Here is a 288358-nt window from a genome sequence, read left to right as displayed (position 1 = left end):
AAAAGTTAGGTAGTACTGGATTATAATGGAAAACCCAACGACCCGAGTTGAGTCGTGGCAATCCGTGGGGAGTTGATCCGAGTAGGTACTAATGGAAAAAGGGGCTTAAGTCATCAATTGTATATATTTTCACAAATGGGCTGGTGTGGTCCCCTGTCTGACTCAATTTTACTTTCTTCTTTTTGGTATCTTTTTTTTTTTTTTTAACTATCCAACTTATAATAGACTAATCTAAGATCAAACATGAAGACTGGCTTCATTTTAAGACTCTATATGTAGACTATACATGCAAACCTGCAACATGTTTTACACAAATAGCCTTAAAAGTGGTGTACAGGAAAAACACAGGTGAACTACACTCATTATCAGATCTGTTGTCATTAGGAAAGAGTAAATTGCAATAACTGAAAACTATTGCAATGTCATGCCAAGAAAGATGAAAAGCTGTTTTGCTTCCTATCTGAGACAGCCTGTACTGTGCATCCCTACTCAGTCCAATTTGATAGGAATTAATAAACAAATCCAACATTCACTACCAAAACAAGAGGCTGTTGCACAGTATGACTGGCCATCACTTAGAACCATGTAACTGTGTGAAAGCCCCTGTCACTTTGGTTCACATAATTCACTATGTGAATCCACCATTATATCAGAGCTGAAATGAAGCTTCCTCACTTACTTTATTGGCTCCAAACTGCACTCTGGCTTTTCCTTTAACTAAAGTGGCATTGATCTGCATGATAACAGACTCAATGGAATAGGCACTGCTCCAACCCTGCAATCAGAAAACCAAATGTCAATAACAGCAGGTTTAAAAAAATATATATATATTCAAAGAGTAGAAGGAAAAAAAACCATTGAAAAACAAACTAAGGCAATACCTAAATTTGCCGTCTGCGTTTTATGAAACCATTCTAAAAATACCTGTTTAGTAAGAAGTTCCATGCACAGGGCACCTCCGCCAAGAACATAACTAAAGCACGGGAAAGAAAACAATAAGGCAGAGTCACTTTTTAAATCTTACACTAATGCAGTCTCTGCTTGATAATGGCAACTTAAAAGGGAAGAAATTATAGAAGTGTACCAAGAAAATTAACTTACCCTCCAGAAAGCACAGGAGAAACTACCCGGACAAACGGTGGATCAAAGGGGAAATTATCCTGCAGAAGTAACCAGAAAAAAGGTTCATTTACTTCAAAAGATTCCTACATTGCTATTTACTTTGATTTTGTTAGCAAAACATCAAGTTTACTTACTTTATATGAGAAGTTTAGTAAAATGTAGTCCATTCCCTCCTTTTCCTTTAGCACTTGTAAGTCACTGTGTAAAGGGCTATCTGGATCCACCCTGTAGGTCATAAAAATCGCACAGTTTGCCTTTTTGCACTTATATATAATTTATTTTTATTTTTTTTTTAAATTCATGACTCAATATCCTAAAGTTACTTACGTCCTCAGTTTGACGTGCCATTCGTATAGGCTGTCATTAACAAGTTCAACTGAATAGATGCCTGCAAAAGAAATTGTTTAAAATTGAACCTTCAGATATCTGCAATTGCAAGGCCTAGTAGCAGACTCCCTAATAAACCCTGTCCTTTTGATCAGCTCCCTCTTGAGAGTGGTGCGTAAGACACAGAGGCAAAGTATAAAATGCATTTTGTTTAATATGACCCACCGTCACATTCTGTCAGCCAATATTCTTATTCTGCGGTGTGTTGCTATAGAAAGATTGTCAGTAAACAGTAAAGGGTGTAGATGCCTACAGTACAAGCACCACACCCACATGAGTGTTCATGTCCTGACCTCATTAGGACAAGACAGAAAGAGTAAGGTACCTCACAATGGTGAGAGTAAGGAATTTAGCACGTTAAACATCCTCCCAAATACTTTCCTCTGACCATGTAAATGCCACGGCTCTCATATTGCAATGCCTAACGTTCAAAAACATTCCTCCATTACAAACAAAGACAGGACCCATGATACATTTATGTGTGATTATTTTTTGTTGCTCAAAGGTTAAACAAATCCATGTGTACTGTTTATACCTGTCTTATAACTCTGAGACCTGTAGATCTCTCTTAGTTCCTTCATCAAACGGTCAGAGGCTTGCACTGAGCCAGACACAGCTCCCTGGAAAATATAAAACAACTATAAAAGACAAAGAATGCAGTCCTAGGGGTAAAGCTGCCATTTTTACTTAAGCTGGGCCAGTATCAGAGACAAAGCTTTATCATATCAGACATCAATATTTATATCAGTACCCCACATTGAGGGCATCTTTTGTTATGTATATATATGTGTGCACATGAAACAGTCTATGAACTACAACAGCTACATTCCTGGGAATATTACCCCCCCCCCCAAAAAAAATAAACAACTTTAATGTTGTTTTCAAGGGCAGAAGTTTAAAAAAAAAAGTTATTCACTAATGCAATCACTAATGACAAACGGGGTATACCGAAATGCTGCATAGATTAATGAATTAGAAGCAAGGTGTGATAAACCGGCCTTTTTTCCTGAAACTTACATTCAAATGGTCCTGGCGCTGGTTCTTTCGGATCTTCTCCAAGATTGCCAAATTCTCCTTCTCAATCCCATCATCCTCAGATTTCTTCCCATCTACGGGCTCCTCCTCTTTCATTTCATAGTGGTCCAAATCCTCGATGTCCTGTTGGTTCATACTTAATATTTCAAACATTTTAAATAACAACAGCATACACATATACAACAAAACAAAAAGCCCAGGGTTAAGACAAGATGATAAGATGAGAAAAGTTATTAGTGTTTGATTTTATGATGATAGTCATACATGCATAACTTGTGGATATTTTCATCAAACATTTTTCAAATTATAATACATAAACAAAGGCCAAAAGTACTCCACATAAAATCCATACAAATTAAGGAGTCGAGGGGAAAAAAAAAAATAGAAACAAAGACAAAAAAGTCAATTCACAAAGCATGACTTGGGCTTACTGGGTTTCACTTTAAATTTGACCCTGGGTAGCAACAGCATTACTGCATTCTTGGAAGAGACCTCCGTGCACAGATACCAAGACGATTAAAAGTATTTTATAACATCTAAATTCTGTCTTTTTGTTGATCAAAATCAGTATGAAATATGAATTATTAGGAGCAACTAACTGTATCATACCCTACCCCTTCTCCTTGAAGCAATTTTAAAATCTTGTTCTATAAACTTAAACATACGGTCTGAAAACAGGTCATATATTTGCAACTTAATGTTTGCAAGAAGACTTTTGAATTCTGTTTTCACATTTATCCCAGAAAGTTGCTTTCAGAACATTAAACACCACTGAGGTTCCAGCTATTTTTTTTTTTAAATAAATAAGACCTTAAAAAAAAAATCTGATCTATTGGTTTCTCTCATTACTTAATGATAGAGCTGTACTACTGATAAATCTGTTAACTAACTAACTAACTAACTAACTAACTAACTAACTAACTAACTAACTGACTTTATTTTTGCTGACTTTCCTTTTTGATATTGACTAATATGTTAGCTCTTTTCTACTCTTACTGACCAAAGGAGCTTAAAATTCAAACATTCATACAGCATATATTACACTTTATACAGCATATATCACTCAGACTCACGCACAGCCCTGATTTGGCTGCAGAAGTTGTGTTGCCTTTAGCACCCATGCGTTTAACCTGTTCATATATTTTTAATCTTATAGTTTTATCTTACTTTGGGAAAGAAAAAAAAAAATCAGCAGACCCTTTCATGTTGATAACTATGAGGAATGTAAAGGCAGATAAGGAACAGAGATTCTGGGTATGTTGAATTTGTTTCAAAGTACAGGCTCCAGAGTAATGCGTCAGGTTTTTTAGACTGAAGAGGATGACTTACTTCTCCCATTTCCTCCTCATCTTCTTCTTCAGATGTGACCTCCTCTGTTCCATGCTACACACACAAAAAACAACACAGACCATAAGGAGTTAATTAGTTTGCAAAATAATATTTAAAAAAAAAAACAGGAGAACACATTTTACTAAACATGGGAAGTGCCAATTCACTGACTTGAAGAAGAGCCTCACATGAATCACAAAGGGTGTTTATAATGCAGAGGGTCATTTCATAACTAACTATAAGTGGTTTTTGAGTGCAAAATAAAACATCCCAATCTACATTAAGATATTTTAGCAAGGCATATTCATTAGAAGTAATCTGAGAAGCTATTGTCCATTAGGCTGGATTTGACAACATCAAGTGGGTAGACTTGCTTTTCTGTCTTGTCCAACTGGGCCTGCAGGCAAGGGCTGGTCCAGCATCTCCACATCAGGATGTTGGGGAAGATTATACAGTCGACATAGGTCACAAATTAGTTTCTTCAACTGCTGTAAAAGCTTGAAAGGAAAAACAAAATAAAGAATTGGAGCAACTATACAAGTTTGCAAATAAGAATACAGAGCAAGGCCATATAGCAGAAACATTGACTTTCACATGTTTCTGAAAAAAAAAAAAAGTTGCACACACTATGAGTATAGGAATCAGTTTTGGACAAATGACCCACATATAACTTTTAAAGCTAAGAATTAAACATAGAACATTAGCAGTGCTGCAAACAAATGTGGGAAGACTAGCATTGTATTTAGGCAAAAGGATGGATGACAATCTTTAAACAGGTGTATTATGCTGTTGTAAATTTAGTGCAGCTGAGAAACTGTACCACCAAAAACATCTGTGCTTTTCAAAAAAAAAAAAAAAAAAAAAAAAAAAGGTAACGGAGATCTTATCTATCAACAAAGACAAAGGTTTGTCTCACTCATGTGTCACACAGCTTCACAATGTTGTAATCCTTATATAGACCAATTTAAGTAGCAAACAGAAATAAATCCAACCAAAAAAAAAAAAAGCCCTCCTGTCCAAACACTAACACTTAAATACAACTTATTTTTGTGCTACAAACACATGTAGAAAAAAGGGCTTTAACCCCCCCCCCCCCCCCAAAAAAAGTACATAACCTCATACCAGGGATAAGAACCTACTTGAATATCTGACTACTTGTCAGATATTTTGACCTCTAAAGTTGTCCTGGTGATCTAATATGACTGGAACAAACAACAAACCTGCTCGTTGACATGCTTATCAAATTCCTTAAGTACACGCACAAACTGATGCACGAAAGACTTTTAGATTTGAAAGCCTATGTAAAAAGGTGTGCATTTTGTAAACACAACACTAGTTAAAAAAAAAAAAAGAAGAAAAAAAAGGTTAAATTTCAAAAAAAAGGGGGGGGGGGGGGGGGGGGGGGGGAGAGACAAAACACCAAAGCAGAAACTAAAGGAGCCAGTAGAAAAACAGAAAAACATCCATGGCGCACAACAGTGTGATACTACAGGTAAACGAATGAAATTAAAAAAAGAAATGAAGAGAGGCAAGTGACGAACAAGTGCATCATGGGACACCCCCCAGCAGCTTGAGCTTATAGCAGCATACCTAGGGGATGGTTAAGGGTCACCTGATCCAGTTCGCACTATAAGCTTCATCAGGAATAGAGAATTTTAAGCCTACTCCTAAAAATGTATGCCTGCTTCCTAAATCTAAACAGAGAACTGCTTCCACAAGAGAGGAACCCGATAGCTGGAAGCCATACTTCCCATTATATTAGGAACAACAAGAAAGTCTCCACTTTGAAGAATTTTGAATTCAATTATGAATTTAACAGGTAGGCAATTAAAAGACACTAATATGGAATAAATATGAGCCCCATGTTAGTCTTCTCGCTGTAGCATTTTGAATCTTTTCGGGAAGCATCCAGGTTAACAAATAATATGAAACTACAATATCTAGCCTAGAAGTATGAACAAAAAAAATACATACAAGTTCATATTCAAGATATTAAATTTGATCTCATATTTTAAAAGAAATGCATTCCATCTGTTCTTTGTTTATTGTACTAATCTGAATCCAGCTGTTGTAACATTATCTAGTGGTTTTCGACATGTAGGTCTAGCCTAAAAATATGCTCCTCTATACGCCTGCAGGTGCAGTTTGAATGACTAGGGGAAAAATAAGGAGTGACACTAAAGTTGGAGTTTGCTTATGCTAATAGTGTCTTGGATTAATCTAAAATGCATGTTGGAGCCATCTGTATTGTTGATAACTGCTTAAAAATATGGAAATATGTTTCGCCCTTTAAAGTGAGGCCAGCTTACATCATTATTTGGTTAAGGTTTTGAGGTTGTTAAAGTGATGAGCAGCTCTATTCCTAAAGTGTCTCATGTCACAAAGTGCACTAAGAATATAAGGATATCTACCAGAGTGCTGCCTTTTCTCACATCTTCCAATCTCTCCAAAACTTGAGCCAAGCTCGGGTCATCAGAGTCCACAAACCAAATTGGCGGTGTAGATGGATAAGATTCCTAGAAACAACAAAAAACACAACACAATGATACCAATGCGTTTAACACTTATTTACACGCGTTGCAGGATTTTTAACGCATTGAATTTTACAATTATATACGAAAATTTGAGTTGACGACATTAGCATTCTGGATGCATCGTGAGCTAAATGCTGGGATTGCCTAAAAACATTGCGTAATGTGAACTGCCTGAACAAATATCACCTAACAAATAGCGAAATGACACTGATTATTTCAACTATGTAAAACCTGTCCCACTTAACGTCAGACTGTACGGTTGTGAAGGTAGCTTATTACCTGACTATCAAGTTAACCGGCTAACTTTAGCTCGCTAGCTACCAACAAGGCAAAACCCCGGCATCTGAATTCTCGTCCACTTACCGTTATATTACAGTGGATAATTAATAGCTTTTCCCCAGTTACATTAAACTGGCAACTCAGTTCGTCAGGTTTCCAGTCAATTATCCTGAATCGTTCGTGGTTTGGATCAAAAATGGACTCCAAAAACTTCAGTTCGGCCTTCAGCCCCGACACCGACATCTTCCACGCATCTCCGGCTGGGCCGCTGGGGAGGGGGAGAAGTCGGGACTTAGCTTTCAGCTAGCTAAAGAAACAGCGTAAACTGTAGTAAAAGAAAATGACTATAAAAAGTGGCAAAGAGATGGCGGTCTGCCCCAGCGGATTTAGCTGGATACGCAGTGCCAGCTATAAGTCCCCTCCGGTCAAATTTCACCACAAACGGATGTATTTGCTAATGAAGCAGCTAGTTAGCTCCTAGCTTTAGTCAACGCCTGAAAACAGCGCAGTGCTTGGCAAGCTGCTAGCGAACGAGTTAGCGAGCTAGTCCGTTGTTGTCTTTCCGTCTATTGTTGTTGTCTGCCTATGATAACAACATTTTAAGGCTCTCGCGGTGTTCTGAGACCGTCTCCTTACAGTCCCATCGTGGTGTTCTTTATTATTTACTTAATCGGAAATCAACTATACACTCTGTACGATCTGACCTAATATCCCGCTACAGGGGTAGTGTTTTTCATCCCGGTGCACAACTGTAGCTGGCCTCTTGTGGGGTTTAAAGATGGCGTTCCGCAACCTCCCCGCTCCTGCAGAATCCCAGCATTCAGTGCGTCTTTAATTTATTTTCGGTGTGAGAAAATAAAGGTAAGTTCATGATAATAATGTCATTTAGTCAGGCATTTATTTGAGGACAAAACTTTCACTCTGATGTTCATTTATTTGCAAGTAAAGCTAATTAATTTCCTAAGTTACATATTATATACAGAGTAAAATTCCATGCACAGAACTTAGAATTTAGTTATTTCTAGTGCTTTGAGCATAATTGCTCAAAAAACACAGTGTTGTACAAGTGTGGGTGTGCAATAATGATTAATGTTGTCTTACAAGGGGTCACATGTTGTTCCTGTTATATTTCATAGGGGAGCAGTGCCACCCTGTGCCACCCTTTAGACATGCCCCTGACCAGGGGATGCTATCAGCACAGATATAATGAGGCTTATCTATTTATTTATTTTAAATAGCTAGTAATTGATGTCTGATAAAGCAGTAAGTTATCATTTATGAGGTGAATCCATTTGTTAATATTATATGATGAGTTCTGGCTAGCCTTGAATATGAGCAACCAAACAATTTAACAAAAACATTTTTTTAAATATATTTTCCAAAAGTTAATTATTTATTTGAATTTTCAGTAGCAAGCATGTCAATCTGAACTAAAATGGTCATTAGAGTGTAATACCATGTTTTGATAATATTGACTTGCTGCTTTATTTAAAGTAAAGCAATTAGCCACATTTAGCCTAAGCAAAATATCTGTGTGTGAGTGTGTGTCTATGTATATAAATGTTTAATTAAAAAAACAAATTTTCATCCCCCCCCCCAAGGAACCTCCCAAGGATCAGTCCCATCCATCTTCTGGCCAAAAACCTCAGCACAACATGAAAACTCCTGTTAGGCATCATAGCGGCTAAGATGAATGGGCACTAATTTCAATACATGAGTGGGGCACAGAAAGGAATTGACAGAAATACTACCTGGGGCAATGTCACGGTACTGGGCCATGTGGCCCAGTGTTTGAGTTCTAATGCATATTTTTGTATCCCCATGTTGTAGTGTAACACATCTAGTTGTTTTCTAGTTTGCAGTTTAGTCCTTGGTTTCTTAGTCCCTTTTGTCATCTCTCCCTGGTCCGTGCGTCTACCTGTCATGTTTCATGTCTGTATGGCTCTTGTTGTCAAGTTCATGCCATGTCTATGTCTTTGTGTTTCCTGTTTTATTTTGGAAGAGTCTGGTGTTCTTTGTTCATTGTAGTTAGTGTTACTCTCCCCTGTATTATCATTATGTTTCATTCTAGTCAGCTGTGTTCTCGTGTGTCTCCACTTCCCCTGATCACCTCATGTGTGTATTTAAGTCCTCAGTCTTCCTTTGTTCGTCGCCGCGTCGTCTGTTCAACTTCCCCCATGTTACGCCAGGTTTCAGGACTCTGTGCTGGTCATGTCCATGTTGCGTACGTGTATACGTTTCATAGTTCTTTGTTGTTCCAGCACAGAGTCCTGTTCATAGTTGTCTCCGTCATATGCATCATTGTCACCCTGTCGTCGCTTTCCCTGCTGTCTGAGTTAAGTGTCAGTTCTTAGTTTTCCCAGTTCAGCTTCTACTTTAGTTTTGCCTCTGTGCTTTCTGTTGTTTGCCACATTAATCAGCCCAAATAAAGGCTCGCTTTTTGTTTCAAGTTCAGTACTGTCTCCTCGTCTATGTCTGCACCTGGAACCTCACACTCCCACACACGACCCGCCCGCCGCAGACCGTGACAGGCAAAACATCAGCTGAACTGTAAGCCCAGACTGACCATCCTGTGCACTTCTTGCACTCACTACAAGGCAATTACCAAAAAAAACCCCAAAATAAAAAAAAACCGCAACACATGGATTTTTGAATGCCTTGAACTGCACAAGATTAATTGGACCCTAAGCTGGACTGAAAGACAGCACAGAGGCACTAATCATGGCAGCACAGGAACAAATTCTAAGTTCAAGTTCCATAGATACTGACTGGGGTCTACCACACCAGGCAAGACTCCAGGTGCAAGCTGTGCAAAGATGCCCCATGAGACAATCCAGTACATAACAGCAGGGTGCAGATGCTAGCAGGCAGGGCATATATGGAACGACATAATCAAGTGGCTGGCAGGAACTCTGTACAGGAACATCTGTGCCAAGTATCACTTTGAAATCCCGAGGTCAAAATGTGATATGCTCCCCAGCAATGTTCCCTCTAATTTTTCATGTGTCTGAGCAAACACACAAACTCCCCGAGCGGTCCCTTGGACCACTGTGAGCAACAGCAGACGTGTGCACTGTGGTCACGCCAGCATCGAATCCATCCAAGTTACATGGTTTATTAAAATAATCAAATTACAGCATTTCCATTTATGTTAGACTACCTTTAATTAACTGCTTTAGCCCACTTACAATGAAAATGTAAAAAAAATCTTGTTCATGACCTGTGTAGTATGTTAACACTATTGGAAGTAAAAATAACTTGAACTCCAATTTTGAAAACACAACTTTCTTTCTTTCTTTCTTTCTTTCTTTCTTTCTTTCTTTCTTTCTTTTTTTTTTTATAAAGCTCTGACTTGTATTATGAGTATGAGTCTGTGGTCTGGGAGATAGTCCTGTAACTCTCTGTCTGCAAAATACAGTATATAATGACCAATGTTGGGCAATTAATTATATAGTTACTTCTTCAAAAAAGTAACTGAGTTTTGCAAACAATGACGTTTTTTGCAGCTGTTTACCAAAAAATGCAGCCAAGGCGTTTTGTTTTTAAATAAACATTTCAAACTATTTACAGAACAATCAGCTGTTCTGCATCAAATCTGATGCCACACAAATTATTTGTGCCACTCCAAAAAATAATTTCTGTCCACTATGAGATAAAGGAGAACATCACAAGCCTGATACCTGCAGGCCTGACAACAGGAGATGTATCACTCCTGTAACATTCAGCAGTCGTCTCATTGTTCTGACACACACAACAAAACTATTGACTACACTGCACACTAACTACACAAGATTTGCGCTAAACGTGGCAAATCTCTCACATCTCAAAACACCGCTGTCACTACTAAAACTCCCTCCTTTCCTAAACAACTAAATGCCATGTTACCATATAAATTATTTTGATTGGTCGACATGGTACATTTTTCCACCAATAGGAAAGGGTGGGGTTTTTTTTGGTTTTGTTTTTGCTCACAGGCGGGGAGTGCTTTCGAGCGTTTTCCTTATAAAACGCCGTTTTTACCGTTTCTTCCCGCACTAAATATAAACAACCATAGTATTCAGGAAGAAAACCAAACATTGCATATATTTTTATCATAACTCTGGTTTTACGTGGCCTATCAACACAATTTAAAAACTGGTATTAAGTCCACACTTTTTCCTCAATTGTTCCGTCTGTCCTGCTCACATCTCGAATGGTTGTACACGTTGTCATTCCACATCAGCCACACCGCTTTCCTAGCTAAAACACCGGTGTAGGCACATAAGGACGCTGTCAGTCAACGACGTTGATTAGCTGCGTATATACGAATGTGAATCGCATTATTGGCTGGACTATGGGATAAGGTGACATCGTTCTAATCCCATACGGGAGCAGCCTGTCACTTACTGACTAACACTGCAAGACAGAATTGTTAAAGTATTAATTTTAATTTCAATTCAGGTTAGATGGTTTTTTGTGCGCAACGCAGATTTTCTGTGCGCTGAGACCGTGCCAGCAGTGCGCAATTACGCGCGCAGCTTAGAGGGAACATTGCTCCCCAGGGTGGTGGAGAATGACCAAAATAAGGTCCTGTGGGACTTTCTGTTACAGGCGGCTCCAGCAGATCCCAAGACAGAATGACATCTGAGATCTCTGTCCAGAAGAGCGCAGCCCTAGGAACAGCAAAGATACTGCGTAGGTCCCTCAAGCTCCCAGTCATCTGGCAGAGGTCCTGACCTGACCACCCACAGGGCAAGGGGGGTTATTAATTTTATATGACTGGTCACAATACACATGTCTTTACCATTCTGTTTTTAGTAACAATAACCTATGAATAGGGAAAAATGCACTGACTACACATACAGTCTATCATCAAAATAATCAGAATGCAACAAAGTTTAACCTACATTTTTATCTATTTATATAAAATGAGGTTAGTGGCAGAAAATGCATGGCTTGTCTCATTTATTTATTTGGAAACATTACTGTTTAATCTACATACAATATGATAATGCCATACTGAAAACTTTGATTGCACATATGTATTTTAATAGTTACTTACAGTTACTTACAGTTTCAAGCACTATATGATACCCACTAGGGTGCAGTGTTGACTCAACATTTGAAAAACAAGGGTTTACGTTTGGAAGGGGCTAAGCTTAAAAACATACCTGCACTTTTGGATGTACTTTCTACCAAATGTTTGTTGCTCTGTTACAGATTTATGGTTTAACTAATGGCAGTGCTGTGTTTAAATCTGTCGGTGTGCTGTGTTTAGACTGTACACGCACCTGCAATGCCTTTGATCACATTCTCAAGGAAAATGTAGAGGCTAAAAATATTTTTATCTTTTCGATTTTAGGAAGCAGTCCCTGTAGATCTTGAATTTAATTAGACTAGATAGAGTTGGTTTTGGGGAGCATGCTTAACCTTAAAAGCAAGCTATAAAACCTATTCTCTTTGTAAGTTTCTTATCAGGAGAGATTTGGAAGCAGCAGACTGGCAAACAATAGTGCTGTCCTGTCACCTTTAATTATGCTATCACAAGGTCTTTCTTTCAACAGGGATGACCTTAATTTTGTTTAGCCTTCTTAAAATTAGTATTCCATGATATAGACAGTAGAGGACACAGACAGCTCACACAAACATTACTGACAGAAACTCAGTGGCTAGTATTAATTGTAGCCATATGTGCATATCTCAGTCACCCCAACACTTAAGCCAAGAAATTACTGTGAGCTATGTTGCATTTTGAGGTTTTATTAGTCTAGAACAACATATGGATTTGCCATTTTTAAAATGGTAGGTGTCGCAGACAGCTTGTCCAAACCTGTGTAAGCCACTGGCGATGTGTATGGACCTACAGCAGGATAAGCTTCTGTATCATAAGTTATCCTGACATTAAATTTTTTAGTAACACGTTACTGTACTAAATTTACTAATTACATTAATATATTCTTCCTGCTGCAGTCAGCTGAGCAGAGCTCTTTACAACTTTTCAGGAGTGAAGATATGAAAATTACTTTTTTTGCATAAAAGGACATGAGCGTGATGGTATAGTGCAAAATACACCCAGGACAAAGACAATAATATTATACTGCTAACACAACTTCAACTCTTTGCAAACGTCTACACAGTCAGCATGCTAACAAAAAGTTTGTTAAGAACCCAGAATGATATTAAAGCCAAGTGTATGTTGAGCCCAGTCCAGCAGCCAGATCTTGAATTTTACAGCAGTGGCATGTGGGGACATTTACAGAAATGCGAGCAGAAAAAGTTGCAATAAAGACTATGAAATCCTTAATACAGATAGAACTCTAATATTGGAAAATTGTGCAGAAAATATCAAAAGTAAAAATAATTACTCTGCCCCCATCAGTATTAAATTGATTATCCAGCATAAGATAAATAAATTAATCAGATGCAGCTGGTTGAATGTATTACATTTAGTCAACCAGTTATTTCTTAGCAGCTATAGTCCTTTCAGATCTGAAAGGTCTGACTGGGCCTATACCTGGTCAATAAGGCAGTTTTATTAGCCGAGACATGGTCAGATCTGCCATGACCTCTCCGTCATTGCTAATGTACTGAAGAAGTTATTAACAGTTTTTTTCTCTCTCGCATGTTATCTTCTCTACGCCACACATGTTGGCTAAGGTGTTCAGCAAGAGGAAACTTATTTGACACTCATTTTACACCAATGCTAATTGTGATTGCACACAAAGCATAGACTGTAACTGATCTCAGAGCAGCTAAAGATAGAACTAGTAGCAATTTGCCTGGCACGCTGCTTTTCCATCTGTTTGTTGTTAAAGGGTAGAAGTTTATTCATGATGTGCATGTGCAAACATGTCTTGATAATGGGTGTTGGACACGTCCCTAAAATGGAGACAGCTGCATTTTCCTATGAATACATTCCACAGAATACTCCGAGGGATGCAGTCGAACTCAGGACCAACCTCAACCTCGTCCCCAGACTCTGATTCCATATCAGTGGAATTAAAGAGGTCCTTGAAGCTTCCCTTCCACTGCCTTACAATAGCCTCAGATGAAGCCAAGCATCGGCCCAGGGTGTCCTGGTGCCACGGGCACTTATGGACCCCCTTATGTTCGAACGTGGTGTTTGTTATGGACGACTGTGAAAACTGTGGTTTGCACAGAGTCCAGTAACAGAACACTGCTCGGGTTAAGATCAGGCAGGCCATTCCTCCCAACCACTCCCCTCCAGGTCTCACCTTTGTTGCCCACATAAGCATTGAAGTCTCTCACTAGAACGACGGAGTCCCCAGGTGAAGCACCCTCAAGAATCCCATGAGGGACTCCAAGAAGCACAAGTACTCTGAACAGTAATTCGACAGTTCCCCAATCCGAAGGTGCAGGGAAAACACCGTCTTGTCTCTTGTACACTGGGAAAAACTCTGATGTACAGGCAGCAAGTTGAAGGGTAACCAAAATACCCACCCTAGCCCGACACCTCTCACCGGGACAGAGTCCAGCCCCTCGCCAGGTACCTGGTTCCAGAATTCAAACCACACACTGAGGTAAGCCCGAGTATATCTAGTCAGTGCCTCTCAACCTCACACATTAGCTCAGGCTCCTTCCCCACCAGAAAGGTGATGATCCATATCCCAATAGCCAGCCTCGCTAAATGATGATTGGTCTGCCAGGGTCTTCGCCCTTGGCTGCCACCTGCCGCTCATTGCATCCGACCTCTACAATGTGTCCTGTGGGTGGTGGGCCTACAGAAGGTTCTTTAAAGTTACAGTGTACAAAATCTCACAACTAGATGTCAATAGATTGCATATTTCAGTTATCTGAACTCTATTCTCTTTCTCCCTTTCAATTTAAGTGGATAAACCTGGCTGTGGTGCCCACTGTAGGACAAACAACTTTAACTGCTGTTAACAGAACTTTTATTTTGGCAAGGTTTTTGGTTACTTTGTTAGCTACTGTTAGTTGGCATTAGTGAAATGGATGTAACATTATTGGACTCTGACACAATGAATAAACTACCATATAATATGGAAATGTAATCAAACTGTTTATCAGCTGACATAAGTGGGCATAATTTTAGCTTATAACCAGCTGTTGGCCAGTCATTGTCAACTGTCCAAAGATGAGAAGTTGCATGTCTGGCCTGCTAACAATAAATAACTATGACAATATTGGAAGTAAATAAGCATGTTTATGCATGTTTTTGTGTGTTAGAGCCCTGACTTCAGTCCAGGCAATGAGGCTTGAGGTGGAGAGGATGAAGTTTTTTTCAGATCCTGGTCACGTTTTCTTTTTCTTTCTCATTTTTGCTTCTTGTGAAGTGGACCCCTTCTCAGATAATACTGCTGGGCCTGAAGGTGCAAACATGAATTAAAACTTGCATGGAAACACTTATAAGTTATTTTCTCCTACACCTTTGGAATATTAGGTATGTGGCTGGTTTCTAACTGCAGACATAAAATGCTATTAGGCATAAAGGTGATGTTGATCTCAGCAACGGTATTCAAACTGGTATCCACTCCTATGTATTTTCAATGAATTAAATCTAAGTTTATGAGAATGCATCAGTTTGGTGGAGTACATATTTACTCAATAATCAGTGTATATTTATGAGTACAATATTCTTTTTTCTATTAAAAACAATAAAAAAAAAATGACTGACTTTATTTTTTTCTGTTCTACCCACACTTGTCTAAATGTCAACATCTTTGTGTGGGTGGCAATTCTTAATTTCATTTTGTAGATTATTGCAAGTGGATGTAATATACTCTCACAATCTACCTGAACTCACCGAGTGTGCAGTGAGGTCAGGGCAATGTTAATGCAATGGTTCCTCTGGAAAGGTCAAGGTTCCACTCTAGCAAACATAATTTATTTTGCAGGTTTTGTAGCAGCTAGACTGGAGGTACTACCATATTTTATGGGCAGGTGTTAGGAACACAATATGGTGCGCCCTTGTCATTCTGACGCCACTCTTTCTTGTTTTGTTTTGTTTTGTTATTAAAGCACAGGCATTAAAGAGTAATTGTGTGAATAAGTCAGGGGAAATGGCCACCTCCCTTTTGTTCTGTTTGTGCTGCTTTGTTTTTTGAGATATGATATGATTCTGATGGTAGGGTACTGTTGTAAACCACATTATATAAAAAGCTTCAGGCAAAAAGTATAGTAAGCTCAGTTTTACCTGCAAATACATTTTAAAACACATTTTATAATATCTATACCCATTTATATGTCTTAAAAGGTGTAATTTATTTCCATTAAGTATGTGATGAAAGTGTTGTGTTTTAAAGGTTACTTCTCAACATTTTCATATGTCTTAAACTTAGACCTAGTCAAACGACTTCATTTATTTCTAAGTTAATTTTGAAACTATGTAACCTATGCTAACTAAACTCATAACATCAGCATTGGAGAGATTGAACATCACGCATTGTTCAAAAGGAGTATATGAATATAGCCAACAAAGTTGCAAAGTTTATTGAATACTAATAACTTACCATTAATATAGGAGCAAAAACACTTAAGACAAATAATTCCAAACACAGCAGCCAGAATGGACACAGGTGACCATGATGTGGAGCACACTGACTGGTAAACAGAGTGAGAGACAAGATTATATAGAGAGATAGATTTATATACAGGGTTAATTAGGCACAGGTGATAAAAAACAGAACCTGAACACATAACAAAACAAAAAGCAAGTCATTAACAAAATTAAACAAGATTTAACTATAAAGAAAAGTTAAATGGGGGAGACACAGGGAGAGAAGCACAGGACATATACACACAAAGCTCCAACTAGAAACATGAAAAGTAAACCAGAGAAAAAATATAAATATGGCAGATCCAAATATTGAATCCAAGCTTTTAGATAAATTACAGTAAACATCATGTTTCTTTCTGTTTTTCATAGGTGCAGGGTATTACATCCATTTCACTGGTAAAGAGGACAAACAACTGAAGGAAAAGGTGATGGTCAAATAAGAAATGAAATGTTGACCACAGTGTTGTTTAGGAATTGGGCCGAGTGCACATAAAAACAATTTTGGCGGAGCATGCAGTCAAAAAAAAAAAAAAAAAAAAAGTCACAAACCAAACACTAAGCTTGTCAAGGGTAAACAAACGAAAAAAAAAATGTTTAGCTTAATCCTGATTGTCTTTTCAGCCTTGTTTTATGACTGAGCAGCTGATGTGTGGTTAGTCTGAGCTCGTCTGTGTACGCTCTAATAAAGGGGCAGATTGCTGTTGTCCTCTGTGATTTATCCCACTCTTCTGTCCTCCATCTGCACAAGACGAAAGTTAATTAAAAGCATGCCTTGTCACCTCATTCCACCCCGGACAGCAAAAACAAATCATCTCCCACCATTCACATTTTTTATTATTTCTGTATGAGCAAAACAAGAACTGGTGTCAAAAAGGGCAGCATGAAGTGTCAAAAAACCTACTTTTTCAGCTTGGCCTCAGACTTCATTACAAGATGTCAATTAATGACTGTTACCATTTGTTTCCATTTGTCCTCTTACAAATTGTTTTGTGTTGTCAGTTTGTAACATCTTTTTCATTCAAATTTAAATGCCTGGCTTGTCAATAGAACTTCACACAGATTTAAATTGTATATTAAATTGTATATTGTGACATATAATTTAACGTCATTTGTAATCTACATCGTTGCTGAAAGCAGACATCTGCATCTAAGCCACCATGCTGTTAAACAGTGTATTGTGGGAAATTGGTGGCGTTTGGATGTTCAGCTTTGGATCACTGATGCAATTCCTCAACCACTTCTGCTGCTGATTCACCACATACGGCGGGGCTGTTTGTCAGAGGAGACAGCACCATTCTCACTGAGGAGGAGCAATATACAATTTTCCTCTGGGGAGCAGAGAGTATATGAGCAGGGGCTGAGATGGAAGTTCACATCCAGGACGCAGAGTCCTCATAAGTGTTTGTATGTCCTTGCATTATCCTCAACTTAGAGACATTCCAATTTAATTGCAGAGAATGATTATTTTTTCCATTCAACGCTGGACAGCAGCCACCACTGGATTCACTCAGAATGCACATGTCTGATCTCTTTTGCTGGCTTATAGATGTTTCAGAGATTTTATGAAAAAAGGAAGGGTGCTGCTTGTGATTGGCTAAAGAGTATTGTTTTCTATGTCTCAGGTATTGCTCCTTTTGCAGATGAATTTAGAAGTTTGTATAGTCTAAGTTTAATTAAGGTCAGTATGTTGATGAGAAATGTATTTGGAACACTTAATCATTAGGTTATAACAAGGAACTAGATGGAAAATCTAAAGTAGGAATTTAGATTTAGTTTACTGAGGATGTATAGAAAGTACATTCTTAAGAATCCAACAGTAGATGTACAAACCCTGCATTTTATGTACGTAGAATACAGGGCATACTGACACTTGTAAGGAAATAGCTCGATCAAACAGCTGCTAACCAAAACATCAAATTAAAAAAAAAAAAAGAGGATAAGAACATAAGCTAATTCTCTTTAATAACAGAAGTGATTGTACTAAAGGCAGGAACTTGTGCAAAGCCCTCTAACTTTATTTCCAGTATTTAAAGGAAGTTTTTCTCTGAATCGTGGCAAGTATCTTGAGAAATTGTCCTCTAAGAGGATCATGATAAATTTTCGCAGAGGTTTTTGTAAGACCCTGCAAGAGCACTGCAAAGACTTCCTGGAAAATAAATTGAAATACTGATTCAAGGAGACAGCAATAAATGTGATATAATATATACTGTAATGCACAAAGGAGAACACTAGAAATCATTTTGGTGAAAAAGCTAAACTCCTTTATTTCATATTGCACTGAACATCTACTCAACAGTTTTAGCCATGGGGAGAAAGATGAATCACACCTTAAAGAGCATTTATCCCATGTGATTTTTCTTTTATTGATATGAGGAAATAAAGAAATAAAGATATGTTAGAAGAGGAATTTTGTGTATTTTGTAGATTAACTGTGAAATGTATTATACTAACTCTATCGATATAAGTTTTACACCAGTATCCTCCAAAACATAATTACTTCCATAGGTCTTAGTCAGTTTAAGTGTCTCTCCAATGAGTCTAGAGAGGGCCATTACTCCCAAATAGTAATGAATAAAGAGCAAATGTCACCTTGAACTGCAGCGGTATCAACAAACGCCTCTGAGCAATTCATCAGTGAAAAAGTTTCACCTGTAGTTTACATTGCATGTACAGGTTTGACACTGTAAATTTAATAAAATCAAATGTGGTAATTCATTGATTATGATCACATTTACAAAAAAGGTCACTTTCAAGGAAATGAACAAATATGGTTACAGCATTATCACTGTTCCAATAATATGGCACATAGCAGCTATAATAGTTTGTGTTCATTTTGAAATCAGGAGAAAAGCTTTCTGTTTTGCATAAATTATTGCAGGGTAAAGCATAATGTGTATGACGTGCCATATGGTTAAGAATTAAAGAGCTTTTTTGAGGTAAACATTGTTGTCAGTCCAGCTAATGCAAAGAAAACTGTTGGCTTTCCTAACATTTTGTAAAGTCATGTTTTTTGATAAGTTTTACAATGTAATGGATAAATGGAGTGGGTTGTACCAGTCTAATTTGATAAAAGCGATCTGTGGAGCATTGCTGCTCAGTGGGGTCTGTTGTTCCTCACATGGTCTAACTAAGTAAACAGCAGCATAATCACATTCAGGCCAAAGTCTGTTTACTTTCTTGGGTACTGCTGCTTTGGCAAGAAGCAAAGGGGTTAGGTGACAGGGGTCTCATAAATGAGTGCACCATTGCTAATTTATCCATCCTAATGCTAATATAGTTTACAAGGCCAGTGAAAAGCCCTATAGATTGACAATGGGGGAAAGAAGCCCAGCTTAAATCAATTAGCTAAGAGTACAAATATCATGTAAATCATATCTCGTCTGGCCCTGGGCAACAGGCCTAAAATGGAAGGCACATGCAGCCAGAGAGCAGCACTTACTTAGTTCTGGCCAGAGTTGTCACTCAGGTTCAGTTAAGCCACACTTACTGTTTCAACTATCCTTCAGCTGAACTGCCACTGAAAAGAAGCCAAAAGTTAAATATCTGGTTATGTCAGTCAGGATGCCTTATTTATTCTGTATTACCAAGAGTGTGATGTTAATCCACCAAGCCTTTCTGATCTTTGTGGAACTAAACCAGGAGTTTTCACTTTTATCTGGATAATATGTCATTGTCTAAACCTTCCTCTCTGAATTGTAGAATTGCAGAACCTTCTGAACCAGATAATCTAGCAGCCATGACCACTTTACTCATATTTACCAGCAATGAGGAAATGTATTTATGGGTTTACTGTCATGGGCTGGGTCTGTGACCCAGTGTTTGAGTTCTTATATATATTTTTGTATTCATTTGTGCCCTAGTTTAGTTCATCTAGTTAATTTCGAGGTTGCTGTTTAGTCCTTTGTTTCTTAGTTGTTTATGTCATCTCCTCCTGTATTCAGTCTCCCTGGTCCGTGCGTCTACCTGTCATGTGTCATGTCTGTGTGGTTATGTTCAGTTCAGGTCACGTCTAATCCCCATGTTTCCTGTTTTACTTTGAAAGTCTGTGTCTAATGTCAGTGTATGTAGTTTTGACTTTCCCTGTCCTGTCATTAGGTTCATGTGTATCAGCTGTTCCGCCTCATGTGTTTCCACTTCCCTTGATCATCCCTTATGTGTATTTAGTCTCTGTGTTTCATTCAGTCTGTGTCGCGTCGTCTGTGTTCCCACCCTCCGTGTTTCCATGCCCAGTCTTTTGTATCCCCAGCCATCGCCTTACCATAGTTTGTTCCCAGTTTAGGTTTCTGTTTAGTTACTGCTCTTGTGCTGCCCTCATTCTTGTTTGTTTCTTTCATGATCATCAGCCACAATAAAAGGCTCGCTTTTGTTTAAGTTCACTCCCGTATCCTCACTTGTGTTCGCACCTGGGTCCACCACACACATCTCCGCACGGTCTGTCTCCACAAACCGTGACATTTACACTTCTCTTTCAGCATCACATTTGATTTGTCACCTCACCATTTCTACTAATTTTCTTTTCTTCAGCTAGATGCAGCACTTTGAGTGCCTTATTTTATGATGACATTACTTTTCCCTTTGTCACATTGTGTGGATGTGGTTTTGGTCACTTTATATTATTTGTTGTTTCTTTATGCTCTCATTTTTTGTCTTTCCTTTTCCATCATCCCCACCAGTTGAGGCAGATGACCATCTTCTAGGACCTGGCTTCTGATCCAAGTTTTCTTACTGCTAAAATTGACTTTTGCTCTTCTCACCATCACCAAATGGTTGCGAGGAGAATTCCTGGGTTTCCAATTATATTCAGATGTTAAAATGTTGAGATGATTATGGTTATGAATCATTAAATTTAGCTAACTAAATTTAAATTGATTTATATCTCACTGAGACAAATAACATCTCACCTTAGAGTCGATTGGCCTCAGTCACCTGTTCATTCCATGCTTGGCTGCTGTAACACCATGTAACTGAACTGTGGCAGATAACACTGCAATGAGCTATTTAGGCAAAACATTGCAGTTACATTTATGTGGAATCCTAAACTAAACAGTCTACTGGCACAGCTGCCAGTACTATTTACCCACTGGGAGCGAGTGCAATGAGACACAAAACTTATAACTAATGATTTGTGGAAAACACAAACACACAGTGACTGATGGCATAAACCCTGTTGCAACCATTTTTTTTTTTTAAATCTTACTCGGCATGTACAGTATTTCTGCCAGCTTAACTCTGTATGAATAAAGATATGGAGTTTAGTTTTGCAGACTAAAGTAGTATAACTAAAGAACAGTTCAATCTAAAAAGTTTCTATGTATTCCATCTGCTTGCCTATCCTGTGAGTATGGCAGGAGTCATATCATACAATGAGAAAAGGTGGAGACATATGGTGGCTGTGCTGAAAAGCTGTATGTGGCAGATAACATTTTCCACCAATGATTCTGATCACAGTGGAATCCTGAAGAAGTAGAGGGTCTCAAGGGGAGCAACATACCATCTGGATTCCTGTGAGCTGTGACATCCAATTTACCTCTACCTGTGGCCCAGTCAGTAACCTCTCTGTAGTGCTCACCAGTGCAGAGACAATAGCCAGAGAGATTAGATGGAGTCAAAACGGACAAGACCAACTTTTCAGCATTGCCAGATTGTGTTTAGGTGCACAGAAGATTTTATAGTAAATAAAGAAACCGCTGTAGCTGACTGTATCTAATGTTTATGGAAAACCACAGGACAGTTAACCTATCAAAAATGTTCATTTAATCTGCTTCCACAAATCAACTACCATATTGTACATGAGGAGAAATAAATTATTTAAATTATTACAAATAATTTAAATGTAATTTTAATATTAAGATGCAATGATAGGCTTAAAATGATCAAACTAAGGATAAAGCATCTTTGTGCTAAGCTAGCTGGCTTGTGTCTGTAGCCTTATGACGTCCACAGTACGTCTTTTATCCTGTCTTTCTTCTCTCATCCCAACTTTTCTTGGCAGATGGCCGCCCCGCCCTGAGCCTGGTTCTGCTGGAGGTTTCTTCCTGTTAAAAGGGAGTTTTTCCTTCCCACTGTCGCCAAAGTGTTTGCTCATATGATTGTTGGGTTTTTCTCTGTTTGTATTATAGTAAGGTCTACCTTACAATATAAAGCGCCTTGAGGCGACTGTTGTTGTGATTTGGTGGTGTATTTGGTGCACTCTGCTGTAAAAAAGATATTGAATTTAATTGAATTATACAATGGTTATCTAATGCAGTAGAAGTTTATAAATGCAAAAAATGAAATATCATTATTGATATTCCGAAAAAGTGTCTTTGAGCTTCTATTTTTATAAATACGATTGTGTAAAAATTACACAATCAGTGCTTGCCTTATTTGCAGTGACAAATATCTCTCCATATCCCATTTTCGACAAAAGATGTTTTAGTCCAAAAGTTACAAAATTATAGTGGTGTAATATACAAGACACACACAGGAGTAAAGCATCTACACTCGAGAGCCAGTCCACCAATAACAATTATCCTCTCCAACCTGAGGGTATTTGCTTTCAGGTAATTGATGGATGGTTGGATTTCCATGTGGGAAATGCACCTTCACATTCAATCTGTTTCACTTATTTTGGAGTTACTACCAGCCATGCTGCCTGTGGTTAGTTGATTATCTCTGCCCTGCCTCATTAGCAGCCAGTCCAGACAGACATGCAGCAATCAGTCACTTCATCATCTGAATCCAGCCCCTTAGGATGAGATCTCTGCAGTGATGAGGGCCTCTGTGGTCTCCTGGGTACCATGGATGACCTGAAGCTGAGAGGCGTCATCCTCTCAGCCCGTCTCCCTGAAGAGTTGATTTGATGGAAACCCAGACACTTAATTGAATCACAGAGACATAATCCTGACCAAATGTACAGACGTCATTAACCCGACATATCCACCGAGTAATGGCTAAAAGGATAAAACTGTGTCACGAAAGCACCAGTCATATACACATCTGTAAAATTAGTCAACTGTTCATTATATAATTACGTTTCCAGGTAGTTCGTATTACTTGAGCTGTCTGTTTTAGTGACTGTGGTGTTTTATGGTGGCTATAGTGATGGATTTACATAGATCCAGATTTTGAGAGTTAAGTGTCCTGACAGTCATGATTAAAAATATAATTTGGGATAACATGCGCAAAAGTCATCTCTCTTTTTTGAGAATTGTATTTTTCCCATTGTGTTTAACTAACTGATAAGGAGTTTTTTTGTTTTTATGTTTGGTTTTTACCTCATCTGACACTGGACTTAATCTTGTCCTCCTAAAATGTATCCTCCCATAGGGACCACTCTCATAGTGGTATATTACCCATCTCACAAGGCGGGTCATTTCCACATCCACCATTGATAGGCACTGATTAAATCTCTGCAACTCTGACCCTACTATGAGCCCCAGGAGATGGCTTTAGCTTCCATGGTCCATAACACTAGAGATTCCCCACTCCATCATAATTATATCTAGTCAGGGCCAATGTCTCCTGTTCTTCCTGTTCAACATAAATTAGTTCAGGTGATTGAATTTTGCATCAGGATTTTTGTATGCTATGACAGGCAGAAATTTTATTTGCAAAATGAGCTAAGAGATTTAAAGAAAGCCAGGACTAGGTTTTACTCAAGGACACATTGTTGATTGAGCGGCTGATATTGCTGTTCTTCTCTTTGCTGCATAATTTGGGTCTAAGATTTAAAAAGAGAGAATGTTAGCACTAGGTTTTCTGTAAATTATGTCCAATATTTGACCTTATTTTATAATTCTGTAGTTTCATATATTTTCTCTCTCCATGACTTTCTAACCACTCATTAAATGCCTGATAGCATGTAGTTTATGTGGTAATCACGATTCCTCTGTCAGCTAATGTTATGCAGTGATGACCTTGGTATTTCAGTAAGTCAATCTTTATCAGTTTACAGTATTTCTGATCAGTTTCCAATGCATTTTTATTCCTAACATGCGACTTTTGTTTGTGAGGAAACAGAAGAAAAGCTTTACCAGCAGTCTTGCAGATTTGCATGACTTTGGTTCGACTGGGCTCTTGTCTGGGAGCTTTCAGACACACCTTTCTAAACGCATTAAGATCTCATCCAGGGCAGAAAGAATTGATTCCAGTCAGCTGTGATTGTAGGGATGCATGTCAGTGAATAGTGCCATCCTATGTGATCTCACACTGACAAATGAGATCAATTTTACAGTTTTCTTAAGAGTGGAGACCCATCTAGGTGTTTTGTCATTTAAATTACAAACAGGGAGACACACAAATGTTGACATATTTGTATAGTCAGATAAATATATAACTCTGTATGTTGGGTGAACATGTGATTCTATTACAATTCTGTGCCTTTTTTTCTCTTTGTTTTTGCTTTTGGTTTTTATATTTTCTGTCTAAAGATCACCAAAAAAAAAAAAAGGCTGTAATTTATTTTAGCTTAACAACCACACATCCAGATCTGTCAGGCTCAGTAATAATTTGTGACATACAATTTGTTAAGGAAGCCTTTCAACTTTCATTCCACTTTGGTGAAGGCTAAAACGACCACACAAGCTCCTTGACTGTGGACATCAGGGGAAGGCCACCTCTAAATCAGGGGCGCAAGTGGAGATCAGAGATGGCCCAGACCAATCGATCCAGTCAGGATTTGTGGGGCTCTGTGGGAAAAAAAGACAGCAATGTAGAGTACATATTAAGTCCTGTTCTATCTGTTCGTGTCACCTAAAACCATTTATCTTCTTCTCTCCTGCTGTATGAGTCAGTGGCCATCACAGTGGCCTCATCTTCTAGCCTGTCACTGAGAAGCAGAATAAGTTAACGAACAGGCTAATCCGTCTTCTCCAGAGGCTGTTCATTAATAACTGCTCTGTCTGACAAAATAGATATGGACTGCTGAGATAAGCCCTCATACTCGCCATGTTTTGCATCAATTTCCTCTTTATTTCAATCTATATTTTTTATTTGCTTTCTTGGAAAAAAGAAAACTAGACATAGGGCATGTGCAAAATATGGTCATCTACCAGAATCAGTACTAAATGTAGCATGTTTTACCTAATGTACCATCACCCTCTGATGAACTGACTGTAATTTTTGAAATACCTGCACTAATGATATGATAGCAGGATGTATCAATAAGTAATTAATTTCGTGGTGAGAATGTGGTAGGTATTTGCTTCCACACAGAATTATTTTGCGGTTTTTCAGTGGTTCAGACCAAGAAAAAATTCTAAACACTAAAGGCATGCCAGTGGCCACTCTCGAATTTTAAAGACTGGCATGTAAAAAAACATAAGAAAACTTAATATTTATGTAATATTTACACAAATATAGGAAGTAAATCTACAGTTAAGTAAAACTAAAGTTCAACCGATTGACCAAAGATTTTAGTTGGGTTCCTGTCAAAGTGCTATTTATTTATTAAATGCAAAATTAGTCAAAATCTACTTTCAGTTGTGTCCTACCTACATCGGGTAGCTCTGCATGTTTGAGTTGACAGATTTTTTCACTAGACGCCTTTCCTCACTCATCCTTAGAGGATTTGTGACCTCCTTCAAATGTTTTGTTTGCACTACTTTGATCTGCATGATCATATGTTTTGCATGTTAATAAATATTTGGAGAAAATAATACCCAGACTTCAATTGTGAGTATTATTTACTATTATTAGGTTTAATTCCACAAAATTGTATTTAATATACTTCACTTTTTACAACTTTGTTCACTAATAGCCCTTCTCTACTAGTACCTACCCGGATTCACTGAACTTGACTTGGTTTTTGGGGTTTTCCATTAGTACCCCATTAGTACCTGTTACAAGGCACTTTTTTAGTACCTGTTTGGTCCAAGTGAGCTGAGTCGATCTGAAGATGCGATGTCAGCAGACTGCATGCCACCATCGATGGCATCACTCGATGAGTCAGAGAGCGACTCCTTCAGAAAAATCAATACCGCCATTTTTGAAACCAAGCAACAAGGGAAATGGCTACACACAAACCAACACCATGGTTCCCAAGTCTGACAAAAAGCCATAGACTGAGCAGCAGTTATACTATCGCCTCGATGTCCTCCATTGTTGTGTTGTGTTTGTGTCGCATAAAATTGACATACAACCATTTTCGACCACACTGCTATAATGACCCCATTACGCGGTACTCAGCTGTAATGGAAAACAACTGAAACTAAGTAGAGTCGAGTTGACTTGAGCCGAGTAGCTACTAGTGGAAAAGAGGCTTAAGTACTTTTTGAAGGGGGATTTAGGCTTTCAGTTTAGACTGGAAGTATTTGTTTAATCCAGCAATATTGTGGAATATACACCAAAGATATGGCAAGTGTAATGAAAGATGCATGATAGCATGATGTCATCCTCTGATACATTTATAAAGATACTTGTGTATCTACATAAACGCGGTGTAGATATCTGCATGCACAAATGCTGACCGCCACAAACAGACAGGCCAAAAACTCAACTTTATTCATAGATTAGCATAACACCAAAACACCTTGCAGATGCAGATGAGCTGATCCCTTTGAGGGCAAAGAAAGTGGTTAATCGATATCCTCACATGAAGCTGAGACTCTGGTAGAGGAGCCAAGCACTCCAGGTAATGAACTGCCTGCTTGATATATATCCCTTACGGAGTGGGATTGCAGTGGAGCAACATGGTACTGCAACAGCAGCAATTCTTTGATTAGGCATTTCTCTTCCATCACGCTTCCTTGGCACACAGAAAGTCTCTCACTCACATACACTTACTGTTTGCTGATGTGTCAACATATTCACTGTCAACCTGTTGTGGGGCTCACAGAACTCATATTACATTTTAATATCACAGAGTCAACTGTGTCAGAGGGAAGCTTTATTTTAATTTACTTGTTTTTATTTTGCATCTTTAATCTAAAATCTTAAATGCTTACCTTCTGTATAACGTTGGGAAAACATGAGGCTGTAGTTATAAAACCAAGTTCAAAGCTTAGGGATTCCTGAGCTATTTTTCTTTTGATGCAAATGGAGAATTTGTGCCCAAAGCCCATGTAAAATGAGTCAAAAGCTACTTCATCTTTATCTGTTTAATGACTTTCCGACAATGGTTGAACCAGCCATGAATAACCAGTGAAGTGTTAAAAGTGCTGATTACCTGCAAAACTTATTTACTTATTCTACTAATTTCTTTTAAACTCCACACTTATGTAAACCCCCCAGATTTTCTTGGATACCAATTTTCTAATCTATTTAATTACTCCACAGAGAAAGTAATTTGTTACACATTACAGTACTTCCACATTACAACAATTTGTCAGCATGGCCTGAATTGTCACATATTTAACATTTAACACTTATGTAGACCCTAGGCTACAGTCCCACACACTGTCGTTAATTCATATTCTAATGAAGACATACATGCAATACTTCTTTGAGATTTACCATAAATCCAAAGCAAAGTTAAGAACAAATGCATTTCAAAGCGAATGCGGTGTCCAGGTAAAAATGGACTACATATTCCTGCAAGCCTGTGTCTAATTACTGCCTTTATTACCTGTTTAAGATCAGGCTCTTGCAGCTGTGCTGTGATCTGCATTCACAGAGTTTTAGTAACACTCTGGGTTCTTTGTTAGCTTTGGGTTGGCATGCGGTCGATAGGGATGTTTGCAAAGAGATGCTGTTATCTTGCACTCTTTTGTGCAATAAAAATAAAAGTATTCATTTGTATGTATTTCTAATTTATGTAACTTAAATTAACTTTTACTTTTTAAATCTTCATTTTGTACACACATGCAAAAATACTGCGAAAAGCAAAAATCTTTAAGAAGTTAAACTAGCATGGGAGTCTGCAGCATTGTTAGGAACTCTTTGGGGTCATTCCGGGCCAGATCGTAACAGGCTCTTCTTGCCAAATATTTTTACCCCTGCTAACAGCAACAATGCTAACATACTTATGCTGCTGTATTTGTTTACCATATATTTTAATAGAAAACACAGAAGTACCTCTAGGAATGTTGGTCATAAATTAGAATGTTGGGGAAGTTAAAGTTTTGATGTTTCTTCAAGCTGAAAAGTTGTAAAAATTCATCCAGAGCCAGATATGGATATTTGTGCCAAAACAATCATTTTGTTAGTTATGAAAATATCTCATTAAAACAATCATGTCACTAGCGTGCCTAAAAAAGAATATGTGAACAAAAATCTCAGAAGTATACTTTTGTTCAAATGCTAAAGCAGTGAATTGTATAATGGCAAAGCTATTTTCTTTGTGGTTGGGCTTTTACTTAGTGGCATTTAAACCACTGAAATGTTTTAGCTTTCTGAAGTAAAAGAAATCCTTGCACTTAATGGCTCACAACCACCAGAGAGGATTTCCCCCCAGGGCCTCATCATTGGAGTTAGTAAAAAGGAGCTGCCAACATCTCACTTGGTTTCCACATAGTCTATATGCCTGCATCACATAAGGTGTGACATGTGCAAACATATTGTTGTTTAGTAGACCTTCTGAGAAACCAGGACTGAAATTGACATCAAACAAATTAAAAAGTTGTTACAATTTCTTTTATTTATTCTGACGTGTGACTTCTAAGCTACTTAATGAAACTTGCATATTACGTAGTACATTCATTTTGAACTGAACTCACTCTGTGTGCTCAACAAAATAGTTTCTTTTTTTTTCTTTTTTTCTTTTCTTGAATTAAAAAGTAAAGAAAACCCTGGAATGGTGCTAAAACCGTGTTACTTTCTGCAAACAATATTTTGGAATGAATTACTTATTTATCTTCTTTTCCATTCAAGTATAATGGATGATATTCTATTATTGATGGGATGCTTGGCTTAAATCCAGTGTCCAAACAGCCTTCCTACTCTCCAATAAGGAATTATATTATCAATATTGAACATTTCAGAATGTGTCCCAGTAAACTGTCATCACTTTTTAATATAATGAAGTTGTTGGCCATTTGCAAAATTAAATGGCTCGTGGTTCATTTTTGTGACGTGAACGTACTGCAGTCCCTTGCATATTCAAAGTACACTATCAAAGTCTACAGTTGCGTCTAGAGTCAGAGTTCAAATTTAAGTTGTAGTCAAGGTGTTAAATCTATTGACTGTTTAGTTCAGTCTTTGATGCCACAGTGTGAGCTGTAGTAATGAAAAGAGAATGTGTTGGTCAAGGGTATGGCTTATAAAATGTTGCCAGTTCATTTCAACTCCTTTATTTATTCCAGCGTTCTTTTCCTCGCTGCATTTCAGGCAGCATAGTCCACAGTGAAAGCAAGAGCAAAGAAAAAACAGCAAAAATGTGAAAAGATCACCTGAATAGTCTGACTTTATCAACATGTTTAACAAAAGGACAAAGATTCACTGAGGTAAAAAGTACAAACTTATATTTTATGCTTGCAAATCAATGCATATACTTTAAACTGTTATATACATACTGTGGCGGGGCGTGGCCTGCGGTGCAGTGCAGAGGAGGCGGACGCACCTGCACGGCATCCACAATCACGCCCCGCCGAATTAAATATTGTACTGGGCCCTGTGGTTGGGTTGTTGTGGTAATGTTGAGCGGGCAGCGGGAGAGCTGCAGCTCTGTGTGCGTTGTAAACAGCAACCGGCTAAGTATTAATAAAAAGTATCGAAATGCCACTGGGTCTGCCGTGTATGTTTACAGTGGTGCCGAAACCCAGGAGGCGGCAAGACGGGCCCACAACAGAGCCAGGGAAGGGAGGAGCTGTCCCAGATGATGGCTGAGACGGCGGCTATCCAGCGGGAGCAGGCGGCGGAGGTGCGTCGCCAGCAGGAAGAGCTGCGGGACCAGACCGAGCGCCACCTGAAAAGGATTGGGGATCTGGCGGCGCTGCTCTGGGCCTGGGCGCCACCCCCACAGGTGTGTCCCGAGGACAGTGAAGCGGTGGAGGAGCCGCGTGAGGCACCTCAGCAGCCGGAGGTAGCAGACGAGGCGCACGGGGATCTGCGCCTGCCGGAGGAGGGGGAACAGCCAGGTGAAGGGCTGCTCCTGCCGGGAGCGGTGGATGAGCCGCTCCAACCGGAGGCGGCAGACGAGGCGCACGAGGGTCTGCGCCGGCTGGAGGAAGAGGAGCCGCGCGAGGGGCTGCTCGAGCCGGGAGTGGCGGCGGAGGGAGTAGTAGTGACGGAGGAGTCGTGCTATGGGCTGCTCCAGCGGGGAGCGACGGCGGTGACGGAGGGGCCGCGCAAGGAGCTGGAGGTCCCCGTGCCAGGGGAGCCTGCTCGAGTGGAACTGGCGAGCGAGGCGTGCGCCACGCTTGAGATCGCCGTGCTCGCCAGACCGGCCTCACCACCACCAGAGGCCAGTACACGCCACACCTCTGCCCAGCCACCTGTGAGCTGGGGTTCACGCCTGTGCCGGCCGCGCCAGGTGCACCTGCCACGCGTCCGACTTCCGAACCAGTTTGGCCTGCGCCGCTGGATTCGCGGGCGGCCACCTGAACTCGCACCTCCCCGTCGCTTGGCCGGGGCCTGGGGGCGCCAGCTGTCCGGGCTGATTCCCTCTCCCACTGGCGGTGGGGGAGTAGGTTCGGCCGGATGGCTCCCCGGCCTCAATCGGGCGATGGGGGTATGTGGTGGGGCGTGGTCTGCGGTGCCGTGCAGGGACGGCATCCTTAATCACGCCCGCCTAGTTAAAAACACGGGGACTCAGGGGTTTGGGGGTGTTGTGGTGAGATGTAAATAAAGATGGCTCAAAACATGGATCTGTGGTCCCGTCGTGCCTTAATTCCGCCACAGTGGTGCCGAAACCCAGGACGGGAGGCACGGCAGATCCAGGAGTGGGCCAGCAGAGGGAGGAGCTGGCGCGAATGGTGGCCGAGCTGGCGGCCACGCAGCAGGAGCAGGCGGCGGTATGAAGCGCCTTGAGGCGACTTTTGTTGTGATTTGGCGCTATATAAATAAAATTGAATTGAATTGAATTGAATTGGCGCCGCAGGCGGGAAGAGCTGCAGGACCAGACTGAACGCCACCTGCAGAGGATGGAGTATCTGGCGGCGCTGATCCGGTCCTGCCCGACACCACCGCCACCCCCACCGGCGCTCCCCAATGGCGCTGGAGTGGAGGAGATCCAGTCCGTGCAGGCGCCCGTGCCGGCCCCCAGGTTGCGACCAGCTAGCACGCAGCCTGCCACAGCACCTGTCCCCACACCTCGCGTGAGACCCGCTGGGGCTCGGCAGGGCCCGGTGCCCGTTCCTGCGCCCCGGAAGAAGGCGGCGGAGCCGGCGCGCGAGGAGCCGGCAGCGGCGGAGGCGGCGCCCGAGGAGCCGCTCCAGCCGGGAGAGGCAGCGGCGGAGGCCGGCGCCCGAGGAGCCGCTCCAGCCGGGAGAGGGCGGCGCCCGAGGAGCCGCTCCAGCCGGGAGAGGGCGGCGCCCGAGGAGCCGCTCCAGCCGGGAGAGGGCGGCGCCCGAGGAGCCGCTCCAGCCGGGAGAGGCAGCGGCGGAGGTGCAGCGTGGGGAGCTGCTCCCACCGGGAGGGGCGGAGAAGCCGCGGGATAAGTCGGTGGTGCCCGTGCTAGGGGAGTCCGCGCCACCGAAGCCCGAGGTTGGCGGGGCCTCACCTCCACCAGAGGCCGGTGCCTGCCGGACATCTGCCCAGCCGCCTGCGAGCCGGGGCGCACGACCGTGCCGATCGCGCCGCGTCCACCTGCCACGCGGCCGACCTCGGACCAGCTGCTGCTGGGTTCGCGGGCGGCCACCTGAACTCACAACTCCCCGTCGCTTGGCCAGGGCCCGGGGGCGCCGACGGTCCGGGCTGATCCCCTCTCCCGCTCGCGGTGGGGGGAGTACGTTCGGCCGGATGGTTCCCCGGCCTCAGTCGGGCGATGGGGGTATGTGGTGGGGCGTGGCCTGCGGTGCAGTGCAGAGGAGGCGGACGCACCTGCACGGCATCCACAATCACGCCCCGCCGAATTAAATATTGTACTGGGTCCTGTGGTTGGGTTGTTGTGGTAATGTTGAGCGGGCAGCGGGAGAGCTGCAGCTCTGTGTGCGTTGTAAACAGCAACCGGCTAAGTATTAATAAAAAGTATCGAAATGCCACTGGGTCTGCCGTGTATGTTTACACATACATATATACATATGTACATTTTACATCAGAAAAATTTTATGTCCAAGTAGTGTATTTCCACAAAGACATATCTGCTAATTTAAATATGAACGTAACCTCATCACATAAAAATAAAATATTTAATTTCTATCTCGCAGCCGTTATTTGTTAATTTCGTTAACTATGAAGACAAACTTGCACTTGTACACTTGAAACTTGCTATGGTAGCTATTATATCACAGTGACCATCATTTAGAAGTTTAACATGCTCTCTAGTTTAGTAATTCATCTCTAAGTTCACACTTAGTCAAAAGATCAAGAGTGCATTATTTCAAGTCTCTGTCTATTGAAACAGTAATAATACAGAGATAAATGAACGCTGAAAAAATAGCAATCTAAAGCACTATTGTGAATCTTCAGAAATGTATCAGTGCAGAGTAAAAAGTGTGATATTTAAGAAAACATTTATTTTCTGCATGTACAGTTGGTGTTCTTGGTCTAACATATGATTTAATAAAAACAAGTGAACAAACTGTTCAGTCCATGGCCCTCTCCCCGTCAGCCTGATAAAAACAAGAGAGGGTCAAAACCTAATCAGGCCCTATTGATCTGCTTGCACTGATCCAGTCCAGAAGTCTTTGGACTTTAAATTTATAATCCTCGGAGGGTCCTTGGGGCTGTTCTTCATGCCTGATACAGTTCCTTTGCTGGTCATTATAATGAGGCTTTAAGCAGCTTGGTGACTGTAAATCTGCTACGCTAAGATTGCATTGCTTCAGATCTGACTGGACCTCATCTCGGTAAATCTCACATACAGAACCGGAGAATAATTTACTGTCTTCTTCCGCACAGTCGCCAGTGCAGCGCGAAGTCAGCAAATGATCCCAAGACACCGACACTGTCAAATTATGTTGCGGGTCTGGAAGAGTATTAAGTCCAAAATATCAACATCTGTAGTTGGATGCTTGAGAAAATATTACTGAGACTGGTGCTTGATTAGTGCTGTTAGTCACATAGGTGTGAATGCTGAAATCAGCCTATTTCCCCCTCATGCTGCTGTCTGTGGAAAAGCTTTAATCTTTAAAAGATGAAAAAAGGTTTCTTTGAGTATGTTTTTCCTGTAGTTCGCGGAGATACTGACTAACATGGAGCCTATTAATTAGGGCGCAGGTGAAACAGAGATTAAATAAATTCATTTGGGTCGTTATGCTGACATTACTGGTTCAATATAACTGCCCTCTAATTACCTATTATCTGAAATCGCTCCAGAGCTGGCGTAAACTTGAAGTAACTGATCACAGATCGGTTACAGGCAGCGGCACAGGACAGGCGATCTGGATGAGTTGCAAGTGAGAGCAGCAGCGCACTAGAGCAGGTTGCTCCTTTTTGGCGGAGGGCAAGGTCCTGGTTGCCGATGTGGTCCCAAATGGGGGCTTTAGTGGATTTCAAAGCTGGATTGTTACGAAAGAACTTCACTATGTGACAGGAGACACCGCGCTGTGATGATAAAGTGACTAAATCTCACGCTTGTAGAATCCGGGATGTCCGAAAGCTTTGCTACGGAACAGCGCAGCTTTGAGTCTTCATCACTGACGACTGACCAGATGGTACCGTAAACATGAGTCGCGCGCTCTCGATCCTCGCTTATCTTCTGCCTTTGATTCATTGTAAGTGTGTTTTCCCCTTTCATTTAAGTAGCAATTTAAAATATTTCTAACATTTGCTACTGTGTGTGCGTCACCGCCAAATGTATCTCCCTGTTGAGAAAACTACAAAAGAATGTATGCTTTTATTGTCCTAAAGTAGAATTTTCAATGCATAAGCTCGTTTAGGCTATTTTCAAGTCACCTTTTAATTATTTTTTAAAAACCAATATTTCTGTAGAAGACATGTATAGCTAAGATTTTTAAATGTAGCTGAAATATGATATGAATCTATCTATCTATCTATCTATCTATCTATCTATCTATCTATCTATCTATCTATCTATCTATCTATCTATCTATCTATCTATCTATCTATCTATCTATCTGTTTTAAAATATCTGGTTTGGGGGTCCCAACCAGTACCATCCATGCAGTAAGGTCGTTTTAAAAAAAAAACAAAAAAACAAACAAAACAAAACAACATTTATAACATTAGACAATTTAGGAAACAATTATTTAGCGAACATTTTTTTTTCACACTTTATGTTACAGGATTTGGCGCCATATTATTGCATTTATGAGATAATTCTTCAAGTGTGTCCAAGAAATAAAATCCCCCCCCCCTTTATTTTTGCCATTTATATCATATTAGCATATTATGTCATATTATCTAATAGTAAATAAACCGCAGCTATCTTTGGCTCTCCGTTTTGTTGTTGCTGTTGTTTTTAAACTGATTAGATCAAGGTTCCAACTCCATTACAATGTAAAATAATGGGTTTTAAAGGTGTGCTGCACCAAATGACCTTTATCAACTCCAAAACAGCTTACAAATTTGTTTAACATGCCTGACCTCATTTTCAATCAGTGTAGCGTAAACACTATTAATTTCCCACATTAAACCTGCATGCACATACACACTTTAGATGCTATTCACAGCTGGTCTGGCTCAAGCAGTCTTTAGGTCTGAGGAAGAGGGAACTTGTTTGAGTCTGGCTTCCAAGAACTTTGAACCACATACCATCTGCTCAGTGGTGGTATGGAAGTCCTGCTGTGGTGAATAGGATCTTGGTGAGTGTCTGATAAAGGCACAGTCATGGCATTATTCACTGACCTGTGGGGGATAGACTGATATTACGCCACACCTCGCAAAGCTGCAGGAGTCTGTGAGTTGATGATGACACACACAGCTGGATACTGTTTCTAAAACCGCACACCATCATCACAAGTAGCTGCAAGAAAAAGTCTGAAATTATCAGGATTGCTGAACTGGCTACACATAAAGTGCCTAAACTAATAAACCATGTACCCTTGTGCCCTCAGTATCGTTATTAAACACATCATGTAACAACAGCAAGAGACTTTCTGAATTTTCAGGACAAAAGTCAATTAATTTATACTTAATTCTTAGAATAATATTGCATAAGAAAAGTGTAAAAGTGGGCTTATTTATTTGTAATTATTACGAGACATACCTAAATATTTTCTACAGGTCTATCTGTTTATTTGCAATTTAGGTTAACAGAAAATGACCCTAATTAGATTTCCCTGTACCTGTTTATGAGACTTTTGAGAGGAATTTTGGACAATATGTCACTACAGTGCTGTTTAGTGCAGCTGTATTTCTAGGATGTTTTAACTGCCCTTGTTAGGTCAGCCCTCAGCATCTCAGTTGGATTAAGGTCGGGTCAGGGCTTTGATTTTACTATTCCAAAATATGGATTTTTTTATCCATCATTCTGTTTTAGGCTCATTGTCTTGTTGCATTACCCACACTGAGTTTCAGGTCATGAACTGCTGCCCTGACATTCACCTAAAAATGTTGAACTGGAACAGGATAACAAGGAAATCCCAAATCATGAAGTGTTCCACCATGATTGTGGTGCACATTTTTTCCTCCAAAGAAAATGTAAACTTTGTCTCATTGCTCTCATTGGTGACATTGTCTCAGTTAAATTTCCAGATAAGTGTTTGCCATCTTGTTAAGAGGAGTAAAGTTTTAAAACTGTTTTTTATTATTTTGAGACTAGTGTGGCAGTCTTTCATTCGAGTACAGATTTCTGTATTTTATTGATTTTTTTGCTGCTACTGTTTTTTCACATTTGGTGTGATCTTTGCTCCTTAGGATCTCCTAAGGAGAATACCATTTGTAGACCATTTATCTAACTGTCAATAACTGAATGCTCAGGTCTTTAGAACAGCTTTTGTAGCCTTTCCAGCTTTGTGTATCCCTATAATGCCTCTTCTAAAGTGCTGTGAAAAACCGAACTCCCAATAAGCCTTAGAAGAAGTAATCAGCACAGAAGTGCAAATACTTTTTCTAGCCCTGAATGTTAATGATTAGTCAGTGTGTTCAATGAATTACCAGCCATTGTAAGCTATCAGTTTAGGCAGATATATTTTTGTGGCTTTTATTAATATCTGACTACATTTTATGAAAAGTCAACGCAAAGATTTACTATTTGAACCTTGAATTTTGCCCTTGTAGTTAGTGATAAAAGTAACAAGTTTTCTTCAATGAGCACATTAGTACAAGTCTTGCTTTACTAGAGCATTCGCCACACATAAGTCAAGTCAGCAACTCCAGACCTTGTGGGGACATCAATAACCAGCTGCAAGTAAAGAAAATAGACGAGGTAGTCTTACACGTATCCGTTCTGCTTCAGAAGAGAACTGACCATCTGTTTTAATCAGCCTTGCCTTCACACTTTACTTAGACATTATTTATCAGGAACAGGAGTGAAGGCTGAGTCCATGTGTTGGAATTCATAGTTTATTTTTGCTTAAAATACACATTTGTGGTTTGCTTTAAGCAAAGCTGTTACAAAAGCACAGTTATTAACATGCTGTGAAAATATCTGCCCTTCTACAAAATGTAATTACCTTTTTGGGAAATGACTTTTTGGGACTTTGTGACATTTTTATGTAATTTCCAGTAACCCCCAACCTTCCTAGTTTACATATTTGGGTGTTAATAATTGTGCTTTTGCTTCATGTTTGCTTAAAGCAAACCCACAGATGTGTAATTCTACTTTCCTTAAATATTAAACAAGCAGTGTGACTGAAGCAATCCTCATTTATCTCGCTTAGAATTTTAGAGTTTAAGCAAGTACTTAAGTCATGTTAATCCAACCCCCCTCCAAAAAAAAAAAAACCCCCAAAAAAACCAAAAAAAACAGGAGTGTGGTTAGATGAGTATTCTTTTTTACCAAAATTTAGTGTTAAAGCTGGAAGGTATCTAACAGTATATATAGTAAGTGTGTTCATGCCAGGGTGGTAGATTGTGTATTGTGGCACCATCAGTTCAAGCACTTTTACTAAAAACACAAAACCAATCACATCTCTAATCTTCAACTTCCCATTAAATAGTGTAGCTTTCATGTGTGAGGTTTTATAGAAACCTAACAAACTTAAAAGTACAAGCTTTTAACACAGTTTTTAAAATAAATATTTCGATTTACACTTTTTTTTTAAAGTTTTGTTTCTAAATACTGTACACTGAAAGTACTGGCTATTCACAACAATAATAGAGAAAAATGAATCTCTCTTTTCACCTAAAATGCCCATTTCCTACTACCTTGTTCAATGTAGTCTTAATTTTTTCTGTTGTATTTAAATAAGGTATTTTTGTCTTTAACTGATTTGTGTATTACACTGTATATTGTAGATTATTTATAATGTAATATATCTATATAAAATATATGTATTTAAAAAAATGTGATCTCATTCATTCCTCTTTATTATTGATCTAAAGCTGTTAAAGATTATTTTCCAATCTCTGTTTGAGATTATAGTCTCTCCATTTTATTGGGATTAAGTTGTCTGGACAGAGATGAGGTGGATGTGTGTACATAAATGTTGAAGAAAAGTGTGATGTCACCAGGTAGCAGCAGCGCTGACTCCGAAGAGCGGCTCATGAACTGGCTGCTGGGAAAAGATCGCTACAATCCCCTCATTCGCCCAGCTGTCAACAGAACCGAGAGAGTCACAGTAAAGCTGCAAGTGTCTCTGGCACAGCTCATCAGTGTGGTAAGTGTGTACTCTTGCCCATTGTTAAGAAGCATGTATACTTATTTACATTTCTATGTATATTTCTATGTTTTTCTGTTAGAGACTTTGTGATGGTGACACAACAGGATATAAAGAGAAATTAAGTGTGAAAGATGGCGGCTAATAGAAAGCACACAGCAAGAGACAAAAAAAAAAAGAGCTTTGAGGAAGTAGTTAATTAAAGAGCAAGCTCTGCTGAAGAGCCATAGCTCTAAATGGATGGATGAAGCTGAGGATAGATCTGGTCAGCCGTGATCTCTGCCTCTGTCATGTCCAGATTGAAACTTCAGCACATTGGATTAAAAGGGGCCATAAAACTGTTTTGGCCACAGTGATAGAGGCTCTTCTCTGATTTACAGTGGAGGGTCCTCCCAGCTGCAGACTAAAGCAGCAAGGCTCGTTCACAGCTTCTGTTTATGAGTTTGCATTGTACCCCTTGGGGTAATTACCATTTGGTGTCACTTTATTGGAAGTGTATGTCACGGCAGTTTGATGACAGTGCAATCAAAAACATGTTAACAAGCAATCTGAGATGAAAGGAGTGTTTCAGTGCAGTTCTTTTCTTAAAGGTTACTTTTAACCAGATGCCAGAGTAAACATGACAGTAAACAGGAAGGTCCAACCATGACTCAAATCAGTATAGGACTTTTTTTATTTTTTAAATAAAATTGCAGAAGCATATAATTTCCAGTTTTTGTTTAAATATTAATATACCCCAATAGGTCTTCAGCTCTTCATGTTTTAATTAAATAAAACAAAAATATAAAAAGAGTAAATGTCATAAACGAGTTCCTACTTCTCTAGGGCCAGTGTCGGGGTCTTAAACTTGTATTACCAATATAGGTAATTTTCCCCTAATATTTCATTTTCAGAATGAAAGGGAACAGATCATGACCACAAATGTTTGGCTCACTCAGGTAGGTGTGATGAAGCATTTTGTCTTGTACTGAGTGAGAATGTGTGTTAAATGTCCTTCATCTTGAACTTGAATCGTATCCATATCCATTCTTCCTCTCTCTATGTGGAACAAACCGCTTCTGTAATTGTGCCCCAAACATAATTTACAGATAATGTAGCATGTAATTATAAATGAACTGCTATTGGGAAAGTGCACTGAATGGTTGGGTCCCTCTGTCTCTCCAGCACTGGGTGGACTACAGGTTGTCATGGGATCCTTCACAGTATGAAGGTATTGTCAAACTGCGCATTCCCTCCAGACATGTGTGGCTTCCGGATATTGTCCTGTACAACAAGTAAGCTCGGCTGACTTCTCAGTTTGTATTTTGAAGAGAGTTTCTGTCTGCACATTGCTGGTGTTAAATAAAAAAGATATTATTAATTTCTAAAATATTTGTAAATATCCTCTGATGCCCTTATCAAACATTTTGGATGGAACTGTAACAGTGTTATTGTAAAATGAATAAATAAAATGAAAAAAAAGTGAAAAGTCAGTCATATCATAGAGTAAGTTATATTTCATGTTTTCACCCTCCTGGTTTCTGTCCTCTATCAATATATTTACCAGCTGTCTGCATTAATGAATGTCTTTGCATTTGCTTTAGTGATTAACTGAATCTTTAACAATTATCTTCTTATTAAAAATAATTAATGCCACTATTACACATTATTAAAAATAGCTTTACCGTAAATTTCTATAATTTTGATAATGATAGCTTTAAAGGCCAATTTATATGCAGTTTTCTTTCTATTTCCTCTTGTTCTCATAGTGCTGACGGAACCTATGAGGTAACGGTGTTCACTAATGTCATCGTCCTTTTCAACGGCAGCATCGAATGGCTTCCTCCGGCTATCTATAAAAGCGCCTGTAAAATCGAAGTCAAACATTTTCCCTTCGACCAGCAGAACTGCACTCTCAAGTTCAGATCTTGGACATATGACCATACAGAGATTGACCTGATCTTAAAGTCTGAGATGGCTAGTATGGATGATTTTACTCCCAGTGGAGAGTGGGATATCTTAGCTCTGCCAGGGAGACGGACTGTCAACCCTCTGGATCCCACTTATGTGGATCTGACATATGACTTTATCATTAAGAGGAAGCCTCTTTTTTATACCATAAACCTCATAATTCCATGTGTTTTGATCACCTCTTTGGCCATTCTAGTCTTCTACTTGCCTTCAGACTGTGGAGAGAAGATGACCCTGTGCATTTCTGTACTTCTGGCCCTCACTGTGTTCCTGCTTTTAATCTCAAAGATTGTTCCTCCAACATCATTAGATGTTCCCCTGATTGGCAAATACCTGATGTTCACCATGGTCCTGGTGACCTTCTCCATCATCACCAGTGTGTGCGTGCTCAACGTGCACCACCGCTCTCCTAGCACCCATACCATGCCTTCTTGGGTCAAGCTGATATTTCTTGAGAAATTGCCTGCTTTACTCTTCATGAGGCGCCCTCATAACAAATCTGCACGCCAAAGATTGCGTCAGCATCGATGCTTAAGAGCTAAAAGAACCATTTTGGGCTTGGGTTACCCAGTTGCATCCAAGGCAGATATCACCATGTCAGCTTCTGCGCTGCTGTCTTCAGACTCTGCCTTCTCTACACCAGGACACAAAAATATAACTCCTCCAGCAGGATACAGTCACTCCTATAGGAAGGGAGACCATCGCTCTACTGATTTCCTTCCCACTAGTTTCACATCCACCCAGGACTTCCAACACAGGGACAACTCAGACTGGGCTGCTGATATCCAGGAGGCAGTGAATGGGGTGTGCTTTGTGGCTGAGCACATGATGGGAGATGATGATGATCAGAGTGTATGTATGCTTTTTGTAGCACATATTTCACCTGGCTATTATTTCATATTCTATATAGTGACTGTAGCTATTTTAATATTTATTACTATAGCAGTACCTATACAGTATAACTCGTTTGCTTTTTGAGGGTGTATTGTGCAGTCCCTTGTGAGCCTTAAAATATTAAGCATAAGCATGCTTAGTGCTTGCCAGTTCTACAGCTGTCTTACCATTTATATTAAAAGATATTTTCCTTGTACAATTAAGAGTCATGATAGTGTAATTAAAAAGGATCAACAAGGCTCTAACACAAAAGGTCAAGTTCAATGTCTCAGCTTAACTCAGGTGAAGCCTAGCAGACGTCTGCTGTCAGTTACTGTATGTATTGGCAATCCAGCTGTTACTCAAAGGCCTCCCCCCATTAGAATGCAAACTTTACAGAAAATACTTTGTCATGGACTCATAACTTAGCCAGCGACAGAGACCAATTATTTTGGGTCCAAACTGTAAGCATAGTTTTTGCTCTAAACTTGTGCATTTGGGATCTTATTAGATTTTTCTTTAAAATCCCCAGAGTTTAACATTTGGGCTGGACCCAGAAGGCAATTAGCTTAGCTTACCATGTGTGGCAGCAGAAGTAAACAACTTGGGCCCTAAAGTTTAAATATCTACATACAAAGAAATTTACTAATAAGGTGCAGTTTTTAAGTTTACTCTGGTTGCATATGTTAATATCATAAAAGAGACAATCGGTTGTAAGCTCTGTGCTGTAAAGATGTCACGAGCAACAACACTGCAACAGTGACAAGGCAACCTGTGGAGAAACTTGACAGATGTGGATGTGCAACGGAATGTGATGTTTTTAACTGAGTTGAGTTTTTGTTTCGAGTCTGCTAATATTTCAGCATTTAATAACCAGCTGAGCATCTTTGTTGTCGGCATCTAGAAGAGCTTTATATTGTCCTTTTTTCAAAACATTCTTAATCAAGAGAGTAAAAAGATGAAAAAACATACACCATAAATCATAATGCAGGCGTAGACCTCAGAAATCCAATTGTTGACTAACTAAGCTAACCTATCTAGATATTGATCTGTTCACAGCATGGGTTTATAATGCTAACAAAAAGAGTGGTATAAAGGTGACATTTCTGACAGTCCACATATGCGTGTTACTTTTGGAACAAATGACACAGAATTTACATGCAGATAAATATAACTTTATAAGTTTAGTTTATACTAATCTTTGTATGTGAAGTGGATGCTTAGATTTCATGTGATAGAAAGACTCATGCATTTGTTATTCTCTTTATTGGAATAATATGATGGTCCTGATGGGCCTCTGTTGTGGGAATAGCATCACCATCAATCTGTCTACAGTGCCATTATTGCTATCACCAGTTTTGCCTGGGGAAATAACGTTAGTTCAGCCACATTTATTATGAAGCTAATTGCAGTCTACCTCCAATTCATTCAAAAGGTGAGGTAAACAGAATATGGAACTAATTAGGTGGTTTGCATTTTTTATTTTTTTTGTTATATATAATATATCAGGTGTCAGATGCCAGCACGTAGCCTGGTCGCAATAAACTGGGTCACAGCCATTTGTACTCAAATTATAACATTTTCCTCACACTCCAGGACGCTTGAGGTGTAGGAGGGAAAACTACTAACCCTAAGTAGTGGCTGTAACTCACCAAACTGAAGGCAGATTTTGATTTTATCATTCACTTTCTCCCTTCAAATCAATAGATACCAGCAAATCAATAACAGATCAATAGGGAGGAAACCAGGAATGAGAAATAGCTCGTTTCAAAAACCACTACGGACAGCACTGATGATGAGGTGAAAGGGTCAATAGATATTCCAATGTACAGAATGCAGCACTATGGAGACCGATCCTTTAAGGATTTTACCTTGTTCCATGAAATGCATGAAGAAATGTTTTATAGAATATTATGTGTTCCCATTAAAACTAACAAGCATTTGCTTTTTTTTATTTATTGTCTTCATTTGGTTTCTATATTTCAACACGTTCTAACAGTATTAATTAATCTTACTGCTCTGCAATATTATACTTTGAAAAAAAATATCAGCATGAAGAACCATGTACATTGACTAACTGAGATTATTTTATTGATTTCTGTGTTTTTGCAGGTTATAGAGGACTGGAAGTATGTGGCCATGGTAGTGGATCGTCTGTTTCTGTGGATCTTTGTGATAGTGTGTGTGGTGGGAACCCTGGGCCTGTTTCTCCAGCCTCTTTTCCAGAGTCAGATTGTTGCCAACCATGTGCCCAGTTCGGACATTCCTCGCATTTGATCCTCGTACAGAAAGACTGAGCTACTTCAGGGTTTTCATAAGAAACTGTGCTATAAGGACAATATTATGTATGAGGGTATAGAGGCTTGTAAAAGTTTTGATGTCTTTTTAGTTTTTGCTTAGCACTGTGCTGGCAGGTAACAGAATCACTGATACAATGTCGTCTGTGCCAAATCGTACCCAGAGGGTTTGATAAAGTACTTGTAAACATGTAAGGTATGGTACAAAATAAGTAAAAGCCACTTATTATCATATAGTATTTAAAACAATATGCCCTAAAACAATAAATCACCCAATATTTTAAGGAATAGTTACATTTGCATAGGTTAAAATGCAGCATCATTACACTGAGGTTGTTTCTCTTAGGCTGCTGTTTCTTCAAAGGATGTCTGCAGAGTTGGACTGGGTGTAGCTTTCACTGCACTGAAGTATGCTGAACTGTTGCAGCAATATACATAATATGATAAATATACTGTATGACTGCTCTCAGATGTAGTGTGACCTGTCATCTGTGTTACTGTGTCACTGAAATACAATAAAGAGCTGTGTGCTCTTTTAGTTTGATTAAATGCATGAAATTGCCTATAAAGTCTTAAAGATGTCAGGGTTTTGCCAATGTGCTTATTTAATCTGTACTGCTGGTGATAAAGATCAGAGCCAATGTGTTCATTTAGGGTGAGCCAGTTAGGATGGTTTATCATATAGATAAAACAGTTGTTCACTCTCAGTGCAAAAAAAAGCAAGACAACGCAAAAAATACTGACACAACAAAACTTTTAGAGCTGGTCTTTATTGCGGTGTTTTAAGGTTGAGTACTTTCCATAGCCATTCCATATCACTGACATGTAACTGTTAGCAACTATTTCTCCTAAATTTATATATATATCAAGGGTCTAAATAAACAAAAAAAAGAAAAGAAAAAAAAGAGATACTCTAGAATTAGTTTGTTTCATGCTGCAGTAATATGAAGGCTCATTTGTGCATTGACACTAAAAGCACCAAATCTTTGATAAGTGCTCATTTTTACAGATGGGCAATTGTAAGCACACACATAAATGGAATAAAACAAAGCAGACGAACGCAACCTACACTAACACACAAATGAAACGACACAACGCTTACAGCTCACTAAACAGTGCTGAGTGTGCTCATTAAAGGTTCTGCAGACTTTGGGTATTTTGTGAGCCATGCATGTAAATCAAGAGATAGCAATAAACATCTGTGTTTATGGATCGACTGGCTTTATTTTAATCTTAGTTTACAGTTTTTCCAAATGGTTAACTGTTTTTTTCATGCGCCTGTTAACTTCCATTTATTATTGAAGCGGGATGTTGCAATTCCACGGCACATATCCATAAAAAATATTTCTTCTGGTTCAGACCAAAAAAAACTGCAGGAGTTTTGTTTTCAACAATCATTCCCAAGCCTTATGTCAGCAGTCTTTTGTCATTAGGATACATAACTGGTATATGCAAATATATTTAGCAGAGTATTTATTTTAATGCTTGTGTCTCCCAAGAGGATTTAATACACTGCAGTCCTCAAAAAGGCAAAGATCCACTCTTGAATTCTTAAATTCAACTTCAGTCTGTTTTTTTTAATAAACTGATTTAGTTTATAACTGATTTAGAGATATTTATCGTTAAATATGGTTTGTTGAATTACCCAAGCCTTGGTTAAAGCTTTCTATGTGTAGAATGTGTACAAATTCTGCTCTACCTGAATCAAACTTTCTGAAGGTCACTTTAAAATATACTATATAATCCTGTATTAATTCCCAGCACTCACTTTTCTTTCCATTGAAACCAAAAAAAGCTGAAATGAAATCAAACGGTATCCCTGGCCCTGATATAGATTCATTCATCTCAAAGTATATACAGCAGGTTAGAGGTCAGCTGAAAAGAAGGTCTGAATGACAGACCCACTGGGAAACACAGCTGGGCAAAATGAAAAATACAACAAATCTGGACAGCTAGAAAGAAGAAGAAGGAAAAAAAAATGAAGGACAGAACTCTATCCCAACTGAGTAGCTGACAAACTCAAACCCAGTGGCACAGAGGCTATTGAACTTGCTTGAATGTAGCTTGTTAATTCAATATGAAAGTCTGTGAGAGGAAAATTTGTGTGAACACCACCTGGGTCAACTGTCTGCCAAAAATGTTTGCTTCACAGCACCCAGACATGACAGAAACATGACATAAAATGTTTTTTAACTAAACAAAATTCATCTGATTGTGATTTAACTGTTGTTATATAACCGGCGCAGAATGGGGGGGTGGGGGGGTCCACTCATGGAATAAATAAATACACATATTTCCAGAGAGATAATTTCAGTTGGATCCCTTGCTGTTTGGGGTGATGTGACTGTGTGTCAGACATGAAGGACAATGGCTGTTAAGTCTTGGGAAGCTGACCAACCAATGGTGTGACTGGAGGTGAAAAATTTGCACCACTCAACATTTTACCCCCGTTTTACTCGATTAAGCCGTTATATTCTGAATATTTTGTATTATTATTTTTGCAGTGCATGGCTCCTGACTGTGACTGGTTGTATGCCTCAGTGTGGCTCTGCCTCCCTCACTCGCTCGCTCCCTCTGCTCGCTCGTTCTGTCGGGTGATGCGGACGAGCTCTTATTCCTCCACTTTCCTCCTGTGTCCTCCGTGGATCGTTGCTGCAGCTGACCCTGGAATTATCTGGCATTTGTCAATTTGAACAGGATGAAAACCAGGTTTCACTTCTTATCTGGTCCCTGTGCTTTCTTTCTGTGTCTTCTGTCAGGTGAGTAAGAGGCTGGTAGCATGAAATCTACTTACTTGTTGCTTTAGGGAAATGTAAAAAAAAAAAGCAATAGATCTAATTATTTTTGAAGGCTACGTCTATTGGGTTATGTAAAATTTAATGCAGTGCATCAAGGAATCATGCATGTGTTCAAATCCTTAATCTTATACAATCAGGATAACAGTAATATGTTGCTGTAGTTGCTGTTCTCTGTAAGAGACATACTGCATAAGAATGATGCCAAATGAAATCTCATCACTCAAGTTAGAAAGAAAAGAACTTGAAAGTAAAAAATGACAAAAAAGGTTGTGAAACTGTCAAATTTAGAGTTCTACTTTGGGTGGTAAATGGTAAAGCAGAAAAAAATAGATCACAGTTAAACTGTATAATCATTTAAATATGCAGTGAGATTCCCATGGCTGACATTGTGCTCCTGTCCAGGAGGCACATGTTCAGATGCAGAGCATAAGCTCTTCTCTGGGATATTTTCCAACTACAACCAGTATATACGGCCGGTGGAAAATGTGTCTGATCCAGTCATTGTGCAGTTTGAGGTGTCCATGTCACAGCTGGTCAAAGTGGTAAGTAGCAAGCGAATGTTTTTCCTCAGTGTCGGAGTGTTTGTGATTTATGGGGCAGCTATTTCACCTCTATAAAACAAATATCACTCTGCTTAATAAACATGACCTTAGATTACTCTCGCCTACAAAGAGTAGAAATTGTAGAAGATCTGTGTATATACAGGGCTTAAAACTTGTGTTTTTACATCTCAAAGATATAGTTTGTGTGCTGCTTTGCAGACTTTTTCTGAAACAAAATTTAGGGCAAGGTGGTAATTTAGACACCGTATCATAAGCTTGAGATACCCTCTCACGTTACACAGTAGCCCCTGGGACCTAGATGAAAGGGCGGACAATTGGGCTGTTTTTCTGGCCAAGACAAGATGGGAAATGTCAGCTGTCTGAGTACCTCTCAGGCACCCCCTATCACTCAGTCACTGCCACTTCAGATGGGCACTCCTAGATTTCTCTGCTAGAGTTTGTTGACTGCAGACTGCCGTTCCAGACAGACGACTATGTCACTTGACACAGACAGGTCGAGCGCAGGTGGTGATAATAAGCATAGCAAAGGACTGTTTGGCAAGCAATACAGCTTCATTCACACAATAAATTGTTTGGAAATACAGAATGTACTATTTATTTGCTTTTTTAAGGAATATGTTTTTTTAGTGTTTTCCTCTTTTTAATTTTATTGTTACCCTCATTGCACACATTGCTCTCTTTTAACCCTTTATGTCAAACAATACCTTGGTGTTATAATGGTCTAACAGAAAGAAAATGCTGGTCAAAAATAGGTAACATTATTTCACTGTGTATAAACTAGTAACCATGAGGCGACACCTTATGCATCTTCTTTTGCCTCTGTGCAAACAAGGTGTTTTTATTTTTTCAAAGGATCTAAATAAATATTAAAGATCTGTCTGACCAGACAATGATATGGAGAGAGAGATATTTTGTTACATTATCCTTAACTCATTTAAAGTAGCGAGCCAAGCTAGAGTGCTGATGGATGACTGTTATTCCCTCTGCACACCTGGTGCTCCAAACTCAGAAGCATTTGGTTCACCTTCAACAACTCCAACATGGCTATATGAGCTAATTTAGAGCATCAATACCTTATGGGCTGGGCAATCTAACATTATCTCACAATCAGGGATCGTACCACATGATCACTTGGTAGTGGCAATGTGTATTTTGGTCTCAGACGCTGTTCTGCTAAAGATAGTAGCTGTAGTATATGATCTACAGCCAACATTCAGTTCTGCATCCTTGTTAAAACAAAATCTGCAAATATTAATTTAATCGTCTGATTTTGATTACAAAAAATTATTTTGTGTCTTTTAGGATTTTGAGTGATTTAATTATGAACCACAGAGTGTGTGTCTTATCTATCCAAGTGACATGAAATAACTGTTCTCCCAAAGGTATTCAGAAGAGGTTAAACTAAAGCCTTCTGTCAACCATTGAATCTAAGAGCTATTCTGGATACAAGATGGTCACATGAATGGTTAATGTTTGCGCTCAGTCATGAGATTGGTTCATTCACGGTCTAAGTCACACAGAAATCTGACCCTCAGTTGTTTTGTCTCCCATCTTTAGTCCCTCTGCTCCAGCTGTATCACTGAATTGCTAGTAAAAAAAAATAAAAGTTAAAGGCTGCGACCTACAAGCCCCAGCTGTCATGTGTATTATGCTCCAGGCATGCGGGACTCAGGTGCAGATCTCTGAAACCTTTTGCGCTGATGCTACAGAAGCACAGACAAAAATCTCAGCAGTGAATTGGATGATTGCCTGTGACAGTTATTATTACTGGTTTAACTTTATTAATAACATGTACTTAGTTTTCTTTGCTTCAGTGTCCTCATTATCTATTATCTTCTACCCTCTTCTCAGGATGAAGTCAATCAGATCATGGAGACCAATCTGTGGCTGAGACATGTAAGTTTATTGTTCAAGACTGTGCAAACAGACCTTGAGCAAGGGCATCAAGTCTAGATCCAACCTTCTGTCATGCATGATTCTTTGGAGCTAGACTGACAGGTTGAATTATTCATAGGAGGAAGCTTTTTAAACACATTGATCCGTGTGATCATATTTTCTTTCAAAAAAATCAAATAAACTGAATGCACTTACATTTCATAACCAATTTGCATTTAAAAAAATAATTTGACAGTAGTTAAGAAATCTAGAATATCCGAATATGTAATATTCATCCATTATGGGTTCGTACAGTTAAAGTGAATCTGGAAGTGAAAGTTCATTGTTTATCCGCTTTTTTTTTTTTTTTTTTTGCAATGCTGCATAGTGCAATGAACCAGTAATGAGTCAGATGAGGTAGGGCGGGTCTCCTGTTCCAATTTTACATGTACTGAGCAAGCACACATCTGTGACAGAGCCAGTCTTCTACTAAATGTTGAGCTTTAATTGTTCTTTGGAGTTCAGGGCTGGAGCATTGCTTCTCTTATGTTAATGTCATCTGTTGTTTTTAGTATGTCTCTGGGAAATACTCATCAGGGGCGAGACACATTTCTCCTGCTCTCCATCCCATCTTGCAATACACTCTGGATACATACTGTTTTGTAATTAAGTCACATTTTTTACAGCTCTCTGGGGTTGCTTTGATGTACTGGCTTCATGAGCCTCATGAGGATCACTGGCCGTCCTGATGAACAGTGTTCAAAAGATCCATAAAACACACTATAAAGTGTGATTCAAGTCACATGTGTACTATATATCCTTGTGTTTATGTGCTACCTTTGGAGATAATGACATTATTTCTTTATTTTATGTGGAGCATTTTACAAGCAAATGCATATAAAAACTGACAAGAGATAATTACCAGGAGGAAGCATTTTCAGACTCATTATATTAACTTTTTTTTAACTTTTCAGCACGCACCTCCATGGCTAACACTGTGGTTTTTCACTATAGTTTATCACAAAGATAGGCTATAATACTTATTATGATACATGCTGGCTTACTGACATTTCCATTCATGTCAAAATCCTACTGTGACACGACTATAGACTAGTTCTTTTGATATACCGCCAACTGCTGCTTTGTATTAGTTGTTTCTTTAACATACCGATGTTTTTGTAATTAATATGTTCTAGCAATTAAATATGTTTAAAAACATTTTTGAATGAACAGGGTGGAAGGTAATTATTGAACTGTCACATTCTGTTTCAAGCTTTAATCTAACCAAACAGATCTCCAGAAAACTGATTTAAAACCACTTTACACATGCATCAAATTGATTCTGAAACTCATACCTGTTAATTCTCGGACTTTTTTTTATGTAAAAGAAATTTTTCTGCTTTGTTTCTCAGATCTGGAATGACTATAAACTTAAATGGAACCCAAAAGATTTCGGAGGCGTCGAGTTTATCCGAGTGCCGTCCAACAGGATTTGGAAGCCAGACATTGTGCTGTACAACAAGTGAGCATAATAACAAAAACCTGGCACAGAGTCTTCATTGATTGTTTATTGCTGCAAAGGATGTCTGTACAGTAACAAAATGTTATCGATCTACATTGTTCATTCAGCATGGGTCATTTCTTCTTTTGAAGATTCTTAGGGAAGCTATACATAACATCGCATGGTGCATTTACTGAAACCCCAGGGCATCTTTTTAATTGATATTTTCATAACTCAATAGTTGCTTATATCTATCTGGTTAGTATTCGGTGGCTCAGTTGTCTTTTACTGTCCTTCCTTTCGATGTTCCATTCTCACTCTTCTTTTGTCTTTTTCTACAGCGCAGTTGGAGATTTCCAGGTTGATGACAAAACAAAGGCCCTGCTTCGCTACAATGGCGATGTCACCTGGATCCCTCCAGCTATCTTCAAGAGCTCCTGCAAGATTGATGTCACATATTTCCCATTTGATTACCAAAACTGCACAATGAAATTTGGTTCATGGACCTATGACAAAGCCAAGATCGACTTGGTGCTGATTGGCTCAACTATTAACCTCAAGGACTTCTGGGAGACAGGCGAGTGGATGATCATTGATGCACCTGGTTACAAACATGATATTAAGTACAACTGCTGCGAGGAGATCTACACTGATATCACATACTCTTTGTACATCCGTCGTCTCCCTCTTTTCTATACAATCAATATGATCATCCCATGCCTCCTCATCTCCTTCCTCACAGTGCTCGTCTTCTACTTGCCCTCTGACTGTGGTGAGAAAGTAACACTGTGCATCTCTGTCCTGCTGTCTTTGACCGTCTTCCTCCTCATCATCACAGAGACCATCCCTTCCACCTCACTAGTGATACCCTTGATTGGCGAGTACCTCCTCTTCACCATGATTTTTGTCACTCTCTCTATTGTCATTACTGTTTTTGTGTTGAACGTCCACTACCGCACCCCGAAGACACATACAATGCCCTGCTGGGTAAAGCGTGTGTTTCTTGAACTGCTGCCCAGGGTGATGTTCATGACCAGGCCAGAGAGAGATCCTGAGAAGGTGACTGTGGCTGGCAGTGTTCAGACGATGCATTCAAAATCCTGCGCCATTCATTCATTAGGTACTCTACAAAAGCAGCACAAACCTCAGGCCCTTGCCAACAGCGTGGTGTCAAGTTTAACAAACCGGCAAAGACTTTTTAATAACACGGAGCTTTCCAGTCTCAATAACTTGGGTGGAGACTCGATCAAATGTCCTAGCTCTGGGTTCTTGTGCTGTGAGGGCCGCTGCAACTGCTGCTGGCAGAAGAGAACCGGCAAGTTGCCTGCAGATTCTGGAGGAGGGAGTGGAGGACTGAGCAGCCTAGGAGCATTGAGTGGAGGCAGTGCTGTGGGTGTTGGAGTGGGGAGTCAATGCTCCAGCTCAGAGTCTTTGGATGGAGGAATAATGCCTCTTCTGTCTCTTTCTCCTGAGGTCAGGGAAGCTATTGAGAGTGTCAAATACATAGCAGAAAATATGAGACTACAGAATGAAGCAAAGGAGGTGAGTACTCAAAAAAGCAAGGCTAAAGCCATTTAATGTCATACAGCTTTCAAATGAAGAATTACAATATTGCTGTAACATTGAACATGTTTTTTGTCTTGATCCTCTCATAGGTTCAAGATGACTGGAAATACGTTGCCATGGTTATCGACAGGATCTTCCTATGGGTTTTTGTGCTCGTGTGCATCCTAGGAACAGCTGGCCTTTTCCTCCAGCCTCTATTACTCGGGGAAGATATTTGATTCAGTTTGACAAAACTAATACTAATACTGCAGACTGCTGAATTCCGAGCATATGTTTCACAGATGCTTAGAAAAAGTTTCAAAGCCAAGTCGAAATCATGACAAATGTTGATGGTATTTCAGTAGAAGTGTTTCGTTTTGTTCATAGATTCATAAATCCTAAGGACATGGCTGCATTTAGGGTGACTTTAACTGAAAATGTTTAAGTGTCTTTAAAAATGCTAAAATGTTTCCCAAAGCCAAAGCCAACACAGACTCAGATACTCTGATCATTCAACAGGTAAGCTTCACTAGAAGTGAAGACTAGGGCACATTATTACATGAAAATGACATAACCTTTCTATGGCTGTGATATTTTGCAGGTTGTTTTACTTAATAGTCTAACTAAAGTGATGTATAATATCATGTGTGGCAGACTTCTGTGGTTGTGTATCCTTCTGTATTTATCTTATGTATGTAGTTAAGCTCTGCTAATGTTTGTGACTATTATAAAATCAGCTACAAGAAGTCAAGACAAGCCAAATGGCTTTATGACTTGTGGAATGCTTCAGTCTCAGAATGAGACTTGAATGGGATGCAGCACTTCATAAGGTACTGTCTACAGAACTGTTTTGCAATTGACCTGTGATTTTTGTTTGGATTGATAAATAGTGAGTAATTATATTAACGCAATTAGGCCTATATAGATAGACATATTTCAGGTACTTGCTTTGAGCTTTTTAACAATAAAAATCAATTTTAAACAATTTTTTTTTAACTTCATACAAAGGTTAGTACAGTAGAGTGGGAGGGAAAAAAATCTAATTCACCACTGTGGCAGTATAGTTGGAATAATTGTCATCAATATTGGGTAAAACCATTTGCAGGGTATCACATATAAGATGGTCTTCCTAGCGTGATGGTCCAGGGTCACCTGGCACAAGACGATAGTGGGAGTTGAGCCACCTGAGAAGAGATCTCAAAACTTCCCTGTAGGTAGCCGACAGTTGGTGTTGTAAGCCACCCCCTGTGTTGTGGGCCTCTTTCACTGCTCTTTCAGACCATCTGTCTTCTCTGTCCAAAAAATTGAACATTGGCTGGGTTTGAAGTGCACTGGGATGACGTGCTCGGGAAAAACAAAACAAAACAAAACAAAACAAAACAAAACAAAACAAAACAAAACAAAACAAAACAAAACAAAACAAAACAAAACAAAAAACCTTCTCCTCAGTTTCTCCGATAAAGCTGCTATATAAGGGATGACAATGTTGTTCCGTTTGTCATTCTGTTTCTCCCTAGTTGGTGTCCGACGTTCTTTCCTGTGCATCTTTGCTGATTTAAGGAAAGCCCAGTCGGGATAACTACATGTTTTAAGATAAGGGGCAGGCGCTACTGGGGTTTAAATACCTGGGACTCTCCACCATTTAAAGAAATATTGTAAGCTAATTCTTGCTTCTTTCTTAAAGTAAGTATATAGAATCAGGCCACAAAAAATTCTAAGTTGGGTTCTTTATGCTTCCAGACATCACATCGAACTGTCAAACATTATAAAATTTAATTGAGATGTTCAGGTTTGAAAATCATGCAGTGCAGTCTGTGTTCAAAGACTGCCACCCTGTGGTAAATCTTTGTTACTACAAATTACTTCCTATTCGTTTTATAAAGGGATATGTAGCTCAGTTTATTCTGATTGTTGCTATAAAATGTCTTTATTTGATCACACATCTGAAGTCACTACAAACAACTGCTGCTTACCTTTAAAATGGTTGCTATTCGGAAAGTGTAAAACCTATGAAAATGTCATTTATGAATTGTGAGGATACTGCAACCATATGACCACACCATACACACACACATACAAACACACAACTTTAGGTTGCATTTGTAGGAAATAAGTGGCATTGACAAACATTTACATGCAATTAAAAGCAAAGAGAAATATTCTTTGAGTTTATTCTCTATTTATCTACCTCTGAATTATTGTCTGTAAATCCAGAGGTAAAGGTTTGGTCAAAGTTAGTATAATCTGTTTGGTCAGCTGGATCAGAATCTTTCTTTAGTCAGTGTCAACCAGTGCACTCTTCAGAAAAGCTAACGTGTGTGTCTCTGTGTGTGGTTGCTTTTTAGTTTGCTTAATTTGTGGATTAAACTTTTATGGAGATTGTATTGCATTTGAATAGCTATAGTTATTTTCATTTTTGATTGTATATATATATGTCCTCCATTGTGCCATAGTCAAAGACATACAGTTAATGGAGTTAGGTTAACTAGTGATTCTAAATTGCCCATAGGTGTGAGTGTGAGTGTAAATTGCCATCTGTTTGTCTGTGTTAGCCCCGTGACAGACTGTTGACCTGTCCAGGGTGTACCCTGCCTTTGCCTCCACCCCCCACTACACTCCCACCCAAACCAAATTGCATAAGCAGAGGAAAATGGACGGGTGCATTTCCTCAGTGCAAAGTGGAAAGTGAAAGAAGATAAGTACCCTGTATGGGGTATAGTTGTCAGTATGTCAGACTGACTTATTATAGAGAATCAGAGCAAGGTAAGATATCTGAAGATATTACTAAAAATTATCTGACAATTGGGCCTTAAAAAAGAGAGAAAAAGAGTGTTAGCAAAAGCTAAATGGGTATATAATGTATATGAGAGTAAAATAGTATAACAGTACAGTGTGGTAAGTATTATTTGTTTGTAGATATTATTTTTAATCCAAACACTTAAATATCGCTTGCTACCATACAAGGAGCAGGTAGGGGTATGTTATAATTGCATGTTTGCATATGGTTATTTACTCTTTAACCACTCTGTGGTTTTGGACTTTGAGAAGCTTTCAGAAGATATGCTGCAGAGGGTCTGTAAGGGTGGCTCATTTTCTATAATGATGAACATAATAATCGCTCTTCTGTGTGAGTACACTAACAGATAACATCTACATCTTTAAGTGAAACTGTTTTCTACCTATTTAAACTGAAAGGATTCATTTAATTTTTCACTTCTTTTCTTCAAGGTGTTCTGACAAACCAAATCATAAGCCAAACCGAAGGTAAGTTCAGTTTCCTTCATTACAAGATATGTCTCTTCTGTATTCCTAAATGTTACTAGGTTGCGCTCATCATTACATATGTTGCTCACTATGATATCACGCAGATATTTTTCCTGCAAAGATCCTGGCGCAGCAGACAATTATAAGTGAAAACAGTGACCTTATTGTAACATGCAGCACATTTGGGAAAAAGAAAGACTCCATGGTTTTTATTTATTTGTTAATAAATGGGCGCGGAATCCAGGATCTCGCCCAGAAGAAAGATCGAAGTGACACTACGTTCATCATATCCAGAGCTGGTCTTCATCACAGTGGAAATTACAGCTGTGTTTATTCCCCGAATCATTATACACTTTCTGAAGTAGCCAAGAAAGGAGACAGCATCATTGAGATTCTGGTCATAGGTAAGTGTTTTGACTCCTGAACACATGATGTCATTGTTATTTCTTTCCACTCATTTTCTCCTGTTTCCATGCAGCCAATTTTCTCCCAGCAGATATTTCAATAGTTGGGTCATCCACTGTTCAGGAGGGAGACTATGTTGAATTCCAGTGCACAGTCTCTCAACACCTACATACACTTGGTGGATGTAAATTTATCTATTCTTACCTGAGGAAGAATGACACGATTCTGCTAGTGCAAGTCTTTAATGTCTCTCAGATGCTGACAACTTTCATCATCGATGGTGCAGTTTTGAGGGATTCAGGTCATTACAGCTGCATAGTGCTGCCATCAAAATGCTTCTATGAGCACGAGCACACAGTTCATGGAACAAACAAAGTATTTCTTCAGGTCAAAGGTAAGAATGTCTGTATGCTTCAAAAATCTTTCAAATAGATACATTTTTTAATTTTAGTTTATTCTGTCTTTTTGTGCTTTCCAGTGAATTTCATCTCTTCAAGGTTACTGCATTATGGAGTGATAACCTTGATGGTATTACTGGTGGTGTGCCTTTGGTGGATCATACAACAAACAGGCAAATGCGCACATGCTGGAGGAACGGCAGGATGAGAGAGGTAGAAAGATCTAGATCAGGAGTGTCAAACTGATTTTATGTTGCAGGCCACACACAGCCCACTACTTAAGTGGTGAAACTCCCCTTTCTGTCAGTGGAAAGAAGTTACATATTTAACTGTTTTTCTAAATGGTAAAGAAAAAGCTGCTGTAATGAAGAAATAAATCCCCCAGGACAACTCTTTGGACTTATGGTCTCTGTGATGACGAGAAGAAAGACAGTCAAAGACAGCAGGACAGAGATACACAGTGTTACTTTCTCACCACAGTTAGAGGGCAAATATTTATATTTATATTGTAAGATATAAATAGCTCATTGCCCAGATTGTCCAGTTTTGTATTTCATTTATTTTTATTGTTGTTTTTTAATTGTAGTCCTAAAAAATGTATATTTCTATATTAGAAAGTAAAAAAACAGAAACCTTTCTGTTAACTGTTTATTGCTTAATGACTTTTCGTATATTTAATATTAAATTTCTTTTTTTTAATTTAAGAAGAATTTTCTGGCAATTTTTTCAAGGTTTTACAGCAATAATACATTTTGACAGTCATTGAGGTGACTTTGATTTCTAACACACAAATAAGAGATCTTATGAAGATCATGATCAGCAGTGTGCCAAATAACATGTTTTTTTAACACTAAAAGCACCGTAAAATATGGGTAACTAATTGGTTTTCTTATCTTGAGCTGTAGAATAAAAAGACTGGATTGATCACATCATTCACAAGAATAATAAAACTAACATTTACAGCTTATTATCATGATATTTTTGTTCTTTTGCACCAGCAGGTTTGTATCTGTTAGTTCACTGAGTGTCACCGGAAGACCACAGGATATATATGGTGTGTGTTTCATGCTGTCTGAATTAGAATAGTTAATTCTGTCATGAAAAATGGTGAACAGAAAAGAGGCAAGCTTATGAGTGTCTAAACAGAGATGGCCATGGCTGCTACTTAACTTCAAACTTTCTAACCACAGATGATCTGCCTGCAAGATCAAGCCCACAGTTTTCTTCCCCTATTTGCCCTTCAGTCCGCATTCCAGCTAATTCATGACTGAAGCGAATGCTAATGCAATTAAAAATGAAAAGGTTTCAGAGGTGCAGGCCACTTACCTAGCCATTTTATTCTACAGCAGTAGGGTTACCACATACAAAGCTGTGAAAGAGGTTTTCTGCTTTTGCTTTTTTGCAAAAACTGCCTAAAAAGTCTGATGTCAGTAGCTATTCTCCGGTACAAACTTCTGTTCCCAAATTCAAACAAACTCTGTGGCACCACTGAGAGTTTAAAAGAGCCCAGAAATTTACATCTCCAATAAAATGATCAGAGTGGCTTCTCTCCCATGTGTTACAATAAGGTTTAACATACATGCATCCATAGAAAAAAAGATTTACAATGTTTAACAGAGTTAGAAGTTGAAGAAGCAGGAAGTTAGCTTGCTATCATTTCTATCTAAAGATAATATGCCATGTACTGACCCAGAGATTTCTAAAAAACTAAAACGTATGGCTTGTCAGACATTAATAAAGACAGAAAGTAGTGTCAGTGTTTGTATTGAAGTTGGGCTAGCTGGCATGTAATGATATGCTACCTGATGGCTAGCTACAATGCTATGGTTAGAATAATGAAATAATAGAACATAAATAAATCAGCACAGTGAAGATGGGGGATAAATGTAATTTTTTTTTTTTACCCAATGGGCATAAAAAATGCAATCATATGGCAGGGCAAAGACACTGAAAACAGACCAAACTTCAGTCAAAATATCACCTGAGATGATCCATCCAAAACATGTGTTCAGTCACTAATATGACAGATTATGGCCACTCTTGGTAGGTTTATCATTTTCATTTCTTTTAAAATAATAAAAAAGGATATGCAATGTAGATTTTCAGCATGATTTTGTCTGTGATTGTCTTTTGATCTATGACCAAGCCCAAATTGATTTGGTGCTGATAGGGGCTCCTATTAACCTGAAAAACTTCTGGAGGAAAGGTGAATCAATTATTAATGATGCACCTAAACGTGATAATAAATACAAGTGCTGTAAGGAGATCTAAACAGATATCACATACTTTTTATACATTTGCAGTTTTCCTCTTTTCTATGCAGTCAGCATGATTAGTCCTTGCCTCCTCATCTCCTTTCTCACTGTGCTTATCTTCCAGTGTTGGGGAGTAATGGAATACATGTACCGGCGTTAAGTATTTAAAATACAAATTGTTTGTTAATTACCAGGTCAGAGAGTGATCCTGAGAAGGTGACTGCTGGCAGTGTTCAGACGATGCATTTGATAACCTGTTGCTTTCATTCGTTAGATACTCTGCAAAAACAGCAACACCCCCCATTTGAAAAAAGAAAATGCAATTTCATATTGAAGTTAGGATTCTGAAATCAGGCCTTTGCCATAAGCTCTCTTTTATGATATTCTTGTCACTAAATTGCCCCCTGTGGCTTTTTGTGTGGAATCACTGTCCTCAATAGTGGCTAAAACTTTTGCCCAGTACTACATGCAAAGTGGTTAGCACTATTCTTCACATTGAGACGGTCCTGCACTTAAACCCAGGCAGGCTGAGCTTACATGAGTTTTATCTGGGATCTTTATCCTCTCCTGCAAATTAGAAGACAAGATAAGTTAATGCTGCCTATCTTGATCTAAGACACACTTGCAAAAGAGATTCAAAGTCAGATCTACTGCACTAATAAAGAAAGACTGTGACTCTCTCTTCTTGCTTAAATCAAGTATATAAAATCAACCTAAAGAGAAGTTGGAAGTTAATTTATTTTGTGTTTCCAGAAACCACATCAAACTGTTCCACTTTTTAAAAAAAATTTAGAGTTTCATGTGAGACTCTTTGACACTTTGCTCAGAGGCTGATATCCTGTGGTAAATCTTTGTTACTACAAGTTACTTCCTAGTCATTTTAAAGAGATATGTAACTTAATTTGTTCAAATTGCTGCAATACATGTGCCCTTATTTGATTGGACATTAAAAGTTACAATTGCAGTATAAGAGGTCCTGCCTAACTCTGAAGCAGTTACTTTCTGGAACAGGTAATAATTAAGAAAATGTAATTTGTGAATTTTGAGGATATTTAAACACTGTGTACAAAGACAAAAAGGACCTTTGGAAAAAGTAGTGTAACCATGTGACCCACTCCTGGATACACGTTAATCTAGAATTGTAAGAAGATAGGTTTGAGTGCACATCTGTAAATTAGAGTATATTCATAGAACACACACACACACACACACACACACACACACACACACACACACACACCTCGCGCAAGTTCAGTGAATTGCAAGTTGCATTTTTCTGAAACTTTTTATGAACACCCCACCACTCCCAGGGGAAAAACTAAAATTGTCAAGCATTTGAATAAAACAACACTGGATCCTTTACAAAAATGCAGAGCAAATAAAATTGTTCTTTTTCTGGATATCCAGAGGAAAAGGTTTGGCCCAAGTCAGTATAATCTGTTAAAGTCAGCCGGATCAGAATCAGTTAAAGTGCACTTTTAAATCAGTGTTTAGCTTTGTGTTATGGTCAAAGCCTCACTTTTGTGAGTGTATATGTGTGTGTTTGAAAATGTGTGAAAATCTTTTACATATATTTCCTCAGTGCGAGAGAGTGAAAGAAGATAAGCATCCTGTATTGGGTATAATTGTCAGTATGTCAGAATGACTTATTATACAACTAAAGAAACGTCAGTGGAAATCAATTTGTGATATGAGGTATTTGACAGTAAAATGGTTTAAGAACACACTCCTCTGAATTTTATTTTGTTGTAGATATTATTTTTTATCCAGTCAAAAATGTTGAAATATCACGTGTCACCTTACAAATAACAGGAAGTGTAGTTTCTCCATTTTTACTCTCTGTGGTTTAGAGCAAGACTTTTGAGAAGCTTTGAGAAGATACGCTGCAGAGAGTCTGTGAGGGTGGCTCATTGTCTATAACGATGAACATAATAATTACTCTTCTGTGTGAGTACACTAACAGATAACATCTATGTCTTTCAGTCAAACTGTTTTCTATCTACTTAAGCTGACAGGATTCATTAGATTTTTCACTTCTTTTCTTCAAGGTGTTCTGACAAATCAGGTCATAAGCCAAACCGAAGGTAAGTTCAGTTTCCCTCATTACAAGATATGTCTCTTCTGTATTCCTAAATGTTACTGAGCAGCACTCATCATTACATATGTTGCTCACTATGATATCCTGCAGATATTTTTCCTGCAAAGATCCTGGCCCAGCAGACGATTATAAGTGAAAACAGTGACCTTTATGTAACATGCAGCACACTTGGGAGAAAGAAAGACTCCATGGTTTATGTTTATTTGTTAATAAATGGGCGCGGAATCCAGTATCTCACCCTGAAGCAAGATCAAAGTGACACCAAGTTCAGCATACCCAGAGCTGGTCTTAATCACAGTGGTAGTTACAGCTGTGTTTATTCCCCGAATCATTATACACTTTCTGAAGTAGCCAAGAAAGGAGACAACATCATTGAGATTCTGGTCATAGGTAAGTGTTTTGACTCCTGAACACATGATGTCATTGTTATTTCTTTCCACTCATTTTCTCCTGTTTCCATGCAGCCAATTTTCTCCCAGCAGATATTTCAATAGTTGGGTCATCCACTGTTCAGGAGGGAGACTATGTTGAATTCCAGTGCACAGTGTCTCAACACCTGCAAACACTTGGTGGATGTAAATTTATCTACGCTTACCTGAGGAAGAATGACACGATTCTCCAAGTGCAAGTCTTTAATGTCTCTCAGATGCTGACAACATTCATCATCGATGGTGCAGTTTTGAGGGATTCAGGTCATTACAGCTGCATAGTGCTGCCATCGAAATGCTTCTATGAGCATGAGCACACAGTTCATGGAACAAACAAAGTATTTCTTCAGGTCAAAGGTAAGGGTCTCTGAATTTTTCAAAAATGCTTTTTAAAATTCTTGTTAATGCTGTCTTTTTGTGCTTTCCAGTGGATTTCATCTCTCTGTGGTTACTGCGTTATGGAGTGATAACCTTGATGGTATTACTGGTGGCGTCCCTTTGTGGATCAAACAACAAACAGGCAAATGCACACATGCTGAGGAAATGACGGGATAAGAGAGGGGGACGATCTAGATCAGGAGTGTCAAACTGATTTTATGTTGTAGGCCACACACAGCCCACTAGTTCAGTGGTGCACTGGCGTAAGTTTGTGCTGAACACTGGGGGGAGGGGGGGGGGTGTCAATATCTCTGTCTAAATAAATCTGGGTAAACATGCAACTATTTTGCTGGTAATACCTGAAATGAGAAAAGAAAATCAACAGTCTATTTATGCAAGATAATTCATAATTTTATGGGGAGGTGGGGTGGGGGGGTGGGTATATTGGTTGAGTCTGATTATTGGAGGGGGGGGGTCATAAACCCTCTGGAAATTTTGCCCCTGAAGTGATGAAACTCCCCTTCCTTTCATTGTAAAGAAGTTACGTATTTAACTGTTTCTCTACGTGATAAAGGAAAATAAATATATCAGCACAACTCTTTAAATTGTAAAATATAAATATGTAAAATTACAGAAAAAGTTCTGGTAGCTCATTGCCCAGATTGTCAAGTTTTGGATTTTTGTTGTTGTTGTTGTTGTTTTAAACTGTAATCCTCAAAAATAGAAATTTGTATAGTAGAAGATTTATAAAAGAAATCTGTCTTTTTATTGTTTATTGCCTTATTACTTTGTATATTTAATATTAAATTTCTCTTTTTGTTAAATTTCAGAAGAATTTTCTGGCAATTATTTCATGGTTGAAGGCTTTACAGGAGGTGTGGGGACCTCCAGGCCTCAAGGCCCGGTGTCCTGCAGGTTTTAGATATCATCCTGGGTCAATACACCTGAATCAAATGTTTAGTTCATTACCAGGCCTCTGGAGAACTTCAAGACATGCTGAGGAGGTAATTTAGCCATTTAAAGCAGCTGTGTTAGATCAAGGACACATCTACAACCTGCAGGATACCGGCCCTTGAAGTCTGGAGTTCCCCCACCCCTGCTTTACAGCATTAATGCCTTTTGACAGTCATTGAGTTGACTTTGATTTCTAACACGCTAATAAGAGGTCATGAGTTTGCATACCAAATAACACACTTTTAACACTAAACACAATGTAAAATATGGTTATCATTATAATACAATATACAAATACATGAGAATATGAGAAGTCCCCTTGCTTATCAAATGCAAAATGTTGCTCATTATAATGCTGTTTTTGCTGTTTCACACCAGCAGGGTTGTGTCTGTTAGCTCATTGAGTGTTACAGAAAGACCACAGGATAGATGTGGCGTGTCTTTCATGCTGCCTGAATTAGAAAAGTTAATTCTGTCTTGAAAAACAGAAAAGAGGCAAGCTCATACGTGTATAAACAGAGATAGCTGCTGATGACTGCTACCTTTCTTCAATGAATACAGAAAGACAGAAACAAGGTTGTGTCAATGTTTGTAGGGTTAATGAAGTTGTGCTATCTGGCATATAATGCTGTGCTACCTGTTGGCTACCTACAATACTATCGTTAGAATAATTAAATAATAATACATAAATAAATCAGCACAATGAAGATGGCAGGTGAATGTAAACATTTTTCCCCGATGGGCAGAAAAAATGCAATCACATGGCAGGGCAAAGACACTGAAAACAGACCAAACTTCAGTCAAGATATCACCTAAGATGATCCATCCAAAACATGTGTTTAGTCATTAAACAGTATGCACACTATGCTGCTGTGTGGTTTGGATTACTCACTATGACAGATTTCCACCCTCTGTAGGTTTATCATTTTCATTTACATCAAATATTTGAAAAAGTATATATAAAATATGTAGATTTTCAGCATGATTTGGGGATTTTTTTTCCTGATGTGTTTTCATGGATCTACGACAAAGCCCAAATTGATTTGGTGCTTACAGGGGATCCTATCAACCTCAAATACTTCTGGGAGAAAGGCGAACGGATTATTATTGTAGGTGCCAGACATCTGCTTTATATTTTTGTTAACAATTGAGTTCGTGTTTGTTTCATAATTCATAGATTCATTACATAAGTCATCTTTACAGGATTAATAAATATGAAAATATATGTGTTTACATAAAGTAATGTTATGTCACTGTTTGGGATTGGAACCTAAAAGGGGTACCTCTCACTTTAAGTATGTAAGTGCAATAGTAGCATGAAACCCTGTGTGAGGGGGAAGGGTAGGAGCATGGACAGAGCGGTTAGGAGCCTCACGGTTTTTCTGACCGTGTGCACAGGTAGTTCTGGATAACTGCTTATTTTTTGGAACTTTCATGCTTACTTAGGAAGGAGTTCATTGTTACATCTTCAGTTTGCAATAAATAAACAGTCTTCACATCATAATGCAACTGGAAGCATTTCTTTTGGAAACCAGGAACATGCGTCAGCCATAGACTCTCTTCTTGAACTTGGTTTATTGGAAATTACCCTACAATTATTGACGCACCTGCTTATAAACGTGATAACAAGTAAAAGTGCTGTGAAGAGATCTGAACAGATCTATCACATACTTTTTATGCATTTGCAGTTTCCCTCTTTACTATGCAGTCAGCATGATTAGTCCTTGCCTCCTCATCTCCTTTCTCACTGTGCTTGTCTTCTACTTGCCCTCTGACTGTGGTGAAAAAGTAACACCATGTATATATGAGAGACCATGACACCAAAGATGTATAACCACGCAAGTGGGTTTCTTGAATTGCTGCCCAGAGTGATTTTCATGACCAGGCCAGAGAGAGAAGGTGACTGTTAACAGTGTTCAGACTATTAGTTAAAAATTCTGTACCATTCATTCATTAAGTCCCATGCAAAACCAGGACAAAACATCAGGCCCTGAACAACAGCATGATATCAAGTCTCTGTTGGTTGGTTTCTTTTGTGTTTCCAAATACCACATTACACTCTTCATTTAGAAAAAACTTGATTTAGATGTTCGTGTTTGAAAATCAAGCGGCACAAACTGTGTTCAAAGTATGAAAGTACCATCCAACGGTAAATCTCTGTTACTTTAAGCCACTCCCAGGTTGTTTTTATAAAGGGATATGTAACGCAGTTTCTTCTGATTGATGAAATAAAATGTCTTGTAAAGACATTTGAAAAAACATGTAAAATTTCTGTAGAGATTATATTACATTTGAATAGCTATAGCTGTTGTCAATTTTGATTTCCTATATAATTTCCCAGAGCAGTGAGAGTGAATGAAGATAAGGATCCTGTATTGGGTACTACTGTCGGCATGTCAGACTGAGTTACTGTACAGCAATAGAATCAGAGCACTTGAAGAGACTGAGTCAACTCTGGGTCCAGGGTTAGGGTTACAAGGTCAAGTGTAATCAAATACCTAATAATCAAAAAATTTTTGGTTCCATATTTTTTTACTAAGTCTTTCTGTATGGCGTTCCAGGGTAATAAGACAGATCCCATATTATACTTCAGTAAACCTGCATGCTTTGTTTTCTTTTAAAATGTTATGTTTTGTAACAGTTCATTCAGTTTTGCGCACACCACGGTGAGCTTTAATTTAGTCTGGTAATGTTTTTAAATACTTATGTATCGTGTGTACATGGACATTTTTGTAGAAAAATTATTTGTTATGACTGTTGAAGTGTGTGTTAATGTGTTAGTGTGCCTATAAACACCCAATGCAAAAGTGAATGTACCAATGAAATGTGTTTTCTTACAGTGCAATGAGTCAGCAGGCAATGCAGACATATTGGAGGAACAGCAAGAGCAGATAGAGGGAAGCACAGGAAGGTATAGTGAAAATAGAATTACAGTAAAGACATAGTCTGGGGAATTCTTAATAGAATTACACACAATGACTGAAAAAGAAAACCTATCTATCCGAGATCTGTTCTTTTTCTAATCCAAAGAAAGACAACAGTCTTAATCCACTAACATTCATACGCTCAGTGCTTAAGAAAACATTTAAAACTATTACTCCTGATAATATCTGTTTCCCAAAGCTTTAATGAAATTTCATTTAAGGTAGCTATATACAGCTGTTAGGCTGGTTTAAAGTTTATGAGTACAAGAAAATAATGATTAGAATAAAATGTGCTCAAGTTTGTTTAGATGGTAGGGTGCAGCTGTCATCAGATCAGAGGAATGGGAAAGGATTTGGGTGTGTGTAATTGTAGAGAGAGAGGAATTTATTGACAGTGGGGGTCTGCCTGTCATAAAAGGAAATATGAAGAATAGTATGCACAGAATAGGGTAAAAGCAGACAGATGTCATGAGTATACAATCTTTCAGTAAGATGTTGGTTACATGAATGGTTTTTCTCATGACTAACCGTGCGTCCAACATCCACTCTGCACATGCTTACGTAGCACATATACATACACACATACTCAAGTATCAGCACAGGCTGGTACCACACAGACACACACACACACACACACACATACACCACTCTGGCCATGAGTTGCTGTTGTTGCCATATAAGGGAATCCCCAGGGTTTTATAGCATATTTTAAAGCTCATGGGGACCCTCCCCCAAAGTGTGAGGCTGAATGTATATATGTGTAGGACTGAGGGATTGACCCTCAGATCTGCTGGTTACAATTGCATTAGTTCCCTCTGTGCAGAGGTTTGGTTTAAATAAATGCAAATAAATACAAGTGTTTGTAATTTCAGAGTGTTTCTTTTCAGCTGGGTGACAAATGGACCAGAAGTATAGAGTGATTTATATCATTTATATCACTCCATACTTCTATACCAGAAGTATAGAGTGATTTATAACAGGTATTACCAGTAACAGGTATTAAAAGTATTACCAGTATAAAAATACTGGTAATACTTTTATGTACACTTTACAAAACTCAAATAAAAAAGTATCAAAACAATATGGCAAGGTGAGTGCTCAACATATTTTGGCAGTCGTGAAACTGTGTATACTATGATTGCATGGTGTTTGACTTCCTTATACTGTAAAACTCATAGTTATGATATCTTTTAAAAATTACATAGGTGACTTCACTGCTAACATGCATAAATTGGCAGTATGAGGAATGCAGTTGTCAAATTCAACATTTACCTGTCAGTAGCTGTTTTGTCATTATGAGTTTAAAGCTCAATAAGGCTAGATTGAGGACAAGTTTGATAAGAATAACAAAAACAAACACGAGCAGCTTATTATAAACCTTTTTTTGTCCCTTCAAACCAGCAAGTTTGTCTGTGTTACTTCACTGAGTCTTACAGGAAGACCACAGAACAGGTGTGCTGCTTGAATTAGAATAGTTAATTCTGTCATGAAAAACGGTAATCAGAAATGAGGGGAGAGGCAAGCTCACAAGTGTCTAAATAGAGATGACCGTTTCCAACCACAGACAATCTGCCTGTAAGCTGCCAGCATGCCTGTGTGCCACCTCCTTCAAACATTAAAACAAAGGCAACAGCTTTGTCAGCCCCATTTCAGCTTTAATCCATGTTCCAGTTAATGTTAGTCCATTCACCAATTTGATCAACTAAACTGCACAATGAAGAAAAGTTTGATTCTTGGACAAACAACAAAGCCAAGGCCAACTTGGGGCTGATTAGTTCAACTACAAGCCTCAAGGACTTCTGTGAGACAGACAAATGGGTTAATGTTGATGAACCTGGTTATAAACACAACATTAAGTAGAACTACTGAAAGGAGATCTACAAAGATATAACACACTTTTTGTGCATCCGTCATCTCCCTCCTTCCTTTGCAATTAACATGATCATCCCATGACTCCTAATCTCCTTTCTCATAGTGCTTGTCTTCTGCCTGCCCTCTGACTGTGGTGAGAAAGTTACACTGTGTATCTGTCTATCACGATGCGAATGACTCTCCTACCCTTTGCCATCAGATATACCCTAGATTGATGAATACCTCTTATTTAGTATGATTTTTGTCACTCAATTGTCATCTACTGCTTTTCTGTTGAACATCCGCTACCATGCATTGCTGATTAAAGCATGTGTCTTAACATCCAACTGTTGCCAGGCTGATATTAATTACCAGGGCAGAAAGGGAGAGGGTGACTGCTGGTAGTGTTCAGATGATGCATTTGTTAACCTGTGGCTTTCATTCGTTAGATACTCTGCAAAAACAGCAACACCCCCCATTTGAAAAAGGAAAATGCAATTTCATATTGAAGTTAGGATTCTGAAATCAGGCCTTTGCCATAAGCTCTCTTTTATGATATTCTTGTCACTAAATTGCCCCCTGTGGCTTTTTGTGTGAAATCAAGAGTGGCTAAAACATTTGCCCAGTACCACATGCAAAGTGGTTAGCACTATTCTTCACATTGAGACAGTCCTGGGCTTAAACCCAGGCAGGCTGAGCTTACATGAGTTTTATCTGGGATCTTTAAATTATCCTGTAAATAAGATGACGAGATGAGTTAAAGTTCCCTATCTTGACCTAAGACACACTTGGAAAAAAGATGCTAAATCAGATCTACTGCACTAACAAAGAAAGACTGTGACTCTTCCTCCTTGCTTAAATTAAGTATATAAAATCAACCTAGAAAGATGTTGTAAGTTAATTTATTTTTAGTTTCCAGAAACCACATCAAACTGTTCCACTTTTTTTTTTTAATTTAGAGTTTCATGTGAGATTCTTTGACACTTTGCTCAAAGGCTGACATCCCATGGTAAATCTTTGTTACTACAAGTTACTTCCTAGTTGTTTTAAAGAGATATGTAACTTAATTTGTTCAGATTGCTGCAATACATGCGCCCTTATTTGATTGGACATTAAAAGTTACAAATGCATTATAAGAGGTCCTGCCTAACTCTGAAGCAGTTACTTTCTGGAACAGGTAATAATTTAAGAAAATGTAATTTGTGAATTTTAAGGATATTTAAACACTGTGTACAAAGACAAAAAGGACCTTTGGAAAAAGTAGTGTAACCATTGTGACGTTTACAGATATTTTATTTTGAAAAGGTCGAATGTAAGCCGGAAAGGGGGTTAGGAAAAAGGAAGGAAAACATTAGAGTAACAAGTTAGTGCTGCAGATTGTGTTGCCGCTGCAAGCCTGAGAATTAAAGAATGGAACTGATAGTGATAAATACTGAAGTTGTCATCATTAATGTTTGAGGCATGCAAACGTAAGCATGTGACCCACTCCTGTATACACGTTGATCTAGAATTGTAAGAAGATAGGTTTGAGTGAATCTGTAAATAATACTATATTTATGAAACACACACACACACACACACGCACACACACACACCGCAAGTTTTATTTTTCTGAAACTTTTCATAAATCTTTTATGAACACCCCACCATGCCTGGGGTAAAAGCTGTAATTGTCAAGCATTTGAAAAAAACAAAAAAAACAAAACACTGGATCCTTTACAAAGATGCAAAGCAAATAATATTGTTCTTTTTCTGGATATCCAGAAAAAGAACCAGTCAGTCTAATCTGTTAAAGTCAACTGAATCAGAATCAGTCAAAGTGCACTTTTAAATCGGTGTTCAGCTTTGTGTTATGGTCAAAGCCTCACTTTGTGAGTGCATATATGTGTGTGTTTGAAAATGTGTGAAAATCTTTTACATATATTTCCTCAGTGTGTGAGAGTGAAAGAAGATAAGCATCCTGTATTGGGTATAATTGTCAGTATGTCAGAATGACTTATTATACAACTAAAGAAATGTCAGTGGAAATCAATTTGTGATATGAGGTATTTGAAAGTAAAATGGTTTATGAACACACTCCTCTGAATTTTATTTTGTTGTAGATATTATTTTTTATCCAATCAAAAATGTTGAAATATCACGTGTCACCTTACAAATAACAGGAAGTGTAGTTTCTCCATATTTACTCTCTGTGGTTTAGAGCAAGACTTTTGAAAAGCTTTCAGAAAATATGCTGCAGAGAGTCGGTGAGGGCGGCTCATTGTCTATAACGATGAACATAATAATTACTCTTCTGTGTGAGTACACTAACAGATAACATCTATGTCTTTCAGTCAAACTGTTTTCTATCTATTTAAGCTGACAGGATTCATTAGATTTTTCACTTCTTTTCTTCAAGGTGTTCTGACAAATCAGGTCATAAGCCAAACCGAAGGTAAGTTCAGTTTCCCTCATTACAAGATATGTCTCTTCTGTATTCCTAAATGTTACTGAGCTGCACTCATCGTTACATATGTTACTCACTATGATGTCCTGCAGATATTTTTCCTGCAAAGATCCTGGCCCAGCAGACAATTATAAGTGAAAACAGTGACCTTTATGTAACATGCAGCACATTTGGGAGAAAGAAAGACTCCATGGTTTATGTTTATTTGTTAATAAATGGGCGCGGAATCCAGTATCTCCCCCAGAAGCAAGATCAAAGTGACACCCTGTTCACCATATCCAGAGCTGGTCTTCATCACAGTGGAAATTACAGCTGTGTTTATTCCCCCCAAAATTATACACTGTCTGAAGTAGCCAAGAAAGGAGACAACATCATTGAGATTCTGGTCATAGGTAAGTGTTTTGATTCCTGAACACATGATGTCATTGTTATTTCTTTCCACTCATTTTCTCCTGTTTCCATGCAGCCAATTTTCTCCCAGCAGACATTTCAATAGTTGGGTCATCCACTGTTCATGAGGGAAACGTTGTTGAATTCCAGTGCACAGTGTCTCAACACCTACATACACTTGGTGGATGTAAATTTATCTATTCTTACCTGGGGAAGAATGATACGGTTCTCCAAGTGCAAGTCTTTAATGTCTCTCAGATGCTGACAACTTTCATCATCGATGGTGCAGTTTTGAGGGATTCAGGTCATTACAGCTGCATAGTGCTGCCATCGAAATGCTTCTATGAGCATGAGTACACAGTTCATGAAACAAACAAAGTGTTTCTTCAGGTCAAAGGTAAGGGTCTCTGAATTTTTCAAAAATGCCCCAAATAGACCTTAAGTTAAAAAATATATATATATTATTTGTATACTAAAATATATCTTGAAATATAGTTAATCATGTCTCATTTTACTTTCCAGTGGATTTGGTGTCTACAGTGTTACTCCATGTTGGAGTAATAACCTTGATGCTATTACTTGGGGCATGTCTTTGGTGGATTTCAAACAAAATAGGTCATATAAGTATAATTAAAAACAGTCATTGTATATTGTATGGATTAATCAAACCAACCACATAATATAGCTGAATATATCTGCATGCAATATTTTGCTTGAAAACTATATTTGTTTTGTGTTTCAACAGTTCGCTCAACTTCTTGCAGACCACGGTGAGCTTTAATTCAATATGCATAATTTTTTGGACACTTCTGTGATTTTTATTATTAGGAAAATTATTTTTTTATGTTTTGTCTTTGTGTGTAAAGTTCTATATACTGAATGCAAAAGTGAATGTACCACTGAAATATGTTTAGCTTGTTTTGTTTTTACAGTGCAATGACTCAGCAGGCAAATTCAGACATGTTGGAGGAACAGCAGGAGCAGGAAGAGTGGGAAGACGGTATGGTCAAAATGGAGTTACAGTCAAGACATACTGTAGCGAATTTTTGATAAAGTTACATATGATGACTTAGAATGAAAATCTTATCTGTGTTCTGCTCTTTTCTAATCCAAGAAAGGATTTCTGTGTAATTTCACAAACATTTATACATCCACATTCTTTCAAACAAAAAAAACTATTTAAAACTATTCAAATCACATCTGTTTCATTAACGACTACATTTTTCAAAGCTTTCAAAAATGAGCTATATACAGCTGTTATAAATAGAAATTGCTATGAACTTTAATTTTTCTCTGTATTTCACTGTTTTTTTGTGTGTGTTTTTATCAGAAAAAGAAGACTCTTTCAGCATAGAGTATGATGACGCGTAAGAATATATTTTTATTTTCAACATCTGTACACTTAAAAAATGTGTAATAACAACAAAAGCATGAGCAGTAATGAAATCTGATCATTAACAACATTTTATCATCAGGTGTCCAAACAATCTGGCAGCTGAGGTTTCATTGCCTTCTGAAAATTTTGAAGACGCGTACACTGTTGTAGGTAAGCGATCGCATTGTGTTTCATTGTGCTATAATAGACATAGTTTTGATGCCTTTTAACAGTCATTCAGGTGACTTTATTGCCTAACATGAACATAAAAGAGATGATAAGTCCCATAACATTAATCAGCAGCATGCCAAGTAATACATTTTACTAAAGTACGGTACTAAAAGTACTTTCAAATTAATATATTCAGTGAATCACAATTGGCAATGTAAGATGAATGCAACATGATGACATGTTGCATTATCAAATACAACATGTATTACCTAAGAGTAGTTATTATGTCTTCTAATCTTGAGCTGGATTGAGCATGAAGTTATTAGAATAAGAAAACATATTGTCGGGAAGTTATTACAAATGGTGTTTTAATACTTGAAACCAGAAGGTTCGTCTTTGTTGCTTTACTCAGTCTTACAGGAAGACCACAGGAAATGTGTGAAAGAGTGTTTCATGCTGCCTGAATTAGAATAGTTAATTCTATCAGTAAAGATGGTTACCGGAAAAGAGGCGAAAGGCAAGATCATGAGTGTTGAAACTCATTAAACACATGTCTAAATAACACTTGCGACCACTATTTAACTGAAACTTTCCAACCACAGATGATGTGCCTGCAGATTCAAGGCCAGCATGCCTATATAGTTCATCAATCAAACGTAAAAAGAAAGACAACAGCGTTCCCACCCCCAGTTCCTCTTCATTCTATGTTTCAGCTAATTAATGACTGCAGGCAATGATCATGTTAAGAATGAGTGGCAATGTTTTCTGAAAGTGTAGTGGCTGCGAAGCATCGGCATTCACAGATGTTTATCAGCAACACAACTGAAGAAAGACTTGCTCCAACTTGCTGTTTCTTGTTTCTTCATAAAACATTTTGATCAAAGGCATGGATGTACTTACCATTTTATACAGTGGTGCTTTATAAAATAGTCTGCATTTTGCTTTCACTCTAGAGCATGCAGACATTAATGTTTTATATTTTTCTTAGAGATGTATTCACATTTTTGTGACCCCTTATTTCCATCAATCCATCATAAAAATGTATATAATATGTATATAATACAATAAAAAATACTCACTGTGTATAGCTTTCAAATTTACAATTATTATGTTTTTATTGTGGTAATTAAATGTATTTGTATTCAATAAATTGTTTCTAATCCACACAGAACATTTTTAATAAATTTGAGGTTGGGGTTTGGGAAGGCTATCTCGGAGCAAACATTATCCTGCATAATTAAAATAGAAAAAGCACATTCTACTGTTCACCATGGGGACATACAGACTGTGTACACAGGGATCAGGGTTTTATGGTTGTAATTTTTATTCAGTTGAATGAACTTTCACATTTGACAGTAGCTTTGATTTGTAACATAACTTATCAAAACACAATGGGGAAAACTACTTCACTGAAATCTACAAAATAACACAAACCATGTCTTATCATTTCTTATTCAACCTATTAGTTTTAATTTTCAGGCATTTTTCAAGACATACCAGCCTAAAAAACACAATAGATAAAGAAAAAAAAGTAATTAATGCAGCAGCAGCTAGGAAAGATAGTACTACATCTACAGAGTGGTAGGAATACCAGGGCATTCTGTAGGACTCTGCTTTCAGGTGAGCTGCTCCTTTGTTCCTCATGACAAACTATCCAGAAGAGGGCGTTATCCAGTGGCATTACTGGTTTATCTCTGTGTAGCCTGGAAAGTCTCTGCATGTTCGTCCTGTACGAGGGATCATTCAGGACTTCATGTAAGGCCTTCAGTAAATTATCATCTTTATCCACAATGGCTAATGTAAGAATTTTAGCTGCTCCTTTTTCTTTCAAGCGAAGCAGGTTATCATACTGGTCAAAAAACACAGGTAGGCCCACAACTGGAACTCCATGATAAATAGCTTCCTGGACTCCGTTTGTTCCTCCATGTGACACAAATAATTTTATTTTAGGGTGTCCTAAAAGGTCATTCTGGGGCATCCAATCAACAAATAAAGTGTTATTACCCAGACCAACTGGCCTGTCACCTTTATACTTCCAGATGACTTTCTGTGGCAGTTTAGCAAAAGCTGCAGCGATCTCATTTGTTATATCAGCAGGAAGTTCAGTCACAAAAGTCCCCAGAGACATGAGGATGAAGCCATGTTCTCCAGGACTCTGCACAAAGTCCTCCAAGTGTTCAGGAAGTGGTTCTGAAGGTTTACACTGAAATCCTCCTATATAGATAACATTAGGCATGGTCGGTCGAGGGAACTCAAACACAAAGTCCACTCTCATGAGCCACAGGTCTGCGCCATGTAATAAGCCACTATATGTAACATCTGAGCCAAAGAATTTGGCTTACCAGATGACATAGCAAATTAGATTTTTGACTCTCTGTATGAAAGTCATGCTGTCTGTCAGTCCAGAACCAGTTATTGGGATATAAGATAATGGTGAAGGTGCAATGGCCAAGTGTCCTTCCCCACTAGTTGCGAATTGTACATTATAGATCAGAGGTAATTTCAGAGCTTGAGCGATTAATATGCCTGCACCCCATGCTGGGTCAGTGAGGACTAGGTCATATTTGCGCACCTTTAAATTACTCATCAAATTCTCATCTTCAAGCATGACAGCAGCCATTTTGCATATGATTCCATGCATATCATACATGGCATTAAACATTTCAACCTGCAAACTCAAAAAGCTAAAAACCGAGCTTTCCCCCCTTTCAATGCTAAATACCCTTTTCAGAATGAGGTTAAGAAAATCTTGATTAAAAACTTCAACAACAGGAACTGTGATTGGTTTGTAGTGCGGGAAGTCATTTTTGATGTACCAGCTTTTATTGGTTCGTACCACATCGACAGAGTGTCCCCGAGCATGAAGAGCTTTGATCATGATGTCCATGCTGACCCAGTGGCTTCCTTCTAAAGGAAAAATCAAAATCTTTCCAACGCAGCCAACTCTCCACAACAAGATCACAAAGAGAAGAAATGGTGTTGCATTTCTAGTGGGGGTCATCTTTAACCTAGAAGAAAAAAGTCCCTCTGATTCACTTTGGAAAAGTAGAAATAGATAAATCACCAACTTGGAATTTGGTTTTGTTTAACAAAACCAAATTCAGTGACCATACACACACACACACACACACACACACACAAACAAGATTGATCTGTAACATACCTGTTTTACATAACGTAGCTCCAGTATGTATTGACGTGTTGCTTAGCTCTCAATGAGATATATCCAAGTTACCATAGTAACTTGCCATCACCAGTGTGTGAATGGGTGGATGATTGTGTATAGTGTAAAGCGCTTTGGGGTCCTTAGGACCAAGTAAAGCGCTATACAAATATTTACCATTTACCACCATGGAATGCATGATTGCAAAATCCAGAAAAACTTACATAAGTGGATTATGGATAAGCTTTTCTTTGAGCATGTCTATAGGAATGGAGAACCACGTGGAGAACAATGAGGCCTCTTTGTTAAAGTGGTGTATAACATCTAATGAATACTGTTGAAGATTTCCTTGTAATTTCACTCTCTGTAGCATGCAGCATTTACTGGTTCACATTTGCACTCTAGTCTAGTCTCAACATACCGCATGTCCCATTTCTCTGCCCTCCTGTCAGGAATTGTCATTCACAACTTTAAAACAAAAACAGAGAGAAGAAGGAATGTGTAATGCCTCGCTAGTAATACTTTAATGTATGGCTCTATGAGTGATGTATTGAATACGGTGGCGCTGTCACTTGGTGTTCGCTCGCTCTGCGGTAGAGTATCACTTCCTGTTCCTGCTCAAACACAGTGGTGTTTCTGAGTAGCTTATTTGCTTAGCAATTTAATTAACAACTTTTAAATACATTCTTCTTTCATAGTATAATCTTCACGTGCTTCATCCGAAGCACACTTTCTGTGTACTCACTACCTAATTTATAGCCAAAGTATTCACTCACTGTCTCTGTACTGTTTCGCTAGCTTAGCTTAGCTCATAGCCGACTCGTTAGCACCATGGCTACTTCACCTGTCCCTCCTGCACTTTCTTGCTCATTGTGTCAGATGTTTAGTTACTCCTCGGCCTCCTTTAGCAGTAATGATATCTGTAACAAATGTAGCATATTTGCAGCTCTGGAGGCCAGGATTACTGAATTGGAGACTCGGCTTCGCACCCTTCATTCACCCGTAGCTAGCCAGGCCCCTGTAGCTGGTGCAGCCGAAGATAGCGTAGGCCCCGCTAGCTGTTCCCCGGCAGACCCCAAGCAGCTGGGGAAAGAGGGCGGCTGGGTCACGGTGAGGAGGAAGCATAGTCCTAAACAGAAGCCCCAGGTACACCACCAACCCGTTCATGTGTCTAACCGTTTTTCCCCACTCGGTGACACACCCGCCGGGGGTCAAACTCTGGTAATTGGTGATTCTGTTCTCAGACATGTGAAGCTAGAGACACCGGCAACCATAGTCAATTGTCTTCCAGGGGCCAGAGCAGGCGACATTGAAGGAAATTTAAAACTGCTGGCTAAGGGTAAACGTAAATTCAGTAAAATCATAATTCACGTCGGCAGTAATGACACCCGGTTACGCCAATCGGAGGTCACTAAAATCAATATTGAATCGATGTGCAACTTTGCTAAAACAATGTCGGACTCTGTAGTTTTCTCTGGTCCCCTCCCCAATCAGACCAGGAGTGACATGTTTAGCCGCATGTTCTCCTTAAATTGCTGGCTGTCTGAGTGGTGTCCCAGAAACGATGTGGGCTTCATAGATAATTGGCAAACCTTCTGGAGGAAACCTGGTCTTGTTAGGAGAGACGGCATCCATCCCACTTTGGATGGAGCAGCTCTCATTTCTAGAAATATGGACAAATTTATTAAACCCCCCAAAATATGACTATCCAGAGTTGGGACCAGGAAGCAGAGTTGCAGTCTTACACGCCTCTCTGCAGCTTCTCTCCTCCTGCTACCCCCCCAAAAACCCATCTCCATAGAGACTGTGTCAGCTTCCAAAAAGACAAAAAACAAACTAAAAACCAGCAACAAACAACTTAAACATAAACAATCAAAAAGAAAGAACAATACAGTATCCACATCTGAACCAAAGAGTAAAACAGTGAAATGTGGATTATTAAATATTAGGTCTCTCTCCTCCAAGTCTCTGTTAGTACATGACTTAATAATTGATCAACAAATTGATTTACTCTGCCTTACAGAAACCTGGTTGCAGCAGGATGATTATGTTAGTTTAAATGAATCAACACCCCCGAGTCATTCTAACTACCAGAAACCTCGAAGCACAGGCCGAGGGGGCGGTGTGGCAGCAATTTTTCACACCAGCCTATTAATTAATGAAAGACCAAGACAGACTTTTAATTCATTTGAAAGCCTGATGCTTAACATTGTCCACCCCAGCTGTGAAACTCAGAAACCAGTCTTACTTGTTATCATCTATCGTCCACCTGGGCCTTACACAGAGTTTCTGTCTGATTTCTCAGACTTTATATCTAATTTAGTTCTGAGCTCAAATAAAATAATTATTGTGGGTGATTTTAACATCCATGTAGATGCTAAAAATGACAGCCTCAACATGGCATTTAGTCTGTTATTAGACTCAATTGGCTTCTCTCAAAATGTAAAAGAACCCACCCACCACTTTAATCACACTCTAGATCTTGTTTTAACATATGGCATAGAAACTGAACATTTAACAGTGTTTCCTGAAAACCCTCTCCTGTCTGATCATTTCCTGATAACATTTACATTTACAATAATTGATTACACAGCGGTGGAGAGTAGATTTTATCAAAGTAGATGTCTTTCTGAAAGCGCTGTAACTAAGTTTAAGAATATAATCCACCCACTGTTATCATCTTCAATGCCCTGTACCAACACAGAGCAGAGCAGCTATCTGAACGCTACCCCAACAGAGGTTGATTATCTTGTTAATAATTTCACCTCCTCACTACGTACGACTCTGGATACTGTAGCTCCAGTGAAAACTAAGGTCTCTAATCAGAAGTACCTGACTCCGTGGTATAATTCTCAAACACGTACCCTAAAGCAGATGACTCGTAATCTGGAGAGGAAATGGCGTGTCACAAATTTAGAGGATCATCATTTAGCCTGGAGAAATAGTTTGCTGCTTTATAAGAAAGCCCTCCGCAAAGCCAGAACATCTTACTATTCATCACTGATTGAAGAAAATAAGAACAACCCCAGGTTTCTCTTCAGCACTGTAGCCAGGCTGACAAAGAGTCAGAGCTCTGTTGAGCCAACCATCCCTTTAACGTTAACTAGTAATGACTTCATGAACTTCTTCACAAATAAAATTTTTATCATTAGAGAAAAAATTACCAGTAATCATCCCACAGATGTAATATTATCTACAGCTACTCTTAGTACCATTGATGTTAAGTTAGACTCTTTTTCTCCAATTGATCTTTCTGAGTTAACTTCAATAATTACTTCCTCCAAACCATCAACGTGTCTTTTAGACCCCATTCCTACAAAACTGCTCAAAGAAGTCCTGCCATTGATTAATTCTTCGATCTTAAATATGATCAACCTATCTCTAATGGTCGGCTATGTACCACAGGCCTTCAAGCTGGCTGTGGTTAAACCTTTACTCAAAAAGCCATCTCTAGACCCAGCAGTCTTAGCTAATTATAGGCCAATCTCCAACCTTCCTTTCATATCAAAAATCCTTGAAAGAGTAGTTGTCAAACAGCTAACAGATCATCTGCAGAGGAATGGTTTATTTGAAGAGTTTCAGTCAGGTTTCAGAGCTCATCACAGCACAGAAACAGCTTTAGTGAAGGTTACAAATGATCTTCTTATGGCCTCTGACAGTGGACTCATCTCTGTGCTTGTCCTGCTAGACCTCAGTGCAGCGTTCGATACTGTCGACCATAATATCCTATTAGAGCGATTAGAACATGCTGTAGGTATTACAGGTACTGCACTGCAGTGGTTTGTATCATATCTATCTAATAGACTCCAATTTGTGCATGTAAATGGAGAGTCCTCTTCACACACTGAGGTTAATTATGGAGTTCCACAGGGTTCAGTGCTAGGACCAATTCTGTTTACATTATACATGCTTCCCTTAGGCAGCATCATTAGAAGACATAGCATACATTTTCACTGCTATGCAGATGACACCCAGCTCTATCTGTCCATGAAGCCAGATAACACACACCAATTAGTTAAACTGCAGGAATGTCTTAAAGACATAAAGACCTGGATGGCCGCTAACTTTCTGCTTCTTAATTCAGATAAAACTGAGGTTATTGTACTCGGCCCTGAAAATCTTAGAAATATGGTATCTAACCAGATTCTTACTCTGGATGGCATTACCTTGGCCTCCAGTAACGCTGTGAGGAACCTTGGAGTCATTTTTGACCAGGACATGTCCTTCAACGCACATATTAAACAAATATGTAAGACTGCTTTCTTCCATTTGCGCAACATCTCTAAAATTAGAAATATCCTGTCTCAGAGTGACGCTGAAAAACTAGTTCATGCATTTATTACTTCCAGGCTGGACTACTGTAATTCATTATTATTAGGATGTCCAAAAAACTCACTGAAAAGCCTTCAGCTAATCCAAAATGCTGCAGCAAGAGTACTGACAGGGACTAGAAGGAGAGAGCATATTTCTCCTGTTTTGGCTTCCCTTCATTGGCTTCCTGTTAAATCCAGAATTGAATTCAAAATCCTGCTCCTCACATACAAGGTCTTAAATAATCAGGCCCCATCTTATCTTAATGACCTTGTAGTACCATATCACCCTATTAGAGCACTTCGCTCTCGCTCTGCAGGCCTACTTGTTGTTCCTAGAGTATTTAAAAGTAGAATGGGAGGCAGAGTCTTCAGTTTTCAGGCCCCTCTTCTGTGGAACCAGCTTCCAGTTTGGATTCGGGAGACAGAAACTATCTCTACTTTCAAGATTAGGCTTAAAACTTTCCTTTTTGCTAAAGCATATAGTTAGGGCTGGACCAGGTGACCCTGAATCCTCCCTTAGTTATGCTGCAATAGACGTAGGCTGCCGGGGATTCCCAAGATGCATTGAGTTTTTCCTTTCCAGTCACCTTTCTCACTCACTATGTATTAATAGACCTCTCTGCATTGAATCATATCTGTTATTAACCTCTGTCTCTCTTCCACAGCATGTCTTTTATCCTGTCTTCCTTCTCTCACCCCAACCGGTCGCAGCAGATGGCCGCCCCTCCCTGAGCCTGGTTCTGCCGGAGGTTTCTTCCTGTTAAAAGGGAGTTTTTCCTTCCCACTGTCGCCAAAGTGCTTGCTCATAGGGGGTCATATGATTGTTGGGTTTTTCTCTGTATCTATGAAGCGCCTTGAGGCGACTTTTGTTGTGATTTGGCGCTATATAAATAAAATTGAATTGAATTGAATTGAATTGAATTGAATACAATATACAATCAGTTACGAATACTGATCAATTCAATGCCCAGGAAATGCTAAAAAAATCATGTAAAAGAGAAAAATAAATGAGACAGTGACAATTACAATTACCCTTAGTGAAGTCACTGTTGAGTGTATTAACAGTTTCTTTAAACATTTTGCACCCTTAATTTTTGCACATTCTCACATTTTCACAGAGAAAATACAGTATGATAAGAGGGGCACCACAATTCCAAGTTATATATTTACTTTATGTTTTAAACTGGGATATTTATAAGCGAGCTACCTAGTGTCTCTTTGTACCCTGTGCTCTTTATATTTTCATATCTAATGCAGTGAAACCCGTACTGAGATTTTGTAGCAAATGGTATCTTATATTTATGGTCTAAATTTGGTAACGTAATAAAAAGTAGCATAATTACATATGTTGTTTTCATTTTAACCTACATTGTGATAATAGCACTGATAAGGTTTTAAGCTTCTTTGGCTCTCGGAGGAGGCGGACGCATCTTTCCCCTCTCCCTCCCTTATCTTCCATGCTGCTGCTTCTATGTGTTTGTCTAGTCTTGTCTAACTCTAACCCTCAAAGAGTTTCTCAGTCTTGTTCTCTAAAACCTAAAGAAATATGGATTTGATCAACTGGTCCCGTAATGGAATTGACACCCTGCTGGGCTTGGGAGAGCCCGATTGTCCTGCGGAGACGTTTGCTGCCGGATACTCGATGGTCGGTTGCGTCGTGTGTCTGGCGACACTCTCGATGGAGGACATTGAACGACATCTACCAATATGGAACCACGATAACAGAGTTCGGGCTGATTGGAGCTGGCTTGGACCTGGCTTATCGAAGAACAAGAAGCTGCTACAGCTGTTCAAAATCCCATAAGGCTGGCCGACTTGATAGACGATTGGCAGGGCTGTGAGTACTCAGACTGTGTTTTGAACGCAGTATGGATAAGATCTTGGAGAAGCTCATGGCTCTGCAGGATAACATCTTGGAGAAGAACAATGGGAACTGAAATAATTGGTGACCAGTGATGGACATTAGACCAACTGTAAAACTTGGATGTAGTTGTTCGCACTAAACCCAAACATTCACCATCTTCACTCATGCGGCTATCCCACTGGCGCCAGCTGAAGGCCTGCCAAGGTCGAAGTTGACTGGAACAACAAATTCTTCCTATGATAACAGGATTATTGTCAGAACTCTGTGTACCTCTTTCAAGGCCACCAGGGTCCACTGGAGACTGTCGACCTTCGCTTAACTGGGCGTGGTGACACGTTCTCTCAGCCTAACACGGGATACACACACACACGCACACACACGAAACATGTACACTGATACTGATACGCCCTCACTTTCACCCTCTCTCCCCCGAATCCAACGCCTCCTCCCATGCTTACCTCCCATTCGATGTGGACACCGGATCAGCTGGAGGTGCAATCGAAGATTGCAGCGGTCCCAGATCAGCTGTACACACTGGAATACTCTCCCATGTTGCTTGTCTGTGTTTTATTGTGTTATGGTGTGTTGATATCTGTGCATTCCTGTATTATCCTTTTGTGTTACACATTTTGATGTTTTTTTTCTCCTTGCTACCTAGCCTGACCTGTCTCCCCAATGTGATGTTTGTGTATTGTATGTACGGTCGGCAAGGTCTGTCATCTCAGTTGTGGGCAACTGCAACTGACAAATAAAGGCTATCTCATCTCATCATCATTTTTGTCTTTACCCTATTAAAGCACCAACCCAAAAAAGTCTCATTATCTCTATAATACAACTGACCACATACAGTATATGTGGTCATAGCATAGTTGATCCTTTAAACAGGAGTAACGTAAAGCTAGACTAGAAACTGCAGCTCTTCAGAAATACACTGCTAACAGTGCGTCTACTTTCACCGCCTTTCACCTTTTTTTCTCCTCCGATTCTTTGTTTAAGACACCTGCATTTTTAGCTGTCCTTATTCCTAACATCCTTTACCCCTCTCCAACTATGTTTATTATTTCAAGTTATAGTCTCTGTATTTTAGTGGTGTAGTGGAAAATCAAATGTCACTCATCAATACGCTCACATAGCTGTAATGTGAAAATAAGGCCATGCGGGGGCAGTGCAGGCTCAACTAAAGGCCGGAGACAAAAGCAGTCTTCCTGGTTTTTCAAACGTTTCCAGAAGTGAAGTAAACATCCCACCATTTTTTTCCACTTAGTCAGAAAAAATTATCTGAGGTATGAAAAATCAGTCATACAACAAAACAATCCGGCAAGACGTCCTCAAACAGCTTTTAATTCTGTAATAAATTTCAGTGAAATTAAAACATCCTGTCCCTGAAGCGTCTTTTGTGCTGCGACCATGGATTGTCTTACAGTCTCCACAAAGTATGCAGTAAATGTCCTCAAGGTGAAAGGAAGTGCTGTGAAATTCAAGTCCTGGCAAGAAAGTCTGCTCTTTCTCAAAGAGGGCAAGGTAGAATGAATAAAGAAACTATTTAAATGACAATGTTTCCATATAAGGACATAACTGATCCACATGCAGTCAGCATAATAATAATTGTATCTATTGTGTAGCCTTCTAAAAGGCAAAGGAATTCAAGGAAATTGTGGAGAAATGCTGATCTTTTATTTACCAAGACGAGCTGTTCTCTTTCACAATTGTGCACCTTGTCAGATTTTGTGTTTACCTGCAAGAATAGTCTATATTTTTAAACTACTAATGAATCTGACGTTGCTGATAGGGCATACTGTGTAAAAGTGAGAACCATGATTATGTTCTACAGTTCAAAAGATCATCAAAAACTAGTACATAAAGCTTAAAACGTGTCCTAGTGCCTTCATGGGGTATGCTTTTCCTCATGTCCTCATGAAGGGATTTATGGGAATCTCTGGGATTTGTTCTTGCCATATTGTATTGTGCTTTTTCCAGAACCAACAATAAATCCACTCGATGATGCCAGTAAACAGACAAGGCCAAATACATGTATCATATTGTACTGTTATTTATTTATATGTGAAATGTGGACAGAAATGCAGATGATCTTCTCTAAGTAATATTTAATCTCAAATGCAGAATTTAGATTAAAATCAAATTCATCCTATAGTGATTATGTACTCTGTTACGCACTAGGTCTCATATTATACCCTTTCCCCTTTTAAAGGGTTTTTATGTTTCAGTTGTGCTTTGTTGAAAAATGTTGTTCATCATAGACACATTTACAAATTGATAGTATTCAGTATATATGTCTACTCTGAGTACATGTTTGTTCATTATTCCAGTATCAATCAACTATATAGTGAAAGCCTACATAGGAACAGTACATGTTATGGATTTGAGACAAAGCCTGTTTCTCTCCACTCTGCAAACAAGGCACCCAAAGCTGTAGCTGTGCAGCTCTGGCACACCTATAGCAAACAGAATAACCCCGAGCAGGACTATAATCATATCTCAAATATGACTAGAAGTAGCTGTTTATGTGCTTTGCTTCAATTTTTGGTTAGTCTAACTGTGGTTATTAGAGGATACTTCCAGCATGGCTAGGGACAATGATACTGGCCCATTTGTAAATAACTGGGATGAAGAGGAGAGCAGAACCAAGGACTGACACCAAGAGGAAGGCCCACAAAAACATTCGATCCAGAACCTGGGCTACAAACTTCCAGTCTTGAACAACCTGTAACAGAAGAAGCACATGGCAGTCTCTATATTCTTAATGGTTATGGGTAGACACATATATAAGCTAACTCAGGGTAATGAATGCGTAATTTTTCCAAGTTTACAGTCTTTGTTGTAATTTGCGATTTTGTTTTACAAATGAAAAAACCCTCAAAACTCACCTCTCTGACCTGATTTTCTTTAACCACATGCATGGTAATGTAGCGAATAGACTCCAAAGCAGCTTCTAGGTTGTGTCGAGTGTAGAGGAGCTGAGTGAGCTCAGGTGTCGAGCTCTTTATCCCTTCCAGTCCCACCGCTTCTCTAGCCCTGGCTACTCCAGCTGTGGCATAACGATCCACATGGCTGCGCATGCATAACAATTTAGGAAGTCGATGCAGGAAAATTTTCCTCACCCAGGGTGCCATACTGTGATGCGTAGAAGAAGAGCGGTGGTGGATGTTGATGGCAAAGACAGTAATAATGATGGAAAGTGTGACAAAGATCATGGTAAAGACCAGGTACTCCCCAATGAGTGGGATTGCTTTTGAAGAGGAGGGGATGATCTCCTCAATGACCAGGAGGAAGACAGTAAGCGACACCAGCACTGAGGTGCAGAGAGAGATCTTCTCACCACCATTTGAAGGCAGATAGAAAACAAGAATGGTAAGAAAGGACAAGCCAATGCAGGGAATGATGAGAAAGAGGGTGTAGAAAAGAGGCAACCTGCGGATAATGAAGAAGTAGGTAATGGTGGGATAGGAAGAACTGCCATCAGTCCTCAGACCACGGCTGCCTGTGGCTTTCACTATCTCCCATTCACCATTGTCAAAATAGTCCTGCTTGTCTACGTGGAAGTCCTCCAGAATTATGTCCACCTGTTAAATCAAAAAGGGAATCTAATTAATCAGTGTTTATTACAATATTAATGTACTGCAGATGCTGTTATATAATAGAAATTCACCTGGGAGCCATCATAGGTCCAGGAGCCAAACTTCATTGAGCAGTTCTGGAGGTCAAAAGGAAAGAAGGTGACATCAATGGTGCAGGCTGACTTGTAGTTGGCTGGTGGTGTCCACAATATTGTGCCATTGTACTTCACAACGGCCTTGGTGATAGTTCCCTCAAAGCGTCCATCAGAACTATTAAGAAAAATATGCCCACATTTTAGCTAATGGTTTCTTTAAGAGTACTCCTACAACATCCAGAACAACAACTTCCTTTACTTCATTTTAATCTCCCCACTTTTTTTTTCTTTGCTTTGTATACCATGAAAATCATTTGGAAAATTAGGAAAAAGCTTTTCATTATATCTTTTAACAACCTATTTATATACAGTACAGTGACATACTTATCATACAGTACAACGTCCGGCAGCCATAGCCTGTCTGAGGGGACACGGATCGATGTGATGCCCAGGTATTCATCAGGATTCCATCTGAGTTTCATGTCAGTCCATTCCTACGTGAGGGAAAATAGTCCATTTAACAATTAAAACCACAACTAATCTATCAATGGGTTGCTAAAATACATATTTAACTTATTTGAAAATTCATATCCTTTCTTGAAAGTCAGTTTTTGTAATCATTTCATGGCACCTGAGCTAGTAGCTGGTTGACTTAGCGCAGAGACTGGGAACAAGGAGGAACCGCTAGTTAGAAGTGACAACAACTTATTCTTCAGACTAGAGAAATTTGGTAGTGGTGGCAAAGAAAATGGAAAGTGATAAGGACTGTAACAAGATGACTGGATAGAAGAAAAAAAGGACGGTTACAAACATCTGGTTTCCCTCAAGCTATCATGATGGAGGGAGATGACAGCACAACAAATCCTGTCTTTAGGTAATTGGTATTTGGCTGGTACGAGGTTCTGAGAAGCTAGTTTGGTGGTAGAAATACAATCCAAGCCATAAGTCATTGCCAATTATTATTTAACCAGTTAAGAGATAAAACAAGGAACCATGAATACACTGGGAACATGGCTCCATACAATGAACTGCTATGTCAGTTTTATCTGGCAATGTACCAGACTATTATAAGAATAGAATAGAATGGAATAGAATAGAATAGAATTCAACTTTATTGTCATTGCACATGTCACAGGTACAAGGCAATGAAATGCAGTTTGCATCCATCTAGAAGTGCTTTAGCCATGATTGTCAATATAGATATGTAAGTATATTACAGAAATGGGTCTATTATGGTATGTTATAATGTACACGGTATGAAGGTATGTTATGAATATGCTATAACTATAAGTATGTACAGGCTGTAGTGAGTACGAGCTATGTACAGGCTATGAACAGGATATAAATATGAAAAACTATACAGAAATATGAAATAAAAAAAACTATAGAGAAATATGAGATATACAGCTATACAGAAATGTGAACTATGCAAGTTATAAACACTGTTGAATTAAAAATTATCGTATTGTACAGAATGATTATTTACACAGAAGCAGGCGTGTATTCAGCCTCCCCTTACGAAATCAGGTTTATAGGGTGTTAGTATAGCTTGCTGGATTGAGAGTGTGACTCATATCCCTTAAGGCTATTGCAGTAGTCTAGATTCAAATCTCCTTTGGGGCATTTCGCACATAACTTTCCTGGCTCTCTATCCCAGCTTTCCTGTCCAGTCTATGCTGTTCTGTTATAATACATCCTAAAAAGCCAAAGCAGCCATTCCCAGAGTGAAGAGTGCTGTAGCCCATAGACTGTTGGTTATAAACTGCTATTTCTATCCAGTTAATACAAAGTGTTAAGGCCCATGTGTGACCCACCTGTCACTGGCAAACAAACGTCAATACAAGACCACTAAAATTTAGGCCAGAGTAATATCACAACCTAACCACTAATCACCACCCATTCCTCCTGACTATATTCCTAATAGTGTAATTTCCTGCTGTTGGACAACAAAATCCTGAGACTATTAACCCTTCAAACTTAATCTGTACAGATTATAAATATTGCCAAGGTCAGACAGAATATAATAATATAATTGAATGCTGCTACTCATTTAACAATGCAGCAGTTTTCCATCTACATTTAGTATGAAACATGGCAGCAACACTATTCACAAACACTCAATGCAAGAAACATTTTACTTCAGCTCTTGCAGAGCTACACTGGCTTCACAATTCCGGCAGAATCCAATTTAAGACTGTATTGATTACTTTTAAATCACTACATGATAGAGCTCCACTTTATATCTCAAAATACTTAACTCTTCATTAAGCAAGCAGATCTCTCAGATAAGAGAATCAATTGCTGTCACAGCTTCCACAGTCAAGCCTTAACACAAAGCCGGTGAGTACCTTTACTGTTTTGGCCCAAAGACTGTGGAATAAGCATCCTCCTATTATTATATGCCCTCTTTTTATTCAAGTGCTTTATGTATTTTTTAATATTTCTTGTAAGTTTAGATTAGAAAGGTGCTATAGAAATATTAATGGCGCAACATGATGTTACATCATTTTGTAAGTACAGATATAGAGGTACTTGCCTGTTTCATCCAAACATTAGTTGTCATTAACTGGTTTTTCTCATCCTAGAATTGTAAAACAACACATTTTGTACAAAAAACATTCACATTTTATGTTAAGTGATACATACATTATATTTTTAGAGAGCAGTGAACAGAGAACAGAGCAGTGATTTAAATGGCATTTAATCTTTGAACAAACTATTTTATGTCCTTTATATGATTTCTTGGTAACAAATAGATAAACATTATCACAGTAATAATCAGTGCTGCTTTATACTCACCACATCAACAAGCTGTGAAATAGCTAGTCCAAACCTCACACGGATTGTCTGGTTTAGGTATTCCACTGGACGAACCCATTTCTGGTAGTTTTTAAAGAGATATTTGAATAGTTTATCTTCTGCTTTTGCGTAGGAGGAGAGTTTTGGAATACCTAAGAGATGGAAAAGACATGATTTTTAAAATATCTATCTGTCTGTCTATCTATCTATCTATACTGGTTTATTTTAAGGTAATTCAGAAAATATAGCATTACTTATTAACAGGGTAGTCATGTTAAAAAAATTAAACCATTCCTTGCACTGCTTCTGGTGTATGTTTTCAAACAGCACTGCATTTACCTTTCTGAACTTATATTAGCTTTATGTATGTATGGACACTTCTGGTTATGACCTCTGCAAACCAAAGTTAGGAACCAAACTCATACTGAATATATAATTAAGATTACTACAACAAAAGAGAATGTATGAAGCCTTTACAATGAGTGCCAAGCATGGTAGCAAATATTTTCTACTTAGCCTTTGCTAATGGAGTGATCAAAAAGAAATGTATTTTTGAATATAGCATTCAAAATACATTTTTTGTGTTTAGCTGGGATGTTCTGGGTGAAGATGGTTAGCTAGAGACAAATTTAAGCAATGGGTTTTTTTCTTTTAGGTTCCCAGTGTGTAAGATGCCATCAGTTAATATTTGCAGAGTATAGCCTCAGAACGATATCCAAATAAAACACTGCAGTTAGACTGTGCTTCATGCACGTGTACTGATGAAATGTATGTTTGCAATGTAATCAGAGGAAGCACTGCAGCGATTTGGCTCAGTTCCTATTTACTTTGTACCATTCCTTCACTAGTGTGAGTACCTGATATGTCTATACACCTTTCTCATCACATCACTGCACTGTGGGTCATATGCAGCAACGATTGTAAATAATGCGGACATTCTCATTTGAAGGATAATCCTATTCAATAAAAGTCACTGCTTTCTAATGTATCCTGCCATCTTTACTGCATATGTAACAAAAGTAAACATAAGATGTGAAATTTTAAACATGACTTGAACTTGGACTGTTCACGGTGAATTGTGGAATTGCTGTTGATGCCAAATTTTAGGAAAATAGTTTTAGGCAAGAATATCTTTAGGCATGAAGTTTTTCTTCAGCTGACTTGTTAAAACACAAACAACTACAGGGTGCTAACATACACTCAGTGTTTAACAACCATTTTAATTCATCTAATCCTAGTTTGTTCACTATATAAACTAAATTTCTTTATAATCAAAGCACTTACAGAGTAGGTGGCATAGATTATGGTCATGACATTAAACCAATTCCACCACATTAAGGGTTCAACTGTTTTACAACTGCTGCATCGCTTTGCTGTATCAGAGTACAAACAAGAAGCAACTGATTCTTCACCTCCATGGTAATAAACTCAATTTATGGATAGTGAATGTGGCTCCAAATCTACCACAAGGCTGACTACAAATATGTGGTGTCACTCTCAGGCTGCGTGGATCAATAAAGACAAGGCTTCAAACAGCCTCAATCAATGACTGTGTGATCAGCAAATTCATCATCTCAGAGCTTCTTCTGCACTGTCACCAGCATCCTGCTCGGGTGAAAAACAAGCAGGAGAATCTTCTGGATTCTACATTCATCACTGATGATTTATTGGTAACCTGGGAATGTGCTCAGTCATAAATGATGTAGTAAAAAGTTGGTGTTTAGTATATGAGAAAAACCTGGAGCTCATTCATTATCAGTGTCAGCAAATGTTGAATTCTATCAGCAAATGATACTTACACCTAAATACTGTGTAAAAAATATTTAATGTTACTCAAATCAATGCTAGTTTCTGCTTGTTCAGTGCAATGGGAAGCATCTCAAAACACTAAGCATGCTATGCAATAAACACGGAATATATAATGTGAGTTGCTGAGGATTCCTGTGATAAATTCTCTAAAGATCACATGCTGCCACAGTCAGGCAAATATGTAAAACATTAATAACAAGAGATCACAAAATAATGAACAAATAAAGTATATTTGTGTATACTTTAATGATGGCAGCAGATCTTTCTTCCCTCCCGTTCGTATAGTTTATATTATTATTCCTGTCCTTTCTCAATTTCTACTGTTCCTCACCTGCCCACCAATAACCTCTACTAAGTTAATTCTCCAAGAGTGACTTCAGTTATTCTTTTGTCATAACCAAAGGTTATCTTTTCCATCCACTTATCCACTTAGCATGGCACAGACCCTCTGTTTTCAGTCAATGATAACGACTGAAAACAGAGTGTTAATGATTGATGTATTAGGCGAAAATCATGTGTCATAGTAAAAAGTAAGCACTCTGTTTTTTCAGAGGAAGTCTATTTAAAATTGAACACAGTCTTTTAGTTACTAGCTTTAGAATTTTTTACATATTTGATCAGTAAGAGGATAGCTAACTTGTTTTTCCAAACGCACAGCAAATGCACAAATTATAAAATTTTATATTAACATGCTGATACGAGTCACTCCTTGTAGCTGAACTCTTGCAAATTTTTTTCAATATTCTGTAGAAAGCTCTGCTACTCTGTCATCAGGCATCCCCAGGTCATAAAAGACTCACGTAGTGAGTGGCACAGGTAGCACCAGCACAGCAATGGCAGCAGCAGTGTGAGAGAGGTGGCTGCCCCTCCTGCTCTCCACATCATATCAGAGGTGGCACTCGATCCACACAGCTGGTACCTTGGGCATCCCAGAGCTGGAAAATAAAATATTCAAAACAATAGTTATTAAAAACCGTGGCTTCTTTATACATCTGAGTAAATAAATCTTGCCTTGGGTAAACGCTCAAATCCCAAGTTATTCGTCTTTATTAAAGCCGAATAAAATCTTATTTAGAGATTTCAGGGGAAAGGCTGTGAAAAACAAATAAGCATCATCTACACTAAATAATAAACTGCAACCACACTTATAACATCCAGAACAACATCTGCATAAGTCAAGAATATGTTCTACCTTCACCTTGCTAAGATGACCCTCTCCAAGATAAAAATTACATTTTAATATGTGAGCATGCAGCTACTGTATCCATACCTGCTCTGAGGTTGTGCCATTAAGAGTGATTAACAGTGGATGTGAAGGTAGTTAGTGTCCAAACAACAGCGGCAGTGCTGCTGTACTGCTCCTCCATTACATGCAGGTTCTTTCTCTCGCCTTACACAGATGCTGCTTCACTCCCTGCTGCCTCCAATTGTGAACAGGCAACGCATGCTCATCCCCTCCTCCTCCTGTTCCTTAGGAGAGTCCGCCCCCAGCACCATCACCGTTTTCCATCCTTCCCGTTTCTCTAACATTCTCGTGGTCACTAATAACAGGCAAGAATAATTGCACCCTCCATACAGCCACCTCATTGCCTCTCCACAGCAGCTAATGGTAAGCTCTGCCACTGCCACTCTGCTTTGCATCTAACCAACAGTTTCCAGATCATTACCTGGTGCCCACTGCCACACATGATGCTGTATTTTGTGATACTAGTTCCCCCCCACAATTCTGTGTCAATATGTTTGCTTCCATGGTGACAGCATATTGTGGGATGCAGAAATGTTAACGTGCAAGGGGGAAGATAAATATTAACCAAATTCTGTTGGAAAACCATTTTCCAAAGTCAGTGCAGCATATTTACATTTTACTGTCATATCTTTTGTTTTATAAAATACTAAATACATAACAAAACACAATTTTGTGTGAGTATGCAGGGCTTATGTGTGTAAAAGCACTCTTGTTATTTAGTATTAAAACCTGTTAAATATAACCTATTATACTTTTCATAGAATCTGTGAAACGGTAATGGGAGAGCTTTCTGAAAAATATCAGAATTATCTGTTATATGCAAAGCTTTACAAAAAAAAAAATCAAATCCTGGAAAAAACATTTCAGGATTTGCAGATGAGCAGAGGACATTAATCTCTTGCAGTTATTTCACAGCCAAAGTTTTAGTATGTGCAATAAACCACCATAGATGCACCGACATGCATCTACATAGGCTATATATCGACATATGAAACTCTTATAAATTTTAAACCAAAAAATTTAGAATGGTTGCAAATTTAGAAACGATCAAACCTCATTAAGGTCGCATAACATTTACATGACATTACACAGAAACAAATATAAATTAGGGCTGCCACGATTAGTCGACTAGTCACGATTACGTCGACTATCAAAATTGTCGACGACTGATTTAATAGTCGACGCGTCATTTGAAGCTTTGTAAGATCACAAAAAAGACGCAGGAATAAGTAGTAGGATTTAAGAGTGTAATAACGGACTGAAACAGAAGATGGCAGCACTGCATGTACAAGGATGCCAGCTGCCGTTAAACCCCGAAGAAGAAGAAGTAGCTCTGTCCCAGAATTCATAGCGCAGTTTCCAACAATGGCGGCAGCTAGTTAGTTTTAATATTACTCTTATTAGTCTTTCTGGGTCACAAAATAAACGTTTAACATATTTTCAGGCGAGAATTTAACTGTGTAAACCTCAAATATCTGCTCAGTTTATCAACACACCACATATTTTCAAAAGCGCTCCGACGTTTTCGGAGACGTCTGTTACCCACTAGCTCGATAGTTAGCCGGGAGCAAGGCTCACTAGAGCCGTGAGAACACCGGACTCCCGGCAAATCGTTTTCAAACCCACCGCCGTCTTTCGCTACTCAGGTTAAACATATATAAGTCAATTAGATAACTTAAAAATGTTATTGTTTGGCTTTCTTTTTTAGTATTTTATTTGTTCCTGAGTAAATCGGTTTGGCTGAGATTAAAGTTATAGTTTTTACACAGCTGAATAAACATCAAGCAGACAACTGATTATCAGAAGTGTGAGATGCTCGAGAATATACTCCGGTGTCCTGTGCTATTTTAGATAGCAAGGAGTTTATTAAACTTCACCGAAACAATCTGCAAATTTCATTAATATTTAATAAACTATCATCTTGTCTTTATTTTTAGTTAGCACATACCTTAAACACTTAAAGCTGTAAGCTAATGATAGTTATATAAGAGCAGATGCATGCTGGTGCAATAAGCTGTAGGTTTTACGTCCAGTGGATGATGATCTGATTAGTCGACTAATCGCAAAAATAATCGGTGACTAGTCGACTATCAAAATAATCGTTTGTGGCAGCCCTAATATAAAGCTAAGAATTAAGAATCATTCAAACAAAATTACAAAACGAATACAGAATGACTTATCCATTAAGAAATGCAGCTTCAATATAAACCTTTCAATGCATAACAAAAAGAATCTGCATAACTAATGCTTAATAGCATGTAAAGTATAAAAACATCTTTCCAGATTATGCAGATTATTTTTCATAAAACACACCAACACTGCATCTGAAGACAACAAGGATTAACGCCTACAGACTGTGCTGACAAAACACTGGAATGTAATTCCTTATTCAGTGAAAATGAAAGTGTACAATTTCAGTTAATTCATAAATGACGCACTAACTTTGATCCAGAGTACATAAACACACACTTTTTCTTTCCAAGTATCCCCGTCACCTTTGAACACAGATAGATAGGGTTATTACTTCCTGCCTTCCAGGCTTCAATGTGCATCCTGGATTGTGATTCAGTTCTTCTCTATCCTGCATAGCAACATTAATTGAACAGATTTCGTTCATTGGCGCTCTGGAAAACAGGCTCTTTACATTTCTTGTGTGGAGAAACCAAACGTCCAGCAGTAAGTAGAAACGCTCTGTGTTAATGTGACTGTATATACGGAAAATTAACTTAACCTTGCTACTCCACGTAAAAGCGCTGCTCAAATTGCGACTGGAGTTAGTGGCCTACACTTAAGCTTTGTGAGTTTTTGTGGTTACCCCCCCCCAAAAAAGAAAAAAAAAAGACGGTGTTGAAAAAACACCGAGGGTCTCTGCTCTAGTCCCCGGGTAGTTGGGGCTTCCTGTTTAGCTGCAGAGAGGGTTTATTGTCCTTGGAAGCATATGTGGTACAACTGGTGTGTCGGCTACGCTTGCTTATGCTATTGTTGATCCATCGGTCAGCCACGGAGAAGAGCAGAGTTATAGCACACAAAGAGCCGAAGCAGAACGTTGAAAACAATGAAAAGTGTCGATTGCTGCCACCGTCTGCACTTTTAATACTGTAGTTTTTAATCTTTATTGTTTGTTTCGTGCTTCTTCCGTTCCCGGTGAACTCCGTCGTAGCTTCGTTCTCTACATTCAGTGGCTCTGCTTCTCTATTTTGTCAACCAATCAACATTCGGTAGACTCTTACGTCATCCGCTTTCAGCAGCGTGCTGTCAGTATCTTTTTATTAATTAAATAAAAAATAAAATAAAAAACCTCCCAATTATGCAGTTACACGCCTTGTTTTTTAAAACGTGCAACCTACCTCAAGCTAATAAATTATCTACACCAATGACAAAACGTGTACCAACTTCAAATATGTTATTATAAATATTATTACAAATTCAAAAATGTCAGTGATGAAACAGAAAGTTGCTTAATAAATCATGAAAGTGCAAGAGCATATATGGATGGCTTGTGATTGCATCACTCTCAAAGTTTTCACTGACAAAGTAAAAAAAAAGTAGTTTTAAATTTTCATAGTCCGTTTCTACCGTGAACATCTTTTTCATGTCAGTAAATTCATTTTTTTCTTCATTTCAGATGAGGGTGACCTATTGCTGCACTGCTTTGCTGCTGCTCATTTTTATTCCCAGAGCCTGTGAAGGAGGTAACATCTTAGTGTTTCCTTCAGAAGGCAGCCACTGGGTAAATATGGATATTCTACTAAAGGCTTTGCACTCTAGAGGACACAGCATAACAATTCTGTGTTCCAGTAAAAGCTGGTACATCAAGGATATTTCCTCTAGTTATAATATTTTAACAGTTCCGGTGGAAAACCCTGTGACTCAGGAGATTATGTCAAAAATGGTTGCTAAGCTCATAGAATCTGAACAAGGTGCTCTTTCCTTGTCAGGTTTTATCCACATGGGTGTAGGGCTGTTCAGCAAATTTGTTGACATTCACAGAACTATAGGTGAACTTGTAACAGCAATAGTAGATGACAAACAGTTGATGAGAAACTTAAATGAAAGCAAGTTTGACGTGATACTCGCTGACCCCTGCTGGGGTGGTGGAGTCATTCTGGCCAAATATCTCAACCTTCCTTTGGTTTATAATGTTCGCTGGGTAATAACTGCAGATGCCCATTTTTCCATAGCTCCATCACCATTATCTTACATTCCTGTGACTGGAACTGGGAATACTGACAAGATGACCTTTTCTCAGAGAGTTACAAACATGGTTTTACACATCATAACACAAACACAAAACAACCTGGTGGCTAAACTAGTATACCAGAAAATAACTGACAAATATCTTGGGCCTGGTTATGATTTTAATGAGTTAATGATCGATGCAGACATTTGGCTGATGAGAGTGGACTTTGTGTTTGAGTACCCACGGCCCACAATGCCTAATGTTGTTTATATTGGAGGGTTCCAGTGCAAACCTGCTAAACCTCTGCCTCAGCACTTGGAGGACTTTGTGCAGAGTTCTGGAGAGCATGGCTTCATCCTCATGTCTCTGGGGACTTTTGTGACTGAACTTCCTGCTGACATGGCAAATGAGATCGCTGCAGCTTTTGCTAAACTACCACAGAAAGTGATCTGGAAGTATAAAGGTGACAGACCAGCCACTCTGGGCAATAACACTTTACTGGTGGACTGGATGCCACAGAATGACCTTTTAGGACATCTAAAAATAAAACTGTTTGTGGCACATGGAGGAACAAATGGAGTCCAAGAAGCTATTTATCATGGAGTCCCAGTTGTGGGTATACCTGTGTTTTTTGATCAGTATGACAACCTGCTACGTCTGAAAGACAGAGGAGGAGCTAAGATACTTACATTAACTACAGTGGACAAAGACAACAACTTCCTGAAGGCCATAGAGGAAGTCCTGAATGATCCCTCGTACAGGACGAACATGCAGAGACTTTCCAGGCTACACAGAGATAAGCCAGTAAAGCCACTGGATAATGCCCTCTTCTGGATAGAGTTTGTCATGAGGCACAAAGGAGCAGCTCACCTGAAAGCAGAGTCCTACAGAATGCCCTGGTATTCCTACCACTCTGTAGATGTAGTTTTGTTCCTGTCTGGAGCTATGCTGCTTGTGCTTTTAACCACTTTCTACCTTATTAGGTGTATATACACTGGGATGTGTAAACGTAAAGTGAAACGTGAGTGATGGAGGATTTCAGTAATGCAGCACTTTGACAAAAACCCCATTGTATTTCTATTGTATTTTATTGAGATTTTATTCAGAATTATATTTTCGTAAAATATTTCTGAATGCATATTGTGATTTCATAATAATGAGCACAAATAAAACACTTGAAATGACTTTCCAACCACAAGATTTACTTTTTTGGTAATAAATACTTAGTAAATGGAAGCCAGTGCCCTCAGCTTTGCATGTGCCTGCATGTGAGTGGGATCACTGACTGCTGATGCGGATGGTGCATAAAAGTCAACAACACTCTGCTGACTAAGTAACTGCAGGCTTCCAAACCTCCTCTGACATTAGTATGAGCACAAAACTGTAAGCTGGAATGGGTTTCATGGCTGAGAAGCTCATGTAAATATAATATGTAAGCAGCCTGGTATTTTTATTTAATATAATATATAACACAAAAGGTGGAGCTGAGAAGGTGGTGGAGTGTAAAGTGAATTCCACATATGCCAGCAACTCTAGGCTGAGTAACGCAGTTTAAATAGTGTAAAGTGTGTACTCTGCATGAGATTTCGCAATGAGATAAACAGAAGGATATTTCCTGGGTCATCAGCTACCATGTAATGGACTTGATATCAGCTATTTTCATTTTACCTAGTGACAGGTGTGATTCTAGGTTCAAACTTTTAGGGGGCTCAGCTCACAATCATAATGTCATACATGCCTTGTAATTGATATTAAGGGAATATGCTGATTGAAAATTGAAAAGTCACATTTAAAATTGGATACACATTACAATGTTACCTTCCAAAGCAACCTAATTAGTTGGATGGCCTATTGTAGTTTCTAAGAATAATTCTGAGTGAATAATCAGAGATTCCAATCTATTCCATCAGTTTTAGTGTGGAGCCTTTAGTTATCAAACCCAAGGCAAAGGCTCAGTTGTGAAAGAAGTTCAATCAAAATTTGTGGCAAAGCAGACAAGAATAAAAACATGCACAACACTATTTCAGTCTCTTGATCACACAGTTCACCAACTCATCAAGCACTTAAAGTGGCATTATTCAGCACAATTACTGCCATTCCATAGACCTGTACACGAAGCAAACTGGTAATAGAGTTGTTTCATATTAAAATTTTTGAATTCAGAAAACACCCTCTCTTTATTATGCAGATGCATCACAGAGCATCATGTACACCAATGTCGAGAGTGGAGAAAAGATTCTGTCATATCAATATAGTGGCAGCCATCGTGTTCAAGCCATGTTTAGAGTGGTAGTGTGGTGGATTGTTGTATGATATGTATACCTATATAACTATATACACTATATATCTATCTGCACTCAACATACAGTGGCTTGCAAAAGTATTTGGCCCCCTTGAACTTTTCCACATTTTGTCACATTACAGCCACAAACATGAATTTTATTGGAATTCCACGTGAAAGACCAATACAGAGTGGTGTACACATGAGAAGTGGAACGAAAATCATACATGATTCCAAACATTTTTTACAAATAAATAACTGAAAAGTGGGGTGTGCGTAATTATTCAGCCCCCTGAGTCAATACTTTGTAGAACCCGCTTTTGCTGCAATTACAGCTGCCAGTCTTTTAGGGTATGTCTCTACCAGCTTTGCACATCTAGCGACTGAAATTCTTTGCCCATTCTTCTTTGCAAAACAGCTCCAGCTCAGTCAGATTAGATGGACAGCATTTGTAAACAGCAGTTTTCAGATCTTGCCACAGATTCTCGATTGGATTTAGATCTGGACTTTGACTGGGCCATTCTAACACATGGATATGTTTTGTTTTAAACCATTCCATTGTTGCCCTGGCTTTATGTTTAGGGTCGTTGTCCTGCTGGAAGGTGAATCTCCGCCCCAGTCTCAAGTCTTTTGCAGACTCCAAGAGGTTTTCTTCCAAGATTGCCCTGTATTTGGCTCCATCCATCTTCCCATCAACTCTGACCAGCTTCCCTGTCCCTGCTGAAGAGAAGCACCCCCAGAGCATGATGCTGCCACCACCATATTTGACAGTGGGGATGGTGTGTTCAGAGTGATGTGCAGTGTTAGTTTTCCGCCACACACAGCATTTTACATTTTGGCCAAAAAGTTCCATTTTGGTCTCATCTGACCAGAGCACCTTCTTCCACATGTTTGCTGTGTCCCCCACATGGCTTGTGGCAAGCTGCAAATGGGACTTCTTATGGTTTTCTGTTAACAATGGCTTTCTTCTTGCCACTCTTCCATAAAGGCCAACTTTGTGCAGTGCACGACTAATAGTTGTCCTATGGACAGATTCCCCCACCTGAGCTGTAGATCTCTGCAGCTTGTCCAGAGTCACCATGGGCCTCTTGGCTGCATTTCTGATCAGCGCTCTCCTTGTTCGGCCTGTGAGTTTAGGTGGACGGCCTTGTCTTGGTAGGTTTACAGTTGTGCCATACTCCTTCCATTTCTGAATGATCGCTTGAACAGTGCTCCTTGGGATGTTCAGGGCTTGGGAAATCTTTTTGTAGCCTAAACCTGCTTTAAATTTCTCAATAACTTTATCTCTGACCTGTCTGGTGTCTAAATCCAATCAAGAATCTGTGGCAAGATCTGAAAACTGCTGTTTACAAACGTTGTCCATCTAATCTGACTGAGCCGGAGCTGTTTTGCAAAGAAGAATGGGCAAGAATTTCAGTCGCTAGATGTGCAAAGCTGGTAGAGACATACCCTAAAAGACTGGCAGCTGTAATTGCAGCAAAAGGTGGTTCTATAAAGTATTGACTCAGGGGGCTGAATAATTACGCACACCCCACTTTTCAGTTATTTATTTGTAAAAAATGTTTGGAATCATGTATGACTTTTGTTCCACTTCTCACGTGTACACCAATTTGTATTGGTGTTTCACGTGGAATTCCAAAAAAATTGATTCATGTTTGTGGCTGTAATGTGACAAAATGTGGAAAAGTTCAAGGGGGCTGAATACTTTTGCAAGCCACTGTTTATTCTGTAACTTTATCACGAGGTGTTTTGCCCTCACACACACACACAATAAATGTTTTTCATGCAGCACATTCAGAAATATGTCTCTTAGAAAATAGTAACATGGTAAGACATAATGAAATCACTGTATGGATTATGTGATCATATACACACACACTATAAACATACACTGGAGTCTTTATTATTATGTAAAGCATTTAACCCATATATTTGATGTAGTTAGGTCAAGTATTATTCAGATGTATATCATAAAATTATCACAAAAAACTATGCTATTTGCTCTAATGTGTGAACGTTGACCATGTTGTGACCTATTGTCAGAAGGCAAAGCAAAGGGTTAATCTAAGGGTGTCCCTTTGTGCCTGCACCTGCTGTTTTTGGGCGCGTTGGAAAGTTTCTCAGCAGCAGGGAGGTGGGACAATTGGTTTCTTCAAAAAAAGGACATGGGCAAGACCTCTGGGCTTTATCCTGCTGTTTGTCCGTTGGGGTTGGTCCTAACCTCCACGCGCTTACGACAAACACCCTAGGGGAGCTTTGCTTTTCCTTCTCTTTTGCTGAGCTTCACTGTGCTACAACCACCGTCCCAGTTAGTAAGGCTACATCTTCAGCTAATAGTGTTTACGCCCCTGTTGTCCGGGCCTCCACTTCTGCTGTTTGGGTTACCACCTCAGTTGCCTGGGTTTCTGCCTCAGCTGCCTGGGCCTCCATTTCAGCTGCCTGGGCCTCCGCCTCAGTTGCCTGGGTTTCTGCCTCAGCTGCCTGGGCCTCCATTTCAGCTGCCTGGGCCTCCGCCTCAGTTGCCTGGGTTTCTGCCTCAGCTGCCTGGGCCTCCATTTCAGCTGCCTGGGCTTCCACCTCGGCTGCCTGGGCCTCCACCTCGGCTGCCTGGGCCTTCATTTCAGCTAGCTGGGCTTCCACCTCAACTGCTCAGTCCTCCACCACGGCTGCCTGGGTCTCCACCTCTGCTGCCTGGTTTTCAATCTTGGCTACCTGGGCCTACACCTCAGCTGCCTGGGCTTCCACCCCAGCTGCTCGGACCTCCACCTCGGCTGCCTGGGCCTCCACCTCGGCGGCCTTGGCCACCAACGCGGCTGCCTGGGCCCCAATCTTGGCTGCCTGGGCCTCCACCTCGGCTGCCTGGGCCTCCACCTGCTGTACCCAAACTACAGTCTCCGGACAACAGATGGAAATTAGCCCTTGGCTATAATCTGGCCACCGTGGATCCAGCTGATATCCCCGAGGTGATGGAGGTGATGAGATGGATCCAGGAGAGGGGATTTGTGCTGTCAGGGGGCCTGCATGGTGGCACTGTGGTCGCCAGTTACCCTTTTGATGACTCAGCCTCCCACGAGCAAGAAGGTCACGACAGCCCGTCGGCGGACGATGGTCTGCTTCGCCACCTGGCCCTGGTACATTCCCAGAACCACCCTGTAATGAAGACCGCTTTTTGTCTACATGAGGTGCAGGAACAGTCTGTGGAGCAAGAGACACCATACTTCTTACTCCTCTCAAAGGGAACAAGGTGGGATTTTACATCTTTTAGAAGTTTCTCAAATGTGATCATCAGCAGAGATCTCATTTCAACTGATTTAACTGATTTATTCATTCCATATTACTGGTTTATTTCCCAATCCTCTCACCCCCCAAAGAGATCGGGCACTAAGAGAAATCAGTCTGTAAGCCTACAGAAAAAATCTGTGAAAAGAAAATGTTTTATTGTTCTTCTGCTTCTTTTATCTGGAAATGTGCAACCTAATCCCGGTCCAGATTGCAAATGCTTAAGTACTCCTTGTGATTTCAAAACTCGAACAGGTCTTGGTATCACTCATTTAAATGTCAGAAGTCTTCTTCCCAAACTTGATTTTGTGAAAATTTGGATGAAAGAGTTAGATACTGATATTCTTATATTATCAGAAACCTGGCTTACTAAATCAATTACTGACAAAGACATTGCAATAACGGGCTATAATCTTTTCCGTTGCGACCGCCCCAGAAAGGGTGGCGGTGTTGCAATTTATGTAAAAAGCAAATTCCATGTTACTGTCGATTCATCGGTATCTGTTTGTAAACAGTTTGAACTTCTTGCCCTCAAGCTCCAACTTTTCAAGGGCTATTTTATTACCATTGTGGGCTGTTATAGACCCCCCTCAGCTAGTAGTGAGGCTTTAGTTTCACTTAGTGAAAAACTATCTACTTTAGATTTTAATGAAATTGTGCTGGCCGGAGATTTCAACTGGGACTGGTTGTCCTCTGCCTCAGACAGTTTTAAATCCATGTGTGATTCATATAATCTCACACAACTAATTTACAGCACAACTCGTCCAAATCTTAAATGCCCAGAAAAGTCATCACTTATTGATTTATTTTTAACTAATATGCCGTATAAATATTCTCACACTGGGGTTTTCGCAAATGATATCAGTGACCACTGTGTGGTAGCTGTAGTCAGACAATCGAAGCTCCCAAAATCAAGGCCACAGATAGCTTTTAAACGAGATTTTAAGCATTTCTGTGAGCAAGCTTTCTTTCATGATTTATGGGACTATAACTGGAGTAGAATCTACCTGATAACTGATCTTGAGCTGGCATGGAATTATTTTTATGATACTTTTATCAAAATTATAAATAAACATGCCCCTATCCGCAAATTTAGAGTAAAATGCAGAAACAACCCTTGGTTTTCTCCTCAGCTCTCCAGTCTACTCAAAAAAAGGGATGCTGCCTGGGCTAAGGCCAGAAAAACTAAATCCGAAGCGGATTGGCTGATTTTTAGACAGCTCAGAAACCGTTCAACTTCCTTAATTAAAAAGGCCAAATCAGAATTCTATCTTTCAAATACTACTAAACATTTGAACGATCCTAAAAAATTCTGGAAAATAATAAAATCTTCTTATGGGGACATAACTACAAATGAGATGCCAACTTTTGTTGTAAAAGACTCCTGCACTTTAACAGAGAAATGCGACATTCTAAACTGCTTTAATGAGCATTTTGTTTCTTCAGGATCTCTATTTGAATCTTTATATCCAGATTTAAAACAGCTTAATCAACAAGAGGCTCTCTCTGCAACCGCTCAAACTGAATCTGTGGTCCAACCCTTCAGTTTTTCTCCGCTAAATGTTTTTGAGGTCCACAGGGCTTTAAATCTGTTGGATCTAAATAAATCTGCAGGACCAGATCAACTTGATCCCTATTTTCTTAAGTTGGATGCAGATTTTATAGCAGAACCAATAACTTACATTTTTAATCTTAGCCTCTCGAACAGTGAGATCCCTGTAATATGGAAATCTGCCCATGTTCTCCCTTTGCTGAAAGGAGGTGATCCTTCAGATGTTAATAATTACAGGCCCATATCTAAATTGTGTGTTCTAGCAAAAGTTCTAGAAAAGTTCATTAGTGAACAACTGAAAGACTTTTTGGAAAAAAATTCAGTTCTTTCCCAACATCAGTCAGGATTCAGAAAACAACACAGCACAATAACTGCTGCTATTAAAGTGGTTAATGACATTGTTGATTCGATGGACTGCAAAAAATACTGTGCTGCTCTTTTTCTTGACTTGTCAAAGGCTTTTGATACAGTTGACCATGCTATTTTATTAAATAGACTAAACAATATTGGTCTATCTGTAAATGCTGTAAGTTGGTTTTCAAATTACTTGTCAGCAAGAAAACAGTGTGTCCATGCTGCTGGGTCTTCTTCCTCTTTTCTCCCAGTATCCAAAGGAGTTCCGCAGGGCTCCATATTAGGGCCATTGCTATTTTCTCTTTACATAAACAACCTTTGTGATAATTTGTCAAATGCAGCATTTCATCTTTATGCAGATGATACAATTATTTATTGTTCATCCCCTTCAATAGCACAAACCCTGCAATTTCTGCAGTCTGCCTTTGATGTCGTTCAGTCCCATTTAACTCAACTTAAGTTGGTGTTAAATCCAGAGAAATCCAAGCTCATGTTATTCTCAAATGGCAAAGAGTTGTTAGCTACATCTCCTAAGATTAAAACAATTCAAGGATCTGAAATTGAAATGGTCACATCTTACAAGTATCTAGGGATCATTATAGATCAGAATTTGTCATTTAAGACTCACATTCAAAGGCTTGTGTCGAAAACTAAAACTAGGTTACTTTTTTAGAAACCAATCCTGTTTCTCCCTCCAAGTGAGAAAACATTTGATTCGTGCAACCTTTTTACCTTTATTGGATTATGGTGACCTGCTTTTTATGAATGCACCTGCCCACTGCCTAAAGAGGTTGGATACTGTGTACCATTGTGCTTTACGTTTTATTACTGGCTATGGAAATCATGTACATCATTGTTCTTTGTATGCTGCTGCTAAATGTCCATCTTTGCATATTCGCAGACTCTCCCATTGGTTGATCTTTATCTATAAATCTCTCCTTGGGCTGGTTCCATCTTATTTATGTGTTTATATGTGTAAAAACCACAACCAATACAACCTTCGTTCGAACAAAATCATACAATTGATTGTCCCAAAAATCAGAACAGAATTGGGGAAAAGGGCTTTTAAATACGCTGCCCCTGCTTCCTGGAATAATCTGCAGAAGGAACTGAAATTATCAGAATTGGTTACCTTGGGAGAGTTTAAGTCTGTCTTAAAGGAACGAGAGAACAGCTCTTTTACTCAGTGTGATTGTTTTTAATGTACTCTTAATTTGATCTGTTATTGTATATTTTACACATGTTTGTATGGGATATTGTATTTGTTTTAAATGTTATATACCTATGTGGTATGTAACTTTTGTTGCCATGATGCCAGGTCTCTCTTGGAAATGAGATTTTTAATCTCAATGAGATTTTTTACCTGGATAAATAAAGGATTAATAATAATAAAAATAATAAAATGGCTGGCATAGAACTTTGTTCCTCTAGTGTGATTTTTCTGTTTTTGACTTTAATTGGAATTGAGAAGCTGAAATCCACCTAATTCTTATCTGAGGAATTACTCACACTTACGACCACCACAGTATGAATACTGTAAAATGCTACCAATCATATCAATATTTCCTGTTTAGAATGTTGACTAACATCTTTTAAGTGTGCTACTGGAAAGCACACAAAGCAATCATGAAATACACGGAAAATTACTTTGTGAAAAATACAGGGGATTTTTTTTCAGCCAGCTTCACTATTTGCTCACTTGTTATTCCTGTTCTTGTACAACCCTCAGTCCTCTTTCTCTGTCTCCATCCTCCTCAGTCAACTTGAATTGCAGTTGCTGGAAAATAACAAAAATATAATCTTATAATAATTATTATAAGAGCTGGCCTGGGGTTTTATAACTGATAATAGTATAGCATAAGTTATGTGAAATTACCATCAATGAATGTGGGTAAAACAGAAGCTACAGTTTTATAATTTTTTGATGAATTTGACTACATGTCCACTCTTGTTTCTTTTTCTTCTCTCTCTTTGCTGTCTTCATCCTGCTTTCTCCCTTTCTCTCCCTCTCTATCCTCCTCTCTCAAGATTTAAATATTACAATGAATATAAGTTATAAACTGATCCATATCAGTCTATAGCTATGTTCAAACTGAATATAAGCTGCTACAGGAAATAGACAGGTACAACTAATTAGTCTACTGATGACAAACCACGCTGCTGAAGCAGCAACATCATGGCATCACAACAGGATAGAAAACCTGTTTTGATGCTGTCCTGTACTGTTTTTAACTTGAATAAGTTTGGGAATGTATTAAATAAAGGCTAAAGAGATAAAGACTCGTAGAGAAAGTTTTCACATAAGCAGATGTAAATGCTTAGCATGCACCTCGAACTCATCAGTCAATAAGAAACATCAGTATCACGAACAAATTACCCGTTGTGTTCGAGTACCTCAGAAATATTGGTTTTTACTATGTCTTGCATCGAGGTTTAGGTCCTTCCGTACAGACTACATACACCTCGGTTTTACTGGTGTCAAGCCAGCCTCCAATTCCAGCATTGCAGTCAAGCCAGCCTCCACTTTGTTTTACATTCCCTGTGTATTCTGAGTATTATGGCAAAAGATGTGGAAACCTGATTTCAAAATAAAAGCTCAATTAAAGCCATCTCCTTTTGGATTTCAAAGTAAAAGCCCTCTGAATGTTTATTTTTGAACTACTCTTTTAATTAATTCAGAATGGAAAACTCACGTTTCCACAGACTAGTTGCAGTCTATATTGACAGTATACAACCCCATAGTGATATCATGTCAATATTAATCATTCTTGTTTTGCCTTTCAAAATAATGGCCCTTTCAAATTGACCATATATCAGTGTGCGTTTTCCATGAATTCAGAAAGCTCTAAAATGGAAAATTGCTGTTTCCACAGAATAATTACTGTCTATATTGACAGTATTCCATCCCACAGTGATACCATGTTGATCTCAAGTCATTCTGATTTTGCCTTTCAAAATAATAGCCCTTTCAAATTGTCCATATGGGAAATAATCTTTCAATGAATTCTGATTTCTCTAAAAAGAAAAATTCTTGTTTCCATTGCATAATTTCACTCTAGATCAAGTGTATGCAACCCCACAATGATACCATGTCAATATCAAGTCAGTCTGATTTTGTGTTTCAAATTAATGGCCCGTTGAAATTGCCCATTTAAGACCTATCTTTCAGTGATTTCAGAATGCTCTAAAAAGGAAAATTCCTGTTTCCACAGGATAATTCGACTTTAGATCAACAGTATACAACCCCACAGTGATACCATATCAAAATCAAGTCAGTCTGATTTTGCCTTCCAAAATAAAAGCCTTTTTAAATTGCCCATATACGACCTACTCTTTTAACGATTTGAAAATGCTCTAAAAAGAAAGATTTCTGTTTCCACAGGATAATTCCACTTTAGATCAACAGTATACAATCCCACGGTTATACCATATAAATTTTGAGTCAGGCAGATTTTGCCTTTCAAAGTAATAGCACTTTCAAATTGACCACATTTGACTTACTCTTACGATTTCGAAATGCTCTAAAAAGGAAGATTCCTGTTTTCACAGGGCAATTACACTTTAGATCAAAATTGTCCAACCCCACAGTGATACCATATCTATATAATATCATTCTGATTTTGCCTTCCAAAATAAAAGCCTTATCAAATTGCCAATATCTGACTTACTTTTGTAACGATTTCAAAATGCTCTAAAAAGAAAAATTCTTGTTTCCACAGGATAATTTCACTCTGTATTGACAGTATACAACCCCACAAAAATGAAAATTGCTGTTTCCACAGGATAATTTCACTTTAGATCAACAGAATCCAACCTCGCGTTGTTACCATGTCAATTTTTTTTTTTTTTTTTTTTTTTTTTTGTGTCCTGTTTGGATCTTTAGCCATCAGAATTGTTGTCTTAAGGCCAAGAAAGATGCCAGGCGGATTTATTTTACCAAGTGGATCATCATGGCCTTGCCATATTGGTCCATTTGATTGACCTTTATTATAATTATGTATTTATTTTATTTTCGGTTGCTACAAACGGGACAGACGTGACTGGGGGATAGGACAGGGAGAAAGAATGAAAGAAAGAGAGGGAGAGAAAGAAAACCAAAGGGGAGAAGAGACGGTGAGAAGGGGGGGAAGAAAGGAAAAAACAAACAAACAAAACGCCTGGATCACCTGTATGGAGAAAAAAAACAGAAGAGAAAGCAAACAACAAAGAGCAACATAATAAAAACAGCACCATCACAATAAACTAGCTAGCAGTAGATAACAGTAGATACTAAATAATAAACGATATTGTGCAGCACGCAAGATAGACAGCGCACAATGTGCTTTGAGGCAGCAGCCAAGAAAGGTGTAGTCCGCGTCTGTGAACACCCGTGTGTACACCTGTGTGCATACCTGTGTGGATCAGCATGCTTGTATTCCAAAGGTTTCTCCATGTAACGATCTGCTAGGGAGTGTGGGGAGCCATAGCCCCGTCCACCAGGGTATGAAGCAGGTATGGAGGAAATCCAGGCCCCAGATATCGAGAGGCCCCAGAGTACAAGGACCCGAGGAGGACCACCAAAGGGGGGGGGAACCGTGCCACCCTCCTGGGAAGAGCTGAGTAGAGCCCCAAACGAGAGGTCACCCCGCAGCTACGGAGCAGAGGCCAGAGGGGGTTGCAGTGGCGTGCCCGCGGGCTCCGCCGGCAGCCAGCTGTGCCAGAGAGGACCGAGCTTCAGGCCCAGAGGCCAGAGGCCTGAGGGCATCCCACCCCCCGGAAGGAGCCCAGCCGGGCCACAGGCGCCCGGCCCCGCCAATCGGCCACCAGGAGTGAGCCGGTACATGCATGAGCGCCCAGCCCCAGATGACAAGGACCACCAACACACCAACGTCTAAGGGCATCAGCCACCGGCAGGGAGTGTGGTGAGGGGAGATAGGCCTCCGTACTTTAGAGGGCCTGAGATGTACCCAGAGAGGTTGAGTCTAAGACCCAACCGGACATATAGACACAGACAAACAGGCACACGCGGACACAGACGTGCATTCCCACCCCCATATGCACAACCAAATACTCGGCACTCACCCAACGTGTAGACAGACACAAATAGACACTGCACAGACAGTTGCACTCCCCAAACATACTCTATATCCCAGGTCCAGGTACCCCCGCCCCCAGAGGGGCAAGCCGCACCTAGACCCAGGAGATGTAACCCTTCTCTCTGGGGTGGAGGCAAGCGGACCACCTCCTTATCTGCAGTAGCAGGGAGGCCCCGCATCCCAGACCCCAGTCTGACGGCCAGCACCTCCTCCCAGCCCCCCAGCCCTGACGGCTAACAGAACCGGGGTGAGTGAAGACCTCAAACCTCCCTACGCCCGCTCATATGTAATGTTGTTGTGTGCTGTTCTAAAGTGCATTTAAAACTCAGGAGAGCATGGTACTAGCTTCCTCTCAGAGAGCAGCACGGCTCCTCCCGAAAACCCTCAGTGTCTAAATGCATTTAAAATTGAGGGTAGGGCACCAGCGCCAGAGGTGGGTTGGAGTACAACGACCATCCTCTGGATGCTGTAAAACGTGCCCACCCCCAAGGCCCTATATGTATGTGTTATGTGAGAGTGTGAGTAATGTGGATGTCTAGGTTGCAGAATAAAATTGAGGCACAGGCGGCCAGAAGGGGACAGAGGGGGAGTGCCTCCCCTGCACCCTGGTGACATACCTGCACCCCAAGCCCTGCGTGTGTGGGTGGGTGTGGTAGAGCGGGAATAGGGAGGCAGCTGAGGATGGGGAGGGAAGAAAGGGAGGGGCAAGCGGCCCCTCCCTGGGGCCAGCTCCCCCGCTGACCCCAGTAGGCACCCCCACGCTCTGGAACCCACCAGGGCAAGGAGGCCCAGGCCCATCCGGACCGGGGCCCGCAGCAGCAGCACTGCCCAGCCCCACAGAGTCCGGGGCAGCCCACCCGACTCCACCCCAGAGAAAACTGCACCCACCCCATCATCCAATCATCTCCCAAACTACACAAAACAATAGACACCCAGGTTGAGTTCATTCTCCCCCTCTCCTATATCTCTCCCCCCACCTGCAGAGTGAGCTCCTGTAGTGAGGAGACCACCTGCAAAGATGTAACAACCTCCCCACCAGTTAGAGAGCCCCCTAGTTGGGCCGATGCACCAGAGGTCCCCTGCACTGGGGCTGAGCCCCCCTGCACCCACCCGCCCACTGCTCCGGCGACACAACAGCCAGGACCCAAGCCCCCAAGGCCCGGCCAGCACCCCAGACCGGGGGGCAGAGCACCCCCAGACCCCCAAGCCTCCACGCCCGTCCCGGACCCTCCCAGGGGCAGCCAGGCTACCAGGCCAGTAACCAACGTCCACCAGCACAGACCCTCCCCCATCTCCGCTGTACGCAGCCACAAGGAAAACACCATCCAAGAGCCCCAGAGCTTCTAACCAGGTCATGGCCACAGCCCCCAGGTTAGGCCCTCCAGGGAAACGTCCCTAGGGACTCCCCAGACGCCCTAAGGCCGTCCCTACCCCCACATCAACCACAATAGCGAAGGCAGGACCAAACCATGACCCCCCACCCCCACTAGGTGATGAAGCCGATCAAAGGAGCCCAAAGGGATTGATCAAATGTGATGGCAGAGGTTGTATCAAGACTAATGTGATCTATTAGATGGTTTTTATATTGGTTAGAATTAAGATTATTTTTATTTTTCCAGTTAATGAGGACCATTTTCTTGGCAATGCATAGGGCCGTAAAAACAACGTGGGCTGTGTTTATTTCTGCAGTGACCTCATCCAAGTTGCCCAGCAAGCATACTAAAGGGGAGGCTGGAATGTTACATTTCAGACACTTTGATAAGTCTTCACATATCTCACGCCAAAATTTCTGAACTGGTGGACAGAACCAAAGAGCGTGGATGTAATTGTCCGGTGTATTTGCTGTGCAGTGTGAGCAGTTGTTGGAAGGCGTATAGCCCATCTTGAACATCCTATGACCAGTATAGTGCACTCTGTGTAATATTTTGTATTGTATTAATTGCAAACTGGGATTTCTGATCCATTGAAAGGTTTTTAAGCATATCTGAGACCAAAGGTTTGGGTCTAAGTTGATTGATAAATCTGCTTCCCATTTTGCAATAGGAAGGGATATTGATTCATCTATTTTAGAAAGTGTTCTGTATATTTTAGACAATAATTTGGGGGGTTTTAGACTAAGAAATTGTACCACACTTGGTGGTGTTTGTAATTCAGCTTCACTGGGATTAAATTTCTTTTTTACTATGGATTTAATTTGTTGATATTCCAAAAATCGTTTCTTGTTGATCCCATATTGTATAACTAGTCTGTCAAACGAAATAAAGTCTGTTCCTTCCAATATATGTTCCAAGTATTTAATTCCTTTGCAACTCCAATCTGAAAAGTTTATCATATTATTGTTTTGTAATATGTCCGGGTTGTTCCAGATAGCTGTACGTTTGCATGGGATTAATGAAGACTCTGTCATTTTTAGAAACTCCCACCATGCTGTCAGAGAAGAGCTAATATTGATGCTTTTAAAGCATTCATGTCGTTTGATGTTTGAGCTGATAAATGGTAGGTCTGAAATTTCTAGGTTATTACATAGTGCCTGTTCTACATCTATCCAAGGTTCATCTAAGAAGGTGTGTTTAAACCATCTAGAGATGAACTGAAGCCTGTTGGCTAAAAAATAGTGATTAAAGTTAGGCAGATCTAATCCTCCTTTATCCTTGGTCCTTTGTAGTGTTTTTAAGCTGATACGTGGGGGTTTATCTTTCCAAAGGAATTTAGAAATGTACGAGTCTAGAGATCTGAACCAATCTTGTGATGGCTTATTTGGGATCATTGAAAATAAATAGTTTATTTTTGGCAAGATCATCATTTTTATAGCGGCGACCCTTCCCATGAGTGATATGGGTAAAGATTTCCATCTAGCCAGGTCGCCTTCAACTGTCTTTAAAAGTGGGATGTGGTTTAATTTAGTTAATTCTGAAAGTTTAGGAGAGACATTGATACCTAAATATTTTATATTTCCACATTGCAGTGGGGAAGGAGAAGAATTATGGAAGGAGCAATTAATCGGAAGAACTGTTGATTTCGACCAGTTAATTGAATAATCTGAGACACTTGAGAAGGAATTTATCAATGCAATTACCCCAGAGATATTGGTTTGTGAGTTTTGGAGAAAAAGTAACACATCATCTGCATAAAGGCTGATTTTATGTTCTATATTCTTACATTTTATGCCCTTAATTGTTGTAGCCTGTCTAATTGCTGCTGCTAATGGCTCAATAAAAATTGCAAACAGTGAAGGGGAGAGTGGGCATCCCTGTCTGGTGCCCCTCAGAAGAGAGAAGCGGGAGGATGTTTGGTCATTTGTTCTGACACAAGCTGTTGGGGAGTTATATAATATTTTTAACCAGTTTATGAAACAGGATCCAAAACCAAATTTATGTAAAGTTGCAAATAGAAATTTCCAGTTAACTCTGTCAAATGCTTTTTCTGCATCTAAAGAAAATATTATGGTTTCAGTGTTTTTACTGCATGAGTAGTCTATTAAATTAAGTAATCTACGTGTATTTGTTGATGAGTGCCTACCTTTTATAAAACCAGTTTGGTCAGGATGAATTAAAAGGGGGGTTATTTTCTCTAATCTCTTTGAGAGAGCTTTGCAGATTATTTTAAGGTCTACATTAATAAGGGATATTGGACGATAGCTTGAGGGATATACAGGGTCTTTGCCTGGTTTTTGTAAGAGACTGATATTTGCAGAGTTCATATTTGGTGGTCTACCATTTTCTTTGATTTCCTGCAACATCCTGTGAAAAACTGGTGCCAGAATTGTCCAGAATTCTTTGTAAAAATCTGTTGGAAAACCATCTGGACCTGGAGCCTTATTATTGGGCATACTTATCAGAGCTTCCTGGAGTTCACCTGGCGTCAGTGGCGAATCCAGTGCTATTGCTTGGGTGTCTAATAATTTTGGAAGAGTTATGTTGTCGAGAAATTGATCAATTTCGTTTTTAGATGGGTTTATTTGTGGTGTATATAAAGTTTCATAGAAATCCCTAAAAATGTTATTTATTTTTTTAGGATCATATATTGTATTCCCAGATAAATCTTTAACAGCACATATAGTTGTTTTTTCTTTATTGATTTTTAACTGGTTAGCAAGAAATTGTCCGGATTTGTTACCGTGTTCATAATTTTGCAGGCGAAGTCTTTGTACTAAGAATTTAGTCTTTTTATTAATAATTTCATTTAATTCTAGTTTTGTCTTGCGTATTTTGTTTAATATTTCTTGATCTTGGTGTGACACATAGGCTTTTTCTAAGGATTTGATGTTTTTCTCTAGTTCCTGAATTTTTTTGTTTTCTTCTTTCTTCTTATGTGATGAGAAAGAGATTATTTTACCTCTCATCACGGCTTTCCCTGCTTCCCAGAGGACAGATGCTGATGTTCCAGGAATGTCATTAAAGCCTAAATATAGAGTCCATTCTTTTTTAAAGTATTTGATAAACTCTTCGTCTTTGAGCAGTGATGTATTAAATCTCCAGTTTTTTCTTGGTGTAGTATTATTCATCTGTATTAGTGTTAAAGATACAGGAGCATGATCGCTGACAGCTATAGGATGAATCTCAGTGTCTGTAATGTTACTCAGCAGTGAGCTGCTGACCAGAAAATAATCCAGACGAGAGTAGGAGTGATGGACATGTGAGAAGAAAGTATATTCCTTACTATTGGGGTGAAGGGAGCGCCATGCATCGCAAAGACCAAAGTCGCTCATATACTGTTTGATTATATTTGTGGACTGCCAGTTACGCTGAGTTCCTGCTGTATTGAGCCTATCCATTTCTGCATTTAGTCCCAGGTTGAGGTCTCCCCCCAGAACAATTGTGCAGTCTAGGTGTTCGGAGAGTGTACTAAAAAAACCGTGGAAGAATGAGGGGTCATCAACATTTGGACCATATATACTTACAATACCTAGCTTTTGGTTAAGTATAGATAGTTTGACGATTAGGAATCTGCCCTCTGGATCTATAACTGTATCGAGTACTGTGAAATTAATATTTTTATGTATTAGAATTGCTACTCCTCTTTGTCTAGAATTATAACAGGCAGAGAACACATTAGGAAACTCAGGTGTTTTAAGTTTATTCAAACCTGTGACAGGCATGTGGGTTTCTTGTAATAAAACAACGTCTGCCTGTAATTTTTTAAGTTGGTTAAGTATTTTTAACCTTTTTTCCCTAGAGCCAGCTCCATGCACATTCCATGTGACAAATCTTAGCATGCCCATAGTTGTGTGTTTGTGGCTAATGATGTACGCTGTGTGTCTCGCTTAGACGGGTGAGGAAAATGGAAACACATCATTTTTTTTTTTTTTTTTTGGTAAGTAAAGAGAAGAAAATGCGCGGCAAGAAGCTCCATAGGTCTGACTATGTGTGTGCATAATAACTAATATGAGCAAATGTGTGCATGTGTCCTATATCTGTGTGCGCTGTGTGGCTGTTGTAAATGTGTTGCCTTTAAACGCATGTGTGTGCGTGATCGTGCAGAGTAAGCATGTAGAAATAGACAGTGTCGTTTGTGAATGGATAGGGAAACAGGTGATCGACATAGTGATAGAAAAGAGAAGCAAATAAACCAAAGAACAAGGTGTGCGACAAGAGAGAGAGAGGAAAAAGAAATAAAAACAGAAACATTCCAATTAAAGCATTGGCGGAGAGTGACGGTGACATTATACTAAATTAGCAAACTGAAATTACATAGTTAAGCAAAAGTTAATACAAGAGAGTGTGAGTGAAGAGAATAGTGTAGCGGATTCTTATCTGGTGTGCGGTCAATACAGCCATGGAGTGGTGCCAGGGTCGCGGTAGAGTTGTCCGTCCACGTAGAGCCGGTCCACGGCGATGACAGCCCGGGAGCCTTTCTGGATAAAACTACGTCGGACTGGGAAGAGGACCCTGCGTCGTTCCAGGATCTCTCTGGGGAACTGATCGTTCACGCTGAAATCCGTTCCTTTCAGCTCTCTGCCGCGACTCTTCACCTGCTCCTTCTGCTTGAAGTGGCCGAATTTGGCTACAATAGGACGTGGTCTCCCACTTCCTGTCTTCGGAGCCCCTATGCGATGCACTCTATCGAACCCTATGTTTTTCACCGTGTCCTCCGGCAGCTTCAGGTGGATTTTAATGAAGCTTCTCACGGTCGTTTCCGGGTCCTCTCCGGCAGACTCTGGAATACCAGAAAACACCAGATTATCTCTCATGCTACGGGCTTGTAAATCTATAACGGTCTCTTTTATTTTTTTATTTTCTATGTTTAATTGGGTCACATTATCGGTTAGAGATTTGACCGAGTCCCGTAGCGTGGCGTTTTCCGCAGCAAGTGTTTCCACCTGCCGCTGGCTGAACTCCAGGGATTCTTTTAGAGATTTAAATTCCCGGTGTAAGATCTCCACCAGGACAGCCTTGCATCGAAACTGGACAATCGCTTATCGATTGACTCCAGGATGTCGACGATATCTTTGCCGGCAGGCGATGTTGTGCCGGGGGAGTCTGCCGGGCGATATCTTTTAGATGACGGCGTCTCAGCTTTGGCCGGGGAAGACGCGCTCTGGGCCTTCTTCATTACTAAATCTTCAAAGCACCGGTCGATGTATTCTTGGAGAGCGTCTAAACTCTCCTCGTTGTCCTCCAGGGTGTTAGAGATGATAGGACAGATGTTGTTAGTTATATGACAGTTGGTTAGTTTATTTGGCAATACTGAAGTTTAAAGAAACTTTGTTAAATTCTATGCTACCATTCGCTTTTTTTTTTTCCGCCAAATCTCCGGCGTCTGACGTCACCTACAACATGGGTCGCTTACCTTTCCCCGTCACTTCCGTCACTTACCTCTACCATGTCAATTTCAAGTCATTCTGATTTTGCTTTCCAAAATAAAGGCCTTTTTAAATTACCCATATACGACCTACTCTTTTAACGATTTCAAAATGCTCTAAAATGGAAAATTCCTGTTTCCACAGGATAATTTCACTTTAGAATTATTCTGAACAGTTTTTTTTATTCTTTCTGTTATCCACATATATGTTTTGATGTGCAATGGTATTAGTTTGAACGACATCTCCAAGGCCCTTTAATTTATAATTTTGTTTTTTCCTTTTACTTTGTTTGTCAAGTATTCACCACATTTAAAACACACAAAAAAGACAATAGTTAACTTTAAAATTAGTACAGAGGTGGAGAATAAACTCAACCGTGGTGTCTTTTGTCTTATGTAGTCAGAGAGATTATTGAATGTTTGGGTGGATGTATCTTCCTCTGTGGTAGGTTAGGATGTGCGCCCGCTAACCCAGGCTCTGTGGGGCTTGGTGGTGGTGCTAATGTAGGCCCCTGTCCGGATGGGCCTTTGTGGCTTCCAGTGGTGCCTACTGGGGTCAGCGGGGGACCTGACCCCACGAGAGAGTACTTTGCCTTCACTTCCCTCCCCTCCTCATCCCCACTCCATCACATCACCACACATGCAGGGCTTTGGGGTACAGTTGTTTCACTGAGGTGGGGGTGAGGCATTCCTCCTGTGTCCCCTTCTGACCACCTGTACCTCAATTTTATTCCACAACCTATACATCAACATCACTTGTGCTGGGCATGCTGAATGGCGTCCAAGGGATGGTCTGTGTATTCAACCTCTCCTAAGTTTCCGGTGCCCACATCTCAATTTTAAATACATGTAGATGATAAGGTTTCTCGGCAGGGGCTGTGCTGACACCAATATTTATTATTTACTGTTACTTATACTTATCTAGGTTGTGGCTGTGGTCTCCCTACTGTGTTATATTTTTTCTTGTTTTCTTTTCTGTTTTTTTTTCCAGTAGGTAATCCAATTTACTGTCTTGTCTCACCGTCCCTCATCCCCTCTGTATTTTCCTCTCTTTTGAACGTCTCTTGTCTAAGTCTTAATCTTTCTTATCAACCAATTATGTGTGTTCCTTTGATAATAACTGCAAATTTAAATTTGCATTTCGTCAGGTTAGTTCTTTTCACTTAATACAATATATTTAAAAAAAAAAAATTTAAGTTATGTCGTTAAAATGAATTTATTAAAAATGTATGCTGTTCTCTACAGAACTTCTCTATACCAGTCAAAGGGGATTCAGATAACGGACAAAAGCCACCAGAGCGGGTTCCATAAATAAAATTCTATGTGTTTGCTATTAAATATGTTGATATACCACATTTTAGTCAATGTATTACTGTTGAAATTATCCCTAAACTTAATATTGTTACGGGTAATGTCATTTTCAACAGGAAGAACTATCAGCTGCCACTTCTGACACCGGACATCTCCTCGCAGGAGGATGGACAGCTGTCTCCTGAGCAGGTCAGTCTGTCTGTACTATCATAATTTCTCTTTAACATTTCCATGTAATTACACTAAAGTTACACCCCTCAACTCATGTAATAGCAACCAGAAGAACTATCAGCTGCCGCTTTCCTGACACCGGACATCTCCTCGCAGGAGGATGGACAGCTCTCTCCTGAGCAGGTCAGTCATTAAAAATGCTCTCAAATAAGTTATGATTGGTGCTAGTATCATTGTTTAAATGACCACGTTATATTACATAAAAAATATTTGTAAAAACACAATATACAATTAAATAAAGAATTTTATCAAATGTTGTAACATAGAATGCAATTTCTATTTAATGACACTTCTCGACATGAATTTTTGCTATATATTCCAACATTAAAAACACTGGCTGTTAATATACTTGAAATACACGAGTATTTCAAGTATATTTACAGATATTATAGTAGTTATGTAACATGGAACAAAACTTTTTCTCACAAAATGAATTTTTCCTCTTTTGTAGCCTAACAGCAACTCATCTGATGATGGATTCATAAGAATCACGGGTCCCACTTGAACCAACTTTTTTTTTTCTTGAAAAGGAAAGAATGGGCTAATCTAAAAAATAAGCGATCCCAAAGAAGATACAAGGGACTACAGTGGACAAATCTGATTTCAGACAGACTACGGACAGTGTTTCCATATTGTTCCTTTGCTTTCAAAAGGCACAGAGTCAAGGCTTTGGACTCAGTAAGAAAGGGCCCTTTCTTCTGGTGTCTGGGTTACTGCAGTTTCGAGGATTGTCCAGTCGCTGTCACTGTCACTGTAGATAATGAAGACGATCTAAAGGCGAAAGTAAATTTTCAAGGTCTTGAGTGTGTGCACAACCACTATGAACTGAAAAGAAGACCAGTAAGAGCTCATAAGAGAGATAAAATTGGCCATGAATTGGAAAAACAATTACCTAGAGCCATGTATCTGGAAAAAATGAGCAAAATGGATGATGATGTGCAATCGGGGTGTAGAGATGAAGTTCCAATTCCTCAAGTGTTGATTAACATAGCATTGGAAATCCGAAAGAAAAGTTGTCTTCATCATAATGAGATGAGTCTCCAGTTAATGGTGGCAAACAAGAAGAACAACCCAGAGGATGTATTGCAGAAAGTGATGTTACATCCAAAAGGTGTTTTTTTATGGTCTTCCAAGAGCATTGAAATTTTCCAGAGCCGCTGTCGGGAGGATATAGTTTATTTGGATGCTACAGGAAGTATCATGAAAAAAAGAAAGGGTTTGCCTCCTTTCTGTGTTTACGAACTTGTAGTAAGGAATCCACGGAAAACATGCTCTCCCCTACCAGTGGCTACTTATTTAACATGTGACCATACCACTGCCTTGGTCACATATTTTCTAGAAGCATTTCTGACTGATGTTGCAAGGGCCTTTGGGCACAAAGCCATGCGTTCACCTGTAATGCTTATGTGTGATGGATCTATGGTCCTAATGCAAGCTATCTGTTTAGCTTTTGCAAAAAAAAATCTGTCTGACACAATAAATCATAATTATAACATTGCTTCGGGGAAAGGAAACAAGGAAGACTTCGAGGTTCCCATTCTTCACAGATGCCTTAGTTATGTTATGAAGAATGCCAAGGAGATCTGTAAAAAGTAGTAAGTGTAGTCATTTTAATACAGTATTCACTTGTTTGTTTGTTTTTTATTGTGACATGTGACATGGCATTTTATTTTTCAATTTGGGAAAACTGTTTATTACTGTTTTGGAAGCACTTAAAGATAATTTCTTCTTAAACTGCAGTGCACCAAAGAACTACCATCTTGCAATGCACACTGTTGGAGTCTTCACTACTGCAACTTCCTTAAAAGACCTAAATGACATGGTTCGAAGTGCTGCAGTTGGTTTTGGGAGTCCTTGTAGTGGTGAGAATGTCGAAAAACATTTTCACAACCTGCAGTTATGGATGCAGAAAGCCAGAAACTCAAAAGCTGATGAGGACCTAAAGGTAAACTGAAGTCAATTTTTATTAAAGCTAAAGGCTACACTTTTGCCTCTTATACTTCTTTTTAAATACTTTGGAATAGCATAATAATCACAAGTCACAAGTAATTTGAAATGTTTTATACAGGTTTGATTCAGCTGGCGCCAGTGGGATAGCCGCATGAGTGAAGATGGTGAATGTTTGGGTTTAGTGCAAACAACTGCATCCAATTTTTGCAGTTGGTATAATGTCCATCACTGGTCACCAATTATCTCAGTTCCCACTGTTCTTCTCCAAGATGTTATCCATATTGCAGAGCCATGAGCTTCTCCAAGATCTTATCCATACTGCGTTCAAAACACAGTCTGAGTACTCACAGCCCTGCCAATCGTCTATCAAGTCGGCCAGCCTTATGGGATTTTGAACAGCTGTAGCAGCTTCTTGTTCTTCGATAAGCCAGGTCCAAGCCAGCTCCAATCAGCCCGAACTCTGTTATCGTGGTTCCTAATACATAGGTAGATGTCGTTCAATGTCCTCCATCGAGTGTCGTCAGACACATGATGCAACCGACCATCGAGTATCCGGCAGCAAACGTCTCTGCAGGACAATTGGATCAAATCCATATTTCTTTAGGCTTTAGAGGACAAGACTGAGAAACTCTTTGAGGGTTAGAGTTAGACGAGACTAGACAAACACATAGAAGCAGCAGGGAAGCCAAGGGAGGGAGAGGGGGAAAGATACGTCCGCCTCCTCCGAGAGCCAAAATAGATGAAATTTATGTCTGCAATGTAATCAGAGGAAGCACTGCAGCGATTTGGCTCAGTTCCTATTTACTTTGTACCATTCCTTCACTAGTGTGAGTACCTGATATGTCTATACACCTTTCTCATCACATCACTGCACTGTGGGTCATATGCAGCAACGATTGTAAATAATGCGGACATTCTCATTTGAAGGATAATCCTATTCAATAAAAGTCACTGCTTTCTAATGTATCCTGCCATCTTTACTACATATGTAACAAAAGTAAACATAAGATGTGAAATTTTAAACATGACTTGAACTTGGACTGTTCACGGTGAATTGTGGAATTGTTGTTGATGCCAAATTTTAGGAAAATAGTTTTAGGCGAGAAGTTTTTCTCAGCTGACTTGTTAAAACACAAACAACTACAGGGTGCTAACATACACTCAGTGTTTAACAACCATTTTAATTCATCTAATCCTAGTTTGTTCACTATATAAACTAAATTTCTTTATAATCAAAGCACTTACAGAGTTGGCATAGATTATGGTCATGACATTAAACCAATTCCACCACATTAAGGGTTCAACTGTTTTACAACTGCTGCATCGCTTTGCTGTATCAGAATACCAGTACAAACAAGAAGCAACTGATTCTTCACCTCCATGGTAATAAACTCAATTTATGGATAGTGAATGTGGCTCCAAATCTACCACAAGGCTGACTACAAATATGTGGTGTCACTCTCAGGCTGCGTGGATCAATAAAGACAAGGCTTCAAACAGCTTCAATCAATGACTGTGTGATCAGCAAATTCATCATCTCTCAGAGCTTCTTCTGCACTGTCACCACCAGCATCCTGCTCGGGTGAAAAACAAGCAGGAGAATCTTATGGATTCTACATTCATCACTGATGATTTATTGGTAACCTGGGAATGTGCTCAGTCATAAATGATGTAGTAAAAAGTTGGTGTTTAGTATATGAGAAAAACCTGGAGCTCATTCATTATCAGTGTCAGTAGAAAAGATACTTACACCTAAATACTAGGGGTGCAACGATACACAAAATTCACGGTTCGGTTCGATACTTTGGTGTCATGGTTCGATATTTTTTCGATACGAAAAAATGTTCATGCTTTTTTAATGTCATTTATTAAAATTATAAATAGATATTTTAACTCAAAAGTACAGTTTTTAAATTTAATGATGCTGAAACAACAAAGTAATAAAAAATATATATATATCTGATCGAGAAATCACTCATCTTTGGAAAAGAGAGTTTATTACAGAGAAATGGCTCTTTCCAAAATAAAAGCTATACTATACGCTTCTTCTGGGCTATATTCTCAGCAGCATATTAAACATATCAGGTCCCCATAAGGAGACTCATGTGCTAACGGCTGTCTAAATGACTCGGGTAAAGTTTGTAGCATGCGTCCTTGTTGTTTTTGTCTGCTTCCACTTCTCTTTGCACTAGGATGATGTCGGAGTAAATGTGCAGTCATATTCGTTGTGTCCCCACTAGTGCTGTCAGCGTTAATCTGAAATGACGTTAACGCCGCAACACGCCAAATCTCCGTTAAGGAGCTACTGCGGATCACCCCGTGCGTGGGGCTGGACGGTATCAACACGTTAACGAGCTAACTAACGCACTAGTTCCCACCCATGTAATTGAGCACTGCGTGGCACATCCGACATACTGTTTTACTTTTGTCCATGACGCGCTTACCTTCAGGGTCGTACTTCACATGAAGACCAAAATAGTTCCAAAGGCCAGATCTGAATGAGGGTGGGGGAGGTTCAATTTGCCATGTTGCAACGAGCTTAGCTTCTGTCTTGCTAGCTTGCGCTGCGCTCAGTGGATCTGCGCTCAACAGTGCAGCCTAGGCGGAGCAGATCCACTGAGCTCTCAACACAGACAGCATCGTCAGAAGAAAAGTTGATAAAAATAAATTAAAAATTTTGTATTGTTCGATACATATGCGTACCGAACCGAAAGCACTGTATCGAACGGTTCAATATCGATACGAGTATCGTTGCACCCCTACTAAATACTGTGTAAAAAATATTTCATGTTACTCAAATCAATGCTAGTTTCTGCTTGTTCAGTGCAATGGGAAGCATCTCAAAACACTAAGCATGCTATGCAATAAACACGGAATATATAATGTGAGTTGCTGAGGATTCCTGTGATAAATTCTCTAAAGATCACATGCTGCCACAGTCAGGCAAATATGTAAAACATTGATAACAAGAGATTACAAAATAATGGACAAATAAAGTATATTTGTATATACTTTAATGATGGCAGCAGATCTTTCTTCCCTCCCGTTCGTATAGTTTATATTATTATTCCTGTCCTTTCTCACTTTCTACTGTTCCTCACCTGCCCACCAATAACCTCTACTAAGTTAATTCTCCAAGAGTGACTTCAGTTATCCTTTTGTCATAACCAAAGGTTATCTTTTCCATCCACTTATCCACACAGACCCTCTGTTTTCAGTCAATGATAACGACTGAAAACAGAGTGTTAATGATTGAAGTATTAGGCGAAAATCGTGTGTCATAGTAAAAAGTAAGCACTCTGTTTTTTCAGAGGAAGTCTATTTAAAATTGAACACAGTCTTTTAGTTACTAGCTTTAGAATTTTTTACATATTTGATTAGTAAGAGTATAGCTAACTTGTTTTTCCAAACTCACAGCAAATGCACAAATTATAAAATTTTATATTAACATGCAGATACGAGTCACTCCTTGTAGCTGAACTCTTGCAAATTTTTTTCAATATTCTGTAGAAAACTCTGCTACTCTGTCATCAGGCATCCCCAGGTCATAAAACACTCACGTAGTGAGTGGCACAGGTAGCACCAGCACACCAGTGGCAGCAGCAGTGTGAGAGAGGTGGCTGCCCCTCCTGCTCTCCACTAGTGATGGGATTTTCGGCTCTTTTTAGAGAACCAGCTTTTTTGGCTCGGCTCACTAAAAAGAGCCGGCTCTTTCGGCTCCAAACTGGCTCTTCAGGTTGTTTTGTTGCTTTAATTAATTTATTATTAACAATAATATAAAATTATGCACAAAAGGAATTACTAATGTAAAAAAAAAAGTGGTTTTATTTATATATGTTTATATATAAATATATGCGGTGGCGCCTAGAGACAAAGCACGTACAAACTCCAAAACAAATTTCTAGCGTTAACTGAACTTCCAAAACAGAGCTACCTAAATCACTTAAATTACACAATTGAAAGCATATGTGTATTGTTTGTGTATTTATACACAAGCACTCATATATATTCAAATAATTTAAAAAAAAGTTCATTTACCTGTTATTACCACACACCAAATCCAGTCATTGGTACTTCCTGGCTTGTGTAGCCACTAGGTAACAAAAGCTCAACACTGCCCCTAGCATCCTGGAGCACTTCTGTTGTGTTTTGTACGTGCTTCGAGGTTTGTACGTGTTTCGGAGTTGGTACATGTTTTGGAGTTTGTACATGTTTTGGAGTTTGTACGTGCTCTGCCTCTAGGGGCCACCATAAATATACTTTTATTTATTCACTCCACATAAAATGTAATAAATAAATCATATAATACAAAAACCAACTATTTACATTTCAACTTTTAACTATTTAAATTTTCAGCTTTTTCCTTTTTAACAAATTTAAAGTGAAACAACACAAAACACTGCAAACCACAACACAGTTAAATATAAATTAAAATATGAAAACAAAAAGAAGATGCATATTCTCTGTCATACGGGCCTGCATGAATAAACTTTCTGAATCCTTTATCATCCGCAACTGAAAATAGTTGTGTTCTAATGTGAAGTTGTTGTCCCTGGCTCTCTTTCTCTGTCTCTCCCTCCTGCTCTGTTCCTGTGCTACTGCCAGTGTAACTACTGCCCCTCCCCCCTCTTCCCAGCGCAAAGCACAGGGCTCGCGTATGGAGTGAAGCGGAAAAAAAGTGCGAGAGAGAGAGAGGGTGAGAGAAAGAAAAAAAAAACCCACGGCTCCCAATAAGGAGCCGGCTCGCGTCATTCATGTCAAAGATCCGGCTCTAAGAGCCATTTCGTTCGCGACCAACACATCACCAATTTCCACATCATATCAGAGGTGGCACTCGATCCACACAGCTGGTACCTTGGTTATCCCAGAGCTGGAAAATAAAATATTCAAAACAAAAGTTATTAAAAACCGTGGCTTCTTTATACATCTGAGTAAATAAATCTTGCCTTGGGTAAACGCTCAAATCCCAAGTTATTCGTCTTTATTAAAGCCAAATAAAATCTTATTTAGAGATTTCAGGGGAAAGGCTGTGAAAAACAAATAAGCATCATCTACACTAAATAATAAACTGCAACCACACTTATAACATCCAGAAAAACATCTGCATAAGTCAAGAATATGTTCAGTGTTGGGAAAGTTACTTTTAAAATGTATTCCACTACAGATTACAGAATACATGCCCCAAAATGTATTTTGTAACGTATTCCGTTACGTTACTCAATGAGAGTAACGGATTCTGAATACTTTGGATTACTTAACATATTATCATGCTTTTTTACAACTACATGAATGTACTATTGCTGTGCGATTTATTAGTATTACTGAAGGTTACTCGCTATACCAATACCAAGTAGATATTTAAATCTTAATATAAAATGAGTAACAGTAGGGTGGACACAGAGGATGCACTTTTTGCAGCGATCTCGTATTGAAAACTATTCCGCGCGTATTTATAACAGGTCCGCAGTTCCGAACCGTAGTAAAGGGACCTCTGGCTAATATGTCGGGTTCGTGTCGGGCTCGTAGCCGAAAACTAGCTTTACTTTGTTGTCTGGGTCAACTTTGCTAGCGAGACACAGAGAGAAGCGTTGAAAGGCTGCTGCAACGGAACTCATTGTTTCGTAGGAAAACACGAAAAAAGCCGAGTCTTAATAGCTTACTTACTTACTGCAGTGGTTATTATTATATTTACATGCTTCCAGCTCCAGTTTCTGCTCGGTGACAGCTCATACTTTTCGACTCTCCTTTTTCTCCCTCCCTGGCGCTCACAGACACATAACGGGTATGGCAGTCCATTCTCCCTGCAGCACTACTCTGCCCATAAGGCTACATTCTTTAGGGCGATGCCTGTAACACTCTCCCCTTTTGCTTTGATATTAAATAATTAAAAAAAATATTTCTTCACGTCATTATGACACGCGAGATTGAGACAGGCATTTGTATGGGGCGCCGTTTGTAAAGTGAAACATCCTGAAATTAACGGCAACATTTTTCCACATTTAGCTCAAAACCTTACAAAAACATGTTTTTTCGAGTAATTTTTTACAACATTTAGTAAAATATTTGTAACTTTTCATCAAATGTTAAATATTAAATCTAAATGTTAAATATTAAATCTAAATATTATATTTAAATCTAAATGTTAAATGTTAAATCTAAATGTTAAATGTTTCCGCTGATCCGTGCAATAAATTTGCATGTTAGCCTAAACATTTAGATTTAACATTTAACATTTAGCATTTAGATTTAACATTTAGATTTAGATATAATATTTAGATTTAACATTTAGCATTTAGATTTAAATATAATATATAGATTTAACATTTAGATTTAACATTTAGATTTAGATTTAAATATAATATTTAGATTTAACATTTAGATTTAAATATAATATTTAGATTTAACATTTAGATTGAATATTTAACATTTAGATTTAACATTTAAAATTCTGTTTTAAATATGAAAAGTTACAAATATTTTACTAAATGTTGTAAAAAAAGGACTTGTTTTGAGCTAAATGTGGAAAAATGTTGCCGTTAATTTCAGCATGTTTCACTTTACAAATGGCGCCCCATACATTTGAGCCTCTTAATGCGTGTTTTGTTTGGCTTTCCACCGACGTGGAATTACCAAAATAGAGAGGGGATAGCCTAACATATGAAACAGGAAGAGACCGTGTGTAATCCCTTTTTTTCAACAAAGTAACTGTATTCTGAATACCACTTTTTAAAACGGTAACTGTAACGGAATACAGTTACTCATATTTTGTATTTTAAATACGTAACGGCGGTACATGTATTCCGTTACTCCCCAACACTGAATATGTTCTACCTTCACCTTGCTAAGATGACCCTCTCCAAGCTAAAAAATTACATCTTAATATGTGAGCATGCGGCTGCTGTATCCATCACTGTTTTCCATCCTTCCCGTTTCTCTAACATTCTCGTGGTCACTAATAACAGGCAAGAATAATTGCACCCTCCATGCAGCCACCTCATTGCCTCTCCACAGCAGCTAATGGTAAGCTCTGCCACTCTGCTTTGCATCTAACCAACAGTTTCCAGATCATTACCTGGTGCCCACTGCCACACATGATGCTGTATTTTGTGATACTAGTTCCCCCCCACAATTCTGTGTAAATATGTTGTTGTTTTTTTTGCAAATCTCTTTTTATTAGCATTTTTTTCTTTTTAACAAACAGAAAATACTTAAAGAACAATACATAATAATAAAAAAAAAGTAAGAACAAGACAAAAACAACAACATAAAAAATTGTAAAAACAAAAAGAGGTAGTGGAGGAGTTACAGTGAGTAGGAGACTAGTTCGGCCGCAGAAACCCCATTTCAAGTTAGAATTTGATCATAAACTAAAATAAAATTTAAGATTCCTATGTGAAACCAAAACCTTCATGTTGAAAATTTGTAGAGATTAGAACGTTTGTCCACATAAAGGACAGCAATATCGGTTTCTGCCACTGAACCCCTCGTACAGATTATATGCAGGTCTAAAGATAAAGCACACATATAATAATAATATTAATAATAACAATAAAAGTTACATCCATAAAAATCCACAGGGGAATACATGTCGTTGTTGTTATGCTTTCCAGATAAGAGCCAGTTCTCAGAGAGTAAAGTCAATTCTTGCGTCAGAAATGATAAACATTGACCACTTCTTCCAGTTCTGAGTAAAGAACTGTAGTTTCAGTCGTAATGCGAAAGTTAATTTTTCCATTATGTATACTTTTTGAATTATGTTTGTCCAGTGAAGGAAAGTTGGGGCCTCAGGCTTAAGCCACAGCCTGGTAATGGCTTTTCTTGCTGCAGTAAGAAGAATCTTAATTAAATATAAGTCCTCTCTTTTAACTCTATCATCAATATTTCCTAAAAATAAAACAGTACAATCCTCAGGGACCTTGTAACCAAAGACTTTTTGTAAGGTATCATTCACTGTTTTCCAGAATGGGTTAATTTTAGAACAAGACCAAAATATATGGGAGTGGTTATCTGCCATTTCACCACAGTTTCTCCAACAAGGCTGCTGTATGCCCAACTGCTTACTCCTAATGTGAGGAGTGATAAAAAACCTAATAAGACATTTCCAATTAAATTCCCGCCACTGTAGGGAATTTGTAGACGTTTGAAGTGAACCACATAACTGGTACCATGTTTCATCTGTAATTGATAGTTTTAGTTCCTGTTCCCATTTTGTCTTTACATATAAAGAGGTAAATCTTTGATTCTTCATCAAATTAGAGTATAATTTGGATGCTAGTTTAGTAGTTTTCTGCTGGTAGGCGTCGCACATTGTTTCAATTAGAGGGTTAATCATCTCAGCTTCAGCTATCTCTTTATTGTAATAATCTCGAAGTTGTAGATATCGAAAAAAAATCCTGGTTTTCCAATTCAAACATGTCTTTAAGCTCTCGAAAGCTCCTAACTTTGTCCTTTTTGGTAATTAAACAGAGAGCAGTTAGGCCCCTGTTGGTCCACTCTTTGAAAGCCTTGTCATATTGTCCTGGTTTAAAACTCTTGTCCAAGGCTATCCATCTCAACTTCCTCTGGCCATTTTGCAGTTTTAAATGTTTGACAGTACCACATTTGTAATGAAAACTGGGATATGGGATCGAGTTTTGACTTAATAATGTCAGTTAAGGTATTTTCTCCTAACAGTGTCTGGACATTATAGTCCGTGCTATCTTGTGTCTCAATCTGTTTCCACTTTGCAGTGTATGAATTATCACACCATAGGCATAAAGGGCGTAATTGTGCTGCCTGGAAATATAATTTAAGGTTGGGCAAAGCCATACCCCCTTTGTCCTTTGGCAACTGCAGAGTGGAGAAGCGTATTCTTGCCTTTTTGCCTCCCCATATGAATCTCAACAACATTTTATCCCAGGCCTTGAACTGTTGAGATGGGATTTCAACCGGCAGTGCCTGGAAAATGTACAGCAGCCTTGGCATTATATTCATTTTTAGCACATTTATTCTGCTGCTAAAGTCCAACGGGTATGTTGACCACCTCTCCAAGTCTTTTCTAATATCATCCGTGATCGGAAAATAATTTGAAGTGTACAATGAAGCTGGGCTTCTTGTTATGAAGACACCCAAATATTTGATTTTTTTAGTTTTCCAATTGATATTAAAGCCTTCTTTAATTTCTTTGCTCGGTACATAATTGAAGTGAATCATTTGTGTTTTTGCAATGTTTAGTTTATATCCCGAGCATTCATGAAATTCTGCTATTACTTCCAGAAGCTTAGGAAGGGAGGTGTTCAAGTCCCTCAGATACAATATTACATCGTCCGCAAATAATCCTATTTTATGTTCCCTTTTTCCTATAAAGACCCCTTTTATATCTACCTCTTGCCGTATTGCTTGAGCCAGAGGTTCAATATATAATGCAAAAAGTATGGGACTTAACCTACATCCCTGCCTTGTTCCGCGATGCAGGCTGAATCTTGCTGATAGGGATCCATTTATTTTAAGTCTAGCTACAGGTTGGTGATACACTGCCCTTATCAATTTTATTGAGTCTTGAGTGTGTTAAGGGTTCAATATTGAGGAGGAGAGTAAAAACAACCATGGTCCAGAAGAGCTTGGTCAAACAATTGATTTTAATGAACACACGCAGCATGGAGAGATGTACGCTGCAAAACATCAGCTGTAGATCTCCGCCCAAACAGACACTTCAGATTGCTTTTGATTCATCAGGGTTAACGCCCCCTCATGCGTCATCAGATACAACACATGCATACGTCAAATCAAAACCACAATGACTTTTAACACAGTTTGAAAAGAACATTGTCTCCGTCTCCACGGCAGGTGCTTCCTGTCAACCTTCTGACCCTCGCTTCTCGTCTGGAACATCAGGCCCACATTCTACAAGAAACTGTTCTTTTTTGCAAAGACAATTTTGCAGTTGTAAGCAAACATATCTGAACTCTCACCTAGAACATAAGCCTACCTATATGGGCTCAAAATGTGGTCATAAATATTTTGTACTTGTAAAAAAGATTTGTATGTGTAAAAAAGATTTGTGTGTGCGTAAAAAAGATTTGTATGTGTAAAAAAGATTTGTGTGTGCGTAAAAAAGATTTGTGCGTGCGTAAAAAAGATTTGTGCGTGCGTAAAAAAGATTTGTGCGTGCGTAAAAAAGATTTGTATGTGTAAAAAGAATTTGTGTGTGCGTAAAAAAGATTTGTATGTGTAAAAAGAATTTGTGTGTGCGTAAAAAAGATTTGTATGTGTAAAAAAGATTTGTGTGTGCGTAAAAAAGATTTGTGTGTGGACTTAGAAAAAAAACCCCTGCAAGTTACAAGTACGAATTTTGACCCTATTTTTCTTCCTTTCATCTGATTGGTCAATGTCATGTCAATCACAAATGTAACAATCCAATCAGAGAACAGATGGGTTTGGTTGTCGGAGGGGCGCTTTTTTGAACTGCAGGTCCTTGAAGGGTGATACAGTTTGAAGCTGGAGGATCTCTATATAAATATCCGATAGCAGCTAGGTCCCCTAACTTTCAGTAGCTGTTGAAAGGAAAAAGTTGTGGTATATCAGTGGTTAGAAATACCATTATTACTTTAGGATTAGTTTAACACAAAGTCAGGGCTGACCCAGGACCATTGCTGTGAGTCACAGTGCGCAGCATAAAAGTCCTTTCAAATCAGAAGCAGGATGTGCTGCTAATGCTAACTGCTAACTAAAAGCAAAGGATCCAGAATTTGTTACGCTGGCTGCTCTGTGGGTTTTTGCAGCAGCTCTACCTGTACTAGATGCACCTGCTCCTTGTCTTTTCTATCTCTGACTTTATGTCCTCTACAAGAGTTTCTGCTTTTTTTGCTGGTTCTTCAAATGTTCAATAAAAACATGTATGCTAATTCATAACGAAGAAAGCTTTGTAATGAAGACTCATTTCCAAAACACTGCCCGCCCCCACCCCGCGGTCCGCAGCGCTGTTGAAAAGGCTGTGGAAGTCCCTATATTAAACACGTAGACCTGTGACACAAAAATCACCAAACTCGGACGACCACAGACTGTTTTCCTTCGTGGTGATGAAGGAAAACGCTGGGTTGGCATGTAAAAGGGCATTTATTCCCTTCAAAGACCTGCAGTTCAAAAAAAGCGCCCCTCCGACAGCCAAACCCATCTGTTCTCTGATTGGATTGTTACATTTGTGATTGACATGACATTGACCAATCAGATGAAAGGAAGAAAAATGGGGTCAAAATTCGTACTTGTAACTTGCAGGGTTTTTTTTTCTAAGTCCACACACAAATCTTTTTTACGCACACACAAATCTTTTTTACACATACAAATCTTTTTTACGCACACACAAATCTTTTTTACACATACAAATCTTTTTTACGCACACACAAATTCTTTTTACACATACAAATCTTTTTTACGCACACACAAATCTTTTTTACACATACAAATCTTTTTTACACATACAAATCTTTTTTACAAGTACAAAATATTTATGACCACATTTTGAGCCCATATACCTACAGTGTGTGCAGGTGTGTGTGTGTGTGTGTGTGTGTGTGTGTGTGTGTGTGTGTGTGTGTGTGTGTGTGTATGTGTGTGTGTCTCGACCTCACACGAACTTTGTCTTATGAGAAGAGAGGCCAATTCTCATGTGCATAATAACCTAACTGAAAACATATCTGTAATATGTTGAATAAATGTTTTAATCAAGAACCTCTACTAAAAGCGTAATCAAAAGATATAAATGAATAAAAGACAATAATGAATAACCTGGTTATTCAAATAGCATCATTCAAACAGCTCCTCAAAATAACTTTCACTTTCACAAACACGCTCAAAAGCCTGCAGTTTCCTGTCTACTTTGCACAGAGTGTACTCAGAGTTAGGCCTTTCTTTTATCAGAATCAGCACATACACATTTAAGATTATAACAAGCATTCAAAAGCATTTAAGATTATTGATTTAACTCAGTTTAACGTGGTTATAACTGCACCTGTAATAAAGGCTAATTGGGTACCAATATGTTTAAACATCTGAATGCAATATCAATACTGCAGATTGTATTATTAATGCAATGGTAATGATGATGATTATGAACCATAGCAGTAAAATATTTCTCTAATCTCCACAAGTGAAACCAAATCTTTCTAAGGTCTGATACAAGAATCCCCACCCAACCCTGTTGAAAGCCTTTTCGGCGTCCAGACTAATAAGAGCTGCATCCCATTTATTACTATCAATTTTGTGAAGTATGTGTAATGTCCTCCTGATATTGTCCTGTGTTTGCCTCCCTGGAATGAATCCACATTGGTCCTCAATTATATTGTTAATGAACAGTTCGATTCGTTTAGCCATAATTGAAGTATACAATTTGTAATCTACATTTAGGATAGATATCGGTCTATAATTTGCACAGTTATCTCTATCCTTCCCCTCCTTGGGGATCAAAGACACGATAGCATCATTCCACAATGGGGGTATCTGGCCGTTCTTTATTATCCAATTCAGAGTTCTTAGCAGGATAGGGTTAAACTTCTCCCGAAATACCTTATACCATTCTGCGGGGAACCCGTCACTGCCTGGGGTTTTGTTGGCTTTCAGTCTACTGATTGCCTTATTCAGTTCTTCTACTGTGATTTCCTTAGTAAGTACTTCGTTTTGGTTTTTCCCGATGGTAGGTAGATCTAGGGAGTACAAATTTTTTTTTTATTGATTATACATCTACATTTCCTTCTTGCAGATAGAGATTTTGGTAGTAATTGTTGAAAATGTTTTCTATTTCTTCCGGTTTAGTTTCCAACTTTTGAGTTATAGGGTTTCTAATTTTGTGTATTGCTGTATCTATCTGCTGTTTTCGCAGTCTGCGAGCTAATAATTTGGCAGATTTAGGGCCTAGGTCATAATAATTTAGTTTCAAATATCTTGCCTGTCTTTCTGCTTCCTGATCCAATAAATTTTCTATTTGTATTTTAACCTCTAAAATTTGTTTCTGTGTTATGGGGGTCCTTTTTAGTCCTGAAGGCTTGTTCCAGCTCATTTAAATTTTTTGTCAGCTGATTATATTTTTCAATTCTTTTTTTTTTAACAAAAGAAGCTTTTGCTATCAAGCTTCCCCGCAGAACAGCTTTCATTGAATCCCAAAGAATTAGAGGGTTCACTTCTCCGTTGTCATTCTCTTTAATGAATGTATCTATTTCTTGTTTAATATCATATGTAATAGATTCATTATTCAGAAGCCCTACATTAAGGCGCCAAACCGTGTTCCTTGGAAGTGAGTCCAACTGAATTGTCAAAAAAAAATCGCGTTATGGTCTGAGACATCCGGTACCCCGATTCTACAGTCTAACACTCTGTTACATTCTTCCTTTTGCACTGAGTGTGGAATTGAGTAATGTGTGTAGACCCTTTGTGAAGGGTGCAGTAATCTCCAGACATCCACCAGTCCCGTTTCCTCAAGTGTCAAGTTTAAGTGTCTGCTTATATGTGTTTTGCATCTAGTTTGAGTAGTTGTGTCCAAATTATAATTCAATATTACGTTGAAGTCCCCTGCACAAATACAAATTCCCTCTGCCTCCACTGAGATTAGGTCAAAAAGATCTTTAAAGAATGATTTGGGACTATTTGGTGGTGCATATATACAGACAAAAGTCAAGACACTATTTAAGGTTTTGCCCTTTACAATGATGTACCGTCCTTCTTTATCTTTTATTTCTTTAAAGAGTTCGAATGACAAATTGTCCGCCATAAGAATGGCCACCCCTCTTTTATGGCTGTTGATATGGGAGCTTTAATATGTTTTTCTATATCCAAGTTTCTTTAATTTTTCGTTCTCTTGTGGTGATAAATGGGTTTCCTGCAGAAAGATTATATCCTTACTTTCTTTTTTAATTTTTGTTAATACTCTGGCTCTTTTAATTGGATTTCCCAGGCCGTTAACATTAAGTGACATCAATTCCAGACACTGTGACATAGTATACTGTTGTAAAAGTAAAATGATCCTCCACCACTGACCTCGAAAACAAACAAAACCTAAACCAAAACACGGTAGGACAATTAGATGAACAATTAAAGAGAACTGTAGAATTCAAAACTCGAACAACATTGCAATATGACTCCCAATATGAGGTAAATAACACACCCCCACACAATGATGAGAGGGAGAGGCCACACCGAAAGTGAGGGCCCTCTCTTAGAATCAGTGAGAACCCCGATCTGAGTCACACTCATCTTTTCTTAAGTTGTTGGCTACCTCAAGGTAGAGCGATTATACACAACTAGAACCATAAAGAACATATTCATTATTCAGGAAAGGCAGATACACATTTAAAATGTTCATCTGCCCCCACACTGAAATAGTTTCTATAAAGTCAAACCATTTTCCAAAGTCAGTGCAGCATATTTACATTTTACTGTCATATCTTTTGTTTTGTAAAATACTAAATACATAACAAAACACAATTTTGTGTGAGTGTGCAGGGCGTGTGTAAAAGCATTCTTGTTATTTAGTATTAAAACCTGTTAAATATAACCTATTATACTTTTCATAACATCTGTGAAACGGTAATGGGAGAGCTTTCTGAAAAATATCAGAATTATCTTTTATATGCAAATCTTTACAAAAAAAAATCAAATCCTGGAAAAAATATTTCAGGATTTGCAGATGAGCAGAAGACATTCATCTCTTGCAGTTATTTCACAGTCAAAGTTTTAGTATGTGCAATAAACCACCATAGATGCACCGACATGCATCTACATAGTAGTGATGTGTCGGTCGCGAACGAAATGGCTCTTAGAGCCGGATCTTTGACGTGAATGACGCGAGCCGGCTCCTTATCGCGAGCTGTGGGTTGTTTTTTTTCCCTTCTCTCACCCTCTCTTGCACTTTTTTCCGCTTCACTCCGCACGCGAGCCTTGTGCTTTGCGCTGGGCAGAGGGGGGAGGGGCCGTAATTACACTTGCAGTAGCACAGGAACAGAGCGGAGGGAGATAGAGAGAAAGAGAGCCAGGGACAACAACGTCACATTAGAAAGGTATAGTAATCATCCACAACTAGTGATGGTAAATTTGATTCTTTTTACTGAATCGAGTTTTAATGAGTCACTCACCAAAGTGAATCTGATTTTTTGAGTCATTTGATTCACTGAGTCAGTTGACCAGAGAGTGCAAAAAATGTACATTTTCACTCAAACTTAATTTGTTTGTCTTTTCATGTAAATCCTACTGCTAAGATGAGTGATTCTAAAAGAAAAAAACTATTTTATAGAGCAAAAACATTTCTAAAATTAAGCAATTTCCTATCAAAATTGCTTAATAAACATTTATTTTGTTTATTTTTTATTTTATTAGTATTTTCCTTAAATGTGTCAAATATATATTTTCTCATCTAAATGTCCACTGAGCTGTGAGCCAGGGGGCGGTAATGCGCCTTAACATTGGTTGCCAACCAAGAAGAAGAAGAAGCTGTGAGCCAGGAGGGAGGGGGTGAGTGAGTGAGTGAGTGAGTGATTCGTTCGCTCTATGATTCAGCACAGGAGGGAGGGGGTTAGTGAGTCCTGAGTGATTCGCTTACGCTTACGATTCAGTGTATGGCCACTGTATATATTTATATATAAACATATATAAATAAAAACACTTTTTTTTTTACATTAGTAATTCCTTTTGTGCATAATTTTATATTATTGTTAATAATAAATTAATTAAAACAACCTGAAGAGCCAGTTCGGAGCCGAAAGAGTCGGGTCTTTTTAGTGAGCCGAGCCGAAAGAGCCGGTTCTCTAAAAAGAGCCAGAAATCCCATCACTACTACATAGGCTATATATTGACATATGAAAGTCTTATCTATTATAAACCAATAAATTTAGAATGGTTGCAAATTTAGAAACGATCAAACCTCACTCTAAGAAATGAAACATGGGCTTTTTAAAAATTAATTCTTAGTTTTATGTTCAATATACTTAAAATTGTTAATCTTATGGGTGTAATTAATATTTTTAAATTTGATTTAATTAATTCTAAACCGTTTTAATGTTAAATAATATTGATATTTCCAATTTATTGAACACATTTAAATCCAAAGAGCCCTTTCCACATCCTTTCTGAGCATGCGCAGAGAATGAAAAAAAATCTTCGCGCATACGCATTGACCTTCCTCATCTACGCCACAGTGTGCTTTGGCCACGTGTCTGGAAAGAGGGATTAATCACAATTCATCCGTTGGAGTTAAGGTAATTTCTTCCTATTTATAGTACTTTGTGATAATATATGGCGTATATTTTTCCGGTAAATATGTGGGCCGTATGTGTTCTGTAGGTTGTAGCATTTTGCTAGCATTGGAAACATTCACTTGCATAATCGACGTTACTGCACTTCTGAATATTGTCCCATCTGCGTTTAAAATTTCATTCGAACTCCGAATAGCACACTTATTTTATTTGTTTTATTGCACTATCAAGTTAGGAGAACGTTAGCCCGAACAAGAATTGGGATACATGTGCAGTGATTGTTGACGAGTCCATACTCGTCTGTTTCACTGAAGAGAACCGCTAGCTGCGTAGTTTGCATATCTTCGCGCATCGAGTCTCAAAGAGACCTCTGAAGGTGACCCCCACTTGCCCCCAAAAATAAAATCAAGTATACTGGGTGGTTAGTGCTCCGTTTGTTTGCTACGGTGTCAAAGATATTGCACTTTTATTTAATAGGTCATTGAGAGTTGAAGAGCCCCCCCCCCCCAAGCAAAACGAAAACGGCCCAAAATAGGCCAAAACATGCCACAAAATGCTCTGCTTGGTTAGTGCTTGTTTGTGCCGTTAAAATTAACTTTTGTGCTGCTACGGTTTTCCAGTTAGTAATGTTTTACTTTTTCGCGATGACGTCACGGGCGTCAAGCACGCTCCCCGTGCTTACGGGCGCGAGTGAGCGTCCGGGTGATGTAGACGTCGTAGGAAACGCTCGCTCGCACCCGAGCATTTTGTGGCATGTTTTGACCTATTTTGGGCCATTTTCGTGTTGCTGGGGGGGGGGGGGGGTGAACTCTGAATGACCTATTAAATAAAAGTGTAATATCTTTGACACCTAGCGATACAAACGATGATTTTACCAGCACAAACCGACACAAACGGAGCACTAACCACCCAGTATACTTGATTTTATTTTTGGGGGCAAGTGGGGGTCACCTTCAGAGGGTCACGTTAACAGACTGGGCTGCTCCGGTATATAATGGTAAACGTGCTCACAGGAACAGATTTATGAAATGAGTAATAGAAATTTTGGAGTATTTGAAATTTAACTTGTATTATTAATACATTTTAAAAGAAACAGGATTGTTCTTAAGTTTAGAACATCTCTGTGCTACCCCTTTGCATGTGTCTCACTGTACACGATTAATTTTTTCTGGTTTTCTTTTTCTCTCAGGTTGCTGGTTGTGGAATTTGGAGCTGCGGAGATTTGAGCTGTGCTCCAAAAGTGCATGTTGAAGGTACCTAATGCTTTCATATTATTTACTTTTTCCTTAATACGCAATTTTACATTTTGAATTCTCTTATTTGGTCTTTTAGGTTATGAATGTGGTGTTGTAAGCTTTGCTCTTTAAACAAACAACGATCAAATAATCAAAACAAAGATGGATAAGACATTTGCACACAGACGAAGAGAGGTGATTGAAGAGATGCCATTCATCGCAGAGTTCAAGAGCAGATGGCCGGCCCTCTCTGAGGTATTGGTTAAAAACTGGCCGTGAACAGAAAAGTACTGCTACAGCTTAGTGCAGCTAAATTGTGTTGTGAGAAGGGCAGCTCCAATGGAACGAAAAATTTTGGGAAAACAGGACGTTGCTAACATGATACACGTCAGAGTTTCCTTTTACAACTAAAGTGCAAAATTTGTGCATTTTGTGATTTTCGTACTGCATGGGTGAGGCACTCTTTTGCAGCCACCTGATTCTGCCGGTCCATCTATAAATGTTTTGGGTGGCATGTTGGAACAACTTTTCTGTCGATTTAAAAATCTTTTTTTTTTTTTTTTTTTTTTTTTTTGGGAATCGTAATTGATTTTGCACATTCCCATCTGATTAATCCATTTTCCCCCCTTTTTTTTCTTTAAATCAAACCTGAACAGCACCAGAACTTTTTGTCTGGGATTAGATCAGGTTTGGTCTGGATTTAGTCCTGTTTTGACCTGAACTATTTAAAATTTTTATTTTTGAACTTTGTAGATCAATGCGGAGTTCACCCGAATCACCACAGTTCCACATTCATGAGCAGTCTTGACCAGTACTCTGACCAGTTGATGAAGATTCTACGAAAAAAAGGAGGGGAAACAGCGCGGCGGATCACAGCAGCGTTGTCTGCAATTTCACAGGTATTCTGTCTTGTTAAAATGTTCTGTAACTAATAGATTAGTTGCAGGTTGATCTCAGGTCTGGTTATTAACCTGTATTTTTAACTTTCCTGGGTCATTTTATGCTTGTTCTCTCCTGTGTTATACTTCTCATCTCGCTTTTGGCTTATATTCTGGACTTGGTCCTGACACAAAGCAGAACTAAGTAACTCATGCCCCTAGAGGCCATAAGTGCCGCTGCTGGCATTGTAGCTTTTTTCTTTTCTTTTTTTGTTACTCATTAATTGTCCAAAGGAATAATTAGCTACACTGAGAAAAGACAAAGGCAGAGGACATTTCACATTTCGCCACAACTCAGTGACACAATAGATTTTTTTTTTTCACTCAAACTTGGTATAAATACTGCAAATGTGGTGGTAGCCCGCATACCTCATATTAACGTGACAGTGTGTAGTTTTTGTCATTAATTTTTGGAAATATCTATCAAAATGTTTTTGATTCCTTTGAACAGCACTCCTATGCAACAACACTTTTCTTCCTTCTTTCGGGAGGTACACCACGCTAAAGCTGCATTTTACGCGACCCAATGTATCGCAATCAGTGTAATTGGTCTCATAACTTATAATCTTTATGGGAATGAATTGGTAAGCTTCTCATTCTCTAACACAAAATACTACTTGCTTGCAAAAAGCATGTTTAAAATTACTTAGAAACAATTATGAATTGGTTAAACAACAATAAAAATTGACTTAAGTTCTGTGGGGGTCTCTAAAAACTTCAAAAAAGTAATTGCACTGCATGTGTTGTTTTGTTTAGAGTTCCCGAATCGAAGTGAAGCGTGAATGCATCCTTAAAGCTGTGATTATATACCTGAATGAGAACCCTGAAAATCTCATCAAAGAGTACATGGTAAGTTTATTTTTAAAGGGATATTCCACCCCTCAGTAAAATTTTGACTGTCATAATTCCCAGCGTTTTGTAAGTTGAAAAATGTATTTTCTAAACAAGCCCAGGCATTCTCCTGTTCTGGCAGCAATCAGTTTTCTTTAAATTAGCTTACAACAATAAAGTGCATGGGAAGTACTAGGATTTTGTTTCCATTCACTTACATTGTTTTATGCGAAACTAAAGAAAATAATCCTGGTCAGCAGAATATTGATAATATTATTAATCCTTCTGCCCTCTGTCCATGTTTCATGTATCTTCTTCTTGGTCTTTATTTGGTGATAGTCTTAAATCCACATTTTTCTTTGGTCTGTTCTCCTCAGTCTCATTCAGGGGTATGTGTAATTAGGGTAGTGTGGACCATTTTAACTAAAATGGAGTGAATAGATAGATGATGCGATGACCAAAATACAACGGATTTAAAATATTTCTGTCCTTTTCAGGATTTCAACGTGATGGAAGCTGAAGAGCTCGAGAGGATGGATTTGGGTGTTTATAAAATAATCCATGAAGGAGCACAGCCTGATGACTCCCTTGAAGATGTTGGCATCATTATCGAGAGATGCACAGTCTTGCCGGATCTTCACGATGTGGCGAGCGGGTGTGCACTTTTGTTTGGGCTAATTTACTGCCTCAATCTGAGTTACCCAAAGCCACTTCGCTACACATTTGAGTTCTTCCAGAAGGTGCTCATGGGACTGGAAGACAAAAAACTGTCTAACAAAATACAAGTGCTGAAGAACAGACTCTGCCAAAAGGAGACGCAATGACTCTTCTAGATCGAAATGTCCCCCAAAATAAGTGCTCTGTTTTCTTGCTAAGTAAAACTTTTACTGTTTAAAAGTTTATAAATATATATATGTTGATCCTTGTTTGTAAATATTTTTTCAGCGCTTTTAATGTTTAAGAGATTTACTGAATGCCATTTTTCTTTTGATTGTTGAAAAGAAAACACACTTCAGAAACTGAGTTTTTTGAACTGGGAACAAAATTACCCAGATTGATACATTTTTTTTGTTTCACTTTAACATTTTCTGCAGTTTGAGTTGCTGTGGTAATTCTGCAGACTGTAGCCATTGCAGACCTACAACTGTATTACACTGCACTGTCACTTAGTTGAAACTGGAAAGTTGTTTCAAATGTTTACATTTTGTTTTACGCACTTCATTTAATGTTGCATTATGCAGTGTTTTTTTCCATGTTTAAGCTTTGCCTCATTGAAAGCTTTTGTTCAAGTTGTTAAACCAACACATTTTTTTTTGTATTTATACTTCATTTAAGCTCTGGTGTACCAAGTTTCCATTGCAGGTCAAGAATATTGAGTGTTATAAATGTTAAAGTGTATGTGCAAACAAATGTGAAAAGGTTCTAAGGTTGTCACCTGTACTCAAGTGCTGGATTTTTGGTCTTAGCATTTAATTAAGAATGTTGTGAGATTTGCTATATGCATTTTTTTATTAGAAATACCAAAGTTATAATTCTGAATCTGATTTTTGGAACTGGGGACTAAATCGTCCAGATTAACCTTTTTGTGTCATTTAAGTATTTTCTGTAATTGCATTATACAGTGGATTTTTATTTTTTAAGTTGCTGTGATAGATCTGCAGCTCTGACTAGAATCAAATGTTGTTGTATTGAATTCGACATCCTACGGCACACTACAATGTCACTTTGAAACTCAAATTGTTTCCAATGTTTAAATTTTGGTCATGCACTTCCTTTAATATTGCCTTATGCGGTGTTGTTCCCTGTAGAAGTTTTGCCTTGTTAAGGCTTACCGTGAATAAAGTTGTTGGTGCAGCACCCTTTTTTTTTTTTTTTTTTTTTTTTTGCATTGACACGTTATGTAAGCTTTGGTGTAAAAGAGTTTTCTATTGTAGGTCAAGGATCTTGAATGTTATAAATGTTAACATGTGAGCAAGTGTAAAACGGTTCTCGAGTTGTCACCTGTACTCTGTAGTTAAGTGTTGGACCTTTTGCTGAAGACCTCTGAAAGGTCCAAACACCTAATTACAATGTATAGATGACAGCTCAGGAATTTTTCTAGACTTGTTTTGATGATACCTAAACATTTAGCATATAGATGAAACTATTCATTAAATCATAATTAATCAAATTAATTAGATCCAAAACACAATGTAAATGGTGCCATTAAATTAAAATTAATATTGTCAGTTGAACCTACATTAATACAGTTAATAAAATGAACAAAGTGTTTAAATTCTAATTAATGGTGTTAAATGGTGACAATAAAATAAAGCTGTTGCTTTTATTTAACAATTTCACTTCTGGTATACATCACCATTGAAATTGCAGATAACAACCATATTGATTTATGTTTAATTGACCAAGTTTTGTGGAAAAGATTGGATTTAATTGACAAAGTTAAGGCAAAGTTTTATTTCTTAGAGTGCTCATTAAGGTCACATAACATTTACATGACATTACACAGAAACAAATATAAAGCTAAGAATTAAGAATCATTCAAATAAAATTACAAAATGAATACAGAATGACTTATCCATTAAGAAATGCAGCTTCAATATAAACCTTTCAATGCATAACAAAAAGAATCTGCATAACTAATGCTTAATAGCATGTAAAGTATAAAAACATCTTTCCAGATTATGCAGATTATTTTTCATAAAACACACCAACACTGCATCTGAAGACAACAAGGATTAACGCCTACAGACTGTGCTGACAAAACACTGGAATTTAATTCCTTATTCAGTGAAAATGAAAGTGTACAATTTCAGTTAATTCATAAATGACGCACTAACTTTGATCCAGAGTACATAAACACACACTTTTTCTTTCCAAGTATCCCCGTCACCTTTGAACACAGATAGATAGGGTTATTACTTCCTGCCTTCCAGGCTTCAATGTGCATCCTGGATTGTGATTCAGTTCTTCTCTATCCTGCATAGCAACATTAATTGAACAGATTTCGTTCATTGGCGCTCTGGAAAACAGGCTCTTTACATTTCTTGTGTGGAGAAACCAAACGTCCAGCAGTAAGTAGAAACGCTCTGTGTTAATGTGACTGTATATACGGAAAATTAACTTAAACCTTGCTACTCCACGTAAAAGCTCTGCTCAAATTGCGACTGGAGTTAGTGGCCTAAACTTAAGCTTTGTGAGTTTTTGTGGAGAACACCGAGGCTCTCTGCTCTAGTCCCTGGGTAGTTGGGGCTTCCTGTTTAGCTGCAGAGAGGGTTTATTGTTCTTGGAAGCAGTGTCAAAAATATGTGGTACAACTGGTGTGTGGGCTACGCATGCTTATACTATTGTTGATCCATCGGTCAGACACGGAGAAGAGCAGAGTTATAGCACACAAAGAGCTGAAGCAGAATGTTGAAAACAATGAAAAGTATCGATTGTAGCCACCGTCTGTACTTTTAATACTGCAGTTTTTAATCTTTATTGTTTGTTTCGTGCTTCTTCCGTTCTCGGTGAACTCCGTCCAGTGTTGCCAATAGGGGTGGGTTTTGATAATCGATTTATCGATTAAAATCGATTCTGGCTTGGATAATGTGATATCGATTCATTAAAATCCTGAATCGATTTTTTTAATATTAATTTATTTTGCCCGAAACGCCAGAATCTCAGGTTAAACCTCACAAAATTTCAAGAACCACCAAACAGCTAAAACAGTAAATGAGAGCAGGTACACAGATTCTGCACAAAGATGTAAACACAAAGCTCGGACCCGCCGACGGATCAGAATCAGTGAGATGTCGCCTTTCTCACCCGACCGCATGGACACGGTTGAGGCTGAAAGCCGACAGCTCGCTGCTTCCGATGTTTCGGCGGGTCCGCGCTTTGTTTTTACGCCCTTTTTGCTGTGATTCTAAAGCTGTTAGTTTTATCTCTCTCTAAACATTATTGACCGAACCAGCAGCAAAAGAAGATCCAAACTATGCTTCACAAAAACATCGTCATGAATTCCCTCTCTGACTTTTGCTGTTTTGCTTCCTCCACACTTCATGCACAGCTCGCTCTCTCTCTCGCTTTCTCTGTATACTTCAAGAACAGTTTCCTGTCTAAAAATCTGTTTTCTGCATTATTCGCTTGCTTGTTACGCACAAGTCTACCGTTGTTTACAGCGCTGTCAGACGCTGTTTTTTCCCCTTTTATTTACTTCCGTGTGTGAGTGTGTGGTTATAAGTAGTTTTAAACCTTGTGATCCAGAAAACAGCATAACAGTAAAAGAAGAACTGACTGCCTTACAGTCAGTGCAGGAGCAGCGGATTTGCTCCTGCGCGATTCATTTGCAGTTTGGACGCATAGGTGTTAACGTCTCCTGCCCTGATAGCAGCTGGGGGAGGACTATCCTCCGCCTGTGAGCGCCTTGGCACGGGTGAGGTGCCCACGGCAGTACCGCTGCTTATTGAGAGTAAGAGCGATACGCGTTTTCACGTCAAAAAGTCGTCGTAAATAAGTCTCCAATAATACCAGGAAAAGTCGCCAGATTTGTCGCTAGTCGCTTTTTAGAAAAAAAAGTCGCTAAGGGGGTCTAAAAACTCCCTAAATATAGCGACAAAGTCGCTAAGTTGGTAACACTGAGCGCAGGCTTGCCGCTGCTAAAATTAAACAGAGCTCCCTGAAAGGCACAGCCAATCACCATATTTGTCACGTGACGTAGGACTCCAGTAGAGAACGTAATTTAACTTTTTCTGTACCGCTGGGTGAATGAGACGTTGACAGATCGGTTTTGTTTTTCTTTACTCGAAGAGATCAAATTATTGGTGGGGACAATTCAATCATCGCTGGATATTGGTGGGGACATGTCCCTTCCGTCCATGCCAAATCTACGCCCTTGCTTTGAATACACATTGAACAGAAAACAAACTGGAGGCTGGCTTGACTGCAAGTCTCGAATTGGAGGCTGGCACAAGTTCGGTTTTGCGCTATACAAATCAGCCCTCTTAACACTGTGAAAGAAACGATAGTGATCACAGTAAGTAGAAAACCTGGGTGAATGTGGCTGGCTTCATGTAGGTTGAGGAATGTTGCTGAAATGTACAAGTTAACTTTGCGGAAAATGGTGCTCAGAACGCGGATAGTCTGGGAATCACATTTAAACTTAATAACTAACAGACCGCATTAATTAAAATAATGATAATTACGAAACACCGTAAATGTTAGTCTGTTTTAACGACTGGTCATCCTCAATAAATATTTTTAATGCGATGCATTTTTTGTCAAGCACACTGACTTTCGAAGTTTACAATGGTGAAAAATGAGGAAGTAATATTGTCTCTTTAACGATGGAATGAAATTGCAACTGAATTAGAGAAGAAAAAAACCTAGAAGACGCTATTGGAAATCAAAACAGTGCATTTCCACTGCTAAAAAAATGAAAGAAACATATTAACAATATATTTATTTCGTGACAGAAGTCATGCCGGTAACTTTTTTGTTTGTTTGTGTTTTTTCAGATGAGGGTGTTCTGCTGCTGTACTGCTTTCCTGCTGCTCATCCTTATTCCCACAGCCTGTGAAGGAGGCAACATTTTAGTCTTTCCCTCTGAAGGCAGCCACTGGGTAAACATGAACATTCTACTAAAAGCTTTACACTCCAGAGGACACAACATCACTGTTTTACGTCCCAGCAACAGCTGGTACATAAAAGATGACTCATCCTATAATACCATTACAGTTCTAGTGGAGAATCTCTTGGATCAGAAGTTCATCACAAGACTTGTGTCTGACTCCATACAATTTGAACGAGGGGCCCTCCCCTTGACGAGTTTTCTTCAAATGAGTGGAGGGATGATCAGCTCAATTCTTGATGTTCATAAAGCTGTAGCTAATTTTGTATCTGCAATACTAGATGACAGTGACTTGATAAGAAAACTAAAAGATAGCAAGTTTGACCTGTTACTTGCTGACCCCTGCTGGGGTGTTGGAGTCACTGTGGCCAAATATTTGAACCTTCCTTTGGTTTATAATGTTCGCTGGGTATTAGGTACAGAGGCTCATTTTTCCATAGCCCCGTCACCATTATCTTACATTCCTGTGACTGGAACTGGCAATACTGTCGAGATGACCTTTTTTCAGAGAGTTAAAAACATGGTTTTACACATCATAACTCAAACACAGAACAGCCTGCCGTTTAAACTAGTATACCAGAAAACAGCTGACAAATATCTTGGGCCTGGTTATGATTTTAATGAGTTAATGATCGATGCAGACATTTGGCTGATGAGAGTGGACTTTGTGTTTGAGTACCCACGCCCTACAATGCCTAATGTTGTTTATATTGGAGGGTTCCAGTGCAAACCTGCTAAACCTCTGCCTCAGCACTTGGAGGACTTTGTGCAGAGTTCTGGAGAGCATGGCTTCATCCTCATGTCTTTGGGGACTTTTGTGACTGAACTTCCTTCTGACATGGCAAATGAGATCGCTGCAGCTTTTGCTAAACTACCACAGAAAGTCATCTGGAAGTATAAATGTGACAGACCAGCCACTCTGGGCAATAACACTTTACTGGTGGACTGGATGCCACAGAATGACCTTTTGGGACATCCAAAAATAAAACTATTTGTGGCACATGGAGGAACAAATGGAGTCCAAGAAGCTATTTATCATGGAGTCCCAGTTGTGGGCATATCCTTTTTTTTTTGATCAATATGACAACCTGCTACGTCTGAAAGAGAGGGGGGGCGCTAAGATACTTACATTAACTACAGTGGACAAAGACAACAACTTCCTGAAGGCCATAGAGGAAGTCCTGAGTGATCCCTCCTACAAGGCGAACATGCAGAGACTTTCCAGGCTACACAGAGATAAGCCAGTAAAGCCACTGGATAACGCCCTCTTCTGGATAGAGTTTGTCATGAGGCACAAAGGAGCAGCTCACCTGAAAGCACGGTCCTACAGAATGCCCTGGTACTCCTACCACTCTGTAGATGTAGTTTTGTTCCTGGCTGGAGCTATGCTGCTCGTGTTTTTAGCAGTTTTTTTCTTTATTAAATGTTTATACGCTGCAGTGTGTAAATATAAAGTGAAACGTGAGTGAGGTATTTTAGTGGGATCGTGGGCTGAGCTTGACTTCCTGGTTTGCCTGAACTAATGCCATGTTCAGCTTTTTTGTAATTGATCATTAGCCATAATAATGATATAAAACGCAGCTGCATCTTTCTTTTTTGCTTCTTCTGCAATTTATTGTAACCTCAGCTCAACAGTATTGCAATAACAAGTTGTATTTGTCAGTTTCGGAAAGGCTCATTTTCTCTCATCACTCAATGAGTAAAGACAAGAAGGATTAATCCATACTGTAAGGCACTGTAATCCGTACTATAATGCCAGAACAAAAACTGATATTAGTGCAATTTAAATTCCATTTCATATGCATTCATGAGTTAAACCAAAAAAATCCCCCAAACAAAGTTCCACATATCATAGGGATCACTGTAAATAAACTGCTCACCTCTGGGAATTTAAAATATCTCCTGAGTTTGGTTACCTACCGCTTTATTTGATGCTTGAGCAAAACTACTTTAAACCCTCTTAAAGGATAACATGGAGAGATTTACAAGGCTACAAGATAAGAATACAAGAAAGCCACTGGATAGCTCAGTCTTCTGGATATAGTTTTACCTGAAAGCAGAGTCCTAACTAGGGATGGGTATCGTTTAGGTTTTATCCAATACCTGTGCCAAACCGGTACTTTTGAAATGGTGCCGGTGCTTAAACGGTGCTCAAACCGGTGCTTAAAAAATGGAGAACACAAAATTGGTCCAAAAACCTCTCATGTTCAGCTGTTTTTTTGTAAAAAGATAACAATGTTAGCCTTTTCTGCAGCTATGGGGCATATATGGTATCACTCTTGGCTGGAAGCAGTGCTTAATCAATGGAAAAAACACAAACTTTGTCCAAAAACCTCTCATGTTTAACTGTTTTCCACTTTTTCTTTGGTCATTTTAGCCTTTTTGGCCACCGTGAAGGGAGTATCTGCCATCAAACAAGAAGACAGCCGCATGTAGCTATGATGTTTGCTAGTTCACCTTACATGCATTAATGTAGTAAGTAAGTAAGTAAGTTTATTTATTAAGCGCTTTTCATAGACAGGTAGTCACAAAGCGCTGCACACAGAGATTAAAATAAACAGTACGATAAATAGCAAAATGCACAATATACACAATATAGAGTTTAAATGTAAATTAAAAATATAAAAATGTAAAAAGCATTGGTCAACAGAAAGCTTGTTTAAACAGTAAAGTTTTTAACTGTTTTTTAAAGGATTCCACAGAGTCAACCAAACGTAGTTGTAGAGGTAGACTGTTCCACAGCCTTGGTGCCACAGACTGAAAGGCTCTGTCCCCTTTCGTCTTCAGACGTGTTCTGGGAGCAACCAACAAACTCTGAGTCTGTGAGCGGAGACAGCGAGCAGTAGTGTATTTTGTGAGAAGCTTGGATAAATAATCTGGGGCTTGGCCATTTAGTGCTCTGTACGTTAAAACAATAATTTTAAAACGAATTCTAAAATCTATTGGGAGCCAATGTAAAGAACATAAAATAGGAGTGATGTGAGCTCGCTTGCTAGAGCGAGTTAGTAGTCTGGCTGCTGCGTTTTGTATAGCTTGGAGGCGAGAAAGAGATGATTTATCCAAGCTGGTAAACAGGGAATTACAATAATCTAAACGCGATGACACAAATGCATGGACAATTTTTTCCAGTTCAGCTAAGGAGACCATATGTCGCAATTTAGAAATGTAATAACGTGGTTAGCCTACTCAACGTAAATTACACACGAACAACATTAAGCTACTCACGCAGAGAAGAACGGCTGCTGCTGCCATCATCATCCGTCATCATTTCTGCTACACTGGCAGGGCTAAGGGCCAGGACTCTCCTCTTCGGGTTTTTGGGGGATGTTGCTCCGGGTCCGATAACAGGCAACCCACCCGCAGTAGATGTGCACGGTGTGAGGTCTCGCAGCAAGCTATCAAATACGGCGCATTTCTCGGCTTTTAAAAAAAACGCTATGCGTCGCCAGGTGTTTCATCGGATTTGAGGTGTTACCTCCTTTGACAGTATCACAGTATCACCTTAAAGCACGTGTTGCAGGCTGCTGAGTTTGCATATTTTGCTGTGAAGTACAGCCATACATTTGACCGGTCCTCCTTGGGCATTTTTAATCTGTAGCTCTGCTCTAAAAGAACGTACGTACCTGGACCCGCCTACTATCCTCAGAAACGTAAAATGATTGGCTAGAATCTAAAGCGTATCACAGCTCAGGAAAAAAAAGCACCGAAATAAAGCACCGAAATGTGCGCTGCTTTTCGGTCTGGTTACTACCGTTTATGTCAGAACCATACCGGTACCCATCCCTAGTCCTAACATACCCTGGTGTTCTTACCACTTTGTAGATATAGTTTTGTTTCTAGTTGGAATCATGCTGCTTGTGCTTTTAACTGTTGTTTATCTTGTAACGTGATGAAACACTGCATTATGTACAAATAAAAAGAAATATGAGTAATCAGAAAGTAAGGATTTTCTTAATGCAGACTTTTGCAATTTTATATCATCATTTCATTTTCTTATGATATTTCAGCAAATTTAATAATAAATAAAACACTTAAAATTATTCATGGCTAAACCACAAAATTGAGCTTTTTTTTAATGCAAACTCACCAGTGCACTTACCTGCCATAGTCTGTAACTGCTGTTTGGCTTACTGAATCTAATCTATTGTACAGATAGAAATGTGTTTCGTTATAGGAAGGACCCAAAGGTTTATTTTTTGTGTAATAAATACATTTAAGTCAGATTCACTGTAGTCAAAAGAACATTTCACACTGCAGTAATTAATGTGAAGTGTTGTGGTTCTGTTGTGCTCTGACCTACCTGCCCCTCCATGTAGAAACATGGAAAGCCTGAGGCAGGGAGATGGAACAGGTATCAACAACAGATGTGACACTGATCAAGTTAGAAGGCATGAAAAGAAACAGCTGGGAAGGTGGTGGGCTGTAAAGTGGTCAGCACATGTGCCAGAAACTGTAGGCAAGCTAAATCAGCTTGAATAGAACAACCTATGTGTAATTATCAGTAAGATCATTAGAAAGATACTTGGTATGGATATGGGGAGGAATTGATGTCAGCTGTTATCATCTAGCCTAATGGGATTGTGGGTTAAGCCTGTCTCCGTGGGCTGAAGTAGTGGTATGCTAAATTTATTGTTCTAAAATAATTTCTGCTCAGAGAGACGAAATGTGTGCGGAGCTGGTGGCACCAAAACACTACTTGGTTTTCTGAGAGGCTCCATTTGATTACCATCATAAAACATAATAGTGGCATAAAATGCAGTTGCGTCTTTCCAATTTGCTACTTCTCCAACACATTCTAACTATAGCTGTACAGCATGGCAGTCACCAGTTGCATTTGTCAGCCTTGGAAATGTCATTTTGCTGTCATCACTCAGTGAATGAAGAAAAGAAGGATTAGTCCATAAAATGCCGCCAGCACACTGACAAGTTCTTTTTGTGTTCAGTGAAATAAAGCCACATTAATTTTTATCAGAACTGAAATGGCATCTCATGTGTTGCTTGTTCTGTATTCCATTATTCATTGCTAATAAATAAGGAGATGAATTTATTGTCTTCTTATAATGAGTTTTGGGTAATATTTTTTAAAAATGGGGTAACTGTGATCTGGAGTTAGAGAACAAAACACACACATACAGTCACATCTAAATTTCATTGTAATGATTCAGTCAATGTATAACCTCATTATCGTATCACTGCTCTTTGCACACAGATTGATACCGTTATGCACTTTGCCTTACAAGGGTCTACTGAGGCACTGGGCAATAGTGCCTTTTGCGTGGTGGCTCAGCTCCTCCCCTCTGGAGAGTACAAATACACACATGTCATGTTCAACATACTGGTGCTTTGAACAACAGTTCTCTTATCACCGTGACCTTTGCTGGATAAAGAAACTATTCATATTACAGTAAGTAGAAAAGCTTTCAGACTCAATAAACTGTTTAAATGCAGCACTGTGCATACATTTAAACATATTAACCCTTTTATGTGGGGGACTGACTTTCAATACAAATAGTATTCTGTTGTTAAAAAGTAAAAAAAAAAAAAAAAAAGTAAAATTTGCTATAATAAAGTGAAAGCATACCATGTTTTTAGCAGCAATTTAAAAAATATAGATTTTATTTTTTTATTTCTTGGAATGTTCTTTTTAAAGGTAGGAAAATGTTCTCTAAAACATCTTAAACAATTATTAACAACCTTTTTACAATGCCTAGCAATAACATTGTTTGGACACGGATTTAAAGTTAATTTTCTCTTTATTTTTTGACATTTTTTTGGCCTTTTTTGGGTTGGGGCTTCTACTACACTTGAATTTGAATGAGACCAGGAATACACACTGGGCATATAGTCTACCCACAGAGATAACACAGAGAGACAGATAAACATTCACACTCACATTCCCACCTACAGCCAATCTAGAATTTCAAAATAAGCCCTTTGCTGTACCTAGAGAACCTATAGAGGCACAGTTAGAATTTTTCAAACATTTTTTTAAAAAGATTAGGACATTATAATCTGTTTTTCTGTTTGAAAACTTAATTCGAACTTGCAGATCGTGTTTGCAAATTGTGTGAGAACATCCCCGTCTAGCTATCTTTATTTTTAGGTAGGTATGGTAACATATCACTACATTTACACTCTGATTTTACAAATGACCTTCTTTATGCCAGTAAGTTGATTTTGAATTTCAGATGAGGGTCCTCTGCTGCTGCACTGCTTTCCTGCTGCTCATCCTAATTCCCAAAGCCTGTGAAGGAGGCAACATCTTGGTCTATCCTTCTGAAGGCAGCCACTGGATAAACATGGAAATTCTACTAAAGGCTTTGCACTCTAGAGGACACAATATCACCATTCTGCGTTCTAGTAAAAGCTGGTACATAAAAGATAACTCATCTTATTACAGTGCCTTTACAGTTCCAGTGGAAAACACCTTGGATCAGACATTCATCACAAGGATTATAGCTGAGATCATAGAATTTGAACGAGGAGCCCTCCCCTTGATTAGTTTTCTCCACATGAGTGTGGGGATGTTTGGCACATTTATTGATGCCCACAAAGGCGTGGGTGCAGTAGTAACAGCAATGATGGATGACAGTGAGTTGATGAGAAAAATGAAAGACAGCAAGTTTGACCTGCTACTCGCTGACCCCTGCTGGGGTGGTGCCATCATTCTGGCCAAATATTTGAACCTTCCTTTGGTTTATAATGTTCGCTGGCTTATAGCTGCAGAGTCACATTTTTCCATAGCTCCTTCACCATTGTCTTATATTCCTATAACAGGAGCAGGGAATACTGACAAGATGACCTTTTTGCAGAGAGTTACAAACATGCTTTTGCACATTATAACCCAAATACAAAATGACCTCTTAGTTAGACTAGTATACCAGAAATTAACTGACAAATATCTTGGGCCTGGTCACGATTTTAATGAGTTAATGATTGATGCAGACATTTGGCTGATGAGAGTGGACTTTGTGTTTGAGTACCCACGGCCCACAATGCCTAATGTTGTTTATATTGGAGGGTTCCAGTGCAAACCTGCTAAACCTCTGCCTCAGCACTTGGAGGACTTTGTGGAGAGTTCTGGAGAGCATGGCTTCATCCTCATGTCTTTGGGGACTTTTGTGACTGAACTTCCTGCTGACATGGCAAATGAGATCGCTGCAGCTTTTGCTAAACTACCACAGAAAGTCATCTGGAAGTATAAAGGTAATAGACCAGCCAATCTGGGTAATAACACTTTACTGGTGGACTGGATGCCACAGAATGACCTTTTAGGACATCCAAAAATAAAACTGTTTGTGGCACATGGAGGAACAAATGGAGTCCAAGAAGCCCTGTATCACGGAGTCCCATTTGTGGGTATACCTGTGTTTTTTGACCAACATGACAACCTGCTACGTCTGAAAGAGAGAGGAGGAGGAAAAATACTTACATTAGCTACAGTGGACAAAGACAACAACTTCCTGAAGGCCATAGAGGAAGTCCTGAATGATCCCTCCTACAGGGCGAACATGCAGAGACTTTCCAGGCTACACAGAGATAAGCCAGTAAAGCCACTGGATAACGCCCTCTTCTGGATAGAGTTTGTCATGAGGCACAAAGGAGCAGCTCACCTGAAAGCACGGTCCTACAGAATGCCCTGGTATTCCTACCACTCTGTAGATGTAGTTTTGTTCCTGGCTGGAGCTATGCTGCTCGTGTTTTTAGCAGTTTTTTTCTTTATTAAATGTTTATACGCTGCAGTGTGTAAATATAAAGTGAAACGTGAGTGAGGTATTTTAGTGGGATCGTGGGCTGAGCTTGACTTCCTGGTTTGCCTGAACTAATGCCATGTTCAGCTTTTTTGTAATTGATCATTAGCCATAATAATGATATAAAACGCAGCTGCATCTTTCTTTTTTGCTTCTTCTGCAATTTATTGTAACCTCAGCTCAACAGTATTGCAATAACAAGTTGTATTTGTCAGTTTCGGAAAGGCTTAACCACTTTCTACCTTATTAGGTGTTTATACACTGGGATGTGCAAATATAAAGTGAAACATGACTAATGATCAGTGCACAGATGGATTTGATAATGCATTGTGTCATTTTAACTTCTCATTCATGTTTGAGTACCACATTCATATGAGGTTGTTATAAAAAAAAACTTCATCATTATTAAAAGACTGTTTCAAAATAATTCTGAGTGGATTAACTCTAACAAGATAAACATAATCAATGAAAAAAATCAATTTTGTATCTTTACCTGAATATATGTAGTTTTGTTATATTTTGCCTTTTTTTAAAAAGGGAAAACAACTGCCTCTATGTTTGACAAACAATACATATCTTCTTAATGAAGGGATTTGAGAGGAATTCTCCGTTGATGGGACTTTAAATGATAATCTCATGCCAGGCAAATCTGAGTAATGATCCCATTTGAATTACAGAAAATGTTCTATTTCATTTGTAAACGCTGTCAGTTCAGTCGCTTATTAATGCCAAGAATGACAGAATGGCACTGGCATAATGCTCCGGACACGGAATCGACTATGTGCACGTTAGCATATGCTACTTCTGGTGCGGAAACTCCTGTGGGGAGCTTTGTTTCCGGTGTCCTATTCGCGCCTGGTTTATGGTCCAAAACAAGTTAAGCAAATGAATGAATCAAGCGGCGATTTACATTTCTATAGATGTCTTGGGCATTTACCCAATATATCTGTAAATGATGTTCATCGACTTGTCGATATTTTTTCCCCGCGCCTCAGGACAAAAGAGAAAATGGATTCAAATGTTATATTTCTCAGCTGTCCCTCGTTTATCGCGGGTGTTATGTTCTAAAAAATAACCAGCGATAGGTGAAATCAAGTAGCCAATTTTATTTTTTGACGGTGCAAAACGTTTCGTGGACATCGTGGACATACAGTACTGCACTTCAGAGTCACACTGCTAGCGATCGATGCAGTGATTCTGTACTGTACAGGAGAGACGTCATGGAGGAGATCGTCTGCAGCGATCAGGACGCAGGACACAATGTGACGTAAAAAAAAACAAGCATGCAAACTTGCACTAAAAAATCTGTGAAACAGCGAGGTGAAAGGTGAACCGCATTATAGCGAAGGACCACTGTAATTTTGAAGGTAAGTCACAACATACCCTTCGTAAATACTAATGTATAGAAACCCTTACCAGCAATCATTCATTTTTTGTGTGGCTTTTTTCACGGTTTGTTAACATGCTGTGTAGGTGTGTACTTGACTAGCTGATGTCGACATAATGGGGGAAACATCTGGTTTGACTATTCTTCACCTGTAGTTTGAATGCTGAACATTTGCCTGTTTAAATCATAAGACCAGTCACTATACAGAGATACTTCTGAATGTGGACGATGTGTCTTCTGCATGCAGTAATGCAGTTCTGCTTGTGTTGAGTGATGTAAACAACTGATCGATCTAAACTCTTTAAACGTCAAAATTGATCATTAGATTTTTTGTGATACAACAGTGGTGAGTGTTCCCACCTTCTGCTCTTTGTAACTTAACGCGATCTTTCCGTTTTCGAGTTTTGGACATGATTTTGGAGTATATCTTCGCAGTAGCGATTGACCGCAAAGTAAAGCTACCGGAAATGTACAACCCCACATCCGGTCTCAAACCAGGAAGTTAGCATTTTCTCGTGCACAGGGTCAATAGTGTTTTTAGTCTTAAGAGAAAATGAATCAATGAATGAACAACTGAATGGTTGTCAGTTTTACTTTAATTGAATGCAGCATTCAGTTGAAATACAAAAAATGTCGGTGTAAATGTAACTTAAAATTGAATCAAGACCGGTTATGTCACATTGCAGAGTAACGCGTTCCTCTCGTCACATTGCATTTTTGTCACAACTCATTAACGTGACGCGTTACAGTACTAAATTCAGTAATCACATCGGGTAACATTTACTTTGGTTACAACGATTTTTCAGTACGCCGAGCGAATAAAAAGTACAACAAAAAGCACAAAACGTGTCTTCTTCCTGTCCGTTGACGTTTGATTTTGGTTCCTGTGTAGGGAGGAAGAAATGGTGGAGCCATAGACATACATAAATATGTATGTCCATGGTTGGAGCAGTCTACAACTTTTGAGGAGTGGAGGTTTGAACAATACGTTTTATTTTTAGTTAAAGGACAAGCACGTGATTATTAAGAGCAACAGCAGGCAGTGTTGGGGAGTAACGGAATACATGTACCGCCGTTACGTATTTAAAATACAAAATATGAGTAACTGTATTCCGTTACAGTTACCGTTTAAAAAGGTGGTATTTAGAATACAGTTACTTTGTTGAAATAAATGGATTACACAGCGGTACTTCCCTGTTTCATATTGTGGCGGGTCAGGACTGTTTGGGTTTTGTTTGACAGCTACGTTCTGTTGTTCCAGGCGGCAGCGTTACGGTTTCCATGGTTACAGGGTGACGCTCTCTCTCTGCGTGTTTCCTGGGTGAGAGAGCGCCTTTTTGTTGTTGTTGTGCTAAGCTAATAGGCAGAATGCTACAGGCATAGCCCTAAAGAATGTAGCATCATAGGCAGTGTAGTCCGTGCTGCAGGGAGAATGGACTGCCATACCTGTTGTGTGTCTGTGAGCGCGAGGAGGGAGAAAAAAAATGAAAAGTATGAGTTGTCATCAAGCAAAAACGGGAGCTGGAAGCATGTAAATATAATAATAACCACTGCAGCCAAGAAGAGTGCCTGACGAGCCCAGTTGTAAGTAAGCTATTAAGACTCGACTGTACGCTGTGTTCGTGTTTTCCTCCGAAACAATAAGTTCCGTTGGAGCAGCCTTTCAACGCCTCTCTCGCAAGCAAACTTGACCCACACAACAAAGTAAAGCTATTTTTCGGCTACGAGCAGTGGCGTGTCCAGCGCCACCCCGAAGCTAAAACAATAAAATTTAATGAAATATCAAATGTACGATTATGGTTTCACAGTGAAGCTCAGATATCCGAGGGTAAGTGAATGCAGCACCGGCTTCTGCACTATGAGCATCATGTTAGCAAAGGTAGGAGAGCCAAGCACGAAAGACAGCACCGCCAAAAACATTTTTTCAGCGAAAGATTAACAAGTTAACATAGCTGGACTAGCCATCGGACATTTGCACGGTGGGCTGATGACTTATTTATTTATTTTTTTTGTAACGGCATGAACAATGAGAGGTGGTGGATTGGCCAGATGCTGGCCGATGTGTAAAAATAACTCAGTTGTTTGGTGGTGGCTATGGGGGAGCTTCCACAGAGGCAACAGGTGGATGAGGGAAGGGGAGGCAGGAGGAGCAGAGACCCGAGGCGGCCGCTGGTTCGAGTATCAGGTGAACTGAACTTCAGGTAAGAAGTTATGACCTGCAGTCTATCTGGGTCAGATATAAACCAAGTTTAGGTGGAGTTTATTTTCGTTGTGCTGACTTTTTACAGTCAGTTACAATAACTCGTACTGCGTGAGCTAGCATGACGGAGTTTCTATATAGCTGTTCGGTTGCTATGATGTTATTGATAGTGAACTTTATTTTATTCATAAGGTTAGTTAGTAGAGTTGCCAATGGCTCCTTAAAAAATGGAATGGTCCCTCATTCAGAGAAAATATTATGCGTTTCGTATTGAGCTGAGAAGAGACGCAGTTTGTCCCGTACTTTAGCTAGAATGGGAAAAGACAAAAAGCTGGAGTTATTCTGTCTTTACGCTGCACAGCTGCCTCTTCTCTTATCTCCCCCCCCTCCCTCCCTCTTCTGTTGCTACTTCAATCATGAAACTGATCAATGATCAGCTGATCGGCTTTTCTCTCTTGTTTATTTATTGCCCACTTTGCCTCAGAAACAGGAAACCAGCGGATGTTGCGCTAAACAACAGCAGCACGTTTAAGCTTGATCGGCTGTTGTTAGAATTTATTTAATATTAATTTCTAGTATCAGCTGATGTTTGCTGGAGCCACAGCTGTAAAAGCTGCTGGTCATGATATCGGTTTGGATATGTGGTGAGAGGGAAACATGAAGATGAAACCAGGAGATGTCCTTACTGAATCATCAGAGCTGAACAGTGATGGAGAAACAGGTTTACCTTTTAGGTGACATGAATGAGTTGAAGGGAAGTTATGAACTGTTTCTGAGAGACAAATAACACCAGGATCCTTTTCCAAGTAGCTGACAACTGGTAACTGTGCAGGGGCAGATCTAGCAAAGTGTTGCCAGGGGGCCAGGTAGGGCATTAACAGGGAGAGGGGGGCACAAAGAAATACTTTTCTTTCTTATTCTCATTTCAAATATTTAGCTTTTATTAAATAATTATCTGAATCTTGCGAACAAAGTTTTTATCTGACGTAAAATGTATAGAAATCATACATATACCAAAAAGACAGTGTACATCACTGTCACAACAGCGTTTGTTTTCATTCAAAGGCTTTATGGCTTTAATACCTGGTGGGCCGGTCTGTAGTGAAAATGCCCAATTTTTTGTCCCAGTCCAGCCCTGCAGGTTAATACTGGCAGTGTCACCATGCCAGCTGACTGTATTTCATCATCAGCCAGTGTTGTTCTTTATACATCAATATTACCAAAGTTTACCATAAGGCAGCATATAAAGTGTTTACTTGCTTTCAGGTTTTATTCAAATGTTTGTCTTTTCATTTGTTTCCCCACTTTTTTCCTGTTTCAAAATCAAACACCAGTTTGTGAGAAGATTATCTTCTTTTTTTAATAGGCATTGGTTTTGCATTGGCATTGGCTAATTTGCCAATTGTATGTTAAAAATGTTCGTATTTTAATATTCAAAAATGTTTTTGCCCAAAACATATGTGCACTACATGTCAGTAAAAATACTATGCAAATATTGATGTCCTTGACTGCTGAATAAACACTGACTGATTGTATCTCTTGTACTTTATCAACACAGTATCTAAAAACTTTGCACCGTAGTGGTTAAAATCTCATTCTAATAAGAGTTAAAAGCGCATTCGGTTATTAGGTTTATAGGGTTATTGAATTATGGTTAACGGTTGGTAGAATTGTTTTTAACATTATCTGCCAATTACATCTGCCACCCTTCTCCAAATCTGTGCCCCTACCTGGCCCCCCCAACAAAAATTTTCTAGACACGCCACTGGCTACGAGCCCGACACGGGACCCGACGTATTAGCCAGAGGTCCTTTACTATGGTTCGGAGCCGCGGACCTTCAGTAACAGTAATAAATCACAGCAATAGGACATTCATGTAGTTGTAAACAGCATGATAATATATTAAGTAATCCAAAGTATTCAGAATACGTTACTCTCATTGAGTAACGTAACAGAATACGTTACAGAATACATTTTGGGGCATGTATTCTGTAATGGAATACATTTTAAAAGTAACCTTCCCAACACTGACAGCAGGACGTAAAACACTTGTATTAGATTGTCAACACAACATTGGCTCGTTCCAAGCATCTGCAGTGACAGCATGCTGGCTCAGAACTAGCGAAGATCTTCAACAGGCAAAAAAAGGTAGTAAGGAGCACTCTGTAGCCTCCATTTCTACGTATTTTTAAAGTAGCTTTGAGGTTTCTTTAGGCTGGTATTCAGCTTTGTGTTGTCGGTTTTGTGGTCATGCAATCAGTGAAGAAAGCGTGTCTCTCTCCTTCTCTCTGTGCGTGTGTGTGTGCGCACGCGTGTGTGTACAAATAAGGAGTAATGTGTAACGCTTTACTTTTTATGAGTAACGATCCCAGCACTGGTGAGGAGTGTGCACACACATGAAGCCAATCAGCTTCAGTATGAAAACATCGAATCGCGGAAGAATAGTAACAATAAAGCTAAACAATAAAGCGAGACTCGGGTTTGGATTACACAATGTATTAGTGACACAAAGAAAGCACAACATAGGAAAATGTAATCACTACGGCCAAGGCGAGAACACTGATCAGAAGAATAAAAAAATAAATTATTTCTTAAATAATTATATGACCTTATATATTTTGCAAAAGAACTAAAGAAATTACATTACTGAGTATTACCGAGTTCTCAGTATCTTAGACAAATGTTTTTGAGTCGGGTTTGTTTTTCCACAGCTGGTGGCGGTAATGCACCAATTCATAGTTTTCTAACCAAGACGAATTTCAAGTAAGTTTAAAAAGAAGAAGTGCTGTATGAAACTTGTGCAAAGCTATGGTTAGGTGTTGAACGCTTGTAGTAACTGCAGGGCTGTTGTCACGCAGTAAGGCTTGTTAAATTGAAACTGAAGCGCATATACCTATTCTTATTAAAGTTAAAGCTTATTAAAGTTAATTGGATAGATGGGTTGGTGATTTGATAGATTGCGCTCAGGCTAAGTGGTTAGACATAGTGATAATGACCTTTTTGACTTTCTATAAGCATGACTTATTGAATACAATAAACATGCTTCACAAGTGGCAGAGTCTCTATTTACAACCGTGCACAGGTCTATATGAACACATAATTCTTGGATCAGTGCCTGCCTTTTATTCTAGAGCCAAATTCAAGATAGTCATTTTAGAGATAATTGTTTATTTTTTAGTGTTAATGTGTTAATATTTTGCAAACTGGTTAAAATCTCATCATTTCAGATCAGCATAGTTATTAATATAATATATTTTGGGTTGAAATGTCCAAAATGCAACTTCCTTTTAAACAGACAAGAACTTAACCGTCACAGGCTTTGCACAACTGCAGGGGTGCGGCCAAAAAAAGACAAAAAAAACCAAAAAAAAATCCAGGAAGTGTTGTTTTTTCTTCCACCTTCACTTGTTTCAACTTAACCCACTCCAACTGTGCCTTGTCAGTTTGAAGGAGACGTACAACAAAACTAAGAGCATTTAACTGTAAGTTAAGTTGTTATTTATGCTATTATTTGGCTGTGTTTGTGTTTTGTTGTACTGATTGAGTAGGTTTATATAACACATGCAGCATGACTCGCATTATATATCAAACACACAGCACTAACCGCCGAGAACATTTTAGTGAGTGTCTGTATGTGTGTGTTCACACAACTGTCATTGCTAAGATATGCTTGACAAGTGTCAACAGTTACCCTTTTTACATGCTTTGTTGGTTAATCTGCTATCTAAATTCTTCAATCTTTGTCAATATTTCAGTGTCATTTTTAGAGACATGCATGTAAAGGAATCACTTTTTAAGTGATTCCTTTACATGCATGTACTGGGGGTTCTAATGCACATGGGCCCATTGGGTTTTATGAGACACTGTTCACTTGCTGTGAGAGAGACAAAAATACCTAACCATATCTACATAGCTACTGTAACTCTTTTTTTCAGTTCAGAACACTGTATCTCTGGCTCATTGCATACTTATCTGGTTAAACAGGAACATCTGAAACCAAAAAATCATCAGTCATCTTCAATGACTTGCATTCAGTGCTTTTATCTGGGTCACAGCACTTTAAAGAGACTGCTTTGTTGACATGCCAACTAAGTTTGTGATGTAACCATAACATTTATAGCTTTTGTTTTTGGTTTGACACAAAAGAAAGTGTGGAAAACTACCCTTACCAGTTTTTTTTGTTTTGTTTTGTGTGTGTGTTTTCTTTTTTCTTTTTTTTTTTGTGCTCCACTGCCAGATACACTCAAAAAAATAACTCTTTGAATGAACATAAAAAAATCATGGAAAGAATTTCCACGTAATTAAATTGCTTTATTTTAGCATTATGCAATTCTGTTATTCCAACTTAATGTACTTGAGTTGGACTAACTTGATTAATTAATGATGAATCAACTGTTTTACTACAGTTGAGTCCAACTTAATTTAATTGATTTAATCCAACCCATGCAAATTATGTTAGTGCAACAAAACATGCTTATTAGAATAGAAATCCATTTATTAATCCATTTATTTTAAGTTCATTTAAAGAGTTATTTTTTTGGAGTGTTCAACAAAGTCTAGAGTCTGGTTAACATAAAATGTTAATGGATTTATAATAACTTGCACTCCATCCATCCTCTTATCTTTACCAGGGTTGCAGTGAGGCTGGGACAGGGTGGGGTGTGATAGGGTGGGAGTCAGAATACTGGACAGGTCACCAGTCTATCACAGAGAGACAGACAACCGTTTGCCCTCATGTTCACAGATATTTTAGAAACACCTGTGGCAGGAAACCAGAGTACCCAGAGAGAACCCACTGCAAACTTGGCCAGATTGCAGATTTGAACCCAAGACCTTCTTGCTGCGAGGCAACAGTGCTAAACACTGTGCCACCGAGCTGTCAATCTAGACTTCAAAAAAATAGGGAAACTATGATTACAAGGCTTTATGTAGAATTTTAAAAACCACAATAAATAGCTGAGGCATATACGTAGTGTGTGTATGGTTGTCTGTCTCTTCTAACCCCAGTGATTTTCCTGTGGTTTGAACTCTTGTGTGATCTTGTGAATTTTGTGAATCCAGGCAACTAACCACTCTTAGTAGATTGTATCATGTCATCTCAACAAGAATAAATTAAGTTGCTGGATTTCATGCAGATCCTACATGATTTAATTACGTTCACCACAGAAACATGAAATTATTTTGTTCACATTACAAGTTTGAATTTTGTAAATTTAACAACCACCCGATGTCATTTTTTTGAGTGTAGTGCCATGACAGGTAGTGAAGAGATTATAAATCTCCTAAACTAAATCCAAACATTTTAAAATATATAAGAAAACAGATGCATTTGATCTGTTAAACATGCAGAGATTACTTAATTTCTTAAGAGGAAGATGCCAAACATAGTCACGCTTACAAAATAATTTCTGTTCAGGGACACTGGGATCTGACACAGAATGCACGCAGAGCTCTTGGCACCACACAGCACTCTAATTTCCTGAGAGGGCTCCATGTGCTACATACACGTGAGGGCTGTCAGAAGGAATTTTCTCATGCAAATAAAGAGACAATTGAATGGAAAATCACTGCAGCTCTCTGTTATCCTGATATATCATTGGCCATTGTGTGCACATTTGCTGTGATATCATTGTAACAACTCTCTGATTTGTGTGTCCTGTTTTTCACCTCTGTTTCTATTTCAGAACACAGCGCTTATGAAGATTTGAAGATGTTTTTGTCACTGGCTTCCATCCTCTCTTTTTTGACTGTTTTTATTCCTGTCGCACATTCTGGAAAAATTCTGGTATTTCCACATGATGGAAGCCACTGGGTGAACATGAGAGTACTTGTTGAAGAGCTCCATTTGCAGGGACACAATGTGACAGTGATTCGGAATGCAGACAGCTGGTACATCAGTAAAACGTCTCCACATTACAATGTAATCACAGTGGATGTTGATGGTGGTGGAAATGAAGATTTTTTTCGTGCATTTGTCTCTGAGGTTATTAAAATTAAGCGAAGCATGGGGTCTGCATGGTCTCACTTTGCTTTACAAATGGAGTTAAAAGACAAATTCTATGAACTGCACAAAAAAGTCTGTGAAGTGATTGTGTTCATCTTTGAAAATGAAGATTTAATGAAGTCCTTAAAAGATGCCAAGTATGATGTGGTTTTGACAGATCCTGCTAATGGCGGAGGAGTGTTGCTGGCACATTACCTTGGCGTGCCATTGGTGTTCAATGCTCGATGGACTGTTCATGGTGAGGCCCACTTTGCTATTGCGCCCTCTCCACTTTCCTATGTTCCACTATCACCTTCAGAGTTAACGGATCCCATGACCTTCTTTGGGAGGGTCCAGAACATGTTATTTTACATCACGAGAATGCATCTGTACAAGCAAATAGTTGAACCACATTATTCTGTATTGTCAAATCGCTACATTGGACCAGGTGTGCATTATTTCTCCCTTTTTCAAGCTGCAGATTTGTGGCTAATGAGAGTGGACTTTGTTTTTGAGTTTCCACGACCCACCATGCCTAATGTTGTTTATATGGGAGGTTTCCAGTGTAAACCTGCAAAACCTCTTCCACAACACTTAGAGGAGTTTGTGCAGAGTTCTGGAGATCATGGAGTTATCATTATGTCACTAGGGTCTTTGATTGGAGAACTTCCCTCTGACTTAGCTGAAGAGATTGCTGCAGCTTTTGGCGAGTTACCTCAGAAAGTGATCTGGAGGTATAAAGGTAACAAACCAGCCCTTCTAGGCAACAATACATTACTAGTTGACTGGATGCCACAGAATGACCTGCTAGGACATCCAAGTATTGAACTATTTGTAAGTCATGGGGGAACTAATGGGATTTATGAGGCTATATATCATGGGATTCCAATAGTTGGCATTCCCATTATTTTTGATCAAGCTGACAACTTATCCCGAATGAGAGCAAAAGGTGTTGCGAAGGTTTTGGATGTTTCAGATTTGGACAGGAAAATATTTAAAAATGCAATACAGGAAGTCCTTAATGAACCGTCCTACACAATAAACATGCAGAGGCTCTCCAGGCTACACAGAGATCAGCCAATGAAGCCACTGGATCGTGCTATCTTTTGGATTGAGTTTGTCATGAGACATAAAGGTGCAGCTCATCTAAGGACTGAGTCCTACAAACTGCCCTGGTATTTCTACTACTCTCTAGATGTCATATTATTTTTACTAACAAGTGCACTATTTACATTGGTTTTTTTTGTTATGTTACTATGGTTTTGCTTTAGATTGTGTTTGAAAAGAAAAGCAAAATCTGACTAAAAGTCATTTTCATATGTTGATACATTGTTACAGCACAGTCAGTTTGGCTGTGGTTAGTAAAACTGATTTCTTTCTCAGTCATTCCCAGTTTGCCAGAAATACTGTCTCAGCCAGTCCCAGTGTTCATACTGCTGCACCCAAAGTCTTATCTATCCCATCTTTACTTGAGTTGATCATCATATAAGTCATCATATAAGTTAACTGTTTTTCACATTTCTTTATTATAAAGATCAGTAGTGGTTTGCACATTTGTCTAAAACACGATCCCTGGTTCAAGAGCGGTAGGAGATACATCCGGCATAAAAATCTGCCAAATCAAATATGTGCAAATATGTATGCAAATATACATATCCTGTATGTTTATTTTACATGACCTCCTGTAGTCTTCTGAAGTACCTTCGTGGGCCATCAGGTGGTGCTGGCTACACTTTGGGAATCACTGTAAGAAAAAAAATCTACTTATCTGTATGTTTTTCTGATAGGATTATTTATAACATGTATGGATTTTCCAAATCAGAAAAAACATATTTGAGGACTGTGGACCACAAAACTAGTTACCTTCGTTTTTGTATGAATTCATGCTGGAAAAGTGCTTGTTTTTCCAGTGGATGGGAGCCACTGGGTAAATATGAATGTCATTATTCAGGAGCTACATCTAAGGGGCCACCAGATTTCCGTTGTGCGTTCAACAGACAGCTGGTATATCAATGAATCCTACCCATTCTATACTTCAATTACGCTCGATATGGAGTCAGGGTTTGATGAAGTTTTTTTAACAGCATTTATTGCGGAACTGTTGGACATCCAGAAGGGAGGGATGTCTGTCTGGAAACGCTTTAAACTGGAAATGGAACTAGCAAAAAAAACCTCTGAAGTGCAAAAGAAACAAAGCAAATTGATTGAAGGGCTTTTTGAAAACAAAGAGCTTATACAGTCACTAAAGGATGCAGAATATGATCTTGTCCTGACAGATCCTGCCACACCAACAGGTGCCATACTTGCCCAATACCTCAAGTTGCCTCTTGTTTTTAATGTTAGATGGACTAGTCAGGGTGAAGGCCATTTTTCAATTGCACCATCTCCTCTCTCTTATGTTCCCATAGTAGGGAGTGAGCTATCTGATAAAATGAGCTTTTTTGAGAGGCTGCTAAATGTCCTAATTTTTGGTTTCGCAGAATATCAGATTGCCCAGTATTTGCTACCACATTATGAGAACCTCATTGAAAAATATTTTGGTCCAGACACAGACTACTTATCCATGTTTCAAGCTGACCTGTGGCTAATGAGAGTGGATTTTGTGTTTGAGTTTCCTCGCCCCACCATGCCTAATGTTATCTATATGGGAGGGTTCCAGTGCAAACCAGCAAAACCGCTTCCACAACATTTGGAGGACTTTGTGCAGAGTTCTGGAGAACATGGTGTGATCCTCATGTCTCTGGGAACTTTGATTGGAGAACTACCCCCTGATTTAGCTGAAGCGATCACTGCAGCTTTTGCAAAATTACCCCAGAAAGTCATTTGGCGGTATAAAGGTGACAGGCCAGGCACTCTGGGTAACAACACTTTGCTGGTGGACTGGATGCCACAGAGTGACCTATTAGGGCATCCTAAAATAAAACTTTTTGTGGCTCATGGGGGAACAAATGGTGTTCAAGAAGCTATTTATCATGGAGTCCCTATTTTAGGACTTCCTCTGGTTTTTGATCAACATGATAATTTATTTAGAATCAAAGAAAGAGGAGCAGGGAAAGTCATAGATGTTTTTACTATGAATGAAGACATTTTCTTTCAAGGTATTATGGAAGTCCTGACTGATCCCTCCTACGGGATGAACATGCAGAGACTTTCCTGGCTGCACAGAGATCAGCCAATAAAGCCACTGGACAATGCCCTCTTCTGGATAGAGTTCGTCATGAGACACAAAGGTGCAGCTCACTTAAGAACTGAATCCTACAAACTGCCCTGGTATTCCTACCACTCTATAGATGTGATACTTTTCTTAGCTGCAGTTGTGCTGGTTATTCTGGGCACCTTTGCTCTCTTAATAAAATGCCTATGCTCTATGTTCCTGAGGACAAAGCGTAAACGTGATTAAAAAGAAATAAAATGGCAATTAATGTAAAACTTTAAACACGTAAATCATGAAATATTGTATTGTCTTGTGGTACTGTGATTTGATGGGGATGATAGATGTCTAAAAAGTAAGAAAAAGAAGATACAAATAATTAATTCTTTTAAAATTGTGCATTTTATTAGTAAAGAAATGACTTAGTTAAGGCTGACCATACTACTTTAAATTATATCCTGTCAGTATATTTCAGTGTCTTTCAGGATTTATAGGGCTTTGATGTACTGTATTGTATGTAAAGTCAAATCACAGTCTATATGGATTTTACTTTAACCCTTAAGTGAAACAAACAAATAGTTGTTGTCACTATAGAATTAAATAAAAGTGTGACCAAAGCATATTTGTACTGTTCATTAATTTCTTTGCTGTGGAGAATCTGCTCTCATTTTCTTCTAATCATCTGACTTTACGAGTTTAGTGACTCCATGTGACTTCACTCTGTTCAGCTATCTTTGAAAGGTTTTCTTAATTGCAGTATTTTCCCCTGCTGTGGTCTGGAATCCTATGCACACTACAACTATTACTAAAGGGAATATCTGGAAAAACACGCATGCATCCATTTTCTGAACATGGATGCATGTTAAGAAAATCATCACTTCAAGTTGAAGGGATGTTGGAGCCTATCCTAGCTTACATATTGCGAAGGCAGGGTACACCCTTGACAAGTCACCAGCCCATCATAGGGTAAGCGCTTAGAGACAAACAACCTTACAATCACATCTATAGCCAATTTAATCACCAATTAACCTAACAAGCATGACTTTGGATCATGGGAGGAAGCTGCACCTAGAGGGAGCCCACACAGGCTCAGAGGAGAACATGCAAACTATGCACAGAAAGGCCCCAGTGAACCAGAAAAGTTCTTGCAGTACTAACCAGTGCATCACGGCACTGCTCTTGTAGGTGAGGTTTCATAACAAACAGCTACACCATTTGCCATTTTATCACTGAAATTACAAGAAGTTACAAACCATTCATCCTGTGTAAGGCAAATTTACCACTCGTTTCAACAAAAATAAGACAGAAAGAAATGAAGTAGTTTGAGATTCTTAGTTGTGTGATTACATTAGTTGGCCAATGAATATGACATCCTGCTGTGTCTAAGAGTGAGGGGAGTGGATTAGATAAAGGCAACAACGTCCTCAGGGCCAAACAGGAAGTTTTGAATAAGCCATCCCTCAGGATGAACATGCTACATTTTCAACACTTAATAGGTTTAACTGCCACTTGGGGAACACTTTAAAGCGAAAGAAAATACAATTCAGAGCTAAACTACTGCTATTACCATCAGCTTTGTGAGACCTGGTAAAGATCTTCACGCTGCAGAGGTGCACCAGTCTTTAGGATAACAATTTTCCAATTGCTTAATTATTCATTAAATTTGACTAAAGTTCTAAAGAGTAATTTTACAACAGCAATTCAAATACTATATTTTATCTAGCACTACATAATTTGTGTAATGCAAGCTCGAGAGATGCTACGTTTTGTCTTCAAGAGCCAATCAAACTGAAAGACAACTCAAATTCTCAAGACCGCAGGTTTATAAGGGCTATGACAAATGACCATACAGAGTATTTTACTTCAATAAATAAATTTTTTATTACAAAAAGATTAAAAAACATACAGGAAGTATTGTTATAGAAAGTATGCCAATGGGAAACAGGTGAAACATTAAGAATTTCACTTAAGTCTGAATTTTTACTGTTACCAAAAAGTAAACATAATGGGGGTCTAACATCTTTTGCTACAGGAGGGAAAACAAGAAGTGAAGTTTCAGTTTAGAGAAATGAAATTTTCACATTCTTCTTTTAGCAATCACACATTAAAAAAACAATAGTACAAGTCAACTAATGTTAGTCGGATCAATATTAGCTGCCTGGTGGATTTCACTTGTGTTAAGATAAAAACACAAACAAAAAAAAAATTTAAAAACTTGATTACATGACAAAGCGAAATATCACTTTTAAGGGCAAAAACAAACATGCTAAAAATTAAATGCACATACGTGTGCAGTAAAATAAGACTGGGGTTAAGAACTAGCTATCTAAGGACAAAAATTTAAAAAACAAAGAGACGTTTTATTGAAAGTAATGGTGCTTAACAGTTTCTCTTCCTGCTGGCTCCTGCCTTGTGCTGCTTGTCATCAAGTAGTCTAATAAAACAGACGAATCAGCTGAATTGGCGATCGATGTACTAATCCATTACTTTATGTAGCTTTTGCAGACAAGACACGAAAAGAGAACCATATTTCTCAAAACACACCACAAAGTTTAGGTAAAACAAACACCCCCCCCCCACCCCGAGACACACACACACACACAATACATTACAGGACAATAAGAGTTTTCACTAATATTGATATTATATGCATATTTATGAGGCTTCATTTGGCAGCATCAGTGGCTATTCAAAGGCACTGTATATCCCGCTTCCATGAGGAAAATACTCAAATGGTACAGCAGTTACAAAAACTTATAGTAAATGTCTGTTCCAAGTATTTACAAGTATCCGTACCAGCAGGGCAGGTGTGGTGGGCGGTGTGTGTCCCCTCAAGATGTCCGGGTCCTTAGAGAGCTCATCCTGAGCACAGTGAGCTCAGCTACATTTGCATCCTGCATCTCCACATCTTGTTGGCAGCTTTCTCTGATTACATACACTATGAGACCCATACAGATGAAAATGAGGAGGACTATGCCTATAACCTAGGGTACAGAGGAGCACCACTTTGTTTAGTAAATATCAACATATAAGGCATCATGTTGGTCAATAATGTCTATTAACAGAGCTATAAGAATGTTCACAGATGTAACAGCAATGAATATGTTCTATAGAGTGAGATAAGTGCTCTCATTGTGTTCATCATATGCAGTGGTTTATTAACAAAAAAGTAATCTACTCACCTGAGAAAACACAAACAGCTGTTGTGAGCGGAGCATTAGTTCTTGTGTGGTGACATCTCCCTCTCTAATTGGCTCACACCATTTCTGTGGAGCTGCCTTGTCAACTAGTACAAATCTACCCTCCCAGTCTGTCATAGCACAAGCAAAGTATTGGCCATCGAGGAACAATAAAATCAGCCACACGATAGCGGGAACAAAACTGGAGAGGGACACAGTTTTCCTGCACCACATATCACATCTGCATCCTTGAATGATCAGCATCAAAGTGAAGGCCATGACGGCAGGAATGATGAAGAATGCTGATGAAAACAATCCGTTCCATTTAGGACTGCAAGGACACTCAAACTCCAGCTCCACCAGCTTCTCTAGTCCCATGAGGATAAAGCCAAAAGCCACATTTGATACCAGAGGACTGTTACTAAGTTCATTTTTCAGCCTGGTAAGCCATTGTTGTCTACTTTCCATACTAGATTGACCAAAGAATGAAGACAGTCGTTGTAAAAAACCCAAAAGAGGATCCTCCGTTGTGAACACATTGGCAACAGCTAAGTGATGCGTAATTAACGCATCCAGGGGTAAGTTTTCCCCTCAGGCAAAATGCCACACTTCCACTCTGATTGGTTTTGAACAAAAGAGGGTGTGCCGTCTGCTCTGACATTTCTATAGCTGATTGGGCTTTGTGAAGTTTCAGGTGGGGTTACTTTTTAAATGTGGTCTTCCATGGACAAACTGGAGGGAGGGCTGTAAAGTGGAGGGAAGTTTGTTCTGCAATTGAGCAAAGATTGGCATTTTCCAACAAAACACCCATGAAGGGGTAGCCATATATCCAAGGGCAGGCTTTTACATTGAAGAATCAATTTGCAATCCCCAATTCACACTGCAACAAAACAAAAGGGAAGGGATTTCAAAATGAAAATCATATTCAGCTAAATAAAGGACACATAATTTACCACACATAGCTACAGTTGTTAGTGCTTGAAGTACTCAAGCGTTTCCCCCATTTGCTACAAGTGTTTGGAATTACAAAAATGGATGCAAGTTGACACTTTTCTCTTTACCTCTACTGACCACGGGAGGTCGCCCATGCAGCGGGACAGCGCAGATTAAGGATAGAAGAGGATTACAGGAGGCCATGTTGAACTTTCAAGGGGATGTGGTACATACAGCTCCAGAGCACCCAGGCTAGGGATGTGATGACATAATTTATAAATGACCTCAGTGGGCTCAAGAGCATCACCATAATCTCATCACGTTAAAACCTGACAGTATTTAGGCGCAATGAATAAAGGTCAGGAAAAACACCACTGATGAAAACTAAATTGCTTTCAGCTGATCTTCATATACACCTCAACTTATTTATAAAAAAATCACTTATTCATACTCGTGTTATGGCAAGCACTTGACTACTGACCTGTCACTTTATAGGAGACGTTAATTTTGCAAGAGTTGTGGAACGGAGTTAGGGAATTATTTAGATTCAGACTGTAAAACAGTTATAGAAATAACTCTGAGAGGGACAAACATCCATTTCTAATGAGACACTATGAACATGAGCACCTGTCATCTCATAGAAATAATAATAATAATAAACTGTAATGGCTAAAGAGGCACATAATTACTGTCTGAGTTGCCAACACCATCAATTAGCTACATAGGATGTGATTTTGTGTATTCGTTCACGGTCATAAGCGCACTGGGCACGCGCAGCCTGTCGTTGCTGCCGTCGGTGTCCTACCAGCATCTGTTCCTCTTTTGGTATTAAAAATAGACCGGTGCTGATAACAGACTTATGTTTCGACTGCATCATTTGCCGTCGGGAATCTTTTGTGCGCTACTTTCATTTTAATCACCGAGCCGTGACCGCGAGAGCGCAAATGCGCATCGGTCTGCGCATCTTTGAATCTTCAGAACCACACTGTGGACAATCTCCCTGACATCCAAAGACCTCTCCCCCGCAATCCTACGAGGCTTCTTCGCCGTTTATGGCCGCACATCGGCATCCCTGAGCCGCCGGCCTCGTTCCGGACCTTTCACTCATCGCTGCTCTCAAAAGCTCTCAGAATCAGGGAGACATTTCTACACCAAATTGAAACCGTCCTCGGTTGGCTATTTTTAAAGAACCCGGTGCAATGCTGGGCCCGTCTCTCTAGATCTTGTGATCACTAGCCTGCACGATCTCTCCTCCCACATTCGTCCGACCAAGACCCCGGTACTCTGATCGAGCCCCAACGATGCATCGTAACGCAGTGATGCTGGCTGTGGTCCTTTTGGGGAACTTGATGCTACCTTTCATCTCTGCTCAAAACGGTAAGCAAACAGCTGTGACCATGACATTACTGTTACCATCGCATTGAGGGAAAGTGACTTGGCTTGTGTGAGGACGCGGAGGGAATTGTTTCTAAAGAGGATTTTGAGACCGCGTTAAAGCCATAGTTTCACACCAAGACTGCATTTAGACAGTAACATATATAATTTACTTACTGCCACGTTAGCAAATACAAATACGACTGTGTTGACTTTTTTTACAATGTTATTTATTGCTGTATTGAGTTTTGTTGGCGTGTTTGTAGGAATAATTTACTGTCGCAGATTATGCTGTGGAACACTAGTAAGTTTTTCTTTTTTTTTTTTTTTTTTTTTTTACTAAGGTCTAAGATTTGCAGTTTACCTTCACTACCCACATGAGGTAGTAACCTATGGCTGTCAGATTTAAGTTTGTTTAGTCAAAGGGGGAATTGGTAGTAAGAGTATGTCAGGCAAGACTAACATGCTCTGGATGCTGATCAAGTGACATTGTCAGCAGCAAACACAGGCAAAAGATTCACCTGATGTGTCTTGTAAACACTGCAAATACCAGGCCCTTCAGTGTCAAAGATGTGACTGAGCTTCTGCTTGACTGAAACTGTTCTGTGTTGTTCCACATTTTTTTTGCCATGCCAGCATAAATGATCATTTCTTGTGCAAATAATTCTGTCTGTGGGAAATTCTATAGTAAAACAAATAACAGTCCCATTTTTTAAACATCAGATCTCCTACCAGATAGCCACAGTAAAAATAAATAAATAAAAGTATTTGGCTGATAAGTATCATTTACGAAGAGATGAAAGGATACTTATTTGGCAGTTTTTGAAAAAATCAGTGTCTGTTAATCATAATAAAACTAGCATGACTTGGTTTAAACAAATGTCAGCAACATGCTGTTGGGTGTTCCAGGCTGTCGTCCTCTGATGCAGCATGTCCTGACTCCAAATTCTGTTGAATCACATCACCCAGAGGGTCTCACATATCAGCAGCCATTCATGAAATCAAGGTGGAATCTTCTGAGTCTTTATATTTTTAATGTTTAAGTATTTCTTTAGTAAGTGTAATTATGAAGACAGCAGTAAGATGATATACTTCTGGAAACAAAGTGTTTAATCTCATAACTGACTCTTTTACGAATCTGATGTAGCCACATGTCAGAACCCACGTGCTCACAAACGAGTGACACTTAATCTGCTATCACAGAAAACTGTGGCAGAGAATTATGATGCATACTCATAATTTTAATGCTTAGTGTCCACCTCGGCTTTGCTGCGGGGGATAATCGAACACCCACTATGCAAGAATTAATATAACATGTGTTTAGATGGTTGTTTGAGAACACTGTGAAAATTCCAGCTCTGTGGTTGCTAATTTTGCAAGTATTTCAGATCGAACATTTTCAACATTAGCTTAGTCTAATCAACATGGGAATAACAGCTTGCACTATTTTTATGTAATGCAAACAACAAAAATGCTAAAATAAATAAAGTGCTGCAACAAAAATCGTGATAGTTTAAAAAAGTGCAAAAACAACCTATGTTTATTTAGCTTGGGGTGGACAGGAGACTCAAATACCAACATAGTTATATAACAAAATTATTACTCAAATTCTTGTCTTTCTTTATTGTTAATTTCTTTGAAGTGCCTGAAGTGAGTGTGCATACTGTGAGGCATTCTCTCATCTCGCTATCTGGAAAATCAAATACACAATAATCCCTCTATTGTTTGACAAAGCTCAAGTAATGTCTTTCCAGACACTTCCTCTGGTCTCTGCCTAGTTTTATTGCCCACTCACTGAGGTCCAGTTCACACTACAGAAACACTCACACACACAATAACATCCAGTGGTCAGTGAGAGGCAGAGCTATGCCACTCAGGCTGTCTGTTTCATCTGTATTATGTAGAAATCACAGGTTTGGTAAGTGCAGTGATAAACTACTGTTAATACCAAAGGTAATATTTGCTCACATTGCATGCAAAAGCCATTTAATTTCTCTCACACAGTTCAGATTTAGGGTAATCGGTGCATGGCTTCTTATGCAATCCGAAATTTTCCTGTGATATTACAGAGTTCAGACAGTGATGTGGGGACAATAATAATTATAAGTGCATGAGATGTAATCACTGTATCTAGGAAGCAGAGGGAATTCAAGTCATTTCCTCATTCCCTGGGAAAAGTAGGCCCATATAGGTGCGCAGTTTCTGTGACAGAAATTTGGAGGGACTGTAAATAGCATCCGTCCATTCTGCCTCGTTTCTATTTTTACCACCGAGACACAGCACTGAGAACTGTGGCTTTAAGGTCCTTTTGTGAAAGTGAATCCATTAACTCTTAATGGATGGCCTCCTTGTGCATAGCTGCCCGGCCCTCTAAAGAATCACTAGGTGGCTGTGGACTATTTAAGCTGAGAGATGATGTGATCTTGATGCAAAGAAGGTACTGGCTGTTGAGAAGGTAACTAGAGCTGACCTAAGGAAATGCCTTTGCCTCTTACATAATTTCCCCCTACGAATCACGTAGTCTACTCTTTTTTGTTTTGTTTTTGCATCATCTGTGTTTGCACGAATCAAAACGTGGAGAAGGCATACTAAGATATTTTAAATAATGAGCTGATATTATCACTTACATGTTCAAATGTAACCACTGTTTTCTGTCATTGAAGGGCTCAGTTAAGACTGAGCATATATGGCATCGAAGATGGCTTCTTCTTTGGGGTTTACTATCTACGTACAAAGATAGGAAAGCTGACAAGCCACACCTAAATGCATTCCAACACGTAAGCAACAACCCCCTCAAAAAATGTAATAATAGTTTTCTTTGTCAATAAGTGACCTTCTTTTTCTGCTTTATGTCACTTAGGCATTATCTTCATCTGAAGCAAACAAAGCATTTTAAGATGGTTCATTTGTGAGTCTGGAAAATATGCTGTGGGACGGAAGCCAAACTCGTACACTGAGTCATGCCTGCCCACTGTGAAATGTGATATGGCCTGTACTGATTAGGAGCACCATTGCACTTTATTAAACACATTGCAGGCATACAAAATAATGATGCACATCTGTAACACACACTGTGATTTAAAAAAAAAAAAAAAAAAAAAAAAAAAAATACATGTGTGTATATATATATATATATATATATATATATATATATATATATATATATATATATATATATATATATATATATATATATATATATATGTGTGTGTGTATGTGTGTGTGTGTGTATGTATATATATATATATATATATATATATATATATATATATATATATATATATATATATATATATATATATATATATATATATATATATATATGTGTGTGTATGTATGTGTATATATATATATATATATATTTTTTTTTAGTACCACCCTGCTGTGCATTCAGATTCACTCCTGGCATTTCCGCAGTTTAGCTTCTGGCCTCTAATACTTACTGTTCTCATAGCTCGGAACAACCCTAGCTATGTGTGCTGCACAAGGACTCAGGGTCAGAGAGAATATTCAATTAGGATGTTACTTTGATTTATGTGGAGCCAAACTTTCTAATGGGCATGAGTGTTTTTCAAGTGATATAGCACAACAGAAAACCTATTAGCTGATTTTCAGCTCACATTTATCGTGACAATAGTTCTAACTAAAAGTACAGTAGGAGACTTGGGAATAGCATTTGTCACCTTGTGTGGTAGACAGTACTTTGAGCACACTAGTGTAGTTCTTATTTCTGGAATTATTGTATTGTTACATCAAATAATTTGAACTCCCTTGCTTTCACTTTTGAGCAGAAGTAGGAAGTGTTTAGTGGTTTTATGGGATTAAAGAATTTTTACCCCCGCACAAGGTTTATTGGGATTTAAATCTCATTAAACTGTTGCCTCTCGTCTGTGATCCCAATATCAGATTCAAGTGTTACCAGTAGAACTGAAATGGTGAGCCTGAGGCCTCCCTTTTCTGAAAACTTAGCTTGCAAGTTTTAATTACAATTATATGTGAGTCAGAAAACATGTATTGCTTGTATACTTTTTACTCAGAAATATGTGAACACTGAAAGAATTTTACTAGCATTTATACATCTTTTTATTCCAGATGTTAGTCCTGACCCTCTAGTAGCTATATACATTTCATGCATATATTCATTTTGGCATATATTAATATTTTAGAGACTCGGAAGCTTTAGTGAAGTGGTTTTAAGAGTAATTCTGTTTACTCTACTGAAGCATCCACAGCCAATTAGCAGTAAATTTCATATGTAGTAGTTATTTTACCAGACTCGATGTACAGAATTAATATTTGGGTTCTAGCTTTGATTTTCTAACAACCAAGCTTTTTAATGCCATATATTTGCAACAATAATAAAAACAGTTAAGTTTCAGTACTGCTCTTTTCTCAAACATGCTTCTAGCGTTTTAAAGATGAGTTTCATACATACACCACTTCGTGTTTGGTAGGTATTTAAAGCAGTACAACTTTTAGAAGTGGTTACTAGTAATGTAATATGCTCGTCATTTGGTATGCGTTAGTGTTCAGAAACATGGAATTAGGGTTAATTAAAGTTTTAATGATCTCAGTGAAAAAATACATTCATAAAACCGATCCCATATGTATGTGGAGTCCTCAAATGTAAAGACACTGTTGCTGATCTAGGCATATGGATCTTACGCAATATCATGAGTCCATCTGCTAAGCTGTTATTAATGTTATATCTACAGCAGTCAAGAATAGCCTCTGTGCTGCAAATTTTAGTACCAGGGGATACTATCATTATCAGCTTTTACAATAAAACAGACTACAAGGCATTTCTTTGCTCCACTGAACTTAGGTGAAGTGTTGAAATATGCACCAACGTGAACTGGTGACTTAATTTTAGTTGGGGCCTGAATGGGATACTTCCCGTTTGTCTTGTTAAATGATTTATTCTAAATAGTAACTTTATCTAAATATGCACAAACTCACAGACCTGTATTTGATTTTTTTAAAAATATATTTCTCCATTGCTTATGCTCCATGTTGTGTCCTGCACTTTATTTTAGCTCTGCATTTTGTAAAACAGTTTTTTCATTCATCCTACTAGATACCCAAAGCACATAGAAGCTCTTACTTAAGCCTAATCTGATGATCTCTGATGATTGCCTACAGAATTTGCTTGACAAATAGATTCCTGATCTTCCTCACTTGTTTTGTGGCACCTGTGAGGGCAGAACATGTTACAGTTTTATGATTATTTTTGATATTTGGAGATTGGTGACCTTAGCTCACTCCGAGGATGGCTAAGCCTCAATTCACCCTGAAATCATATCTAAATTTTCTTTAAAAACTGGCGTTTAGATGATATATTCACACAGTTTTTTAAAATTAAAAAGTGAAAATCAAAATAAGTTATAATGTGACAAACCCAAGAAGTTTCCTGAACTTTAAAAATCCCCTTTTAGGCCACTACTGTGAAAGTTTTCAAGTATAACTGACAGGGGATTTCTAAAAATCACCCCGCAGTTCTTCAGCTGAGACACCTGAGTTAGAAAACACAAACACTGCAGCTGTCTTTACTCGCGAGGACGGTCATAGAGCGCTCGTACTCCAGACTCGCGCTGTATTACTGTCTGCGTTCTTTATTTATACAAGCTTGTGTGTGTGTACAAAGATAACAAAGTTATTCTAAGAACTCAGAGCTGAGGTTCCCCTTTTCTAAGTCTGCATGTTCTTATAAAAGAGGAAGCTGTTAGTTGTTTATCACACAAGAGTTCATGTCAAAAGTCACGTAGACATTTGCTTAGTCATCAATAAAAGAACACATTTCATGAAGCTGATCACACTATATACAATTTTCTTTTAACAATAACAAAGACAACCAAATACAAACACTGGGCAAAACTATGACACATTTCAAATGACCTGTAAAGCATTATATATATATATATATATATATATATATATTTGTCACAGCATCAATCACGTAAAACAAAATGCTCTCACATTCACAAACTTAAACACTTGCAAATACACACACGCACACACATTATACATAACTAGTTCATTGGCCCTAGGGGGTTTCCTACCCTGTGCTTTCTCTGTCTGTGTTGTGGGACTGTGGACGGGGATCCAGGTTGTAGGCAGGCAGCTGACTCACTCTCAGGCTGCATGGCGGTGGTGTGGGGCTTGTTGTCAGTTCTCAGGGGAGCTTTCTTCTCTACCTGCATGAAAAGAGCATGTAGGCTTTAATAACTGTGACTTCCATTCAGCTTTAGACAGAGCGTGTTACAGACGACTGTAGGTTATTTTGCGATAGTACTGTACAAATGTCAAATGGAGGTTAAGTAAGCTAAAACATTTAAGTGGGACCATGACACTGTAGTTCTATGACATGACGGATTTCATTATTTTTTAGTTTGGGATCATTTAAACCATTCAATCATATAAGATTTTGACTTTCCTGATTAAATGAGTAGAATTTGAGGTAATAAAGGTTTTCACAATAACAAACTTTATTTTCCCTGAAGGAAAAAAAAAGAATATTTCGACATAGTATCAATTCATATTATTGCCCTGGTCATCCATGCCCACCTGCAGTGGTTCCACTTCCCACCAGTGAGCCCATTCCACAGTTTGAGACCCACTGCTCATATTTGTTTCATTTAATGTAGTTTTCCTTTGAGGATATAGCATATAAAAACATCCACAGCTGACTTTGTTGCTGAAAAGCAGACAGCTTAGGTTGTAGCCAGTTATGTCAGTTCAGCCATTTTGTTGGCTTTATAATTTGCAAAAAAGAAAAGAAATTGCAGGTACTGTTATAATGCACAACAACCTGATAAGACATTGGTGTGGGTAAGGGGAGATTGACTGAAATTAGTCACATTTAGCAACAGAGCACGTGAAAATGTACTGTGGTACATGAAAGTATAACTGTGACACAGATACCATCTCAGTTTTCAGAGCTATCTTTAAAACCTACAGACAGAATGTAAATGATACTCTAAAGATTTTTGGAGTAAACATTTCTGCAGTCTCTGCAGACCTTTCAAGTGCCTGAAATATAAGCAGAGCCTTTATTTGCATGCCTTCAGTAGCTGATGAGCAGCATACAGGATCTCTCCTCACAGACGAGTCTACTTCTTGTTAGACTTTTTTGATAGATCATTCCAGATGTCAGGCTGTTATATACACCATTTTATATTCTGTTTTTTATTTGCATACACTGTGCACAAACAGCAAATCTGACTTTCTAATGTGATGCAAGTTCACCAAGTCCCTTGCACCAAGTTTTGCGATTCTAATGTTGTTTGACTTAACATTAATAAATAACGGTTAAAAAGTTAAGTCATTTCCACATAACTGCAGTTCACACTCTTAGTTTTATATTGTTGGAACTTTAATGTATGTGCATTTTATTTTTAGTTGTGGACAGGCAGAAGTATAAATTTGAAATCGTATCCCCCCAGGCTCTCAGCACCTACTTAGTAATATAAATACTGGTTATTATTACATGACTACAATAAAAATGGAATCAGCTTTGCAAAATGTGTTTATCACCAAGCTGCTGAGATCATTCCACCAGTCATACCACCATTTTCTGTCACTTCTCATCTCCCAACATGATTTGAAATGAATAAGTACCAGCTGGCTGCTTTGCGTTTTGTTTTCACTGCCAGTGTAAGCTCCTTGTTTAAACAACTTGAAAATTGGTCTGCTCATTGGCCTGGTGTTTGTGTAGTTTGTTTCTATGAGTATTTCTCCAGAGTCTCCCTGGGCTTGAATTTAAATTGAGTCGTCAGTTTCTTTACACCTTGGAGGACATTCATTATGTTTTTTTGGTTTTTTTAAGTAGTTATACTGTAATTTTGTGATCTCATGCATGGATGACTCTAGTTGTATGTGTCATGTGACACAGCCGGTTACTGAGAGTGAGATAGTAAGTGTTCAGTTATACTGAAATATTGCTTTAAATGTGTAGGCGGAAAGGCTAGGATTCACCCTGTGGGATAGTGTGGTGAGCTTGATGGGCCCAGATGTTTCCAGAGAAAAGAAACAAATGCTAATTACTCTGCATATCTCTAGGCGTTGCACATAGTTGTTGCACCTAATATCCCCAGACGCATCTCTAGCAGGAAGACTGCATTTTTTTTAAGATTTTTGCTAAATTCTCTTCAAAAATTTTCTTTTCTATCAGAAATTTTATTTTCACTTTCACTTTATGTAACCAGGGAGTTGTTGGGTAGCACCCTTGAAATCATTTCATTAAATTAAATTCATAATTTCTTAAAACATTGATAATTTTACCTTTAAACTAACAGCCCTGAAAAATGCTTTGTGTTTTGGCATTATACAAATGGACTTTTTACTCATTCACCTGTTAGTTAAACCTTAAATCAAACATTTTAAATGAAATATTAGTGGATTTATTGTGGGGGTGAATACTGCAGTTACACTCCTTCCTTGCGCTTCTACAAGCTTATCTGTTCGTGTGCCTAAGATACATAACTTTGAGCAGGACAGACAGATCTAGGAGGGCCTGTAAGCCGTTGTATTTAGACACAACAAACAGTCTAGCACTCGGGAGACCTAAGGCTTTTCATTCCCATTTCCTGTACCAGAATTGAGGGCAGTGTTCAGGCAGCGTATTTTTCTAATGATTTAAGCACGTGTGGTTTACAGCTGACAAAGCTATAGGGCCAGCAGAGAACAGTGTCTGTGGCCCAGGTGATTTGTCATTAAATCGGGTTCATTAAGTCTGCGAGTGTTTTGCTGGGCTAACTACTGACATGGAACAGGGTCATGAATCAGGCACAGATCCATGCCTATGGATGCCACGGGTGGATTATGGAATTTTTTGTGAAATTCACCATATTTCATGTTTCGTATATAACACACAAAGACAGTCAGGCAGTCTGTCTGAGCGGCAGACTTGGGAGATCGCATACCAGTATTGGAGAGATGAGGGCATATTCAAGTTTCACATTACGATGGAAAAGCTAGTTGAACTCAGACTGTGTTATACCACTGTGACCATATGTGAATTTTGAAAACCTGCTCTTAAAGTCTAGCTTATCCAAAATGTAAGCAGCCCGACCTAATTTCTAGCATTAGCAGGAAGAGCTGATATGGATGAAAAGAGATTATAATGCATACATACAGTTACATTTATTTAGGACAATTTTGGTGAAGTATTTTACATAGGCAATATGAAAATTGACAGAGGCAGATCTTTTATTTATTATTTTCCATGCTAAAGGTTTACAAAATACAAAAAAAAAAAAAAAAAATTTCATTTACAAGCATTAGTGCTTGTTGCATTGCTAAGAGTGGGGCACACACAATCTGACGTATATTCAATTTCTTCCTACAGTTCAGTGGCATACATGTTTTGTGAACTGGTGTAAATACCCTCTGAGTGTGAAAGGGGGTGTGAATATGTTTGTCTGTCTCTATGTGTTAGCCCTGTGACAGACTGGCTGCACCTCACCTCTCAGCCAACATGTGCTGGGATAGACTCCAGCAACCTATGATCCTAAAAAAAGATCAGTGATTTTGGAAATCAAATCGATGGTTATAGGAAACTGATATTTTTATTTATTCATGATACTTGTCTAACTAACAAGCTAAAATCTTTGTTGGAAGTAATAACTCCATGCAACAGTTAAATCTCCAATATTTTGTTATTTCGTTTGAGAGTTCAACAGTTAAATATCATTTCTTCCTCTGACAGGGTGGCATGAAAAGTGAGTTCAAGGTAAACCTTTCTTGATCATTGCGTTTGAAAAATCTGTTTTGGATTTGTTACAGTGTTTGCATTCAGTAGTACCAAATACATATAACATGATATTTTCACCTTAATGTTGTCAAATAGGTGTGATGCCCTGACTACTAGGACACAATAGCTGAAAATAGAGTTAGGTCATTGTTCAATTGGCAAACAAGCCATTAAAAAAATGATTAAGGTACATGGCACTAGGTAAACAGTTCCCCTTCTCCATATTCTTGTGTTTATGGACCGCATTTAATGTACTGATGTTGTCTTTTTGTTCAAGAACATACACATGAAAGGTACATCCCATATCTTCGTATGGTTACATGTGAAAGAGACAAAAAGAAAAGGCAAACAAGATATCAAGCACTATTTGCAGCTGGCACTGTTTTGCGTCTGGTTGACTATGACTTTGTGTGACAGTTGGCCTTAAGTGGGCCAGGGAACCTTGACGTTGAATGGACTGGATTTACAGAATCATTAACCTTTTTTTTAACCTATCAATAATTTCAGGCTTGCTGCTTTTTGATTTGCCTTTAATCATCCTCTCTTTTGTTTATATGTTCTCTGATCCTATTAATTTCCTTCTCTTTTCCTTGGCCTTTCCATGCCTTCCTTCTGCTCTAACCCTCTTCTACCCTTTCCTTCCCTGCCATCCTGATACGCTTTTCCTCTCTAGCTGGGTTTGTCAAGTCTCCACTCTCAGAGACTAAGCTTACAGGAGACACCTTTGAGCTGTACTGCGAGGTGGTCGGTTACCCCACTCCAGAGATCCAGTGGTGGTATGCTGAGGTCAACCGAGCTGACTCCTTCAAGCAGCTGTGGGACGGAGCCCGCAAACGTCGGGTATCTATCAACACAGCCTACGGCACCAATGGAGTCAGTGTGCTCGGTATCACACGCCTCACACTGGAGGACTCTGGGACCTATGAATGTCGGGCAAGCAACGACCCCAGGCGCAATGACCTCCGACAAAACCCAGCCATCACTTGGATCCGCGCCCAGGCCACCATTTCGGTGCTACAGAGTGAGTGGTCTATGTCCCGTAGTATCTAGATGGTCAACAAACTACAAATCCCCACTCCCAACCACTCAAGGTTGTTAAAACCTCTCAAGAGCTCACCCTCACTGCAACAGTCACTGGCCAGGCTTGAAAAAAAAGAAAAAAAAAAAACATTATTCAAATTCCTTTCTTAACTTGATTTATAACTTTATAACTTAACAGAAAAAAAAATTCAAATTGTATAAATGGCTTCCTTTTTGTGTTTTCTTTTCATTAATATTAAATTAGATTTGGTAAACATTTCTGTTCTCTTTCTGTTCACTAGATTCCCTGTCTTTCCAAAATCCATTGAGCATCTTGTTGTAAATGACCACAAACCCAGGAACTTTACCCAGTTTCAATCTGCATTTTCTTCTTTCTACCCGCAGCAAACCTTTGTTCTTACTGTCTCATTTGTCCTTTTACAATATTTTGATCATTATCTATTTCTCTGTATCCTAATTCCGACCCATTTCCTATTCCTAAATTTATTTGTGATACTTATTGCTTTAACATTAAGCTGTGTCTCTTACATTGTGTGGCTTGTTTTGTTTACTTCAAAGACCTGCCTGCTAAATGCAGTGGAAATCTAGTGGTGCTTTGAAGTAATGGTGCTTTTCATTTGGCTTTCTCACTCTGGGCACGGTGCAAATGGCACTGAAAGAAGACACAAGGAGGGCTCTGCTAAGGTGTAAAACAGTGATTCCTGCTGTCAACTCCTTCCTGATAAAAGCAAACATTTTCTGCTTTCAAATTTGTGTGTGGTAATCCAATAAAGGATGGAAATGTAAGGGAGCTGTGCATGTCTCTCTCCAGATGAGACAGACTTAACTTGTACACAACAGTCCCTCTGGACCTCCCTGTGCAATGTGTTACCTTGTGCCTTCTCAGCCATGAAGAGTGTGACTGTGAATCAGTAATGACATTATATCCTTTAACCCTCTACTCAATTTACTCAAACAGTCATACAAACTGAGTTTTAACTGGACCCTTCTATCCTGTGCATGCTTCAGTGCTCTGCCCACTAGAGCACAGGGACATGTGGAATGTTGTTAGTCACAGTGAAGCTATCGGAGAAGTTTAGATGAGTCTGGTTTTTGCTGGCTCTTCTGATTGGACTGACATATTTTGATTCATGTGTGAGTGCTATTTGTTAGGATTGGGGCTGATTTAATTTACGCCCTCATTCAAAATGGTGAAAAGGGCACTAGGGTTGTGGTTAGCAGTTCACTTGGGTTATTTGCATGTTATTTTCTCTCCAAATCCTTCAGGTCCTAAATATATTCTGTCATTACTGAGGAGTAAATGTTTTATCCATATACATGTAGTATGCAAATATTACATGTATATTACAGGCTATACATTATAGCCTAGCAATAGTTTGTCACTCAGGAAATGTGCAACAGTCTGGTTGTCTTGTTTGTTTTGGTCCCTTTTTCCCTTAATTTACTTTGTTAATGTGCATCACTCCAGAGAATATGCCAAAAAGATCTAAATATGTAAATATATATGCAGTATTTGATTTCAGCTACAAGGCTTTTTTTAATTACTAAAAAAAATGAAATCTACTGCAGATACATTTTTTATTGTGTATGTGCCTAATTAACATGTGTTTAAAGTGATACTGTACCCAACGCTATGAAACACTCAAATATTTTTTGGGTTCATAACAAATGAATAGCCATTTGGGAAATATTGATGCCACTCATGTGACTATGATGAATGCTACAGCCAGTTAGCTTAGCTTCAAATGGAAACAAAAGCAGAAAGGCTAAAGCTGATGATACCTGCTTCCAAGTTCACATAAAAAGGCAGTAACTGCAACTTCATCAATTAACTGAGTGTGTTTACAAAACTAGTTATTGGTAGATAATCCTTATGCTTGGCAGCTGTCTGTAGCTTCGTATATTTTACACCAACATGAAAGTGGTTTGTATGTTCTCATTTGATTTTCAATGAGAAAGCGAATGAGTATATTTCCCAAAATGCTGTTCTTTAACTGTAACTTACATTGCAATTCATGTTACTTACAACCAAACCCAATAGTAAAGTTTGTCACATTGGGAAAAAATATCAGAATATCTGGAAAAATCCCCCCACACACACACCAAAATATGGCTAAATACATCAGTTTCGCATTATAAAGGAGTTACTCTGCTGGAGTGGCTTGAGCATAAAAGCTGCATAAAAATACTTTTTTGTTTTTATAATTTTGACCACTACCAATTCAAATTAAAGTTTTTTTTCTCTAAAAAAACAAAACAAAATACAAAACATAAATCTTTTCCATAGCATTTCAAGGGTTGAGTGTTTCATACTCAGATAGCTTCACATAGAGCTTGTGTGGAGTATCACTAAAGCTAACTACACACAACAAATCTCACTGGATTTTGAGCGCAGACATACTGTACACCCAGAAAGCAAGGTAGCATCCTAACTGTCATAATGGTACGAATTGCAAAGAAATATTATTATTGTTATTATTATTATTATTGTTATTGAGTTCTTAAGAGCATTTAGCTCCACCACATGCTCAGAATGTGGTTTTCCTTGACGGTGCACCTTTCCTGTTTTAATATGCTACAAAGAAGTTATGAGGCCTGCCCTGCCCTTTAAAATGACACAATATTCTCTGTGACACAGCCACTGCTAAGTTGATTAGTATGTCTAAGCTGTTAAGATTATTTGATTTAATAAATCTTGGCAAACGCCAAAGCTACTTAAAAATTAAAACAGATCTGTCAAGTATCTGCCAATCAGTTTGATCTAACCATCCAACCTCAAAGTAGCACTGTATTAGAGTAGCTGCCAGAGGAAAAGACCAGGTTTTGTGATAGCATAATTCATATAGAAACACATTTCATATTTGGTTACATTCTGGTATGACAATATATTATCCAGTAGTTACCAGATTTTAAGTAGTGACGAGGTGTCCTACAAACAACCTCTGGTTAAATTGCCTGTGGACCATTGTGCCGTGTTTGCTAAATGTTAATTTATGTACCTCATGTTGTGCGTTTGTACACATGACTCGAACATACTATTAATAGTTCATGTGGCTCTGCTTGGTGGGGGAGAGAGAGAGATAAGGGGGGAGGGGAGAGACTTCCCCTTAGCTATTGAGTGTACAGGATTACAGGAAGAGGGTACCACAAATGCTAACAGAAGTCAATTGCTAGTCTCAGTAGCCCTTCTTTCCCCTCTCTCTCTCCTTTTGCCTTGCTAGTGGCCTTGCAGAAGCAGCCAGTAGTAGGATTATGATGCTTCTCCTCTCTGCTCCTCCCCTCGGGGGCTCCATTGTTGCCATGGTTGGCCAGCCCGGGAGGAGGAGGAGGGGCAGTGGAGGGGAAGCTTCTCGCTCACTACTCAAGGCAGAGCAAAGGGCACCTCGCGCTCGGATGACACCTTCCCTGATTGTCCTTGAAGAATTGACCCTGGTATTGTTTGGTAACCAGTGTGGTTAGCTATTTAAACGTCTACATATACATTCAGCTCCATAATGTCAAAAGGTCTGTTCACTTATGTAAATTATTATCTCAGATGTCTCATTTGTAAGACTGTAGATCACAATTAACTGAAAAATGTGGCCTCATGTCATATGTTACACTTCCATAATTAAGCATATATGGTTAATGCAAACCATCTAATTATGTATGTATTTTTTCCTGTGGATATGGGTTAGGTTACAAGCTCAGCAAAGTTTAAGAGGCTAATAGCTGCAACAGCTCTTAAAACAACAGTCATACTCAGGGTTACCTCTAGAAAAAACCAAGTTTAAGAATAGGTTAATCATGAAGCACAAACAGTTTATAACACTACTGGCCCGAGAACACTCACTGTCAATCATTAATCTGATTTTTTTTTCTCAGTGATGAAGTGTCTAAACTTTTGTGCAATGCACAAGTTATGTTTTGTGATTACATGCTGGTTATGAATGAGGCCCCTGATCATCAGGTACATATAATGTGATGATGTTTTCAGACAAGTTGGCAGTAGTTTAATCAGGAATTTGGGTGGTACACCATCCAGCTTTATAATTAACCTTACTGCAGATGTCAGTTAAAACGTGTCCGTGTTAGTAGAACACAGTGTGAGAGCCACAATTCATATTTTACCTTGGTAGATCAGTTAAGCCTTCATTTTACTGCTGTAAACAAATGAAACATTCAGGTAGTACTGTGGATAATTACTATACACAAGATTAATATTATACGCAGAGCATCCTGGTGGTTTCATGTCCTATTATGCTTTTTGTTTATTTGTTATGTGAACTTCACTTCATAGACACCCTCCTACACAGATCATATAAAAACAGAATACAGCCTACAGCAAGTACAGCATGGGAGGAAGGATAGAAACAGATTTGAGCCTTATGTTCTGGGATAAGGTTTGACTCTCTGTCTTCCAGAACCAAAGATCAATGCCTCTGATCAGACCATCTTAACAGCAGACACCTCTAGTAAACAAGTTATCCTGCAGTGTAACCTCACCACTGCCCATACACGCCACAAGGAAAGCTTCTGGATGAAAAATGGACAGGATATCCCCAACACACGGACGGAACAGAAGGACACAATATACAGGTGACACAAAGATTTTCCTCCTTGTTCCAAGTTGGACGTGCAGTGTAGGAGAGAATAAGTAATGAGATTAAGTGATTTCGGTAATGTAAAGTAAATGAGAATTCACCTACAAATTATCTAAATGATTCATGTAACCTGAAGGTTATTATTCCAGTAAAAACAGTGCCAAGTTAATCTCGCCTTGTCATATTTGTCTCTGTAGGGGACTTGAGCAGTGCTTGAAGAGCAGCACCTTGCAAAGCCAAAGTCTTACGCTAATTAGGGTCTAAGCCTGAAAGGTGACTGTTGTACAGAGTTTCAGTTGTAAACCACAGTGTAGTGACATTTCCTGTCCTACAAAAAACAGTCAGTGTGACTGTTTGTGATGAGTTTCTGTAGAAAAAGAAGAGACAGGAACTACGTTAAAATTAAAATGTACATACAGTCTTACTCAAAAATACAAAGAGACAGTATTAATTATTCTCAATTTAACTTGAGAATCCAGGTAATTCAGACTTCTGTATGTGCTTGTTTTCAAATATTTTACAATTACTTATTGAAACCTGGGTTGAAATTCATTTCTGACTTCCCATTTAAAGCTTATCACTGCGTTAAATCAATCTTAAATCATATCTCTGCATTTATTTAGAAATGAAAAAGTGAAACCTTTATTATAGCCTAAAGTACCAACTAGTTATTGCTTCCTGTTGTCACACAGTATAGTCATTGGAGCACAAAGCTACTGTCGCCCCCAAAGACATACCACAGACTCTCTCTAGCCACAAGATAAGACCAATTGGTCACTTCCTTGTCACATTACATCAGTAATACACTGAAGAGTACAGCTAAAATGCCTATGGTGCCCTTCTCTGCAGTATGCAGAGCTGCTGTTCCGTAATATAACAGCATAATGCCAACATTTGTCTCCAATGGCCTTCTGGGCTTTTACTGCTGCAGTTCAGTAAACTAATTATTAAAGTTAACCTGGAATTATTTTACATTAGTTGACTGCTTAAAGTGTAAGTTACTGGTAAGTGACTGGTGGTATGGAATAATTGGTTTTGTTATATTTTTGTTGCAGAATCAACAAGCCACGTGCTGACGATTCTGGGGAATACATGTGTGTTTACACATTTGACACGGCACCAAATGCCAACGCTACGATTGAAGTAAAAGGTATGATTTCTACATGTCATAAAACAAGTCAGTAAGACAAGAATAATATTGCTTGATGTTAGCAAACATGATATGATTGAATAATGTTAGCGGACTTCCTCCCTGGTGTATTCAGATTTTGAGAAAGCACTGACATTTTAGCTCACTGCATGATGACATGGTAATGCCATTTGTGGTTTCCCATTGAGAGATGGGGGAGTGAATGTAACCTAAAAACATTAACCACCTAAAGCTCTGTAAAGAGAGCCCAAGTTTACGAAGGTGTTTGCATTCATCCAGTGCAGTCGTGATGACAGGGAGTATTCCTGAGGCTGCTGTCAGTCTTGGCTTTCACTGAGACAACACTCTAGCAAAATGGACAGGCACTGCACATGCTCTCCAAAACATGCAAATCACAAAGCCCACTTGGAGGCATCCTTATATACAGTTTACTAAAAAACTGGTTAATATGATTGCTTTTTGTTTGTTTTGAGGTTTTTTTTGGATGGAATTAACAATAGAGAAAATTATGAAAATGAACTAGGTCATTAGACGTAACAGCAGGAAAGCTAACCAGAGAACAACTGTGTTGCTTTCATTCAAGCTGACAGTGAAGCCATCAACTTGAATAAGGGATTGAGTAAGGGCAAGTGAAACCCTCTTCAAGAGAAGCTTGCCTGTGTGTAGTGCTTAAGCCAATTTGCTGTGGCATGGCTATGGTGCATACTGAGCATGCCCTGCCTCTTACTCTGTGGCTGTCTTAAAGCACTGCCTGATTGCATAACATGGATGATGACCGTGTGTGTTCTGCTTGCACTGGATCGTGAGATGATGGGACACATCACTATTCAAACTGAAGTGTCCTAGCCATCACTGGACTGCAGGCCTCTGACTTTTGAAGCTTGCTATCTGTCCCGGAAGAAAAATCAGTGGGCTGATGAAAAGACTTCATCATATGCTCATTATTATTATTTTTTCCATTCAATTTTCAGATATATTTTAAATAGCCAAACATTTTGGTGTCCAGTGTGAGTACCATTGCTGGATAAAGAATTTTCTTCAGTTCTTAACTGTTTTTGTGATTGTCTAGAGGTGTTTGAGATCTTTTGTGACCCAGGTAGCAAGCCCACTGTTAAGCAAGCCAGCTTTGCACTGCACTACTGGCAGCAGTTCACTGAGATCCCTCGCCTACAGTGTCCTTGGCACACTCATCCTTGCAGGACTCAGCTCAGAGGCAACAGATGGAGGGTTCTGTGATGTTGTAGGATTAAGGCTCTGAATCCGGTCCCAGCCATCTCTGTGGCAGGAGTAGAGTTTATTGTCTGTGACACTAAGCTTACCACAGATACATATTTGGTACCTCGTATTTCACAAATTTCCTTAAATTCTAAGCACATTTCTCCTATGAAATGTCTTAATTTGAATCCTGATCCCTTTCCTCAAGAGAAATTGACAATGCAGAAATCGAGAGTCACAATCTGTGCTGTAGGTAAAATTATAATTAGAAAGCGAACTAAAGAAAGATTTAAAACTATTTAACATCTACTATCCTGACCAACTTTTAACATTTTTCTATGACCTTGCTCTTTCTAACACAGACCTCTCGCGTTCATGTGTTACCTCTGTCTAGCACACAGAGATTAATAATCACAGTCAGGAGTGTGAAATGGAGGTTTCTGTCTGTTTTAGCACCACTCCGAGGGCTGTCTCTGTGCTGTCAGTCACTGACATAATACAGTCAGGATAAGGCACAAATGAGCATAACCACTCCCCTGCTGACGGAGCACGTGTGCTCCATAATTAGAGTGGGATGATGTCACAGAAGAGCTCAGACCCCTCCTGCTCCATCCATGCGCAGCTGAAAAATGTTCACTCCAGGCCTCTCTTATCCTGCTTAATTGCATGGAAGGAATCATTGTAATTTTTGAGGATTAGTGAAAAAAAAAAAGGAACAGCTATTTTCTTGATGCTGTGGAGAGTTAAAAGGAGAGTTCATGTTTCACCTTTTAGAAAGACTTCTTTTCATATATCAGTATGACTTGGCACGTGTTGCAGTGCTTTATGGCATATGCCTGAATTTATTAAGCTCATAACCCCTGTTTAATTTTCATTATCAGTTAATTCATTAGTCAGAGCCAATTTGCACATTTTTTTGTGGAATTCACTGAAGAGTTTTTTGAATGGAAACATCTGGAGGCACTCATATCATACTGATAACCCTGTTCCTTTATGAATTATATCCTACTGCTTTTCATCTGTTCCAATGTGATATTCTCTAATGCGTGTTTGGGAGTAGAGTACATGCTTACAAAATAACTAAACATCAAAAATGGCACCTCTTAATAAAAGCTGTATTTCTTTGCAAACCTCTATTCTACTGAGTGAAATGCTATTTTGCACATAGGGTTTATTTTATTGCAATGTTTGCCCAGCTGAAGAGTCACAGGTGGTTCGTTTGTTTCCATAATTAGGCTGAAAGGGTGTGAGATACATTTTCCAGTGTCTTAACAACATTTTTAATCATAAAAAAATCTAAATCCACAACGTTTTGATTGCATGGCAATGTTGTGTATGAAAAAAAAGAGTAATGAAAAGAGTTAACTGGCAAATATAGTGCAGATAACCATTTACGTTAGCATACCAGATGAACCGCTACTTAAGGAGAAAAATGCAAGCTTGAAATGTAAAATACAAAGTGACGTAAGACTTTTTTTCCCAAATGTCTTCCTGTAATCTTTCAGAAAATTTCAGAAGAAACTGAAGGAATTAATCCAATCCTAGAGTATACTAGCCTCTAAATACCCAAATAGGAATCTATGTAGTCCTCATTTATGCCATCTGGTAGAGGTTTAAATGTTGCATTGAATGTCTTACATCAATATTGTTTTTTTAATTTATATGACCTTTTCAGCAAAACCGGATGTCACTGGCCACAAGCGAAGTGAAAACAAAAATGAGGGGGAGAATGCAACGCTTTACTGCAAGTCTGTCGGTTACCCACATCCCACCTGGACATGGCGTAAGATGGATGGAAAATCCCCAATGGTATATAAATATATGTATACATATATATTGCATCTTTATAAAAATTATATATTTTTTGGACGGAGAGAGGGGAGGGACATGTAGCAAAGGGTCCCAGGTCGGATTTCAACCCAGGCTGCCGCTCTCCAGCCATGAAGCGTGTGGTTGCCTGCGGACCCACTGAGCTAAACTGGCAACGCTATATATTGCATAATTTTTAAAATGATAAAAATTGACTGAGAAACAGACCGACAGGTTTAAGAACGATGAGAAATTCAATATAAATATAATATAAATGCAAATATATAAAGGTACAACAGGTATGCACGATAGGTAGGTTTTTGGACATGCTTGCAGTTCAACTAAATTAAATGGTCATTATGTTTCAATGCAGGAGCTTGACAACTCGACTGGGCGAATCTTCATCACCAATAGAGACAATTACACAGAGCTCAACATACTAAACCTGGATATTAACACGGATCCTGGAATATATGAATGCAATGCCACTAATGCAATTGGAAATACTGCTCAGACTACAATTCTTCGAGTCCGCAGCCATCTTGCACCACTTTGGCCTTTTCTGGGTGTTCTGGCAGAAATTATAATCCTAGTAGTCATCATCGTTGTGTATGAGAAACGCAAGAGGCCAGACGACATCATCGATGGTAAGACAACATTTCCTTTTTTAATGACAGTAAGAACCCATAAGTAACTATTAATATAGATACCGCATTGTTTACATTCACAGTGCAACTCTGCAATTTAAAACCTGTGAGACATTTGTGTTGATGCTTTAAAAATACCAGTAAATCAGAAGATCAGTAAAATTTCCCCATATATTTTAAGAAATGTAAAATAGTTGCAATAGGGTCAAAAGTCATCGACAATGGATTGCACCCAATTTTAAGTTACTGGAACAAGGAGACTTTCAAACATGATGTCGCATTTGCTGTCAGATGGGATCTAGAGTGGTCAGCTGATTTGCCTCCTTGCTCTTGAGTGGTGTAACAAACGGAGAATGGAAGAACATATAAGGATTATATTAAGTTGGCACATGGAAATATGGCATAAATTCGCATGTAAACAACAGAGGGGGGGCAGAGGGCGGGCACAACTCACTTCAGATAGTTGGCTATTAGTGCACTGTTCTCATGGCAAACATTTGCTTGTGAAGGCAGAATACAAGAGTTCATAAACATGTAAGGTAATCAATCCATTATCAGTCCCACAGTATATCTTAACTGGTTAATTCTTGTCCCCTTCCCCCTTCTTTCCAAATGGCAACATAATCTAAATGGGTGGTAAGTGAGAGATCCTGCATGACATTTTTTTTCTGTCATTTTGAATGTTTTTACAAGCCTACTGTCCATCCAAAAATATCATGATGCTTGATGCAATTTTGAAATTTTACCACAGTCAGTGAAGTTGAACTTATACAAGTCATGGTAAAATAAAATAAACAGATAAATAAAAGTCTTATCCATTTCCATTAGGCTTATCAGTTCGACAGGCAACAATTCTGTTTTAATGGATATGGAATCTGTTTTGTATGTCTCTAAGATCAGTTTACAATCAGAATGATTGTAATCATACAATGTACATTACAAGCATATCTAAATAATTTATATATAGCCAAGTTTGAATGTTGTATTATCAAACAAAAGACTATTGTGTGTATGTCTGGTGTGGTGTGGAAAATTGAATTCAAAACCACATTTAATACATGCACGTAGCTCAAGTAATTACAGAAATAAATAAATATATATACAGGGAGTGCAGAATTATTAGGCAAATGAGTATTTTGTCCACATCATCCTCTTCATGCATGTTGTCTTACTCCAAGCTGTATAGGCTCGAAAGCCTACTACCAATTAAGCATATTAGGTGATGTGCATCTCTGTAATGAGAAGGGGTGTGGTCTAATGACATCAACACCCTATATCAGGTGTGCATAATTATTAGGCAACTTCCTTTCCTTTGGCAAAATGGGTCAAAAGAAGGACTTGACAGGCTCAGAAAAGTCAAAAATAGTGAGATATCTTGCAGAGGGATGCAGCAGTCTCAAAATTGCAAAGCTTCTGAAGCGTGATCATCGAACAATCAAGCGTTTCATTCAAAATAGTCAACAGGGTCGCAAGAAGCGTGTGGAAAAACCAAGGCGCAAAATAACTGCCCATGAACTGAGAAAAGTCAAGCGTGCAGCTGCCAAGATGCCACTTGCCACCAGTTTGGCCATATTTCAGAGCTGCAACATCACTGGAGTGCCCAAAAGCACAAGGTGTGCAATACTCAGAGACATGGCCAAGGTAAGAAAGGCTGAAAGACGACCACCACTGAACAAGACACACAAGCTGAAACGTCAAGACTGGGCCAAGAAATATCTCAAGACTGATTTTTCTAAGGTTTTATGGACTGATGAAATGAGAGTGAGTCTTGATGGGCCAGATGGATGGGCCCGTGGCTGGATTGGTAAAGGGCAGAGAGCTCCAGTCTGACTCAGACGCCAGCAAGGTGGAGGTGGAGTACTGGTTTGGGCTGGTATCATCAAAGATGAGCTTGTGGGGCCTTTTCGGGTTGAGGATGGAGTCAAGCTCAACTCCCAGTCCTACTGCCAGTTTCTGGAAGACACCTTCTTCAAGCAGTGGTACAGGAAGAAGTCTGCATCCTTCAAGAAAAACATGATTTTCATGCAGGACAATGCTCCATCACATGCGTCCAAGTACTCCACAGCGTGGCTGGCAAGAAAGGGTATAAAAGAAGAAAAACTAATGACATGGCCACCTTGTTCCCCTGATCTGAACCCCATTGAGAACCTGTGGTCCATCATCAAATGTGAGATTTACAAGGAGGGAAAACAGTACACCTCTCTGAACAGTGTCTGGGAGGCTGTGGTTGCTGCTGCACGCAATGTTGATGGTGAACAGATCAAAACACTGACAGAATCCATGGATGGCAGGCTTTTGAGTGTCCTTGCAAAGAAAGGTGGCTATATTGGTCGCTGATTTGTTTTTGTTTTGTTTTTGAATGTCAGAAATGTATATTTGTGAATGTGGAGATGTTATATTGGTTTTACTGGTAAAAATAAATAATTGAAATGGGTATATATTTGTTTTTTGTTGAGTTGCCTAATAATTATGCACAGTAATAGTCACCTGCACACACAGATATCCCCCTAAAATAGCTAAAACTAAAAACAAACTAAAAACTACTTCCAAAAACATTCAGCTTTGATATTAATGAGTTTTTTGGGTTCATTGAGAACATGGTTGTTGTTCAATAATAAAATTATTCCTCAAAAATACAACTTGCCTAATAATTCTGCACTCCCTGTATATATAGATCTATATATCTATATATCTATATCTATATCTATATATATATAGTAACCCATAAATAAGATAATTTGAAATAAAAAAAAGTTTCTCCTGTTTCAGCTGACAGGCAGAACTGCTTGATAATAATTTGTCAAGATGACAAAGTCTACAAAGCTCAAAGGGATCTTAAGTCACCACGGGTTCTGTCTGACCTCTACTCATGTAGATTTGTCTTCTTTTCATTTTTAAATAAGGCAAGAACACAAAAAAAATTCAATGCCTCAACAGTTGCCCTGTTTATGTGAATCAAACCAGCTGGGTACCCCAGTTCTATGTTACACACAGACTAAGCAAATATTGCTTCTGGGTACATCCCACTTTTTATCGACATAGTATGAACAAAATTAATTTACCAAATAAAATGTGCAAGCAATAGTTAGAAAATAAGCCAACTTGATTAAATTTACATATATTAAAGTGTTTTTCAAAGTCTTGATTCTGTGACCACAAAGTCACATAGAAAGTGTTGTGTAACAGGCTTATGTATTAATCCTTAGATGGGGTCCAAAACAGTATTTGTTGATGCATTAAAGAATAATTTTTTATGTCTCAGTTGCATATATAAAAATAACCAAATGTTTTAAAATGAGATACTATTAGGAGTTTATTTCTTTAACAAACTAGCATCTGTTATATTGTGCTTAGTAATTACAGAAGTAGAAAAAGCACAAAAATATTTCATTTTCCTAAAGTACAAACTCATAGCACATAAGAGATATGCAACTAAACCACAAGTCTAAGTAAGTTCTGTGCACAGCCTCTAGTTTGGTTTCATCTACTGGAAAATGAAGCGATTAAGGTAGATTATATTTGCCATGTTTATGCCATTCAAATCAGGAATGAGGACTTCCAGCTCACGATACACAGCCTTTTCTAAAATCTCCTTTTAGCATCCCATATTCCCAGAGGTTGCACACAGACAGGTTTTGGCCCCTGTCTGTGTGCATTATGAATTCTGGTCTCTTGATGGCTGAGCTGTTTGAACACTTTTTTCACTACACAGCCAAAGGCTCTGATGCAGGCTGACATTTCTATCCTATGTTTCGAAACCAGCTGCTAAAATTACAGATTTTGCTGTGTGATTATTTGCTAAATAACAGCCCACTTTATGTCACGAAACAAATGTTGTGATATGAACCCATATCTATTTTCTTAGGTTTAAAAATGACACTTCAACTTCCACTTCAACAGACTTGATGTGTTACCATGATTATTAATCTCACACAGTAAAAATCTGTCATTCGTTATTGCATTTGTGCTTGCAAAGCTGTAATAGTAAACATAGCTTTTGTGGTGTATACATATGAGGTGTGAAAACAGTGTTATATGCTGGCAGCTGTTCCTCCTTTAAGTACTCCCAGAACCATGTTGTTGTCTAACATTAGATCTGCCATAATTTGCTCCATTTTAATGCCATGGAATGTTGCTAATGCTGCTAATCTCAGACTTATAACTGCATGGAAAATCTCTCACTGTGACTGGCTACTTACCTGTTAACACATTTCATCTGAATGCAAAGCACCAACCCCAAGGCTGTGGAACTAACTTTTCACTCAACCCAAATTATTTTTCACGAGTTCCTCTTCTTTTGGTATTTTTTATTGTTACAATGTGGTCTACTTTACTATGTTTTACTGCACTGCCTTAAAATGAATTTTGGCAATTTTGTATGACTGACACAGAAAATGATTTTACAAAAATATATACTGCCATAAAATCTATGTTCTACTGCTTGGATTGGATAGACTCTCTATATGCTGACAGACGGGTTAAAGGCGCATGATTTTTTCTTTTTGCCAAATCAGCTACACTATCACGCTCATGTACCAGGGTCCTTCAAAATCGCTATGAAATCGCTGAGTGTAATTAAAAGATGGCTTTAAGTGAGCCATCTGCAATACTCCTACACATATGCTCAGCCTGAGATGAACAGGAATCCCATGAGATTCAGATGGCGTGTGAGGTTAAGTTTACAGTGTTGGGTGTTAAAGATGCTCTTTAAGGGGCAATTCCTTGGTTTTAATTCACATTTCAGTTTTGCTACTCCAATTATGTCATTGCTGACCAAGCACACATTAATGTCCAAAAACACTTTTAATGTAAGAAGCTACTTATTGCACAAAGCATATACATGCATATGAAATTCAAGCAGTTAAGCAGGTGATGCCCATATCTAACTTTGAGTGTCTTATCAGTGCATGATTCTGTCATAAATGCTTTAAGCTGTCTTCCTGCATTTTCTGAACTTTTAACATTTTTTTTTTACTATAGCGATATGAAGAAACATGCCAGTTTTTTTGTTTTTGTTTTGATCTCGCATTTAACTTCTCTGTACCATTTTTGTCTTCTTCTCTCCTCTACCCCTCAAAGATGATGAACCAGTTGGGCAAATGTAAGTGAACAAGTATCTTTATTGCCACAAATATAATTCATATGGGGATACTGTGATCTGAATGCCCATTACCTTTATGCCACTAAATTGTAAGTGCTTCTTTCCTAGGAAAACAAATTCAACAAACAACCACAAGGACAAAAACATTCGCCAGAGGAATACGAAATAAGCAATTTACTCAAGTAAGACACTGTTGTAGAGGATTGGGGCTAAATATAGAACCCACTGTGAGGATTATCCATAGTCACGCCTTCTCTTGAATTTCTCTCCACAGATGAGATGGCTAAACTGCATTTTTTTGACTACGTGAAGGTGTCAGAGGTGGATGGAGCTCTGGGCAGTTTTGAAAAAAGCATATCTTGTCTCATTTTATGAGAAACAATATCAGCATAACACTGGCAACAAAAAGAACATAATGGCTGTCTTAAGCATGCCTTATTCAGTCTTAAGTGGAGATTTCAGGATGAAGAATAATGACTAAAACCACCACAGAGGTGTACACATTTTTAATGTGCTGTTGATGTCTCCTTTCTTGATTTTATCATGTCCTCAAATGAGGTGATCCCTTTTGTATTACATATCATGTACAATGCATGCAAGATAATTACAACGCAATAGGATACTCAGAATAGACATTTTCTGTTGTTATCCCTCGTGTGGCTTTTTTGCATCCAAAATTACCTTTTTTATGGAGTCATCCTCGCATATACATATACACATATGTATATATATATATATATATATATATATATATACATACATGTGTGTGTGTGTGTGTATATATACATATATATACACACACACACACACACATATATATATATATATATATATATATATATATATATATATATATATATATATATATATATATATATATATATATATATATATATATATATATATATATATATATATATATATATATATATATATGTGTTTTATTCTTGAAAATTTGTACAGCATATCATGGTCATTTAACTATATTTGATTTGTGACAAGATGTCTACTTTTAACAGAACTTTTATTGTGAAGCAAGGGCTTCAATGTCTGAAGCAATGACTTCAATGACTGGCAGTATTTAAATTTAAATGAGAGTGCTTACAGAAAATGACTACTGTGTGTTTAACTATCTTAACAAAAATAATATACGTATTATTTTTATTTCCTTTCCAGAGTAACTTAGGTGTCTTGTATATGTTGAAGTATGAGTGTTCAAATGATAGGAAAGGTGTAAAAAAAATATTTTTTTTATAATTCCCAATTTCATTAACTGATTTTTATTTTGTTCCTCTCTTTAACTGTATAGCATGGCTATAATCCTATGCAATATGTATTCTTAAATAGATATATGGAGGGCAGTTTGTTTTACTCAGTGAAGCTTTAATATTGTGGGATCACTTGGAAGCTGGCATAGCAAAATTCACTGCTGTAGCTGCATGACTCCTCTTTCAATACAATGTATCCATGTGTGGTGCAGTGGAAATGGACCTGCATTAAGGTGGGAACGAGGGACCAGAGTACATAGCCACGATCAAACATATAAGTGAGACCAATAGTTTTTTTTTTTCTTTTTTTTAAATAAAAAATGTAAAAATGAATGTTTGTTTTGCAAGTTCTTTAATCAACAAATGTAATGATATTCAAAGCATCCTCTTTGGCCCATGTAACATAACAACTAATGTGTAATATAATTTCAAAGAACACTGGCACCAAAGCAACAAAACACTCCTCCACCAACAGGCACTGCCTACACGAACAAGTAAAAGAAAAAGAAAAAAACACGAACATGCACACACACACACACGCAAACTTGACCTTTCTGCCTTGAGCTCTTGTTAAGATTCTTTACTCTTCAACCAGTTTCCTCAGCTCCCCTTCCACCTTCTCTACAAATCCATAAAAGGTGGGATCCAGCAGACAAACACGCAGGAAATGCTCTAAGTCACCTTGTCCAAAAGAACTGTGTTGATATACTCGAGGTAGAGTCACAGCAGTGTCTCCCAAGCAGTGCTGTGGGAGGTCCAGAAAATATTTAAGTAAAATTGAAAAAAAGAACTGATTGCGAACCCTGTGCCAGCCTTTATAATTTAAAAGAAAAGCCACACAACAATCATTTTGCATTTCCAAATTAAGCCTACTGCAAAATTACAACTAACATGTTGCATAGTTGAAGCTTCATTTTAATAGCAGTTAGCTTTACTGCCTCTTATGTCACAATCAATACCTGGGTAAGACGTTTGATGGACACAGTTCCTCGGACAACCTCAGGTTTAACTCCCACAGCTTTTTCCTGACAAGTCTGCTGGCACATGATGAAACACAAAAGAAGAAAAGAAGATTTGATATGCACAGCTTGACACCAGAGGGTTAAGAGACCAATCAATGGCCTTATTACTAATTGAAAGTTTTCCACCCCTCAAATCCTTTCATCTCAGCTCCTTCATTCTGTCTGTTTTCTAAAGGTCAAATTCAACCCCATAGTGGAGTCCGTTCCTTTCCCAGTCCTTCATGTTAAATGCTCTGAAGACCAGAAGCAGAAGAATTTGGTTTGCAGTTAATCATATGTTATGAACGATTTCAAGTTTAAAAATAAAGAAATAAACGATGACTGGCTTACTGCTATGAAGGACAATGAGTATGATTGTTAAAGAAATGGTCTCACCCCTACAATAGTTCAGTATGTTTATAGAGTTTAACTTGCAACTGCTGAAAGGTTTTCAGAGCATGTTTTTTGTTTTTGTGTTTTATAAATGCTGGTTTGTTTTCATAATCAGCAATTTCAATATTAAAGGCATTATCAAGAAGTACTTTTATCAGGGCTTAAGGGTCGTGCATTTCAAACTGTTAAATTCATAAACTATTTAAAATCCTTTCCTGCATTATAGTATATGAATCTGTTTAAATTGCTGTATTCTAAACCTTATCTTTTACTGTTATTGGCTAATGATTGATGTATATTTCATAGTCTTTCTCACATACTGTAGTTGCAGTGTGACCTCTAAGAATAAGACAGTATTGTCAATAGCACCATCTAGTGAGTGCAATCTGGGGTTTTTATATAGATGGAGCTGACTACACCCTTGTGATACCACTATTTAAAATGCACAGAGTAATGCCTAGGTGACAACTTTAATTATGGCAATTTGCATTATGTTGATATACTTTTTAAATTTACACAATAAAGGATGCTCCTTTTCCAGTTCCATAAAAGACTATCCCAGAAAAAAGTAAAGTCACATATTATCTCTATGTTGTGGACATCTTGGTAAAATATTTTAAATGCATGGACATACACTAGTTCTGTTTTTGATGTTGAAATTGTATTAAATGAAATAGAAGCTGGGTGACCTGTACTGCTGGTGCAGGTACCGCAGCAGGGGGCTGATTAGGCTGTGGTGGGGCGTAATCCTGAGTGGTGACAGGTATGTACTCCATCAGTTTTTCCACAGCACTTGAGCACTCATTTATAGCCTCTGCCATGCTGCATCCATCAAACTGCATCCTTATCATGCGGCTCTCACCCTGCAGAAATCCACAAACTCAGTCTGTATCTGTCAGTCAAAACTGCGCCAAGAAAAACACAATCTGTGGAAAACGAGCTTGGGTATTTAGACACTTAAATGTAATCTTCAAGCAACAAGAGAACAAGGCAGCCGTCACAGGCAAACAAAAAACAAAAAAAAAAACCTAATCATTAAAATCTGTTGCTTTGTAATTGTATTCCCCTTCAATTTGTTATGATGTTGTGAATGTAATGGTCTTGAGCTTGTAAGGGGTTTAAGATATTGCCATGGACGTTGAGATAAATTCTGTGGGATTGAAAGGCATCTCACCACTCACCTTCACAATAAATCGAATCATCAGATTATCAGATTTCTGGTGTACTTTAATAGAATCTGAGCCACACAGCAAAGGAATTGTATCCTGAGAAAAGATAAGAGAACAAAGACCTTTAGCAGCAAAGGCATAAAACAGTTCAATCATTTTGACATGTTAATATATAAAGAATAATATACATGAATACAATTCGAAATACTCTTATTTTGTAGCGAAATGCTTGAATTATTTAGAAAACCCAAAGTACAAAAAAGAGCATTACAGTTTAATAAACCTGTTAAAAAACAAATGCTACCAAAAACTGTCTGCAGGGGTCTCTATTTGCTCAATAACCCTAAAGCTTCCGCTCTGAGGCTCTTGTTAAGATTTTTCACAAAAGCAGATAAACACGCTATAAGGAAACATTAGCCTGGTATTACTTAAAAACCCTGTAAACATACATTTGCTTTGACTTTAAAAAAAAACCAATGTAGGTTAGTCAATTAAGGTTGACTTAGAACAACTGCACTATATTAAGGAGCAAGCGCTCTGTAGTCCTATAACGCCATCATTCTGCATTATGTAAAATCACACATGGCAAGCAATAGGAGAACTATCATCATCCTCAAATGTCCATGAAAAAGCATCAAGTTTTAAAAAACTGCACTCTTTGTTATATTAAAGGAAAACTTGAAGAAACTGAAGAAAATACTTTTTCTTAAAATGATAAAAAGCCTTTAGTTCTTTTTAGAATAGTAGTAATAGTATAGAAACATTATTAAGGTAATTTTGAACTTGCATTTAGAAGCTCAGAGTGATATTTGGCTTGATGCATCCAAAACAAGTCAGTCAAATCCCCTCACATTTGGGCAGAAATGTCAAGCTCTTCAACAGAATATTTCATATGGCCTTCATTGAACCCTTTTGTCTGGAAAACATTACTTTCTCAGATCTCAAAAAATCTGCAGAGAAAATTCCACACATTTTCTCTTATTATTATGCTTAAAGTTTATTTAGAATGACATATATACTACATCGACTATGTTATGTAAACATTTTCATCCTTGTCCATTTAAACTAAAAAAAAATATCAAAACAAAGTATTATACATATATGGAAATGTATGTAGAAATATGTACATATGCTAACCAACCACTTCATTACAGCTTGCCAGTACTGGAATTGGACACTTTTTTCATGGCCCATTATATTCATTAAGGTGTAATATGCAAAAAAGTGCATATTGGTCCATATTTGGTTGAAAAATCATGGATTTTGTTCCATACTGACACAATAGCATCACACAGAGTCTGCATATTTGTCAGCTGAACATCCATGATGTTAATCTACTATTAAACCACATCCCAAAACTCCTCTGTTAGATTTAGATCTTGTGATTATGGACTCCATTTGAGTACAGTAAACTCAATGTCATCTTCAAGAAACCAGTTTAAGACTATCTAACCGTTGCAAACATCGTCATGCTGGAAGCAGCCACCAGAGAATTTATGTAGGTACACTGTAGGGCTGCCACAAACCATTATTTTGATAGTCGACTTGTCACCGATTATTTTTGCGATTAGTCGACTAATCAGATCATGCATCCACTGGACGTAAAACGTACAGCTTATTGCACCAGCATGCATCTGCTCTTATATAACTATCACTAGCTTACAGCTTTAAGTGTTTAAGGTATGTGCTAACTAAAAATAAAGACAAGATGATAGTTTATTAAATTTTAATGAAATCTGCAGATTGTTTCGGTGGAGTTTAATAAACTCAGCCGTCTGCTCCTTGCTATCTAAAATATGACAGGACACCGGAGTATATTCTCCAGCATCTCAGACTTCTGATAATCAGTTGTCTGCTTGACGTTTATTCAGCTGTGTAAAAACTTTAATCTCAGCCAAACCAATTTACTCAGGAACAAATAAAATACTAAAAAAAACCCCAAACAATAACATTTTTAAGTTTTCTAAGTGACTTATATATCATGTTTAACCTGAGTAGGGAAAGACGGCGGTGGTTTTGAAAACGATTTGCCGGGAGTCCGGTGTTCTTACCGGCTCTAGTGAGCCTTGAACCCCGGCTAGCTATCGAGCTGGTGGGTAACAGACATCTCCGAAAACGTTGGAGCGCTTTTGAAAATATGTGGTGTCTTGATAAACTGAGCAAATATTTGAAGTTTACACAGCTACATCCTCGCCTGAAAATATGTTAAACGTTTATTTTGTGACCCAGAAAGAATATTAAGAGTAATATTAAAACTAACTAGCTGCTGCCATTGTTGGAAACTGAGCTGGGCCGCACTATGAATTCTGGGACACAGTTTCTTCCTCTTCTGGGTTTAACGGCAGCTGGCATCCTCGTACATGCAGTGCTGCCATCTTCTGTTTCAGTCCGCTATTACACTCTTAAATCCTACTACTTATTCCTGCGTCTTTTGGGATCTTACAAAGCTTCAAACGACGTGTCGACTATTAAATTAGTCGTCGACGATTTTGATAGTCGACCTAATCATGACTAGTCGACTAATCGTGGCAGCCCTAGTACACTGTAGTCATAAGTGGGACAGATATGGTCAGTATTGTTGCTGGCCATATTCACAGTGCTCAGTTGGCAGTAAGGAATCCAGAGTGTCCCAAGAAAATATCCCTCAAACCATAACACTACCACCACCATGAACTGTTGATAGAGCCATGTTTTCATGTTGTTTTATGCCAAATTATGACCCTTCCATCTAAATATTGCGGAAGAATTCAAGAGTCATCAGACTAGGAAACATTTTTTCGATCTTCTAATGTCCAATTTTGGTGAGTTTGTGTGGACTGTAGCCTCAGTTTCCTGTTCTAAGCTGATGGGAGTGGCAACTAGTGTGGTCTTCTGCTGCTGCTATCTGCTTCAAGGCTTATGTGTGGTGTATTCAGAGACACTTTTGAGCACACTTTGGTTGGCATTTATCATTTGTGTTAACAAGTTGAACATGTTTACCTAATAAAGTGGATGGCAAATAATTGATGAAAGTTATATTGTGTTGCAATAATTTGGGGGGGGGGTAGGACAAACAACAAATAAATAAGCTGTGATCTAATACAAACAACTATAATTTCAACAACTGTAAGTGTAATCGTTTTTTGATTAACATAACTTGATAAAAAGGTACACCACAATAAACATTAGTTGCTAAACGAGAACTAGCATATTTAAACATGCAAACAACACAATAAACAACACAAGCAGATTACATTTTCTCTCATTTAGTATATTTTAATCTGTGATAAGAAATCTTCCAGATAAAACACTATTTGAACACAACCAAAGTCTTAATTCTTTAGGGAAAAAAATTAAAAGTAAGTCAAAATTCAAACCTTTTTTTTTATTAGACATATCTGATTTTTTTATTATTTTATTTCAACCAATTATGAATTACAACCACAAAATATATGGTGTACCGGGATCTAAAAACGAATGTGTAATCTTTGTTGTATGTTGTGTTCACACAGAGAAATCTATGAGAAAAAAACTTACTACTTAAACTACTTACCAAGCTTTCTTGTCCCTGCAAGACCAGCAAGTGTCCAGATTCCACAATTGTGAGGACAATTTCAGGTTTGTTGTCCTTTGCCTCAAGTACCTGATGAAGAGAAAAATATTGAATTAGTCATTGCTTTTCCTGGAAGTAACTAGATATATGCATTTCTAAAGGATGCTTTTTAAAATCAATAACATTGTTATTTTTTACTGATTAAGATAAATAATGTAGCTTATTAATATAACAATGGCAGTAATGTTTTTTGTTTTTGCTACATTTTAAGTCTTGGTTCAACAGCCCAAAGGTATGTGTACCTGATACAATTTCATGAAAATTAAAAATGTTCTTAAAAGAGATGCACTACCCAATATGGCTCATGAGTATCTGGAATAGCTTATTATTATTATAAAGTTAGTCAGATAAACTCTTGTAATTCAATGTTCACAACTTGCCTTTCACTGAATTTTACAATTTGCAATGCTATAATCTTGTGTGATCAATGTAAATGCGACTTAGCTCAGTTTAAATAACATGCTTTGACTCAATGTCTCTGAGCTGCCCTATGATATAGATGTACTTTGGTTTCATTCATTGGTGTCATTAAAAAAATACACAGCTCTAGCTTGCCATCTAGAGTCTGGTGCAGTTAATGAAAGAAAACAGCACAATGAATGGCGTTTTTGAAACATGAAAAAACAAAAACAAATGCAGAAACAGAAACAAAAAGATAATCATACAACCAGTAGGTACAACCAATGAAATACTTTTATACTTTGAATAGAATTATTTTTAAAAATGCAGTAATTATCTAAATAAATAGGCTTTTTCTACCATCAGCTGTTTGTTACTTCATTTTCATGTTTAATACCGAAAGCATAAACAGCCCAAGTACATGCTCTATTTGATTGGGAATCTGGGGAGTCTGGAGTCTGGGTCAATGCCTTGGGCTATTAGTTATGCTCCTTGAGTTCTTCTTCAGCAGTTTTTGGAGTGTGGCAATAGGCACTGCCAGGCTGCAAACAGGAGGGTCTATTGCCAAGAGGGGTTGCTTGGTCTTTCGGTAGGTGGTTCCTGTCAAGTAACATCCATGAATTGCAGCACCCCTGGTTTCCCTGCAGAAACACTGATTTTAATGTTGCGGCTAATATGTCTATATTCCTACAGAGACAACATTAGAGCAAAAAGAAAATTTATGTAAGATATGGTGCAGTTGTAGTGTCTCTGTGCCTCAGCACTGCAAGACGTAGAACCCAAAGTACCTCCTGCTACTAGATAGCATAATGAAGGTAGTTTTAATGTTGTTTTATGCTGCAACTCATAGAAATTAAGGAAATTAACTTTGAGGTAAGTTATTGTTCTATTTTTAATCTGTTCCCACAGATCTGATTGTATGTCTTGAAGGACATGTGACTAGGTTTTTATACCACACAATTATATGAATATCAAAACTGAATTTAAATTAGGGATGGGAATTACAGAAGAACTAAGTAAACCATCAAACAAAGGTGCTCCCAGTCAGCACATATTCCATCTGATATAAAGTGGAAAGCCAAATACTGTAAATCATTTTTTTCCCTAGTTCAAAAAAGATCTTTGATGGTCGACTATGTAAAATGTGTACAGAACCCTAAATTAAAGCAGTATATAAAAACTTTTCAAAGTTGCTTTTTCAAATATGTAATCTCATTTATATTCATACAAAACAATAAAAATATATTTATCCATAAATTCATATTAGTATATACAATGCTGTTAAAAAGTATTTTTTCCCACCTCCAGATATTTATTTACTTAGTGTTTGTCACACTGACATTTTTCAGGTATTCAAAGACATTTTAATATTAGAAAAACATAACCAGAGAAAATACAAGACATACTTTTTAAATAGTAATTTTATAAATCAGGAAAAACCCTCCAATGTCATTTTTTACGCATTTATGCATCTGAATCAAATCTAAATCTGGATTCTGACAAGCCCACTCCAAAGCCGTTCAGTGGTGAACTTGCTGGTGTGTTTTGGACTATTGTCCTGCTGCATAACCCAAGTGCCCTTGAACTTCAGGGCACAAACTGATGGACCGACACTCTCCTTCAGCATTTTCTGGTAGAAAACAGAATTCATGGTTCCATCAACAGGACGAGCCTTTATGGTCTTTATGGTCAGCAGTGATTTTTTTCCACCTTCGAAGCTTAACTACGGTAAGTGAAGCCTGCAGTTCTTTAGATGTTCTTATGGGTTCTTTTCTGACCTGGATGAGTCTTCCGTGCACTCTTGGAGTAATTTTGGTAGCCCAACAATTGTGGATAATGACTCTCACTGTGGTTTGCTAGAGTACCACAACCTTAGAAAAAGCTTTTTAATACTTTTCAGACTTATGGATGTCAATGATTTTGTTTCTCATTTACTCTGGAGTATCTTTAGATTGTGGCATAATGTGTGGCTTTTTAAGATCTTTCAGCCTGTTTCACTTTTTCAGACAGGTTCTATTTAAGTCTATTTTTTTTTATTCGGCAAGTCTGACAGTAATCAGACCTGGCTAGTGAAATTGAATTCAGCTTAAAAATGAAATCATTATTTAAAAACTGCATTTCCTATTTACTCTGGTTACCTTTGTCTAATACTAAAGTTTGTCAGACTATGTGAAACATGTCCCGCAAATATTAAAAATTAACAACAATAACAAAAAACAATAAAGGGGGGGGGCTTTTTCACAATACTGTAGGTATTATACTATAGCTTAACTAAGGCTGGCAGATAACTTAAAATGTTCGTAGTAAAATGGTTGTTATTAAAGATAATTAACACCACTCTGGGGTTTCATCAACAGTTATGGTGCTAAAGGAAAGCTACTCTTTATGAGTCACAAAATTAGACACGTTTCCTTAACTAGGAGGTGGGTTCTAAATAAAAATCCTAATGAACAATATATTAAGTACGTTTTTCATTCGTGTGTGTATTTGGCCAATACCCTGCACTGACTAAAGTTATTGTCAGGCAGAAAGCTAATACAGCTAGGCTAGCTTAGGAAAGTTTGGCTAGCTAGGGCAAGGTTTTTTAGTAATACGTAAATGAAGGTCAGCTACCTTCCACGGTGTTACACCTGTTTCCTTGGAGCCAGGGATGAAACGCCCATAGCGTTTTAACTTCCAAATACGAGTGGCGATCATTTCCAGCAGCGGAGTAGTTTTTTTTATATTTTCTGTCAAACCCAACCAGCTATAGCAGAATGCAGTGCCAGCAGAAGAGCCTGAACGAAACATGGAGCGCGCGCGAAAATTAACGTCAGCGACGGACTGAGAGGCTTTTTTTTTTTAAATAGTCAGAGGTGACAGTAACATTAAAGAGACATTACACTCAGTGCTGATTTGGATTACTTTAAAACACTTTGCCCCAAACCTCTGCCCAATACTTGTGTAATGTCAGTATTACAGTGCAATATATACAGTGGTAAGAAAATGTGGGTTTGCAGGGAGCTGTTCTGAAACATGTGACAGTGTATGTTACAAACCCAAGGTTCAGCATCACTTCCTCAGCAGGAAGCTGTCTCATGTCTCCACATGTGACCCAGCAAGTCTGGAACACTTGATGCTGTATGGATGTACAGTGGGAGTGTGACTCCAGTTTCAGATGCAGGTGGACTGAACTGCTGAAATGTTCCATTATTAATAGTTAAATGTGTGGTTATAATGATAGCTAAATACTAACTATAATGCATTAGTTCAAGTGCTCCAGTATTGTTGAATGCTGGCTCAGTGACATTGTTCACTGGGATAAGAGCTGGCAATATGTCCTACTGGACTACACATTAAGACAACAGTGCATGTAGCAGTTTCTATTTTAATTTTGTTTTCTGTTCTCAGAGCAGAATTTCAAAATGGCCATCCTAGCTTGAAAGTAACTCCCAGTTTGTGTCTCTTAGATATATAGATACAGTTGTGTTTAGAAGTTTACAAAACACTGATCATAGCCATGCGTGTCATGGTAATTATGGGTGTTTAATGATTCCTTTGAACTGCTCTTTTTCCTGGGAGCAATGATTGTACAGCATGCATCTTTAATTACCTTAAAAGACAGGATTTAGGCACACAAGATTTTAGTTTGGATTTTCTCTCATTTACACAGGGTCAAAAGTATATATACAGACTCAAATATCTGCATACACCAGTGACCACACCCAAGCTAAGGTATGATGTGAGACAGAAGATGAAAAACACAGGTAGGGTTATTAAGATTTGTGTTATTGCAAATATTGCATTATTTAAAAATATTTAGAGTTCTAAGTAATGCAGACAGGTTGTGGTAGATTTAAGTTCTGCCCTAGAGTCGGTGTGTAAAGAAGGGGTGCCAAACTCTTAGTTTTGGGCCACAGCCCCATTTGAGCTTAAGTGGGCCGGCTTGAACTTTACCTAATATCTATAAAATAAACACCTACCTACAAACCACCTGATGTGTTTTACCTCTTTCAGTGAGTCAAATCTAATTACAAAAAATTGTGCTGTACTACATCAATGAATCCATCAGCATGAGTTAATGGACTTGCACTCTTAAGAAATCCATCCATCCATTCTCTTCAGGCTGGAGCCTGTCCCAGCTATCATAGAGGAGTGTTGGGGACAGTTGCCAATCTGACACAGAGAGAGAGACAGACAACCATTCACACTTACACCTATAGGCAATTTAGAATAAATAATTAACCTAACCCAACAAATTACATACAGTTGGACTATTGGAGGAAGCAGGATACCCAAGAGAACCAGCACAAACACATGGAGAATATGCAAACTCCACACAGAAAGGCTCTTGTGCAGTTAAACTCACAACCTTCTTGCTGTGAAACAACAGTGGTAACCACTGCACTGCCCAGCTTTTAAGAAATAAAACTGTAAAATTTGTAAAGAAAGTGACAACAAACTTGGACTTTGTTCTAATGTTACTTCACAGAAAATCAAAAAGGAAGTCGTTGTTCATCAATAATAATAAAAAGAACTTTTCTGTCATTTAATGGAAATCCTTTTCTTTTATTTAATGGTTTGTGTTTGTCGTCTTTGTCAGTCAGGAAGCTGTAAAACTATTTCAGATGAAATGACTCAGATGAAATCATCAGTTCAGTCTTTCATGATGTGATTTATTCTTAAGGACAAAAAGCAGTGAAAAGTCCAGAATTGTACCTGCTCTGTAATTTTCACAGTTTGCAAACCCACCCATTGGGTCGGAGGGAAGTTTGACATCACAGGTGTAGAGGGAAGCGTTTCTTACACACTTTACAAATTGATAATTTATTCTTTTGTTTGCTACAAATTGTATTATTTATCTTTGCATTTTCTTGCATTTTTAGTTAAGTTGGGTAATTAATTTGCAACCCATATAACTCACAGCCATTATTATTCAAAGGACATAATTGTTCCAATATGGATGATTTTTGAAAGTTAAAGTTCTTAAAAATATTGACCTAGTAAATGGTCTTGTTAATAGAATTGCAGAAAGGCACTGCTTTGTATTAGTGTGTCAATTAGGAGGGCTTTCACCAAATGCTGTAGGTATTTGTGGCTAGGATTCAATTCATTTTATTTTATTTATTTATTTATTTTGGGAATTGGAAGTTACATTATGTAAATCCAGCATAGTAAAAGAGATTCCCTAAATTATAATGTAGCTGTTTTGCATTAGCAAATTGCCTTCTATTTTTCAGTGTCTGCAGTTCTGCAATATCCACTAGAATAGTTGATAAAAGTTTTTTGTCTAAATTTGAATATATAACCTTTCTTCAGAAACTGCTGGCATTGATGTTTCTCAGTTTAGACATTGGGGAAGTGACACAAGATAAGATAATTTGTTAATAGTGAAAAAAGGCTTGTTTAATTAGTGTTTTAATCATCTACAAAATATTGCTGATAAAATTTGCTTTAGCTTTAAAAGGCTTTTGTAAGGATGCTGCACACAACTATCCTGGGTTTGTTTAAGCCATTACAGTAACAATGTAGCTTTTGTAAGCTACATTGCAAGGACATCTTTCGCTCAAGAAGACATGAGCGAAAGATGTCCTTGCAATGAAACTGTCATACTTGTGCTACAGGCACTGTAAATGAATGAAATGAGACAGAAAAAAGGAAAACACACACAAAACGGAACACAAAAACAAAAGGACATTCATAATGAAGGCAATGATGAAATTAAAGAATCATAAGGCTTCGTTCACAAGACAAAATCCCTTAGTCTATTTTTCTTTCTTTATCATCCTAGGCTGAAAATAAAAGGAACAATAAGCACAAAAGGGTGTGACATCCTACGTGTTATAAATACACGGAATTGGAAAAATAATCTTGAAATAGGAAATCGCAGATTTGTTTATTTCCATCTGAGAATCCACCCGTATACCAATAATTTTATACAAGAGCTTCTTACCAAATTATAGACGAGTCTATTCTAGCTTCGTTTGTATTAGTGTGCGCAAATTACGCAGTAGATCAGACTGATTACAGCGATGGCAAGCAGGGTCCTTGGTCTCTTCCAACAGAAGACAACATCATGTTTTAACAATGGGCATGTTGGCTACCTGTAGCCTTAACTTAAAAGAACGGGAGAACATTTTAAGAATGGAGAGAGCTTTCCCCTTTAAACAAGGTGGGCTGAGCTTATTTGCAGTTCTCGCTCCTATGGCAACCCAATAGATCAGCATCATGAATATTCACAATTCACCAAAACGCACCCTGACTATGGAACAGTGATGTCAGCGGTCCCTGGAATGCTTTACTGTATTTTTGCACGATTGTGTTGCGTTGTTTTATGAAAGCTGGCAAGACGTCTTGTGAAAAGAGCATCCTTCGTCGTGCATGACCTTTCTCTGGTCTCTGTATCACCGTCCGTCGGCACGTCTCTCACATGCCACGCTAAGGTGACTTTCAGGCAGTTTTTCCACTTTTGCGCACAATGTCGGAACGGCACAAAGATGTACATCGGGGACGCAGTGGCCAAGCGGACCGCCCAGGCTGTGTGTGAGGACATATGCAAACTGTCAGGTAGTCTGATTATGAAAAAGAATATCCCTCATCTGTTTCAGCAGAGCCACGGCGGTCCGTGTCATGTGTAGCAGGCTTTCAGGGATTCAGATTAGCTCCAGACTGATCGCTCTCACAAACAGATAGGGAGCGCGGGGCTTGTGGCAATAACCAGTACAATACAGGCTAAAAATCTGGATTTATTTAATATTTCCTGCGTGTCTCAATGTCATAATGGACAGGTTGCACTCCTCCATGCGTAAAAGGCTCTACAGTTTGCCACAGCACATTGGACAGAAAACATCTATAATGGGTGAAGGAGAAGACGCAGACAAGGACACCCGGAGGAAGAGCATTAGGATGAAGCCTTTACCGTCACCGTCGCCGACCTCTGGAGGAAGCTGCAAAGGCATCGGCGAGACCAAAAGTGGGGAATCTGTGATCATGGAGACGGACATAGGGAGACCTATGAAGACCAGCTCAAATGGAGATTGTCGGAGATTTCGAGGCAGCCTTTCATCCATCACAAGTCGACATGTGCACGACTCAGACTCTGCGGAGGAGAGACGCCTCATCACTGAAGGGGATGTTACCCCGAGCGAAGAGAGCCCCCCTGGAGCAATCGGTGACGGGCAGCCGGATCAAGGTGCGCAGGAGGCCAGCAGTGGCGCTGGCGGTGGTGCCCAAAATGATTCTCCAGACCAGCAGTCAGGGTTTATAAAGTTGGATGGCATTGATCAAATTCTGCCGGACGACGAGAGATTATATCAGGCTGGGTTCATACACAGACAGTTAGGAGCAATGCTTCAACCAGGGGTCAACAAGTTCTCCCTGAGGATGTTTGGAAGTGAGAAGGCGGTTGAACGAGAACAAGAGCGGGTTAAATCCGCCGGATTTTGGATAATTCACCCCTACAGTGATTTCAGGTAAATTTAGTCACATCACACTTGCTTATTTCAAAAGGGAAAAGGTTCACAAAAACATGATGTTACTGTGACTAGGCCCAGATGTTTTTCATGGTATGTCTCATTTACTGGGGCATTCCTCAGCTCAGAAGCCCATTTTTTTCCTTTTTGCTAAATTTTCTACTAACCACCTTTCCACCTTACTCTTTCACATTTAAAGACTGTATCTCCAGTCCAAAACATTCACTTTTAAAAAATAGAATTCTTAGAATGAACCAATTTCACAGAGTAATTCAGATTTTTTTTTCGCATTCATTAGTTTTAGTGTATCGATATATATTGCTACGGAGGCCTGCCGACACATTTAGTTGTTACAGAAAAACCCATCACATGACACAACCCAGTCCCAATTAGGATTAAACCCTTCTTATATAATAAATTCTATATAGTATGAAATATTCATTCTTTTTGGAGGTTTCTTCAGCAGTTAAAGAAAATCTCAGCGTGGAGGACATTTTTGCTTAAAATTCATGATTAGGTCTTCATTTAAATAATTTCTAAATTATTGTAATGCACTTTTCTTTGTACTTTAATTTAAAAATAGGGTTATTTTATTTTATTTACAGTTAATGTAAATCATATTTCAAGAGTGGTTTAGAAATGATCATGTTTGATTCCTCCTTCAGTGACAGCAAACATGAATGGAGGGAGACAGCACTCTCTTTTAGGCCTGCAGTTTACTCTGTGGTTTTATTGCCCTTCATTTTTTTTATTAGCCAAGTATCTCTGATTTATGGCTACATAGAGGCTGTTAACTAACAAGTAAGACTGGCTTCAATAGCCTTTTAAACCAAACTACATTCATGTATACTAAATGATACTGTAGTGTACAGGTGTGTATGTGAATATTGGGTGGGCTTGGTAATGTGTTCAGTCACACACGTGCGCTCACATGTGTGCAGGCACACACACGTGTATATATATATATATATATATATATATATATATATATATATATATATATATATATATAAATATATATATATATATATATATATATATATATATATATATATAAATATATATATATATATATATATATATATATGTTTGCAGGTATACTCTACACTCTTGATGACTTTGTGTAAATCCAAACACACTTAGGACATGCCATCAGGATGATGTGAGATATGTATTAGACAGTTTGCCATTTTTGTTATGCTCCTCCCAGCTGGTTGTGTTTTCTCTGACCCCTCTGCTCTCTTACTCACCATGTTAAATGTCAGGTGAAGGGTGATTTAGTGCTTGGGGAGACTGTCCTGATACTGAAAGGTCAGAGATTTGGCACCAGCCACTGGTTCTGAAGTGTCTTTGAGCAAGATCCTAAAACAAGATTACAAGTACTTATAAAACAAGTACTTGTTTGACTCTGTCACTGAGATCTGTCAAAATAAACAGATGCACTGAGAGAGAAGTAATTTAAAAAAAAAAAAAAGAGGTCGCCACCCACTTGTTTGGGGTATGATGATGGATACTGTATATTATCATAATTAAACATTTTGGTGATCTGAGAACCATTTGCTTGTGCTACGAGCACTCAGCACTATGATTTTGCAATCACTCAACTGTACAATTAAAACCACAGATGTGGCACGCAATCAGGACAGGGAAAAGCTAAGTCTATGCTTTATTTAACTCTGCATGGAGTGTTGCATATTTGCTGTGACTAACATGAAAAAGACAAAGGACACATTTCATTTCTTTCATTTCATTTTGCTAAATTATTTAATGGAGTCAATATCAAGAGAACCTTTTGTTTTGTTTTTTTAAACCAGTAGTCACATTTCTCAAAAAGCATTTCAGACCAATTTGGAAGCAATATGGGAAAACATAGCACATTAGGCCAGAAAGTCTGTTGCCACTGAGTCAGAGCTAGTATTTAATTTTTGACAAAGTGAAGCTGAAAGAAGACACATGAATGCCTACAACCTCAAAATCAGGAAAAAGGACAGTGCAAGATGACTGTAATTAAAGTACACAAGGAGATATCTGGGACCTTTTAATGGGCCTGGAGAGGAGAAGGGTCTCTGTGACTAAAAGTTTTATTCCCATGTCTGCATCAAAGCTTTGGCTGTATAAGCTCAAATTAGAGTGTCACAAGGAATCACGGTCATCACTGTAGCGGAATTCAGCAAAATCTCCTCTTGTCAAGTTTTGTATAACACTAAGAAGCAGGGGAGGAGCAATATCTTGCAAGGGAAAAAGGCAGATTAAAAATGGCATCATAATCCAATCTACAGCCTAATTTCCAGATCCAAAGCTGAACAGCCTCCTTCGATTCTGAGCAAGCAACTCACAGTGGGCAGATGCAGTCAGTTTGCCAGAGGGTGACGGAAAAAAATAAGACCGGTTTATCAATGTACCTTTTGTATAAGGAAAAATATTAATGTTGTGATGGCTGTAAAATATATGTGGGAGTTTTATAGGGTATTTGAACAATACATGCGATTGGTGCTGAGATTATTGCCTTTTATGTTCCGGTTCAGACTGGATTTTTTTTTAGATATCCTTTCTGCAAGTTTTTTTCTTGTCTCAATCATGAAAAAGCGATAGAGCTGACACCTATCAATACAGCATGTCCTTGAAATAAAGAGCAATAAAAGTAATAGAATATTATAGACAGGATATTTTGGTGCTTGACTGACAGAATGACACCCCTCTCACAGAATGGCTCTTCTGTCTTCTTCTTATGATGGAAACCAGATGATTATTATTTTCTTACCTGTTTGCATAGAGCCTTTTGAAAAGAGTCTGTCAATGGAACAGCATTGTGGAGACTTCTACACAACTGATGAGGTGCAATATTAGTATGCAACCTTCTGATCAAGAAGAGCCTTTTAATTATCTAGCAATTCAGGGCCCAGAGGACACATCTGTTGGAAAGTCTTCTACAATTCCCTGGAGAAATCGAAAAGAAGATGTCATGCATTCAAACTTTATTTCTATTATTATTATTAAGCTTTGGAACTTTACCGCCATCGCATTCTCAGAATCAGGTCGGCTGTCCTGCAGTTTCTGTCAATCAGTTAAATCCCTTTGGAACAGTAAGGCAAATCTCTTCTGCAAGGTCCACTTTTACAACAGCCTTTTATTCCTCATGTACATTCAGTTGTGTTGTAGACAGCAGGAATAATAAATCTGAACTGACATGTTTTACAACTTTGCTTCTGATATTCTTTTGCAAAGAACATATAAGAGAGAGTAACCACCGTGCATATTAATGCAGAAATAAAGGTAAAGGGAGTCAACTTTTAGGCAATTTACAGACTAGATAAAATTATACTCGTTGTTGCTGAAGGCATTTGCTGTATCTTACCATTTGCTATTTGTTAACTGGTTTTGGATTCAATGCTTGAGTGAGAATTTATTGCCACCCAATACCTCAAACTGATGACAGTAGAAAACTTCTCATATTATCATCATAGCTACAGTTAAACTGGCAACTAAGAACTCAGTGTACTTGATATGAGTAAAGCTGGTAGCTGTGCTGCCTCTACAGAAACTGTCTTTACACTTTGCAAGATATCAATGGAATAAGTATTTTTATCACTGTTCACTTCATGAATTCAGAGATATTTTTAAAAGTTGTGCAGTTTAGCTTTACAGGTCTTATCAAGAATTAGCAGCCTTATCAAGCACTAGCAGCCACTAACAGCTGCTGGCTTTCTGTTGAGGATACAGCATGCTTAGTGTACCAGTCTGAGTGCTCACATGCATTTCTGTGTGTACTATGTTTGTGTGTTGAGCGTAAGGGATCTGATTGAATAACAGCATTCTCTATTTCAGTCAGGTTCACTACAGTTAATTTGAGACTACATTTTGCCATTGATTTGTTTGGGTCTCGTGGGACCTTCAGCTTTCCATCATTGGATGTATTGAAAAATGAGATGGAGCAACATACAGTACATGATTGGAACAATGATGACTTTCCTCCTTGTGGTGAGCGGGAGTCACACTCTGGGTGCCAGTTGCCTAAAGCCTGCATTTTTGTAGCCCAGTTTAATATGTTTTTGACATTCAGAGAGCAAAGTGTAAGCATGATATGTCACCAACCATTTCTTATTTTGTTATAGTGGTAATCTACATAGAAAGGTGGGGGAAATGTCTGCTTCAGAAAGCATAGGATAATGACACCATTTCTCTTTCAGTCTCCATTAAATAATTCCTTCTTTAATGTAGTGATGGTAAAACATGGGGATTACAGATGGTTCTGGCTTGGCCTGAAAGTGGGGTAATCAAAATAGGCTTCTGTGCTCAGCCACCAATATTGGGAGGCAAGAGATTATTACAGCACAATTTATTTAATGGAGGGAGCCCAGGGAGGATGTGCGTGGCCGGTGGGTGGAAGGTTGCCTGTCATAGTGGCAGAATGATTGAACGGTGCTGCATGACCTCGCCAGGCACACTTGTGTGGGAGTGTTTAATCAGGACACATGACCACAACTGTGGAAGAATGGCCCTTTTTTTCGCATTGCATTTTTTCTGCACCTGATATGGCATTTAATTCAGCTTTATGTATTAGTCAGAGTTTAACCTTGGCAAAGTGATGGTATTGTTGTTGAGGTGAGATTATATCGATTGTCTGGACATCACATGCATTTTGAAAATGGGAAAGCCTGTTGGAAATAGTATTTGCTTAGTACCACATGTGACCCAGCTGGTATGCTTGACGTGGGCCCTTCCTGGTTCACCATTCTTTGCAATGCAACATCAGTTTATAATCTCTCCAGGTGGATGCACAAATCTAGCCGGCCAAGGCACACTTTTCTCTTTTAACATTTCAGTGTTGTTTTTCTTGACTTGACAATTGTGATTGTTGTCCTACTGACCAGAGGTAAATACAGTCCCCGACCGCCATATTAAGCACACCTATTCTACTGGTTGTTAATAGAAATGTTTGGAAAATAATAAACATATGTAGTGTCACTGACCTATAAGTGCATTTTGCTGAAGTTCAAAGTAAGCGTCAAAATGGGAAAGGAAGGTGATTTAAGTGACTGTGAACAAAGCATGGTTCTTTGTGCCAGATGGGCTGGTCTGAGTACTTCAGAAACTGCAGATCTACTGGGATTTTCCTACATAACCATCTCTAGGGTTTACAGAGAATGGTCTGAAAAAGAGAAATTATCCAGTGTGTGGCATGTCAGAGGAAAATGGCCACACTGCTTTGAGCTGATAAGACAGCAAAAGTGACTCAAATAATCATATGCTATATTCATAAGAGCTTCTATATAAGAGCTTCTCTGAATGCACAACACGTTGAATCTTGAAGCAAGTGGGCTATACCAGCAGAAGACCACACTGGGTGACACGCCTCTCTGCTAAAAACAGGAAGCCAAGGCTCCAATTTGCACCTGGTCTGATGAGTCTTGATTTCTGCTGCAACATTTAGATGGTAAAATCAAAAATTGGCATAAATAACATGAAAGCGAGGCTACATCTTGCTATGTATTAGCAAGTGGTGGTGGTGTAATACTGTGGGGGATATTTTCTTGGAACACTTTGGGTCCCTTTAACACTTGACCACACAGCCTATCTGAGTGTTGTTGTTGTTGACCATGTCCATCCTTTTGTGAACACGGTGTATCCATCTGAACACTGCTTCCAGCAGGATAATTCATCAGATCACAAAGTTCAAATAATCTCCACCTAGCATCTTGAGTATGACAGTGAGTTCACTTAACTCAGAATGCCTTCACAGTCACCAATTCTCAATACAATAGAGCACCTTTGGGATGTAGTCAAACAGGAGATTGGCATGATGGATGCCAACAAATCTGGAGCAACTGGATGATGCTATGATATCAAGATGGACCAAAATCTCCGAGGAATATTTGACGAATTGAGGAAGTTCTAAAGGCAAAGAAGAGTTCAACCTAGTGCTAGCAAGGGGTAACAAATAAAAACCTAATAAAGTGTCAGGTGAATGTAAAACATTTTTGCTTTTCACCATAGAGAGAATATGTTCTTAAATGGGTGTTTTACCCAAGCTTTCCAAATGCCTACCTTCTATGTAATGTATGAATTATGTTCAAGGGGTGAAAGTCAATATTTAGGAAGTGATAGTAACTCTGATGATTTACAGTGACAGTTTACTATAGTCTTCATTATTTTTTGTCATTCTTTGTTTTGAACATGGCAGATTGACAGTTATTATTCAAACAGTTGTGCTCATGATGCAATCAGTGCTGTTCAAAAAAGCAGTAACCAAAAAAACACATTAGGTACTGTAGGTGTAATCTTCAAAGGAAACCCAACAGGGCATTCTTTACTTTGATTATAGGTAATGCAGTGACACAGCCTTGAAAAATGAAAACTCTAAAAACAAGAAATCACTTGGTTTCTAGCAATCAAGCAGACACAGCACAGTGTATTTTATGGGAAATGTCAGCATGTTTGGAATTGCTAATTAAGACTTCTTGGATTTAAACACTTCCTGTAGGCTATCAATTCTCTCTGATGTCTCCTATTGAGCATTCAGGGACACTTTTTATAGAGACCTGAGTAAAATACTGTTTGCAACTGCATTTCTTAGTCTGTGCTTTTCTATTTAAGTGCCATGTGTTTTGGATTCATTAATTTTACAATGCAATGAGGTTTCAAGGGGAAAAGAAAGCCATCCTTTTGTACCCCAAGCTCAATGACTTCCTGGTGTTTTATTTTATCCCTGAAATTACCCAAAGACTTTATTTATCATTTTACATATAATGGCAACTAAAACATGAACAGTGTATTCATGTTGAAGCACCAACCCTCTCATTTCTCCTCACAGAGATTCTGTTATTTGTAGTACATACAGATTGACCTTTTAAGCCCTGCCTGCATCCCAGGTGGATCCACCCCTCGCCATCTTTCTGAAATTGAATTGAAACAGTCATCAATGCAGTACTCTGGGGGATGGACGCAATAAAAATAATGATTAATAATTTAATCAGAGATGCTCGTCATTAGAGAACCAACTACACAGATAAATTCTGTTAACTTCAGACTTAATTAGCAGAATATGCAAAATAAAACAGTAGGTTTAGGTGGATCAGGAGAATGACCATGTAAAGGTGACAGTTATACCATAATACAACATATTATAGGGACATTCAATACGTTTTATGTCACAGTAGATGAGGGTTTGTGTCTTACAAGATCAAATATCGAGATCACCTGCGATTGACATTATCCCATTGCTAACATAACTCATTCACTTCAAGTTACCACTATATAGTTGAAGCTTCACAAATGTATAGAAGGCTAAAGTGCTTATGAAACAGTAGAGAGGAAATACTTACCTGGATCAATGTGCTTGGCCTGGCCCTGCCACATGCTGGGTGTCTCAAAGACTTTGACAAATGGCTGGATTATGAGACAGGCAGTGGTGAGAGACAGATTGCTCACTCCGCTCTGCTATAGGGTGATTTATCTGCACCATCTCACAGCAGATATCACATCCCCTTTTTCTCCACACCAGTTTTGGCCATAACAAGTTACTCAGTTTTCAATCGCACAGAGGCTCCAGCAAAGTTAGCAGGTATAAAGCTAAGTCCTGACCATGTTTGGCATCTAGAAATTACAGAGCTAAGAAAAAAACAACAACAAAAAAGGATAAATCCTGCACATAAGCCTTTGCTTACTCACGCAAACCAGTGAAAATCAGATACAATGTAGCCTCTGAGATTTAGTTTCATTTCATGCTGAGGAGTTTCCAACAGCTTTAAAGCTTTATTGACTTTGGTCTTATTTACCTCTACTTTTTATGTTTCCAGAAACAACGGCTTTAAAAAATAAAGATAAGGTGATCAATTTGCATCTATATTATGTCCTGAAGACTTGGATGTTTCCTAAAACTGCTGCATTCCCTGGTTAATTTATCTTGTTGGTTGTCCAACTGCTTATTTTCTGTCACTGTTTTTACATCTTATCTCTACTGTGTTTTTTTGGGGTTTTTTTTGTTTTTCATGCTCCTATCCTCTCACCCTTTGACGTCAGAATGGAGTTAGATACTAATTTTTTTTGTTTTGGTTTTTTGTGCGAGTTTTTCTTACGCCATGTTTGAGTAGCAGCTTGCAAAGTGATGAAAACTTTGGCCCAGCACTGGTGCAATCCTGCAGTAAGGTCATGAAGTGATGGTGTACACAGTGACCAGTTACAGGTATTATAGTCACTCGATTATCGTAGCATCTCTTCTGTGGTGAGAGAAAACCCATTGCTCCATCTCTCTCCAAGTCCCACTTCTTTATTGATGTTAGGTTCTTGCTTGTAGTGAAAAGAGGTTTTGAATTCATTTAAGGGGACACTGGCCGATGTTTACTCTGTGTCTGGCTGTCAGGAGACTCCTTTGACATGACATTAAGGACCCTATGGGAGATAACAAGGCATCATGATAAAACACAGACGCAATTAGTGGCAGGATGACAGTCTACAAAGCAGATAGTGGCACATGCTAGTAGGATAAATGCATGCTCATGACACAGCTCATACTTATAGAGTGCTCTCTGTCCTCTCTTTGCCTTTTACAGCCCTGTCACTCACCGTCTCTCCATTTTCTCCCATTGAAGGTCTACTTTTTTGTTGACTTTAGACCACCCATGTATAGTTCTTCTTCTTTCAGAGAACAGGTTGCAGTTTTTGAGCTTGGGAAGACTCTGATCCCAGTGACACCGAAAGATAGTATAAAAGACAGACTTGGCTAAATCAGAGCAGATGTATGAAATATCTTGACTGAGCATTTTTCTCAGTGGGCTATCTGATTATATCTGGTCAGTTTGCAAAGTGGGTCTGGTGATTCTATGATTTAGTCAGAGCTTTCAAGAGTATACTTTAGAGCTATTGAAACATCACAGCAAATTTAGGCTGGACATATCTCAGTGAGTGGCTCTGGGGCATATTCTTAAATGTCTGGAACTGACACTGCAGCATTTAGAAAGTTTCCCTAAGATGCTTAGCCAGGTTAGGGGCTTTTGAATCCCTGCATGTACTCTGTCATGGAATTTGAATGGAGAAGAAGTGAAACGAAACAGGAATTATTGCATTACTGAAGTGTTTAAATTCCCTTTGAGCCATTTACAGAGAATGATCGATATATATGACGTTTTTGACTGAGGTAACCTACATTATTATAGTGCCTCTTTTAATTATCTCCCAACTAATGCATTGTATACTTTAAGATAATAAACTGAGCAAATGAAATATCTCAACATACCTAAACAGAGTTTGACCTATAAATGAAAAAGTCTGCACTTTTGAGTTTGGGAGCTGATGATTGCTGGTAATGTTGATCAATACAGGGTGCGTTTCCTCATATAAAGCTAATAAATGTGTTGTGAAGTGCTATTGAAAGTGTTTATCAATTTCTGAGAGCAGGCTATATTCCATTGATTAGAATTTGGGAAGTCGAGGTTACATTTGCCTGTGTCTACTCGTAAAGGGCTATAGTTCTTCTCTTTTAAGAGTTGTTTACTGCAGCAGTTATGACATTGTCTAAAGCATAATCTTTCTTATGTGTGTTCAGTAACAGTCCCAGATAGTTTTAGAGCTGAATGAAAAAATCACACCCTGTACCCTTAGCTTGATGTCCCACCAGAAACACTACTAGCAATCTTATTTATGGATCTCTTTTAGTGGCGTAATGCTGACCCCTTTCAGTTGATTTTGCTTCTCCTCTACCGTTTGTAGGCATTTAGTAAATCCCTGTTTTCTCTTAGTCTAAGTTTGGGGAGATTTGCTTCTACCTCTGATGGAATCTTCTTAGCCTAGGTTTGATAAAACTGCATGCCTCACCTAAATATAGCCTCTTTTAACTGCACAGCCCCAGTGTCAATGATGTGCTTGCAGTATGCCTACTGGCTGTGCTTAGCAAAGACAGCACCGTTATGACAGTTCATTGGAGCGGGTGACAACAAAAAATAGGTTTAACCCTTTTAACCTGATTTTTTTTTCTCCTAAACACTTAAATCTTGCTGTGTTTGCCAACTGGCTTGTTTAAGACCAGTGGACTATGCCTTTATGGGCAGTAAACAGGCCTTTTTTGTTGCTGATGTTGTTCTCCTGTTATTTGTGAAAGGCTTTACCATAGATTGCATTTCCCTTTGGCTAAGCATAGCTTATGATTTTTTTCTGTTTCACAAGAGCTTTTCATGCTTAATTTCCATTCACACTCCGTGTTCACTAATTCACAACTGGCAGTGGACTAAGAGAAGCTGTTGCTCTGTCAGTTATCATGTGAATTTAAGTTTAATATATAACTGTTCTGTTAAGTTGGTCCTATGACATTTAATCACACCTAAAATACAGCTCCCCTGCTATGAAACACCTGCATTTCTTTTGTTCAGGAGAGAAATATATATATTGTTTTTCATTATTTTCAAAAAAAGAAAAAAAAAACAGTCATAGTACACTGCATTATGTTTACATTTACCAAGATTAAAACACATTAAGGACCGTAGGATTTAGGGTGATCTATTTCCAGAAATTTATTTGAAGAGTTTTCTATAACTAAGGTCCCAAGTTTCTACAGTTACTCAGAACTGCCATATCAAATATTGGTCCACAAAGGCTTTTTTCATGTTTAAGCGACAGTCATTTTTCTGTATTTCTGGAAAAGGGAGAAGTGAATGAAAGACTTTCAGTGTGTTACAATCTGTAATTAAATCCTTCACACTACACCTCAAATGCTTCCTTTATCAGACGACACTGTAGCACAAACACAATTTATTTTGGTATGTGCCCTACAAAATTATAAATTAAACATTAAGTAAGTGGATAGAAAAATAAGTGCTCCAATGTCTAGTCTGTAGAAATCGAGAAAAGGTTTTTAGATAGCAAGTCTTGTTTCAGACTAACTCTACAGAAAAAAGCTTTCCCTCAACAAAATCATGGCAGTAATGAATGTTCAGACTCATGGTCATTTAAATAATAGTGTTTTTCATGACCTCCAGAAGGACAATTTTTACAGTCAGAAAAATAGGTTAGAGTGGGTGGTTTGGTGGTTAAGTGGTGAGGATTAGATGATGAACACCGTGATTAAACTCTCCTTCTTACATACATTCAACGCTTCTCACCAACACAGTGATAATCTCTCACCTTAGCCAAGTAATCTTAATGGTTATATGGGTCAACCAACCAGTTTTAATATATATACTGTGGGATTAGTGGGTTTAAACTGCTTAGCTAATGACAGATTAACAGCTTCAGTGAAATAACTCATACTGTATATGAAAACATACAAACTGACATTTCCACATGGAAGAAAAATCTTCATGTTGTCTTACACACCTGAAGTTTGTATTGAAAGAGTGTATAGCTTTGCAGTAATCAGATTGGATATAGGGACTGACATTTAAAGCTAGTTCCTTTTCCAGCACTTGTCTTGTCTTTAGTGACCACTCAAAGTGCTTTACAGCACAAGCCACATTCACATTCACAAACTGTAGAGCCTTTATCTATCACACTCACTCTCACTGGAGGAGCTGGGGATGAAAAGCCTTCCGATTCTGACACGACAGTCAATCTGATTGTATGGGATCCATCATTTTCTCAGCATGGTAGCCAGCAGATAGATATTTCTACAATCAAAATGTAAACAGGTGCGCAGACGTGCACTCATACAAAATTATGAACATTTGCTCCCTGTATATTCAGTCCCATACTGTATATACTCCATTTTTGTATCCTAGCCTTGTGCCTCCTCAATTTAGATATAAGCTACTCTGAAAGGTAAGCGTGTGTACTGTAAGGCTGTTTGTGGTGGCTCTCATAGTCCCTTTCAGGTAGCCTGGCTGGCAGGGTGAGGAGAATGAGAAAGGCTTATCGTGTAGTCAGATGCACTCTAAGGGTGACAACATGTTCCTGCTGTCCCTGGTCACCCCACCGAGAGCATAGTGGTCTGTGACTCTGTCCCTGCAGACAGCAAAATGTCAGGGCTCCCTTCATCGGTACAGTGAACTCTGAGCATCATAACAAGCTAGGTGTGAGCTATCACACTGCTATATTTTTTAGTTTTTTAAAAAATGTTTTTCTAGACTAATTAATAAAAAATATACATATATGTTTTACACACACCCATCAGACCTGCCTTCCCGTTATTTACATTTTTTGTCATGCAATCTCTGATACTTTGCTCATAAAATGTGATCTCTGGCCACATTTTTCCATAATTTGCTATAAACTTGTAAAGCACTTTGTCACTGTTTTATTCTTTGTGTTTTACAAAAGACTGATTCATGTAGAACTGATGCAATGGACTCAGATCCAGACATAGAAGTAGTATTTCTTTACTGAATAAAACTTTTAATTTTTTGACATTTAGAATGGATTTCACACCTTGCTAGTTTTGCATTTTTATTTGTGCTTACGTGTCCATAATAACCGCAGCATCAATCGGGAGCACCTTAACAATCATGTAACAAAATAAAAGCACTGCTAACCTAGCAATACTAGCTGACTTCCTTTTGCTTTTATTTTAAAACAGGTGGTATCCCATCACACAAGTGAAAATTCTGATTTTCTGTGCACATATAGATATGGGATTGTTTAATGCCTTTGAAATGTCCGTCTAACATCCCAGGCTCACCCGCTATATTTATAGAACAATGTCTCCTATGTCAGGGTTCTAGTGCATAATAAAAGACAGTAAATGGATCCCTGCTATGTTTAGGTGGCCTGACCTCCATTAGAAGGCAGCTACAAGACTGAAAAAGAGAAATCATGAGCATTTATTCATGCATGCATGAACAAACATGCACATAAACACAGTCTATTGATAGAGACACATTGAGATCATGGAGATTTTTACACTGCACTTTAAAAGTAACTGCTTATCCTTAAATATTGTATTGGGCCAAAATCAATAATTATCAGAGTCAAGATTTGCTTTTTATTTGTATTTTCTTTAATCAATGATTGTGTCAATAGTGATAAGTGAGGTTTGATCAAACAGGTGTCAGCAGCACTTGGACAATTGTCAAGTCTATATCTCTATAGCTTTCTTTCTCCTTTTCTCTGTAGCTAAAAGATACCCAGTTAAAATTCTGAGTGCATTTACAAAGCGCCTGCTTTGTCTGGTCAAAGTCCATTGTCCAAAGTCCAAAGTCCATGGTCCATTTGCCTCATATTTAGATTTATTTATTGTGCAGCAATATTTGCTCTTAAATCTGCTTAAGCATATTATTATTGACATTGTACAGGCAAAGCACCACTCTGGCTGAATCCAGCTTCACAGACTTATTAGTATGGCTATAGACCTTTAGGCTCAGTTTCCCAGACATGGACTAATCTTAGTCCTAGGCCTTAAACATTTTAAATAGAGGTGTTCACTGAATTTATTTGTTAGATGGGACTAATTCATGTCAGGAAAAGTTGTCGTAAATGTTGTTATTATGGCATGAAAACCAGTTTCCATGCATGTTTTACAAACATGGAAAAAAGAAAAAACATTTCCCTTAAGCTTTCATTCATTGATTTTTATTTTTTCCTCAAAATTACAATGTTTGATCAGTTATAATAAAAACAGTCTTGCCTTTGTCGAGGAAATGAACTCAATCTTGAATTTTAAGAAAACTTTGTGTGTCTTGCTGCACATTCATGACTAATATAAGTAGTAAAATGAAGGTTACAAATACTGTAAGACATAGGTATTCTAGGGAAAACTTTATTTCATGTAAATAATATTTAAATTGTTTGATATTGGGGAAACATGGCAGTATGAAGCACAAATGCCCTTACCAATGTTTGCATTTCTTCCTTCAAAGTTTTACTTGTCCTTCTGGGTTTCAGTCTTAATGTGAGCACACAGTGGTGGCAGGGTCGGTCTAAATATAACTCCACTTGACAACAATCTGGAAAAGTAGATACCCTTTTACTTTGAAGAATTCCAATTACTGTCACTGTTTCCTCAGTGAATGTGTCTGTGTGCGCAATACACATAAAACTGAGATGTAGTGTACATATCTGCATGCCGTAGAACTGTCTAAACACATTACAAACCTCATAACTGCTTGTGCTATTTTTGAAGAAACATTTTAACATTTTCATCCAGACTGATGTAAATTCTATCCATAGATGTGTGCATCAGAGATTGTGTGCTCAGACATAACAATGAGAACCAGAAATAGGGATACTATATTGCAAACAGCAGTGATTTCCAATGTTTGCTTTTCTCCTGCATCAATAAAGGTTTTTTGTCTTGTGTACAGTTAAAAGGACTCAAACTGCTGCAATGTGAAAGATCAGTGAATATATTACAGGTGTGTAATGGTAATGTGTGCTTAATCACACATATGTCTCATATTTCTTAGAGAAATTGTTGTTTTAGTTGTAACTGTTTATCAAAAGAAATACAGAAACAAATAACAGGACAAATCTTACATTTTCGTTTTGTTTTTTATGTGTTTGCTCTATGAAGCCAGAAGTTTGATATTGGTATATCTAACTTAATATAATTTGGACCAGGGATGTTTTTGGATGTGACTGTGTGATTCTGTGGAGCAGCAATTCACTGTAAACACTGGATATATTTACTGAAACATACTGAGAATAAATCATGAAATCTACCGATTTTAGCTCCAACAAAGAAGTCAAACAGCAGTAATTTATTGTTGTAATTTAGCGAGCTTTCAGTAAAAATCTCTATCCTATCTTGTTTATATATGTAGCATCCATTCTTCTTCATTTTTATAGCCTTGCTCTTGATGTAAGTTTTGTCCAAAGACAAATTTTTATGGCCCAGTTAGAAGTGGGTGGGTAAACTCACCAATCACTGCATCAATGCACAATGATTCAATTACTGAGCCAGCAGAGTGTGCAATTTATATCCAAACTCTCTGGTTTGGAAGACTGACGAGGTCACAGTACAGTTTTTAATTAACAGTTAACCTCCGCTGACCTTTGAGGTGTGATTTAGAGGCATGCCTACACACATGTTTTCATATCAGGCCCCCTTTTTGTCATGGATACATATTGGCTACGTTCATAAGTGCAGAGTTTATTAAACCATTATTACACCATGTTCATGTAAGCTTGCCAAACACTACATACATAGTAATAAAAGCTTAAAATAGGTCAGTGATGAGAGAGAAGGAAAGGCAGGGACTCTGACAGGTAAAGGAAACTGGGTGATGTTAAATGCTGTCAGTGTGTATGCCCCACAGGTTTAATATCAGAAAGAGGAATTCTAATAAGTAAGTTGGATGAAGCTGTTGAGTGTTCCAAGGGGAGAGAGAATGGTGATTGGAGTGGACCTTTCAGTTTCCTTTCACATGTAGGTTAAGGAAACAGAGGTGAGGAGATGCTGGCTGTTTGTGAACAGTTAGTGAATCAGAAAGTGCAGAGGTTTAAGGGGAGTGACAGAGAAGTATGTATGGTTGTTATAGGACAGGTATCAGGGCAGCAAGACAATGGTGAGATGTGCTAGGTGTAACAGATGGGTTCAAGGCATGGTGGTATTATGTCAGGGATCAACTCTGATCGCCTTCTTGTTTGAACTGGTGATGGACAGGTTGACTGATGAGGTCAGGCAGGAGTTTGCATGGACAATGATGTTTGCAGATGACATTGTGATCTTTAGTCAGAGTAGGAAGCAGGTGGAACAGAGAGCCCGGAGAGGTGGAGGTATGCTCTGGAGAGGAAAGGAATGAAAGTCAGTAGAAGCAAGAGATTTTGTAAATAAGAGGGAAATTGGTACAATAGAAGAGATCCAAGACGTAGAGATATATTGATAGTGGATACACTGGACAATAAATATGGAATGAAATATGGAGCTGCCAGATGGAAGAAAAAGAGGCCACACATTCCTTTTCTTAAAGTTTTATCTAACACAGAACAAATGTTGGTCTCCTCAGTTCATCAAACATGCATATTTTATTTGACTATGCCTTATGCTGTATATGTATATGTCATTGATGCTTGAATATAACACAGCAATCAGAATAAAAAAGCAGCCCACTTTAATACTCACACTATAAGTTAAAAGAAAATGACACTATTGATATGTACAAAATGTTGTCTTCTTTTATTTAGTTTGGAGGCAGTTAAATTGTGCAGTTTATAGAACATTCACTCTGTGAAAGACAAACACAACAAAGGTACCTCATATTTTTATATTCTGACTTTGTTATTCATTATATTTCTGCATTTCTCCATGTCTCTCACCAACAAGGTTTTACTGGGATTTGACCATGCTGCTGCTGATGGTTGGAAACCTCATCATCATCCCTGTGGGCATCACCTTTTTCAAGGATGAGCACACCCCCCCGTGGATTGTGTTCAACGTTGTCTCCGACACCTTCTTCCTCATGGACCTGGTTCTTAATTTCAGGACGGGTATCGTCAAGGAAGATAACACAGAAATCATCTTAGATCCGCAACAGATCAAGATCAAGTACTTGCGGAGCTGGTTTGTGGTCGACTTCATATCCTCCATCCCCGTAGACTACATCTTCCTCATTGTGGAGACGCGCATTGACTCGGATTTCTACAAGACGGCACGCGCCTTACGCATTGTCCGCTTTACCAAGATACTAAGCTTGCTGCGCCTCCTGCGCCTCTCTAGACTCATTCGCTACATCCACCAGTGGGAGGAGGTAAGAAATCATTTTCAGGCTGTTAAACTGTATGTGAACAGGTCTGAAGAAAGTTTAGTTTATAATGTGTATCTTGTGAACTGCTTTATATTGTTATTGAGAAAACAGTATCATTTGCAGTGATCATCATACAAGCATATTAGTTCATGAAGATAGTTAAACAGGCAGGGATTCATTTCCCTAAGTTCGATTGCAATTCAGATTCTATTTCTTTCCTGGGGAGCCACTGCAAAGATGTTTGCTTCCCCTTTTCTTTCAGGAAAGAAATATAGATGGGTGCTGCGTCTGATTGCATCCACCCTTGAAAAGAGAAAAGAGGCTCTTTGCTGTGTACCAGTCACCAATAAGTTGATGAAGGCAGGATGTTGATTAGCATTTTCCCACTGTGTGCCTGTCCTAGCAGTGGAACCCCAGAGTCCAAAGAGGCAGTGCTGCAGTACAAGCATGATTATGATTGTGGTAATAATTAGAAAAGTTCCAATTACTCTCACTGGATGAATCTTCTTGTTTAGTCTCATAGGTAAAAGGTGCAAAGTGAAGCATCAGAATCTCAGCATGGAGTCAACAGGAACACACTCTATGCGGCTGCTCTGCATCATTGTGGAATTAGCCATGCAAAGGAATATTTCAGCTACAAGTCAGACCGTGAAATTCTAGGAACAACAACACTTAACAGATGTATCGTCTAAATGCAAGCAGTATATGTAATGAAATAATGAAATTCTCTCCACAGTACTGAAGTGTGTCTCTTTGTTTAGTTTGGGGAAATTACTTTTGTGTCCAGGTACTTTCCACTTGATCACAGAATTATTATTATTATTATTTTTTTTTTTTAATTTAAAGTAAAGAAAAGTTGATAAGGCATTTTCACTGATTTAAACTCTAAATTTAGCTTGTTATTTTTAGGTTTTAAAAGTACAATTGCTGTGAGAAGTTTACATCTACTCATCATCTGCATCATTGTCTGTCACGGTGGTGGAACGGACTCAGGCGCAGACTGAGGTAGCACGGTTCAACAACACTTTATTAATCACTCCGGTGCGCTATGTACACGTGAAGGGGGGGAAAACACCAGGGTCCCGGGGGTCAATAGGGGGGAAACACACATCTTCACACTTGCTCCGCTCCTCGTCCAAACACTCCTCACACAAGCAACCCACTCACACTCACGGGGTCCAGGAATCAAAACGGGCGGGTCCAGATAAACCTATAAACATAGACAAGGGTAAGTCGGCGGCAAGCACGGGAACAACTAATTCACAATGAAGCCAGGCAATACTGACGAGGGTCACTCAATATTCCAGCGACGAATAGCTCAGAGCCCCAGCCTTAAGAAGAGCCAGAGATCAACTGCAATTCACTCGAGATCAGCTGCAGGTGCATGGGCCAAGGGCGGGAGCCCAATCAGAGCTCCGCCCAGGCAGACAGGTAGGAGAGAGAGAGAGAGAGAGAGAGAAAAACAACAAACACTTGTGGCCACACTGGGCTGGCCGGGGAGGCACAGGGACCATGACATTGTCATGGTCATTTAACTAAGTTGTTAATTAAATTAAGTTGTTTAATGGTTTCTTTGAACTATTCTTTATCCAGGATGGAATGAGTGTACAGCATGTATCTTTAATAACAAGAATCACAAGTTTGAATTTATTTTGGATCTTTTAAATATTTTGCTGTTACCACGACAACCATGCCCGTTATGAATATACATGAACAGCTGACCATAATAAATGTCAATAGTTATAATATTTATTGTCAATGTACGCAAGTTACTGTGAAAATTCTTTTTACATATACATAAAAATTAATGCCAAAACTTTAAAATAATTAAAATAAATCTGCTCGAGAAAAGTTAATAAAAGAACATCTTATCTTTAAGAGTTTGAATCAAAGGGAAATCCCAGCATAGTGTTTTAGTTAGGGCTACAGCGTGCCATCGGAGCAGCTTGGCAAGTTGTGGCGTCACTTCTCCAAGTTTCTAGAGCTGGAGGAAATACTGTAGCTTGTGATTACTATAATTTTCATATTCATCAAAACATTCAGCAACTGCTTGTGCTCTATGTGTCACGGGTAACGGGAAAGTACGGACTCAGTCGCGGAGCTCAGGATGCAAAGTACACGGTGCGTTTATTTACAGTGCCCAAACACAGTTTTCAAACATAAAGTGAAGTGCAAAGTCCAACAGTGATCTTCTCCAAACTCCCAGTGGTGCGCAGGTGAGTTTCCAAAGTGAGTCCCAGAGTGTGTGTTCTCCTCCAATAGCTTAATCCACGGGCTCCTGCTCTCCAACCTCCAGCTCTGTATCTCTTCCTCCTATAAACGAGCAAAAACCACAGGTGAGAAAGCTAGCCGGCTAAAGCTAAGCTGCAAGTCACAAAACACTCTTCACTACCGCGCTTCGAGTACAATCCAGCGTCGACTGCCATCTGGACACCCAGTTAAATACCTCAGCCCACAACGAAGGATGATCAGTGACAGCTGGGTGGCAAATTAGGTGCAGGTGTGTCAGCCACTGGGTGGAGGAGGAGAGAGAGAGAGAAGCACACACATACACACACACACACACAGGCAGGTCTCCCCGGGAAGGACTGTCCGACCATGACACTATGTATGGGACCAACTCCACTAGTACTCTGTTTAGCTCAAATTCATTAAGAAATATCTGCATTTGGGCTTCAATATAAACCAATAAACAACAACAACAAGAATAATAATCATAATCAACTAACTAGTGAACTAACTAGTAAATTAAAGAATGTTTCAGAAATCAACTTCTTATCCAAGATAAAATCTTGAGATCATAATTTTTATTTTTGTTTATCGCTTTTTGTTTTATTGTGCATCTTTTTTTTCATATTCAACTTTATTCAATACAATATTACAAATAAACACTATTAGCTTATTTGCATAGATTGTAAAATTCACCACTGGAGTGTTACTTGTTGGGTATGTTCAGCTGACTGTGTAGCAATTGGAAACGCTGAAAATGCTCACATCAATCTATATCCAGACCTTTCACCATGAATTGGGAAGTTCCTGGTTTTCAAATATTTAGCTGGATAGAGCAGCTGGATAGAACAGTGTATATAAGTGTGATGACATTAATCATGCAGAGCCTCTGTGATGCCATTTCAAAGGGAGGAAAAGTTCAAATAAATCACTGGGGGAGGATTCCTTTGTCACCCTGTGTCTCTATGCATGCCTACTGCTGTGCTTCTGAACCTAAAATGAAGGCAGGAATACATGTATTACAAGCTAACCTTGATTTGAATAGCTCGGACAGTGGGCTGTTACATGTTCAGCCTATGCAATGAGATAACAGAGAAAACATGGGGTAAGAAAGGGAGGGAAGAGGGAAAAGAATAAGGAATAAAGGAGGATTGAATAAAACATCCTTCTACCTGCAGAACTTGCTTTTAGCCATGGGCCACTGATGTAATGCACCACAATCTCAATCTAGGAATTTTGTATTACTGGAAGTATTGGAAAACAGACTAATGGGAGAAAAAATATCCATAATGATGTGAATGGGAAAAACTTACAAGGACACTGCAAGGTACTGATGACTGCAGAATCTAAAACCATTGAAACAATACAACAACAAAAGGGGGCATTACACTCACAGAGCCAGTTGCCATTTAAATTTTCTGTTCCTGTGTAGGTGGTGTATGTGTGCAGATATTGTGTGTGAGCGTTTGCTGATGAATGCTAGTTAGGCAGACAGAGTGAAAGGCCAGCTTTGCCTCAGCGCCAGAGTACTCCAGATGAAATCTCACTGAAATGTCATCTGTCACTGCAGAATAACTTGTCGCCGAGATCTCACCACCCAACTGACTTTTTGACTTTTCCTATTGGCAGCTACATTTCAAACAAGGTGTATATATTTTATCACCATTTGAATATTTTGGTAAACATCGCACTGACCTTATTCCCCCTTTGTCTATTTACCTACATATTGAACTTTGAAAGACTATAAAAATGGAAAGAAGCACACTCAAACACTAACAAAACAACCACAAAAAAGGTAATATTTGTCCTTGTTTACAGAATCAAGGCAGAATCCTTTTGATCCATGAAAATTTGCAATTTTTGCCAATAAGTGCAATAAATGCAATTCAGCATTGCTCGGCACTCTAAATGTGGCACGATGAGATGTGTAGTGACATAGCAGAAGCTGCAGACCTGTGATGCCCCAACGTCCTCCGAAAGGCAAAGCTGATTTATTTCACTCATATTTCACAAGTGTCTGCAAGCTAGAAATAGTTCCGCACAAATTCATTTGGTTTGTTATTGTTTGAGTTTCATTTCCTCTTCTGTAAGAAGTCACGCAGAGGACATTTCTTCTGGGAAGTGCTGGATACAGCTCAGTGAACTCTACTGCATGGTTTAATGCCTTGAAGAGTGATACTGTGGGGAACAAGTTTTTAAAATTAGAATCTTTTTTCCATGTACTGAATTGCAGTGGATGATGCTTTTTTAGGAATCAGAAGAAGACAAAGGAATATAATCATACCAAAGGACATAAACAGAGGTACGGTTCAGGGTGCAGGAAAAAAACCCCAAAAACTTTAAGTGTATTAAAAGTAAGGTGTTTTTAAGACATAAAAAATAAATGGATAAAATCCTATTCCCAGAGCTATCAGATTACTTCCAGACAAATTGCATAAAGGGACTAACTTAACTAAGTTGCCTCACATCACCCCTTTAGAAAAAACGATTTGCTTTATTGTGACCTACACATTCTCAGCAATAGAATAAACGTCATAAGTTTGTTTCATAATCCTTTGGGGACAGTTAACTATATGGCTCAATATCATTTGTCACAGAATCATAATTTTATAGGTGACATGGTTTCACCTCAGAGATTTAAAGAGACCAAATCTAACTGACGGTTCTTATGTGGGAAAAAATGTAATTTGTAAAGTCATCTTAGCTTTGGTTTAATTAAATTCTTGACAATTCAGGGAACTAGTTCTAACGTGCACATCCATGCATGCATGTGCAAATACATATTTGGTTTAGTATGGTGCAGTCAGTATACATAATCTGTCTATTGTTAACTCCTAAACTACCCCACAAAGAGAGAAAAAAGTCTTTGTTTTAGGCTTCTTTGTTTGTTTTAGTTGATTTTATTTTTAAAGGGATTTAAATATTTGTCAATAAGTCACATTATATATATATAAGTAATAAACCATGGATCGATATAATATTGACAATAAACCATGACTGTGTGAAATGATGTATTTCACACAGTTGCTGGTTTGTATGTAGATTTTCCTGTTGTTCTTTGACATAATGTGAAATACATGCTTTGCGCTCATCAATGGAATAATTAAACTGTGCTATACTAATTTCCTCCATTATTGTGGTCGTATTCCTGGAACATTTATGTTGCATGATTGTGCAAAACTTCATCCACTGTTTTGAACAAGCCAATTAAACTATTTGTCCATCACCATAAGCCCACTTTCATCTGATTGGCTGCCCATCATCTTCTTCAGAATTCTGCAGCATGATTACTAACAGGGACTAGATAGAAAGAGCATATTTCTTGTAAATTAGCTGCGCTTCATTGCTTCCCTGTTAAATCCAGAATCCAATTTAAAATTATTCTTTTCACATAAAAGATCTTGAATAATCAGGCCCGATCTGATGTTAAAGATCTCACAGTACCATATCACCCCAGTAGAGCGCTTCGCTCTTGGACTACAGGCTTACTTGTGGTTTAAAGGGTATTAAAAAGTAGAATGGGAGGCAGAGCCTTCAGTTTTCAGCCCCCTCTTCTCTGTAACCAGTTCCCAGTTTGTATTTTTTTCTCTTTGGAAATGCTTGTACTTAGGGCTGGATCAGGTGACCCTGAGTCTTTTCAGTGGTGTTCATGCACCACTTTGCATTTAAGCAGTAGTTGTTATATCAGTTATTAAACTCTCTCCCCTCATCCCCAACAGGTCTTTTTCCTTCTCAGTGCCAACAAACGCTTGCTCACAGGATGCTGTCTGATTCTGTATTATTACACTTTCATCATACTGTAAAGGTGATATTACAATTACCATGTTGACAGAATACATTTTACAAACAAAAAGGTGGTAGCTACATGCCAGTGTTCAATATTCAATATAGTATGCAGATATTCATCAGACTTACACATACACAGACAGAGCAGAGTGTCATTATTCGTCTCTCCTGTCCTCATCTGGTCAGCTTCCTCTAGTCACTTTTCATTGGGATAAAAATAAGACTGTGACCGGATATTCTCTTCATTGGAGTTGTCTCCTGTTGACGAACCACTGACTTGGATGAGATTAGTCATCCTGTTAAATCAGATTCAAGGCAGTGCACTAATGATAAAGCTCCACGGGCTTCCTCTCACGATGCCTGATGCCTACAGCAAAACAGTTTCAATAGGGCAACCCAGCAAATGTTGCTTTCAGTGTGGATCAAGATACATTTGTTTGTCAAAGAGGGTTTTTTTAATTGATCATTTATTCGAGTGGAAAGCAAAAAATTTTTTAAAGTAATAGAGTGTGGGAAGTGAAGTTTATCAGTTGCATCAAATGCAAGATAAATTGTTGGTATATGGTAGAGCTTTGCTAAATGTGTAGGTTTGTGTGAAATGTGTGTGTGCGCGTGTCTATTTAGAGAGAGAGAGAAAGAGGGACCGACTTTTTAAAAAAGGTCAAAAAGTGTCAGAAATTGAGTTTCTTTTACTATTTACTGCTTGGATTATTAAGATTTACAGCCCTGTGGTGGCTTTGTGCTGCAGTTTCCAAGAAACAAAGCAATACGTCAGGCATTGTGATGGAAGTCAGTTGTGTGGCTTTCCCATGGGTCCGGTGATGGAACGAAGCACCTTTCATTTCCACTCAGTAGATCTATACAAAAATATTTAAATAAGTGAAATCAACTAATCAGCTCCCTACTCACTGACCCATTACCTTAGCCAAGGACTGGTCTTTCAGAGATAAGAAAAGCAGGAAGAATAGATTTAATGGGCTATTATTGAGTGCACAATGAGGCTTGCCAGCAACAGTGACAGGTCCTCAACACTCTGAATGAGTCTTTTGCGATATGAATACCCACAGTGGGTTTGCTTAAAAAACTATTACAGTGAAATGTGTAATCCAGCGCAAACCCAAAGGCGCACCTTGGTACAGAGCATAGTCAGGGTGTTTTTTGTGATCTGAGCCCTCCAGGCCTGTTTAGACAGATGATGGAAGGGTGTTCCCTGTGGTCCACTACCAGGCCTACTTTGCATTCTCCTCATGCTCTTTGTCCACCATGACAGTATGCATGAGCATGACATTTTGGTCGAGGTATTTACAGTGAGAAATCTAACCCCTGCCCACAGCCTGTTCCCCCGAATCTGCCATCATGCTGGATGATTAAAAATAACACAGGAGTGCAGGGGTTGATTTAGTTTATAAACTGTACTACTCATCACAGGGAAATCATATCTCAGTCTAACACGGGGAAATGTGGCATGCTGCAATTAGCACAATGAAGGTACTGAACTGTAAACATCCAGTAGGCTACTTGGACACAATTAGAACAATTTGCAGGGACAAGACAGATTGCACTAAAACAGTGTGTTTTCACCAAATATCTGCTATCTATAGAGCATTTTTTTTATGTGTAGCTAAGTTTTTCTGATGCCATGCCTGCAACATGGCATCAGAAAAACAATATGAGTGAAGGATTGTGTTTTTTCTCATGTGTCAAGATACAATCATGCCAAACATTCATCATCATTAGCAGTATGAGCAGCGAACAACAGATGCTTCAGTATAGTGCTACAATGACTGTGTCTGGACAGCTACCATCAGCACCATGGGACAAATGCATCTATTCTCTCACCTGGATCACACTCCTCTCACTCCATCTGTTTGAGATGACTCTGCAGCTGCCTTCATTTTCTCCCTGCCTGTCTGGGCCTGATGATGTTTGCGACTGTAGTGCCATATTTGATCCTTGTGTTTATTACTTGTTATATTTGTACGTATACAAGCATATGTGCTCAGTAAATAAATGCCATTTTCTGTAGCGATATAATGTGCTGATAGTTTGTACTTGACAGTGGTGGTCTTCAGCAGGATTATGGATTTCAGCAATCAAAAAAAAATAATTGGTTATAATTGACTAACAGTGTTAGTATTGTTTCTATTGTGAGTATTTAACTTGTTCATTTTGTGCCTTGAAACACTGGCTTTGGTTAAAGTGGCTTTTCCCAGACAATTACAGCCTCCATTTCAGAGAACTTACAACCTTTTATACCAAGATCTAGATGAATAGTCAATTATATCTGGCTGCAGGGTGGACATTAATTCCTGATAAAGGATACCTTCTAAGTAGTTCAAGTGAAACGATCTTTTTATCATTCTAAATCAATTTACTTACATAGCCTGTATCGAAAGTAGTTAACCAAAGAAACCACGGAGTACTGAAAGCCTCTGTTTACAATTTATTGCAACACATTAAGCTAACTACTAATTAAATACAAAAAATGAGTGGCTTCGTCATTTCTATTAACCTTTTTGGGGAATATGACAAATTTGATGAATGGGATGGATGCAGCTGAAGAAAAAGAAATTGAATAAATGGCACTGTACACTGAGAGATTCTAAAAACTAATTTTCTTAAAGTTTGAAACTACACCACTAATGCTTTGAATGCTCCCCGCAGGGGCCTTAAGCTGTTGTTCAATCCACCAAAGCAGCAGGAGTATAAACAACGAAAGCTTAAACAGTCTGGCGGCCATTGTTAACTGTCATTTAACTGAATTCATGACTACCAGCCTCGACTATCCTCATAACTCTGATTGGACCTTGAACTCAGTGTTTCATGATATGCCACTTAATCTAGTAAGAAAATACTGTTCCACATTCAACTCTGTTTGACAGCTTTGCATGCAGGGCAACTGGTAGCTCACCATAGCATTTTTTTTTATGCTCATGAGGATGTCAGCCTGATGCGTAATCCACCGACTACTAATCGTGAGGACCCAAATGACTCACACACTGAAAAATGAAGGCTTCTTACAATGGCAAGGCCCAAGGACCCTCAATGTCTAGTTGCAAGTTTTAGGAATTATAATTCAAAATGTTCATCAGACCTTAGAGCACTTTACCTCAACCCAGGGAGTACTATGCAGTCCTAGGCTATGCTGGACTTGTAGCTATATTTCAGTTGCTGTGTGTATTTGTTTTGTTGGATGAAAAATGATTCAGTTTTTTATTTTTGTTGATACTATTTAGACTTTTTGGAATTCAGCAATATTAGTTATGTTTGGAGGAAGGGAAATAGTGAGGATGACCCAAAGATCACCATCCTCATAGTCGGTATGGAAGTGGAAAGATTATTCTTAGGTGATGCCTTTCTGGTACAGGTACAGGACAACTTCATCACATTGAGAGGCCAGTGGACCGAACCGTGTACTGTAAAATCTTGGATGACAAACTTCTTCTCTTAACTAACTACAAGAAACGTCTTACAGCTGTCCTTTGCAACAAGGGTTTATCCACCAAGTCATATTTTGCTTGAGTATCACATACTTATTTCACCCAATGACATGTTGTGGATTTTTGGTTGATATTCTGTGTCTCCAAAATGAAACTACCACTAAAATTAAAGAGTGTTTATATCTTTATAAGTGAGCAAACTTACTAAATCAGCAGGGGCTCAAATAATTGTTTCACCCACTGTACCTGCCATATTGATGAGTGCCTGTAGCACCAGCTGTTGGGCCATGCAGTACTATCTTTCTAATTTGCAAATCTGATCTCACTGTCAGGAAACCTACATTTTTATTTATTTATTTTGTGGGGGGGGGGGGGGGGGGGGGGGTGTTGTCAGTTCATTTTCCTGTATTTTTGAAGGTGTTCAGGTTGACCTTCTATAGGTTATGTATTGCATTAGCTAAAAAAAAAAATACAAAAAAATATGAATTTAGAGTATTCTAATGAGGATTGTGAAAACTGAAAAAAAAATGGGATGAAACTGTTGGGTTGTATTTTTTTGCCCTAATCAATCAAAGCGCTCTTGCTTATGTAGATAATGCTGATGCTAATGGTGCCAGGCTCACTCTGTGTTCCTATCAATTAAAAGGAAGTGGTCAGCAATTCATCATCCTCCATGTAACATGCCATGTTGTGTAATGCTCTGTATGCAGAGTGTGTGCGTGCAGATTTGTGTTTGCTTTAAATCCTGAAAATGTACATGATTTATTTTGTACAATTACGCAAAACACAGAGTAGACTTGCTTAACTGTGTGCTGTTTTAATCTAGAAAAACCATTAGAAGTAAAGAGAGGATATATACACAGACCTCCCTCTCGCGCCTGAGAATAATGATTTTTTAACCACCTTCTAACAGAACCAATCTTGGGAATAATTTTTGTCATAACTGGAAAGTCTATTCCTGCTTGGCAGGGGTATATTTGAATTGATTACAGCTGTGGAGGGAGATAGGGGAATCACCTTCCTCCACTGACAGTACAGTTTGGGTTACAAACCGGAGATTTGCATTGCATTATCCGTCACAGTTTTCATAGGCTTTATTCTGTTAAAGTGCCAGGGGTCTTTTGAGGGCATATCTACAGTAGGAAAGTAGCAGGAGTTATTGTTGAACAGTAATAAGTCATTCAGGCTGTGGCACAAGATACTGAAGGGAATCTGTCATGCTTTAGAAACATGCTGACATTGCTGAGTTTGATAGTATTCAGTATATTGACAGGTTCAAGGACAGCCTGTATAATAATAAGAGATTTGTCCCAAGAGGAAGTGGTATTGTGCACCAATTTAGATGCTTGCGGTAACAGCTGCTTATCAAGGTTATAATGATGCATTTACATGTAGTTTTTAAAGGGAACACCATAAAAATGTGGCATTATTGGTCCTCAGAATTGGGGACTTAGAAGAGGTAGAAATGTGTTGAGGCTAGGATAACCTGAGAGCAACACAAACTACTGTACTGTATTTTTTAAATGTAAAATTATGAAAATGATTACATTGTAAATGTTATGTCTCTATAGTATTTCAGTTCAACTTCAGTACAGTTCAAATATAGTGGAAAAACTTTCATATGACAATCTAGTTTCCCTTCATTCTAAATATCTGCTACTATAGTGTATATTTTTTTCCAAAATGTGTCATTTGACCGAAATGTGCTTTTCTTTCACAGTTACCCTGAAGGTAAAGAAGCCTGATCATATCAGACATGACAATTCTAGTCTAAGTCTAAGCAGTACATTATATGCTTGTAAGCTTCATATCTCTGTCAGTCATTCATGTCCTAGGAATAGCATGCTCCGTATTTGAATTTGCATATGACTTTGCAAGTTTTTATAGATTTAAAAGCATCCTGTGTTTTATGAATCATCCTTTTCCTGTCTGGAATACCATTTCACAAATGAAAAATATATCAGACTCAATGCAGAAGATGGAAAGGGCCCCTCATGATTTATTCATTCACACAGAGTGAATTTAACACTTTTAATGTTACGGAAAGCCATTACAGCTCCAGCAGGAAATTTGACATCACACAACACAGCATATTAACTAATGTAACTTATTTATGGCTGAATTTAAAGGAAAAGGGCTAGTTCCCAAAAATAAATAAAAACAAAAGAAACAGGAGCTCATATTTGTCTCATAAAGTGAATAGAAAGTGCGGAAAAGGAGCCAATTTGGTGGGTTGAGCGCAAAACGGTACAGCTAGGTCAGGGGTCAGCAACCTTTAACACCGAAAGAGCCATTTGGACCCGGTTTCCACGCAAAAGAAAACACTGGGAGCCGCAAATACTTTTTGACATCTAAAATGAAGATAACACTGTATATATTGTTTTTTACCTTTATACTTTGTGTGAACAACTAAGGTGTGTTGCTTATGAAATCCATGAAGTGCTATAGAGAAAGTTACATTTTATTTATGTAATTAACACATTTTGAAGTCTTAAAGAAATATAACAAAAGGAAAGACACCCAGCTGAACTAAAATGATCCATGTAGCAAACAAAAACTGTTGTGAGCCGCCACCCTTATATCGTCTTTGGGCTTTTGGAGCCTTGACCTGACTTTTAAAAAATAATTGGAAAAAAAGCACTATGCTGCTAAAAAATGAAAAATAGATATTTGCAAAATTCTGTCTAAATATGTATTTTACCAGGTTAAGGTGTGTGGCGGGGCGTGGTCTGCAGCGCCGCTGCAGGGGAGGCGGACGCACCTGAGCGGCACCCACAATCACGCCTCGCCGCCTTAAAGTCTGTGCTCTCTATGCTGTTGTGTTGGTGTGTGTCGGGCTGTGAGCTGAAAAGCTACCGCCGGCTGTGTGGTACAGCAACCGTGTGTGAAAAGTGGTCAATAAAGAGATGCTGAAAAGCATGTTCATGCAAACATCGTCACTTCTGCCGTGATATGTTTACAATGGGACTTCTGCTCCTGAACCTCTGCGCATATCCCTTAAGCGCACAGCGTCTGCAAATCTGGGCTGTATGAAGTCACTTTCATCTTTACGCAGGACTATAAGCTGTCGTCTGTGAGGCGTGACCGGTGTTTGTTTGTAACATAGTTCACAGTGGAGAATAGCCGCTGACATAATGTGGATCCGAAGATCCATAATTGGCCTACCTGGGGTTGAAAGTCTCGATAAATGCACGGCGTTTCGGCGGGTATACCGGCTTCCGCGAGTGTGACGCTTATTTTGAGCGATGAAAAAATAATAAAATATAATTTTATTTTTATATTTCAATATCACAATAATCTTCCAATTTAGAAGTGCAAGTTTAAAAAAAGAATTACTAACATAAATAAAATACACTTCAGCTAAATACTTCTAATTTATTTTCCCAAACCACGAGGAGCCGCACTATAAGGACTAAACCGGAGCTAGGTAAATGATTTGGCTTTACTCATGTATAAGTGCTTGAGCTTAAGAAATCCAAAGCAGAACAAAAACAAAGATGAGACAGGGTTTGAGAGGAGAGGAGTTTCACTGTGTATCTGCATGTGGACAGACAGAGTGCGTGAGTGAGGATGTCTCCATCCACTTTGAGAGGTACAATTTTCTGGGCATACCTCTGGCTTCATGCTATCTTGTTGACAGAACTAAATTGATGTGATTTGATGGTGCAGCAGCACCCACACTGACAAACATAACACCACTCCCTGCCAGTTTCTTCCTTAACAAAAGCAGAGATAAAATACCCAGATACACTTACATTTTGTATGCCTTCGAATGGAAACAGAAAAATAAACAAACCCAGTGCTTTAGGATCGAATGACTTAGATTAAACTTTCGCTGACATGACATGTCTTAGCTTCATTTCACATTTTTACCTATTGCTAAACAAGAAAGTAAAAATGAAATATCCCCTCTTAAACACAACCCCTTTAAAGGCACCAAGTGTATTTTAATAAGGAGCCAAGTGGTTAGCAATGCACATAGTCTTCAGTGGGATTAAGAGGCTTTGAATGGTTGAGGCCATTAAAATCTACACCAGCCCAGAAGTCCTGGAGCGCCTTATGAGTATCATTAGGATTAACAAACCCAGCCTGTGAAAGCTCTCACCCCAGGAGCATAGCCACCTCTACCCTTGCACCATTATTGTGTTTGGCTGAGTGCCTGATAAGAGTGATTCAGCAGCACACGATAAAGCTCTGGTCCCAGTTTATCTGTTTAAGCTTTCATTTCACTGGCCATCCCCAGTGAAATGTGACAACAGCAAGATCTGCATCCACCAACTCATCTGTGTAAAATAAAAAGCTATGGTTTCTATAGGCTGAGTACAATGGCCTTTAATTCTAATACTGCAAACACATTGCACGGCACGAGCAAAGAATAGAGCCAGAAATCTTTGAAATGCTTGTGGAGGAAGAAAATCTTCTTTGTGCATGTGTGTGTGCTTTGCGTTCTAGAGAGATTTCAGGGATTTGACCATCAGCATGTTGAGTCATCATTCACTAACTCATTTCCTGCTTCCTTCCTCTTCAACTCCTCAGATCTTCCACATGACCTATGACCTAGCCAGCGCCATGGTACGAATAGTCAATCTAATCGGCATGATGCTGCTGCTCTGTCACTGGGATGGCTGCCTGCAGTTCCTGGTGCCCATGCTCCAGGACTTCCCTGCTGACTGCTGGGTGTCCAAAAATAAGATGGTGGTAAGTGCTTCTCCTGCACACAGTCCTCCTGCCTGTTCGAATCAGATTATGCTCTGTCTTATCTTGTCTGTCAGCCTCAGTAATTACTGTTCTAAAACTCTTCAGCTTCCTGGGTAAGACTGCCTTCCATATCTGTCATTTTAAACCCTAAGTCAAATATATTTATCTGCTACATTTGTCCACGTTTATTCAATTTACTGATAATTTTTATTTATTTGGAGCTCCTGACATTTGTCATTATTGTGAAAGGAGGATGTGCATGGAACATTGACTTTCTGAGGGAGACAGCTATCCCTTATCCAATATTGGCTGGATATTGACAGTTTCCAGTGAGCACACATGCTGAGCTTTAATTTAGTTGTTTTGCTGAAACAGCTGCCAGAATAGTGGGTCACCGGAGATCTCTTTTTTATTAGCTCAAGGGAGGGGGCTGCATCACCGTGGTTATTCTGTTCACCCAAAACTGATGGTCTCATGTCAACTTGTGACGTTATAAAGTCATTCAGATATTGTCAGATTTTGGGGGTGAGAAGTGGTCTGATTTCAGTGAATATTCATTACCACACTGGAGCTTGACCAATATCTTAATCAGCTGATATAATTGCTGATATAATTGGATATAATTGGAGATATATCCAATTATATATCTCTGATATAATTGGAGTCGATTGGAGTGACTCCAAAAATTCACAATTAGTGCGCTCAAGTCTTCTACAGCACCTTACTAAGGAATCTGATTTCACAATTAGCAATACCACCTACCCCATATAGGTACACTATAGTGAATTCTAGTAGATTATGTACTCACTAAATTCTCAGACTGTGAGACTGCAGTGAAATTTAGACACAAAGGTTCTTACTGCACCACTTACAACACACTTGCTGAACAAAGCAAGTGAGTAATATTGCGTGACATACCATTTGATTATTTAGCAGTTAGCATTAGCTCTGTTCCCCTGGCTCATTGAAGTGTTTTGTGGTTTTTAGTACTGACAGATATACTGTATGTTCAGTCACTGAGCTAATCCTGAGTGTCTTTTTAAACCAATTGTCTGTCTTTTGGGCATTTACAATTTTTTAGTATTACAATTATAATAAATTGCAGCATCTACCTATCGTTGGCTTACACTCTTACCAAACAGCCCCAGTAATGAATCAATAGTGAGAGTTTAAACTGATTTCAAGTTTCAGCAGGCTAAAGTTTCATGTGTAAGGGAATATATCTTTTCTAGACAGAATAAGTTAAATTGGTTTGACATATATATTATTTTCAGCAGAATTTGATAAATATTTACTACTTATTTAATTACTTCAATAGTTACTAATAAAGTAAACAAAAAAGGAAATATTGAATAACCATACATTTAAGGACTAACTAAAAAAATCGCACACAAAATCTCAGTTTGAAATATATATAAAGCTGCTTCAGTTCAACTGTGAGTTCAGGTCTCCATGCCGGAACAAATGTCACATAGTTGCATTGCTCAAGGTATGATCTATTTGGTTAAGCATGCCTCGCTGCCTCCCTGACATGCTCACTTGTTTCACTGAATCTGCCTCACTTATATTTAAGCATAAGAAACAGCAGATGTTGAAAACTACTGTCCCTTGAGATGTTTCACGCTTAAGATAATTTTAGCTCGTTTTCTACATGTGTCTCATTGCAGAGATGCACACTCAAAACAGTGGCTCCATTTCGTGGACAGTGTGAAAAAAACCGTTAATCAATCTCCCAATCTAATCAAACTCTGTGTTTAATTATCTTTTCGAGAAAAGATTAAGATTTCTGTTGCATTGTTCTCTTCCAGTTCTATATTTTTTTCGCCCCTCTTTGCTACAATTATAAATACATTTCACCCCCACTTTGATATTTGATACATTAAGCAAATGTGCAAGCGGATTATTTTAAGTTACATAAGGCTGAGCTGTCAGGATACATAATGTAAACTGTGGCTCGTGATTAAGGTTCAAAAAGAATGCATGCATTAAGATAGAATTTGATGTCTTGCTTTGCGGCACAGAAAACTAGGATATGATTGCTGTGCTAATCTCTTTGTTTTGTTCTGAAAAACATATTTGAACTGTGTATACATTGAAGAATCTGATATAAGACCACAGACTACATAAAAACGCAACAAAGCAAAGCAGATTTAAAAGTCATGTAAAATAAACCAATCAAATTTTCCTGCTATGTGTGAGTATTTTTAGATAAATGTTATTTATTATACTTAATACCAAAGCTTACTTTTACCCAAATCTAATTTAGATGTAAGTCAAATGATTTTCAAATGTAGTAGTACCATTATCTCTCCATCTCAGTGACTCTAACATATGACCTGCCAAATTCCTTGTCGCTAGTTGATTTGATGCAGTTCTGACTAGATTATATTTGGGCATTTACTCTTTGTCATGTTGTTACAGCTCAGAGTTCTGTATCCATAACTTCAACTGGCTGCTTCCTAAGACTGCAGCTCCCAAATGCATCCAGTGTAAAGAGGCAAAAGATTCATAATGTACTTACTTTAAATCCCTGTTTGAGGGATGTAGCCTCTTATTAACATCAAAATGGAGTTTGTTTTGTTTCACACAGTAAACACTGTCTAATTAATTGCATTACGTACAACGGTTTTCAATGTGACAGAATAACAAATATATTTTTTCTGAATTAATTTAAGCCTCAGGGCAGGCATTTCTCTGTTGGAAAGCACCTCGTGTTTTTGCTCAAATTACCTGGTAGAAGAAGAGGTTGTTAGTATTGATAACTGTGATTCAGTCATGGTTGGTTTGACTCTCATTTGAATGATTACAGATTTTTTTTTTCTTTTTTCCTTTTTTTGTTTTTTACAGTAGCTGTCCTATTATCTTGCTAGGTTATCACTCCTTACCTTTCCAGGAGAGCACTAATAAAATTGCTATCAGTCCCGGCTTTTCCACTGTGGAAATGAGTTTGAAAGCAATTTGGACATGTCACCCCCAGGAGAGAGTTGATATTGATTTGCCATGAACCACCACCGGGAACTAAAGGAAAAGGGGCAATTTATCTACAAATTAGAAAACTCACAGAGAAATCACATTTTTCTAAATAGCTGACCTACTTTCTGTCATGCAAGCCTCCAGTGTCTCACGCTCTTTCTGCTGATTCCCAGGGCTCTGTTTTAGGCGGCTACCCAAATGTCTGCTTGCTCCAAATGTTTGCATACTGAAAAGTATATTTTACCCTGCCAGCTGCTCTGTACTGGACTGAGAGAGTTTGAAATGGACATCTGCCATTAGTTTTGTCTTAAGTAATTGCATGTGTCTGTGAATGTTCATGGGCTGCCAGGGTGCTCTTTGACCTGAAATGTGCCATCAGCAGCCGTGTTGAGATTGCAAGAGAGCAAGCGAGGAAGTGTTCAGATGTTCTCACCCTAACTCACCCTGTCTCCTCTGTTTCATCTAGAATGACACATGGGGACAGCAGTACTCCTACGCACTTTTCAAAGCTATGAGCCACATGTTGTGTATTGGGTATGGCATGTACCCCCCAGTGGGCATGACAGACGTGTGGCTGACCATCCTCAGCATGATTGTGGGTGCTACTTGCTACGCCATGTTTGTGGGCCACGCCACTGCGCTAATCCAATCTCTGGACTCATCTCGACGGCAGTACCAGGAAAAGGTGAGTCAGGATGACATGCTATTGATGGTTGTGTTGTCTTGATTTACTTTAAAAAGAGGACAGTGGTGTGGATGCAGGATGCTGGCTTGTGCTCAGTTTAATAGTCGTTTTTAGCTTTTAATGTAGCAAGTTTAATTTGATTGATATTTACATATGGCCCCAAACTGACACACAGACAAATACAGTATGACAGTATGGTTCTGCTGAACTGGGGGTTTAACAGTCTAACACTGTGGGCCACAACCCTTCATAGTTAATATAAAAAATATAGATACTGAAAAGTATGAATTTACATCAGACCTAAAGTATATATGTTTGTCTTTCTGCTTTCTTGTCTGCTCTTTCTCTCACTATGTGGGAAGTGTGCCCCCTAGTCAAAAACCTATTTTTAACAACTGTGATGAAACATAATTCAAATTTTATTGGAACATATGACAAGGCTTTACTCTCAATACTAATATATCATAGATCAGTGATAATGAGCGTCGTCTCATCATCTTTTCATTACAGAAACAGCCTTTTATTCAGGTGAGCTTTAATGGGCTTTTAAATCATTTATCACACTAAATAAGTATATTTTAGAAAGGCACTAGATATATATTGTGTTTTTTTTTCTTTGCCAGCAAAAGTGGAAAAAGCAAAATGGTTAAAAATTAGTCCTCATTTTCTACATAATGTATAGACACAGAAACCCAGATTTCCCTGGTTTAGGGAAAGGAAAGCCCTGATGGCTGCCTATGAAGCCCGAGACATGTTCCACACTGCCATGCCCTCTGTGGGCCCAGCGTGGGCGATAATGAGCTGAACTGCTCGCCTGCCACATTACCCACTGTCTGTAGCGAGTAAGAGACAGGAGAGAACGACCTCCAGGGAATGGAGGCACAGGTTCGAGAGATCGCACCTAAATGGAAAATGAAAGTGAAAGATTTCAGAGAAAACAGGACCAGGCACACAGGCAGAGGAACAGATTAGCTAATGTAATGTGTGAGCAGGACTTCTTCAAAAGGAGAGAAACTGCACTGGATAAATTAACACTTTGTGATTCTAGGGAATGAGTAACAAATAGATTAATTTCCCAGTTAAAAAGTTGAAAAATCCAAAAAAGTTCAGCATGTAAGTTCATGACTAATACTGATCTGAGAAGCTGTTTAATGAAACGGGGGCAAACCAGCTCCCACCACGACATGTCTGCTCCTCTGCTTTTGAGATGCCATGCTGCCAAGTAGACTGAACAGCTGGTCTGCCTCAGCACCAGTCAGCATGTGTTACAGAAGCCCTTGGCTGCCATTTCTGGGATCGCCCCCTAAGGCGCCTTAAGAATCCCCCAGCCACTTGAAAAGTTTCCCCTGTGTTCCCACCGGTTCCCACAGTGCCTGCGTGCAGAAGCGTTATTACTGCCGACTGCAATTAATTTTTAAGAGTCCAGATTCTCTCATTTATCTTTCCACAAGGCTCAGTGATAATGCATGCTCAGAGTACACTGTCACTGTGTGCTCATTTGGCTCTGGGAGCAAGATAGTAGTGATTTCTACTACACAGCACTGGACCCATTTCTCCTTTCTTCTTATCAGAGTTAGTTCATTCAAAGACATAAACCTTTTTCTCATATCCTGTTGCATCAATTGTGTGACAATGGGATCTGCTTGCTGCAGATTTTCCTTTTCCCTTTAATACCATAATCCACACGCTCAAGAAGCTGGAAATCCATTGGCAATCCATAGAGGTTTGAGAAGTCTGGTGGCTGTTTTCATATGGCCGTTGGGCTGCCATGACAGGGACAGCTGTTCTTGTGTGTGGGGACTCAGACTTCATATAAATCTCCTAGCAGAGCTGCCATCACCAAAGCCAACTGCCAGCCTGCCATCATACAGGAAGTTATTCTAAACATTTTGGTTTGACTGGGTGAGTCAGTGCTGCCCCATAAGCTTGGTTGCATCCCTTTAAATAATCAGGTCAGGGTGTGATGAAAGGTATTTTCATTTTCAGTAAAATTAGTTGACCTTTAAAAACTGTTCACAGTGTGAGGCTTTGAATATGACAAAGATGAGGTTCAACTTAATAATTACAAATAGTGTTAGCCCTACATATTTGCATATGACATGGCAATATAACATAAAAAGTGGTTGTTCAGGTGTTAGGCGTGACATGATAAATAAGAGGAATTAAGGGAAAGAAAGAAATAGGCAACATAAATTAGAAAATATAATGGAAGCTTGGAAATATGCAGCTGTAATATATATGAGGCAAGATCTACAAAAACGTCAACACAATAATCATAACATTCATGTTCTAATTTGAATTTGTTTTAATAACATATTCTGTAATTATAACCTGAATAAAAAAATTGGACATCATAGGCATAAAATATATTGCCATACATGCACATCTTTGTTAACTCATCAGAAATCAAAAACAGTACCTCTTTTACTCAACTGTTTCGAAAACTTAATTGAAACACATTTTTATAACTCAGTTTATTCAAAAACAGGCAGCGTGGTGGTGTGCTAGCTGTGGCCTGAGATGAGATTATATTAAATGATGATCCTAAAGTGGCCATAACATTGAGTCTATCTCTCAATGTTATCTCTGTGAGAGATTGGCAACCTGTGCAGGGTGTATCCTGCCTCTCGCCCAGAGCTGGGATAGACTCCAGCCCAACTGTGACCTTGAATTGGTGTAAAGTAAAGTGACACTTTACAGCCTTCTGTTATGATTTATGATAGTTTACAAAAATCTTTCCTTCAGTCTGATTCACAGGCTTTGCCAATTTTTGTACTGTTGTTTTATGAAATCTCTATCTTCATATCTATTTATGGAATGGGATTTCTAAAGCCTTTGAGTATAACACATTTAAGAGGGCTGAAAAACAAACTCTGTTACAGATATGTAGGTATGTATTGTTGGTCTCTTGTAAAAATCACACTTTTTTATACCTAGTTTGGTGTGCTGACTTAAGCGATGGATAGCTGATTTTGGACCTAAAAACTAAAAGATAATACACTTGGATTCAGTAGAAAATGTTGCCAGTAACTTGTGTTGATTTTTTGAAAGCTGAAAAGGCCCTGTAGTATTTTTCTTTTCTTTTTATTGCTTGGAAGCCTGACACCGATATACCAGTGATGTTGTAAACTACACTGCAAAACTGCATAATTTACATGCACCAACAGTGCGAAGTACTTTGAATTATGACTTATATCTAATGCAGACACTATGCAGTCCCATTAATCATAATGTGCTTTATGCTTCCTATTACGCAGTTGTACTATCACGAAAAGCTGGATACATGCCCTAGTAAGCAGATATATTGTACTATATGGCTATTGTGATTGTGCTGCAGATGACACTGAACCTGAGCCATCCAGCAAACAACCACATGGCAACAGCACAAATATTGCTCTCACAGTGGGGCCGAAGTAGATACTGACCACTGTTTAATAATTGAAAGAAATGCAATAATGGATCAGTGTTGAGCTGAGCAGCACTGATACCACATTTACCACGTGTGCTCTATTTATCAGCTGCTAATTAGTTGTAAAAAAAAAACCAACCCAAAAAATAACCAAAACCAAAAAAAAAAAAAAATCAGACTCTTGTGCATATAGCTATATGTCCAAGATGAGAGGCCACCTGTCCAGTTGGCATGCAGGCATGATATCCAAGTAACTGGTCAGATGGACAATGATTAAAAAAAATACTTTATGCAGGATTCTCAGAAGTGTACACATGGGAAAGACGAAAGGATGGTGAGGGGAGCTCTGCTTGCAAAGATGGTGAAAATTACCATCAGAAAGCTGGGGTATAATCTTGTCTGAATAGAATTCTATTAAATGTGGCACCATGTGATAAATGGCTGGGCTGTCAGATGCTAGCAAGCAGACTCAAATGAGCTCTTATGAAGCAGGCAGCATGTTAACTGTTACACCAAGTAGAGAGCACAGCAATTACACTACATATTCTGGGAGTTGGGGGAGCTGACTTGTAGTTTCCACTGAGATAAAAATGAATAAATAAATAAATAAATAAATAAATAAAATAAAATAAATTCTTGTCACCAGCTGTTAACTGTGTGTAAACAGATTAAGTAGTTTACATTCACTATGTGTTTGCTACTCAGCAGATACACCATATATCACATGTCAGTGGAAAAGAGATAGATTGCAGCCAACTGGAGCTGAAATTGGGACAATCTTTATCATTTTAAGTCAGCACCTGAAGGATGGTCACTGAGTGGTTTCTTCTGGATAGTGATGCATTCTGTGGTGTCTTTATTTGAACTCTACCCTCCCTGGTACAACAGTGAGTTTCAATATTGCTTGTTTTTCAGATCAAAACATGAACAATTTTCTTTATGTTAAGTTTTACAACAACAACAACAACAACAACAATAATAATAATAATAATAATAATAATAAAAAATGGGACAGCTTTTTAATTTTTTTTTTTACCAGCAATTTCATTAACCTAACTGTTGTTTACTCAGTGGGTTATAAAGAAGGAGAGTGCTCCACAACTGTATATCTAACTGTACTTGTTATTTTATACATTGACCAGCTATGTTATACCACACTGTAAAACAACATGAGCTGGAATCAACCAGCCAGTTCATTGTTTTAAAGTGCAGTATCACCATGCAGTGTAATCCCATTACACTTTACACTTAAAGAAAATTCATGAGAAAAAAATAAACTGCAAGTTTATATTTTTAATCAAATAAAACAAACTGCATTAAACATCAGTGTTAAGAGGATGTTGGAATCGGAGGGGTTAAGCATCAACCAGAATCCCACAAGAACTCTCCTCTCGTGTCTCAGGCATGTTGAGAATCATTATCACACAAAGAGAATTACATCTCTCCAGATTTGGGGCACAAGATGGCTGCACATGTGACTGTGCATACAGGGTATGCCTGCCACTCCAGCTCTCTGTAAGCTGCTGCTTATCTGTCACTTTGGCTCTCTACTGTGGTAAATTATATAGTACACAGAGACAGAGATGGAGACAGCAAACAAAAGAGATAATCGTGTTCATTTGTAGGTGACTTGTGATCTTTGTTGTCTCACTTACCATACGTAAACTTTCTGATGTTCTCGTCCTTGTGAGTCTTTATACGAAAACTTTTTGTTTGTTTGTTTGTTTTTTAAATATTAACTGACTGACTGATGCTCTGTTTGCTGTTGGCAGTTGGTGATGAAATTAGGGATGCCCAGGAGATAGCATGTTGTGGCATGCCAGTCCCAAATGGCTTTAGAAGCAAATGGCAATGGGGTATTTCAGCCCCTCCTTTTTTAAATCTCTAATTAACACTTGGCAAATAAACATAGCTCTTTGGGGAATAGTTAATAAGAGACCCAAAGCTGATTATTTGTGTGTATAGAGGCTCTAGAGATCCCCCAATCAAGACCATTGGAAATACAGAAAACAGTCATCAGTGGTAGACTGTGTCCCAATTCCTTGGGACGAAGGAGGAACGAGAGCAATAGCATCAGAGAAGTATTTAAAAAAATGACAGTTTTACTGATTTTTTATATTTAAGCTATCATCCTAGCATTAACGTGGTCTTGTCCTGTATAGGTTAAGTCATGAGTTTCCCATACAGCTGAATCAAGGACAAAACTGCCAAAAGGATGGGGGGCTTAAGTCTAATTCTGCCTTACAGTAAGAGCTGTTCCCATTAGTTGGGACCTGACTGATGGCATTAATCTAAACTCTGTTACATTCCTTTTCCTCTGTCTGCCACACAGCCTTTACTGCTGAGTCAAGGAGTGTTGACATGCCTCAGAGGCGCTCTAATTTTTATTTTTTATTTATTTTTTTTATTGTATAACCAAAATCAAAACTCCAACCAGTGTCAATTTACTATATATTTTATGTCACATGAAATGTATGCTTTCTGCTTTCGGATTGTGTTGTCAAGGCTGTCATTTATCTTGATGCACCACTTTTAATCACTATGTATTCCTAATATAAATAACTATTAAGAAATCATACTCTGCTGACTATGTCCCTATCAGAGGTCTTACTGGCCTCTTGGTTCCTTTTGTGTGACAGAGAGTGTGTTGATTCCAGCACAGTCATGCATTTAATCTTGGTGATTTGAATCATTTTGACATGGTGTTTACAAATGGACTGCTCTTATTCACAGAAAAGATACAAAATTGAAATTTCTTAATCATTATCATGGAATTCAAAGGTATATTGATCATAAAATATAATTACTTACTCCTGCTGTATTTCGATTTGGAATTTCTATATTAGTTATCTCTTAAATAAAATAGTGATGTTAGAGCATTCCTGTAGCATTAATCTCTAATTTCTCTGTTACCAGTTTTTCATCATTATATTAATCAGTGAACATTTTTGCCTAAATATGTGGCAGATATCTTTTGACTACACAACTCTAGGTTAGGAAGAAGGTAGGAGAGCACAGTGGAAATAAATACATTTTTAAAAAGTATAATTAAGTAACCAATATCTCTTTGGGGGGATAAATTATTCATGATTTATTTGGTAAGAATTTGCATCTGCTTAGCTACACGAGAGAGAAAGGACTCTGGGAACAAAATATGAATGTTTATATCAGAGAAAAGGCACAGACAGAAAAAGAATATTTTGAATGGGACCTAGAAGAAATAATAACCACATTATTTTGTCTGCATCCAGATATTTAACAAAATAGGCAGCTTTAAACTTTTGGCTTTAAACTGCGGGAAGTAGAAAACCTCAAAAATATGTCTCCCATACTACATGTCCACAATCAAAAACACAGACAATCAGGGAGACAGACAGATAAAAGCTGTATACAAATAGCTCAATTAAAACAGAACTGAAAATCAGTGTAAGTCTCTTTCAATTAGATTCAACCAGTGATGGAAGAAAACACACCACTATTAAGCATAAGCTTAATGACTCTATAAAAAACATATCTGTAGAATTGTTTACTACAAGATGTTGACATATTAGATGGTTTGTGCTAGCTTCTAATTAGCTTCTAATAGCTAATGCAGTGAGAATAGAAGCTACAGAATGGCATTTATACATTGAAATGTAGTATGTTCATACTGTGTGTGCCTTTTTAGATACAGCTGTGTGCTACTGTATGTGGTTAGTAGTTAAACTTATTTGAACAAGCCTATTAAAAGCAGAGATTGTCACAATTGCAGCAATCAGGCTACATAAGTGCAGGCAGTTGCACTTGCGGTCAAGCTGAGGAGGTGTGTGGATACAGTGTGTGTGGATACATCCCAAATCACTAAAACACTGACTGTGGCTCCAAAAATGGAAGCTCAACTTCCCTATGTTAGAATTGTGGCTTCACTTTTTTACAGTGGTAAGGAAAAAATACTCAGATCATTCATCTTTTATTCAGTCGATGTATTCATTTATTTGGGTGAAATAGAAAATACATCAAAAGCTTGCACCAACCAGGAAAAGATAAAAAGTGTTTTAAATCCATCAATGAAAGCTAGCACATCAACTGTCAGTTGTTCACTCCTGTGTCAGTAAAGCAGCTGTTAATGCTGCTATGATGATGTGTTGCAATGTGAAAAACAGAGGAATCTGTGTAAATGTGCCAGCTTTTAAAGTCAAAACCACAACGTGGTTTAAAAACTGCAAGCGCCCTAAACAGTTGATTTACAGATCTGTGTTTTTTGTGTGTGTCTATGTGTCGGTTTCTAGTGATAAAATGTCATAAAAGCAAATTTCTGTTTTTACAAACACTTGTTAATTTATATTAGATCTCAGTAGGTCTTTTAGACGCTACTCCTCTCACTCAGCTACCTATAGATCAAGCACGTAAATTTGCTGACTCTGAAAATGACATCATTTCTACTTTTTTGGTGATAAATTGAAGACTATAGAGTAAATAAAGTAAGCTCAGCTGCAGGTTAGAGATAAATATTTCCAAAGAATTTTCTGCTTCTCCCACTCTGACAATTAACTCTGAACATTCAACCCCAAAATGAATAGTTTTGGTTTGTTTGTTTGTTTTTTTGCAATAAATCTTCATATATTTCAGAAACTGTAACGTGTACATCCAAGAAGAGTAATAACACGCATCAAATGAGCTGCTCGTCTCAGTGTTTCTTCAACAAACAGTGCAGGACTAATTAGGTGCCAAACGTCTGGAACTTTTTTTCCCTGTAAAACAAGAAGAGACAAACGCTACAGTCACTGCATCTTTAAAACAACTAAAGCTGAGTAAAATTGTCAAAAGAAACAAGTTAGATCAGGACATGGATACTCTTTTCTTTAATTCTCAATACAGAGTTACTATAAACAACCAAAAACATAAGGAGCTTGCCAGAACAAAAAAGGTAGCAATCTTTATTAAAGGTCAACATAGAAACAACACCACAAATAATCACTAATTAATACACTATACCTGTACCACAGTTAAAACATATTTTATTTGGGCCACATCACCTTAGAGTTTTGTCATCATCCTGGACTTACCAGAGTAAAGGAAGGTGGGAGGAAAGCTAAGAAACATGAAATAATCATTATAGGCATTATAAGAGATCCATATTACAGCCGGAATCTTTCTAGTGTTCAGATAGAAGCAAGAAAATCTGATGGTGAAATAATTACCACCTAAATGCAGACTGATTTGATTTGTTCAAGTAGATCAGAAGAGCAGGGATCTTTGAGCAATAGAATAATTTCTTTCCCAGAGGGGATTTTACCAGCCCATCATATCATCGGGAAAAGAATGCCTTCCCTGCCCTATCCCTCAATGCCCTCCTGCGCCCCTGATGATCAGTGTCTTTGCATCCAGCACAGTGATTAGTAAATCTGAAATGCTTTCAAGTGTGATGCCGAGTTACTCCGTGTAATACAGTTATTCATCAAAACTGCAGAAGCAATAAGACATTATCTTGCATTTGTTCACTTGACTAATACTCTTTTGTGCTGGGAGAACCAGACTGCAATATGCTACAAAGCTGTACATAAATTAGATGTTGAAAGTTCAAATAAGTTTCTCAAAGTGTTAATACTTCATGCACAAAAAAACAAATTAAAGAAATGCACTGTACTGTAACATGTCTAAAGCAGAAGACAACAGTGTTAGACCTCATTCATAATTTGAGATACCGGTCATCTTCACCCTGCATCACATATAGAAATGCCATCTTTGGTGCAATACTCAGCAGCGACTGCTACTGCACCTAAAGATGTCTACGTTGGAAACATCTTGATCATCACCTACAGCATTTCTGTGAAATAAGTGTTATCATTGGATCAGTACATTTCTTAATTTTATGCTAAAGGGATAGTGTGGATAAAGATTCAAACTCTTACTGTCACCCACAACATTTCTTATTCATATTCATGCCCTGACATTGACAGAGAGACTGGATTAATATAAGCTCCACATCTTGTTTATGTTTTTGCAAGTATTTGACTTTCCACATCAAATTACACAGTGTTGCTACACAAAAAATATAATTTACTTTGTTTGACATTCCTACAAAAGTTGTTAAATAGAATAAACTATAAACTATTTAATATGATGGAACTGGTGTAAAACATATTTCAAGCAGTTTGTCTAATCTGTAATCAGTTTTTTGTCCAGGATTGAGAGTGGAGCCATGTAATAGTTCATAACTAGCTGTTCACAGTCAAAGGAGCCTTATCATCAATATGCACAGGGTCATTCTAGATTGCTTCTCCGTCTGTGAGGGATTCAAGGGCCTGGTCAAATAACTCTTCTAAATATGGCAATAGGAGGAAAGAGAGAAAGTGGTAGAAAGTGAGGAATGTAGGTGTCAAAAGCCAGTGCAGGGATAAAAGATGTCACAGTCAGAAATTAAAATCAAGCAAACTAAGGTCTTAAAATATCCTGCACATTTTATGTGGGCAGAAATATTATTGAATAACATAAATTTTAGTTTAATTAAGTTTTGGGTTTTTATAGCACTCTTTTAAAATTGTTGCACTTGTTTTCCTGTACAAATATATTTATTTTACTACTGTGTGTGGTAAAGAAAAGCATCAAGTTCTTTATTGTATGGATTACAGTTCACAGTTGTATACCTGCTTGTTTATGAAAACCTGAATATAATTTAACTGTGATTTTTTTTCTTAGGTTTTATTTGTAAAGGACTCGATGAAGATTTAAAAGAGCTCTTAAAAATTTAGTTTATTTTTAAAATAGTGCAGGAGCCCTGGATGTTACTGGTAGGCACATTTTGGCCCATGGTCAAGCCTCGTGCACCATATTTTGTCTTGCTCGATATTCTATACTGCGAAACTCGATTTGTTTCACCTGTATGTGTTTCTTGTGAATTGTAGAAAACAGTTCTTATTTATTTTAACAAAGCAGGAGCTTTGATGAATTCCTTTAAGATTAGCGCCAACAAGAGTAGTAGTATTGTGAGAAAACGAAGAAGAAGGCTTCTGAGGTCAGCTGTGTTAGTCAGCGGAAAGTCTTCTGGCAGCTTAGCCATTGTGATCAAAGAGCACCACCAGCGTCACCCTATGAATGGTTAATTTCTTCTTTTTTTCTTTTTCCTTATTTTCCTTCACAGCGGGTTAAGGATTCAGCCCATTATTATCTCCGAGGTGCTCCCAGTGTGCTTTGATCTACATCTCTGCTGCCACTGCTACAGAATCAGTCAAAGGCTTTTTGACACACACATTTAAATAGTTATATCTTTCAACAACAGAGGATATTAATCCACAAGTCTGTACTGTAAAAACAGAAACACTTTGATTGTTTCACCTGAACAACATACACTCTAATCTATTCTTCTCTGCATGAACAAATGGAATATGTATTTAATAATTTAAGATCTACATTTACTTCATATTCACATTAGCTGCTGTAGCGCACTTTTAAAGGTCAGTTTGATTTTGTACTTCATGACTCTAGCGTTCCTTTCTCTCACCCTTATCTTTTAGAAGTTAGTACATTCAGTGAACAAATATTCAGGACAGTGTGACTTCCGAGAGAGAAAGAGAGACTTTAAGAGACCTGATCAAAGACTGGAAAAGTGCTATCTTTTTGGGTGAAATTTGAAAGGGCACGGATAGCCATCCTGAATCCGTCTCCATTTCCTTGTGTGTCTGACCTCAGTACCAGCTGCTCCCTGTGGCAGTGTTTTTGTGCTACAGCCCTATGGCCTTTAGATAACCTGATTGTTGTGTGTCTCTATGTCCCTGCAGTACAAACAGGTGGAACAGTACATGTCCTTCCACAAGCTGCCTGCAGATATGAGGCAGAGAATCCACGACTACTATGAGCACCGCTACCAGGGCAAGATGTTTGACGAGGAGAGCATCCTGGGAGAGCTGAATGAGCCGCTCCGAGAGGTGGGACAAGTGTTTCTGTCTTGCTTTAAAACAGCTGCACATGCAGCTCTGATGCATTCGACAGCTTGTGCACTTTTCGACATTCCCTTCATTTCAATTCACATTCACTGACATTTTAGCCTTACACAAGAGCACAGTGTGACTAAATAATCTCTTTTTTTTCTTAGAAAAAGAAAACTAGTGGGGGGGGGGGGCTTAGAAAAAGAAGAAAACAGTAAATAATGTCTACACAGTTGACATTTTTCCTGTTGTTACTCTAATATCCCTCATGTCCAATACTTTAAAAAGTCACTGCATTTTGTAAAGCCACGGCTCTGCTGTGCTGCTGTCACTAACCACTGTTTTTAATGTCTTTCTTTTCAAACAGGAAATTATCAACTTTAACTGTCGAAAGCTGGTGGCATCTATGCCGCTATTTGCCAATGCTGACCCAAACTTTGTCACCTCTATGCTCACCAAATTGAGGTTTGAGGTGTTCCAACCTGGGGATTACATCATAAGAGAAGGCACCATTGGAAAGAAAATGTACTTCATACAACATGGGGTTGTCAGTGTTCTAACGAAAGGCAACAAAGAAACCAAGCTTTCGGATGGCTCCTACTTCGGGGGTAAGATAAGCTGCTTCTGGTACAGCCAACCAAAATCAAAGGTCACCTGCCTTAATGCACACCTTTCTGTGGAGCTTAAATCTACTTTGTTTTGATGATAATAATAATGATATCCTTAAGCACTTTAAGAGGTTGGCCTGGGATTTAATTTTTATTTGTGATGCAGTAGCATTTGAATAGAGCTATTCTGGGTCTAATGCTAGCACATTGTGAGTAGTATATTATGCACCGCTTGACACCTAACTTGAATATTCAGCTTCATGGTTTATGCAGGACCTCTCCCTTAATTCACATCATGAGCTGCCTCTTAAATTTAGGGCATATCCAAATTATAAAAACCGTGCTTGCTGTAGTGCAACTTAAAAAATATGCACCCTAACGTCAAAGAGGTCAGGAATCTGTGAAATTACACACTATCAACTCCGAATGCTTAGGGCTGCTATAACCCATAGTTGTTATGCACTTAACTCAGTGTTATGTTCTTAATCAGGGTCAGATAATGCTTAGCCTTCTCTTGGTCCCAAAGAGCCTATGACACATGTAGGAGACAATGCTGCCATACTGCCCTCACCAAATACCAATTAATTTGCCCAGTGACAGCATATCATTTAGACTATACTGTTAAGTAATTAGAAGTGGTGGCAAAGCATTAACAGCACATGACCCGCCTGTGGAAGTTTAATTACGCCTTGCCTGCTCAAGTCCATCTCCATGCCCTCTCTCCAGGGGGTTCTACAGAAATAATGAAAAGATGGCAGGCAATCTATCTCTGCACATGCCAAAACTAATCAACATTTTCAACAACATGGCCCCAGCTCTCTCCAGGGCCATTTTGTCTCAAATGTTATCCAAAATGTTCCAGCCTTTGGGCCCTCTTCAGTGAGACAGGCTTCAGATTCAGAGAAATGTTCAATCTGCTTAAAGGCTTTTTTCCCAGCACATGTATCCCAGTAATGGCACAGTTTGGGCGAAAGCTTGGCCACTTGAAGATGCTGAGTCGAAGCTACTCAAGAGGACAATTTCACTGAAATGCATTAGAGTAAATGCATCTACATTTAGGTTCTTTCGTCCTTAAGTAAACATAAGTATCACAAGTCTAAGGAGCTTGGAAAGAAAAGTGTCTGGACTTCTTTGAGTTGCTTGAAGACGTGTCACCTCTCATCCGAGAAGCTTCTTCAGTTCTAAGGTCAAAAGGTGGAGAGTCCCAGATTTAAACCCAGTGGGAGTTTCCCCCCAAAGAGGGACAAAGGACCCCCTGATGATCCTCTACCTAATCACATGAGGCTCATGTGATTAGGTAGAGGTATCAGCTTCTCAGATGAGAGGTGAAACGTCTTCAAGCAACTCAAAGAAGTCCAGACGCTTTTCTTTCCAAGCTTCTTAGACTACGATGACCTGGATGACTGAGAACCTTCACAGACATATTGCCATACATTTTGGGAAGAACACCCTTCAACTGGTGCGGGAGTAGGAAAGGGAATCAAGAAAAATAGCGGATTATAGGAACCATCTCCGTTTCAACCTGATATGCAGACAAAGCAGAGTTGTTCCTAAGAGCCTGTGACTTGGATCCACTGTCAGGGGATACAGAGCGGACTTGATTCTATGGAGAGCACAAAATCAGCTTCTAAGTGAAAGGATAAGACAGGTCCATTTCAGTATAGATGTCCTCCAGAGCAAGATTAGCCAGACTCTGCAGGAACTGGAAACCCTTCTACCCTCTCCAATTTTAGAAGAGGTTTACAAGTTTGTGGACAAGGCTCAGCGAGCCCAACACTCTAAAGGAAAAGAAAGACAACGCAGGAAATTCCACACCTTGCTTTCAAAAACACTCACTCCTCAGTCTGAATCTACACAACTCAGAGAAGAACACACACCTGAGGACAGTCAGGACAAAATGGGTGAAGAACTTTTCAGACCGGAATCTTACTGAACCTGAAAAGAAAGTATTAGCCAAAGGACTCAATTTTGCCATTGTTCCGCAACAGTTGCCCATAGTGGACCTCATCACAGCCACAGAAACTGCCATACGGATTAACAAATTATCACAGACAGAAGCAGAGCAAATCAGGATGAAAGTCTCAGCCACCCTCTCCAGTGCCAAAGTCCCTCCGTCTAACCTCACATTACAAGAAAAGAAGGCCGTCGCTTCCCTGAGCAAAGACCACAACATCACTATATTACCAGCTGATAAGGGAAGGTGCACCGTGGTCCTAAACACAACAGATTACCACACAAAGATCACTACTCTCCTCAGTGACAACAATACCTACGAAGCCTTAAAGCGAGACCCCACAAGCAGCTACAAAAAGAAAGTTATAGCTTGCCTTCAAACCTTGAAAGGGACAAAATCATTGACCGCCTTACATATCACCGCCTTTACCCAGGGGATGCCATACCCTGCATTTACGGACTTCCTAAGATCCACAAGGAAGGTGTCCCACTCAGACCTATTGTCAGTAGCATAAACTCAGCCACTTACAACATCTCGAAACACCTTGCTACCGTCCTAGCACCTCTTGTGGGGAACACCCCACATCACATCAAGAATTCCACCGACTTCACCGACAAGGTCCAGAAACTTACCCTGGACCCAGATGAAACCATGGTGTCCTTTGATGTAGTCTCCCTCTTCACTTGCATACCCACCACGGAGGCAGTGGAGACTGTCAGAAAACGACTACAAGAAGACAGTTCCTTAGAAGAGATCCACAGCCTACGGCTCTTCAATGGGGTGTCACAGGGTCCCCAGGAAAAAAAATTGTAAATGTAAAATAATAAAATAAATATTCTTCTGTAGCAATAACAAAGTATAACATAAATTATTCAGTAGCAATTACACAAGAATATCCAGTAATGTCCCTGCCTACAATTAAACACATTCACTTACCGAAAATCGGGGGCATCTGCTGTGGCAAATGGGTGCAAATCTTTGACCACAAACTTAGTCACTGCTCGGTGACATTCGTCTATCCTGGCCTGAAAGGAGACGCTACCGGTAGACTGCAGCGAGAACTGCCAGCATCTGAGCCAGCCAGACTCTGTCTCTCTCATCATGGTCACCTAAATGCACAGTAATGGCAGGTTTTGTAATAAGGCAGATCGCGCTAACATAATATGCACTGTTAGTTGAGTATTTACCTGCCGCATTAACGGGAGAGGACGTGCAAACGTTACCGCTGCTGCTGGGTTGAGATTCACGAGTCCGGAGCGGAATTAAAAACATGACATTCATTTAAGGTCATCGTGTGTTTTGTGAGCAAATGCTTTTGCATATTCGTAGTGTTTCCTCCCTTAAATGAAATATCTACTTTGCAAGTATTGCAAGTTGCCCTGTTGTCATCCGTTCTCGTAAAGTATAACCAAACTTTTGAGTGTTTGAGCCGCTTAGGCGCCCTGCCAGGTAAATGATGCTCCGCAACGTGGTGACGTCATTCGGGGGGACTGGAATCGATAAGGGAATCGATTGCAAAAATGGCAAACAATTCCAAGGAATTAAAACAGTGGGAACCGGTTCTCAACAAGAACCGGTTTTCGATACCCATCCCTAACTACATATTTCAAATACAACGAGGGTTTCTACAGACAAAAACATGGCTGCGCCATGGGCTCCCCCGTGTCACCTATTGTAGCCAACCTTTACATGGAGGAAGTGGAAAGCAAGGCTCTTGGCTCTTTTAAAGGGAGAGTACCCAGCCACTGGTATAGATATGTAGACGACACCTGGGTCAAAATCAAAAGACAAGAAGTGGAATCCTTCACTGCGCACATTAATGCCGTGGATAAAAACATCAAGTTCACCAGGGAAGACACAAAGACACAAACTGTTTGCCTTTCCTGGACTGCACTGTGCACACTGAAGAGAATGGCAAACTCAACATTGAAGTTTACTGGAAGCCCACACACACGGACCAGTACCTCCTCTTCGACTCTCATCACCGTCTGGAACACAAACTTGGGGTAATCAGGACCCTACACCACCGGGCAGAACATGTTCCCTCTAAGCCTGAAGGGAAAAAGAAGGAACACACGCATGTAAAGGAAGCACTTAAAACATGCGGTTATCATAATTGGGCGTTTATAAAGTCAGCAAAGATGCACAGAAAAGAAGATCAGACACCAGGGAGGATAAGAAAGACAGACGCAACAACATTGTCATCCCCTATGTAGCCGGTGTATCAGAAAAACTCAGGAGAGTTTTCTCCAAGCACGACATCCCAGTTTACTTCAGACCCAGCAACACACTCAGACAGAAACTGGTTCACCCGAAAGACAAAACTCCTAAATACAAACTTAACAATGTGGTGTATGCTGTACAGTGCAGCGAGGAATGACCAGACCTCTACATCGGAGAGACCAAACAGCCACTTCACAAGCGCATGGCACAACATAGGAGAGCCACCTCCACGGGACAAGACTCGGCAGTTCATCTGCATCTAAAGGACTAAGGTCACTCTTTCGAGGATGCCAACGTTCACATTTTGGACAGAGAGGACAGATGGTTTGAAAGAGGAGTGAAAGAAGCCATTTACGTCCACTGTGAGCGACCATCTTTGAACAGAGGCGGTGGTTTACGACACCAACTGTCTGCCATCTATAATCCAGTTTTGAGATCCCTTCCCAGACACCTTAATGCCCACTCACATCCTGGGCCATCTGACCTCAGGAAATCACATGATAGGGTGGGGCCAGGTTTCACAATGAGCTCACCCAAAATCCTGGCTGATTGGGACCCACACCCGCTTTCACACCTTGGCTCATGTGATTAGGTAGAGGATCATCAGGGGGTCCTTTGTCCCTCTTTGGGGGGAAACTCCCACTGGGTTTAAATCTGGGACTCTCCACCTTTTGACCTTAGAACTGAAGAAGCTTCTCGGATGAGAGATGAAACGTCTTCAAGCAACTCAAAGAAGCCCAGACGCTTTTCTTTCCAAGCTCCTTAGACTACGATGACTTGGATGACTGAGAACCTTCACAGACATAAGTATCACAACACAAAAAAGTGCGAAAGCACTGATTCTGAAACCAAAATTGGCTTGCTTGCTTTAATCTTAAGCCTTGGATCCGTAATTATTTTCCCTCTCGTGTAATATAGGCACAAAGCTTTTGACTCCATTATCCTGTGAGTATTGCTGGCAGTGCCACTTCTCCTGGGGTGTAAGGGTGGGGGCTAGTGAGGTAAGCCTAGAGCCACTGGGAGTTTGTTACCAAACATGAGTTAGTCATTCATGAAATTAATTGGTGCAGGATCAGCACAGAGAGTGTGTGGCACATGTGGATTTCAGTGTGGCTGTCAGTATCAGCAAGCAGAAGTCTGAAAGCAGTGAGTGTTTTTTTTTTCTTTGTGACTGAACAAAAATATGGAGATCCACCCTGCATAGATTGTAATGTTTTGTGACTGTGTGAGTAAATGAATGAGAAACAGAAACCGTCCAGTCTTCTGTCTGTCTTCTTATTGTCAAACTGTGTCATTATCAGTGGGTCCCAGTTTGCAATTCAGCTAATTGTGTGTGTATTTGCTCTTCTGCATCTCAACAAAATTACATACCCTAACTCATTCACTTATGGACAATCTGAATTATTTACACAATTATTTACTCAGCAGTCTGCTCCAATTTGTTAGCTGTTGGATTAGCTCAAGCCAGAGAGCCTAAAGTCTAAAGTGGACACGACATGCCCTGGATGGGAGCGTCTGCTGGGCACACAGCGATCCAGATGAGAGGGGAAATGTAATGTGACTGCAGTACTAACGCCAAGGGACACATGGATCGGTGCCAAGGCTGCTCTCTGGACGCTGCTCTGGGCTCAAAAAGAAAGCATGTGCCCAGCACCACAATCCTCCACTTGCCTCTTTCTCTCCTTATAGTTCAATATTGAAACGCTTAGTATCCGAACAGTATCTCTGCTACCCACTTAGCGACCAGACTGAGGAGGTTATTGTGTTGTTATAGTTCATCCTTTGTTGCCTGCAGTGTTGGCAGCGCAGACTGTGGTCTCACTTGGTTAGAGTAAAGATCAGTAACCTTGTGGTAGCTGTGCATGCCAGTCAGAGGTGCTTATCAAAAACTGCCTTTGATTGTGCCTCTAAGATGGCTCACTTTGACTCTCAGTGAGTGGCTTGTAGTATCTCTGAGTTGGTTGAAAAAAAAAGAAAGAAAAAAAAGACATAGTCAGAGAGAGGGAGGGGACTGAAGAAGAGAGATGAGTTGACTGCACACTTTTCAATCTCCTGTGTCATCTTTTGGCTGTACTCACTCTGAGTGGTTCTCTGTAAATTGTGCTCTCTAAATCCCTAGTCTTGTGAATTCCTAGGTTAAGGAACTAATACTTCTCCCATTTATTCTCACTCTCAATTCTTTCCCCCCACCCCAAATCCCACTATCAGTGTTCAGACTGGCTGTGCTATATAGCTGCCAAATGGCCACCTCGACCGAGTGAGTCAGTGCAAGGGGCTTGCAGGAGCAAAAGCCCAGGTAATCCTTCAGTCCATAACCCAGCTAACACCTCTGCAGCTCTTCTGCTGGAGAAGTTATTTGACTGAATGACAGAATGGTTGATATTATATATAGAGTAACAGGTTGGATAAGATGATATATTTCTGTGTTTTCACACAGTGGAAGATTTGATACAACATAATATGTTGTGACACATGGTTGGGCTGCATTGTCCAAACACTAAAGGTGCCATGCTGTCAGCTGTGAATATGATGTAATGCTGCAATGTTATGTATACAACTGATCAGTCACATCATTTACACCACTGACAGGTGAGGTGTGTAACACTGATTAACTCATTATAATGCAGTGTTTCGCTGGGAAACCATGGATCCCAAAATTCGCATTCACATTATTGTGATACCAGACCAAGCAGAAAAAAAGCCATAGCAACACCACCCCCAACAGCATTGGCCTCGCCCAGTGGGACAATATGCCCCACCACATTACAAAGATTACCCTGGAAAGGCTTGAGGACTGCAGCAAAGAATCCAAGGCACTGACCCAGCATTCTAAGTCCCCCGATCCCAATCTAATAGAGCATTCAAAAGAGATGCCAGATATGCCAACCCACAGGATCCAAAAGATCTACTGCCAACATCACTAGGTTGCCCTGTTGTGTCTGGCACTGCAGAACAACCAAAGAGGTCCTGTGTTTGGGGATGAGAATTGAGAACCGATTCTTGTAGAAATTCTCAGTAGAATGGAAATGTTAGTTTGCCTGCCTATCAATCCTGCTTATCAGTTCTTGCACTCGCACATTATGGATCAAAGTTTTTTTTTAAAATGATTTTGTTATATTGTGGTTAAGGAGTATACACTGTATACACTAAGTAGTGCTTGCAGAGTAAAATATATGCATTATTAATCCAATTGTATTATTTCCTGGTCAGTAGCAAACGATATGTCATTGCTTTCAGCAGTTCCTACACTAGATTTCTTTAAAGGATTTGTATTTAGTACTTTATTTACCAGGCTTTTTTGAGCCAAAACATCTGTAAATTTGTAGATTTGAATATTTTCTACAGTACTGTGCAAAAAGCCTTGAGACAGTCCTCATTTCTTTATATTTTACTTGGAAAATGGAAAATATGTGAATTCATTTACTGATGCGTGCAGACATGCATGGGAATACATTGTATATAAGGCAAAAAAGGATTTTGCACAATTCTAAGGAGCTTGAAAGTCAGTACTTTGTAGGACCACTTTTGTTTTTCAACACAGTTTAAACTCTCTTGGGTAAGTCTTATTTCATCTTTACGAAGTTTTCATGAATAGTTCTCCAGGCTGCATGTTTCCAGATGCATCTCTCAGGTCATGTGTCAGGTTTTTGCTGGATTATTTCCCTGTTTCTAAAGCACATGACTTTCAGATATTATTCATCTGCTGTAGATCTTTTGTAGGTCCGCCACTTCTTTTGTCCTCCATTTGTCCAGTTTCTTCTGATTTTTTAAGGACATTGCCTGCATATAGAAATATGTCAAGTTGACTAATTGCCAATAGGTGCAAAAATATTCTTCTTTGCCTGCCAAAGTGCATTATCTTCAGCATTTCTTGTAGATTCTTCTAACGAAATGGGAACAAATTATATGACTTACATAAGGTTCCTACTAACGAAGTGCCTAAAGATACAATTTCTTAAGTTGTATGTTATGTGTAAACACACTACCTGTTCATCCCCTAATTAGGTGGTCTTTTTTATGCTTAAATGGTTTAGTGTTTAGTCTAAAACAAACAAACAAAATAATACAAACAAACAAGCAAACAAAAAAAAAAAACATTCTTCTAAAAATGGCCAACAACAGGCACAATAACTGGACTGAAAATGAGTTAACAGTCAGCCAGTGTCCACAGAAAAAGACCTTTAGAAAGCCTGGAGGACTATCATTACAACAAGTCTGGTTCCTTAGAACTATAATCAAAAGGAATGAGGGTGGCTCAAGACTTTTGCACAGTGCTGTAAAAATCACGCAGCTGAAGTTCAAGATGGTGAAAAAGAGATGATGAGATGTGACAGGACCTCGGCATCAGCCACGATACTGAAAAGAAAAAATTCCAGAAATGTTCTACCTGTCTGTGGTTGCTAGCAAACAGAAGGTGTTCGTGTGGCTATGCTAATGCTGTGAGGGAGCGAGCATTGCATGTCACTGGGAATCAGTGAGCCCGTTGTGGATGTTCCAAAGGTTAGAGAGTGTCTGCTCTGTAGGCTGGGGGCTCTGTTGGGAAGGGAGATGGGACCTGACAGCAGGACTCAGAGTCCAGGTGAGCTTTGCCACACCAGGCTGCAGGACACAAATTCTTTATCGCAGACCAAGGCGGCCTGCTCATATTTATTAATTCACACTCATACACACGTACACACACACACACACACACACTTGTAACCATAGAGAAAGACGGGTACAACCACACACATGTAAACATCATGCAGATAGATGCATACTAAGACAAACACATTCAAAGGGCAGCATTTGTATTCACCTACATTCATTAAGTAGCTTTCCTGTACCTCATGTATTACACTGGTTCATCCCTTAAATGATTTTTATGCTTAAACACAGAACAAGTTTCATGTTAAAATAAACCTTTGTTAGTTTAAATATGAAGCCTATTCACTTACATGCATTGACTATTTTTTTTAATCTCATCTGAACATGTTATTGTCTTGACTTGTATCAGTCTTATCTAAAAGGGTTTTTTTTTCTTAATTGACTGCATTTTATCCAGCTTCCTGCATCCCTGTAAGGATGGGGAAATTATAAAATCTCACAGAAAACATAATTAGTGGACCTCTACAATGTGTAGACATGTTATTGACCATGGAATATTTTTCTCATAACATTTTTTTTTTAATTAAGCTGGAGATGATGAGAAGTCTGATTTCAAATAAATTTGAGATAAAAAACACAAGGAAGATACGCTGACAAAAACCTCACAAACTGCCACATGAGTAAAACCTGAACCGCTCCAGAGGAATGCCTTTATTGCCAACACCATGCTTCAGACAAAGGACACTGTGGTCCAGTGTTTTGAAAGCATTTGTGAGAACAAAAAGCATAATCATAGAATTCCTTTAGTTAATAAATAAAAAAATAAATACTTTTAAAAGTGTCAGCATTAGAGGGCTAACTTAGACAACATTTTAAGATTTTTAATACACAGCCAGCAAAAGTAGGGAAGATTGAAGAGCTCTAAAATCAGAGGCATGCAGAGTGGGAGGGGAAGCTGCAGGAAGTTAATGAGCCAATAGGTGAGCAGGAGGAGAAGGGAGCTTGCATTGGCAGCAGGGAGTGACCAGGCAGCTTGGCATTTTGGTGATAAAGTGAGCAGTGAGCAGAATGGTGTGGAACTTAATGAGAAATGTGGTTGGAGGTGGTGAAGCCTGGCAAATAGGTGACTGGGAGCAAAGAAGGCTGGCTGGTACACAAGGCACAGTCTAATGTACCAACCTGACCGTACACCTGTGGGCTACAGAACATTCTGGCAAAGACCGGCAGGAAAGTTTGGTTTGATATAATAGAAAAGTTTATAAAATAACAATGAGCATGAGTGTCAGCAGCTGAAAGGAGCAGCTACGCCCAAGAAAGAAAAAAAAAAAACAAAACATGCACATAGACAGACAGGGAGCTGCAGGAGTCAAGATAAAAGGGGTTGGATATTTGTTGGAAATCACAGGGACATATGTTGTCCAGGTTGGTGTTTTTTTTCTGTAGTTGTGGAGCAATCATTATGACAAGCATGCTGGGTATATTAAAAACATCATTAATGATTCCAAAAACAAGACTTGTCTTTAGAGAAAAAATATATTCCCTTTCTAGTTTTGCCAACATTTTTATACAACAGCTGTCCTGTGAAATGTCAAAAGACAGCTGGAACTTGTCATTTCTTCTACTGGCATTCAGCTCTGCTGTATTCTCATTTGATGTGTGCCATTCAGTGATGATTCAGGTTTTGATACATGCTTTTAAATAATATTACAGTATCCAGAATATTTTGGCAAGTAGACTAAAGTAAGGTCAATTTAGGTAAGCTTTACTGCACAACATTCAGCCAGTTTTCATTCGCACACATAAAATCCAACATAAGAGAATTGCAAAGGTTGTCGTAAAGAAGATTTTAGCAAATAGGAAAAAAAATGCTTTCCAGGTGCATTTTTTTTCTAGATTCTTCCTTTCTTGCTATTTTACCCACACACACAATTTACTCTCCTCTTTGAGAGCTGGTGGAGGGGCTCAGGGGAGCCATCGTTCCTGTACTAAGAGCCTGGGACACATGGGCTGCATCATCCAACAGAAGGCTATATGTATCCTGACCTTGGTGAACACACATGGGCTTCCACTGGGTGATGTCTTCATCCTCTTTTAGCAGAGACACATCCAATTTTAATTAGGCTCATTCAATTTTAATGCATGCATTGTCAGTTAAGTGTGAAAAAGGAGTGTATCATGGTAATGGTAAAATGTTGTGTCTTCAGCACTGGCATGCCGAAATACAGTACTGGAAACAAGAATGACAAAAGAATACTATCAGCATGTCATATATTGATCACAACCAGTCAGCTGTTTTGTATGTTGATAATATTATAGCTTTGTTCATTATGAATAACAAAGCCCAGAAATTGAACCGATAAAGAACTGTCTCAGTGTTAGTAAAGACCAAACAGTAAGGGGTAATTGTAGAAGCAGAAGTCAGTTTGCGGAGAAAACACACACCCCTCAGAGAACACAGGCAGAGCGACACCATCTAAGCTTGTTCTATGATTTCATGCAGGATTTGGGGAGCACTGCGATGAGTCAGAGATGTGAGTAAGCAATGGGAATAGAACATTCATAAATAAATTGAATGTAACTTATGAACCATCAACAAAAGCAGCCTCAAGTTGAAATGGAGTGCAGAAGTGCTCATCAGTGTAGCATAGTTTGTGTTTTACATTTTAGAGTAGGCTCCAATAGAGACCCAAAGCATTCAAATTATATAAAATGAATACAAAATATATGCATAGAGAACAATACATAAATACAGCAATACTATAATGCAGAATTATTCAAGCTTGTATTTAATGTCCGTGAAGGTTCTCAGTCATCCACTTGTATTTAATGTGAAATTAATGTGAAATTTCTGACTTGTCATCACAGAGAAGTCATATAGCCGAACTGTTAGGCTATGTTGGCTATTCTTTTGCTCTTCGTGGAGTTCTTTTGCAATCAAGTTGCTACCACCATTAACAATATATCACAATTAGATATATAGTAGTCCACGACTTTGATAAAGTCATAACTCAGGCTCAAAAAACAGCTCCTCAGTGGCCCAAGACGCTTCTAACATATAAATATTTAATACTGACCATCAAGGTACCGTATATGCTTTTAGCATACTAATCTTGTGGCTATTACATGTATATATTTATTTAGTTATTTTTATAACACTTGGAGTTCAGATGAACCTGTGTTTGGCTTCCCTTTCTTTCGGCAAACTCAGTTACAGGCCTGATAGCTAACTGTGCCTCAATACCTGACTTCCTGCAGAAACCCACAGAATAAGAGGATTTAATACAGAGCTGTGACACTCCTCTCCAAAGGGGATTACTGGAGCAGTGCTGTGAGAAATGGACCCCCCTTCCCCAGCACAGCTATAGCCAGGGCTACCCTGCCAGCACACACTCGCAACACATCTGCAAACAAGCATTGCAAATTTGTATATAAACTGTTGTTTTACTCAGTCGTTCACATCCACTCACCTCTCTTGCTAACTTAGCTATTGTCCATTCAGGCTCTCACACACAAACAGTAAAACACTGCATATGAGGTTATTTTTATGTTTCGTATAGAGTACACAGTGTATTTCTTACTTGCTTCGCTGCCAAATCATGCATTCTCTCTTCATCAGTTCCCTTGTCTCAATTTTCAAACCACTGCACACAATCATAGCCACTTCACACTCAGTGACCAGAAGAATACAAGGGCTTGTTTAGCCTAATGGAAGCCAGGGCAGTCTCTGCGCAGTAGTTTGTGAAACTCATTGTCATCTTACATTGTTTTTTTGTTTGTTTTTGTCATATAAAAGCCAAAATTGCTCTGTTCACTCATATATTTTTTATTTCTTTATTTCGCTAACAAATGGATAATGTCACAGTGACTACATTTGTCTCTCTATAGTGCTATATGTCTTATATATAGTCTATATGTGCTGACAACTGTGCTGACAACTGCTACACCATGAAGACTTTCATTTTAGGTTAATGAGTTCCTTTTGCAGATCATGATCAGAATAATGTTTTTGTATCTGCAGTTTGCAGTATAAGAGGGTTGGGCAGGATAAAGGAAAATAAAATCTCCTCCAAAGAACATTAGGCTCTTATGTACACCAAGGTCATGGTCAATAAATTGAACTGAAGTTCAAAGTGTTAATGCTATGGTGATCTAACACCCTGTTTCTTACTGCATTTTTGTATTGACAATATATAAGCATATAGGGAATAATATATAGGCATTCTAAGCTAAATTACGTTGAACCTCTGACCTGTTCTTCAAGGCTACACGAGGTCATACTTTCATAAAATATCTTTTCTTTTTAAAATTGTGATAAAATTCTACTGCCCTTGTTTGAACAGGCAACATTTAGGAAAGTATACTGATATATGGGGATTCTAGAATATCACATTATAGATTGCATTCAAATATCATGACCAATGATCTCACTTTTACACTTCACAGCTGCATTTCTTTTAAGTTGACTCCAAAATATGTTAAAAAAAATAGGTTTAAAGAAAGTATTGTCCAGAGAATGAGCTCCCTAACAAGCTGTAGTTTAACATTCTGTTTAAGTTTAAGTTATTCATGTTATTTAAAATGAATATATACTATCCATTACCTACTCCTGCATAATGTTTGTGTAATCATGGTAAACAGCCAACATGCTACCCTTGCTCCATGCTACTGCACCCCAACCTTCCTCAAGTAAAAAAAGAAAAGAAAAAAAGAATAATGTAATAACAATAATGTAACATGGTTAACAGTATCTGGCTTTACCTGTGTCTTTACTGCTCCATAAGCAAATAAGCAATGCATGAAGGTGAGCAGATGCAGGAAGATGAAACTAGTGCAGCTATAAGACAGCAGCAGACAGTAGCCTAAAGCCTAGTGCAGATAAATTTAAATGAATAACTACATTACATTTATTTTCTAATTTGGTTTATCTTGGTCTGTCCTCATGTGATTCTACTTATAAATTTAAATAAAGTAAATTAAGAATCTTATTTATTTGTTGCGTTTTACTCTAGGAAAGCAATATCTAAAGTACGCCTGGTGTTGCCTTACTTTGCCAATGTTCGAAGCCAAGGCTCGAATTAGTCTATCCCTGCTTTCTAGGTTAGTATGCAGTAAATTTAACAAAGCTCAAAAAATATATGGCACAGTAGTGGTGTTCCAATGACTGATGACCTGATGTGGTAGAAATATTATATATATATTATATATATTATAGCTTTGTTGATATTTTGATATGAGCACTCATTTTAACAGGATGAAAGAAACTGATGTGATTAGCTTTGATTGTGTCTAGCCTCTAACAAGCCCTGGATCATTGACAGCATCCATTTTACATCATGTGCCCACACACAGCTCACTTTCAATGGAGCCACATATGAAAACTTGCACAACAGAGAAATCTACATGTTTTTTTGTTTGTTTTCTTTTCTCTGTCATGTCTCCATGTTGATGAAAGAGGCTTTTGATGTGTGCAAAAAGAAAATCTAACACATTAATAGATAAAATAAAAGCACATGAAAAGTAGATTTTACATTTGAGAGTCAAACTATTCTAGTGGGATTTATTAAACAATTTGATCTCATATAAAGAAAGTGTATAGTGTGGCATTATTGAGAGGATAAGTGTCAGAATGAGCTGGATCCTGGGTTTATAAGAAACAGGCAGTGCGATACAGACCACAGGAAGGGAGATGACAGCTTGATGTGATGATATAAATGTTAAAAGAAAGGATATTAATAAACTATTAATCACACGGTATAAATGACTATTATTAATATATATGTACACAAGTCAAAGTTAATGTAATATAAAGTTATAGAATATACTATATTTTACTTATGTATACATAATTTTTATATAAGCATATTTATATGCACATAGTGTATCTTGTCTTCATATATTGCCTTACTGTCATGATTAAACACACATATAGCACGCTATATTAACATGCGTTTGTGCAGCCCAGATGCACATATATGATTATTTGCAAATTCAAACTCTTCCACAGCCATATTCCACTTAAATAAACAAGATCTGCATGCAGCAGAGACATAGTTGTACCCACACACGGGACTGTGTATTAGAATTGTACAGTAGTAAATGAAGCATTAGTTTTCCTGAGTACTTCTGGCAGACATGTGAAAAAATAAGTGTTGCACTGCTGCACAAAATGATTTTTGCTAAAACAGGAAAATATTTTCTGTTAAATTATATGTTACAGTTTACATGCTGTATTATCAGGTAAAAAAACATTAAAGTCATGAAATTATATACTTCAGAAAAGAATAAATATCTGTTTTTTTATTTAAAAAACTAAGAATACCTTTTTGTTTACTTTTTTAAATAAGTGTATTTTATGTAGAGAGGATAGCTTGTAAAAAAAAAGATAAAATATATAAATATATTTAAACTTGAACATACATTGAATCATTTTGATGATGGTGGTGGAGAGAGCTGTGAAATACGCTTGATCGGAATCTCTTCAGAAAGGTTTTATTTAGTTGAAATTGTGTTTGTAATTTGATAATAATTAAGCATCTGGCACCGTTCCTAGTTTAGCCTTTAGTAAAAAGCACTACTTCCACGGGTATACATTTTTTAAAATTCTGGTTATATTGCAGGTGACCTCCAGCTTTAAACACCAGAAAACACTCATGTCTTATCTGTTGTGTTTTCTTACAGAGATTTGTTTGCTAACACGGGGCAGAAGGACAGCCAGCGTCCGAGCTGACACGTACTGCCGCTTGTACTCACTGTCAGTTGACAACTTCAATGAGGTACTGGAGGAATATCCAATGATGAGAAGGGCCTTTGAGACTGTTGCTCTGGACCGGCTGGACCGTATTGGTGAGAAAATCACATCCAGTCTCATCCATTTAAGCCAAAGTGCAAACCAGTACTACATATTTTCATTTAGTGAGATTTGATGGCATTTTCCATCAAGAGAGCAAACATTTTCAAACCAGAACTGGAGCTCTTAGACAAAACTTAGGGGGTTTAAAACTGTTCTCAGTGATACTCAGTGACTGAAATTACTTTCAAAGTCATCTGCATATAAACATGCAGATAGAGCTCCGGTTTTAAAATCCCTGTGTGACTTCACTTACGCATACAATTGATATTCTCTCCATATCCATCACTGTTCCCAGGCTCAGCCTAGGCAGATGAAAAATTCACAATGAAACGCATGCCTGTATCATCACTCAGCCTTCGCTGCATGCTGTTTTATCCTCAGCTATGTTTAGAATGGTAGATAGCGAAAATGCTTTAGGGGGTCTCTTTGTAGAAAATGGCTGCTTTGAAAAAGATGTGGTGGGCTGATAGTAATGTTTCTGTGAAATGGTCTCTTGTGTCCATCCCTTCTCCTGGGCTTGATGCCTATGTACACCATGTTTCCTAATAAAGTAACTGAAACAGGTGAAATCTGCAAATTAATTACTCTCTTGATGGACTTGGCACAATCTGATTTGAAGTGTGCAGGTGATAAAAGGTCAAGAGGTGCTAGGTCAGGCTGGCTAAAATAGTTCCAATACGTCACAGAAAAAGCTCAAGTAATCTGACACCAGTCATAACAGAAAATTGGACAGATTGATCTGGGGCTTATAGCGTTTGCAGTATCATCAGATTTCACAGCCTTTTGTTAACACCAAATTGAAAATGGCAGTCATGTGAATTAACCCTATCACTGCTAGCGCAGCCACTGAACAATGACTAATGGACTCTAGCATCCAGACTGTGAACATTTTGTTAAGAGGGTAGTTTAGCAGTTGATATGCCTGCCATAATGACACTCACCTTATTTCTTTGACCTTGTGCACACCTCACAGGTACTTCAAAGTACATACATTACCAGAGTGAAAAAGTGACAGAGCACAAAAAGCTTTAGTAAGCAATAGTTAAATAAACAAATGAACACAGGATAATTGTTATTGTAAAATGGAATTTCAGATTTAGTATTAATATTTTTTCCACATAAAACTTTTTGTTGCACAGATGTTGCATTTTAGAACAAGAGCACTCAGAGAGCACAACTCCCTCCGAAGGGCAAGGACTTTAATAAAGGCTGTATAGTTAGCCTGTTATGGCATCATTGTGATGCCTTAGGACATAATATTTAAAAAAATAAAATATGTGTTCTCCTCATGCTGTTTCATACAGTCCCGATCAAAAGTTTAAGACCACTTGAAAAATGGCCCAAAAAAATCATATTTTGCGTGTTTGGATCTTAACAAGGTTCCAAGTAGAGCTTCAACATGCAACAAGAAGAAATGGCAGTGAGACAAAACATTTTTTTAAACATGCAATTTATTGAAAACAGCGCTTAAACTGAAACAGGCTGAAACATGCAAAATATGATGTTTTGCCATTTTTCAAGTGGTCTTAAAATTTTGATGATATATAACCTGGTATGGTTTCCGGAAAAAAAGTTTCAAGGTCAACTTTGACCTCGGGCTCTAACAATGAAGGTCAAGGTCAAATGCTTAGCCAACCTAGGCACTCATGTCCCCCAAGGCCTAGTATATTATTGTTAAGTTTTAAGGGAATCCATTAAAAAAATGTTTTAAGTTTTTATAAATTTTCACATTTGGTGTGACCTTGACCTTGACCTGATTTTCATCACAGTTAACTCAGCTCGAGCTGTTATCGGTATCTACCGTCACACAAAATTTGAAAATGATATCTTGAAAACTATGGACACTAGAATGCTAACAAACTGAAAAACAAAAACGAATCAATTACACACCCCCTCTGAGAGGGATACCTCCAGGTTTATTGTCTTTTTTTCTTTTTTCTTTTTTGCAGTGTTTATTTTGTATCAAGTATGTCACCAAAATATTGTTCACCAAAATATTATGACACAATGGTTGTTTTACGATTTCCCCTTTTTACCTATGGAATCACACTACAAGCTAATCTAATGTTTATCCTTTTCGTTCATACCTGTTATTATGCTAGCTTCTTCTTTTAGAAAGGGTTGTTGGAATAATCTTTCTTCTCTTACTTTTCACTCTTGTTTTCTGTGTGTCTGTCTTTGTGTGTGCATGGACATGCGCTCTTAAAGGCAAGAAAAACTCCATCCTGCAGCACAAGGTGCAACACGACCTCAGCTCTGGTGTACTCAACTACCAGGAGAATGAGATCATCCAGCAGATTGTGCAGCATGACAGGGACATGGCCCACTGTGCCCACCTCATGCAGAACGCTCCACCACAGACACCGCCCTCACCTACCCCTGTCATCTGGGCCCCACTCATCCAAGCACCTCTCCAGGCAGCAGCTGCTACCACCTCTGTAGCCATAGCCCTGACACACCACCCCCACCTCCCACCAACGCTCTTCAGACCTCCAGTTTCTGTCCTCGGTTCCCTGAAGGACCCTCCTAGCCGACTTAAAAAGTTTCACACATTTGTTCCTTCATCCACATCACCTGGCTCTGCTGGGGACTCTCCTTCTAGCACACCTTCTAAGCTGCAAACTGGGATAGACATGCCATTGCTGGCGTCTTTCCGGGCCCAGCAAATTACATCAGGTTCAGGGGCAACTAGTTCAAGCCAGCATGCTTCAGGTAGCGGAATACAACGTGGACCTTGCGGGTCTGGGCCTGGGTCCAGTGGAGGAGGAACCTCCGTGTTCCCGTTTGGTCAGTTTTCATCTTCTGGTTCACCTTCATCTAGTACGGCCCAGCTGCACCCTCAACCACAAAATCAAAAATCCTTCCGCTCTGGTACACCACCTCTCTCAAACCTCTTTCACCAAGGATCTATAGGTGGAAGCACAGGGTCAGGACTAAGTGGAAGTTTAGCTGGAGCTTGTGGTGGTGCTACAGGGTGGTCTTTAGGTGGAGCAGTTGGAGGTTTTGTGGAAGGGGCCACTGGTGGGGACACTTCCTGGGCGGGAGAGGACTATACAACTGGGTTGTTAGAAGTGACTTCTGGTGGGCACTCTGGGTTGGGAGGAGCTAATGGTGGATCAATAGGAGGGATCTCAGGGGAAACCAAGGTAGGAGTATCTGAGGGAGCAGTGGAAACTGTTTGTAGCAGGTTATCAGGTGGATTGGTGGTACCCAATACATGTGGGCCCATAACTGATACGGCAAAGAGATCAATTGGGGGGACTTCCAGAGGATCACTGGTAATAGCTTCCGGGGGGTCAGTCAGTGGAACTTCTGGAGAATCACTGGCAGTGACTACCACTGGAGGATCACTGGGACGGGCTTCTGATGGATCAGTGGGACTGGTTTATGGTGGAGCCTCAGGGGGAACATTTGGAGGATTTTCTTGTGATTCAACACAAGGAAATTCTGGGGGATCAATGGGGAGGACTTCTGGTGGATCAACAACTAGCCATTTAGGAGGAGGTTCAATTGGGACAGTAGGAGGAGTGACTGGAGGACATATAGGCAGAGCAGTAAGTGGCACAATTGGAAGCCATATAGCAGGATCTACAGCTTGTTCTCTTGGAGGAATTACTTCTGGGCTTATTAGTTCCTCTCGCTGTCAGAGCCCTATATCTAATAATTCTCTATCTGGTCAGCTTCCCCAAAACCAACCACCTGCCAAGCCTCCTCAGGTGGCTCCTCTGCAGCAGTTTGCTGGAGGAGGCAGGACTACCAGTGGATTAAACCTTTTCCAGTCCCCTCCACAAGGTTCCCCATCCTCTGGTAGAGGACAGCACAGTCAGCAGCCTGCTGAGGGCTCCCCATCTTCCCTCAGCCATTCTAGCCTGGCAGGCCTCCAGTCTGGCTGCTTACCTCACCAGATGTCACTGGAAAGGTCTGCATTGGCTTCTCTGGCCCAGTATGGTTCAGCAAACGCCTCACCCTGCCTTACTCCAGTCGCACCCAGTCCCACTGTTCAAAGCCCTGTGGCAGGCAGGACTTTCCACTACAGTGACCCTTCTAGTGTCACAGGATCCCACAGTTCTTTGCTCATGCCTCAAACTTGTTTTCCTTCACAGCTTCCAAGCCAGCCACAAAGTACAGGAAGAGATTCCCCTCTGGGACGTTTTTCTGAGGACCTAAAGCTTTTATCTAGCTCCCATTCATCCCTGCCCCAGGAGGTGGCCCAGGTCTTAAGCCACCAAACTCCTTGCTCTTCAATAGAAACTGGGTATTACCCTTCTCCATTTTCCTCTCCTACTCTTGTACCCAAACCCTGTAGCTCAGTGCCAGGGCACATGACTCCTCCAATCCAGATGTCTCCGGGGCACCCTCACCAGACTTATTCCTCCGGGGCCTCACCAGCCTTGTCTTTACGGAGGGACTCTGCTGCCTTTTCATCTGATCTAGAACCTCAGTCTGTCCGCTCTAAACTCCCTTCAAATTTGTGAGGATTGATCACACCCTCCTGTGCTCCTTTGAACTAAAACACAAATGATCTCCATTTGTGGCATTCTTTTCTGTCTTCAGACTATTTTTCACTTTAATTTTACCAAGATTTTACATTTACTGTGATTTAAAAGACACTTCATAGGGCAACTCAGAGCTCTATAGTACACTTTGTTTGATTTATGCTTTTTCCTTTTATTATTCATTGATACTGTGTATATAGATAGAGTTATATTTAAATGATAAGTTAATCAAGGGACTAGGAGGGTGTGAAAATGATCTCCATTTAAAAGACAGTCATTTTATTTATTTCTATAACTATGCCAAATTCATGTTGTGATGTTTAGGTGATTCAATGGACTACCCAATAATACTCGTTTTCTGCAGGAACCTATGCACTAACACCTGCATGTATCAATGTTTTTGTCTTTCTTTCTTTTTTTGCGTGTGTGTGTTTAAAAATTATCTACATTTTTAGCGAAAAAACATGCTTTGAGACAGACTGACTCTTGTATTATCTCATTTAGGATCACATATTGTTGATCCTTAAATGTATCTATTAGATTGTACTTATTTATTCTCTGTATAATCTTTTCAAAACCTTGAGGGATGGAGAAGAGATTTTAGGAAACCAAAAAGACTTTTCCTGTGGGATAATACTTCACCTCTTCTTGACCCATTATCCTTGTTTTATACCACTTTCTCAAATTACTACTGTATTTGAAGCAGGGGTACAGGGGTTCAGCGAGCTCCCCTCCATCTAAATATCGAGACGTAACAGTATGTGAGTGACTGGCTTTCTGCAGAGTCCTCAATCATGTCCTAACAAGCTCACTTTGTCTTCCAAGCTCATGTTGCTAATGTGTGTAGAAAGCATGTGAAAGCATATTTTTTTTCCCCTGACTGTGAGCAACTGTTAATGTGTGAGTGTTAGTGCTAATATGTGTGAATCAGTGGAACAGTCAGATGCAAAGCAAAACTTTTTCCTAGAATGATCATCAGAGCCTTTTTACACAAAAACTAGGACTTCCATTAGCGTGTATGATGCACTGTGTAGCACGCAAAAAAATTAAAGTAAAAAATAGCCAGATGTTTAATATCCCACAAACTAGACTTTCATGTAGGAAAAACAGTATATTCAGTACACAATCTGAAGTATTTGAAAAATGCTGGAAACTAGAATACACCTTGATATTTAATTACTTCTATTTTAGTTGAAGACTAAGACATTTTTGAAAGCTAGTGCTGAGTTGGAGATGAAGTTGAATGTAAGTAAGTACTTTTGCTATTGTAGATTAACTGAAGGCACAATGCTCCAGGGGGTTAAGAGACTGTTCCACCACTGAAAAGGTCATGGATTCAATATCTTTGACAGATGTTTCCAGCAGCAGCAGCAGCAGCAGCCATTTCTACTGCCAAAGTGTCCTTTACCAAGACACAGAATAAGTACTCGCTAAATTGTTTGTGAGGTTATTGGATGTGTTACTCAGTTAAGTTCTCTAAAACAGATTACTCCTCTGCAGGTGTTCCTTAAAGTTTTGATGCACAACTACATTGCCAAAGTAAACCTGAGAAAAATTGTACAATTGCAATATAATCTCCAATACATAGATTAATTAACAAGTAAAAATAAGAGCGATTTTGACACACACACACACACACACACACACACACATATATATATATATATATATAGAGAGAGAGAGAGAGAGAGAGAGTCATGTGAAAACGAGTACACTCCATGATTTAATAGCTTGTGGAATCAGCAGCTTTTATCAGCAACTTCAACTAATCATTTTCCACATGAATTTATTGGTCTCTCACTTCGTTATAGAGGAAATTTGGCCCACTCCTCTTTGCAATGTTGCTACAGTTCATTAAGGTTTGTGAGCATTCATCCTAAGATCTTAAGACACAGCATTTCAACCAGGTTGAGGTATGAATTTTGACCACACTATTGCAACACCTTGATTCTTTTGTTTTTCGGTCATTCTGTTGTAGATTTGCTGCTGTGTTTGAGATTATTGTCCTGTTACATGACCCAGTTTTAGCCAAGTTTTAGCTGTTGGACAGATGGTTTCACATTTGACTCTAAAATACTTTGGTCCACAGAGGAGTTCATAGTCAATTCAATAACTGCAAGGTGCCCAGGTCTGCTGTAGGTAGCAAAACAAATGCAAGTCACCCCTCCACTACTATGCTTGACAGTTGGTATGACATGTTTGAGCTGATATGCTGTGTTTGGTTTTCACCAAACGTGGTGCTGTGCATTATAGGTAAACATCTCCACTGTGGTGTTTTTGTTCTTCAAGGACATTGTTCCAGAAGTCTTACGTTTTGTGTTGCCATGTTCTTTGTAGAGAGAAGAGCTTTCTCCTGGCAACCCTTCCAATTGTACTGTCATAAACATTGACATTTGACATGCTAACTGAGGCCTGTAGAGTCTGAGCTGCAGCTCTTGTTTTATTTTTGTATTTTTTGTCAGCTTCTCTGAACGTTCCAAGGCCTGTCCTTGGGGTGAATTTAATAGGACATCCATTCCTGCGAAGACTGTAGCATTGTGTTAACACACACCTGAATGAAGACCAGGAAACTGCTAAAACTTGTGCTGTTGTAAAGGTGGTCATACTTATATGATGCATTAATCAAATACATTTGATTAACAGGACCTGGCTCTTAGTGCATCAAATAGGATCAAAAGTCTGCTTATGTACGTTTGCAATTATTTATTCAACAAATGTGTCAGTTGATGTAATAGTCTTGTGGAAAAAGTAAGTACAATTCTAAAGCCATTTTGCACTTTTTTAAAGTAATTTTAAGCATAAATAACATAAAATTCTATTAATTTCAAGATGTTTGATGTTTTTCTTCTATGTGCTTCCTATTTCACTCCCCATTCCATAACTACCCCTTTTTCTTTATTTGAACCATTCCTTGGTGCATCTACTAGTGTGTATACTACTAGTGTGAAACTTCAGACAGCCTTTCATTGTCTTTAGGCACTCTTCAATATAATGCAGAATTCATAGTGGGATGAATGACTGTAAAATCTGCAGTCAGGCAGCAAATTCCCTCTAAACACACAATTTGGTGATTCATTCACTGACAATACTGATATAAGTTTTTTTGCTCCTGAAAACTTGATTCCGATCTGTGTCAAACATGCTTATTAATATTATTACAAAAAGAATAATATTTGATTTCTCTTTTCCTGAGCACATTGTTCCAAAAGGCCTGGTCTTTGCATATACACTAATCAGACAATAACATTGTGACATACTGACAGGTGAAGTGCATTAGTGGGTGGGCTATATTAGGGAGCAAATGAAAATGTTGTCCTCAAAGTTCAGAAGCAGGAAAAAGTCAGCAAGCATAAGGATTTGACAAAAGACAAATTATGGTAAATGGGAAATAAATATTTTTTTTTGTATACAGTGTTTATACTCCAGCTGAGCTTTATACAACATGTCTCATTCCCCCATTCACACACAAGCACTTTACAAGCATGATGATCGATGTATCAGAGAGCAACTTGGGTTTCGTATCTTACTTAGTGGCTTCCGGTCGAGCAGACACCAGCAGATAACAAAGCTAACTGCAGATCCTTTGATGAGATCTGCATCAAATGATCTTCTGATTGGCTGAATTCTCTGGGGAACAATTAATGGACAAATTAGTAGTCATTTAAAGTATATTATTACTTATAAGTAATTTAGCTTACAGTGGAATTATTTATTTCAGATTGTTTTGGAAATATTTTTACAATATTTCTTAGAGCTCTTAGAGAGCTTTTCAGATATTGATTCAACAACACTACACGCATGGAAAGTAAATGAACACCGGATCTTATGTCACAGGTTTAACTGAGACAATTTCAACCTGTCACTTCCTAAAGAGTTTGTAATTATCAGAGTATCTGGAACACCTGATTCCCATTTCACGGATTTGAAGGGTACATAAGTGATGTACTTACTTTTTTCAAATTTTTTGATTTATTATTCTTATTTTTCTTTGTTTATTTTATTTAAATGAAATGGCTGAGAAAATGGCAATTAAATGCCTCAGTTTTATTTTATTTATTAGAATTATTATTAGGCAGTGTCTCAAAAAGCAACAGTTTTTTGCTTGTTGAAAACTTTTTTAAAAAGTATAATGGGATATTGTTACTTTGATCATCTATAATAAATAACGTTTAGATAATTCAGATTTTTTTTACTAGTGTTCAGTCAATAAGCACGTATCAGAGTCTGTTTGAATAAAAGTATGCTTTCAAAATCAGTTGGCACTAAACGCAGCCTTCAAGTGGTTAAAAACTATATACACAGCAGAGTAAGGTATCATGAAACTTTCAAAGGTGAGGATCAGTGATATGTTTCTACATGTTTGTCTGTAGCTCATCACAAAGGCAGACCCAGGTTCCACCGAGACAGCTGAGTCCTTAACTAAGTCACAGCAGTCAGCCACTGCAGTCTAATTTAACAAGACATGTCTGTAATCCCTTGACCCTCAAATACTATCCAGGAGTCACGCACATACAAAGCTACCATGCCCTCCCCTCATTACAGTCATGTAAAGTTATACTGATAATGTATAGCAGTACACATGGCATGACACGCAGTTGCACAAATGCACATTTACTGACATGCTCATGTCATTAGATCGTATTCTCATTTTCCAAAAAAATTAACTATTTTGGATTTCCAATTTAAAAAAAAATACATTTCATGTTGTTGAAAATGTTGAGCAAATTTTATGACCAACCTGCCCAGCCACAGCAGTTTTAACCACTTTTATAATTAGGAATTAAGCACATTTCTTTTTGTGTTTGACTCACAATATTAGAACAAGTTATTGTTATTATTATTTTATTATTTTGCAAGTATGCTGTTATAAGCATTCACTGAGTGTGTATGTGTTTCACTTATCTATAACCTTTTAAGAATTATGGGAAACACTATGACTAATGAATATTTTTCCATCATCAGCCCAAAGGGACTTTGGGGCTAGTAAATGTGGAATATAATCGAGTGATATTGTGTTAGATAGAGACAGACTGGGGAGGGGCATCACAGAGAACGTAGCGTTAATCATTACAGCAATGTATTTAAACCAATATAATGAATTTTTTTAATGTTTAAAAAGAGTCTTCTTGCTCTAGACAGACAGACTGGGTTACTAATGGTTATAGCAGTGCTTTGTTCACCTCTCCCACATCTAACACCTTTTTTTCATTAGCAGTAAACAGCTATCTGAATGGCTCTAAAACATTTATATTGGCTTCATGGCTCATGGGGTAAAGGAAACAGAGCTCTGGAACAAAATCACAATAATAAAGACACAGAAATGTTTCACATCGGGGATATTGATTGTCTGATTGTGTAGGCATTTAAAACCACAATTGTTCTGTACCTGTTTCCATCATAAAGTCAGACAGGCTACTGTGCCTCCAACATCAGGAAAAAGTTCCCCATTTTTTCTCACAATATGACCTTATTAAGGTATAGAGTTGGAGGATAGTTTGAAGCCTGCCTGAGAGACAAAGGTGTAGATGTGAGGCGGCATTGATGTACTGCAGGAATGACATAGTTGGACACTTAGCCACAGGGAAGACAAGTAGTCCGACAGGCACCCCATGTGGTACTCATGTTGATGGGTTACTTGTGGCATATTGCCCCCACTTTGTGATTGTAGAGCGCTAGTGGATGTTTTTCAGCATTGATTAGGAGAAAATGAGAGAAAGTTTTGAGCGGTGTGAGTGAGTGAACATGCAAGACAGGGTGCCCCTCAGTTACAAGGCAGAGTTGATAGCCAGAGGTGCTGTCAGACATGTGGGACATGGGTCCTAGATTGTATGGAGAGGTAAACACTGTGGAGGGACTGACAAATTGACTAACTCAGTCTGTTCCATTATCACAGATAACTGGTTAAAGAAGAGTCTGGGTTTGTTTTTAACTGAGTCTTTTAAAGTTGGTTTGAAAACTGCTGATTACTGTGAAGTAAAAGAAAATTAGCTATTATGTAATGTAAATGACAAGGAGGTTCATTATCCTTATGGTCACAAAATATGTTTAGCGTATATTCATCTAATCCTTCATTCAGACTAAAGATATGAAAATAGCCAAAACTGGAGTAACAAGATTTTCACCTGACAGCGATGTTTATTCTTCAAGGGGATTTTCTGTTTCCATCCTGCTAGACTTTTTGCTGCATCTGTAGCATAGTGTAGTATAGAGGCAGTGTTTTTTTTTCTTAGAGGAATCATCTGGGAATTAGATTAGAAGGCTTTGAAACTTTGTGTCGTTTGAGGCGAATAAAGAAAAACAACGGTGACTCACTCGCTCATGCAGAGACCTATTTTCATTATGTCTCCCTGTGTCACCCATCCAAACATGGGAAGAAAATGGCTGTTTGAGAGCAATAGAGAAAACAGCAATGAAGGGGCAGCTGAAGCGTCACAACATCTGCCATCTTTCTGTACAAACTCTTGGAGCTAGTTTTTTCAGAAATCTGTATAGAGGAAACAGTACAAAAGCGCCTAACGTGTCTGTTTTCATGCTGAATAACTTAATCAAATCTAGGTCAGGGATACCTGGTCTTTATAGGGAGGGTTTCATGAAAAATGTTTTTCTGTAGCATAATGTACAAATGCACAATGCACAAAAATAGTTTCATAGGAGAAGAGTGGAATTGCATCAGATTTAACCACTAGCTAATTTCCATCTACACTATTTGGGCAGGTCAACACAATAATAAATATAAAATAGCACAAACATGTTTAATACTTTATTGACACAAAAATGTTCATAGCTTTTGGCCTGCTTATTTACAGTAGATGTGCTGTGAAGTGGCCAGCAGATTTGTAAGTTGCGCCTCTCTTACCTCCAGCTTTGGTGGAGTTCCACACGGCATCTCTGTACCATTTACAATTCATATTTGCTTCTGTTCAGCAGCAACCTCAGATTCTGTTTGGTGGATTTCCAATTCCGCTGGTTAATCTTAGCCTCCTTCTCCCTTTGTGTTGCCCATGAATATGGGTTGGTGAATAAGCAATGCACACTAATGAAATCATTTGCTGTGATTGAGGATTAGATGTAGCAGCAGCAGAATTGAACCTGCAATTTCCCGAGGTAAAGAAAGGAACTATGTTTTTTTTTTCCAAGGCCCTCGTTATTCATTCATGACTGCAGATTCCTTCTACCTTTCCATAAATGCTCATCATATTTCACACACCAGCACCAGAATCAGGTGTTTGAAAGGACAGGGTAGCACGGAGTCATTTGATATGATAGCAAGATGGCTATATATGATGTTATATATATATATATAAAGTTGTTTATTGTAGCATCTAATAAAACTGACCTCATTTGCTGCTTCTCTAGTGAGAAGAAACAAAGGAACTATAAGGTTATTCTGACCGCAAAGCAGGCTGTTAGACAGTATAACCTGTACATGAACCATTTTAGGAACAGCAGGGTGCATATAGGTTAACACACCTACAGATTACCTGAAAGATCCTGTAGGGTAATGCCGCAGTACAGCGACCTGGCAGGAGACCACCTTTGTAGCTGTCGGTACAAAAACACTCTTTCAGGCAGTTTTAAAAGTGATTCATCTGCAAAATATGACTTGTTTCTGTAATGCAACAATATACAAATTAGAAGCTTAGATTTGGAAAATATGTGTCGCATATGTTTCTCTGTTAGTTGCAGCTCATCAGAAAATCCTGTGTTGAAGCCAAAGGTGAGCCTGCTCCTCCCTGGATTAATGTGGGCAAAACAGAAAAGGGTACATTTATATTCTATTTGGAGAGACGAGGGTTTAGATTAAAAAAAAAAAAAGAAAAGAAAAGAAAAGAAAAATCTGCCTCTTAAAGCTGTCTTTCATTTGTGGAAGTACTATAACTCCATTTAATCTAATGTTGGCATCATGACGTTGACAAGTTAGTTATACAGCTATTTCCATAGGACCTATTTATATTTCTGTATTTATTTTAGACTACTTAATAAGTAATGTCAACTCCATGCCAGAATATGATAAGCAATGTTCACCAAATTGTGTGTTTGTACAGAGTTCATAACCTGTCCATGATTTTTAAGGAATTTTGCATTGTATAAGCTCTACACTTTGGTACAGCGCAGGAGTGGGACATTTTCGTTACACGACACTGCAGACGAAGTCTTTCTATCTGAAGGCTCAACCTTTTTGTTTCACGAAGGCAGTGACTGACTCAACACTTCTTATGAGGACTAACAACCTTTTGAGGAGGACAGTATTTTGATCGCTTTGCTATTGATCAACGGATATCTTTTTTGTTCTGCATTTAACATGGGAACTATGAAAAAAAGCAATAAGGGAACTGGGAACTGTAAATGTATGGTGTGAAAGGTAGCTACGGGACACTGCGCTGACCCACACAGCAAGCACACGTACAGTAGCCGTGGCTTGCAGATTGTGTGGCGGTGAAAGGAGTGAACTGTTGATAAGCACATATACTGGATGAAATAAAACGGTATAGAATAAAATATAAGGAACACCTGCTTTGAGTGTTTTTTTTTCTCTCTGTATATCTCTTTTTGTGTATTACATGCAGCATGCTCCCAATTGTAATTCGCAAAATCCCTTAGCAGCTATTTTTTCCCTCCTTCTTGTGAGATGTGTCAATAAGCAAAAGCCTTTCACACACACACACACTTTCACTCGGATGCACACAAAGAACGGTCAAGAGACAGGTGAAGCTCCTCAGAATCCTGAAAATGTTGGCAGACTGTAAAAAGGAGGGCAGTCGGCGTCTGCCCCTGTGAGCTCTCAGCCATCTGCTTCATTAGAATTCCCCCTTGAGGTAACCTTCCCTTCTAGAAGAGGAACTCATCGAAAGTGAAGGGCTTTGTTTTAGAGTGTCTATTGTAATTACACATTATTCTCCTCTTCTGATGCCTGCCTGGTGAGAGGAAAGAGCTGGCTTATGGTTGCCTGCTTGGCATCCAATGGAGACAAAAACGCACACTTTTGCGGGGTGTAAATGCCGCATAGCTGCCGTTGCCACGTGAGCCCGCTGTATGCTATCGCTGTGTGATTTTGTGCAATGGCCCAAATCAGTGAGGGCATAGTGGCATCTAAGCGGCTGAGGTGGCTGTCACTCTGCTATCATGGAGGGAAGAGACAACGCTAATGCCTTCCTCTGCAGTATCTGGGATAATCTGCTCTAGTTCTCCTTGGGTCAAACTCAACAGTAATTAATCCTACCATTACCCTGCAAGCCTGAGGGTTAAAGCAATGTATACAAATCTGTCTTGAGTTCTTTTCCTCTTTTGCCAGATAGCCCTTTTCAAATTGACATTGGTGCTGAAATAGAGAGAACACATATCTTGATTTTTACATAAATTAAAACAATTTAATAGTGGCATGTGTGAAAGACATGGGGAATAGGGTCGATATCAGATGGTCATAAGGATGAAACTTGAGCGCCCTGAACATCTAGAGTCTGTGCAACCACATATAATCTAAAACTCACTTTCTATATCACAAGAACTGTGTTATCATTTAAAGATCCATTTTTAAAGTTTTTCCAAACCCAACAAACTTGTTTGTTTGTTTCTGAGAAGGAGAACATTTTTACTTTCAATATCTTCTCACGCTCATGCTCTACTGCGGCATTATGCTCAAGCATGCTGGCTTGGGACTATAGCTTTTGGCAGCCCAGGACTCACAGCACTCAAAAACACACACAGTAACTACAGCATATCCGTATTAGTGCTTTTCCCCCCGCTAAAACCCTACCGTCAAAGCCTTTTGACATCTGCCAGTTTGTTCGCAAATACTGTCCAAATGCCAACTTTGCAATGCTCCAGCTTTTGATGCGCATGGCTGAAAGTTTTCTTTTTGTGTCAGTGCTGATGTGTGTACTCATGCACGTGCGTGACTCTGTGTATCTGTGTGTGTGTGTGTGCTTGTTTATGCCTCGTGGGATTAGGTTCATGAAAGCATACGCATGGATAACATCAGAAGGATGGCCACAGGTTGCCAACCTGATGTCCTCTCTCAACCTCTTGCTCTGCCAATTATGCCCCCACCACCACAATCACAACCCCTGACCCCCATCACCCAACTTAAAAAAAAACCCAGTCTGCTGCTTACTCCTTCATTATGCTCCTACAATATCATTATGGTCAGAAATTGGATATATGTGCCCTACTTAAAGGTGGAGAAAAGTGTTGAGCAAAGTCTGCGTGTGTTTGTATTAAAAATAAAAAGGTGATAATATGATCTCTCTATGTCAGCTATTGCTTTTCATCATCAGAAGAAGACATGTGAAACTTAATTAGCACAACGGTGAATGTGGAGATGAATTATTGACTCACAGACTTTGATAACTTTCTATCCAAACGATGGAAAAAAGTAAACTGCATTTCTAAATTAGCTGCAAGAAAGCTCGTTAGGTAACAATAGCTTTAAAATATATTAATTCTTCAGTATTAAGACTCTATTAGGGTATTAGCTACTTTTAAGTAAAGATATACTTTTAGTTTTCACTTTGTAACAATGGTATTCTTGTATTGTGTTAAACACAATTTTACTTTTTCCTAGCTTTTAATGTTGCATGCATAAATTACACTGGAATATGTAAAATAATATTCACGTGCTTTTAACATTTTCCAGGTCATCTGATGAGTGTTAATCGAAACTGAGAGAGTTGGACTTTGGTGTGATGATGTGCTGCCTTGAGCCATGTCAACACAAGAACCATTAGCTCAAGTTGTCACCCTGCCATCTGCTAACCGTCTGTCCTAAATGTCTGTTTCTAAGCACAGCCAATCCCCTCTCTAGACACTCTCAGAGTTAGCTGCCTATTTCTGACTACGAGGGCTTAAGTCCATCTTGCAATGCTCATAAATTGTTTAAATACTGTTTATTGAATCAGTCCTTGAGATTGAATTGCAGAGATTAATTCCAAAATGTGGTATCTCCTATTTCCAAAATATGACCCCTACCCCGCTTAACTGATTGCTCGCATGACAGTAAAATATTTTAGTAGATATTTTTGGCTTTCAATTTAAAGGAGAGGGATGCTTAGCAGTGGTTTTTGAAATGTGGAACAATAAGCTGATATTTCAACTCGACATCACACACAGGATTTAACAAAGAAACCAGAGAAATCTGGCTATATTAGCATGCAATGTTGTTCAGTGGATGACTCTTGCATATTTTATAAATCCCCTGTCTATTCTAAAAATAACGGTTTAAAAAGAAACCCAGAGGAACTCATTTGAAAGAGCGGAAAATACTATTTCCTTATATTTATCATTTATAATCCTCCATGACTGGTGATCTCTGCAACACTATCCTCCTCCACCTCCTCCTCATCCGTCTCCTTATACCCCAGTGAGACTTGATGGGGGTGGGGGACTCCCTTCCTCACGTCCCTCTTCCTCCCCTTGGCTATGTAGACGAACCATCCCTTGCTTTGTCATTGCTCACTTTTCATAGGGCAAAGGTAAACTGTAAAAAGCAGAAAGCCCAACCCCCAAGCCTGCAAACCACTGTTCCCTGTTTATCATATTAGCCTGTGCCCTTGAGCATTTCGCTGCCAGGTTCAGGCTTTGAACTAAGGAGAGAGAAAAAAGACCACAGTAACTATACCATTGGCTATGTGTTTAAATTGAAACTGTAAATGGCCAGGTACTAAACCATCTTCAGGCTTCAGAATAGAACATCTCGACTCTTGCATGCTTTGGTAGGTTTGTGTTCTGCAATGGCTCCCATTCCACCCTTGAGAGAAATCTTAAAAACGTGGCCCTTATGTATGCGTATAGATTTTATTTTCTTGTTACTATGGAAACCAAAATGTCGTCTGATAAATTTTAGCAGAACAACATATTGTGTCTCAAAGTCATCTTGATGTGAGACTCAAGTAGAACAGTTGGGGAAGCCAGGATCAAATTATCCACCATATGTATTTAGAAAGGCTTAATTACACCAGTTCATGACTTGCCATTGTTCAGAATAATTAAGATAGTTTGAAGTGTCATTACTTACAGCCATAATTATAATTTTGCAGAAGAGCCAGTTTGTCAAATCACTCCTTGAGAGGAACACAGAAGAGGAGCAATTTCAAGCAAGTGAATGTTCTAAATGTCACACTGACCCTACTGACCTCCATCCTTCATCTCACCTGCAAATGAATGTCTTGGCTATTTGTGGTAGTGGTGGGGGTGGTGGGGGTCTATCCTCTCATGAGGTAGCCATGTTATAGGGACAAGCCACAGATTCATGAACAAAATGTTTCTCATTTGTCAGGTAACAGATGGGACACACATGGTGAACGAGTCAAAGCCAACATCGCAATCATCCTCCTTTTGTTAAGTGGCCTGTAGTGTTATGTCATACAACCCAGGAGAGCTGTTACATATACCAGCACTCACTGAAATCTAAATCAACTGTGATTGCTACCTTTAGTACCACTGAAGCCCAAAAGGCCTTGTGTTGAATGAGTTCTTTTTTGTTATGAAACTTTTTAAAAAAAAAACTCTATCACTGGCCACCCATGGTGTGTTTAAGAATCAGAAATAGATCTCACTGCGAGACTTAAAAGACTGCTGAACAATTGATGGCACATTCACAAAAAGAGGGCCGTGATGGCGAAAGAAAATGGGCCGGTGAGAAAAAAGCAACGGAGGCAAGACAAAAGAATGAGAGGTGGGTAAAAATTCTGTGCGCAAAGTTAACCAAGTTTATTACAATGTCTTCAGAGTCAAATTATTATGCCTACCTATTAATTGACATTCCTATCGACCAGGTCTGGTCCTCTTTTGGCTGCCGTCTGCAAAGGGCACTTTGAAATGATTTCTGTGCTATTGCCAATATGGCTTCAGAAAGAATCAAGTCGCATACCGCTCTAGGAGATGAGAGGATCATTTGGTGATTCTCTCCTTCTGCCTGTCAGCACTAGAAAGTTGTGCCATTTATGTCAGTCTGTCGTCAACAGAGAAGAGCTACACTTCACAAAAACTGAGGAAAGCGCAACAGCTTTCACTCATTTAAAACAAAAAAAGTGCTTTAAATATGCACTTTTAGGATCTTATATGAGTTGGTTAGTTTTAACAACACAAACAATTTGATAAGGTATTTGTCCAGGACCAGAATTTACTGTTTTTCAGTTTCCTTTTGTTGTTTGCACTTGACTATTAACTACAGTTTGGAGTTATAATTCCTACAGCAAACAATCCTGTTTTGTACTATTTGCTGAAATAATTTATGCACTGCCTTTTTGTGTGTTTGTTTGTTTCTTTCAAAACCGATTCTGCATGCATCAAAAAGCAGGTTCTACAGAGGCTATTGTGTCTTTATATGACATGAAGAAGGCAAATACCAGCTGTGTAAAGGATGACTCACTTTCATTAAAAGAAAAGGATCCTTCTGAGCTTTGATGTTTCCTCCTCAGGTGTGTCACAGGGAATCATTTTTATTTGCAAAATGTGCAAGATTTATATTGCCTGAATTTGTCTGTGTAGGTCTGTAACCACATAGCTCACAGCAGTGGGTTCAATCGACAGTTACAGTATGGCGCCAACTCACCCAGAGCAAAATAGAGCAAAAATAACAGGAGGGAGGAATGGGGGAAATTATCTTGTGTGTGTTTGTGTGTGTGCTTAAATGTGTGACTACGCCTCTCTGGCTGTGTCTATGAGTGTGTGCATTCTTGTATGCCAGGACACAAAGGCTGTACATATGCCAGTATGTGCAAATGTGTGTGCTTTGTGGGTGATAAGAGGGCTACAGGAGGGGGTGATGGAGAGAACCCAGAGCAGAGATAGAGCAGGAAGGAGGAGGATGTGAGGTGGAAAGAAAAGACTTGGTGAGGCGATGGGTGATCAATGGAGTCAATGGAGTGTATCTGCGCCCAGGGTGACTACTTCAGGTTTATATGATACAGACAAGGAGACAAAAAATGTTTTGTCTACTACAGAACAGCCTTATTTTAAATCCAATTTTTTCTTCTTTTTTTTTTAATTTTTTTAACC

The 288358-nt window shown here is 38.7% G+C and overlaps 11 protein-coding genes and 6 pseudogenes across 20 annotated transcripts in view; 12 read left to right on the top strand and 5 right to left on the bottom strand.

The window, feature by feature from the left end:
- The window catches only part of LOC146393333 (ubiquitin-conjugating enzyme E2 Q2-like), a 12314-nt gene extending 4818 nt beyond the window's left edge, over nt 1-7496 (bottom strand). The window contains exons 1-11 of the mRNA XM_084929811.1: nt 6771-7496; nt 6285-6389; nt 4248-4370; nt 3874-3927; nt 2527-2667; nt 2045-2129; nt 1450-1510; nt 1257-1347; nt 1102-1160; nt 925-973; nt 680-775 (exon numbers count right to left, since the gene is read on the bottom strand). Of these exons, the coding sequence (XP_084785937.1) occupies nt 680-775; nt 925-973; nt 1102-1160; nt 1257-1347; nt 1450-1510; nt 2045-2129; nt 2527-2667; nt 3874-3927; nt 4248-4370; nt 6285-6389; nt 6771-6929 (1023 nt within the window). The 5' untranslated portion in view covers nt 6930-7496. The remainder of the gene's footprint in view (nt 1-679; nt 776-924; nt 974-1101; nt 1161-1256; nt 1348-1449; nt 1511-2044; nt 2130-2526; nt 2668-3873; nt 3928-4247; nt 4371-6284; nt 6390-6770) is intronic.
- A 26114-nt stretch (nt 7497-33610) lies between these two features.
- chrnb4 (cholinergic receptor, nicotinic, beta 4 (neuronal)) lies at nt 33611-44275 on the top strand. Its single transcript, XM_084929798.1, has 6 exons — nt 33611-33935; nt 37798-37943; nt 38837-38881; nt 39108-39217; nt 39692-40745; nt 42879-44275. The coding sequence occupies exons 1-6, from the start codon at nt 33887-33889 to the stop codon at nt 43041-43043; spliced, it is 1569 nt and encodes a 522-aa protein (XP_084785924.1). The 5' UTR covers nt 33611-33886; the 3' UTR covers nt 43044-44275.
- A 1362-nt stretch (nt 44276-45637) lies between these two features.
- On the top strand, nt 45638-53699 carry chrna3 (cholinergic receptor, nicotinic, alpha 3). The gene is made up of 6 exons (XM_084929785.1): nt 45638-45822; nt 46264-46403; nt 48276-48320; nt 49712-49821; nt 50142-51342; nt 51456-53699. The coding sequence occupies exons 1-6, from the start codon at nt 45762-45764 to the stop codon at nt 51582-51584; spliced, it is 1686 nt and encodes a 561-aa protein (XP_084785911.1). The 5' UTR covers nt 45638-45761; the 3' UTR covers nt 51585-53699.
- A 5218-nt stretch (nt 53700-58917) lies between these two features.
- Nucleotides 58918-60850, top strand: LOC146393330 (uncharacterized). Its single transcript, XM_084924656.1, has 5 exons — nt 58918-59614; nt 59716-59751; nt 59856-60155; nt 60230-60550; nt 60622-60850. Exons 1-5 carry the CDS (start codon nt 59590-59592, stop codon nt 60738-60740), a joined length of 801 nt encoding a protein of 266 aa, XP_084780782.1. The 5' UTR covers nt 58918-59589; the 3' UTR covers nt 60741-60850.
- A 7772-nt stretch (nt 60851-68622) lies between these two features.
- LOC146393329 (uncharacterized) lies at nt 68623-71691 on the top strand. Its single transcript, XM_084925236.1, has 9 exons — nt 68623-68734; nt 68839-69138; nt 69213-69533; nt 69659-69751; nt 69882-69906; nt 70069-70136; nt 70467-70503; nt 70612-70682; nt 71285-71691. The coding sequence occupies exons 1-9, from the start codon at nt 68623-68625 to the stop codon at nt 71401-71403; spliced, it is 1146 nt and encodes a 381-aa protein (XP_084781362.1). The 3' UTR covers nt 71404-71691.
- Nucleotides 71692-72125: 434 nt separating this feature from the next.
- On the bottom strand, nt 72126-73781 carry LOC146393328 (UDP-glucuronosyltransferase 2B13 pseudogene; annotated as a pseudogene).
- Nucleotides 73782-82056: 8275 nt separating this feature from the next.
- Nucleotides 82057-90184, bottom strand: chrna5 (cholinergic receptor, nicotinic, alpha 5). Its single transcript, XM_084929774.1, has 8 exons — nt 89571-90184; nt 89101-89235; nt 86492-86643; nt 86229-86273; nt 84077-84186; nt 83690-83867; nt 82908-83603; nt 82057-82744 (listed from the first exon to the last, which is right to left on the bottom strand). The coding sequence occupies exons 2-8, from the start codon at nt 89183-89185 to the stop codon at nt 82586-82588; spliced, it is 1425 nt and encodes a 474-aa protein (XP_084785900.1). The 5' UTR covers nt 89186-89235; nt 89571-90184; the 3' UTR covers nt 82057-82585.
- A 1705-nt stretch (nt 90185-91889) lies between these two features.
- On the top strand, nt 91890-96148 carry LOC146393326 (UDP-glucuronosyltransferase 2A2 pseudogene; annotated as a pseudogene). Its single transcript, XR_014800352.1, has 2 exons — nt 91890-92222; nt 93172-96148. The product of XR_014800352.1 is annotated as a UDP-glucuronosyltransferase 2A2 pseudogene (transcript).
- Nucleotides 96149-132674: 36526 nt separating this feature from the next.
- On the top strand, nt 132675-137635 carry LOC146393325 (uncharacterized). 2 transcript variants are annotated; one of them, XM_084929751.1, is made up of 6 exons: nt 132675-132777; nt 133964-134027; nt 134107-134264; nt 134763-134908; nt 135704-135796; nt 136276-137635. In XM_084929751.1, exons 4-6 carry the CDS (start codon nt 134804-134806, stop codon nt 136600-136602), a joined length of 525 nt encoding a protein of 174 aa, XP_084785877.1. In that variant the 5' UTR covers nt 132675-132777; nt 133964-134027; nt 134107-134264; nt 134763-134803; the 3' UTR covers nt 136603-137635. The 2 variants fall into 2 exon arrangements, with proteins under 2 accessions (XP_084785877.1, XP_084785878.1); XM_084929752.1 differs by lacking the exon at nt 134107-134264.
- A 2726-nt stretch (nt 137636-140361) lies between these two features.
- Nucleotides 140362-145463, top strand: LOC146393324 (UDP-glucuronosyltransferase 2C1 pseudogene; annotated as a pseudogene). Its single transcript, XR_014800351.1, has 2 exons — nt 140362-140795; nt 141277-145463. The product of XR_014800351.1 is annotated as a UDP-glucuronosyltransferase 2C1 pseudogene (transcript).
- Nucleotides 145464-146696: 1233 nt separating this feature from the next.
- Nucleotides 146697-149548, top strand: LOC146393323 (UDP-glucuronosyltransferase 2C1 pseudogene; annotated as a pseudogene). 2 transcript variants are annotated; one of them, XR_014800347.1, is made up of 2 exons: nt 146697-146793; nt 147578-149548. The product of XR_014800347.1 is annotated as a UDP-glucuronosyltransferase 2C1 pseudogene, transcript variant X1 (transcript). The 2 variants fall into 2 exon arrangements; XR_014800348.1 differs by lacking the exon at nt 146697-146793 and adding an exon at nt 147082-147492.
- Nucleotides 149549-151806: 2258 nt separating this feature from the next.
- On the top strand, nt 151807-160024 carry LOC146393322 (UDP-glucuronosyltransferase 2C1 pseudogene; annotated as a pseudogene). Of its 2 annotated transcripts, none has more exons than XR_014800349.1 (2): nt 151807-152111; nt 158412-160024. The product of XR_014800349.1 is annotated as a UDP-glucuronosyltransferase 2C1 pseudogene, transcript variant X1 (transcript). The 2 variants fall into 2 exon arrangements; XR_014800350.1 differs by lacking the exon at nt 151807-152111 and adding an exon at nt 155984-156209.
- Nucleotides 160025-160636: 612 nt separating this feature from the next.
- On the top strand, nt 160637-162469 carry LOC146393321 (UDP-glucuronosyltransferase 2B17 pseudogene; annotated as a pseudogene).
- A 1301-nt stretch (nt 162470-163770) lies between these two features.
- Nucleotides 163771-166651, bottom strand: LOC146393320 (calcium homeostasis modulator protein 6). The gene is made up of 3 exons (XM_084929749.1): nt 166102-166651; nt 165044-165920; nt 163771-164845 (listed from the first exon to the last, which is right to left on the bottom strand). Exons 2-3 carry the CDS (start codon nt 165506-165508, stop codon nt 164693-164695), a joined length of 618 nt encoding a protein of 205 aa, XP_084785875.1. The 5' UTR covers nt 165509-165920; nt 166102-166651; the 3' UTR covers nt 163771-164692.
- Nucleotides 166652-166792: 141 nt separating this feature from the next.
- nptnb (neuroplastin b) lies at nt 166793-193394 on the top strand. 2 transcript variants are annotated; one of them, XM_084929735.1, is made up of 9 exons: nt 166795-167350; nt 177772-178119; nt 182543-182717; nt 183778-183872; nt 186763-186896; nt 187270-187543; nt 192623-192644; nt 192753-192826; nt 192919-193394. In XM_084929735.1, exons 1-8 carry the CDS (start codon nt 167275-167277, stop codon nt 192811-192813), a joined length of 1185 nt encoding a protein of 394 aa, XP_084785861.1. In that variant the 5' UTR covers nt 166795-167274; the 3' UTR covers nt 192814-192826; nt 192919-193394. The 2 variants fall into 2 exon arrangements, with proteins under 2 accessions (XP_084785868.1, XP_084785861.1); XM_084929742.1 differs by lacking the exon at nt 177772-178119 and having other exon boundaries at nt 166793-167350.
- A 213-nt stretch (nt 193395-193607) lies between these two features.
- rec114 (REC114 meiotic recombination protein) lies at nt 193608-203269 on the bottom strand. 2 transcript variants are annotated; one of them, XM_084929747.1, is made up of 6 exons: nt 203080-203268; nt 200008-200097; nt 196488-196571; nt 195996-196169; nt 194872-194946; nt 193608-194657 (listed from the first exon to the last, which is right to left on the bottom strand). In XM_084929747.1, exons 1-6 carry the CDS (start codon nt 203254-203256, stop codon nt 194493-194495), a joined length of 765 nt encoding a protein of 254 aa, XP_084785873.1. In that variant the 5' UTR covers nt 203257-203268; the 3' UTR covers nt 193608-194492. The 2 variants fall into 2 exon arrangements, with proteins under 2 accessions (XP_084785873.1, XP_084785874.1); XM_084929748.1 differs by lacking the exon at nt 195996-196169 and having other exon boundaries at nt 203080-203269.
- Nucleotides 203270-206464: 3195 nt separating this feature from the next.
- hcn4 (hyperpolarization activated cyclic nucleotide-gated potassium channel 4) lies at nt 206465-282876 on the top strand. The gene is made up of 8 exons (XM_084929728.1): nt 206465-207917; nt 224101-224524; nt 238513-238674; nt 242114-242332; nt 253499-253645; nt 254013-254253; nt 269696-269860; nt 272076-282876. Exons 1-8 carry the CDS (start codon nt 207226-207228, stop codon nt 274340-274342), a joined length of 4317 nt encoding a protein of 1438 aa, XP_084785854.1. The 5' UTR covers nt 206465-207225; the 3' UTR covers nt 274343-282876.
- Nucleotides 282877-288358: the final 5482 nt, after the last annotated feature.

This window comes from Perissodus microlepis, chromosome 1 (genome assembly GCF_051167445.1).
Source record: "Perissodus microlepis isolate ML-2025 ecotype Zambia chromosome 1, ASM5116744v1, whole genome shotgun sequence".
Lineage (NCBI taxonomy): Eukaryota > Metazoa > Chordata > Actinopteri > Cichliformes > Cichlidae > Perissodus > Perissodus microlepis.
Note: the sequence above shows the minus strand (reverse complement) of the source record. Positions and strands in the feature narration are given on the sequence as shown.

Bases quoted from the DNA above. Each gene is read 5' to 3' on its own strand.
- chrnb4 (XM_084929798.1), top strand. From the start codon at position 33,887: ATGAGTCGCGCGCTCTCGATCCTCGCTTATCTTCTGCCTTTGATTCAT. The intron at 39,218-39,691 runs GTAAGCTCGGCT...TTGTTCTCATAG, and splicing joins GATATTGTCCTGTACAACAA to TGCTGACGGAACCTATGAGG. The intron at 40,746-42,878 runs GTATGTATGCTT...GTGTTTTTGCAG, and splicing joins GAGATGATGATGATCAGAGT to GTTATAGAGGACTGGAAGTA.
- chrna3 (XM_084929785.1), top strand. From the start codon at position 45,762: ATGAAAACCAGGTTTCACTTCTTATCTGGTCCCTGTGCTTTCTTTCTG. The intron at 45,823-46,263 runs GTGAGTAAGAGG...GCTCCTGTCCAG, and splicing joins CTTTCTGTGTCTTCTGTCAG to GAGGCACATGTTCAGATGCA. The intron at 48,321-49,711 runs GTAAGTTTATTG...TTTGTTTCTCAG, and splicing joins CCAATCTGTGGCTGAGACAT to ATCTGGAATGACTATAAACT.
- LOC146393330 (XM_084924656.1), top strand. From the start codon at position 59,590: ATGAACATAATAATTACTCTTCTGT. The intron at 59,615-59,715 runs GTGAGTACACTA...CTTTTCTTCAAG, and splicing joins CATAATAATTACTCTTCTGT to GTGTTCTGACAAATCAGGTC. The intron at 60,156-60,229 runs GTAAGTGTTTTG...GTTTCCATGCAG, and splicing joins CATTGAGATTCTGGTCATAG to CCAATTTTCTCCCAGCAGAT.
- LOC146393329 (XM_084925236.1), top strand. From the start codon at position 68,623: ATGTCTTTCAGTCAAACTGTTTTCTATCTATTTAAGCTGACAGGATTC. The intron at 69,534-69,658 runs GTAAGGGTCTCT...TTTACTTTCCAG, and splicing joins AGTGTTTCTTCAGGTCAAAG to TGGATTTGGTGTCTACAGTG. The intron at 70,683-71,284 runs GTAAGCGATCGC...TTCCAACCACAG, and splicing joins AGACGCGTACACTGTTGTAG to ATGATGTGCCTGCAGATTCA.
- chrna5 (XM_084929774.1), bottom strand. From the start codon at position 89,185: ATGATGTGGAGAGCAGGAGGGGCAGCCACCTCTCTCACACTGCTGCTG. The intron at 84,187-86,228 runs GCAAGTACCTCT...TCCCTCACGTAG, and splicing joins CTAATGTTTGGATGAAACAG to GAATGGACTGACATGAAACT. The intron at 82,745-82,907 runs GTGAGTTTTGAG...CTTCTGTTACAG, and splicing joins AAGAAAATCAGGTCAGAGAG to GTTGTTCAAGACTGGAAGTT.
- LOC146393325 (XM_084929752.1), top strand. From the start codon at position 134,804: ATGAGCAGTCTTGACCAGTACTCTGACCAGTTGATGAAGATTCTACGA. The intron at 134,909-135,703 runs GTATTCTGTCTT...TGTTTTGTTTAG, and splicing joins CGTTGTCTGCAATTTCACAG to AGTTCCCGAATCGAAGTGAA. The intron at 135,797-136,275 runs GTAAGTTTATTT...TGTCCTTTTCAG, and splicing joins ATCTCATCAAAGAGTACATG to GATTTCAACGTGATGGAAGC.
- LOC146393320 (XM_084929749.1), bottom strand. From the start codon at position 165,508: ATGGAAAGTAGACAACAATGGCTTACCAGGCTGAAAAATGAACTTAGT. The intron at 164,846-165,043 runs GTGAGTAGATTA...TCTGTACCCTAG, and splicing joins AGCTGTTTGTGTTTTCTCAG to GTTATAGGCATAGTCCTCCT.
- nptnb (XM_084929735.1), top strand. From the start codon at position 167,275: ATGCATCGTAACGCAGTGATGCTGGCTGTGGTCCTTTTGGGGAACTTG. The intron at 183,873-186,762 runs GTATGATTTCTA...TGACCTTTTCAG, and splicing joins CGCTACGATTGAAGTAAAAG to CAAAACCGGATGTCACTGGC. The intron at 186,897-187,269 runs GTATATAAATAT...GTTTCAATGCAG, and splicing joins TGGATGGAAAATCCCCAATG to GAGCTTGACAACTCGACTGG.
- rec114 (XM_084929747.1), bottom strand. From the start codon at position 203,256: ATGTTTCGTTCAGGCTCTTCTGCTGGCACTGCATTCTGCTATAGCTGG. The intron at 200,098-203,079 runs GTAGCTGACCTT...TCTCTTCATCAG, and splicing joins CAGGTGTAACACCGTGGAAG to GTACTTGAGGCAAAGGACAA. The intron at 194,947-195,995 runs GTCACCCAGCTT...ATGTGCCAGCAG, and splicing joins TACCTGCACCAGCAGTACAG to ACTTGTCAGGAAAAAGCTGT.
- hcn4 (XM_084929728.1), top strand. From the start codon at position 207,226: ATGGACAGGTTGCACTCCTCCATGCGTAAAAGGCTCTACAGTTTGCCA. The intron at 224,525-238,512 runs GTAAGAAATCAT...TCAACTCCTCAG, and splicing joins ACATCCACCAGTGGGAGGAG to ATCTTCCACATGACCTATGA. The intron at 254,254-269,695 runs GTAAGATAAGCT...GTTTTCTTACAG, and splicing joins GGATGGCTCCTACTTCGGGG to AGATTTGTTTGCTAACACGG.